Raw genomic sequence first — 280,723 nt, forward strand, 5'->3', positions numbered from 1 at the left:
GTTCAGTTGTTCTGTCGTGGTCAGCAAAGGGGTTGTGCGTCTCTCCGCTTGCCGGGCACCAAGCCCAGCACTCGCCGGCGCCCGCCAGAGACGCCGCAGTGCCTGCTGCGGGCTGTGCTGGGTAGGAACGTCCGAGCACATGCAGGCAGGCACGCACGCACACGCACACACACGCACAGTCACAGAGACACCCCCCCCCACGTAACATACACACCCACATACAGACACACAGACCCACGCGCATATGTACACATGCACACGTGTGCACATACATCTATCTGTGCACTCACATGTTCACACTCACATGCTCCCTTACACAGAGGGAGCTGGCCACGGGATGGCCAGGTTGAGCAGCACAATCTTAACTCTTAAAAGCAAGAGTTTGCAGTGGGGGGGGGGTTGGGGAGAACACAGCCTGGGCAATATAGCAAGACCCCATCCCTACAAAAAGTAGAAAAATTAGCCACCAGCACTAAAAACAGTGGTGCGCACCTGTAGTCCCAGCTACTAGGGAGGCTGAGGCAGGAGGATGGCTGGAGCCCAGGAACTGGAGGCTGCAGGGAGCTGTGATGACACCGTGGCACTCCAGCCAGGCGACAGGGCGAGACTGCAAAAAAAGCATTCTTCCTGGGGCTTCATATGTGGAGCCTGAGGAGCCATCCCCCTGCCTGTCCGTGAGGACCCCCGAGTGCCAGAAATGGGGACCAGGGGCCCCAGCTCTTGCCTGGTGAAGCTGGAGCTCGGGGAGGGGCCTTCAGCCCTTAGTTGTCCATTGTCAATAACGCAGGTGAGGCGCAGCGCATGCTCTGCACAGCCGTGGGGGTGAGACACTGCCCTGGACCTGCGGTCCCCAGCGCGTGGGGACGGTCTCTGCACATCGCCCGCGAGCTGGGTGCCCCGAGAAACCCACCTTTCGTCTGGGATTCTTGGGAAGAGGTTGTGTTTGGTTTTCACGGGGATCCTGCTAAGGGCATCTTGCACAGGCAGCAACGCACCCCGCTGGCTCCCGCCGGCTGCGGGGACACGTGTGTAGGGGACACGTGTGTGGGAGCAACTTGGTGGTCGCTGTTGGTCGTTCCTGAATCAGCTGCCCGTCAGGCTCCGTGTGGCATTTGCCTCTGCAGGTGAAACTCAGTGCCAGGCCTCCCAGGGCGCTGTCCCCAGGTGGGGTTCCAGGTTGGGAGCTGCCGTGACGTCACAGGACACCGTTCCCCAAGGCCCGTGGGTGCCAGCCGGGCGGGTCGTCCTTTTTCGGTTAGTTTATTTACCTTTTCCGACCTTTGAGCTGTGCGTCGCCCATCCTGTGAGCTGGCGTGTCTGGTTGCTTTTCTTTCTGACGCAGACTGGTAGGAATTCTCGCTGTGTCCTGACTGTCGTCACGTTTATATGTTCTTTGCTTGTGTCGATGACATTTTTTGTTGCACGGTAGTTTTGCCGAGACGTAGAAGCATCTGTACATTGGTTCCTCTCTGCGTTTGGCCTTTGCGTGTTAAACGAGAGGCCTCTCAGCCCCACGCGTTCCCGTGTGTTCTCCCGGTCTCGGCCGTGCTTGGGGCTGCGGCGTGGAGTCCAAGGTCACTCTCCCCCCAGAAGGCTGCCCTGTGCCGCGGCCCCCGGGAGCTCAGGCCCTGGAGCCAGGACTCTGGGTTCAAGCGCTGGCCCCACCCAGGCAGGGGGACGGGCGACAGGAGTAAAGAGGGAACAGGGTCAGGCAAGTTATGTAAGTTCCCGGTGCCTCGATTTCCCCATCAGCAAGACAGGGAAAACGCTGTCCCACCACACAGGGACGCCGCGACCACACGGGTCAGGACAGGGAGCTGCTTTCTTCCAGTGCCCTGGCCTGGGCTCCGGCGTGAGCCGGGATCGGCCGCTGTCGTGTTTCGAGGCCACCGGGCTGCCGGACGCCAGGCCCCGGCGCCGGCTGCTGTGGTGTGAATCGGCGCCGGCAGCTGTGGAGACGAGGCCTTCCCTGCCGTCCTCCCCACGGCCGCCGAGGCTGTTCTCCCGCACGCACGGGAGACAGAAGGGAGCTTTTAAACAGTCTGTCAAATTCTGGGCAGACAACCCTGTGCCCGGTGTTGGGGGGGGATTCGCTCTGCCCATCTGCTTGGAGAATGGCTGCTGGGACCCTGGAAATAGGGCCTCTGTCACCCGGCGGCGACGGCTTCTGGTCCCTCTGCGGGACGTCGTAGGAGGGTCCGGCGGGTTTGGGGCCAGGTGGAGCTGCAGGTCCTGGTTTGATCTTTTCTCGGTTGGTTCGTCTCGGGTTTTGCAGGTGAGCGGCTGTGCCGGCTCCAGACACAGCCCCGTTCTTCCTCCTCCTGTACCTGCCTCCCCACGGCGCTGCGCAGGCTGGGCAGGACTGCCTCGTGCCTGTGATGGGAGAACCGTGTCTTTGGCCCCTTTTCACCCATTTGGTCCTAGCGGGGACTGGTCCGCACCCAGGTGCCTCTGCTGTCCTCCCCTGGCGCTGGGATGGGATGTGCTGGCCCTGGGGGGTTTCTTGGGGTACGTCGGGGACTCAGCTGACCCGGGGTCAACGGCAGCCGGCCACAGTCTCCCTTGGACGGGGCTGGAGCGCCAGGGTGCTGACTGCCACTGCAGCAAGCGGCTGACGTGGATGTCCCCATACATGTGCTAGCTGTGGACCCCTTTGTCCTCTGCCTCTCCGGTGGGTTCCACAGCCTGAGCCTGAGCCCCCATTAGTGGCCTCCTGCTCGCCCACAGAGGCACGGGGGGAGCCCCCATCCCAGGACCCGGTGCCTCCTCCAGTCGCAGCCTTTGTCCACGAGCGCACAGCATCCATGCGGCACCTCACGCTCGCTGCCTGCTGCGTCTGTGCAGTCACGCTGTAGGGATAGAGGGCGGCAGTACCTTCCTTCAGCCGAGGAAACTCAGGCTCAGAGAGGTCAAGTGACTTGCCCCGGGCCGCCCAGCCAGGACTGATGGGCCAGAACTGAGCTGTGCTCTCGTGGGTGGGGCCCTCAGTGGCTCCCTGGGCCTGGAGCGTGTGTGCCGTGGGTCCCGCAGAGTCCGCGAGAGGAGCAGGGGCCACGCCACACACAGCCACTGGGCTGCCTGGCCTGGGGGTGGGGGCTGCTGTGTGCTGTTAGCTCTGCCCTGGTGCCAGGGGGCTTGAGTTCCACAGGGTGAAACCCACACCTTGTCCCAGGGGTGGCAGAAAGTGGGGAGGGGGATGCCTTCCTTAAGCCACCAAAGCAGGAATTTTTGTGGCAATGGGCGATTCTTTGGCACAGGCGTCACACAGAACACGAGATCACAGGCGTGGGCTGGGGGATCTCGGATGTCCTCCTGGGGCCCCAGTGTCCTGGCAGCTGTGCCAGGGTCATGTTCTTGGCCCACCTGCACCAGCTTCTGCAGGGACCGGACCCCCCCAGCCCACACGCTCGGCGGGGTCTCGCTGACACAGCCCTTCCCGCTCGGAGCAGCTGCTCTGCCCTGTCCTCCCTGGAGTGGGCACCTTTCCCGGGGACCCCGCGGCCCCTGGCCCCCGGCCAGCCCCATAGTCGAGTTCCTTCGAGGCTCTGGCCCTGCTGGGGGACGGGCGGGCTGCCAGGAAGCTGTGGGGCTCCTGCTCACGGCCACGTGCTCACTCGCCCTCCCCAGGCCACCTCTGGGGCGCAGAGGGCGAGGCCGGGTCCTTCTGCACTTCCTTCCCTGCCCGTGTGCCCCTGCGGCCAACAGAGCCCCCCTGTCCATGGGCCCCGTGAGTCTGGGCCTCGAGGCCGGGAGAGAAAACCCGGAGCTCAGCAGCTGGGGTGGAGGCAGCCACGCCTGGGAGCCGCCGTCTCCTGGGGTTTTGCGCAGAAAAAGGGCTTTCATTAGGAAAGGGGCCAAACCGAGAAAACACGGCTGACCCTGGTCACATGGTCCCACCTCTGCGAGCCTCCCGTGGCCCAGCCAGCGTGGGACTGGGGGGAAACATGCCCTGCACTGATGCAATTAGGAAAATGTTGTTTTTCAAACTCTGCCAGGTCCTCGAGGTTGAACCTGTGACCCGAGAAACACAGAGCAGGGTGTTGGGCCGGTGCCAGCCACCTGCAGCCTGGGACGGTCCCCGGGCATTTCTGGGCCACTGGAGGATGGGCGGGGGGCGCGGGATGGGCACTCGTCGGGGGCGCAGGGAACGTGCCCGCCCTTCCCGATGGGCGGAGAGAGAGGAGGTTTCACAGCCCCCCTGCTGGGCAACGGGGCTCGGCAGACCCCTGCCCGCCCCTGGCCAAGCCAGGCCCCTCCGTCCTCCCTCCGCCCCCCTGCCAGCCTGGGCGCGGGGTGGGCCCAGAGCAGGGGGAGAATCCCCTCCCCTCAGCGCGTCCTGCCCTCCCTGGCACAGCGAAACTCGCAGAGATGTGGATGTGGGGACAGGGAAGGTGCAGGAGCCATGGGCCCCACAGTGCTGCGGACCACCAGGGACCCCCTTTACCTGCTCTGCCCCACACCCCCCCCCACCATTGCAGCTCTGTGGGACTCAGGGAACCCCCACCTGGTGACACTGGCAGGCAGCTTGGGACCCAGAGGGCCTGACCCCCTGGGTTCTGGGGGTGCTGCCAACAGGGGCCTCTTGAGCCTCCTGGTCGCTCACCCCGCCCCTCTGTGCTGAGGGTCTGCGAGGGTCTGCGTGGCCCTGGTGGGTGTCCTGGCCCCAGGGGACGGCTGCGCGGCCCTGGCGAGGGCCGTGGGCACGGGGCAGCAGCAGGGAGCAGGGTCTGCGCTGGCCGTGGGGGGGGAGGTCTAAGGAAGGGGGCGGTACCAGGGCCGGCTGGGTCCTCAGTGGCCGGGACAGCTCCCGCCCTACCTCCCCCGCCCCCGCCGGGCTCTGAGGGAGCCCCGCCCCCGCTCCTGCCCCAGTCTGCGGCCGCAGGTGCCGCCAGGCCGCCCGCGGTCGGTCGCGTGGTCGTGGGCTGAGGGCAGGCGTGTGCCCGCAGGCGGCCCTGCGCCGGGGACTGCGAGCGCCCGGACACTGCCCGCCTCAGGATGAACGACCTGGACTCGGAGGTGCTGCCGTTGCCGCCACGGTACCGCTTCCGGGACCTGCTGCTGGGCGACCAGTCCTTCCAGAGCGACGACAGGTAGGGACAGCCAGGCGGAGCGCCGGGGTCGGCGCTGTCCACGGTGCTGAAGGCCGCCGCACTCGCTCCGGGGCGCAGAAGTTTGGAGGGGGTGGGGGCAGGGCAGCACCTCCCGGGAGGGCGCCTGGAGGGTGGCGCGAGGTGCTCGGTGCGGGGGAGTGTCCCCGAGACCCGCCTGGGGGGCTGCCCTGCCGACTCTGTCCCCAGCCCCCTGTCCCGCAGCTTTGCCGGCGGAAGCCTCGGGTGCAGCCCCGTGGTCTGGCCAGGGCTGGTGTCCTCCGGTCGGAGCCTGTGGTGGCCTGTCAGTCATTCACTGGGGGACAGTGTCCTTCAAGATCGTGCCTGGCCGTTTGTGCAGAGTGACAGTGTTCCGGGCTCTCCAGTTCTCTCGGGCGTAGTAAAGCAAAACGAGCGTGCGTCTTTCTGTAGAGGACAGCAGAATGCCCCGTGGGCGTCATTCGTGTGCCCAGGGGCTGGCAGGACGCTGCTTGTCTCTGCCTTTCCCGGCGCAGCTGTGTCGTGAACACCCAGCACTCCCCACCAGCCTGGGGGAGGGCGCGCTGGCAGGCTGGGAAGGAGAGGGCGCCGAGACTCGTGGCGGAGCCTGCGGGGCTTCGGCGCAGGGCTCTCTCCTGCCAGCGGGGCCGGCGGCTGCTGCTGCCTGTGGGCTCCCTCCCCGCCATCCCCAAACCCGCCTGCAGACAGTGGCATTGTTCAGGTTGGCACGTGGTGGGCGAGGGGCTGAAAGTCTCCGGGGCACACAGAGCGTTCAGCGTAACCCACAGCTGAAACTGTGGCTGAGGACCTGTGCACGTGAGGGGCTGCGAACGCGAGTGGAAAGTGGTCTCAAAGCCGCACTGCCCTGGCAGGGGCGCACCCTGTCGAGCCTCCAGACCCTCGGAGCTGGCGTGGAGACTGGACCCTCAGTCCTCACCCACTGGGGGTGCAGGAGCAGGGTCCTACAGGGGCTTTAAACCCGATGGGCTTCCCCCTCCGTGACCAAGTGCTAGAGCAATGGATAAGCCTGGCCAGGAGCAGAGTCTAGTTTACCTCCCTGCCTGGGCGGAGGGGAGGCAGCCCGGCCCCCGTGGCAGGGGCTCTCCCACCCTGCTGGGACCCCCTGGCAGGACTGGGGGCTTCCCTGGGCCAAACCCGTGGACTCAACATCCTTCCAAGTCAACAGCAGCCGCTCGGCTGCTCAGCTGGGACGTGGTTAATTCTGGAAAAGCAGCCGTGGGAGATCTTCCGATGCAGGGCAGGAAGTGGCATCCGTCTCTCCTAATGGTGCCCAGGGCCGCCGGGCGACCGGCTGCGGTTGATGTAATTGCAGGGCTGTGTCCCCGGTTTTCAGCAGCGGGTGGCATCAGCCACGCGGCGTGGGTGTGCCTGGAGAGAGCTCTCCCGGCCCCGGGCCGGTGTGGAGTCCAGCCCCAGACCCTGCACATGGGTTTTGAGACTGTAGTCAGATATGTAACACGGAAAGTTTGCCACTAGGGACACGCAGTACGTTCACAACGTCATGCGACCCTGACCCGCTACACAACACCGGGGCGTTTGTATCACCCTGAACGGAGACCCCTCGCCCGTCAGGAGTTGCCCCCACCGCTCCCTCCCCTAGCCCCTGGCAGCCGCAGACTTGTGTCCCCTGGCCCTGGTTTGCGGGGGCCGTCTCTGGCCTGCTGGGCTGACTGGGTTGGAGTCGGACTGCGTGTGTGTGTGGCTGTGTGGCCGCGTGTCCTCTCGAGGAGACACACACGTGGCTGCAGAGTGTCTGTGTCCCTCCACGTCCTTCTCTCCCCGTGGGATGTGACATGTGCCGTGGGGAAGACGCAGAGCATCAAGGCCCCGCCGTGGCCGGGTCTGTCGCGGGGCTCTCGCCCGGGGTGGGCACTGGTGTCTCCGCGTGTGGGGGGAGGGGGCTCGGCCAGCGAGGAGGCCAGGCCTGGGGGGGGGTGGCGAGTCCCAGTGCACCCAGAGAGCCCCAAGGTGGGGAGGGGGCGGCCAGGGGCCCAGCGACTCTGCCCTGCACCCCGTGAAAGCTGCAGGGGCCCCGCGAGGCACCGTGCTGGCTGAGCAGGGTCCTGGGGCCAGCAGCCTTCCGGGCGCACAGGAGCAGGGGAGACGGGGCCGGCCGGGCTCCCGCCATGTCACCTGCCGGACAGCCCAGCTCTGTGCCGGCGTCATCACCACTGTGCACACTGCAGACTCAGGCCTTCCTGATGGGGCATGGGAAGGGGAGCCCGGACCTCAGGAGTGACCAGGACTCTTGGTCTCGCCGCCAGCCTGGCATCCTCTCCTCCTCTCCTTGCCAGCCACCGTGGGCAAAGATGGGGCAGAGAGCCCCCCCCAGAAGGCTTTGTGTTTTCTCAAACATTCTTTGTCTGGAGGGCTGCCTTGGCAGGTGAGCTGGGGGGGGGTGGCAGGCTCCCAGGCTGCAGGGGGGGCGGCCAGACCTGTCCCTGCACCAGCAGGCCTGAGGCTCCGCGGACTCTGGGCAGAGATGGGGGGGGGATGGAGCAGCCCAGGCCCACATGGGACCCCCAGGACTGCGGTGGTGGCCTTTGCTAAGGGGACGTCTGGGCAAGGCGGGGCCCAGCTCAGTCTCCAGGGTGGGGGGACCCAGCCACCAGCGTGGGGCCAGCGCAGGGTGGGGGCTTAGCCCGGAGCTGGTGCCCCCAGCCCCTCCCCCACCCCGCCCCAGGCAGGCTCTGTGGGGTGGGGGGGTGGGGGCTGCCGCCCTGCTCCTGGCGGGCTGGGGGTGGCCGTGGGCGGCCGTGGGCTCCGGGGGGCAGAGCTGCTTCCAGTGAGTCACGGCAGCCTCATGCCTGTGGCCTTGGGGGAGGGAAGAGTCGGCTGCCCACGTGGGTGGAGGAGGCTTCCTGCCGGGCGGCTCCCAGAGGGCCCGGAGCTGTGAGTCAGCCCTGCCCGGGGAGGAGGGCATGGTTGGGAGCTCACCCCTTCGGGGCAATGAGGTCCTGGGTGGACCCTCCCCACTACCGGCCAGGCTGTGGTCTGGGGGCTCCAGGGAGCAGCACTTGGCAGAAGTCAAGCCGGACTGAGATGCCTCACTGCCCCTCTGCCCTTCCCCCCCAGAGCCACCTCCAGCGTCCTGGAAACCCAAGCAGGCGTCGTGGTCACAGACTCGGGCTCCCCCCTCTGCAGAGGGGGTTAACAGCCCCCAGAGGGCAGCCTGAGGTCCCGTGGGGCAGGGCTGCCCAGGGCTTTGGTCCTTACAGGTGCCCCACACGTCGGGCTCTGGGTGCCTCCTGCCGCCCCCTGGTCTGGAGACGCAGCCTCAGCCGTCGTGAGCCCCCCAGTCCCCGGAAGACACTGTGTGTGTTGTGGGGGCAGCCACACCACAGGATCACCTCCCAGAAGGGACGGAATCGCCCCGGTGGGGAGAACGGGGGGCAGGGGAGGCTGTCGGAGCAGGGCCCAGCCGCCCGGGGGCCGAAGCCACGGCTGGAGGCCACGCCACGTCTCCTGTCCTCCCAGGCGGCCTCAGGAAGTGTCCGGACGCCCCTGCCTCGGGCTTTGCTCCTCGCTGGCCCGGGCTGAACCAGCAGCCAGGGCGGCACCCCCAGGGCGCGAGGTCGGGGTGAGAACACTGCCCAGAAGGGCCCCATTGGGCTGTTTCCTTGGCTCCACTGACCAGAGTGGAGCTTGACCTGCTTCTCTGGTGTTTGAGCAACAACAAATGTTTTTCCGCATGACCCGAGAGGACAGGCAGGACCGAGCATTGCCAGGAACCTGGAGGCAGCCGTCCCTGCCTTGACGGGGCCAGCCTGCAGGCAGTGGCCACAGAGGGGGCAGGTGGTCCCCCTGACCCAGCAGGGGCAGGGCTGGACCTCGCGCCCCTGGGGACAGGCCAAGCTCCTCTCCTGGGGCGAAGGCCCCACCAGGCCTCCAATCAGGAGTCGGGGGGGTGGGGTGTCTCTAGGGACAGCCCCACCCCCAGAGCACTTACCGGTTACCATTAGTGACTGAACAGTTCGAGCTGGGCCAGGAGGTATGGCGCCGGGTGTGGCTGGGTGAGGCCTCCGTGGAAGTTCCCTCTGGAGCTCAGGATCAATCGCCTGCTAAGTGCCCCATCCCCCCCCCCCACCCCGCCCCCGTCACCCTGCCCACCCCCAGCAGCCCGCCCAGCCAGCACCAGGAGAGCAGAGAGCCGGCAGCCTCTGCCCCAGGGCCAGCTCCTGCCCCACCAGCCCAGAGCCGCCTGGTGCTGAAGGCAGAGTAGTTTGGGGAGGAACCCAGGGCCCCATCAGCTTTCTTTTGGGGTGCTTTGGGGCACTGGGGCTGGGCTGGTGGGACCTGCACCTGCCAGGGGGCGGGGGCTGGGCAGGAGCCACTGGACCCGGGTGCCGACGTCAGAGGTGCAGCTCCAGGTGCATCTGGGGCTTTGAAAGCGAAAGGAACAGGCAGGAGGTGGGTGTCGCCTGGCCTGTCCCACGGTGAGGGTGGGACGTGGGGACACAGCCCAGAGTCCAGGGGACGGTGGTGGGGTATGGGGCAGTGCAGGTTTGCAATCGGGGCGGGGAGCCACAGGTGGGGTGAGGGCTGAGGCAGGACAGCAGTGGGTTTGGGAAACATGGCCCGTGGGCACCTGTGCCGTGAGCGAGTTTGTGTGGACTGACGGAAGCCGGGACAGCCCTGGAGGGCGAGGAAGCCCCCCCTGCCCCCCATGCCAGCCAGGCCCCATGGTGGGGCCGTCCGGCCAGTGCCACTCGTGTGCGACCTGCCAGAGCCGCTGAGCTCGGGAAATGGCCTCCTTGGCCTCCGGGGCTTCTGTTTTAAACTCCGCCCGGACTGTCCTGCTGCGAGCAGGCTGGCCCTGCCCGGAGCACCCCCAGTCAAGGTAGGGCCAGGGGGACACCAATCTGCCCTGGCCCTTCTCACCTGGCCCAGGCTGGGGCCTGTCTGGTGTGAATCCGCACCTGCCAGAGGGATGGCCTTGGTGGGCAGGTGGGCGGCAGCTGGGGTCCCTGCCGGGGAGCCAGAGCTGGGGGGGCGTGGCTCAGGGTGGGGGGAAGGGGAGGGCGGTGACCCCTTGCTGTGGGCCACATGTCCTGCTTGTGTCCTCCCTCCAAGTGTGGGTCTGGGGGCTCGGGGTGCGCTATAGCCCTGGGGGGCCGGCAGCGGCGGGGGTGGAGGCTGTGGGTGTGTGGGGCCCCCACAACCAGGGCAAGGCCGTGGCCCTGAGGAGCACCAGCTACCCCGCTGAACCGCGTCCTCCCTGGTGGGCACGGCCGGCTGCCCCGACCCTCAGGAGCCAGGTGGCGATCCGTCCAGGTTTCCGCTTTCTGTGGTCTTCCGTGAAGAGGCTCTGGCTATCCTTGCCCACCTGGGCAGCACTGGGGGAGCCCCGAGAGGGCAGATCTGACGTCCCAGGGCTGGCACGGCTCAGCACATGGCTTTGTCCCGAGGACGCGTGTGCAGGACTCAAGATCAGATTCCCCCTGATTTAGGGGTCCCGGGGGCAGCTGGCAGCCATGCGTCACGGAAACCACGGTCAGTGTGGGCTCCACCCCCCTTTCCAACATGCTTCCTGCTACACGGCACTCGCAGCGCCCGGCCTCGTGCGCCGGAAGTGGGCGTGGGGGTGCTGGTGCCTGTGCGGCCCCCGCGGATGTGTTTCTCCCCATTCTGGGGCTCGAGGTGCCGGCAGACGCGGTTCCTGGTGAGGCTGCCTTCCCGGCCACAGACGCATGTCTTGCTGCGCTCACCTGGCAGACGGAAGGCGCCAACCCCATCGCCGAGAGGGCCCCCGCCTCCTCTGACCCTGCCCACCTCCCGATGGCTAACGCCATCCCACGGGGTCAGGGTTCAGCGTGGAAATCTGGGGGCACGATCCCTCCCACGGCAGGCTTGGCGGAGGAAGGCAGGAAGCCTGACTGGCCGAGCTTCCGTTTCTGGCTCCTTGGACGTCCAGGGCGTCCGTGGGTCCCGGGAGGCCCCTGCTCACAGCACCCCTCCGCCCCCGCAGCCCTGGCCCCCACATGGCCTTTGCCGCCAGCACTCAGCGTGGGGCGCGGCAGGACGTCGGCTACCGCGGGAGTGAAGGCAGAAGCTCGGCTGCAGTCCGGTGGCGGCGTGGGGTCCACAGGGCCCTCCTGGCTCTCCTGGGGGGTGTCCGGAGGGCCAGGGCTTCCCTGGGAAGTGCCTGTCCCCTGATCACTGAAAACAACTGCTATCAGATGTGGCCCCCAGACTCCCTGCCCTGACCCCCGAGACTGGGAATATGAGGCGTCACACCAGGACTGTTACATGACACAGTGTGAGGGGTGAACTGCAACCCCCCAAATTTATATGCTGAAGCCCTAACCCACAGCACCTTTGATCCGACTGTGCTTGGAATAGGGTCTTCACGGAGGTACCCAAGGTAAAATGCGGTCACTGGAGTGTCCCCGTACCAAGGGGAATTTGGAGACAGATGTGCACGGAGGGATATAATTAAGGTTACTGATCAGTTGACTTTGAGTTAACCAGAAAGATTACCTGCGGGGGCAGAATCCAATCACGTGAGCCCTCTGAGGGCGGAGTGTGCTCGGGCTGGTGGGCGGAAGAGGCTGTCCAGGTGCCTGGAGGCTCCGAGGCAGGAAGGCGGCTTTGAGGATGGGGCCGCGTGCCAAGGGGTGAGGGGCCCTCGGGAGCTGAGAGCCGCCCCCGCCGACAGCTCCAGGAAAGGGGACCTCAGTCCTGCAGGCGCGGGACCTGGAGTCTGCAGATGGCGAATGAGCCCGGAAGCGGATTCTTTATTTTTTCTTATTTATTTATGTTTAATTTCACAGTATTACAGTGGCACAAATGTTTTCGTTACATGAATTGCTTCTGTACTGTTGGAGTATGTGTGCCCGTCACCCAGACAGTGTGCGCCGTACCCGTTAGGTGTGAATTCACCTGCACCCGTCAACCAGTGTGCACTGTACCCGTTAGGTGTGAATTCACCTGCGCCCGTCACCCAGTGTGCACTGTACCCGTTAGGTGTGAATTCACCTGTGCCCATCACCCAGTGTGCGCCGTACCCGTTAGGTGTGAATTCACCTGTGCCCGTCACCCAGACAGTGTGCGCCGTACCCGTTAGGTGTGAATTCACCTGTGCCCGTCACCCAGACAGTGTGCGCCGTACCCGTTAGGTGTGAATTCACCTGTGCCCGTCACCCAGACAGTGTGTGCCGTACCTGTTAGGTGTGAATTCACTCAGCCCCCGGCCCCTCCGCCTGCGGGATTTCCGTGGATTTCGTGCACCCAGAGCTCCAGGTGAGAGCCCAGCCCTGCCAATGTTTGAGCTCGGCCTCAGGAGACCCTCGGCTCAGCCCTGCCTGGACTCCGGCCCGCAGAACTGTGGGATAATACAGGGGTGTTGCTTTGAGCTTCCAGTTGGTGGCAGTTTGTTACGCGGACTGTCAGGCCTCTGGCCCTGCGGAATGTCCCACCACCTGCATGTGTCTGGGGGCCTCTCTGTGGTGGTTCAGCTTGTGTGGGGGCTGCTCAGTGTAGGTGAGGAACGTGGCAGGTGCCACTGGGGCTGCATGTGGCCTCAAGTCCTGGTTGCCCCGTTAGAGGTGGCCTGATGGGCCCCCAGGCTAGCGATGGCAGCCTGACCCCTCCATTGGGTGGTGTCACTTGCCCCGTCGCCTCAAGGTGACCTGTCACTTTGTGGACACATGACCTTCCACTGTGCAGCTGGGGACTTTGGCCTTGCCGCGCTTGGCTGGCCCCTCTCGCTGTCTCTCCGTCCACCAGCACTAGCCACCTGCTGCGCGGCCCCCGCCGGCGGGAGCAGCCGTTGCCCAAAACGCGGCTCCTGCTGGAAACACCCGTGGCCCTTCCGCCCGGACAGCCGGTGACCGGGGCAGGCAGCGCGGAACAGCGGCTGCAAACGGGCAGCTGTGGGTTTCCTGGATTCCTCTGAGTGTCGCAGAGTGACCCGTGGAGGGGACAGATGCACCAGGTGAGGTGGGCTACGTAACACCCCTCCGAGATGTCCACGTCCTAATCCTAGAAACCTGTGCCTACGTGGCCGTCCGTGGCAGAGGCGAGAGACGGGAGATGAGCGTGTCTTATCTGCGCCGGCCCAAGCTCCACACAGGGCCGAGTCCACGTCGGGGGAGGAGGTGGAGGAAGCACCCCCAGCGAGGCACGCAGTGGCCCCAGAAGCTGGGAGGGCAGAGAAGCCGATGTCCCCTGGAGCCGCCGGGAGGAGCCAGCGCCGGGTTCTGGGGCCTCTGACTTCCTGCGTGATAGCAAGCGTGTTTCAAGCCGCTGAACTGTGGCCATTTGTCTGAGCACCGCAGGAAACCCACACCTGTCCTCTGAGTCATCGTCGCCTGTGGCACCAACATCCCTGTCCTGGCCGGGGGCCCTTCCGGCCGGCTCTGCACCCCTGGACGCCGCCGTTCCGCTTTGCCACGTCTCGTTCTCTCACAGAGCAGGGTTTCCGCGCTCCGCCCTGGGAGCCGCCATCCGGGGATGTTCTCCCCGAGGGACAGGTCAGGCTCGCAGCGTCTGCCCGGGACCACGGCAGCCCCAGGCGCCCACGCTCGCAGCCGCGGTACCTTTTTACTCCACCCAGGAGGTTTAAAATCGTCACCTACTTTGCGTCACTATCTAGCTCGTGCTCCGTACGCACCTAAGGGGTTTCTCACTGACCGCCTGTCCCCCCACAGTGGCTTTTCCACCCCAGACTTCCTGACTGTGATGTTTCTTTTGGTGGCTGCGTTTCGCATTGAGGTGACAGTGGTGGTTTTCCCAAGGGCGTCTGCAGCCGTGCGACATTCCGTCCTCAGTGGAGGACTCGCCCGTATCCGCCACCCTGAGTGACGCCTTGGCTGGGTGGAAGAGTCTTAGCGCTTTTCCCCTGGGGACTTGATCAGCAGGGACTGTCCCGTGGTGCCTGATTTGCTGCGGAAAACCCGAAGCTGGCGCACCGCGCCCCTCATGGGCGACTTGCTCTTCCTGGCTGAGCCCGGAGGACTCTCCCTTTGCCCTTGGAGCTCGGCCGAGCGGGGCAACCTCTGGGCAAAGTGCTCCTGTGCCGTGTTCCTGGCGCTCAGGGCAGAGTTGGCTTTGCTTTGCCACTCTGTCTCTAAACACCTCTGAATACATTCTAAGTGCTTAAAGCCGGTGGGGCCTCTGCCCAGGGCAGGAACACCTGCGGGTGGAGCCCTCCGTCCCACCCCGGCCTGCGCCCGCCTCCGCTGGGCTTTCTTGGTGGTTTGGACGCATTTGGTGATAGCCGGGGGGTGTCTGGGCTCTCGCCGGTTCCTGGAGCTCAATGTGTGGGGAGGAACAGACTTTGTCCCTTTTGAGGGCTCCGTTCATAGAACCTTGTCCTTGCCAAGTTCATGCGGTGCCCGAAGCCCCTGTGGGGGTCTCCCTCGGCTCTGGGCTCCCCTTTTGTCATTGGCGGGTTCTCTGTTAAAATCCATTCTCTCTCCCTTTCCTTTTTTCTCTCATTCTTCCTCCCCCCCTTCCTTCTTTTCTTTAAATTTATCTGCTTTAGTTAGGGTAAAATACACATAATGTAAATTTACCGTCTTTACCAATCCTGAGTGCTCGGCTCCGTGTCATTAAGGACGTTCCCACTGTGCAGCCATCACCACCCCCAGAACTGCCACCTCCCGCCTGCCGCTCTGTCCCGGGAAACAGCGACCCCCCGCCCCTCCCAGCCCTGCCCCCCGGCCCACCGCCTGTCGCTGTGGTTCTGATGCTCCGGGTCCCAGAGGGTCCCACAGGCTTTGCCTTTGTGGTTGGCCGGTTCCACCGGGCATGATGTCGCCAGGTAACCCGTGTGCAGCTTGGTCACGGTTTCCTTCCTCCCTGCGGCAGCCAGACGGCCTGCGATCACCCTCCCTCCCTCGGGGGTGGGGGGGTGCTGGGTGCTCCAGCCCATGCCCAACCCCCGCCTGCAGCCCGGGAGCCGGGTGGGGCCGCACAAGCATCACACGCCCGGGATCTGCCCTGGCCACTGAGGTCCGTGGGGTGGCCGTGCCCAGGGTGTGCCCTGATAGGCTGGGTGCCCGGAGCTCCATGCCCTTCCCCTCCCAGGGACAGCCAAGAGGTCTTGCCTTGTCTGAGGGTCGAGCTGGGGTTGCCCCAGCCAGAGGTGAAGGTCAGGGTGCCTCCCCCAGTGGGGGCTGTGGGTGGGTCCCCCAGGGCCCCGTGGGCGTCCCGGTTTGGCCTCGGGGTGGGAGGAGGGTGGGGGGCGGAGTCCCGCACCTCTCTTTGTGCTCCCAGATGCCTTTCGGGAGGACCACGGCCCCCACCCTCCTTGCTGGCTGCCGACGGAGTCATCACGGGCTTCACTACGTCTGGTTGTCGCCCCAGGTTCCTGGGGCTCCTGGGGCAGCCCCCACACCTGCCCCAACCTGTGCTCAGACCTACAGACGTTACACCTGTCCCAACCCATGCACACGCCTATAGATGTTACACCTGCCCCAATCTATGCGCACACCTCTAGACGTTACACCTGCCCCAACCCACGTGCACGGCTATAGATGTTACACCTGCCCCAATCTATGCGCACACCTCTAGACGTTACACCTGCCCCAACCCACATGCACGGCTATAGATGTTACACCTGCCCCAACCCACGTGCACGCCTATAGATGTTACACCTGCCCCAATCTATGTGCACACCTCTAGACGTTACACCTGCCCCAACCCACGTGCACGGCTATAGATGTTACACCTGCCCCAATCTATGTGCACACCTCTAGACGTTACACCTGCCCCAACCCACGTGCACGGCTATAGATGTTACACCTGCCCCAACCCACGTGCACGCCTATAGATGTTACACCTGCCCCAATCTGTGCGCACACCTCTAGACTTTACACCTGTCCCCAACCTATGCACACGCCTATAGATGTTACACCTGTCCCCAATCTGTGTGCACACCTATAGTCGTTACACCTGTCCCCAATCTATGCGCACACCTATAGTCGTTACACCTGTCCCCAATCTATGCGCACACCTATAGATGTTACAGCTGTCCCCAATCTATGCGCACACCTCTAGACGTCACACCTGTCCCCGTGGCTGTCCCCACGCCCCCACGCTCCTGTGGACATCACACTGCCAGGCCCTGCTGTCCTCTCCCGCTCTGGGCTGGCATCAGGCTGCACCACTCCTCTGAGGTGACCCCAGCTGCTCAGGGCTTCAGATCCTACTGCCGAACTGGGGGCCCAGAGAGGCCCCCTCCAGCCTGACAGCCCCTCAGAGCACCAGGTGTGGGTGCCCCCCCCCACCAAGCATGGCCTGGCAGTCACTCTGGGAATGTCCAAAGTGGGTGTTGTCATGGCCCTGCCTGCTGCTGCATCTTCCCGCCTGGCGTCACCACCCCCACTTCCTCCCCACCTGGCCCCCCAGGAGGCCTGGCCAACTCACCTTCAGGACACACCTGGGATGCACCCGGCCCTCCCCCGGGGCGGCCCCCGCATGGAGCGTGTGTTCTGTAAAAGGGCCTCCTCGCTTTTCCTGGGCTCCCAGGCCACCTCCCCCGTGCAGCGGTCGGGCTCCAGGCTGTCCACGCCTTGCGGCAGGACGTGCTGGACACGTCAGGCCACGTTGCTCTGTGGACCCCGAGCTGGGCCCACGGCTGGCTCTGGCCTCAGGGCCTCCTGCCACTCTGAGCAGGGCTTCTGGGCAGCCGGACCCCCAACACCAACACCTGCTGCCTGTGACCTGCCCGTCACCTGGGTGGGTCACCTGGAGCCCGGTCTGTGCGATGGAAGGGACTGGGCTAGAAGGGCCACATAATGTGGCCACAGCAGCTGGGCCGGGTCAGCAGGTCCTGCGTTCGAATCCTGACTCTGCTCCCTCCTGTGTCGCCCCTGGGGAAGCCACTCCCTCCCAGCACCTCAGTCCCCACTTTGAGACAGGACAAGAGCCCCTGCCGCCTGCTGAGGGCTGCGAGGACCCCACACAGGCCGTGGCCCGGCACCTGGTGCAGACCGGCACCCCCCGGGCACAGAGGGATCCGGCGCCCCGGGCCCAGACTGGCATGCGGGCACTGGTCAGGCAATGCCCCGTGGGCTGTGCCCTGACAGCTTTGGGGTGGGACGTGGGGTGAGGACCCTGAGCGCCCACGGAGGGAGAGCAGCACACACCCGCAGTGTCACCTGGCGCAGGGGTGAGGGCTGCAGGGCAGGCAGGGCTGTGGCCAGGAGGGACGGCTGGCCCCCTGCAGTCCCTGCTCCTGGCTCCTCCCCGCCCCCCACGGTGACTGTCATTATTGCCCTTACTTGACTTCTGCCAAAGCAGCTGCAGGACCGCGGGGTGCTGGCATCCCTCCTGGATGGGGGCGCCCTGGCAGGGGCGGGGGCAGGCGGGCCTGGCCGTGCCACTGCGGCGGGAGGGCGGGGAGGGCGGGGCGATGGTTCCGCCTGGCGCCGCCCCCCTCGCCTCCCGCCGCCGCCGCCGCCGCCAAGGCTCCCGCAGAATGGCTCGGGCCAAGCTGCCGCGCTCACCGTCCGAGGGCAAGGCGGGCCCGGGGGGCACCCCTGCCGGCGCCGCGGCCCCCGAGGAGCCGCATGGGCTCAGCCCGCTGCTGCCCGCCCGCGGCGGGGGCTCTGTGGGCAGCGACATGGGCCAGAGGTAGGGGCTGCGGGCCTGGGCTGCTTGGCTTCCCGCGCACCCGCTCGCGCTCGCGCTGCCGCACCTGCCGCCTGCCTGCACCCGGGTGGGGGAGGGGGCGGCGAGGTCTCCCCGCCCGGGCCCCACCGCGCTGCGTCCCGACCCGGCCAGCCTGGGAGCCGGCGGGACTCACGCTGCGCCTCTCCGCTGAGCACGGCGGGTCTCCAGGTAAGACTGCGGGGAGAGGAGGTGGACCCGCCGAGCCCTGTCCCACGGCCCCAGTCCTGCCGGTTCCGCCCGGGGAGGCAGGGCCGGCCCCACGCCGGGGGTGAGCCGTGGAGGCCGAGGCGGGTCAGGGCACGCGGGGCAGCTCGGCAGACCCGGGCTGGACAGTGGGGCTCGGGCTCAGGGCAGCCCGTGGGGGGCAGGCCTGTGGCCGCGGCAGGCCCGCCCAGGGAGGGAGCCCGCCTGGGCTGGTGGGCGGTGCCCACCCCTCTTGGGCCCGTCAGCTCGGGGTGGGGCGCAGCACCCCCATTTCCCGGATGAGAACACGGAGGCCTGGTCCGCAGTGCGCCCCAGCCAGCACCCCCGTGCGGGAGCCGTGCTAGTGCCGATGAATCAGACCGGCCTGGCGTGGGCAGGGCCGTGGGCGCAGGCTGCCTGCGAGGAGAGGTGCATGCCAGGCCGGGCGGAGTGCGGGCCCTCCTGGGGCAGGGCCTTCCAGGCAGAGGGGCGGCGAGGCCAGGCTTGGGGGGCCGCGTCGGCAGGGCTGGCGAGCCCGAGCCCAGCAGATGGCAGGGACAAGGGTGCCCGAGCCTCCCCTGTCCCGCACCCGGCCATGCTGTCCAGGCCCCTCCCTGCACCCCAGGCTGGCTCCTCACTGCCCCCCGGGGGGCTGCCCCCCAGCCCGTTCTCACCGAGCGAGGCTGTCCCGGCTACAGCCAAGCGGCTCGCGCGGCCCCAGCACTGAGGCGCAGCAGCCAGGCAAGTGCTGCCCCCGCCCTGGGGACGGATCCCTTTCCTGTCTCTGTGCCCCCTGGACACTGAGGGGCCAGTGATGCCGGAAGCTCCGCTGACAGCCGGCCTGGCCACCCTTCTTCCTGCAGGGTCCAGCTGCCTCTGAGCCCCCAGCGCAGCCCGAGGCCACCTCCTCCAGGAAGCCTGCTCCATGCTCACTCCTGGCCCTGTGGGCCACTGACTGTGCTGACCCCTGCACGTGGGTGGCCTCACGCTGTCCCCCAGCAGCCCTTGCCAGCCTCCTGCAGAGCAGAGGCGAGGGAGCCATCTGCACGGCTGGGGTCGCGCCCGGGGCCTGGAGCTCTGCAGCCTCCTCTCCTGAGTGTTAGGTGCGCATTGCAGGGAGCAGTAGGGAGCCAGCGAAGGTTCCTGAGCAGAGGAGGCCTTGGCAGATTAGCTGTTTGTGTATGTGGGTCTGACAAGGTTCTGGGCGAGACCGGAGCAGGGAGGCGGCACGTCCGCCGGAGGAGAGGAGGACGCGGCCTGCAGCCGCCCATCCTGCTTGCCTGGGCCACCTCAGGGGCCGGCTGGGTCAGGGCTCCCTTGGCCTCCAGCGGGGCCACAGGTGGTGGGGGGAGGGGTCTCTACTGTCCACAGGTGGTGGGCGGAGCCCCTGCCCACGGGTCTTCCCCATCCCCCGTCTCCCGCGTGAGCCAGGGAGGGAGGGTGGGGTGGTCAGGGAACGTGAGCTGGGTGGGGGTGAAGAGCCCCTTGTGGGATGGGCACCACTGAGCCGCCAGCGTGCGGCCCCCGCCCACCCCCACTGGCGCCCGCCAGCCCTGGGCCTAGGCGGCCTCAGCCTCCCCGGCGGGGTCTCCCAGCCTCACACCTGATGGGGCCCCACCGTGTGCTCAGACGCGGTCCCTGCACCCACACCTGGCCTCCGCGGCTCCTCGTCCCAGGGAGTCCCTTCCTGCTGCCTCCCAAGCGTGTGCCCTGAGTCCCCGCCAAAGGAGCCCCTGCCACTCAGCCGCTGCCTCTGCGCAGCACCCACCCGCTGCCCACCGTGCTCTGCCGCAGCCCTCGCTGGCCCCTCGGCGTGACGCCCCCAGCCCTGCGGCCCGAGCCTGAGCCTGCCCCTAGCCCGCGGTGCTCACCTCAGTGGCTCTTCCCCCACGTGGCGCCTCTCCTGAGCGGGGTCCGTCTCCAGGTGCACCCACTCATTTGCCCCCTGCCGGGCCTCCTGCCCCGCCCTGGAGTCTCCCGTCCCCTCCAGGACACACCTGTCTTGGTGGCTGCTTTGTCCTGGACCGGGACGTGCACAGCGAGTGGCCACACGAAGGTGCAGGGCGTCCTGACCCCTGGGGGCCACGGGCCCCTCGCGAAGTGTGAGTGAGTCTGCGGGGCCCGTGGCAAAGCGCCAGGTGGGACTCAGGCAGCAGAAGCTGATTCCCCCACATGCGGGGCTGGAGGTCCCAGGTGAAGGCGTGGGCAGGTGCGGCTGGCTCCCCGTGTCCTCGCAGGCCACCCCAGTGCCTGTCAGTGTCCTGGTCCCCTCTTCGTACAAGGCCCTGGTCAGACGGGATCAGGTCCTGAGAGTTAGGGCCTCAACGTGTGGGTTTAGGGGGACACGATTCAGCCCAAAGGAGGTGCTGCGCGTGGCCCTGCTGAGACTTGGACGCTCAGAGACCTGCGTGGCGTGTGGAAGTTCCCAAACCCACCTGAGCACGGAACCCTCCTCCTAAGCTTCTTGTGGGACTTGGGGGTTCCCGGGTGCAGGGGAGGAGGACACCCCAGGCCTCCTGGGGAAACTGCCTCTCGGACATGCGGCGACCCCCTCCCCTCCCCGAGCCCCGGCTCCCAGGACACAGCAGGAAGGCTCTGGGCTCAGACCTTCCCCACGAGGGCAGCGGCATCTGTGGCCGGGTCACCTGTGCTGGCAGCTGGCCCACCGTGGGAGGAGGGGAGGGCTCCAGGGCTCCCACCCACCGTGTCCGGCCGCGTCAGGGCACTGAGTGGCTCCCGGCTGCCAAGTGCTGGGACAGGCCCAGTGGGAGCCAAGAGTGGGGCCTGCCGGACCTTCTTGGTTCTGGACGTCCTGGAGGGGGCCCGGCTCCCTCCCCTCCCTCCTCAGTCTGAGCTCGCCTGGCAGGGTCGTCTTGGTGACGGGCTCAGGTCCTCAGTAGGGTCTCCGCAGGCCAGAAACGGCCACGCCCCTTTGCCCACGGGCAGCCAGGGAGGGCTGGGCTGGACCCTCCACCTGGCCTCAGGCTGTGCGAGTTGGGGGGGGGCCTTCCTCTACGCCCACAGCCGGACAGGCAGAGTGACAGGCAGAGTGACAGATGAGGAGGCAGAGCTCTGTTTGGCCCGGGAGGGGTGCGGTCAGGAGGGAGGACTTGGCCTCCTCACCAAGCGGCTGCCCTGCGTGCAGTTGGCTGAGTGACAGGGGGGACCCGAGGTAGCCCAGCCACACGGGCTGTGTCTGTGTCCCCTGGCCTGGCCTCACCGCAGCCCCGCCAGCCCCAGCCAGGAGCTTAGGGCAGCAGAGGGGACCTGAGGCAGGCAGAACGCAGGGTCTGCCAGCAGCTCCCGGTGTCCCCACGGCTCAGGCCCAGCTAAGCCTGGGCTCCTCTGTGCTGCGTGCGCTGCTGCCCCGGCCAGGGCTTGGCCCTCCCAGCATGTGTCCGGCCTCTGCCTCTCCCGCCCAGAGGGCCTGCCACAGACTGGCGGGGAGCGTGTGCCTGTGCCCCAGGCTGTGTGGGAGGCTGACCCCGCTCTGCAGGCCAGCTCCCTCTTTCCTGCCTATGTAGCCTTGACAAGGCAGTGGTCCTCTCTGAACCTTTGTTTCCTTTTCTGGGAAATGGTTGCCTTGAGGATTAAAAGAGAGAGGCCCCTGTGAAGTCCTTTGAGGAGGAGCTGGCCTCACACGATCAGAGCAGGCAAAGACCCTCTGCAGCCCACCCTGCCCAGCCCCTGTACAGGCTGGTCCTCCAAAGTTCTCAGCTCCCCCCAGCCCCCACCCAGCTTCCTGCCCAGGGCAGGCCACGCCCTCCCGCCAGCCGCCTGCCAGCCAGACTGGGATGAGCAAAGGCCAGGCTGCCCGGGTGGCCCTGTCACTAGAGGCCCAGGGCAGGGCTGGCAGGCACCGCGCCCCAGCTGGGTGTAGGGCCGGGGAGAAGCCAGCAGCCCCTAGGAGCAGGAGCCGGGGCAGCCCAGGCGCCCCCGAGCCCTGCCTGGCCTCCAGCTGCACGGGACCCGCTGGGACTGCGCCGCTGCCCTTGGCTCCCCTGGGGGGCCGGAGCTGACCCTGCTCCTCCTGGGTGCCGGGGTCACGCGGGCCCTGGGGCAGGCTGTGTGCCGGCGGCGTCAGAGCACACGCCCCTGGGTGTCGCTGCTCGGCTGCAGGCGGGTGGCCCTGGCCTCAGGTGTGGCTGTCACCCCCTCCGGCCCAGGCGCAGGAGGGGTGTGTACCTGGACAGGCCACGCTGCTTTCTCAGGCCCCCACCCGCTGTGCCCAGGGTGCCACAAGTCGGGGGTGTGGGGGCACAGGCACCCTGCTTCCCTCGGACCCTGCCGGAGCCTCCCTGCATGTCTGTGCCCGCCCGGCCCTGCAGCCCAGCCGCTGTCGGCCACTTCCGCACTGACGCGTCCACTGTGTCCCCAGGCCTCCCGTGGAAGAGCTCAGCCTGCGGTCCTCCGTGTCTCAGTAAGTGCCTTGCAGGGCAGGGGCTCTCCGTGACAGGCCAGTGTCCTCACAGCCTGGAGGACCTGCAGCGGACGCCCAGCACCCGCAGGTGCCTCTGTGTTGCGTGTGCTGAGTGTGGACGGGACAGCAGTGTCCCTCGGGCTCCTGGAGGAGGAAACAGGGTCCCCTGCCGTGGTGTTCTTGGCCCTCGCGAGCAGCGGGAGGGTGGGGGCCGGGACCCCGCCGCAGTGCTGACAGGGACAGGCACGCAGGTGGCCACTGGGGCCCCAGCCTCGGCCCTCCCAGGAGGCGGCGGGGCTCCCGGAGGCTGTGCCCGTCCCACTGTGAGTCCCGCTGGGCCCGGGGCTCTGCCACCGGTTCCCGGCTTCCTCTGAGATCCAGTCAAGTGGAGTGAGGCTCCGTGTGCCGCTAGGGCAGCCACCGCTCGGCCTGTTCCCTGCGGCCTCCACGCGGCTGCTGCTTCCGTTAATCGAGGCAGTCGGCAGCGGCAGCCACCCCAGCCCCCCTCCAGGTGCCAGACCGGGGCCTGTCACCGTCCCACAGGAGCCCTGGAGGCCAGGAGGCTGGGGCCACACCCTGGGCCCCCATCTGCCCGGCCCGGGGCCCGTGGCGCGTGTGTAGCAGGCTCCAGACAGAAGGTGGGCTCCCACCAAGGGCCTCCCAGCCCCACCCTGGGCTCCCGAGGAGCGGAGTCTCAAAGCCGGGGGGGAAATGGACAGGTTGGCGGCCCCCTGGGGGTGAGGCTGTGGTCTGTGCAGCCGCAGCGCTGTCACTGGTCGGAGCAGATGGCCCCACACCCTCCGAGGCCCAGCAGGGCTCAGCGTCCAGCCCCAAGCCTGGCCGTGGCCCAGCGTGGGCAGCCCCAGAGGCCCACAGGTGTTAGGGCGAGAACCCCGGGGGGGCCTGGGCCACGTGTCTGCCCCTTCCAGGCCCCTTGCTGGTCACACACTCTGCCAGGCTCAGAATAGCCGGGCTCAGGGTTGGCGCCGGGCCTGGGCCCCGCCTGTCCTGCCGGCCCAGCACTGCGAGCGAGGCCTGCGGGCAGCCGCCTGGCACCTGCGGAGGGGCCTGTGCGCAGCGCCTGACCTCGGCCCCATGTGAGTGCAGGGCAGTGGGGGCTGGGCGGTGGCACCGCGGTCGTGTGCCTGGCCCGCTCCCCGGAGCTGGGCGCCTTGCACTGCATTCAGAGCTTCCGGCACAGACCATCTGTGTGGGCCAGCTGCCGGGAGTGCCCTGCCCGGCCCGGCCTGTGGATGGCTGCGGCCACCCGGCCTCTGCCTGCCCTGTTTGTCTCGGGGCGGCCGGGGCCTCTCCTCAGAGGCCGCTGGGGTGGGTGGGCCTCTTCAGGGCCCCCGTGGGCACGGGCACCGGTGGGCACGACTACAGGAGGGGCCCAGGCCGGGCCTCAACTCAAGCCGCGAGGGACGGGGCAGAGCTGCCTCCTGGGTCAGTCTCCTCTGCTGTTCCACGGGGGCCCTGGGGCCCCAGACCCGGCATTTCCTGGGACCCACTGGGTGCCCCGGGGGAGCTACAGGCCTCGGGGGTCCCGGGCCTCGTTCTCATCCCTGCAGCGGGGGCTGGCAGTGCCCTGCAGCAGAGCTCAGGGGTGGGGTGGGGGGCACCCGCAGCCTCCGGGTCCTCATAGTGCAGGTGTCAACCATTCACCGTGGTCTCGAGGACAGGCCCCCAGGGACGGGGCCGGGGCTTGGCCTTTTGAGTCCTCAGGGATCACGGCCTGACCCGGGTGCACCTGGCGCCGTCTGAGGCCTGAGCTCCCACAGCCTCCCGGCCGCGGCCAGGCCTGCCCACGCGGGCTGTCAGCCTCGTTCCCGGGCCCCTGGCCGTGGGCTGCAGGCGGCGGGGCCCCTGGGGGTACTCGGCCCTCCCCCTGGGCCGGGATGCAGATCCTGCCACTGATGGGCCTCGCCCCGCGGTGCCGGCGCCCACTGGTGCTGGGACAGGTGGCTGTGAAAGTTGTCACCGTGGTTTCCAGGCAGATGGCGTCTGTGGAGACTCCCTCTGTGTCACAGGGACACACGAATGAACTGTCAGAGCGAGGACTCGGAACTGGGTGCTCCTGCCCGTCGGCCCAGGAGCCCTTGCCTGCGGTGGCTGTGTGCCCAGCCAGGGCCGCGCACCACGCCGTGTCCCCTCTCGGGATGTGCCACTAGCTCGTGCCCGGCCTGGGAGCTGCTGGGTGTGCGCTGGGCCACCTGCTCGCTTGGCCCTGGGGGAGGGAGAGCGTGGCCACCCAGGTGGGGTGGAGCCCTGCAGCTGCCCTGGGGTCACGCGGAGCCGGGGTCAGGGCAGCGCTGTCCACGTCCGCGGGGAAACTGGGGCACAGAGAGCGTTTAGATCCCCGCCCGCCCCCCGCCGGCCTCGCGACCGACCGACCAGCCAGGCCCAGCCGGGCGCTGTGGCCACAGGCGCCCCGCGGTTCCGTGGGGAGAACCAGACCACACCAGTCGCCTCAAACATGCTTCTGGGCGGAGCGATCATTTTTAACCCACTTTCGTGGTGGCGCGCGGAGCGGCGGCCGCAGCCCATTACAGATTAACGCGGAGCTGCCTTTGTCGGTTTCGGGGTGCTGCAGGGCGCCAGCCTCGCGGGGAGCCGCGTCCGCCAGGCCTGAGGGCTTCCCTGGCTCTGCGTGGCCGCGCTTTCCCCCGAGGCTGGCACCGCCACTGAGCGCCGTGGGCTGCCGGATGGCCGTCCTGATGGTGCCCACGGCCGGCCCGGCTGGGCACTCGCCCCAAGAGGCGGCCAGGGAGAGACCGTCCCAGGTCAGCCGAGCTGAGCCGCGGGGCCTGGGCAGGAACTTCGGTTTAAAGTGTGTGAAGCGGGCGTCGCTGCCAGGGAGCCCCAGCGGGAAGGGTCGAGTGTCCCGGTTTCCTGGCCGTGAAGGCGGAGCGGAGCCCAAGCCGCTGGCTCCGTGGTCTCGGCCGGTGGCTGCGTTTTCTGAGCTCCGAGCCCAGCCCAGGTCTGGGGGCCGAGGGGAGGAGCAGGCGCCGGCCAGAGGGGCCACCAGGCAGAGGACGGGAGCGGGGCTGGCACTGGCTGGGGACACGGGGCCGGGCTGGGCGTGGGCACAGGCCCGCATGCCGTGTGGGCGGCTGGGCAGTGTGGAGCCGGTGCCCACCCTCAGAGGGGAGGCCAGGCAGGACCCTCAGGGGATGGGAGGTCAGGGTCAGAGGTCAGCCCAAGTGGGGCCGCATGGGTGGGAGGCAGGTGGGGCTGGTGGACAGGCAGAAACGTCCCCATGGTGACGTCCAGCCATCCAGTGAGACCAGAAGGGGAGGGCAGAGGGGCAGACAGAGGGTTTGGTGGGACCCCTGGGGTCGCCGCAGCCGCAGGCGGGGGTCTCTCCACTGTGGGGACGGGGCACGGGAGGTAGGCCATGTCTGGAAGCAGCAGAGCCCTCTGGCCTGGGGAGGGACTAAGGGTCGGAACCAGAATTCTGCTGGAGGGCGGGCTCTGGCGGAGCGAGACAAGAAGTCACCCTTGCATGCGGTGGCATTGACACCTGGGGCTGGGTGGCCACAGGAGGCACCTGCAACAGCCCTGGGGTCCCTACTGTTGGGGTAGGGGGAGGGGAGAACCGGTGGGGGAGGTGCTGAGAGGCCCTGGGAGGGTGGGAGGGAGGCGGCAGTGGGGCAGGAAGACCCCCCAGCGCGGCCTTTGCTGCTCCTGGCAGGACAATGGCGGGGAAGGGGTGTTCTTAGGACACAGTGGCCCCTGGGGACCCCTGGTGGGGAGGGGAGGGGGCCCTGCAGGAAGCCTGGGCTCAGGTACCTCCCCTCGTCCCGCCGTGCCCCGCCCCCCCCAGGCCAGACCACACACCCTGACCTGAGCTTGCCGTCTGAGCCCCCTGCGGAGGGAAGGGCTCTAGACAAGCGCCCGAAAGAGACCCTCGTACGGCCCCGGGCACCATGCACGGAGGAGGGTGGGACTCGGGTACAGGCGAGCTGAGGCAGAGGAGGGATCCCGGCAGGGTGAGGCTGGGCAGGGGCAGTGGCCCGGCCACTTCCAGGCCGTGAGTTTCTCCAGCCGCCACACGGCCTCCCCAGCCGGCACCTTGGTGACTGCTGCTGTGTCCACTGTGGTCTCAAGACCTCTGCAGCCGGGCGGGGCGGGGGGGCGCGGGCAGAACCCGGGAGCAGCGGTGCGGGGGGCTCCAGGGTGCCCGAGGGCAGGGGAGCCGCCCGTCTGCCCCAAGTCCACAGTGAGTGGTGGCCTCAGGACAAAGTGACGGACCAGTTTCTAGACCTCCTATCTGACACGCATCACGCCGTGTGTTTTGAGCGGTTGCTGTGTCCTGAGCCCAGTGCTGGGGGTGACAGGGGCTGTTGACGTCCCGGCCGCAGCCCAGAGCCTTCTCGGAGCCTGGAGGGCCCTGGACGCTGAGCAGGCGGCAGCCAGTGGGCCCCGGGGTGCCGGGAGGAAGCTTCTGGAGGGCACGGCCTCAAAAGTGCCGTCTTCTGGGGAGGCGGCCGAGGAGGCTGGGGGAGCCGAGGCCCCGCTGGGGCTTAGTTCAGGAGGCGTCGGGTTCAGCGGGACCCCATGGCGCGCTCCCCCCCAGGGTGCAGGTGGAGTTCTACGTCAACGAGAACACCTTCAAGGAGCGGCTCAAGCTGTTCTTCATCAAAAACCAAAGATCCAGTGAGTGGGGCCCTGGGGTGCCAGGTGGGGGAGGGGTACGTCCACGGGCAGGGGCAGGGTGGAGGGTGGGGCCGCAGGGAGGGGCGCAGGGGTGCCCCATCTCGGCTGCACCCTGCCTGAGACCACTGCGCTCCCCGGCCCTGAGGGCCACGCTGCCCGCGGGACAGCAACAACTGACAAGGACAAAGGGCTGGGCTGGGCAGGGCCGCCTGCCCCTCAGGGCTCCCCCCTCCCCCCAGGCCTGCGGATCCGGCTGTTCAACTTCTCCCTGAAGCTGCTCACCTGCCTGCTCTACATCCTCCGCGTCCTGCTCGATGACCCGGCCCTGGGCATTGGATGGTGGGTGACCTGCAGGGCTGGGGTCCAGGGTCCCAGGGTCCCAGGACTGAGCTTCCTGCCTAGGCCCCACTGTCATTACCCGCCATGGGCGTCTGTGGCCAGCACCTACTGGGCCCCTGAGAGCCCTGTGCCCAGGGCCTCCGGGAGTCCTTGCTTCCCAGCGTGACCCCACGTCCCAGTGTCCATCCTGGGAAACTGTCCTCAGGTCCCCACTGACTGGCTCCGTGTGGGGTGGGGGCCCCATCGTAGACCCACAGCCACGGCTGTGGGTACAAGGGGACAGAGACGGACTTGGGAAGGTCCAAGGACAGGCTGGAGGGCCTGGAATACAGCTCCCCCTTCATGTGGGGTCTGGGAGGGGGCTCCCCTCAGTCCCTCGGGGCGGGGCAGGTCAGGGCACCCGGGCGCTGCAGACAGCTGCGCCCGTGCTGGGCCCCAGGCGCCCCTGCCAGGTCCACCCCTCCACTGTCAGGAGCACAGGCTCCAGTGACCGCAGGAGGAGGTCCTGGGACCTTCCTGCTGGCACCTTCAGGGCTGAGATGTCCCCGAAGGTGCCACCGTGAGGGAGGGCTGGGAGCCACTGCCACCGCTGCTTTGAGAGGCGCCATTTCCAGCCCTTGGTCCCGGTGGGAAGCGCCTTGTCCTTTCCCAGAGCCACTGGGACCCTCTCTGTGCCAAGGACGCCTTGGCTCCTCCTCCGCCACGTGCTGGTGGTCCCAGTGGGCACAAGCGGGGCCAGTGCCTCGGTGCCGAGTTGTCCCGAATCACGTCTTTGGAGACTCACGCGGGTCTCTCGCTGGTCTTTGCGCTCCGTGTCTCCCCTCTTGTCCTGCCTCTTGCGCCCTTTCCGTCTGTTTTCGAGCTCCAGGGATTCTTCCTGATGCCTCATCCTTGCTCCCGTGAGCCCCTCCCACAGCCCTGCAGGGTGGCGCCGAGTCCTTTCTGGTCCTGTTTCCTCCGCGGCTCAGGCTGTTTCTCCTGAGCCCATGTTGGAGGATCCACTGTTTCGTGCTGGTGGATTTCGCAAATGTCTGGCGACGCTCGGTGTCATTTACACTCGAGCGCCCAGGTGCCGGGGGGCGGCGTGGTCAGGCGCGGAGTGTGGTTGTCGCTGTCGGGCGTCTGGTGAAGCCTCCAGCACGTGGGTCTCTGCTCTGGCTCCTCAGAGCGGGTTGTTCCCTGCAGGGAAGTTCCTGGCTGCCTGCGGACAAGCTTTTGCTTAGCGCCTCTTTTCATCTGACACCCACTCACGGGGGCCTGGCGTCCCCAGGCCAGACTGTCACCCTCTCCTGAAAACAACCTCCTGTCTTTGTCCAGTCAGAGGAGGGCAGAACCCACCGTGGTGGTTTGAGGAGAATGAGGTGCTCCCTGGCTCTCACACCACCTTCCTGGGTCCATCCCACCCTATCCACGTCCCGAGTCTCCTGGGGCCTCTGGTTTCACATCCCTCTAGGGCCCAGGTCACTGCATTCTTTCCCCACCCGTAGCGCCATGCCCGGCACGTGTGTGGGTGGGTGGGAGGGTGGAGGATGGATATATGGGAGGATGGACGGATGGATGGAAGGATGGAGGAGTGGACAGAAGGATGGAAGGAAGGAAGGGCAGGTGGGTGGTGGATGGAAGGATGGATGAGTGGATGGAAGGATGGATACATGGTTGGAAGGAGAGGTGGATGAAGGATGGATGGAGGGAAGGAGGAGCGGATGGATGGAAAGGGGTAGATGAAGGATGGATGAGTAGATGGATGGATGGAGGGAAGGAGGGGTGGATCAAGGATGGATGGAGGGAAGGAGGGATGTATGGATGGAGGGACGAATAGATGGATGGAGGGAAGGGCGGATGGATGGAGGGAATGTGGGACAAATGGATGGAAGGAGGGAAGGATAGATGGAAGGAGCTTGGGAGGGATGGAAAGATGGTGAGTGGCCGGACACTTCTGAGTTTCAAGAACCCCAGTAAGGCTCAGGGAAACTGCGTCAGCTGAGAGAAAAGAGGGGAGGACCTGGCCGTCACCATGGTGCTGTGAGCAGTGGGGTCCCCCTGGTCAGTGGCCCTGGCACTGCTGACAGTCTGGGCCAGAGCCAGCGTGTCTGGATCCAGGTGGCTTGGAGTCGCTCGTCCTCAGAAGTGGCTTAGGGAGGTGCCTCTTTGCGTCAGTCTCAGGGTGGACGCCTTCTCTCCGGTCTCACGGGCACCGTCCAGCCGTGTCCGGGGCTGCTCTGGCCTCCAGGAACCCCTGAGTGTCCCTTGTTCCATCTCTGGCCGGCAAGGCCCCTCCCCGGAGCCCGTCATCACCAGCACGGGCAGAATCTGCCTCCGCGTGCCCGGCTCCGGCCTGAGCAGCGCCTCTCACTGCCAGGTCCAGATGCCGGACGTGGGGTGCGCCATCGTCCTGCCGGGCCGGGCAGAGACCACCGCCCAGCTCCCCTGCAGGTCCCTGTGGGGCAGCCACCTGGCTCGTGGAAGTGGGAGACGCAGACAGCCCCAGAGGCGGGGTGGCCCTGGGTGGTGGGTGGGTGCCGCCACGCTCCCCGAGCCCTGGCAGCCCTGGGAAGGGTCCTCGGGGCAGCACTGGAGGGGCCGCGGCCAGGCTCTGTGTCTCCACAGCTGGGGCTGCCCGAAGCAGAATTACAGCTTCAATGACTCCTCCGAGATCAACTGGTGAGTTCTCTCTGGCTGGCAGTGGCCGGACTGCCCAGAGGCCCAGGGCCGGGCGGGGCGGGGAGGATGGAGGTTCACACAGCCCAGCCCGAGGGCCCATGCCCAGCCTTAGCCTGTCCTCCACCAAGGTTCCCTGATGACACGTCCAGCTGTCCCCCAGACCATAGTGTGGTCAGTGCTGGGGACACCCCCTTCAGAGGGGAGCAATTTGAGAATTGCCCGCTCAAGCCAGCCGTGCAGCTCCCACGGCCGTTGACACCCCCCGAGTCTGGCCAGGCGCAGCCCCAGCGGCCGGGGTGGGGAGGGGAGACGTTGGGAGGGGTATCCGTTCCATTCATAATCCCGCAGCGTGGAAAGTGGGTGCCCCAGACAGCCCGTGGGAAGTGACTCCACAGCAGCCAGGGAGCCTGGCCCCGAGTCTGAGACGTGTCCCCAGACCTTGCCAGCCTTGTCCCTAACGCCAAACCCCTGTCTGCACCAGAGGAGGGCAGGCTACTCCCCTCAGCCTTCTCCCTGTGCCCGCACCCTGCCTGTGTGAGGCTCAGGGGACCCAGAAGGCAGCAGTTAGAGGGTCAGACCTCCCTCCCCTTCAGGGACATGTGTGGGAGCCTGTCCCCAGGAGTCCAGCCCATCTGGGACTCAGGCTGCACTTGCCCCTGCGTGTCCAGAGAGCGCACTTGGCCATGGTGGCCCTGGCCTCACAAGTGCTTGTAGGGGCCCTGTCCCCTCCTCCTTCCTCAGGGAACCTTCCTTCCACCGCATCCTGGTCCCTCCAAGGGCAAGGAGGGTGCCCTTGGTCCCAGTGAGCAGCACATGCTTGGGGCCAGTAAAGGCCCAGTGGTCACTGCTGTGGGCTGGAGGTGGCTGGGGGACGCTAGTGGCTGTGGTGCCCCACTGTGCTGTGCCCTTCTCTCCCCAGGGCTCCTATCCTGTGGGTGGAGAGGAAGATGGATCTGTGGGTGATACAGGTAAGTGCCTGCTCTGCCCATCCCCTGACCATGGTGGGGCTCAGTGAGCACTAAGGACTGACCCAGGCTCAGTGAGCAGGGACCCAGGCTCAGTGAGCAGGAGACCCAAACTCAGTGAGCACTGAGGACTGACCCAGGCTCAGTGAGCAGGAGACCCAAACTCAGCACTGATGACCAACCCAGGCTCAGTGAGCAGGGACCCAGGCTCAGAGAGTACTGATGACCGACCCAGGCTAAGTAAGAAGGGACCCAGGCTCAGTGAGCATTGAGGACTGACCCAGGCTCAGTAAGCAGGGACCCAGGCTCGGTGAGCACTGAGGACTGACCCAGACTCAGCAGGAGACCCAGTTTCAGTGAGCAAGAAACCCAGGCTCAGTGAGCAGGGGACCCAGGCTCAGCACTGAGGACTGATCCAGGCTCAGAGAACATTGATGACCAACCCAGACTCAGTGAGCCAGGGACCCAGGCTCAGTGAGCAGGAGACCCAGGCTCAGTGAGCACTGAGGACTGACCCAGGCTCAGTAAGCAGGGGACCCAGGCTTAGTGAGCAGGAGACCCAGACTCAGCTGCTTTTCCCACAGTGTTTCCCAGGGACCCCTGAGGGTTCACTGTCCCCACCTGTCTGTTTCTCAGTCTGAATCTCTCCTTCCTGCTGACCCACCTGTGTCCCTGAGGTTTTCCGGGGGGCAGGGAGTGGGGGTGGGCAGCCCAGGCCAGGTCCCGGCTGGCTCCTGGCTGTGTCTTCCTGGGCTCTGCCACCTGCTCTCGGCTCTGGGTGGTTGACCTGGTCCACGATGGACCCCACGTCTCCACCAGAGACCAGGGAGGGTCTCTCGCCCCCCAGCCCCGCAGGACTGCACCCCGAGGGGTCAGTAGGAGCCCCAGAGAAGCCGGGGGATCCTACCCAGCCCGACCCCATGGGGGCACTGCAGAGCCAGGTGGTCTGGGTGGCAGGCGGGGCCACCCCAGTATCTTCCCGCATGTCACACCTCGGCCCCGTGGCTCTTGCCGGCTGCTCCAGGAGGGTGGGCCCCCACCTCCATTGCACCCCAGGGAACAGGTGTTTCTAGAGTCCGTCAGCTCGGCCCCCCAGAGGGGTCAGCTGCAGGTCGTGGCCGGCTGAGACAGTCCTGACGTGGGCACCCTGCCCCCACACACACGCAGGCCCCCCGCGGGTCAGGCCGGCCCAGCCCAGCCAGCCAGCCAAGGCGCCTTCCCTTCCCCGACTCCCAGGTCATTGTGGCCATAATAAGCTTCCTGGAGACCATGCTCCTCATTTACCTGAGCTACAAGGTGAGTGCCCAGCGCCCCCAGCGTCCCTCCCCCCACTGTGCTCCCCCAGTGCCCCCCAGCACCCCCCAGTGTCCCCACGAGCACCCCCTCCCCCCAGCCTCCACACGCCCCCGGCGCCCGCCCTGAGGCCTGCTCTGTCCCCAGGGCAACATCTGGGAGCAGGTCTTCCGCGTCTCCTTCGTCCTGGAGATGATCACCACGCTGCCCTTCATCATCACGGTGGGTGTGGCCCTGTGCGCGGCGCGGCGGCCGGCGGCCGGCTGCTGACCCGTCTCCTCCACAGATATTCTGGCCGCCGCTGCGGAACCTGTTCATCCCCGTGTTCCTCAACTGCTGGCTGGCCAAGCACGCGCTGGAGAACATGATCGTAAGCCGCGGGGCGCGGGTCCTGGCCCGGGTGGGACCCGTCGGTGACCGGGAGGGAGGCCAGTGACCGGCACACACAGCCCGTCCCTGTCAGGATAGAACACCCAGGTCAAGCCTCACATTCCCCTTCCTGGGAAGAGACAAAGCCCCCAGCGCCTTTCCTGACCCAGAAATACGTGGCCGGGCTCGGGAGGGTGAAGTGCGCAGTGGCAGAAACCGGGCCACGAGACCCAGGGCCACAGAGACCGGGGCCATGGCTGGCCATGCCTTGTGACCCAGGGCCACGGGCAGGCCCCAGGTCGCGTCCTGTTGGCAGCTGAGCGGGGCATCGCCCTTGGCCGCGGCCCCCATCCCTGCCCTGGCTGTGAAGTGAAGCCACAGCGCAGCCCCTGCCCCCGCCCTGCGCCTTAACCCTCCCCGCCCAGGGCGCTGAGGGCAGGACGGGGTGGCTGCCGGGCCCAGCTGCCTGTGGGCCGTCACTGGGACAGGTGGCCAGGCCCCTGCTCTCCAGCGTCCTTGTGGGGGCGCAGGGGCCCTGCCCGCTGACAGCCGCGGTGCCTTCACAGAACGACTTCCACCGCGCCATCCTGCGGACGCAGTCGGCCATGTTCAACCAGGTCCTCATCCTCTTCTGCACGCTGCTGTGCCTCGTGTTCACGGGGTGAGAGCCCCGCGCGCCGTGGACGCCGGGGGGCCCGGGCGGCCAGGCCCCCTCCCCGGGCAGAGCTGCGGCTGAGGCCCGGGAAGCTCCGAGCCCATGTCCCTGGTACACGAGTGCCCCACAGAGCCTAGCTCCTCCGACCCGGGTCCGGCCTCCTGGCCTGTGCCCCGGGGTCCAAGGGGGACAGGCCCCGCGCCAGGTGGGGCCTTTCGGCAGAGGCCCAGCTGAGAACAGCAGCCGGGCGGTCGGTGGGGCATTTCCTGGGGGCCCAGGAGAAAGCCACCAGGCGGGAAGGGGGGGCTCACAGGGGGTCAGATGTGAACTGGGGCCAAAGTTCAGGCCGGAGCTGGGCTTAGGCACCGTCCTGGGGCCAGGGGGCCGCTGGGGTTGGGTGGGGCCTGGGGGACGGGGGTGGGGACTCTGCTGTGCTTCCTGCACCCCCCACCCCCGGCTCAGGCGCAGACGGTCAGTGGGGGGTCACCCTGGTGGCCCTGTGCCACGTCGCTGTCCCCTGGGCGGCTGGGTCCAGCCATGCTTGCCTCCCTGCGCCCAGGACCTGCGGCATCCAGCACCTGGAGCGTGCCGGCGGGAACCTGTCGCTGCTGACATCCTTCTACTTCTGCATCGTCACCTTCTCCACCGTGGGCTACGGCGACGTCACGCCCAAGATCTGGCCGTCCCAGCTGCTGGTGGTCGTCATGATCTGCGTGGCCCTGGTGGTGCTCCCGCTGCAGGTGGGCCCAGCCCCCGCCCCGCGGCGGCACAGGTGTGCGGTGGGCGATGACGGAGCAGACGGGGGTCTCCCAGGTGCCAGGTGACCCACCCGCCCTCCCAGGACCTGCGCAGAGCGCTGCAGGGTCACCCGGTTCCCACCCACGGCGGGGTGCGCAGCAGCTGTTGGGACCTTGAGGGGCAAGAGGGCCACCCAGCTGCTTCCCTGTCACCTGCTGCCTAGGCCGGTCCTGCCGGCGTGCCGAGGTCGGGGCAGGTGGGACCCGGCAGGGAAGGGGGGGCCTGGGGGACAGCTGCCCCAGGGCACGAGTGGTCGGCCGTGTCATGGCAGCGGCACGTTCCGCAGGAGCGTGGGCGGGAAGGGCCGGGGGGGCCGGGGCTTTGGGAGAGCCGGACCCAGGTGGACACGGTGGGGGGGGGGGGCAGGAGACGGGGCCAGAGCACCCAGGGAGCCTCTGCTGAGCCGGATCGGCCCTTGGCCCGGAGTCCAACCCCACATGGCGGCCCGGGCTCCCGGCCTTCCTCCTCCTTCCTTCTCCTTCCTCCTCCTCCCTCCTCATCTCCTGGTGGGAGGCTCCTGCTTCCCGCCTCCCCCAGAGCCGCGCAGGCGCTGCGGGCCTACTGTGCGCCGTGCCGAGACACCGAGGCGGCAGGGCCCTAGACAGCATCGGGTGGGGCACAGGCGCAAGGCGCGTTTCCATCTGGTCCTGGCAGGTCTCCTTTCTGCTGTGAACCACCTGCCCCGCCGTGCCCCGTCCCGCAGACCCCGTTTCTGAGTGAGGTCCCTGTCTGAGGCACCAGGGCATGAATCTTCCAACCCGCTTCCAGGGGCTGCCACTCGCCCCACCGCGGCCCCTGGCCTTTGTCCCTGACCCTCCTCTTGGCCCAAACCCTCATGCCGACCCCCTTCTCAGGCCGAGGCTCATCTCCAAACTCCCTGCCACCCTCCAGGCGACACCCGAGGGGTCCCCTGCAAGTTGCAGAGTGAGGGTGGCCGGTGGGTCCCTTCCCCAGGTGGCCCCGGGCCCAGCCACCCTCCGCTCGGCCTCCAGGCTCCTCCAGCTTCTGCCCCCCAGTGCAGAGCACCCCCCGCCCAGCACAGCCCAGAGCTTTCAAAGGAAGCTGGGGTGAAACTCCGCCGCCCACGGCACCCAGCGCTCAGGCCGACTCGCTCAGGACCCCCAGGCGGCATCTCCCGGCCTGACCCTCCCTTCCGTGGGGCCTGCCGGCCTCCCGGGGTGTGAATCCGCACCGCAGCCTTTGAATGTGTAAAAACGACTTTCTCCACCCAGACTGCGATCGTGGCTGGAGCAAACTCCCGCGGCGGCACGCAGTAGGTCTGAATTGTGCGGATCCCACTTTGTCCCCACCTCACTGCAAACCAAACCGGACCCGCGGGTGGCTCCCCACACCCCTCGGCTGGGTCCGCGGCCTCAGCGCCTGGGCGTCAGGGACCCCTTCCCCGGTCTGTACCAGCAGACAAGATGAATCGTCATCATCACACCGGACCCCTCCCCAGGGGAGTCCACGGGACTAGTGGCCATGGTGGCAGGAGCTGACGGCACGGTCAGGGTGGCTGGTGCCAGACGACCCAGCTGCGGTCAGCACTGGTGCCTTCTCCCCACCGTCGGGCAGGCGGGGAGCGTGGCAGGAGCGTGGCTCTCGGAGCCACCGCTGAGCTGGCACGTGGCACTGCTCCCGCTCAGCTGGCATCAGCCAGCGCCACGGCTTGTTGGCGAAAAGAAAAGGGTGGTTCCGAAGATGCCCCCCAGCCTTCCGTTGGACTGAACGCAGCAGTTACAGCCCCCGGGGAAGAGCAGCGCCATGAAGCCTCAAGGTGCCCCCCGGACGGCTCGGGTCTCGGACTGGGCGTGGCCCAGGCATCAGGGAGTGCGCCACGGGGCTGCCACACCACCACGGCCAGCTCAGCAGCGGGAAGTGTCCTCTCAGCCCTGGAGGACAGAAGTCCAGGTGTCCACAGGGCAGTGTCCTCTGAGGCTCGTGGGGAGAGCTCGCCCCAGGACCCCCAGCTTCTGGGGGCACCGCGGTCCTCGGCATGTAGAGGCATCTCCCAGCCTCTGCCTCCGTCGTCACACGGCCTCCTCTCTGCCTCTCTCGTCACTGGATTTAGAGCCCACTAACCCGGTGGCCTCGTCGTAACCACTTATATCTGCAGAAACCCTTTCTACTCTGGTCACGTCGTGAGGTCCCGACGAATCGGAGTGTTAGGGGTCGCGGTCGCACGCCTTACAGTTAGCTCCTTTGACCTGCACCACGGCTGGGAGGCAAGTTCTGTGCTGCCGTTTTGCAGACGAGGAACCGAAGCAACAGGGCCTGTGACAGGCGGGACAGCCAGGGGCTGACAGCTGGGCCCCGCCAGGGCCACTTGCACGGAAGCCTCTCTGTCCGATGGCCCCGGAGCCTTGGCCCCTCCTGGCTGTGGACCCAGCTCTGAGCTTCAGGGCCGCGGCGCCTTGTGCCGGAGCAAAGTGGGAGACGACCTCACGTGACTGGCACGTGGCCAGCGCAGGTCAGCACTCGGTGGTCGGTCGCCGCCGTTCACGTGAAAGGTGTCAAACGAACAAACTCAAAGCTTAGATGGAAAAGGCCGGAGACCTTCAGCTGCAGAGTCAGACCCGAGCCCTGAGGGGTCAGCACCCTGGATAGCTCCCCGGCCGGCTCTGTGCTTGGGAGGCGCCAGCCAGGCCCTCAGGCCTGCAGCCCAGTCACGGCCCCTCGAGGTGGGGTCCTCGCAGGGGCAAGGTGCTCCCCCAACGCCTGGAACCTGACTGGGCAGCGTCACCGTCTCCAAGTTCCTGCTGTCTGGGCCGAGACCTCGCTTGCTGTCTCGGGCTGGCGGGAAGATCCAAAGGCCTCTCGGTTACCGGGACGTGCCGTGCGCAGGCGCCGGGCACACCCCCAGCCACCTGGTGACTGGGGCGGGCTGGCCTTGCCACGCCGTGAGCTGCCCACGTGCTGGCCAGCAGGGATGCCCACTCTGCTCCCCGCCTGGCCCCCACGTGGCCCATGCCACACGCACCCACGGTCTTCCGCCCGCCCCATTCCTGCCAGGCCCCTCTGGGCTGTCCTCCGCCCCTGCAGGCTCGGCCTCCGTCCCTGCTGCTTGCACGTGGGAAAGGCCCTGCCGCGTGGCCGACACCCCGCAGCCGGCCCTGGCCGCTGGCGCTCACCCCGCTCTCACCCGCAGTTTGAGGAGCTCGTCTACCTGTGGATGGAGAGGCAGAAGTCGGGGGGCAACTACAGCCGCCACCGGGCGCAGACGGAGAAGCACGTGGTCCTGTGCGTCAGCTCTCTCAAGATCGACCTCCTCATGGACTTCCTGAACGAGTTCTACGCACACCCCCGGCTCCAGGTGAAGCGCCATTGCGAGGCTGCCAGACACCTACCCGTGAGGCCTCGGGGCCCTCCTGGCCCCCCGAGTGGCCACCGCGTCCCCAGGACTGGGCCGGGCAAGTGCCCTGAGTGCCCTAGACCCCGCCAGTGTGAGGGTGGCCGCCCGGGGCTGGGCCCGGGGCTCCCGCCTTTCCCCGTCACATTCGAGACCACAGAGCTCGCCGGGCGGTGGGCGTGAGGACGCTGGAGGGCAGGTGGGCTGGGCAGGCGGGGCTCGCGCCGAGCGTCTGACCGCAGCCCGGCCGGCAGGACTACTACGTGGTCATCCTGTGCCCCACGGAGATGGACATCCAGGTGCGCAGAGTCCTGCAGATCCCTCTGTGGTCCCAGCGCGTCATCTACCTCCAGGGCTCTGCGCTCAAGGACCAGGACCTCATGCGAGCCAAGTGAGCTCCCTGGCAGGGCTGGGCCCCTTCCTGAGACAGGTGTCACCCAGGGGCTGGGGGAGGGGCCGGCCCTCCCACTGAGCTGCTCCAGGCAGTGGCCCCAAGGGGGTGGCCTGAGGCTCTTGGCCAGGTGTGAGTAGGGCCAGCAGGGGTGGACGGTCCCGGGGGTCTCGTGGCCCCACCTCAGGGCCCAGGTGAGCAGGACCTTGCATAGCTGCTCACTGGGACTGGCCTGGGCCAGCCCACCCAGCTGAGCCTCTGCCTCCCTCCTGCTGGGCAAGGGTCGGCCTTCGGAAACCCCCCTCCCCTTGCTCCAAGTCTGGGGGACCCTGTGTCGGGTTCCAGGACACAGACCAGGGGTGGAGTCACCTGTTATGAGTCAGGGTGGGGGAGTGGGGGCTGAGCGTGGAGCATCCTTTTAAAGACAAGTTGACAGAGTGACTTCAGGTCACAAGAGTGCATTGTCACATGGAACTTTCCAGAATGTGTTGGAACACATTCTAGGACACTCCCCGGGAGCCCCTCCTGCCACATTTTCATTCCAGGAGCCTCAATGTGTCCTTCGTGTCACAGAGTGGGTTGTGTGGGCCGAGGAAGGCAGGAGACCCAGCGCCAGGGTCCCCCGAGCCCCCTTCCTGAGTCCTGAGCTGGGCCCTGGAGGCCCCTGGTTTTGGGGCGCAGCCAGTTCTGGGGTCCTGTCCATGGTGTCCAGCCCCAGGCTGGTGGGGTGGGGTGAGGAGGTGCCTGGCCAGGCAGGGTCAGGCCCGGAGCGGTGGGTGCAGGGCCTGGGGCTGTGTGGAGTGGGCGGTGGTGCTAGTGATGGGGGGGTCACTGTCCTGGGCAGGGGGGGGACAGCTTCTTGGATGGGCTCTCAGCAGCCGGAGTCCTCGCGGGAGGGCAGATGGAAGGGGTCAGTCCGGTTCCCTGGCTAGGGAGGGAACAGGGTCTCACCCCCAAGAACCCGCCTCCCTCCTGTGCCCAGCCCAGCCCCAGCTAATGGGGACACCCAGGATGGGCCCCCCAGAAGCCACCGATGCCCAGGCTTGGTCAGCTGCCCTGGTGCCCAGGTCACTGGCACACAGTGAGGCGGGGTCTTGACAGGCCCACCCCTTGCAGCCCTGACACCTGGCTCAGAGCCCCCACGCGGCCTCCTGACACCTTCCTCCCTGGACACCCAGGAACAGGCTGGGGCCGGGGAGGGTTCTGTGAGGGGGAGGCACAGTGGGTCCCGGTCAATGCTGCGGTCTGGAAAAGCTGGGGACAGTCAGTGTCTGCAGGGCACAACTACCCCACGGGGTCCGGCTGCGTGTGCCAAGGGGGACAGGCCTGGATTGTGTGTCCGGTTGAGCGTCCGAGCTCAGACCCTTCTGAGGGTCCCGCGAGCCAGCGCTCAGCCCTGGCGCTCTGCAGGATGGACAACGGGGAGGCCTGCTTCATCCTCAGCAGCCGGAACGAGGTGGACCGTACGGCCGCGGTGAGTAGCCCAGCCGCTGCCCAGCCCCTGCTGCTGCAGCCCACCCCCACCCGGCAGGGAGGGCCCCGAGGGCAGAGACCCCCAGCTTGCTGCTGCTGCTGCTGCCCACCGACCACCTGCTGGCAGAGGCAGAGACGGCCACGCTGACCACTCCCTGCCCTACCCACCAGGACCACCAGACCATCCTGCGGGCCTGGGCCGTGAAGGACTTTGCCCCCAACTGCCCCCTCTACGTCCAGATCCTCAAGCCCGAGAACAAGTTTCACGTCAAGTTTGCCGGTACGTTTGGGGCAGGAGGCACGTGTGCACATGGGTGAGCGTGCAGCGTGTGGGTGAGGGTGCAGCGTGCGGGTGAGCGTGCACACAGGTGAGCATGCACGCAGGTGAGTGTGAACGCAGGTGAGCGTGCAGCGTGTAGGCTGGGGAGGGCGGGTCTGGAGCTCTGTCCACGCATAAGCACCAGGAGGCGCCAGAGGGGCCAGCAGACCCTCCGTCCTCACCGCATCAGGGGAAGGGCCTCTGGGGGTCAGTGAGGGCAGGAGCACTGTCGGATGAGCACCTCCGTGGGCACGGCCCGTGCCAGGCTCCGGAGGAGAGGCAAGCAGGCCCCACGCCGGGCACCCGGGGGAAGGTGAGCAGGGTCCGCCAGGCCCTGGGCTCTCCCTTGGGCTCCAGACAAGCACCGAAGCCCCGTGGGGTTCAAAGTGCCCCGAGAGCCCAGAGGCTTCCGGGTGGAGATGCTGGGACCGGGGCTGAGCAGGAGTTTGCCAGCAGGTGGGCGGGGCTCTGGGGGGTGTGGACCCGACCTCTTGACCCCACAGACCACGTGGTGTGCGAGGAGGAGTGCAAGTACGCTCTGCTGGCGCTGAACTGCATCTGCCCCGCCACGTCCACGCTCATCACCCTGCTGGTGCACACGTCCCGCGGCCAGTGAGTGCCCGGACGCCCGCTGGCATCGCGGGGGACAAGGCAGGCCTGCGCGGGGGGCCACCCAGACTGCGGGCGGGCTCCCAGAGGGGGGCGCAGGGCGGGGCCAAAGGCACCAGGACAGCGGGCGTTAGGGTTATACGGTGGGGGGACAGCGGGCGTTAGGGTTATACGGTGGGGGGACAGCGGGCGTTAGGGTTATACGGTGGGGGGACAGCAGGTGTTAGGGTCAGATGGGGCAGGACAGCGCGGGGCATTAGGGTCGGATGGTCAGACGCGGCGGCCGAGCGTGGCGGTCCCGCAGGGAAGGCCAGGAGTCGCCGGAGCAGTGGCAGCGCATGTACGGGCGCTGCTCGGGCAACGAGGTCTACCACATCCGCATGGGCGACAGCAAGTTCTTCCGCGAGTACCAGGGCAAGAGCTTCACCTACGCCGCCTTCCACGCGCACAAGAAGTGAGGCCGGGGCGTGGGGCTTGCCTGGGGCGGGGCCTCCCGCGGGGCGGGGCTTGCCTGGGGCGGGGCCTCCCGCGGGGCGTGGGGCTTGCCTGGGGCGGAGCCTCCCGCGGGGCGGGACTTGCCTGGGGCGGGGCCTCCCGCGGGGCGGGGCTTGCCTGGGGCGGGGCCTCCCGCGGGGCGTGGGGCTTGCCTGGGGCGGAGCCTCCTGCGGGGCGGGGCTTGCCTGGGGCGGGGCCTCCCGCGGGGCGGGACTTGCCTGGGGCTGGCAAGGGGGGCTTGTCCTCCTCCCGGGTTCTGGGCGGCAGGGACCGGGTGGGACTCAGAGCTGGCGGCTTCTGCGGGCAGAAGGGTTGACGTGGGCGCCAGTGTATGGCCTCTGCCCTCGGAGCCCTGGGGAGGCCGAGCCCCAGCCCCAGCCCCAGCCCCGGTCCCGCCCGAGGAGAGGCCTGCGGGGGGCCCGGCCGACCGAGCTCCCGCCCCCAGGTACGGCGTGTGCCTCATCGGGCTGAAGCGCGAGGAGCACAGGAGCATCCTGCTGAACCCCGGGCCGCGCCACATCCTGGCGGCCTCGGACACCTGCTTCTACATCAACATCACCAAGGAGGAGAACTCGGCCTTCATCTTCAAGCAGGAGGAGAAGCAGCAGAAGAGGGCGGGCCCCGGGCTGTGCGAGGGGCCGTCGGGCCTGCCGGTGCACAGCATCATCGCCTCCGTGGGTGAGCCCGCCCGCCCTTGGCCTGTGCCCCACCGCGGGCGAGTCCAGTCTCTCGGAGACTTGGTTTTTGAATCTGTCAAATGCGGCGTCCCACCTTCATCTGCCCCTGTCAGTGTGTCCCCGTGCCTGCCCGAGTGGGCTGACCTGGGTCAGGGCTCACTGGGAGCCTCCGACCTTGGGGTGCACAGGCCAGGCAGCTCCCCTGCTGGGTAAACTGCCCCCAGGTGGCTTCCAGGAAACCACGGTGAGTCAGGCAGTCCATGATTCCACACCGCTGGGGTTCCCCAGCCCCTGCAGGGGGCCCGGCGCTGCACAGGATTGGCAGAGGCTGCGGCAGCAGGTGCTAGAGGCCCGACTGCTCCTGTGTCATCTTGGCCGTGGCCCCTCCCCCTTGGCCCTGTCGTCGAGGCAGACTGACCCACCGCCTAGTCCCTGAGCCTGAGAGCTGCCAATACCTCCCCCACCCTTGGGGGGTTGGCATGGCCGTCACAGCCGCTGACTTAGGTGGGGGCCCTGGGGTCTTTGTTTAACATCCCCACCACCCCAGCAGGCCACCATCCACATCACACCTAGGAGAAACTGAGGCTCAGAAAGGTGCCCAAACTCCACGGGGCCACGTAACTGGAGGCCAGGGAGCTGTGCTCACCCCTGTTCTGGAAGCCCCTGCCCCAGAAGAGCCAGGAGTGGGCGGGGGCTGTGGCAAGCTCTGTGGCTGTCTTCCAGGCACCGTGGCCATGGACCTGCGGCACGCCGAGTGCCGGCCCTCGCAGAGCAGCGGGGGCGGCAAGTTGGCACCGCCCACAGAGAACGGCTCGGGCAGCCGTCGACCCAGCATCGCGCCGGTCCTGGAGCTGGCGGACAGCTCAGCCCTGCTGCCCTGCGACCTGCTGAGTGACCAGTCAGAGGATGAAGTGACGCCATCAGAGGACGAGGGACTCTCCACGGTGGAGTGAGTGCGGGGCTGGGGGAGATGTGGGTGGGAAACGTCCCAGCCCGGGAGGGCCCGGGTGCGCCCATGCTCTGAGTCGCAGAGGTCCTTGTTTGGCAAATGGGCTCTTCCGGGGACCCGGATGTGCAGACAGAGCCGCAGAGCAGTGGCCCTGGGAGCCAGGGCCCTGCCGGCTGCGCCGCTTCCCTCAGTCTGGGCTGGCTGCAGTGCTGCCCCGGTGGGCTGTCCCCTTGGGGCTTACAGACCCTACGTAGTGACATGCCAGGGGCAAGCCACCCTCTGAGAGGGGCCCTTCTTGCCCATCTTAGCAGCCACACAGTGGCTTGGCCACTGTTGGGGACGCAGGGGTGGCCTGCTGGGAGGCCAGCCAGCTCAGCAGCGAGTGAGGTGCCCACCGCCAGGTGCCCGCCCTTGGCCTGGATGCTGGGGGCATTAGGGAGGGGTGGCCGGAGCCCTGTGGGTTCTGCCTGTGGCTTTAGGGTCGGGACTAAGCCCATGTGTATGGTGTGTGTCGGGTGTGTGTTGTGTGTATGTTTTGTCTGTGTGCATGTGTGTCCCATGTGCATTTCTGTGTGTACCTGGGTCAGCGTCTGTTGTGAATGTATGTTGCATGTGTGTATGTATTGCCTGTGTGTGCACGTGTGTCCCGTGTGCGTTTCTGTGTGTACCTGGGTCAGTGTCTGTTGTGAATGTATGTGGCATGTGTGACATGTGTACGTGTCCCGTGTGCATTTCTGTGTGTACCTGGGTCAGTGTCTGTTGCGTGTGTTGCCTGTGTGTGCACGTGTCCCGTGTGCATTTCTGTGTGTACCTGGGTGGCTGTTGTGTGTGTTGCATGTGTGTTATGTGTATGTGTTGCCTGTGTGTGCACGTGTGTCCCGTGTGCATTTCTGTGTGTACCCGGGTCAGGTCTGTTGTGAGTGTTGGGTGTTGGGGACTGCGGCAGGCCCGGAGCACAGCCCACCCCCTGCTCCCCCCTGGAGCAGCTGCCCGGGAGGAAGGAGCAGCGCGAGAGGCCCCTCCACACCCCACCTTCACCTCGAGCCCCCCCAAAGCCCTGGCAGGGGCCAAGTCCAGCTTCCCATTCCTGGCCTGGCGGTGGCCGGGGCCCCATCATCGGGCAGGCCCTGATCACCGCAGGCTGGTGTCTGCGGGGCTGTCCTGGGCACCGCCTGTATCACACTTGGTCCTGGGTGCCAGGGCTGGCAGCTCCTTGGTGTGGTCCTGTGTGGCCACGGGCTTGGCTCGAGGACTGTTTCCTAGGCAGGTGCTCTAGGGCAGAGCAGCCCCCCCCCCACCCCGGACAGCCCGGGTGACACTGAGCCTGTCTCCTGCCAGGTACGTGAGGGGCTACCCGCCCAACTCGCCCTACATCGGGAGCTCCCCGACCCTGTGCCACCTGCTGCCTGTGAAGGCCCCGTTCTGCTGCCTGCGGCTGGACAAGGTAAGGCTGGGCCGTCCCCACCCCACCAGCGCCGGGGCCCGTTTTCCCACTGCCAGACGCTTTTCCTGTTGTGGTGAACGGGTCGTCTGGGGAGACAGGCTGTAGGTGGACAACCCAGGCCAGCGCTGTGTCCTCCCCGCCTCCCCAGGGCTGCAAGCACAACAGCTACGAGGATGCCAAGGCCTACGGCTTCAAGAACAAGCTGATCATAGTCTCGGCCGAGACGGCCGGCAACGGGCTGTACAACTTCATCGTGCCGCTGCGGGCGTACTACCGATCCCGCCGGGAGCTCAACCCCATCGTGCTCCTGCTGGACAACAAGTGAGGCCCCCAGACCCCTGCCCCATGCCAGCCCTTGCTGCCCTCCCCCCTCCTCTTCCTCCCGTGGCTTCTCCCTCCCCCACTGTGGGTCCCCAGGGCCCCTGGCGGCTGCAGGCCAGAGTCCCGTCTGGGCCATCTGGCTGTGGTGAGTCCCACCCCAGGGTGGAATAAGGACCGGCCCCGCTGGCCCTAAAGGCCCATGTGCTGTGGTTCTGGGGCCCGCTCAGCCCAGCTCCGCCATCCAGGGCAGGGCCCCGTGGAGGGGGAGGGCGGGGAACAGCACCGGCCCCTCCAGGACACCCTGTCCCCCAGGCCCGACCACCACTTCCTGGAAGCCATCTGCTGCTTCCCCATGGTCTACTACATGGAGGGCTCCGTGGACAAGTGAGTTTGGCACTGTGCTGGCCAGGCTGTGGGGAGGGCGGGCCCGCCCCCGCCCCCGCCCCCGCCCCCGCCCCTCTTCCTCCCCCTCCCCCTCCACCACCCCCACTGTCACTGCCACTGCCACCACTGCAGTCCCCCAGGTGGCCCAGGGCTGGGGGAGGGGCGGGGCCCTTGGTGGGCGGCTGGGGCGTGTGCCACCCTGGCCACGTGGCTCCACCCCTCCCACCAGCCTGGACAGCCTGCTGCAGTGCGGGGTCATCTACGCCGACAACCTGGTGGTGGTGGACAAGGAGAGCACCATGAGCGCCGAGGAGGACTACATGGCCGATGCCAAGACCATCGTCAACGTGCAGACCATGTTCCGGTGCGCCAGCCCCACCGTCCCCACACACCCCGGCATGGCGTGGGCCCCGCCCGGAGACCCCTGGCGTGACGCAGATGCCTCCCCCAGCCTCTTCCCCAGCCTGAGCATCACCACGGAGCTCACCCACCCCTCCAACATGCGCTTCATGCAGTTCCGTGCCAAGGACAGCTACTCTCTGGCTCTTTCCAAGCTGGAGAAGGTGAGTGGCCAGGGCCCTGCCAGCCCCTCCCGGGAGCCCCGAGGGAGCGGGAGAAGGGGGCTGAGGGTGCAGGGAGCCAGGGCTCAGCACACCTCAGGGCGCGGAGCCCGTGTGACCTGCGTTTCTCTGGCCGCCCTGGGGACGCCGGCCAGCAGCAGCCACCAGCCACTGTCTCCCTGAGCAGGGGCCAGGGTGTCTGTCCTGGGAGGTCGGTCGGTCGGGAGCCCTCGGGTCAGGCGGTTCTGGGGGCTGAGCCAGTCACTGTTAGCACTGGTGCTACCCCCAGGCCCTGACCGACCGCTGCCTCTGTCCCAGATGTGGCACCTGCACTTGCAACTTGTTCATTCCCACACCCGCCCGTGTAGACCGGGGTGGGGGGGGGCATGCGTGCTGAGATCAGAGAGGGCAGTGAACCCACTTTGGGTCCCACAGCAGAGCAAGTGTCGAGCTGGAGTCAGCTTTCTGCTCCTTTCTGCTCCTTGGGGGGCCCCAGGAAGGGCATTGGCCAGGGTCGGGTGTGGAACCCCAGGGCCCGGGACCCACTGGGGACCCAGCAGGTGTATGGCTGGCATGGCCATTGTCGGTGCCACGCGGGTGTGTGAGCGCCCCTGCTTAGAGCAGCGGCGGCTCCACCTGGTCCCCGAGGGAGGGCCAGGCCAAGTGCCAGGGTGAGGGCGCACTGGGGCTGCCCTGGGGAGACCAGGAGGCAGGTAAGGCAGCCACAGAGGGGGCTGCGGCCACCTCTGTTAGGGGTAGCCGACAAGATTCCCGCAAACCCTGCGTGCGCCAGCCTGGGCCCAAGTCCGCATCCGTGAGCTGCTAGTGGCCTGCGTGGCGGCCCCATGTGGCAGCGGGGAAGACCTAGGAGCTGCGGCCCCCAACCCAGGCCTGCCATGGGCACGCGCTGAGGCCCCTGCTGCACGAGGACACAGCCTGGTCCAGCCTGGACCCGGATGGGCAATGCAGTGAGTTCGCTCGGCCCTGGACTGGGAGGGCCACGGGGCCGGCAGCGCTGCCTGCTCCAGAGTGGAGACAGGAAGCTGGCGACAGCCGAGGCCCACGGGGAGGAGCTCCTGCCGGTCGGCAGCCTGGAGGTGCAGGGGGCCGCCCAGGCACCCCTGTCTGCCCCCAGGGAGGGCTTTGGTCTGCCCGGCTTCGACCCTGGGCCCTTCCTGGGGGCCGCCCTGCCAGTGCAGGAGGCAGGGGGTGGTCCTGCCCCAGCTCCTGCCAGGCACTGGCGGGAGTTTGCCCCAGCCTGCCAGGACCCTGTCTCCAGCTGCATGGGCTGTTCCCTGGCCTGAGGCACGATCCCAGGATCCGAAAGGTGGCGTTGGTCCAGGCATGACAGGGATGCCGGCATGGAGGCAGGTGGGGGCTGCCATCCTGGAAGCCATCCCGGCTGGTCCTCGCTTGCTGCCTCCGCCATGGGACAGGCTTGAAGCTGGGCAGGTCGGCAGGCTTGGGCCAGCGTACCCCCACACCCCGCCTGCAGCCTGGCCCCCGGCGGCCCCTCTGTGCTGCCAGGCCGGGTGGTGCAGGGCAGTGAGACATTCTGGGCCCCGTGGTTCTGTGAGGAGGAGCCTGACAAGGACCCCCTAGGGGACAGCAAAGTCCCTGGAAGCAGCCTCGGCTCCTCTGCGTTGGTGCCTTGCTGGTCCTGGGCCAGGCCGTGTGCAGGGACTGGGGCCCCGGCCCCCCGAGGCTCCATCGGATCTGCCATCCCAGTCCCCCCCCCCCCCTACTGTGAGTGCTGGGCCTGCGGCAGGCACCAGAGTCCTCAGGCAGCCTTGGCCTTGTCCCTGTGGTCTCTGCCACCCGGCACGCCCGCTGTCTCTCAGACATGGCCACAGGCTGTGACCGGCTTCTGCTGGGAGCACCTGGGGCTGCTTGAGACCCTTTTTTAAAAGAAATTAATGATGATTTATTTTTATAAAGCATACGTGCGTATTCTATCTTGTATTCCACTTCAGGGAATACTGAAAAGCACGGACAGGAAAGTAGACAGAGACCCCAAGTCCCTGCAGGCAGCACCCCATCCGCCAGGCTCAGGGAAGGGTAAGGGCAGAACCCCCCGGAAGGAGCACGAGGGGCCGGGAGCCTGCTGCCCACAGGATCTTAAGGTGTCCCGGATTCGCCTTTGTTCAGTATACACGGCAGAAATTGAAGGCATTTCTGGCACGGAGATACACGTGCCTTGCCAAGATGCAGTGGTAAAAGAATGCACCTACTTACAAAATTTATCCAGACCCTCAGCGGGGGCTGACACGGCATCTCCTCGAGGTTCCACTCTGGACGCCCCGGAATCCCGCAGGAGAGAGGTGGCGCCCGCCGGCCGCCCGCTGTCCCCGGCTCTGGCACCCAGGGCTCCTGGCGTCTTTCCCCGGTTAACATCTTCGATCCGTGTGGCCCTGTGTGCGGCCCGGGGTCCTCTCCCAGCCTGCTCCAGCCTGGTCCTGGCCCCATCCGTGAGGGTCCTTGCTCAGCTGTCCCGGGGAGGGGCTCAGGGCCCCTGCGTGCTCACTGCCACGTGACCCACAAGCCTACTTGGCTCCCGTGAAGCCCACGTGCCCTTCAGGGCCTGGCTTTGCAGGTCCGTTGCTTGACAGGCAGGAAAAAAGCTCCATAAAAGGCCCTAAAATGTCAGGCCGGTCCTTCCTTGTCCCTCAGCGGGCCTGGCGTGGTTCACATCTCCCAGTTAGTGTTATTCTGAGTAGAGGGAAATTAAAAATTTTAGTTATTCATCTTCCCAGTGCACAGCTCCGGTTCTAGCTGTGAACATGAGAGCGTTTAGCTCTGCGCACTGTCACCATCCACTGTCACTGGGCTCCGGAGCGCGTCCCCCTGCGGCCCTCCCAGCACGGGGGCAGGTGCACAGGCCCATCCCCATCGGAGTTTCCCGCCGGCACTGCTGCCGGCGCTTACCTGGAAGGCGGCAGGATGGGCTCCTTGGCCACGTCTCCACTGCTTGTGTTTGAGGCGAGTTCTGGTTCCAGTGGGAAGTGTGGCCTCGGGGGCTGCCAGCACTGTGGTCACTCACCCTGGGGCTTGCTGACCTCCCGCATGGGCATGGTCGGCGGAGCAGTGCCCAGAAGACGTCCGCATCCCAGCCCCACGCCTCAGCTGTGTGGCCCAGGTGGCCACAGGGGCCCTGTCGGTGTGATGAGTGAAGGGCCAGGGGCCGCGGACTGTCCGGGGGGTGGCACGGTGTCGCAGGGCCCCGCTACCAGGCGGGCAGGGGTTGGGCCCAGAGCGATGGGAAGAGGGGGATCCAGGAGCCGGGGACGTGGTCAGCCCCGGAGACGGGAGCAAGGCCCAGGTGACACTGGGTATGGCCGCGAAGCTCTGTTCAGACTCCGACTCCCAGGACTGGGAGCCGCGACGCAGGTTGTCTTGTCCACTGTGGGGGGGTTGCGTCGGCAGCCCCGGAGGCTCAAACAGTGGGTCCCTCGGCATTCAGGGCTCCCCTCTTCTCAGCCGTGCCTGCTCCAGAGTCCCCTTGGACGCCGCCTGCAAACGCTCGTGTTAGGAATTTCAGGATGGCAAGAGCAGGGCCCTGAACATGCACAGCACCCAGGGTGCTCCCTGGGTCCCTGTCTCACTGGAGCCCAAATCATTGCCCCCAGGGCCCTGGGACATCTGGGGAGACGTGGCTGGGTGCTCAGGCCCAAGGGTCAGCGCCTGCTGGTGCCTGCTCGCGGGGCACATGCGGGCACAGACTTGTGTGCACGTGTGTATCTATGCACGGCATGCGCACACCCCCACCCCACGGCAGCCCCACGCCAGTCTGAGGACCCCCCTCTCCCACAGAGGGAGCGCGAGAACGGCTCCAACCTGGCCTTCATGTTCCGCCTGCCGTTCGCCGCCGGCCGCGTGTTCAGCATCAGCATGTTGGACACGCTGCTCTACCAGGTCAGCTGCCCGGGCAGGACCCCCGTCCTTTGCTCGCCCCCAGCAGGGCTGGTCCCGTCTTCAGTGTCACCCTCCGCGCGACCTCCCTGCAGCTGGGAAGCCCCGGGACAGAGGCCCCCGCCCGTCCCTCCCCCACTGCCTGGGCCCCGCCTCTGCAGCCCCCCGGTGTCTGAGCCCTGGCACCTGGCAGTGCCCGGCCGGTGAATTCCCAAACCCAGAAGGGACTCCCGGCTTCTGTCTGCTGGTCGCCTGTGCGTGGGGACCCGCAGGCAGGAGGCTCGTCCTGTGCACGGGGCTGGGGGGCACACGGGTGGGGAGACGTCGCCCGCCAGCCTCACCGCGGCTCCCCGCAGTCCTTCGTGAAGGACTACATGATCAGCATCACCCGGCTGCTGCTGGGCCTCGACACCACCCCCGGCTCCGGCCACCTCTGTGCCGTAAGTGACGGGCCGCCCGGTGGGCTCCCACCCCTGGGTGCCCCGCCCAGCTCAGGGCCCCCACTTGCTTCTGCAGATGAAGATCACCGAGGAGGACCTGTGGATCCGCACCTACGGCCGCCTCTTCCAGAAGCTCTGCTCCTCCAGCGCTGAGATCCCCATCGGCATCTACCGGACCGAGTGCCACGTCTTCTCCTCCTCGGAGGTTCTCGCCACGGCCCCCGCTTCTCCCCAGCCCCTTTTCAGTTTCGGGGCCCCGGGCGTGACTGGCTTGGCCTCTCCCAGCGGCTCTTCCGGGTCAGGTCCCCGAGCCCCGTCTGTGAAGTCTCCCGTGGGAGCCCGGGCGGGGGCGGGGTGCTCTGTGCAGGCCACGGCAGGGCTGAGGCCGCGCTGGGGTCGGGGTGCTCCCAAGTCCCTGACGCTCCTGGCTTCCTTTGCAGACCCAAGACCTCAGAGTCCAGGTGAGCACCCCACGTCTCAGCACCAGAGCGTCTCGGCCTCCGGTGGGAGGGAGCGGGTCTCGAGGATGTGTTGGCCACAGCGCAGCTCCGAGGGGCTCTTGGTGGTCACCCTTCATGTACAGGTGGGGAAACTGAGGCTGGGGGGAAGTCACATATGGGTTTGGACACCAGGTGCACCCCTCCCTGGCCCAGCTGCCCCTCTCTGGCTCCCCCGGCCGCACGTGCCACCCCCACCACGGTGAGCACCCCCAGCTGGCCTGGCCGTCCCGCCCCGGCCTCCCAGGCCTTTCTGAAGGTGCTGCCCAGGCGGGGACCCGCATCTCCCCCCACCCCTGCCACAGGCCTTGGCACTCACAGCCCACCACTGCCCCCTGCTCTCGCCAGCACCCCAAGGATGTGTTCAAGAGAGGGGCCACAGATGGGGAAACTGAGGCACAGAGAGGGGTGACCCTCCCAGGGCAAAGCCAGATTGTGCCAGGGTCCCGACAGGCCCCCAGCCAGACCCACAGAAACGAGGGCCCAGAGAGGTTGAGGAGCTACCCCAGCCACCTGGTGACTTGGGGGCAGGGGTGGACCCGTCCCTGGACGTGTGGCCGGGCGGGGCTGGCGGTGGGGGCTCAGGAGGAGACCCGGCCCCTCCCCAGAGGAGGGAGGCACAGGTGCCCGGGCCTGCGGCCAGTCCTCCTCTTCCCTGACCCGACAAGCGCTCCACGGCGCCCCCGTGCCCGCAACCCATGCCTTCCCTGCCCGGCCCAGTCCCAGATCTCGGTGAACGTGGAGGACTTCGAGGACACGCGGGACATCAGGGGGCCCTGGGGCACGCGGGCAGGCAGTGGCAGCGGCAGCGGCAGCACCCACGGCCGCCACACGGGCAGCGACGACCCTGCGGAGCACCCGCTGCTGCGGCGCAAGAGCCTGCCCTGGGCCCGGAGGCTGAGCCGCAAAGGCCCCAAGCGCGCGGGGAAGGCGGCGGCTGCGGAGTGGATCGGCCACCACCGGCTCAGCCTCTGCCGGCGCTCCGAGCGCCAGGAGCTCTCTGAGCTGGTCAAGAACCGCATGAAACACCTGGGGCTGCCCACCACCGGCTACGGTAAGGCCAGCCGCGGGGCAGACGGCCAGGTTGGGATGGGGTTGGCCGTGGCCTCCAGGGGCCCCACCAGCCTCCTGGCCCCACTCTGGCCCCCACCTCCAGGCAGCACCGTGGCCTGTCACAGCCCCTCTGCGTGGAAGGTGGGGTGGGGAGGGCCCAGGACCCCCCAACACTGCCAGCCCTCAGGAAGGGCTCAATCCCACCACTCTGGGGCCTCGGTTTCCCCATCTGTAAATAAGAGACTGGGGACCAGAGGTGGTGGCTGAGGGTGGGAACGGCCTGGCTGGGCTCCCCGAAAGCCAAGGGCCTCCGTCTGGGACAGACCAGCGGCTCCGGCCGTGCTGCGTGGCAGGACACCCAGACCCTGCCCGCAGCCACAGCGTGGGGCCTGCTCAGGGGCACAGCTGGGCGAACGGCCCATGCTGGGACAGCCCGCCCACCCATGGTGTGGCCACCCCATTTCTCTGCTCCAGAGTCACCCCAGGTTTCCATCTGCAGCAGCAGAGGGGGCTTCACGCAGCCCCTTCTCTCTACACCTTGCTTTGGGGTGACATGCTTGCGACTCCGACCGCAGTGCCCTGGCCAGCACCGAGGGGGGACACTCCTCCCCTCCCTAGCTCTGGGGACGCTGCCTCTGTTGATGGGGCCACAGGGGGCCCAACACTGGGCTGTGCCGCTGCCAAGCCTCGTCCAGGCTAGGCTGGGTCAGACTCAACCCCTGCTGGTTCCGCCTCAGGGACGTGGCCAGCACAGGCTGCCTGTCCCGCCGCCGTGCCTGCTCCCACCTGCTTCCTGCCGCCGAGCCCCTCCAAGTGGAGTCGGGGGCTCAGGCTCACCTGGGAGCTGCCTGGGGGCCGCCGGGGAGGGGCTATCTGCTGGGCACACACACCTGGGCATGCTGGGCAGGCCAGAACTGGCAGCCAACTTCATGAGGGGTGCCCCAGACGACTCGGGGCAACCGAGGGTGAACAAGGTGGCCCAGAAGCCTGTCCCAGCCCCATGGACGTGCCTGTCCCTCCCAGCGTCCCTGCCAGGTAGGGGAGGGGACTGACTGCCGGGGCTCAGAATATCTGACGCTCCCGGTACCTCGGCGAGTACTGAGCTGGCGCCTGCCCCGCACACCCCTTGGCCTCTGAAACCCCTGCCCACCCACCAGAGCTTGGCAAAGGAGGAGCCACTTCCTGTCGCTGCCACGCGGTGTGGCTGCCCCACCCGCAGCCCCGCCAGCCTGCTGACCTGTCTCTCTCTCTGTCTTCTGTCTGTGCCTCTTCCTGTGTGTGCCGTAGAGGACGTAGCAAACTTAACAGCCAGTGATGTCATGAATCGGGTAAACCTGGGATATTTGCAAGGTAATTGTGCTCAGCAGATGCTGATTGCCGCACCCTCGCCGCCGGGCAGCCTTGCGCCCGCGCCTTCCAGCCAGGCAGGTGGACAGCAGAGAAAGAGAGGGTCCCGGGCTGAGCTCGCACGCCTGCCTCGTGGCCGCGGTTTGTACCGAGGACTGGCTGCCCACCTCTGGGGCTCACGCCCAAGTCCCTTTATGCCGCTTTGCTGGTTAAGAAGATTAAGTCCTGCCACCTCCATTGCCCTGTCCAGCCCTGTGGGGTGTCCGAGGACCCTGAGCCCACCCAGCTCTCGGGAAGCATCAGAAGCCAGTCCACAGGGCCCCGAAGTCCCCGCACCATGGACGGCAGGCAGATGGCCGACATCCACCCTAGGAGTGTGAGAGGGGCTCTTCCTGTCCAGTGGGACAAGGCCGGCCACGCCCCATGTCTCGTCTGGGTGCTCGGGTGCTGCTGCACACCGTCCCCTCCAAGATGCCCCTGCGCCCCCCCCCCCCCCGCCGAGGTGCCCATCAGTGCTCATGGCAGATTCCGAGCAGGGGCTCCCCTTCCCTTCCTGGGGCTTCCGGCAGCCTCGGGGAGCCCAGTGGGCTCTGCTTGCCGGGATGCGTGAGCCGTCCGGGCAAACCCAGGCTTGGGACGGCCATGCAGGCAAAGTGCTGGCACTTCCCGGGGTCTGTGCTTTCCCTTCTCTGCGTCCCACGATGGCACTCAGGGAAGACCCGCCCCCTGCCGGCGGCTTCTGTGAACTGGCGCCTGCGCTGCGTGCACCCCCCCCCCACCCTCTCCTACCCGCGGCTCCCGGGCAGGGCGGTCACCAGACCGACCTGGTGGGCGTCTGCTGAGCACTGTGTGCCCGTCAGGGTGTGAGTGCCGGGGCTCGGGGGGCCCTGCTGCAGCACCCCCATGTGCAAATGTTGGGCGGTGCCTGGGCCAAGGTGTGGAGCCATGGGAGCTGGGGAAGGGATCGGCTTGCGGGGCCTGCAGGGCGGCCCCCGGGCATCACCAGGGCCCTGCGGGCAGACCAGGGGACGGCCCAGCCTCTCCTCCCAGAGCACAAACGCTTCACCCTCTTCACGGCCACCCTTGGAGGAAGGTGCTCAAGTTACCCCCAATTCAGAGTGGGAAGCTGAGGCTCCGGTAGGGGGATTTGGGCAGGAGTGAGTGTGGACACCAAGGGCTTGGCATCGAGGGGTCCCAGGCCGTAGGGGGTGGGGTGGGGCGGAGCTATCATGGAGGCCTGGAGCACCGGGCGGAGGGTCTGGGCAGAGGGTGCTGGCCTTGACCCTCATGAGCAGAGCCGAGGCCAGTCCACACCCCAGCCCAGACCCTGGGCGCACCAGCCGCCTGCCCTCCCCCGACACCGTGCACAGGCGACGCCAGCCCCAGACAGCCCAGCCTTCTCTGCCCGCCCAGGGGCAGTTGGGGTCAGTGCCACGTGGCTGCCTACAACCTGGCCCCTGGCACTACAGCTGGGCCTGGGGTCCCCCAAGAAGCACAAAGCCAGGCCTGGCTAGGCCCAGCCATGAGCTCTGCTAGTTACAGGAACGCCCCAGTGCATCCACCCCAGGGCAGCAGCTCTGCCGCCCAGGCTCACTGCTTGGCGCACAGCAGGGGCCGGTCCCTGCCTGCTGGGGCAAAACAAACTGGTGGCCCTCCGTGGTCCCACTGTGGTCTGGGGTGCAGGGTCCCCAAGAGCCTACGAGAGCCACCAGTATCACCCGCTGCTGCACGCTCCCTCCACCCACCTGCCGGGCTGCCCCCGGAGATGCATGCCAGGCTCCTGGGCCGAGAGCCACCCCCCGCACAGCCTCCAGCGTGGGCGCCAAAGGGCCTGGGGAAACACAGACGCCCAGCTCAGCAGGCAGAGTAACTCTGCTCAGGCCGTGGGGGGCAGCAGTCAGGCCATCCCGGCCACCAACATGGACTCAGACACTGGCACGGGTGACCCGCCTGAAGCCCTGGGGTGTCTGAGGCAGAGCTGCCTCCCAGCCCAGGCTGCCATGGGGGCCCCGGGTCCAGCCTGTGCCCACTGCCCTGGCTGGCCAGCAGCCTCGTGGGTGCCCTGCTCAGTGGCCACAGCCGGGGCAGGGGCAACCCAGGTTCCAGCCTCTGGAACACAAGTCCAGCTGTCATCAGAGGGGTAAACTGAGGCCATGAGCCTCTGGCTTACCTGCCAGGGGCCAACTGTCTCGTGTGTGGCCGAGCTGCCCTGCCGGCTGAGCGGAGATGTCTGTGAAGTGACTGGGTGTTTCTCTGAGCCGTTGTCACCCCGTGGGGCACATCCCGTACCCACCCAGAGCAGACACTGAGCTGTCCCCGAGAGGGCTGGGGAGGGGCCCTGTCCTCAGCAGGATGGCTCAGTGGGTGCTCTGGGCTGTTGGCCACTCGGGATGTGAGCCCAAAGCAAAGGGTTGAGCTCAGGGAGGGGGATGGCCTGCCCGGGCCCCCAGGGATGGCGGCACCTGCTGGGCACTACGGAGGGACGTGAGCAGGCTGTGGAGGGCTGGGGTCAGGCATGTGGGCAAGCAGTTCAGGTGTGTGCGGGCGCATTCCGTGTGTAGGTCTGTATGTAGCTGGGTGTACGAGCGTGCAGGTACCTGTGTGGGGGCATAGGTGTGAGTGGGTGTGAAGGTGTGTGGGGGGTACACACGTGTGGGTGTGCACAGTGGTGTGCAGCTGTACCTGTGTACGTGCAGGTATGTGTAGGTGTACATGAAGGCACAGGTGTGGTGCAGGTGTGTAGGAGGCCATGACTTGGCAGACGTGTGCAGACGTGCCCGGTGCCTCTGCTCTGGGCCACCGCGTGGCTGAGGTGCCACCTGTGGCAGGCTGCCGGGGTGTGGTCGGAGTCAGTGCCTGGCTTCCCTGTGCCCAGCGCAGGGAGGGTCCGGGGACAGGCCTCTGCCAGGGAGGACCAGCGCCGGCCAGGCTGGCCAGGGAGGGGCGCGAGCACAAAGGCCTGAAAGCAGAAGACTCTGCTCGTCCCGGGCCCTCGGCCCCTCCGGCACCAGCACTGACGCGCCACCGTGTCCTCCGCAGATGAGATGAGCGACCACCAGAACACCCTGTCCTATGTCCTCATCAACCCTCCGCCTGACACCAGGCTGGAGCCCAACGACATCGTGTGAGTAGGCACCTGCTCCTCCACCATGTGAGGCCCCACCGGGCACCACGTGGGGTGCCGAGGAGACGGGGCATCGGGCCCTAAGTGCCGCACAGCGGTGCCACTCAGAGGTCTGGGTGGGGGGCTGCCCCGGCCACGCCCACAGCGTCCCCCTTTGCCTGCCTGCAGCTATCTCATCCGCTCGGACCCTCTGGCCCACGTGATCAGCAGCCCCCAGAGCCAAAAGAGCAGCTGCAGCAACAAGCTGCTGTCCTGCAACCCCGAGACTCGCGACGAGACACAGCTCTGAGCCGGCCCGCAGAGCTCACGCCACTGGGCGGGTGGACGCGTGCCCGGCCCTGGAGGCCACAGGACACACACAGGAGGAGCGTGCGCAGACACGGTCATGCTGGCTTGGCCCGGGAAGCCAAACCCCATTCCCTGAGGCTCCTGAGACTCGACCCCAGAAAGGGGACCCTTGCATGGGGCGAAGGGCGAGGGGTGAGACCACACCCGGGCACTGCTGGAAGCCAGCGCCAAGCATTTTTTAACCTGTTTTTACAAACCTGTGCAATCCACACCTCTGCACAGACATACCGCAACTCGTGACGGGGCCCGGCCAAGGGTAGTGATGGCATGGAGACAGGACACCCTGCATGGCTGGGCCCAGCTGTCCCGGGGTATGGGGCAGGGTGGGGGCGGGGAGGAGCTCATACCTGGACTGGGGAGCCCTGAGGGGCCCCTCCAGACTGGAGCCGGCCTGTGCTTGTGCTCAGGGCCTGCAGGGCAGGGCTGCTGTCCTCGGCTCCGTGGGCGAGTGCGCCGGGGCGGGAGGGGCTGAGCAAGCCCTTCTGGAAGGAAGTTAGAAGCGATGGTGGCCTTGGAAGCTTGGCCAGGAGGCCCCTGCCGAGCCTGCGAGGGGCCCTGCAGCCGGTGACCTGGCAGAAAAGAGGTGTTTGCCCTACTTTTACCTGGAGCTGCTCCAGCCGCGGCCTGTGGGGACATCGGGGCCGACGACGGTGCGTTTCCACGGACACTGCACACCCTTTTAGAGCAGAGGCTCCTTGCTAAACACCCCTCTGTGAAGCACAATTCAGCCTCGGGCGGCTGCCGCAGTCTCCAAAAGGCTCTTCCCAGCGAGGGAGACTCTGGGCAGCAGCTGTTGCGGACGGCTGGGAGCTGCCGCCTCGGTTCCTCTGCGCTGGTTTGTTCCTGGTCTGTATGGTCAGTGCTGGAACCTTCTATTAAATGGATGCGTTCTGTAGGCACACGGGTCAGTCCTCCTGCTTATGGCTTTAAGGCTCCGGGCCCTGAAGGAAGTCCAGAGGAGACCCAGGGCCCACCCGCCCCAGTGCCCAGTTCTAAGGGTTAGGAACACCTGCAGTGACCCTACCCTGACCTCACTGGCAAGCCCTGGTCCCGTTCTCTGGCTGGCACCCCCCTTCCAAAAAGCAGGAACCAAATCCTTTGTGCTGTTGGGTGACTGGGTCCTGGCACCCAGGAGTGTGCTGGGGGTCCCTGTGTCCAGGAGGGCACCCCCGCAGCCCAGGTGTGCCCCTGAGTGGCAGAGACCCCGGGCTCTGCCCACGTGGTACATGCTCGTGCTTCATCTGAGGCCAACAGCTGCTGGGGACCCTAACTGGGGGCCAGGGCTGCCTGGGCGGGAGTGTGTGCCCCTCACCGTGTTCCTTTCCGGGCACCCCAAGAAGCTGGGGTAATGGGGAAGGGCAAAGGGCCCAGGTGCAGCCCCTCCCCTGTGCCAGGAGCTACTCCAGGGGCCTGCTGGGGGCCCAACTGCCCTTTTGTGTGCCCGGGCCTGCTGGGGGCCCAACTGCCCTTTTGTGTGCCCCCTCCTGCCTGCCCAGGGCCCTCCTGCTCGAAACCGCCCATGAGCCCTTGGTGAGGAGCAGAGCCAGTGTGGGTGGCCAGGAAGGGGTGCAGGGAAGTCCTGGGCCCTTGATGCTATGAAGCGTGGTTGACACTAGGCGAGGGTGGCCGGGGCGCATCCCAGCCGGGTGAGGGTCTGTCACTGGCTCCTGAGGTCCCACCAACAAGCATCCCCTCCCTGCCATCTCCCTGCACGGGCAGGGCCCTGCAGCCACTCCAACGCCGAGGTGCCTTTGCCCCCTTCCACGAGTGAGTGGAGTTCCCCAGAGAGGGCTGCAGGCTTGCTGCCCAGGAAGAGCTGGGTACGCTAAAGAACGGAATTCCAAAAGGTATCACTGCCTAGCATGAACTAAAAGAATTTTTTAAATGTTTTGCAGTACATTTTTTTGAAACATACAAAATTAGTAAGAAACCTTCTGTTTTCCTCATACCTAATTGATCTAACAGAAAACTTTGCTCAAAATAATACCAGCCACATGCGGGGTGAGTGTAGCCATGGATGGATGAAGTGACAGTGTTGTGCAGGGCGGGCTCAGGTACAAGGTCCACACGACCTGTGACACGGCACAGTGTCATTCACAAATGGATTTGGGTTAGTTGGAAATAATACTGCAAGCTCTAGCGCAACCACTAAAAAATGTATTTAAAGTATAATTGATATGCTAGGAAAAGAAAAGATACGGAATCATATAAAATGCTAAATAAAGTCAGAAAAAAAAAGAAACTAGGAACATAGGCAATGAATGAGAAACAGTTACAAATATGATAGATATTAATACAGTTAAACCAATGATTACATTAAATGTAAATGGTCTAAATATGCCAATTAAAAGACAGACTGACAGATTTTAAAACGTCTCAAAATTACCAAGAGTCACGTAACCAGCACACCAGTCCCAGCCTCGGCAGTGGTCAGCATCGCACTCCACCTCCCCTGCTCACCTCAAGCTTGGACGGGACTCCAGGCTGGAGGGCTTTAAAGCCATTCCCAGATGACGCAGGAAGGCCAGTGCCTCGCGGGCCACCAGCCCCAGGGAGCCGTGCTCCAGCTGGCAGGACAGGTCTGCGGGAAGCAGCCCGCGGTGGGGAAGGCACCTGCCCCACCTGCAGAGAGGGCCCGCGGCCAGCACACCCCGCAGGGGAGGCAGGCGGCCCACAGGGACAGGGCACAGGACGTGAAGAGAATTGCGTGGCTTGCTGGTATCGGGCCTCGGATCTCAGTCTGCACTCCAGGGCCCCACCTGTCTTGGGCTTTCTGGGCCCTCTGCAAGGTCTGCCAGGCAAGGCCCACGGAGCACCGGGTAGAGGGAGGGCTTTGGTATGTGGGGGAGGGGCTGCACAGGGAGCTCCAGGGCAGTGTGGAGCAGCCCCTCGCCTCCCGTCCTGGGGGGACCCCCGCCAGCCACTGACATGCCCCCCCCCGCTCTAAGGACCCAGCCTCTGCCGGCCTGAGCAGCCAAGTCCCCCTCTAGGGCTCCGGTTCTCTCTCCTCCCCGGGCTCTGCTCCAGCCCCCAGAGCTGCCCCTTTGTTCGCAGACAGGAAGCAGGGGACTGGCCCCGCCGGCCCCACATTGCCTAGGTCTGTGGCCAATGCCTCTGGCCATGTCCGCCCTTCTCTGGCAGCCCCCCTTAGCCCAGGCTCCCCCAAGAGCCAAGCAGCTGTGAGGGAAGGGTGTCTGGCCTGGGCCTCAAGTCCCCACCAGCCCCTGAAGCCTGGCTCCGGCCCCTGCACCCCAGGCAGGGACGGCGTCCTGCAGCTCCTCTCGTCACGGGAAAGCTGGCCCCCACCCCCGCCCCCCAACAAGTGAGCCCCCCAACAGCCCCGGCTTTCTCGGAGGCTTTCCCACCCCTGCTCGCGTGACCCCCAGCAAGTCAGGCAGGGTGCTGGCAGCCAAAATCGCTACAGGCCAGTGTTCCCCGTCCCAGCCTGGGCACCCCAGCTGGAGCCCCCGAGCAGCCTGCGCGGCCACTCTGGGCCGACAGGTTGTTTTCCCACTTCCCATCCTGGCTGCTTAAAAGTGAAAATGGTACATTATGTGATAAAAAATTAATAGGTCAAAAAAAAAAAGGAAGAGGGCATACACATGAAACCTTTCCCACCCCGGCCTCACACCCTGAACCATCACCAGGCAAGTGCCTTTGTGTCCTGAACGCCCCCGTGCCCGCCACCCTGCAGCAGGGCCACACTCCTAAACCACTCGGCTCACAGCGCTGGCCGCCTCCCTTCCCGCGGGTACAGACAACCTGGCAGTCGGGGTTTCCTCCCAGAGCACGGACTGACCAGAAACCAGAAACCAGGGTGGGCACGGGATGCAGCAGGCGTGGGGGCCAGGGTGACCCGATGACCACAGGCTGCCCACAGCCAACTGTCCTCAAAGCACAAGCCAGCCCCATGAGGGCCACTCGCTAGGGCTGTCTCCAGCCCCACGCGGGGTCCCACCGTCCCTCCACCTCCTGCTAGAGCTGGGGCATTCAGGCCCAGCAGCTGCCCTGGGCCAGCCGGGACCACGGCCTGTGAAGAAGGAGCAAGTTCAGACGGGAAACTTCCCAAGCCACAGGAAACAGTCTGGCCCCACTCCCCTGCCACGTGCCCTGGGTGGCGAGGCCAGCAAAACTGACCTGACCTCAGGAGGCTGGGGGGCAGCTGTAGGGGCCAGAGAGCGGCTGGGCCCCGGGGGCCACCCCAGAAGAGCTCGCAGCTGTTCAACAGGCAGTCAGGGCTGTTCACACCCACCTCCACCTGGACCACGGAACTCTGAACAGTGCCAGGGCAGACTAGCGGGACCCGGCGCTCGGAACACCCCTCCACCCCAGCCCAGGGCCAGTCTCAGGTACACACCTGCCGTCCGCCAACCGACCAAGCCACCTGCCGCTGCTGGTGCGTCCAGCCCCGGGGTGCAAGGTGACCAGCCAGCAGGGCCTTGCTCGGACCCTGAGGTCACAGACCCTGTGTCACTCAGGTGGCCCGGTGGAGGGGAGCTCAGCTGCCCCGAGTTGCCGGGAGGATACAGTGGCGTCCGCGGGACACACAGGCCGAGGGGCAGCCGGGGCCGGCACACCGACCTGTGCATGCAAGGCGAGATTCTGCGCGGGCACGAAGAGGCCCTGCACACAAGAGGGCCCCTAAGGGACGGCTCCCCCTGCAGGTCATGCCTGGTCTTCCCAGCTCCTCTTGCTCCCACCACAACCTTTTCCTTTAAACACTCACAGGCGTCATCTCCCAGCCAGGCTCTGTGACATGCCCCCCCCCCCGACACTGACCATTCGACCCCCCGAGAACTGTGCACAGCAGGTACCGGGTTACCTTTGCTGACAGCTCTGCGTGGGGTGGACCAACTCAGTTCTCTCTCATTTCTCGCCCGTGGTTCCCAAGAATACCTGTAGAATGTGCTAGAAGGCAACACCCCGAGATAAGGAGGGACTGTTGGGACAGTGCTGCCCCAGTCCCCCCGACACAGGATGTCCTGCAGCGCCTTAGCCCAGGGGGAATGAGACCCGAGGGGACCAGCGTGTGACGAGCCCGGGCTGCCTGTGCGTAAGCGACAGTTTCGCCTGACATTAACGGCGCGTGTGGGGCGTTCTGTCTCCCCAGACTCAGAAAGGTCGGTAGCCAGTGCACAGCGAGGCTGCTGTACGATCCCCTTCCACAGATGGGCAAACCGAGGCACAGGCAGACCCATCACCAGCCTGGGTGTCTGGCTGCAGAGTCCAGGCTGGGGACCAGAGCTCTGCGCTCCTGCAGGAACTGACACTCAGTCCACACCCAGCACCGGCCACGGCCCAGGGGCCTCACCGTCGCTCTGTGCCGGAACCCCTCAGCACCAACGCTCCCGGCTCCCACGGAGACGTCTCAGTCAGCTCCCAACAACTAGGTCCAATTTTCCACTGGCCTCTTGTTCTCCACCAAAGGGACAGGGCTGCCCACTCGTCTGTCCTGTAACACCTTCCCACGGCGCTTCTCCACCAACACCGAGCCCACGTCACCCCCTAGAGAGGACCAGGAGAAACGCAAACTTATCAAGCTGCAGGAGTGACAGCCCAAGGTCCCTGATGCATTACCAGTTCTTTGCGATTCCTTCCAGCTCTAGAAACCTTGTTATACAATGTAATTTCTTTAGATGAGCAGCAGAGTCGCAGGTATCCCTATTCGTACTTTGTTTCACATCTAACACACGCTGCTCTACTCCTCGGACAGTTTCCAGTATTTTATAAGACAACAATGGAAAGAAATCACATGGGGTCAGTCTGCCTGGAAACAGCAGCTCTCCCAGTGGTGGAAGCCGACCTGCACCCCCATTTGTAGGCTGAAATCCTGACCCCTCTACCAATATGACTGTCTTTGGAGACAGAGTCTTTAAAGAGGTCATTAAGTTAAAATGGAGTCACTGGGGTGAGCCATATTCTAATCTGACTGGGGTCCTTGTAAGAAAAGGAGGTGAGGGCTGGGTGTGGTGGCTCACACCTGTGATGCCAGCACTCGGGGAGGCCGAGGCAGGAGGATCACTTGAGCCCAGGAGTTTGAGACCAGCCTGAGCAAGAGCGAGATCCGGTCTCTACTAAAAAAATAGAAAGAAATTAGCGGGCCAACTAAAAATATATAAAAAGTTAGCCAGGCGTGGTGGCACATGCCTGTAGTCCCAGCTACTTGGGAGGCTGAGGCAGGAGGATCGCTTGAGCCCAAGAGTTTGAGGTTGCTGTGAGCTGGGCTGACCCCAACTGCACTCTAGCCTGGGAGACAGAGCAACACTCTATTTCAAAAAAAAAGAAAAAGAGAAGGCAATGAGGACATAGGCAGGTGCAGAGGGATGACCCTGTGAGGACACAGCAAGAAGGAGGCGTCTACAAGCCAAGAGTGACCCCAGGAGGAACCCACCTGCCAATCAATACCTTGACGTCGGACCTCCAGCCAGAGAACCTACGAGAAAATTACTTTGTCATTTATGCCACCCAGTCGATGGTGGTCTCTTACGGCAGGCCTAGCAAATTCTACCATCAACGCAGGAGCAAACAATTCCAAACTGGCACAAGCTCTTCTGGGGAAAAGAAAAAGAAGGTATACTTTCCAAGTTCCTTTGTGTTACCATCATAACTTTGACCCCAAACCTGAAAAGAACTGTATGAGAAGAAAATTCCAAAGCCCCATATCTCATGACATCACACTAGTAAAACACCAGCGAACCGAATCCAACCATGTACGGGAGCTCACATGCCACGCCAAGCTGGGCTCACTCCAGCAATACAGGTCAGTCTGACATCAGACAAATCAGTGAATTAACTGCATTAACAGGATAAGGAAAATAGTCATGATCATTTCGACAGATACAGAAAATGAATTTGATTCAACATAGCTTTTGGCAAACTAAGAAAAGGAGGGAATCGCCTTAATCTAATTAAAAATACAAAACACAGGGCGAAGGTCCCATTTAATGTCAAACGTGATTCACCATCGCCCCAGGGCAGGGCGGGAGAGCAGGTGCCCACACGGCTGCTCTGTGCGCAGTCTCGGATGGGCTGCAGCCGGGCCAGCGCTGTCAAGACAGACACACACAGGCTTAGTAACTAACGACGGAGGGAACAAACCCATCACTCGCAGGATCTAACACGGAACGTTCAAGTCAGTCTACAGATGAACTGTTGCAATTAGTAAGTTTAGCAAGGTTGCTGGATTCCATTTGACAAAAATCATCCGTATTTTTCTATTTACCAGCTGCAATCAGAACGTGAAATTAAAGAGAAGATACTAGTTATAGTAACATAAAACAGGAATTACCTAGCAATAAATCTAACATTACAGGTATTAGACCTCTACTGGGAAAGTTACAGAAAGTCATGCAAGCTTTAAGAGTTAAGTAACTGGAGTCACACCATGTTCATGGATCCAAGACCCAGTACTAAAAAGATATAAAATCTCTCTAAATGGATGTATAGCTACAGTGCAACCCCAAACAGAATCTCAACTTCTGGGGGTGGGGGGAAGCTGGGTAGAACCCAACATGCAAGGCCCCACACCCCAAGGCGCTCCTGATGGAGGTGGCTGGCGCCAGACACCCTGTCTTACGTGGCGTTGCACGGACGGGCGGCGACACACCGCCACAGACTCCAGCTTCAACCACCACAGCCATTTCGACAGTTCCGCAGACCAGAGTCCGGTAGGCTCTCCCTGGGTTGACCCAGATGTCAGCAGAGTCCCCCCTTTCTGGAGACCGCGGGAGAGAAGCCGCTCCCCGGCCTTAAGGTGCCTGCGTCCCCGGCTCAGGGCCCCTTCCCACCTGCAGCACCAGGGACCCTGCATCTCTCTGTGGCAGGGGTGCGGGCACAGACACCACGGACTGGAATGAAGGAGAGAAATAAAACTACAGCCGACGGCACCGCCAAACGGTGGGGGAAGGCCGGTGTCTCCAAGACGTGGCTCTGGGATCACTGGTATCCGTTTAGAAAACAAAACGACCAGGACTTCCACAACACACACAGGCGTAAAGGCCAACTCCAGGTGCATGGCCAGAACCAAAAGGCTTAGGCGTTAATTCCAAAAATATCTTCATGACCTCATGGTAGGGACAGACTCCTATACTCTAATAATGAGAACATTAATGATTTGGCCATTTAGCCTGAAGAACGTCTGTTTATCCCAGACAACATAGAGAGTGAGAAGCCGCAGAGGGGATGACATTTACACCTTCTGTAAATTATCTTTCGAGAATTCATCTTCTGTAAATTAGACAATTCAGCAGAAAAACAGACAAGAAACTTGGTCAGGCCCTTGGTAGGAAGAAAACCCAAATGACCAACAAAGAGGCGGGACACGCTCCCCTTCGGCGGCGACAGGGACACGCCTGTCGGCAGCTCCGCGAGGCGCGCTGCGTCGGAAATGCCCGGCGACAGCTGAAAGGAGCCACACACGGCGCCTGCGCTGCTCACGCAGTGACAGGAATCCCGTGCTCCGGACTATGAATCGGGGAGAAGAAACGGCCCGACTAGATACAGCAACCTAAGTAAACAAGGCCCGGAAACAGCTCTCACGGAGGAGGGGCACGCGGGGTGCGCACACGTCTGGGAAGACGGGCCCCCCCCAGCACACAGGAGACACAGGCAACACCGGCAGCCGGCGAGGCACACTTCCATCAGCAGCTGTCTGTCTTGGTGGCACAAGATGACGGTGCATCTTAAAACTAAGGACATCTCAGCTTCAGAGAAACGCAGCGTTGCCTGACGCGCTCGGCCCTGACCCCGCACTGGACCTCAGCGCCAGGAGGCAGGGTGTGCGTGTGAGCTGCTGAAGGAGCACGTGTGTGGCGTGGACTGGCGCAGGGGCACGCGTGCGCACACCAACAGCCTGGTGCCGGGCAGGGCAAGTGGGGCAGGTGGCTTTCCGTTCTCACCTGCACACCTCACAACCGTCTGCAGCCAGCACTTTCAATGACTGTGCTATTTTAAAGCGAGGGCTGTTTATTCAAGTGACCTAGTTCTAGCCCAGGGCAAGGAAGACGGCTCTGAAGAAGAGGGGGCCACCCCGCGTCCCCTGCAGGGCAGCACAGGGCGCTGACCCCGCCACAGCCCTTCCACGCCCCCGTGGGAAACCCTCCCTGCCACGCCCCCATGTCAGAACCAGGCCTTTCCTTCGTACCTGCCGCGCCCCCATGTCAGAACCAGGCCTTTCCTTCGTACCCTGAGTCTACGAGGCTGACGCCAACCTCTGTGGGGCGTCTAAAACCAGAGCCGCATCACCAGTTTTTCTTTGAAAGCACAGAAGTCAGGCCTGCAGCTTCTCAGGAGAAGGAGAGAAACCTATTTGCTTATAAACTCTCAGACCAAGAAAGCAGATGCATCTAAGAAACCACGAGGCCCCTAGCACCGGCTTTCCAGACGTCCCTCAGGCCCCTGCACAGACAGCACCAGAGCGGCCACCACCAGGCAACTCTGAAGTGCCCTGCAGGGAGGGCCGCAGGCCAGACGCCGAGGCAGGGGATGACCACCAGCCTAACAGCCAATCGCCTGCCACAACTTCAAGCATCAGGTCAAAGTTCACACGCTAACATCACATGCTCCATCCTTCCATACCCGCGAACACGTCTACACAGTTGCAGCAAATGTCATGTCTTGTATAGGAAGTGCCACTGCAGGGTGTCACCCTGTGCACTTAGCTGTCCACCCCAGATCACCTGTCCCCCAAACCTTCACTTGCCCGCTCCCCCCCCCCCCCGCCCCGTGTAACCAGCACTGGGACCACCCCACTACTCACGTGCCTGCCCAGGGCCAGCCCCTGACGCCACCTCCTGGATGAGCCAGCAGGCTTTGCCGGTGCCCGCCCAGGGCTGGCACCTTGACCAGAAGTCCTCACACCACGTGAGGCCTCTGCACGAGCTCTGGGTGCTCAGGACACTCCCGTCTCCTACGGGGCCCTTCTTGCTCCCCGAAGGCAGGCCTGGCGCCGGGAGCTCAGCGAGTCAGACCGTTTGCAAGAACCCTTTCCACTACCCAAGCTACCTGGACGCTTAAAGCTGCTTAAAAACCCTACTGGAAACTCAAATAGTTACACGCAAGCTGTGATTTTCTTTCTTTTCCTTCCCCCTAGCAGATAGCACCCACGGTTCTCGCGTGACAAGAGACGGATTGTGTCTGGCTACTCTGCGGCTGCCCCTTCTCTGTGACCGTCCCTGGTGCGTCACAGCAAGCAAGACTCCAGCTAGAGAGCCTCCACCCAGGCCACGGTGCCCACGTGTGCTGGTCCTCACCTGCGGCCAGCGGTGCCCCTCGCCCGGCCCTGCAGAGGCCCCGTCTGGCTCTCGCCGGCTGCCTGGCAGGCCGTGGAGACGGCCGCTCCAGATCCGCACCACGGAGGCAGGGCGGTCGCCTCCCCGGACCACCGACCAACCCTGGCCAGGCTGTGCGGGACTCCAGCACGCACAACTTTCCTCACAGACGTTTCTGATCAAGGAGGACGGGTGAGGGCTCAGCGCTGGCCTCAACCCAACAGGAAGTTCAATCAGCTTTTACTGACCCCCGGCCCGGTGCCAGCAGCGACGGTCCAAGCTAACCAGAGCAGCGAAGGGAGACGCCCTCCTCCTCCTCCGCACCAGCTGAGGGAGACTGTCCCTGTGTCCCGCCCACGCCGCTGAGGCTCCGGTGCTGGCTCGTGGTCCTTGGCCCTTAAACACACATCACATGTAACTGAAAACAACGGTGGCTGCTGTCCCCAAGGAAGGTAAACACCCAGTGCCAAAACCCACACCTACCGTGTGATGTGGCAATCAACTTGCTTGGCAGTGCCACGTCTCCTGGAGTTGGGCAAAGTAGTAGCAGACATGGCTTAGGAGCAAAACACCCCAGGGGGACTTTGGTGACAAATACTGGGAGCCACCCATTTAAAATGAGAACAAGCACCCTGGGCAAGTCCATGGCTGCACACGGAGGGTTGCGTGCTTTCCTGTGGGCACGTTCTGCTTCTGTTTTTAAAAGAACAAGGACCGTATTGTAATGAAAACCAAAATTTACCACCTGGAATAAAAGGGAAAAAGTAAATTCTTTTTCTTGAAAAAATGGAGATTAGAGAGCTTTATCAATTCAACTAAAAATAACTGCTTAAAATAACCCCAACACCTTAAATTCACGCCCCAAAGCGTCACACGCCAACATGCCCACCAGTGCGGCCACGGGGGCTGCCTGGGGGGGCAGAGGTGAGCGCCACCTTGGTGCTCTGGGTGACTACCCCTCAGCCGCCAACGGCACAGGATCCTCCACGCGCCAGTTTAACCCACGCACTGGTAACCATGGCAACTGCGACAGGAACTCGCTCTCTGCGACGGCAGGAAGAAGACTGTGTTTATACCGTGTTTGCATGGCTCTCTATGACAGGAGAGCGACAGCGTGGCTTTTCCCGACCTTGCCCTGCGGTGGCAAGTGCCGACCCTGCGAATGCCATCACCTGTGCTGCCAGCGCGAGTGTGGCCCCCTGGCACGTCCCGGGAGCCCAGGCTGGGCAGGACCCTGGCGCCCTCAAAGGCTGCTGTGTGCACATCGGGAAGGCAGCCTGCGCCCCACGCCACAGCTTCCCCAGCTGAAGCACCTCGGCGCTTCCAGTTCAAGAGTATCATTTACCAGCTGGAAAAAAGGCCCAGCGAGTGGCTCCAAGGTCAAGCTGCTTAGTTGCCAACCTTTAAGTAATACTAGCCTAGGCTTCGTTTTTATGCCAAACGAGCTTTTAATATTTTTTTTTTTTTTTTTTACCAGAGGCAACCCAAGTTTTTCATTGCAAAGAAATGTTATACCCTGGAATGAATCATTCACAAACGACACGCATGGGTCTGACCGCATGGCAGCCAGATGCTAACTGACATTTCTCCGCCCGGTTGTCCACCCCCATTCTACTCTGCTTTGGCAAAATACCTCCCCGCTTCTACGTGAGGAGTAATTCGGGAAACTTAATGTGCTCTCTCTAACGGACACGGAACAGGAGGTGTGTGCAGAGAGCTCTGCCGATGGAGCCTGCCCTCCTCTACACTTGGGCCGAGGCGCCATCTCTCGGCTGACACTATCGCGCCCAGCTCGCCTCCTGGGAAGTGGCGACAGGCAGGCTGAGGAGCCCGTCACCTGTGCAGTAAACTCAGGGGCCTGGGCTTCTCAGGGGAGCAAGTGTTGTCCTCTGAAATCCCCAACGATCCCCACAGCTTGGGCCTTCAAATGGGGTAAGTCACGGTGACTAGAGACTGTCATGATATCCAGTGTGGCTCTGCTGGGGACGCCAGGACCCCCTCAAGTGCCCTTAAAAATATGCCTCCATCTTAGGCCCAGGAAAAACCTCGAATCCCTCTAAGAAAAGGAATGGTACGAAGTCTGAGAAACACCATCCTGGACATGTCCATTCTCCGGCCAGCGCTGATGGATTCGACCACAACCGTGATGCGGAAATACAGCTACTGTCCTTTCCCACACTCACTCACAGAAACGACGAAAGGAAAACGCAAGACAAAACTGCTCTAAAGGTGCCCAGTCACACTTCTCTCAAGTCAAACCCCACTTTGCAAAACAAATGATAATTAATTGTAAAAGGTTTCCCAAGCTGGTTAATTTTTAACAGCAAATTATGTTTCAATAAATACTTCTTCCTCCAAATGGCAATTATAGTTTCAGAGAATAAAAGTATAACCTAGGGCCAGGCACGGTGGCTCACACCTGTAATCCCAGCACTTTGGGAGGCTGAGGTGGGAGTGTCGCTTCAGCCCAGGAGTTCTGTTTTTACTGTTTTTAGTAAAGACGAGGTCTCACACTCCTGAGCTCCAGAGATCCTCCTGCCTCGGCCTCCCAGAGTGCTAGGATTACAGGCGTGGGCCACTGTGTCCAGCTGGCCCAGGAAATCACTACCAGCCTGAACAACAACTAAGACCCCATCTTTACAAAAAATTAAAAAAAAAAAAAAATTAGCCAGGCATGGTGGTGCACCTGTAGTCCCAGCTAGTCAGGAGGCTGAGGCAGAAGGATTGCTTGAGCCCAGGAGTTGGAGGGTGCAGTGAGATATGATGATGCCACTGCACTCTACCCAGGGCAGCAGCGTGAGACGCCCCTCCTCTACCCCCACCCCGCCAAAAAGAGACAACATATCAGCACGCAGATTTGTAAAGTAATGGGCTTGTTCAAGTTTCATTTATCTCAAACACCAACCCCTCTGGGCTTCCAGCACTGTCAAGGATTTACATATCATCTTCATCATATAGAATCATTTGGTTGACACTTTCTTTAAAAGTTACATTCTACATGGGTAGAACCACTTGTCTTAAATAACAATGTTGGAATTCTGAAAGGCAATGAAAGACAGGCAGCCGTTCCACCGTGAGAAACCTGCAACACAACACAAATACTATTGCAGGTGCTTTGGAGAATACGAAACGTTTACAAAAAGAGCTACATCTCAATGTCATAAACTGAAAAATAATGACTGCACCACGATTGAAGCCGGAAAGCCTGAAATGAACCCCGTGTTTGGAACTTTTCATAACGAACAGAAAAGTGGCTGTGCCAATGCACGAAGAACACACGCATCACGCACACGCGAGCCCGGGGACCAGAGACATCAGCCATGTCCGTGGCCATGTTAGTGCCTAGTGACACAACAAACAGCAAAAATCCTGCATGCTTGAGAACAATTTTCAGCATGTTCCACATATTTGACTAATTACAGCAAGAAAATTCAGAATTTACTCAGAAGTTCAGGAGGAATGCAATTTGCCAGCTCTATGCCAGAAGTACCTCTAACTCTTCTTTAATTCTACTTACTTGTGAGCCTGTATATAAAACAACATGAAACTTTCCTGAAGGAGCTGGCAACACTCGATCGGCAAAAGGAATCAGATCAACCTCACACACATGATTAATATAAAGCAATTAGTTCATTACTTTATTACATTTTAGTGCTTCCTTAAAATAAATATGGTAATAGCATGTCAAACATACATGGGGAATAAAGCACACGTGTGGAAACATGGTAACAGAAAACTCACGCAGGACTGCTCAATGCTCAGCACTTGGGAAACAACAGCTGCCGACGGCCCCTCGCAGGAAGGGAGCGGCGGCGTCCAGCTCGGTATGTACAAGGTTGCACAACTGCACCCTTTTTCCAAGGACTGAGGAGACGGAAGTGAGACCTACAGTCCCGTGTGGTGTTTTGTACACAATTCACGTGCCTTTTTTGTCTATCTAAAATTAGGTAACAGTACACTTGTCTCTAACCTTTTCTTTCTTTTGATCTTTAATTTTTCTGCAGTTCAAGATAGGTTCAAGTAACACTCCCAAGAGAATATGTGCAAAACTAACATAAGTGGCTCCGGAATCTTCCAGCAGCTGGTCAGTCACAGAGGTGTCTCAGCAGCTGTGGCCAGCACGCATTCGCTCCCTGGGAATGTCTGCTCTGGAGAAGTGTCAACCCCTGTGGGGACCAACATGGGAAGAACCCAAAGCCATTCCACTTACTTGGAGTTCTGAAATAACTGCAAATAACCACTTAATTGCTTTTAAATAGGCAACAAAACAAAATTATCAATCTAAACTGAGAGCCACACACTCCTCTTAGAGCATGCCACTCTTCCAGAAGCAAGGATCAAGACATGACAAGTAGCGACGTAACAAAATCACTAAAAGAACTGTCAGCGCAAGTGCATCATCTTTTAGGAGAAACATGCTCAGAGTGAAAAATATTCTACTTTACCAAAATCTGTCTTTATTAAAGTGAACAAATCATTAGAGCACTATCCAAAACTGAATCAGCAATGGCGCGGTTGGCTCAGCCTGCCACTTTAAACGAGGCAAACGCCACTAATAGTACCATTGACGGTCCCCATGATTGGGTGTTAGAGATAATCGCCGCCACACTGGGAAGCATTATTCTAGCAGAAGACAGACTTTGCAGACTTCAGTGCTTTCAGTGAACTGGTATTTTCAGTAAACTTTTTCTGAGCAGCAGGGAACAAGAATTTTTTCAGAAATCTTAGACTTGGATATAAATGTTGGCAGTAGACACAATCAATAAATATCATACAACTTCTCAAATGAAAAAGATTTCCCACTATAAATTCCTTCTCTAAACACATTCAAACACCCGACCCAGCGTGAGTCTGTCCTACACTCGCAGGGGCTACAGCCGGCCGGCACGAGGGTGCTGAGTGATGTGCAAAGGGGCAAGGTGAGAGGCAGGAAAGCAGAGTGGATTGCGTTCAACTCGTACTGACAGAGAACTTCAAGTAAGGGAGGCTGGCGGCCCAGGGGTCTCGCCCATGGGAGCCTCTCCTCGGGGGCCTCAGTGGTGAGCGGCGACCGCAGCAGCAGAAACCACTGGGAACACGGCGTTTGTTCCTCCATCCTCACGCCGCCTGGCAGCCCTGCGTGAGCTGGGAGCTAAGAGAGGGGTTTTCCTTATTGTCTAGAAGCCTCTTTGCAAAAGGTCTGTTGTGACTTTGCACACTTCGTACCCAAATGGATGAAAATAATAAATAAGAATCCCGCGGGCAGGCCCTTCAGACACTTGGCCGTGTCTGTGTCATTTACGAGTCTGGGTCTTCTTTGGCACCGCGGGCCGCTTGGGCTGCCACAAGTGGTTGTGGATCGTGAGCGCGTCCACGCTGACGGACATGGTTTTGGCAGGGATCAAGTTAAACTGTTTTCGGTCTGAGCTGTATTTATACAGCTTGTCAATCATCTTCTTGGTGATGTTCTTTGGCCCCGTGCCAGTAAGTTTGTAGATTTCTTCAGTGTCGGGGTAGTAGCAGTAAAGCGCCCTGAACTGGCAGCCAGCGTCGCGGAACAGTATGATGTAGTGGTTGGCATCACACTTCTCCAGCTCCTGTGTGGAAGGAGTAAAGGAGACTAAGACACTTCAGAGTCACTCCAGTCCTCACAGGCCCCCAAGCTCGCCAGGCACCACACTGGGAGAGGTGACCAGCCAGGCAACCCCACCCATAAGGGCTTTCTGGTATGTTAACTACAGTCTCCCTAGTTTAAACGATTAGGTGCATCCACTTCATGGGACACCGTATGCCACTGAGAGGTCACTCTAGATAAGGGAACACGCTTTTAAGATTAAGGGAGCAGTGACATGAGAAGATGCCCCTCACTATCACCCACCAGAGAAATGCCCCTCAAAACCACCGTGAGACGCCCCCTCACACTGCTAGGATGGCGGTGACATCAGACAGACAGTGACAAGTGGTGGCAAGCAAGTGGAACTAGTCACTGCTGGTGGCTATTGGTGCAGCCCCCGTGAAAACAGCTTGGTGACTCTTTACGCTGTTTAAAACAATAGTTACCACAGGACCCACCAACTCCTCTCTCACGTGTGCATTTAAGAGAAATGAAAACATGTATCCACACAGAAGTTTTTATATAACTTTATAGCAGCACTGTCCCTAAGTCAAAAAGTAGAAACAAGAACGTCACATGTATACAGCAATAAAAAACTATTTACAAACTAGAAACAACCCAAGTGTTCATCAACAGATGGCTGAATAAACACAATGTGGCTGATCCATACAGTGGAATATTATCCAGCCATAAAGAGAAATGATGTTCTGACACCAACTGTAACTCGAAGACAGTATCAACACGTAACGCCACGTGGAGGAACCCAGAGCCACAGATCACGCATCTTGTGACTCCACTTACAGGAAACGTCCGGAAGAGACAAGAATAGCTCAGCAGCTACCAGGAGGGATGGGGAGTGAATGCTGACGGGTGTGGGGTTGTTTTGGGAGGAACGAAAATGTTCTGGAATCATACAGTCGTGGTGGTTGTACTTGTCTATGAATATACTAAAAAGCACCAAATTGTATACTTTAAAGGGGTGACTTTTATGGTATGTGAACTGTATCTCAATAAAGCTGTTAGCAAAGAAATAGAAAAACCTAAAGCAAATATGGCAAACTGCCAACACTTGTCATGGTATTTGTTGTAGCATGTTCTGAGGTTTGGAACATGTTTTTAAATGTCATAATCATTTTTAAAAATAGGCCCTCCTGGACGGGCGCGGTGGCTCACGCCTGTAATCCTAGCCCTCTGGGAGGCCGAGGCGGGTGGATTGCTCGAGGTCAGGAGTTCGAGACCAGCCTAAGCAAGACCCCGTCTCTACTAAAAATAGAAATAAATTATCTGGACAACTAAAAACATATATAGGAAAAATTAGCCAGGCATGGTGGCGCATGTCTGTAGTCCTAGCTACTTGGGAGGCTGAGGCAGTAGGATCGCTTAAGCCCAGGAGTTTGAGGTTGCTGTGAGCTAGGCAGATGCCACGGCACTCACTCTAGCCCAGGCAACAAAGTGAGACTCTGTCTCAAAAAAAAAAAAAAAAGAAAAAAAGGCCCTCCTTACACTGGGAAATCTGAGCACAGTGCACAGGTTTCACTTTCTACCCCAGCAGTTCTCAAAGCGCGGCCCGGGGATCCCTGAAACACTCTCAGGCATCTGCAAGGCCAAGGCCCTGCCCCGTGAAGCTCAGATGTCACTGTCATCGCCGCTCACTCTCCTCTCCTGGGCGTCCCCTTTCCAGAGGCCACATGACATGTGAGTTTGTAACAGATGGCACGTAGAAGCAGCTAAGATTCTAGCTTTCTTCTATAAAGCCAGGAATTGAAAAGATTTATAAAAATATAAAATAATGCCACTCTTCTATTTATTCTTGCTTTAGAAACTAGTTATTTTTTACAAATGTATACTTGTTGTCAGCATAGAAGGGGTGTATTATTTTAAATATTATAAATATTTTTTAAAAGATTAAATGGAAAAATTGGAATCCAAAACCATACACACAATACTGACTTCAACTACGCACATGCTGTGATCACGTATGAGCAGCACCAGAGGCCAGTCGGGGGCTTGAGCTTGCAGGGACAGTGGGTGGTGGGTAGCAGACGGCATCCCACTGACGTGAGCGCTGCCCGTGCGGTGCAGAAGGGAGTGCGGTCCCCTGGTGCAAGCGTGTCCTTAGAGCAGGCCAAGGCTGCTGCCGCCCAAAGGCCTGGCGTCGAGGCCTTGCTGCTGCTGGAAGCCCCAGTCACCAGCAGGCAGGAGGAATTCCCGCGCCTAAGCGCTTGTCTCCACGCTGCTTCCTTCCAGGGCTCTAGAACTCCAGTGCCTGCAGGCACCAGGGGGCTTTGTGACCAGCCCCCAGTGAACACTCTGGGCATCCAGCGCTGAAGGGCTTTCCTGAGCAGGAGCACGCCCCCGGGCTACTGCACTGCCGCTGCTAGAAGCGTGTGCTCCATGTGACCCAGAACACAGGGGCCCACACACGGGGGCTCTGACCCCACTGGGGTCTTCTCCCCGAGCACTGGGCGTGGGCACTGACCACCGCTGCGATGACAGGCGTGAGCGCCCACACAGGGGTGCAGGAGTGCTCCCAGGCATCTGCGTGTGGGGAGACCCTGGGGACCTCCTCTACGTGGAAATCTCGTCAGGAAAAACAGGATCCCAGGCTACTTTTGCCCTCGTCAAAATGAAAGAAACTGGATGGAGAGGGGGATACTATCAGTCTAGACAATCTGCGTTAGTGAGAAAAGGGCACACCTGTTTTGAAGAGGAGGTCACTAATACCATGCGCCATTTTAGTTTTTTCAACTAAAAAGAACCCATTGAGGATCAGGGATTGGCCATAATTATTAAAAAGTAGAATTTCTGATGGGAGACAGATCACTGCATCATTTTCATTCATTCATTCAGAAACCACTGTACCCCAAGGTCAGCAATCTAAGGCCCACCACACCCGCGCCTAGATCCTGGCGCAGGGTCGGCTCTGCTTCTCCGTCCCTAGAATTCCACTCCTGCCAGTGGGAGGAGCCAGCAGGGACCCGCCCGTAAGTGTCAGGTTCCTGTCTCCAAGCTCCTCCTTGGCCTGGGCCCCTGGATGCTTGAGAGGTGCCCAAAGTCCACACGCTCACAGAATCTGGCCTTCCAGGCCTCCCCACTCCACCCGACCTCCATCTCACTCCCTTGCGAGACCAAGAGGCCCTGCAAGGCTCCACTCGACCGTGCCCCGAAGCTGGCCACGCCCACCCCACCCCCCAAGGCCTGTCCCTCACTCCCCCCCACTGCCCCCAAGCTTTCCTGCGGTCAGTTCTGACCCTGTTTGGAGGGCAGGTTGGTCACTGGCCCTCCTCTGCCCACACTTCGCATCCGCCTGTTCCACTCAGAGCAAAGCCTAAGTCCTCTCTGGGCCCACAGAGGCCCTGACTGATCTGTCCCCCACTGACCCCACTCCCCCCACTGACCTCCAGGTGTTCCCCAGCACACAGGCTCGCTCCCTCCTGCCTGGAACATCCTTCCCCCACACCTGCATGCTCCCTCCTTCCCTCCCTGCAAGTCCCTGCTCAAATGCCACCTTGTCATTAAGACCTACTGTGCCCGACCCGCTGAGCTCTGCAGCAGTCTCCACATTTCCAGCCTGTGGCCCACGGGCCACATGTGGCCAGCCCTGCATCACCGCGTTCTCAGGGAATCAGCCACACCCACTGGCCTGCGCACTGTCTGTGGCTGTTTTGAAGAACGGGAATTGTTTAAAAAAAAAAAACAGTGTGCTCTCTTTGATTCTGACGGATGCTAATTGCTTCTGTAAAGATGGTTTGCTGACCTAGCTTAAGTAGAGCCCAGACGGTCGTAACAGGCCCCGACGGTGGTAACAGGCCCGGGGAGATAACTGCAAGTTACTTCCGGATAAAGGGCTGGAGAGTGCAGGGGCCCTCCAACCAATTAACCAGATAAGAAAGGCAAGGCATAATCAAAAGCCAGTCCCGCGGCTTGAAAACCAACCAATCAGAAGCCAAGACAATCAGCCACTTTTGAAAGAGCAAATGAATTAAGGGAGGGAGGGGAGATGGCATACCCCCTGCATGTACTCTGCAAAAAAAAAGTATAAAAGACATGCACCCCCACTGTGCGGGGTCCCTGCCCATGGAAAGAGACCACCGCGTTGGTGCTCGGGGCTTGGACCCTAGCTCGAGCTAGTCAATAAAACTCCTTTGGCTTTTTGCAGCCTCAGTGACTCTGTCTCTGTTCCCGGGGCCGAGGGGAACCGGCTCTAACAGTTTTCACGCTACGGTGACAGGACACCTACTGCGTGGCCCTGCACAGAAGTCACCTGCAATTCTTCCACCAGGTGACGACTCACCTCACCAACGTATCCCAAACACCCAGGACAGCATGCGAACGGGGAGGCACACCCTGTGTCCTCCTTACTCCTCCCCTGCAGACCAGAAGCTTCCAACCGCCAGGGCACATCAGGCCCTGACCCTGGCCCATCTACTTCCAGCCTCCCAGCGGCAGAAGCTGGGCCCTGCTCCAGCAGCAGAGGTGGGGAGTCAGCCCCGCCCCGCCTAGGGCTCAGGGAGGGGAGAGTCAACAAAACAAACCATTTCTCCGTGATCCACACTCAACCCTGGAGCCCCTCCTGCCACCGTCACCGTCCACTCTCTCTGCCTTGCCACCTGAGCACAGTGCTGCGCCAGCCTCCTGTATCTCCAATCACCTGGTTCCACCTGCCAAACTAGTTCTACTGTTTTTCTCCACTTAAAAAAAATTTTAACTCAAATTTCCCCTTCCCCACCTCCCCTCACACCCCCACTTAGTGTCACCCACCTGGGTGACACAGATGAGTCTTCTCACCCTGCCCGGAAGGCCCCTGCCCTGCCCCTGGCTCTGCCCCAAGCGGAATGTGCACTGGAGCGTCCGCTCGGCTGGTCTAGGTCCCACTTCCCTGTCACAATTCTGCCCTGCTCAAGGCCGTCCCAACTCAAGCCACAGCTCAGGAGATGAGCACAAATGCCCAGGAAAATCTGAGGAGAGCCATCACTGCTATGGAGAGTGATGCAGCAGAAATTATGTACAGATAATTGCGGATGTTTTCTATTAAAAAGAACCCCTGATTTAGAAACACCTTTTATTCTACATAAAATTTAGTGGTAAAATCTGATACTTGCCTCCAATATTGAATTCTTGTGCGGTTCATTCACTTTTCCAGCCAGACAGCAATGGGATATCGCATTGTGAATGATAGGCTTGTTTGATTTGCTACTGGGTTCCTTAAAGAGCTTGGGACCTAAGAAACCAGAGCAAGATTTGCAAAATTAGCATTTTAAGGTACAAACACACAAAAGAAAACCAACAATTTCTTAGCAGCGAGCAATGGGTAGGTTGAATTATGGTTATTTGTGATTTTTTGAAAATGGGAAGAGCCACTTCAAATCTATTTGAAAGAATTCTGAGTTAAAAATTTTACAAAAACTAGGCTGGCTGCAGTGGCGCGTGCCTGTAGTCCCAGCACTCTGGGAGGCTGAGGCGGGAGGATCACTTGAGTCCAGGAGTTGGAGGCTGCAGTGAGCTGTGATGATGCCACTGTACTCTAGCCTGGGTGACAGAGTGAGAACGGAAAGAAAGAAAAGAAAGAAAAAAAGGAAAGAAAGAAAAGAGGGAAAGAAAGAAAGGAAGGAAGGAACGAAAGGCAGGCAAGGCGAGGCAGAAAAAGAAGGGAAGGGAAAGGAAGAAAGGGAGAAGAAAAAAGAAAGAAAAGAAAAAGAAAAGGGAGGAGAGGAGGGGAGGGAAGGGGAAGGGAGGGAAGAAAGGAAAGAAAAGACAAGAGAAAAGAAGAAAAAAGGAAGAAAAATATTTTTTACAAAGACTAAAGTAATAATTTACCCCCTTTCTAACTTCAGTTTCTTTACTATAGAAAGACAAAACCAGGAACTAATTTTAAAAGTCTCAGGTTCAAAGTGCCCAGGACGCATGCAGCGCGCTGGCCCTGTGGGTGGTGGGTAACAGCCCCGAGCCTCCCACCGCCCTGGCTCCCGGCAGACAGCAGGAGGGGGCCAGGCGGGCCTGAGAGCTTCTACTCGGACAATGTACCTGTTCCAAACACCAAACAGCTAAACATAGCTCTCTGTCGCTAAGTAAAACATTTTATTAGAAAAATACCTTTTAGACTAAAATAAAGAACAGACATTTTAAAGAGCGCTCCATGAAGGCGTGTGGACATGTGCACAGCGACCTCCCAGGAGGGCGTGGGCCGTCACCTGTGTACTCTGCCACGGAGGCCAGGGAGGAGGCTGCAGAGGCGGTCTCCCAGTCTCGGTCCGTGCTCCTGCTGGGATTGCGGCTTAGTATGGGCAAGGCCTCCATCGACTCAACTCTGCAGAAAGGACAAAGGACGGGAAGGTGTAGCCACAGGCCACCCTCCCTCTCACCTGCAGCCAGCAGGGGCTGCAGCTACTCTCACCCTGGGCTGCACCCGCCAGGACCATCACCCTCATACTGTCCCATCACGTGGAGTCCGTCTACACAGCAACCGGCCCGTGCACACCACAAACCCAAGGCCGAGAGAGACAGACTACGGACTGCCTGGGATCAGCAGAGACGGCAGAGACGTGGTGTGCAGGCCCCAAGCCGACCCCGGACCCAGAGCAATACAGTTATCAGGGACCCAGTGGGGCAACTGACACCTGGACGTGGACTTCAGATCAGATCAGATCAAAGTGCTGGTTTGACACCTGTGATTACGCAAGAGAATACACACTGAAGTGCTTGACCTTCAAGGGCCGGACGTTGCCCACTTGCTACAAACGAGTGCAGACGCATCTGCACCCGCAGCCAGGGGAACAAGGGGGGAGAGATGACAAAGCAAACGCCACCAGTTTAACCAACTGGCGGGCCTGAGCGGAGGGCACTTAGGAGTTCCTTGTGAAATTACTGCAACCATTCCGTAAACGTGCAATTATACAAAAATTAAAGTTAAAAAACAAAAGCATCTCTCGTGCGGTTTTTAATCTCAAAGTTCCACTCTCCCTGCCCAAATGTCCCCAGCCCCGTGCCCGGGAGCCGTCTGGGCCTGCTTACCGCTGGGAAGGTGTGCCCCCCGAGTGAACGCTCTCCGGTTCCGTCGTTGCCGCGGAGGCCAAGGACAGGCTGGACCCAGAATGAGTCTGGCTCAGGTTGTCAGCTGCCAGAGACGGAAACAGATGCCAGCGCGATGAGGAGGTGTCACCAGGTGCCTACCAGCCCCCCATCCTGGGGCACGCCTCCCACTGCCCCACGGTGCCGGAGAAAGCGGCCGGAAGCAGACCCTGGTGTCTACGGCATTCTGAGTCCTGCGGCCTCGACCCCCAGCCCCTGCCAGGGGACCCGCTCTGCATCTGGATGCATCTCACCATCTCAGACCAGCAGCCCTGGCTCAACTTTCTCTTCTGTAAAATGGAGACAATCCTCCCCACCCCTCGCACCTCACAGTTCTTGAGAAAATCAAAACGAGATAACGAACGTGAGCGCTCTACAGGGTGAACAAGGCTTCCCGTGCGTGAGGCACAAGCGTCACATGCCACACGACTGAGCTGCTTACGCGTTGAAGAGCACTTGGTTCCCGAGTCACTACACGACTCTTCCCGGTGGACTGACTTTGGCCGTGGCTTTTTCGCCTTTGATTTAGGTTTGCCAAGTCCTTGTTCTTCCAAAATCTGCTGCTGCTTCCTTCGCAAGTACTCTTGCTTTATGAGCTCTCGCCGCGCCTTCTCCTCCTCCTTCCGTATCCGATCTTCCTCAGCTTTGCGCCTGGGAGGACAGTATGTTCAAAATGATCCTGAGTTACAAGGATTCTCCCGCAGAACAATCTCCCAGACATGCAACCTCCCACAGCACTTGCCGTGTCCAGGCTCCGATTCTCTCCCCGGGCCTGAGGGTGGGCCGGCTTGCCCAGGGCAGGACACAGTGGCCACAAGGCAGCCCTGGAGGTGACCCACCCTCACTTCCTGGGAGGGCAGCGTGACTGCGGCAACCTGCTTCCTGAGCTGCACAGAGGCGGCCTGGCCGTAAACCCAGCGATCAGACACGCACAGCTCATGAGCTGTTGCGAGAGTTAAAGATCGTCCCGGGAAGCGCTTGAACCAGAGCCTGGCACGGAAGACCCGCCCAGATGCCTGTGACTGTGGACAGCGCCTGACAGCAGACATGCGGAGTGGAGTGATGTCACCGGGGACACTCCCTGCCGACCACGCTGGGCTGGCCTCCAGGCCTGCCACCGCCCCTCCTGGACACAGAGCAGGGCAGGTTACCGGGCCTCATCTCGCTTGAGCTCAACTTCCGCTTCCAGCTGCTGCTTCCGCACGCGAGCCTCTTCTGCCTTGCGCTGCTGTTTGAGGAGGAAGGCTGCCCGCTTCTTGGCGAGTTCGTCTTCTGCTTTCTGTTCATCCTACAAAATAAGACATCACACGCCATGTGCCAGGAAACACCCTTAGGTTAGGAAGCCCAACACAGCCTCCTGTCAACCCTGCAGCAGACTTTAACAAACACTTAGAAAAGCTTGATGTGTATAGCCCAAACATTCTTTACTCTTTTTCTAACTGAAGAATAAGTGCATTTTTATAGACCCTAAAATACGAATGGAAAAGAAATCGTGGCATTTAAAACGCATTTGAAGTTAACCAACATTCTAAATGCCTCACACCGAGTTCAGTTTGCCTTAAAAACTATGTATGTGCTTCCAAAATATGAGCTAATACTCAAGCTCATTATTAACTTGTTTACATTTTAAAAGTACAAATAGCAAATAAACCATCTTTTGAGGAGATAAACCTGACGGTCTCGTATTGCGCCATCCACGTCCTAACTGCCTGCAGGAAGAGCGCCTGGCACGTGGGCCTCGACGGCGGGAGGCAGCTGGCTGCCGTGCCAACAGGGGGCCCTGACAGACTGCACGCACGGCTGCTGCACACGGGACTCCTCGTGTAGCCGGCCAGCTGCTCCTGCCCTGACAGACTGCACGCACGGCTGCTGCACACGGGACTCCTCGTGTAGCCGGCCGCTCCTGCCCTGACAGACTGCACGCACGGCTGCTGCACACGGGACTCCTCGTGTAGCCAGCCGCTCCTGCCCTGACAGACCGCACGCACGGCTGCTGCACACGGGACTCCTCGTGTAGCCGGCCGCTCCTGCCCTGACAGACTGCATGCACGGCTGCTGCACACGGGACTCCTCGTGTAGCCAGCCGCTCCTGCCCTGACAGACCGCACGCACGGCTGCTGCACACGGGACTCCTCGTGTAGCCAGCCGCTCCTGCCCTGACAGACTGCACGCACGGCTGCTGCACACGGGACTCCTCGTGTAGCCAGCCAGCCGCTCCTGCCCTGACAGACTGCACGCACGGCTGCTGCACACGGGACTCCTCGTGTAGCCAGCCAGCCGCTCCTGCCCTGACAGACTGCATGCACGGCTGCTGCACACGGGACTCCTCGTGTAGCCGGCCGCTCCTGCCCTGACAGACTGCACGCACGGCTGCTGCACACGGGACTCCTCGTGTAGCCGGCCGCTCCTGCCCTGACAGACTGCACGCACGGCTGCTGCACACGGGACTCCTCGTGTAGCCGGCCGCTCCTGCCCTGACAGACTGCACGCACGGCTGCTGCACACGGGACTCCTCGTGTAGCCGGCCGCTCCTGCCCTGACAGACCGCATGCACGGCTGCTGCACACGGGACTCCTCGTGTAGCCGGCCGCTCCTGCCCTGACAGACCGCATGCACGGCTGCTGCACACGGGACTCCTCGTGTAGCCGGCTGCTCCTGGCTGCCCACCCGCACTGCGTGTGACGGGGCTGGAGACCACAGGCAACTGCAACACAATGGTGAGTGTGCGTCTGAACACACAGAAGGTACAGTAAAAATACGATGTTATGATCTTGTGGGACCACTGTCAGTGCCCAGATGTCACTTCACTGTGAGGCACCCAACTGTATGTACTATTAAAACAGAAAACAGGTTCTCACAATTTATGTTTCTCTTCATCTCAAAGAAAAAAACTGCAAGAAAGGCACAGATACAGAGCAAAAAAAGAAACAAATGTTTTTAAAGTTCCTTTGTATGTTCAGGGTCTCTGTATCAGGGTTTGGCAAACCTTGGCCCAGAGGCCAAATCCAGCCCAACACCAGTTTCTGCAGACCCTTCTAGCTACACATTTTTATTACATTTTTAAACGGTTGAAAAATATCTTGAGATATATGAAAATTACACGAACTTGCAATTCCAGGGCCCACAGGAAAGTTCTGTGAACACACAGCCACACCCACCACCTAGGCACTGCCCGCGGCCGCTGCCGTGTGGCGGCAAAGCCACATCTCTTCCCTGCCTGGCCCCTGCGCTCACCCAAGCGCTTGTCACCCTCTCACAGCCAAGGGGAAGCGGCGACGCCTCACAACTGCTGGAAACAAATGCTACCAGTCCGTTTACCTTGAAGAAGAAGCCGACCCCCGGCTTCAGGTCGCCTTCACTGACGAGATCTGCCGAGACGTCAACACTCACTGCCTCCCCGTCCTCGTCCGGGGCTTTCAGGCCCGAGAGGTCGACTTCGATGAGGCTGGCCTTGCTGCGCAGGGGCTCCTCCACGGGGACGCTCTCCTCTCCCGAGACGTCCGAGGCGCCTGGGCCTGCCTCCACACCCGCGTCCGGAACCTCTCTGAGGCCCGTCTGCTCCGACGCAGTGTTTGTGTCTCTGCAAGAGGACAGGACCAGCGTCCGCTGGTTGCTTTCGTCATGGAGCCTGTAACTGTCAAAGAGACACTTCCCATGCGCGTCACCGCCAGGCTCTGCAGCAGCTTCTGAGCCAGGGTCAGAGGGCGTCCGAGGGCGGTTACTTGGGGGGAAGGGTCTCAGATGTGGGAGCGTCTCTACGCTGGGTGTCGGGGTCTTGCTCCGGGAGGAGCCCTGCTGCCTATCCTTCGGGACCTTCAGCTCGGCCGGCCTTCCAGAGCGGGAATTCCGACCCTGACCAAGACGAGGGGGCTTGCGGTGGCCTGTCACTGCAGTCGGGGAGAGCGGCTCCACAAAGTGGAGTGACGCCTTTGCTTTCTGGTCCTGCGAGTTATTTTTAGAACTTGGAGTTGGTATTGTAGGAGATTTCATAAGAAGCTGCTCTTGCTGCTGAGAAATCTTTAGTATCGCCTGCTGCAGCGTACTGATGGTTTCATTAAGCTTCTCGATGGAAAGGTCACACTCGTTCACGTCCACGACCTCTCCAACGTTGTCGTCCAGGAGAGCAGCAGAAATGACCTTGCTTTTCTCCACGTCGTGCAGCATGGCGGGGTCTTTCGGTTTATGCTGCTGAATGAAGGCTAGGCTCTCTCTGTCCACATCTTGGGCCTCGCTGAGGAGATCTTCTCTCTGCTGCTCCTTCACGAGAAACTCTTCAGTTTTAGAAACACCATCGTCAAAGTCCTCCCCGTTGTGCTGGGAATACTCTTTTGCGAAGTGCTCTGGCTGAAGTGGCTGGGAGAGGACGTCGGCCTTCCCCTTCCGCACCACGTGCAGGAACGCGGCCTTGCCCAGCTTCAGGCGCTGCCGCGCGGACAGAGCCTCCATCTTCTTCTTCTGGGCCTCGATGGCCCTGCGCTTCTCTTCCAGCTGCATGTGGAGCTGCACCAGCTCGGACGCCAGGAGGCTGGCGGGGTCTTTGCTGTGCCTGCCCGGGCTCTGTTCCCTCTTCTGTCTCCAGGTCGTCAGAGGGGCCGGGCAGCTTTCTGACGCGTCTGGCGTGGTCTTCTGGGAGCTGCTGGTGCTGGACTTGGTCTCGCAGCTGTTGAGTCTCTGGAGCTTCCTCTCCGCGAAGCTGGTCATCTTCACGCTTCCACTCGCCATGGAGACGCTGCTGATCTGAGAGGTTGTGCTCAGACACGGGCTCGAGCGGCCACTGGCGTCATCCTTGTCTTCGTGCTCCTTCACCTTCATGTCCTCCTGCAGTTTGGCCGACTCTTCCTCACCGATGTATCTGGTGATGATCACAGGACGGTCCTCGCCAGTGAAATCATGCTCAGCTTCTTCTAGATCGACGACGTCAGAGTCAGAATCCTGCCTCAGAAGAGCCCACGGCTCTGAATCCTGAGAGCTGGGGCTTTTTGCACAGCTGATGTATAACCTTCCCTCTGCGTCTTCCTCGGCCCTGCCGACATGCAGGAAGAAGCCGTCGGCAGCCTGTCCCTGAGGTAACGGATCGAACCCACCCATCGACAGAGGCCCAGCACGCGCTTCTCCTGCAGCTTCTGCTGACTGTGGTCCTGTCTCTGTAGGGTCAATGGCTGTGGGAAATTCTGAACAGGGGATTGGGGTAAAAGTCCTATTCAAGTCACGACTGCTGGTCACTTTCTTTCGTACCAGAGGCTGGTGGCCCTCGTTGGCCCTCCTGGACGTCAGGCTCCTTGGTCTCCCTTCCCCACGTTCGTCCTCCTTAGTGATAATCTGCTTCTCTTTTGTGGGCTTAAGCACTGCGGGCATCAAGGGCTCTAAGAAAAAACCGTCAGGCTTACTCTCTAAGGGGTCTGCCTGCCCCTGGGGAGACCTGGCATTCAATGTCAGGCCTGAGGCCCGAGGTGAGGCCCTGGGGACCTCAGGGTCACCACGGTGGGGAGCCACATCTGTTCTAATGATGGCCACAAGTTCTTCCTCCTCATCCTCAATATTGACATTGTTCAGGAGGCTCTTCCCATTGGCCTTGCTGGCTGTGGGGTGTGGCTGGTTCTGTGGGGTCAGATGAACTATATTGGACGCCAGACTGTCCTTGCTGATGGAGCGGGCCAAGCTGATGCTGTCGCCAGAGCCAGGATCCACATCGCAACTCGCAGCATGATGGAGAGCAAAGGGTGTCGGCTGGGACACGGGCCTAGAACGCAGGAAAGAAACCCATTGGATGCACCACACACACGAGGCCCGACTCAGCGCCGACCGCGTGAGGAGAACACTGGCTACGCAAAGAGAATGCAAATCTCACACACAGAAGACTGAAAACCGCCTCCTCCCCAGGGAAAAAGAAAACCAGAGATAATTTCAGTTGAGTGATTCTCAAACACTGTAGTCCCAAAACCCCTTGACACCCTTAAAAATTACTGAGGACCCCAAAGGGCTTTTGTCTTGTTATACTCGTCAGTATTAACCTCTATTTGTCACACTAGAAATTAAAGCTCGGGCATTTTTAAACATTGATTAAAAATTACAGTAATAAGCCTATTGCATGAAAAATGACTATATTTTCTAAAACAAAAAAGTCTACACAGTGTAAAGAGTGGCACACTTTCACAACTCTCTGGTATCTGGCTGGACCCTCCTATCTGATTCTGTCTGCTCTGACACCACGACACGTAGCCTCTGAAAAATCCCATGGTACAGTCATGAGGGCGCAAGAACGGCTGGGGGGCGGGGGGAGGCAGTTAACATCCTAGCACTGTTAGGAAAATAATTTTGACCTTGTGAACGCCCTAAAAGGGTCTCGGTGGTCCTTAGGGATCCCTGGACTTCATCTTGAGAACTGTTTGGTCTAATGAACATCCAAACAGAAACGTCTTTGAAACGTGGAGAGTTACCTGTTTTTTTTTTCTGGCCACGCTACTGCTGCACCTCGAGGCTGACCATCGACTCGGGTTAGAGAACTAGATCGATGCCGCTGATCTGCAGTTGGAGGAAACAGTAAGTGTATTCAGTGTTGAATAACCAATTTTATGCCATCTGAAATTCTTTCAGTATAACAACCGTATCTCTAGGAAATGAATTACGATTCAATATACCAAAAGTACTCCAAGGAAAGCAGATAATCAAAGCAACACACCTTTCAATAGTTTCAGTAAGTAATGTGTGATTCAACAGTGATCAGTACAAAACATGATAATAAACTAGACAGAACTATAAATGAACTTCAATATATAAAAGATCTTGGCTTACATAAACAGCAATTTTGTGTATATTACACATAATTTATTGGCTTTTAATGATATTTTCACTATAAGCTTATAAATTCTAAGGGACATCAATAAAAATTAAAATTTATCCTGCTATAGTCTTCTTAAATAAATTACTACAGCAAAATACGATTAATTTTGAGAAGTATTATTTTACTGACCAGTGAGAAGAAGAAATTGAGGAAAAGGGACGATGAAGAGGAAACGGGCTTCTTACCAGGGAGGTCCTCACCCTGCACCGCCTTCTGCTGTCTCTGCCTCAGCGGCAACAAGGGGTGGGGCGGGCTGAAGGCGGCAGCGCCTCTTCCACTACATGAAAAAGAATTCGAGAGAAAATCGCCAGCTTATCAAACCGCAAGTCCAAAAGCAAATGCAAAAGAAACTACAAAGACCACCATGAATTCACACCACGCTGCGAGAAACTCACAGATTCTTTGGGGAAAATTACTATAAAAACAAACCAAAGGAGAACGAAGAACTTCAAACTTGGGATGAATACCCAAAAACTGCAGAGGACATACTGACTCCTGGTTGTAATCTGTAATACAACCAACTTCAAATTTTAACAGCAAAATTCAAGTATGCAATTAAGGTTACCTTTTGAGATAAGCAAAAATAAAAATAGAAAAAGTGGTCATTCAAAAAGCATGATTTTCAAAAATGCCTCTTATTGGTTCAATTTAAAAAAGAGAACTTCTGAGAAAAACAGACCGTGGTGATGACCCCACTGTGTTGACCGCAGCTTTGAAAATACTGAAGGGTAATGTGGACGTGAGCCCTTCACAGAGAAGCAGGAATGTCCCACAGCATTGGTGGGAGTGTGAAAACGTGCGTTTTAGAGGACAATACGGCAACATCGACGAAAAGCTCTACAGCGTTCACACCCTCTCTACTCCTTGGATTATAATTTAAGAATGGTCAGAGGTACACACCGAGCTGCGGGTGTGAAGACAGCCACTCCCGGTGAAGAATGGTGTGTGTGGAAAAGGTGCCACGCGTGCACAGCCCAGTGCAGTTTCAGCAAAGTGACACCTGTGGAACCAGCCCCCAGGAGTCCACACACTCACACCACAGGGAGGCTGCTGTGGTCGTTTCACTCTGGGGAGAATGTGGCAGAGGGATAATTCACAAACGTGGAATCCCAGGGGATGCCTTACCAGCCTGGGCTGTTGCTGCCTCACCTAGGCCTAAAGTTTGATGGGGGCGGGGCGGGAAGGGTGCTGCAAGGAGAGAGGGTCAAGGGCACTGAAAGCCCAGAGGAAGCAGGTGGTCACCACCTGGGGTACGCGTGCAGACAAGCAGCATGAACCCTGCAACCCAGACACTGGTGGAAACAGCTGACCCCGTGACGACACCCCCTCTGTGGAAGACTGCACAGTTGCTCAAACTGCAGAAGGTACTCGTTGAATGGGAAAATTCCCACCACATCCTGTCAAGTAGAAACAGCAGATCACAAATCACTATGGGTGCACTACACTCATTTTGTTTAAAAAGCGGCTTCCTGTGCACACATGCACTGCACGTGCTGGACTCAACAACGGGAAAGCAAAGGCTGCAGAGAGGATGCTGAGCGCCACACCGGCCGCACGTGAGCACGCAGCTCTGGCCTGCAGACGCCAAAGCCCTCCACCTCTGCTCCGGGTCTGGGGACACCCCATCTCAAAGCCCCCACATACAGAACACATCTAAACCCCTACCTCAGCGACACCCTACACCTGGGCCTGTACTGCCTCTCAAAATCCCAGCCCCTCAGGAAACAGCACTGCCAGTGCTACTTCTCCAGACCCAGATCTAGGGCTTCTCAGCCACCCCTTCCCCCTCGCTCCAAAAGCCCCACGGCTGATCCTTCACCGCCACTCTGACCTCCTAGCAAGCAACCTGAACACCTGAGCTCGTTTCATACCACGCTGTCTCAATGAACTAGTCATTTCAAAGCACTTATGAATACTGTTTTGATTGTAAATCCCAACTCAATCGCCACATTTTAAACATGTTTTTCCATTTTAAAAATATCTTCTGCCCATGCAGGTTGGGTATGTTAACTGGCTCCAGGTTGGAACAAGCCTCCGTGCTCTTGCTGCACAAGCATGAAATGAAGCTCACACCTACTCCAAGAAGGTTCCTTTATTCTCTCCCTAAATTCTGAGAGCAGTCAATCCAGCCCGGATACGGTTATCCAAATTCGGTCTTGATGATGAAGACTCGTTTTCAAAAAACACTTCTTAAGCAACTCTATTTTTACACCAGTCTTTGAACAACTCTATTAATATATGCTTTTTTACCAGAACCAAAATGTTCCCTGAAGTTAATGAAGTAAATTGATATTCCTCATTGGCCATCACCGTGAGCAAAGAATTCACATTACCTGAAATGCAAGAGCATTTCACTCCTTATATGCTACTAGACTATAAAAAGCCAATTTAAACTATCAATTCAACTTTTCTAACCTTTAGATGACTTTTTATAAAAAGTGCGATACACAGTGGGAAAGAGGACAGAGAAATACCTTTTTTCTAAACAACATTAGGACTGGATGCAAGGCCTTTGAAGAATTTCAGGCTAGTGGACATACGAGGCCAGGACCATTCCTGGCCTTTGGGGAAGGGACTGAGTGGCCAGGGCAGGAGGACAACCTTTCACAAGCTACTCTTTTGTACTTTTTGTATTACTCGTTAAAAAAAAGATAACATCAATTAAGATTTTAGACTAACACACAAAGGGACATGGTGGTGAACTGATTCTGAAAGTGGAAAGACAGACTTACAGGTACTCCGGCTCTTCTGGGTGCAGGGGGTGTCTATGGCAGCCATCCGCCTGCTGCGCGGGGGGCTGCAGGTCGGCTGGGCTCCCCGCAGCAGGGCTGCCTAGGAAACTGCGTTTGGTGGCATTGGAGATAGGTACAGGAGGCCGGCTGCTTTTTTGATGTAACACTGTTTTAGCTACAGAAATGGCAATTTTACAAAAATGTTATTTGCAGTTACTTACAACAACACTAGCAAGAAGCATAGAAAAAGTCCTGCAGCTTTCATAACCATTGAAGTAATTCAACTTTTATCTGAAACCAAACTTCTCCCAAAAAACTGATTTCAAGTTTAACAAATGCATTCTGTAATAACAAGTACTATAAATATTGTGCCACAATAAATACCAAAATTAAAAGATACAACACAGACTAGCAGGAGGACAAGAAACGTGAACCAGCTGATGGGTTGTCTTGGTAACAGCACCCAGCGCCCACCCTGAAGCTCCCCACCAGTGGGCCGCTCCAAACCCACACGCCACCCACCACCAAGCCTGGCGCTGGAGGAGCTGCCGCACTGCCCAGCCCCTCAAAGGCCCACTGCCTCGGCAGGGTCAGAAGGGTCCTTGTCTGGGACTAGCATGGAGGTGGCCGCTCTGTCAGGTCACTACAGCCCCTGAACCTATGGGGTCAGGGAGGTGCCTGGCGGCTTCACTTCCCCGGGGCCCACGCCTGCTGGTCCACCTCCCTCAGGCTCAGACCTGAGCACTGACTCTGTCTCCAAAGCTGCTTCCCAGGCAACTGACCTGTGGCAGGTGGTGCCAGGAACAGCTAAAGAAGGCAAGAGATGGGGCCTTGGGGCCAGGTCGCCCCTGCCCAGCCAGGAACAAGGACCCACTGGTCCCCACTGGTAGGGAACGTCCTACCTGATGTGTTGTAAACACAGAGGAGACAAGCTAAGGACAATGGGGTGGACAGCTGCACTGAGCTTTGCTAAAGCTCTAGGAAAGAGATAAGCAAAGGCTGAGAGACAGCCTCAGGCGACCAAACGCCAGGAACCAAAGCCAAGGGCACCAAGCTGTGCTCTCCTGCAGTGGGGGAGTGGGGAGACTAAGAATGAATGGCTCCCAGGGAGGCTGCTATCCCAAGGCCAGGCCTTGGACGGGAGAGAATGAGACTGTGACACATGGGATATGGACTTCTAGGCCTTGAAAACCTCAAATTCGCAGATTCCCTGGAACTCTGAACCTACGGAAGGGGGCGCCCCTTCCTATTAAAAGCCAGCACCCCCGCTGGCCCCATGCTTGGGGATGACAATGAGGCTTCTCACTAGATGACAGGTGCCTCCACCCCCACACGATACAGTATAATCAAGCTGCTAAAAGTCAAAGACAAAGAGCATTTTGAAACCAGCAAGAGAAAAGCATCACATCCATGGGAACCCCCGTTACACTACCAGCAGATTTCTCAGCAGAAACCAGCAGGCCAGAAGGGAATGGAATAATAAATACAAAGTGCTGAGAGGCGGAAAAAACAATCACGAACACTACAGCCAGCAAAGCTACACTTCACAAATCAAGGGAAAATCAAGCCTTAGCCAGACAAAAGCTGAGGGAGTTCACCACCACTAGATCTGCCTTATAGGAAATGCTAAAGGGCGTTCTTCAAGTTGAAATGAGAAACACTACATAGCAAATAAAGTATGAAACTCACTGATAAAGGTAAATACATAAACAAAACCCAAATACTGTATTACTGTAACAGCAGTGAATAAATTGCTTTTAATTATAAAAGATAAAGAAAAAAATATTTAAAATAACCCTAAATTATGTTAATGATTACATAATATAAATAGTTATGGTGACATAAATAATACACAAAGTGGAAGGGAAAAGCTGAGAGTTCTTCTACAAAAGTGAAGGTAAGTTACTGTCAGCTTAAAACAGACGGTTACAAGAGATCTTATGTAAACCCCAGGTAACCACAAAGAAAAATACCTATAAAAGTTACACAAAGAAAAACAGAAAGGAAACAAAGATCATCAACACAAAACCAACAACAAAAAAACACAAATGAAGACAGCAAGAGAGAAAGAGGAACAAAAAGAACTACAAGACATGCTGTTTTACTTCATCAGTTTAAAAAAAAAAAAAAAAGAAATAGAAAACAGTTAATAAAATGGTAACAGTAAATCCTTCCCTATCAATAAATATAATATACTTTAAATGTAAATGGATTAAACTCACCAATAAAAAAATACACTGGCTGAAAGGATCAAAAAACCCAGATCCAACAATACACTGCCTACAAGAAACTCACTTCAGACTGAAGGACACACAAAGGCTGAAAGTGAAGGAATGAAAAAAGATATTGTAGGCAAATGGTAATCACAAGACAGTAGGAATGACTGTACTTAGAAAAAACAGACTTTAAGTCAAAAACTGTCTCTAGAGACAAAAAAGATCTTTACGTAATGATAAAAGGATCAATTCAACAGGAAGATATGACAATTATAAATGTATATGTACCCAACATCAGACCTAGTATATAAAGCAATATTGACAGATCTGAAAAGAGAAATACAGACACAAATATAACAGCAGGAGACTTCAGTACTCCACTTTCAACAATGGGTAGAACATCCAGACAGGAAGTCTATACAGACAGCCGACTTGAACACTACAGACCAAACGCACCAGACAGACACACAGACTTTCCACCCAACAGCAGCAGAACACACGTTCTTCTCAAGCACACATAGCCCATTCTCCAGGTTGGAGCCTATGTTAGGCTACAAAACAAGTCTTTAAAAATTTAAGAAGACCAAAATCACATAAAGTATCTTTTCCAAACACAATGGAATGAAACCAGAAATCAATAACTGCAAGAAAACAGGAAAATTCACAAATATGTGGAAACTAAACTACACCCTCTTAAACTACTGTGCCAAAAAGGAAATCAAAAGGAAATTTTTAAAATATCTCAAGATAAATGAAAATGAAAACACAACACACCAAAACTTATGTGATGCAGCTAAAGTAGCACTAAGAAGGATGTCGGCAGCGATGCACACCTACACTAAAAGAAAAAAGACCTTGAACCAACCACCTAACTCAACACCTCAAGGAGCTAAAAAAGGAAGAACGAACTAAGCTCAAAGCAGAAGGAAAGAAATAATAAAGATCAGGGTAGAAATAGATCAAATAGCAAATAGAAAAATAGAAAACAAATCAACAAAACTAAGAGTTAGTTTTGTGAAAAAATAAAAATCACAACCCCCTTAGCTAGATCAAAAAAGAGAGAGAAGACTCAAATAAGTAAAATCAGAAATGAAAGACGAGACATTATAACACACATCTCAGAAATAAAAAGGGTCACAAGGGACTACTGTGAACACTTAGATGCCAGACTGAATAATGAAGTTGTGGACAAATTCCCAGAAACGGGAAACCTACCAAGCCTGACCAAGGAAGAAACAGAGAGCCTGAGCAGACCAACAGTAAATGGATCAGAGACCTCAACACACAGCAACGCCCAGGACCAGGTGTCTCCATGGGTGAATTCTACCAAACATTTAAAGAACTGATGACAATCCTTCTTCCAAAAAGCAGATGAAGAGGGGACACTTCCAAACACATTTTATGAGGCCAGCATCAGCCTGAGACCAAAGCCAGACAAAGGCATCACAAGAAAAGAAAACTATAGGCCATTATCTCTGATGAACACAGATGCAAAAGTCCTCAATAAAATACAGCAAACCAAATTCAGCGGCACCTCCAAAAGATTATACACTATGACCACGACCACGTGGGATTCACCCCTGGGAGCCAAGGTTGGTTCAACACATACAAATCAGCATGAAACACCACATTAACAGAGTAAAAGGTAAAAACCACATGACCACAATAGCATGTAGAAAAGGCATTTGAGAAAGACAACATCCATTCATGATAAAAGAAAAAAAAATCCACAGAAAATAGTTATAGAAGGAACTTACTTCAAACAAAATAATGACCATTTATGAAAAGCCCTCAGTGAACATTTTAATCAATGGGAAAAAACTGAAAGCCTTTCCTCTAAGGTCTGGAACAAGATAAGTGTGCTCACTACTGTCTTTTATTCTACATCGTACTGGAAGTTCTAGTCACAGCAATTAGGCAAGGAAAATTTTAAAAGGCATCCACACTGGAAAGAAGAAATAAAAACGTCTCTGTTTGCATAAGACATAATCCTACATGTAGAAAACCCAAAAGAGCCATAAAATAACTATTAGAATAAATGAATTCAATAAAATTGCAGGCTACAAAATCAGCATACAAAAATCAGTATCATTTCTATATACTAACAAGGAAATACATGCAAAAGAAATCAAGAAAAAAATCCTGGCCGGGCGCAGTGGCTCACACGTGTAACCCTAACACTCTGGGAGGCCGAGGCGGGAGGATCGCTCGAAGTCAGGAGTTCGAGACAAGCCTGAGCAAGAGTGAGACCCCTGTCTCTACTAAAAAAATAGAAAGAAATTAGCTGGACAACTAAAAATATATATAAAAAAATCAGCCGGGCATGGCGGCGCATGCCTGTAGTCCCAGCTACTCGGGAGGCTGAGGCAGGAGGATTGCTCAAGCCCAGGAGTTGGAGGTTGCTGTGAGCGAGGCTGACGCCACGGCACTCACTCTAGCCCGGGCAACAGAGCAAGACTCTGTCTCCAGAAAAAAAAAAGAAAACAATCCCATCTATGATAGCATCGAAAAGAACAAAATGCTTAGGAATAAATTTAACAAAGGAGGTGAAAACTATAAAACAATGATGAAGGAAACCGAAGAAAACACAATAAATGTAAAGATATCCCACGTTCATGGGCTGAGAACTTAACATTGTTAAAATGGCCACACTGCTAACTGTGATCTACGGATTCAGTGCGAACCCTATCAGAATTCCAATGCACTTTCCACAGAAATAGAAAAACAATACTAAATCCACATGGAACCACAAAAGACCTCACATAGCCAGAGCAATCTTGAGAAAGAAGAACAAAGCTGAAGGCATCAACACTTCCTAATTATAAATCATACTATAAACTTATAGTGATCAGAGCAGCATGACACCGGCATAAAAACAGACATAGACCAATGTACAACAGAACAGAGAGTCCAGAAACAAATCCACACATTTATAGTCAACAGATTTTCAAAAAGGTGCCAAGAATACACAACGGGGAAAGGACAGTCTCTTTAATAAATACTGGGAAAACTGGATATCCACATGCAGAAGAATGAAATTGGACACTTATTTCATTCCATACACAAAATCAACTCAAAAAGGATGAAGTAAAGACTTTAACCTAAGACCTGAAACCGTAAAACTCCCAGAAGAAAACACAGAAAGCAGGCTCCTTACTGGCCTCAGCAATGATTTTTTTGGATATCACACCAAAAACACAGGGAACAAAAGCAAAAATATACAAATGAGACTACCTCAAACTAAAAATGTTACACAAAGCAAATAAGCAACAAAATGAAAAGGCATCAGACTGGGAGGACATATTTGCAAACCATATCACTGATAAAGGGTTAATATCTAAAATATATAAGCAATTCAACTCGATAGCACAAATACAAATAAGCTGATTTTAAAGGTAGTCTATGGCATTAAATAGATATTGTTCTAAAGAAGACACACAAATGGCCAATAGGTATATGAAAAGTTGCTCAACATCACTGATCATCAGGGAAATGCAAAACAAAACCACAATATCCCCACACCTGTTGGGGTATTATCTAGAAGACAAGAGATAAGTGTTGGTGAGGATGTGGGAAAAAAGGGAACCCTTGTACACTGTTGGTGGGAAAGCAAATTTGTAGAGTCATTATAGGAAACAGTGTGGGGTTCCTCAAAAAATTAAAAATAGAACTACCAGATGCTCCAGCAAGCCCTCTTCCAGGCACCTGCCCAAAGGAAGTGCGATCAGTCTAAGGGCACCCCGCTCCCACGCTCACCGCAGCCCCGTTCACAGCAGCCACGTGCAGAACCAACCTGCGTGCTGAGGACAAGGGATGAAGAGCTGTGATGCACACACGCAAAATGGAGTATTATTCAACCTTAAAAAAGGAGCAAAACCTGTCATTTTTGGCAACACGGATGGACCTGGAGGACATTATGCCAAGTAAGCCAGACACAGAAAGAAAAACACTGCTTGGTCACACTTACATACGTGGACTCCTAAAAACCGGCACTTAGAGAAGCAGAGACAGCAGGCTGCTGCCAGGGCTGGAGGGTGGGAGACAGGAGATGTTACCCAGAGGGCACAAAGTTTCAGCTATAAGACCAGTAAGTTCTTGGGACCTGAAGGACAGCATGGGGACTACAGTTAATAGCACTGTACTATTACTTGAAATTTGCTGAGAGATTGTAAGTGTTCTCAGCACGCACACGCACAGAGATAATTCTGTGAAGAGATATGAATTAGCTTGACTGTGGTATGTATACAAGAATATCAAAACATGATGCTGTACATCTTATATATATACAATTTTAATCTTCCCTCCCAGCCACTGGGCCCACCACCAGGGTGACATCCAGCAAAACCCATGCCTGGGAGGAGGGGCAAACCTCTCCAAGAAGCTGCAGGTGCAGCCAGCAGGCCCAGCAGAGCCAGGGGAGGGCATGTGGCCCTGGACTCTGAGGGCCAGCCCAGGGTGCTGATTTGGGAGCACTCCCGGGACACAAGACCCAGCACGAGCCCAGGCTCACAGTGCATGCGTTTTCCCGGGAAGGGCCTTCCTAATCAGCAAGGGGAGCCACCAGAACTGCCATAGACAGCGGAGGACAGGTGAGGACTCAGAGGAGCCTGCAGAGGCTCAAGGGCACGTAGTCAGAGGGGTGGCAGCAGCAGCAGCAGGCAGCCCCCTGCTGCCTCTTCTGAGCCCCAGGGCTGCCCGAGCAACAGGCGCAGGGGCAGTAATCACCCACGGCAACGCCAGGGCGGGAGGCGGCTTCCCAGGTAAGAGGCCAGGGTGGCTGCCATTACTATAATGAAGTGCAGGGCTGCAGGGGTGGCCACGGGCCAGGGGAGTCATGGAAAACTGGAAAGAGCACGGCTTCCCCGGGGACAAAACAGCCACGTGGCGGCAAGGGCACTGGTCAAGCCGTCTCGTGAGAAGCAACCAGGAACGATGAGCGGGCGCTACGGGCAGCTGTCCCACAGGGACTCAGGACTCCATGCTAGAGGGAACCAAATTACACCCTAGTGGCATAAGAAGGTATTTTAAACTAAAGCCCTCTGCTATCCAACATATTAGGAAAGCAGATGATCTGACCAGAGGGAGCTGCAGAGAAGCATAAACACAGGCCCCTACCGCCCCCACCCCACAAGCCTACTGGTCTTTCCTGTAGAAACCCGCCTGCCCTCCACAGAAGCCTCCTCCCTGGGAAGTCGGGAGACTGAGCCCCCAATTCTAGCAAGCCCCTTCTGGGCCCTTCGCACGCACACAACTGTCTTTTCTCCTGGAACCCTTCCTGCCAGTGTTTCCTCCCAGCAGTGCCTGCCCCGTCTCTGAGACCAGCACCGCTACCGTGAGGGCACATGGCGATGACTCCCACCCCAGAGGGGCCACCAGCCGCATACCCAGGACACGTCAGGCCATTATTCCATTCTACGCCTCTCACTGACACGGAGGAAACAGCAGCCACGATGCCTCTGGGACCTGGAGGGAGCACGGCGTACCTGGGAACACTGCTCTGGTCCAGGTGGCCCAGAAGGCTTCGACTGGGGCCCAGAGAAGCAGAGTGCGCCTGGGCAGGGGCCGGCTGCAGTGTGAGCAGCCTTGCCCTCCGTGCCACACAATTCAGCAGACCGTGTGGCACTACAGGTATAACATGCCACGTGGAGTCTACAGCAAGCCTGGGTCCTGGGACTCTGAAGCCACAGACAATCACACAGCAGGCCCTGGTGTGCTCTGGTCACGGGACACCCACTACCATGTGCCCAGAACTGCTCATCAGAAGTTGAGTCCTGCTGGCCACTCACTCCAGGGCATAGGGTCGGTCAAAGGCATAGGACATGCTACCTTGAGGCTGAGCCTGCAGAGGCCCAGGGGCACCGGCTGGAGGAGCACAGGGACCAGACCCCCGTGAGCCAGCACTGTAGCACCCACAGAGGATGGAAAAGGACAAAGCCCACGCCTGGTTAACAGATGGATCTGTTCAGAACGCAGACAGACTCTGCCATCAGCCACTCTCATGACGGAATGAGGGGCACACGTGTGAAGGGCCAGAGGCAGGGACGGAGACAAAGGGCAGGACTCCCACCTGGCGAGGCTGCTAGAGACCAAAGCCACCTCTAATGCGGCACCAGCCCTTCAGAAGATCAACCAGCCACCCGACAGCAGCCAGAAGGGCCAGCGACTCATTCTGATGAGAGCAGACCATGCCCTGTGTCCGAGAGTTTGCCTTCCTGGCCACAGGGCTCCAGTCGGCACCACTGCCGCGTGCTTGACAGAGCAGGACCTACTGCACAGGGTCCCACACAACACTGTGTCAGTCCAGGGACACACCTACAGCCTGGGACCTGCAGAGGGGAGGGGGAACGACCACAGGACTCACTGGCCATGTCACATCCCAGAGGGAACTGTAAGCTACAGCTGCTTCCTGGCACTGCCAACTCCCTGTTCCCAGGCACCGGTGGGCAAGAGAAGGGGCCACCACTGAGACCTCTCTGGCTCTGGCGGCTCCACACGCGCAGTTCCCTCTGCCATCCGCTGCCTCCAAGTCCCCCTCCTCACTTTGCCTAAAAATAACACTCTTCCTTTGGAGCCAACTCCTCCTCCCAGTCTCTAGCACATTGGCCACAGGTTCGTCACGGCACACACCAAAACGTCCGAGGGTCGAGTTAACCCAGCTGCCTTTCACAACAGTGCTTAGAGGCCAGCCGGCCCCAGCGCCTTGCTCCCAGTCCTTGCTGAGCGAATTAACGTCAGGCAGGAGACGAGGCTCTCAGGAGCAGCAGCGAGCCCGAGGCAGGCCAGAGTGGGAAGGGGCACGTGCAAGCCGGCACTCACATGCGGGCCCAATGGCAACAGGCCTCCCTAACCAGGCAGAACAGACTCAATCACCCCTTAAGCAACAGGAGCCCTCAGAGGTCCCTGAGCTGCCAGTGTCCTGACAACGGCGGAGAAAGGCCATGCAGAGGAACCAGGAGAAGCCAGAGTGGGCAGAGCGGAGACAGGCGTGAAGGTGCGGAGCGGGGAGAGCATATTCTGCAAAGAGCAGGAAGAACGGAAAGCACTCTAAAACCAGCCGCTGGCAAGGCCTGCACTCAGGGCTAACCTGAACTGGGACGGAAGCGGGTTTAAGAGTGACTGCAGTGTTTCTGTCTAGAAGATGGAACAGGTGTCCAGGGAAGAAGAGTTGGGAAAGAAAGTCAGTCCACGGATGAACTGGTTCTAGGCCATCCGTGAGGAACTGAGGTGATTTAAGAACATTCAAACAGCAAAAGCTAACCAAGCAGTCTTCTAAACTCTGTCTGTATTCCTTTGTATTATAAACTATACATACACCCAGAAACTGCAGAAAAACATACACAGAGCTTAACAAATAATTATAAAGCAAAATCCACCTAACTACCACTCGGGTCCAGAAGGGAAAATCACCAGCCCTCCAGGAACCCCCATGTACCCCAAAAGGAACCTCCTCTCACCACTGATCACGCCTTCCACACACGCACATACACACACACGTATCTCTCCCCTCGGAGATGCAGCAGAGTTCTGCCTGCTCCCAGCTCTCTGTGAAGAAAGTCGCCTGTGTGATATTCGGTGCCTTTACTACTGAGGTTCGCCCTGGTGGCTGCAGCTGCTGTGCAGCACCCCACCGCATGACAGCAGCACTGTGTACCCACCCCACCGCAGACACTCGGGGGCTTCTTTCTTGCCACTCCCTAGGAGCACAGCTGCTCCGAGCACTCCCCCCGACTCCTGACGCACAAGCACCCCATCTCCCGGGGTGTCCACAACAGGATGGGTTTGCTAAGCCAAAGGCAGACAAACCGCAGCACTGGGCAACGCCCAACATTTTCCAAAGAGGCTGCCCCAATTCACACTCTTGCCAGCAGCGGTGAAAGTTGCCTCCCTGGACAATTTCCTCAACACCTGGCACTGCCCCCTGCTTTGCCAACCCAGCGGGTGTACGTCTGTGTGCGTACAAGATGCTTGTCCTCAACACCTGGCACTGCCCCCTGCTTTGCTGACCTGGAGGGTTGTGTGTGTGCGTATAACATATACAGATCCTCGTCTATACCAAAGTTATCTCCTGATAAACCAACGTTAGTTAAAAATATCATAGGCCAAAAATGCATTTAACACACCTAACCTACCAAAGATCATAGCTTAACCTAGCCTACCTTAAATGTGCTCAGAATACTTACATTCCTACATCTAACACAAAGCCTACTGTATGATAAAGTGTTAAATATTTCATATAATTCATGGAACGCTGAACTGAAGAAGAATGGTTATGTGGTACTGAATGCACATCACTTTTGTACCATTGTAAAGTCTAAAAATCTTAACTGGAATGATTGTAAGTTGGGAACCATGTGCATGTCACTTTGTTTTAACTGGCAAACCTCCCACTGTGGAGGCTGAGCGCCCTTCCATAAGTTAATTGGGCATCCAGGGTCCCACTTTCATGGAGCACCTGTTATTTTCCTACTGGTTTTTCTTTCTTCTTATTGATATGAATGAGCTCTTTACATAATCTGGATACTAGTTATTTACCTATTATACACATCACATGTATCTTTTCCCCCTCTACGGCTAGTTGGGATTTTTTTGAAGTTTTTATCATCTTTCAATGAAAAGAAGATCTTAATTTTAATGTGCCTCAATTTTCAACCTTTTCCTTTGTGGTTAATACTTTTATATTCTTTATAAGAAATCATTTCCTAACCCAAGGTCATGAAGACATTCTCCTATATTAACTTCTTAAAGCTTTCTAGATTGTCAAGGCTAGAAGATTATTTCATTCTGCGGTAAACAGACTTTTTTTTTGCCTTGTTTTAGGGGAAAGTAAGAATTCCGGAGGGTGAGAGCAGCCATCATGGAATAAGGTGGAGCGGTGCTTCCTGACCGAGAAGTTCATCAGAACCACCTGGAAAGCTTTTCCCAAATTACTCAGGCCCGTCCCTTGGATTCTGACTCTACGGGACTGGGGGGTGCTGCACGGATTGAAGGAGCTGAGTGACTCTGACGAGGACCACAACAGAAAAGTCGCAAACAAGACACTAAGGCAATGACACAGGTCTCTGTATTTCTTAAATATAAAAACCATCACTGTACAAAAACGTGGAGCTAATTAATAGGACTCCATCAAGGAAACTGCTACCGATCCATAGGAAGTTTGTCACTCACCATCTTTCAGCTCCTGAACATCCCTGGGCTGAACAAAGTCTGGTTTGACGTTCTCAAACCACCAGAAGAGCTCAGCAATAAAAACCATAACATTTGGCTAAAAGGAAAAACAAAGACAAAAAGAACAGGACATGATAAGTAGCTTATTCACGCAGTTTTAAAACCGTGTGTTCAATAATTCATTATTACCTTCAACACTAAGGGAGCATACAGCATGTCCTCCAAGGTGAGATAAAAGCATTTGTTAAGATACTCGTTGGAGAATTCTCTCAGGAGCCGGATGTTGTACAGACTGTCAGCCATCGACGTTACCTCCTTCAAGCATATGTCTGGCAGACGGAAAGAAATTCCAATTTATTATGAAGATATCCTGCTTCATAGGAGTACTGTGCGTGTGTACAGAGACATAAAATTCTGAACCAAAAAACATTTTATATAAAGGTAATGGTGACACTTAAGGTAACAACATTAAGAGATTTAAACATTACAGTAAATATTACAAGTAACACTAAATATAAAAGGAAAAGCACTCAAAAAAACAAAAACAAAAACAACAACCTGGAGAAAACTCTCAGGTCTGAATTTGGCGGTGAACACCCACCCGTAAAGCCTGACAGAAATCACTGAGATCCGCGGTTCCCAACCCGAGCTGAGGACCAAGAAGGGTCTGTGTGGCCTGCTGGGAACCTGGCCGCACGGCAGGAGGTGAGCGGGAGGTGAGCGGCAGGTGAGCGGTGCAGCTTCATCCGTGTCCACAGCTGCTCGCCATCCTCACAGCAGCAGCGCTAGGCTCCCACACGAGCGCCAGCCCTGCCGTCCACTGCTCCCCCTGAGAATCCGAGGTGGCGCTGAGGCCGCAATGCTACTGGTGCAGCGCTGGGAGGTCTGGCTGCACAGTAAATGTGATGCGCTTGATTCATCCTGGAACCATCCCTCCAACGGTGCCCTCTCTCCTCCTCCCCCTCCACACCTCCCCACCCCCACCCCTGGGGGAAAAATCTTCTTCCATGAAACTGGTTCCTGGTGCCAAACAGGCTGGGGACTGCTCACTTAGATTTTAAGATTGGGCTTCCAAAATGAATAGTAACAATCACATTTTAGTTTATGAAAGAGCCCTGAAGCATGTAATTAGCAAACATTTAACCAAATTTTTTAGGAACTGGAAACCCTCTGCATAAGGTTATTTCCCTGTTTGCAAAGGGTAGGAGGAAAGGAAAAGCATATATTTTAAAAGGCCCAGCTTATCCAAGTCCACTCAGTGACAATACATGCATTTTACTAATCACAAAAATTAAGTGACTATGCATAGCCCAAGTCTCCATCCGTGAAGAGGTGGGGGACAACTGGCTACTATTAATAGCATCTGGGGTGGGACAATTGTCCATTTCACTCTGCTTTGCAGGGTGCCAGGCCTCGCTGAGGACACGCCAGTGCACCACCTCCTGAGCCTAAGCGCTCCAGGTACGGGGTAGGGGGCTACTCTCACACAAGAACTGATAGAACAGCAGGATACAGCTCAAGACTAAATTAGAAGCGACTTAAGTTTATTTTGCCTGTACATATATTCATATTAAAACAGAGGAATCTGGCCAGGCGAGGCGGCTCATGCCTATAAATCCTAGCACTCTGGGAGGCTGAGGTGGGAGGACTGTTTGAGCCCAGGAGCTCAAGGCCAGACTAAGCAAGAGCAAGGCAAGACCCCAACCCCATCTCTACTAACAACAACAAAAAACCCCAGAAAAATTAGCCTGGTGTGGTTGCACACACCTGTAGTCCCAGCTAGTTGGGAGGTCAAGGCAGGAGAATCCCTTGAGCCCAGGAGTTTGAGGCTGCAGTGAGCTAGGCTGATGCCACTGCACTCTACTCGGGGGACAGAGTGAGACTCTGTCTCAAAATAAATAAATTAAAAATAAATAAAAAAATAAAACCAAGGAATCTGAGAAATAACTTATTTTTAAATAAACTTTATTTCTAAGAAAAAACCTGTTAAAAGCTGAGTAACTGTGCACATTTCTATTGATAAGAAATGTTTCTTTTTTAAAATTCTGATTATGAAATATTATAATAACATATCTTATCTGTTTCAGATCTTGTTTTGCTTTGGAAATAAAACACAACGGATGTTGCTGGAGCCCATCTCCCTCCCCAAGAGCAGCCACTGTCCTTCAGCTGCGAGGTGCCCTCCCCGTTCCTGCCGGAGTGCCGTGTCACACGTGGTCTGCATCCATCAGTAATGTAGCCACAGAGAGCACTGTCTTGGCTTTGTTAACTTTACATCAACGATATCAAAACTATGCCTTATGATTTTTGCAGCCTGTTTTTCCCCCAAAACTCATTATGTTTCCAAGTAGATCTATGTGGACATGGGTCATTTGTCATTCAACAGCTACGTGGTATTTCACAATTTTTAACTATGATAAAACATTCTGCAACAAGCAAGCCTGTGTGTGCTCCCTGCACGTGCACAGACAGGTGCTGCCCAAGTAACCCCGGGACGGGGACTGGCTGGGCCCTGAGCCACCCGCCCCTCCCGTGCCACACTCACGATGCTGCTCTCCGTGGCAGGGCCTGGACACCGCCACTCCCCACCCCCACCTCAGTGTCACATTTTAATTTATGCCAACTCGATGGGTGTGAAATACCTCTTTTTGAAACAGCAAGTCCCTGATTACTGGTGTGTTATTCCTTCATGTTTACTGGCCGTTAAAGATGACTCCTTCTGTGAAATCCTGTTCTTCCTTTGCCTCTGGATGGTTTGGGCGTTTTCTTCCTGACTTATAGGATTTCTTTCTGTACTGTGATTTCAAAAGGATTGTATGACAATCCTTTGTCAGCTTAAATTTGTTGCAAATACTCTCTCATGGAAATGGTTTATCATTTAATTTTGTTTATGATGTCCTTTTAGTCACACAAAAGTTTTAAATTTTAATATGGTTAAATGTAATAATCTTTTCTATTACTTGTGCTTGTTTATAATTTAAGTAATCCATCGCTACATCAGTATCATTGAAGTATTTTCCCATATTCTCTTCTCAAAGCTAATCTCGGTGGTTCAGGTTCGCACCCTCACTCCTGTCTCATGGGGGGTGGGGCCGCCGCGTGCTCCCGGCGGACGTTCCAACCAGCCAGACCTCCCTCTCCCCACCGCACCGCGAGGCCACCTCAAAGGACCAGGTTCCCTACCAACTGTTTCTTTTCCTGGTTCTGTGGGTTCTTCTGGTCCACCTGACTATCCCCAAGCCAAAACCTCACTGTTTTAGCTAATGTAAAGTTAAACAAAACTTGGTATTTGTACGGCAAGTACCTCATCTTTTTATTCTTCAAAATTAACTTGGCTGAAATCTGGGATAATAAGTAACAAAATAAATAATAAAAGAAACGGACTATAACCCACTGAATAAAATAAGCACCCATGAGGCCACGCTGACACACACCAACACATCAAGTGGGGGAGGCGCTCTTCCGGCAGCAGAACGCTCAGAGTGCTCGCTCACAATGCCAAGGATTGCTGATGCTAGAAACCATCCGGAGATGAGAGCGCTGCCAGGTGAGAGCTGGGTGAGAAAAGTGGCACTTACACTGTCCCAAGCCTCTCCCCACACATTACTAATTCATTATAAAGCAAAAAATAGTAACCTTAAAAGCAGAGAAACCCAGCACATGCCACCTAACCCAGTGAACAAAGCTGGCGTCAATGACACTGGGATTTCCTAACATTTGCCCTGCGGTGACGCACTCAGAAGAATACATCACAAGGAAACGGCAGACAGCCCCATCAACGGACACTTGACCAACTCACCGACATTAATCTTCAAAAACATCATGGTCAAGAAAGACAAAGGCTGGGAAACCAGACACGACAACAAAACAGGATGAGATGCTAGACTGAAAGGACATTACTAGGACAAATGACCAACTGAACAGGACTGCAGACTACTGTGCCAATGCTAACTTCCCGGTTTTTGTTGTGTTAGGAGAGTGCCTTTGCTCTCTCCAAATTATTCCCTCATGGCTCAAAGAGACACCACCACAAATGTGACACAGTGTAACAAATGGAAAATCTAGGCAAAAAATGTACAGGAATGTTCCTTGAACAAACCCCTGTAAATTTAAATTTGTATCAAAATAAAATGTTACAACACATTAACTTTGTTCTTTTGGCCCTTACTCAACCATATGAGTTTTCTCGATATGCCATATCAATTTCTGTGAAAATAAAAAGTATTTACCTGACTGGTAACAAATTTACAGAAAAATCTGGAGAAATCACAATTTTTGTGATGCTGCCTCTAGGCATCTAAGAATACTGTTTAAAGTCTTCTTCAAAACCTTAGAGAAAAGTTTATGATTTTTTCTTACATTTTTTAAAACATTTTTTACATCTTTTACTTTTACATATTTTCCCTAATGTTTTTTGTTGCGCTTATTCCCCAGAACTTCAGTTCTGGCTGCGTTATGGGCAGATACACCATAATCAGCTGATTCTGGGGTGTCTCGGGCTCCTCCTCCCAACCCCCTGCACAGCTCCGGAGGACCCGCGACAGGACACAAAGGTCTCCCTCGGAACCCTGTCTGCAGCAGGCTGGGTGGGGTCAATAAGATTATCGGGTCCAATCGAGTCACTGCGAGGCCAAGAACAAGCAGGAAGTGACTTTGCAGAAGCGATTCTCTCGGCACCGGCGGAGGGGGCTGCACAGACACGGCTCCACGGCTAAATTCCTGTTTTCTAACACTGTGCAGGGGATTTCCAAAGATACTTATAAGGAAAGCTGGCCTACAATTCTCTTCTCATAGTCTACTCCTGGTGTCAGGGAATAATCCCCTCTTACAAAAAGCTAGGGGGGATTACTCTCTGGGACAGTTTACGTAACACGAGCTGCCAATCCTGTGCAAGACTGGCAGAAGAGCCCAGCAATGCCAGTCTGTGCGGAGGAGCTTTGTGACTACTCCGTCTGTGTCCACTTACGTCACAGCTGTGGGTCCACCTGGTTGGGCTCCCATCTCTCTGGGTTCAACAGAAAATCATCCATTTCATCTAACATTCCAAACGTAGATGACACAAAAACAGCCTCAGCATTTTTCTTACTTTAGTATCTACTAGATCTGTATTTACATCCTCTTACTTACTATATTCTTTATTTTTGTCTTTTTCTGATCCATCTTTCCAGAGGATTATCTATTTTATTAATCCTTTACTAAAACTAGCATTTAATTTCACATATTCTCTAAAAATTTTACATTTTTTCTATTTTAATTTTTGATATTGAATTTACCAAGAATTTATTAGTTTTTATTTTAATAAGGTACATAGTCTTTAAAATGCCAAGCAGTGTTTTTAAAAGCTTAAGAAAAACAGTTCTCTGCCCATTCCACTCCTTCTACCCTTTCTGCCTGCGGCCCGACACTCACCCTGGTCAGAGAACACTGTGCCCCATCTCCCAGCGGTCACTGGGGGGCAGGCCGCGACCTGCTGCTGTTGCAGTGGATGACGGCCGCAGCCCAGGTGCCCCACGGCCCTCCCCTGCAGTCACAGAGCAGGATGTGAGATAAACTCAGCATCAAACTCTGTACCCATCGCTACGTAGCAGTTCCACAGCTGAGCTGCACGGTGTCTCTGCTCACACCCCTGGTGCAACTATTTCCTGGATTCAATACTTGGCTCGTTTCTTCCCCAACTTTGCTGCCTCTAACCAGGCTGGCACACCTGCCCCTCCTGGGCTTTGTCCCGGTGCACTCCCGGGACCGTCCACGGAAAGGCTGGTGGCTCCCACCGCCCCGTGACGGTCATGCACCCTGGATGGAGCCACTCTCCCTGGCACTGGGTCCAGCTGTCCTGCTTCCAGGACTGTGGCCTGATGTCATCGGATTCCCTGTCCTGTGTGTGACCTGCTGGGTCCCTCTAGTCACCCAGGAGCCCCTCTTGCACAGGGGCAGAGTTCACCACAATGCCATCAGCGGGGGCTCTGCTTCAGTAACCCTGCTGGGTGCCCGTGGGTCCTTACTGCTTGGGCACTAGTGTCCTGGGGACGTTTTTCTGCATTTTTTTTCTTGGGGCTAAGTTCTTCTGTCCTGTTTTCTCTGTTCTCTTTCTTCTTAGGCTGATCCTCTGATTCTCCTACCTCTCTCCCTTATTTTTCACCTCTGCTTTTTGTTCTACTTTAAGGGAGATTTCTTCAACTCTGTCACCTAGTATGTTAGTGAATTATCACATATCAGTGACCGAATGTTTCCTTCCCAAGAGCTCTTCTGAGTCTAATCATTTTGTACGTCTTCCAGAGGTTCCTCCCCACAGCCCATCCTCGCTCCGAGGCCCCCCACCCTGTCTGGCATCTCTCCTGCACCGTCTCTGCTACTTTGGTTCTTGCTCAGGTCAGTGGCTTTCCTCAAACAGCAGGGCTCACTGTCCGCAGTCAAGAGGGAGGCAGCGGGGCAAGGGGTCTGGGAGAGGGCACTGAGCGGGGCCAGCTGTCGCACAGAGGGCTGCCGACAGCAGTGGCTGTGGCCTTCTTCCCAAGGCTTATTTCTACAGAGAAGAACCCTCCCCTGTCTTGTGCGTGGAGCAGATCAGCATCACAGAGCCAAGCAGGGACAGAGGCTTCCTGGGGAAGGTGAACCAAGAGAACTGTTCTCACCTTCCAACATGAAGAATTCTACACAAAAGCCCTGATTTCGGGATGTCACCTCATCCCAGATGCCTCTCTGCCTGGAGTCTGAGACCAGAACCTATCTGGCTAAGGGTCCCCCGAGAGTGTCCCCCACCTCCTGAGGGTGTGTGGGAGGAGAAAAGCACACCTGGGCTCTCACTGCTCTTGAGGAACCGCCCCGACCCCAGGCATTACTGTCCCCCGTGGTCCTCGGTGCTGCCATGTAGCCGCCTGGGGTGCCACGGGGTGAGCCACCGCTGCCCTGGCTTGACCTCCTTCCTTTCTGGTCACCACTTCTCCATGAGTGGACTTGTCGCTCCAGGTCCAGATATATCCTGGTTTTCTCCAAGACGGAATTTGCAATTTAGTTGCTTATTCTCCTTGTTCTGGAGTGACTTCTGACTAGACAAACGGTCAGGACGCTACTCTTCATTTTCCTTCCTTCAGCTTTCTATGTTCTTTTTCTAATGCACTGAAATGAACCTAGTTCATTAATTTCAAAATTCCTAATTTTCTGGCATGCACACTTGAGGCAACAAATCTCCCTTTACGTATCACTATGAGCTGCACCCTGGGAAGTTCTTAAAAGTATGTCACTCACTTATTTAATATCTACTCCACACCAATTTACCTCAGACCCTGTTTCAGATGGTTGGGATACATCAATGAACAAGACAAAGAAAACCCCTGCCCTGGTCAAGCTCACACTAGCAAGTCCCGCCGTGATTTCCTCCACAATCCATGAAATAGTTAGAAGTTCCTTCTCTAATTTCTAGGCATTAAGGATTTGAGAGGGGAGTGTACTAGTCAGGGCTCTCCAGAGAGATGGAACCAGGCAGATGTATGAGAGGGGATTAATTAGAGGAATTGGACCCTATCATCACAGAGACAGAGAAGTCCCACGATACACCGTCTGCAAGCTGGAGAACTAGAGAAGTTGGCAGCCTGGCTCAGTCCTGGTTCGGAAGCCTCAGAAACAGGCAAGTTGATGGTACAGCTCAATCTATCCAGTGCCTGAAGTCTGACACAAGTGTTTCCCATACGGGATATTAACCCAGAGGGGCCCTCCCTTGGCCTTGTGAAAGTCTACGTACTTCAGAAAGAAGGGTGCTTAGCAAAACCTGGATCAGAATTCATGTTCCCACCACCCCTGTCCAGACACCCACTGTCATTCACATTTTTCTCCTCATCATTAGGTGATGAGCACCTGAAAGAGATGCATTGTCATCAAAATGTCGCCAATAACAAGCAGGGGGTAGTTGTTCATAAATGGTTTGCAAACAGACTGAATCTTGCATTAATTACCCCATCCCCAAACAAAGTTCTAGATATTTTAAACCAATTGAGGAAGACTTACAAAATTCCTCCCCATTTTGAGACATAGGCAAAGTCATGAATAATTTAGAAACACATTAGCCAGATACTCTGAAGTACAATTTCTTTATCAGGTAAAACGCAGGTGCACAGCACCCCCAGCTCTCCCACCTGTGTGCTAACATCCCAACTGATATCAAGGATTCAGTGGTACTTTCTGTGTGTTTGGCTTTTTGTTTTTTTACTCTGTGGATCCACGTATGCTCTAATTTCCCTTTAAGCCGTCAGGACTGCGCGGGGGACGCGCTCTGCACTCACCATCCAGTTTCATCTGCTCGGGGCAGTAATAGTGAATCACAGCCAAGAGAGCGGCGCCGTCACTGCCGTCCCTCATCAAATCCTCCAGCAACGGGAAGTAGGGTGACTGCCTGGTGGAAAGGTGCTCTCGTCGATAGCGGACCTGCAGTTGATAAAAGGAGAACGGTCTCTGCGTGTGATTTCTCTTCACTGCCATATATGTTACAGGCATCCGGTTAGATCAAGAAGGGACATAAAACCTGCTAGGCACACGGAGAACACTGCAACCATCCACGAAATGCCAACACATCTGGAAGACACACTTTGCCTGGAACATATATGCCAAGAACGAGGGAATTGGGTTTTATGGCTACACTGGTCCCTCCAGGGACAGCAATTAGTTGCTATACACACCCAGGGCCAGTCTACTCTAAACTGACACTGGAGGTGGAAGCTGCCGCGGATGCGGCACACGTGGGGAAGGAGAGAGAACGCACGTCTACACTACCAAAGCCAACACACCATAAATAATGAGAAACAAGTTAAATGGTGAACATCCTAATGCTTGGAAGACCCAAGTTACTATAACTTTTCTAAGTATTATCATCACTGGCCTCAGCCATTAAAAAAAAAATACAAAACAGCATTAATATATGGTTTTTGAAATTTCAGAAACCAAGGTAGACAAAATTTCTCGTAATACAAAAACTAGACACTCTAATAAATACAACAAGAAACTAAATCATGCAAGGTGATTTAAAACAAGTACTTGTTCAAGGCTTCTGTACTGCTGCATTTAAAGGAGGCCACTGCGTGGTGTTCTGAGCTCCACCACACGGTCAGATCTGCTGCCACGGCCGCGGGTCAGTTTACCGGAGCACAAGACACCCCAGCTGCTGAGGGAAGGACGCTGGCCTAGGCACTACTCCCAAACAGCCGTCGGGACCCTCGAGTTCCCTGCACTAATGTCCACAATACAGCTTTAAAAATGGCGTTCCCCGCTGCCCATGCGTTCTCCACAGTAGAGAGACACACAATACAAACTATAGGAGCAGGCCCAGCAGTGTACAGTGATGACTTGACTTCTGAGTTATGCAGATGAGCTCACCTCAAAGAAAACTTGTCTCTAGAATCTAGAATTTTAAGTTGTTATGTCAGTAACTGTATAACGTAGAATAATCAATATTAACGTTTCACATGAAACATTTCTAACACATTCTTTTAAATTTAGCAATAAGGCTTATTTTATGTCAATAAAATCTGCCTCAACACACTTTAACTTGTTTCTCAGAGCCCACAGCACATCCTACAACACACGACCCGCCTCATACTGTACCACGCGTGCAAAGTCCACAGGTTCCAGCATGCAGTGCACCACAGCATGCGCCAGGCCAGGCTTCCACGGAGACAGCAGGCACAGGGGATTGACCACAGTCATGCGGTAAAGCAAATGGTGTCTTGATTACAGATGGATGGTGTGGGTTCAAAATCAAGCAGAACACTCCCTGAACTACAAGGCTCCAGGTAGCTTGCACAATTGCCTTGCAAATCAGTTTCTGTAGACGTCTAGACTGTAAGGTGTGAGGTTAAACCTCTGAACCTGTTGCTCTGTATCAGACCTTTCTGAACTTATCCTCATTGGCCTATTCACTGAACACTGTTGGGTAGTTATCAATTACCTAATATAAGAAACTGTAAGGGTCACTGTTCTTGGTCACACTGTTCTGTTTTTATAAAACTCCCATCTGAAACCTGACTTCCTGCAGGACAGCTGCATTCTGTGAGCCCCTGACTAAAGCACATCACTGTCTGAATATGCAGGTGTTTATCCTCCATGATTCAAGAAGTTAAAAGATCTAAACAATCATCAAAAATGCCTTCCTCTTCTTTCTTATTAACACATTTCAAAGACAAGCAAGATGCTCTCTCCACGGCGAAGCAGAATTTATTACTGCTCAGATAGTCCCACTTCCCAGCTCACCTCCATTGGTGTCTCCTTTATGACAGAATTCTAAGAAAAACCCGGCCCAAATAATGAAACTAAAAGACACAGGCAATTAAAGGAGTGCATATAAAATCATCTGCAAAAAGACCTGTGTTCCAAAAGTTCACGTGGAAAGGCCTCTTGGAGCGCTAAGCATTTTTCCACTTGGACGGGGTCACAAACTGGCTCGGCTTCCAGAATGGGCCACCAGGTGGTGCATAACCAGAATTAAGGTTTTTTAACTTTCTTTTTACGTGAAAATCCACACTGAACTCCAGAAATCCTGTGTTTGTGCTGACCTAGCTCAGGCCCTTCCCCATACCGTGCAAGCTGAGGTGGCAGAGTGGCTCCAACACCCAAGAGCAGAGGACTCCAAGCACGAGCGCGAGCCCTTCTCTGCAGCCCCAGGCCCCTGCCCAGGTACCAGGCTCCGTAACTGGACAGTGACTAACAGATGCTATGTTAAATACCACGGTTAGGCAAGGTAACAACAGGAAGAACAAAACAGAAAGAGTAACTAGGCATTAAATCACGTATCCTGCCTTCTGCTACCTACTGGCAAAGAGCAGGTGCCCCGCCACTTACGTGTATGTTGGCCACTTAAAGGAGCTGCTAAGAAACTGGGCAAGATGTAACTCAGAATCCCGAAGTGCAACATCACAAAGCCTATTCGGCTCAAAATGAGGGCAACGCTGGTACTATATAAAGTGTAATAACAATGCCGAGGTGGACATTTAAACAAATGAAAAAAAAAAAACAGTTTTAGGTGCGAGCAATTTTTAATGGAAGCAAGTGATCGCGACAGGATGGCTCTGCAGATGGCAGCTGGTGGCTCCGGGTTCACTTACAGGCACTAGCTTCCAGTACCACTTGGAGGGAGACTGCTCGGAGGCGAGAGAAGGAGGGAGGAGAGCAGCATCAGCAGACCAGGCCCAGTGTGCACGCAGCTAGCACACCCTTCCCACGGCGCTCACACGGCAGAGGCAGGACAGCCTCTTGTAAGCAAAATCTTTCAAGTGCACGTGGCCATAGGCATGTCGTATTATCAGATGATGAAAGTGGAAGACTGCAAGTCATCTCCACAACACTATCCTTTGCAGTAGCAAAGAATACTTCAGAAACTTGCCACGAGTTGGGTACCAAAAGGCAAGAAGTCCACTCTGACTTGGCAAAGGGCTGGTGTTCAGTCTGTACCCACACGTTTAAACAAGTCCATCTGAGGACAAGGAGGAAGCGCCATGCTCAAGACCCAGATGAGGGAGGTACACAGCAGGTGGTGTGACTTGCCACCCACCTTGCTAACAAAAGCATGGCCACTGCCTGGTGCCAATGGAGGGAGAGGGGGGAAGAGGGGAAGAAGGCACACTGCCCTCCACAGCGAGACCCTACAGACGGTTGGGCCATGTTATGTGTGCACTTAACTGAGTGGATTCAATCACGCATGTGCTTGGCAAAAGAGAAAATGTCAGAGGAAGCAAGACTAATGACCACAGCGTGTGGCACACCTGTCTGTGCCACCATAGCAAATGTGCAGCACTGACCCACCTGGACCACGGCACAGGGTTTCCCAGATGTGCCACCAGCTACACTGCACCTCAGGGCCGTTCATGGATTTCCAAGGGCACCCTTAGCAATGCGCAATTTCTGGGCTGACTCCCAGGTAAATCCTGTGGCCTCTACTCTTGAGCACCCCGAATCCCCCCAACTCACTCTTCACCCTCTGACAATTCCACACAAAACCACCCTTTCCTGGGAGGGAGGGGGACAGACTGCCCGTGCTGCCCTCAACCAGGCACAGAGGCCCAGCAAGCGAATCCAAGAGGCCGGGGAGTAAAATAAAGCACAAGTGGGAGTAACTAATGTAACTCTTTACCAGGGGCACCAGCATTAATGCAACAGTAACTTAGTGGATTCCAGAAACATTACATTTACTCTTTACCTTTTGATGAGCCGGACTTTCCAGTAACTGCTGTTTTAATTTAACTTCTTTCTCTGTTATCTCTCTCATTTTAAGATTCACCTAAAGTAGAAGAAAAACGTATTAACAAGGCAGTTGCTTCGTACGTAGTATGTAAAGGCTTTTCTGATGAAACTGGTGGTGATATCAACGAATGTAATCGTTAATACTGTATCACAAAATGCAACAATATTTGGAAGCTCTACATAACTCAGCAAAACCATTTTCCAAATGACCAATGCATGTTACAAAATCATGGGTATGGCCAGGCACGGTGGCTCTTGCCTATAATCCTAATATTTTGGAAGGCTGAGGAGGAAGGATCACTTGAGCTCGGGAGTTCAAGACCAGCCTAAGCAAGACTGAGACCCTGTATTTTCCAAAAATAGAAAAAATTAGCTGGGCTTCGTGGTAGTCCCAGGAACTTCAAAGGCTGAGGCAGGAGGATCACTTGAGCCGGTGAGTTTGAGGTTGCTGTGAGCTAGGCTGACGCCACTGCACTCTAGCCCAGGCAACAAAGCGAGACTCTGTCTCAAAAAAATAAAATAAAATCATGGGTGGGTAAAAGATGCAAGAAGAATGCAAGGAAGATAAATGGATTTTAATATAACAGAGTATATTTGCAAAAAGTTCACTGACCTAGTATCCAGAATATATAAAAGAATAAAACAACAATAAAAAGACCAATAATCCAATTTAAAAATGAGCAGAGGGTATCAGTAATATTTCCCCAAAGAAGACATACAAATGGCCGTAACCACATAAAGAGAGGCTCAGGCCAGGTATGTTGGCGCACGCCTGTAATCCCAGCACTCTGGGAGGCCGAGGCAGGGGGATCACTGGGGGCCAGGAGTTTGAGACCAGCCTGAGCAACACAGCAAGCTCCCGTCTCTACAAAAAGGAAAAAAATTAGCAGGATATGGTGGTGGCACCTGTAGACCTAGCTACTCAGGAGGCTGAGGCTGAAGCAAGAGGATCCCTTGAGCCCAGGAGTTTGATTGAGGTCGCAGTGAGCTATGATGACACCACTGTACTCTAGTTGGGGTGACAGAGCAAGACTATGTCTCAAAAAAAAAAAAAAAATGTTCTTTGAAGTCCACGGTAGTTTTTCAGAATGTGAAGAGTCCCCAGGAAGTTTGAAACTCTTGATAAACACAAAGGAATGAAAAACAACAAAAGAAGAAAATATGGGAGCTATAGATATATTAATAACTTTTGTTCTCAATTTTTAACTACTTTTAAAGATGAAAGCCAAAACAAGACGTCTGGGGTTGCAGCAAAATGAGCAACAGTGATGTCTTCTATTATTGGTGAGATGGCCTCACTTTACTTGCAGGCAGCCTATGATAACCTAAAGATGCAGACTGTGATCCTTAAGTAACCCCTAGAAATACTGGAAATAAAACTGAATAAAAATTACTCAATCCAAAATAAGCCAGAAAAGAGGAAAGACAGAAAGAGATAAACAGAGCTGGGCTCAGTGGCGTGTGCCTGTAGTCTCAGCTACTCAGGAGGCTGAGGCAGAAGGACTGCCTGAACCCAAGAGTTCCAGACCGGTCTGGGGGATATAGCAAGACCCTCTTAAGGGAAGGGTCCCTCTCGAGGGAAGGGAAGAAAAGGAGGAGGGAAGGAGGGAAGGAAAAGAGATAAACAAAAATCAGGCCAGGCAAGGTGGCTCACACCTTTAATCCTGGCACTCTGGGAGGCTGAGGCAAAAGGACCCCTTTGAGGTCAGGAGTTCCAGACCAGCCTGAGCAAGAGCAAGACCCCATCTCTACTAAGCACAGAAAAATTAGCTGGGCTTCATGGCAATGGGCCTGTAGTCCCAGCTACTCAAAAGGCTGAGGCAGAAGGATTGCTTGAGCCCAGGAATTTGAGGCTGCGGTGAGCTACAATGACGCCACTGCACTCTAGCCTGAGTGACAGAGTGAGATTCTTGTCTCCAAAAAAGAAAAAAAATTTCAAACAAGATGGTAAAAGTCAGCCATATGTATAATCACATTAAATGTGACTGGTCTAAACACTCCAACAGTAAGGCAGAGATTGTCATATGGTATCTGTAAGAAACTCATTTTAAATAGAAAGACACCAAGAGGCTAACAGTGAAAGAAAGGAAGAAGCTGCACCACGTACCCACTACTCTTAAGGAAGTGGGCACAGCTACGTTAATGTTAAGTGAAGTAGGCTTCTGGGACGTGGATCATCACTGGTGATAAAGCGAGACATCACATAATGACAAAACGGGTAATTCATCAAGAGATATAAAAATCCTAAAATTGTGTGAATAATAGACTTTGAAAATACAAAAAGCAAAAACTAACAGAATTGAAAGGTGAAATAGACAAAATTACAACCACAGATTTCCACTCTCCTCTGAGAGTAACTGACAGGCACAAAAGTCAGAAAAACTACCACAGGAGATGCAAACACCAACAATCAATTTGAACTGACACATAAAACACTCTACCCTAAAACAGCAGAATGCATATTCTTTTCAAGTGCACACGAAACGTTCTGTGAGACAGAACATGTGGTGAGCCATAAAATGAATCTCAATAAATTTAGGATTGAAATCAGAGTATGTTCTGACAATAGAATTAAATCAGAAATCAAAACACAAAAAGATATCTAGAACCTCCCTCCAAATATTTACAAATTAAACATCAAACTTCTACATAACCCAATAATAAAACAAGAATCCACAAGTGAAACTGAAAATATTTTAAAGAGAATGATGAAAAAGCAACCTATAAAAACGCATACGGCACAGCAAATGCACGGCTGAGAGGAATCAACACGCTTGTGTGAGACATAAACAAAGGCTTCAACGAACACTCTTCCACCTGAACTAGAAAAGGACAGCAAATCAAACCCAAATAAATAGAGTGAAAATGACAACAAAGGCAAAAGTAGAAATTAAATATTAAACAATACAGAAAAATCAATAAAAACTAAAAGATTTTTAGATTAACAACATAATCAGACCAATCAAGGGAAAGGGGGGGGAGGAGAGAGGAAACAGAGGGAACATATCACTACAAATCAGATACATAAAAAGGATAATAAATAATAGGAAGTTTATGTCAATAAACTCAACTAAATAAAACTGACACATCCCTTCAAAGTTCAAATCACCAAAAGTGACACAATATTTAATAGAAGATCTAAATACATGTATATTAAAGAAATTAAATGCATAATTAAAATCTTCCCACTAAGAAAAGTCCAGCCCCAGATGGTTTTACCAGTGTATCCACCAAAGATGTAAGGAAGTAACACTGACCATACACAAACTACCTCACAAAGAGGAGAAAATATTCCCCAACTCATTTTTTGAGCCCTGCATTACCCTGAGACCAAAATGAGAAAAATACATGATTAAAAAAAACTACAGACTAATATCCATCAAGAACATTGATGCAAAAATCATCAACAATATATCTGATGTCAGGAAATTGAATCTATCAATATATAAAAAAGTAACAATCACAACCAATTGGTATCTGTCCTACGGGATGAAAGGCTGGTTCAACACTCAAAAATCAATTAATATAATTCACTGTATCAACAGACTGAAAAAGAAAAGCCATATAATCACCTCAATAAATACAGAAAAACCAGCTGATAAGTTCAATATGTATTCATGAAAAAAATACCCTAAGCAAACTAAGAATAGAAGGTAAGTCCTAAAAGAGGGCATCCATGAAAAGACTTAACAGCTAACCTCTGTAACGGAGTAAATGATTATTCTCCAAGATTGGGCACAAGCAAAAATATCTTCTTTCACCACTTTCATTCAATACCAGGAGGCCCTAACCAGTGCAATGAGGAATTTTTTTTTTTTTTAAGAGGCAGGTTCTCACTCTGTTGCCCAGGCTAGAGTGAAGTGGCATGATCATAGCTCACTGCAGCCTCAAACTCCTGGGCTCAAGTGATCCTCCTACTCAGTCTTCTAAGTAGCTGGGACTACAGGCCACACCACCAAGACTACCTAATTTTTTTTTTTGTAGATACAGGGTCTCACTATGTTGCCCAGGCTGGTCTTGAACTCCTGGCCTCAAGTGATTCGCTTGCCTCGGCCTCCCAAAATGCAAGAATTACAGACGTGAGCCACCACGCCTGGGAAAAAAATGAACATATGGATTAGAAAGTAGTACCGCTGTCTTTATCCACAGACAACACAATCTTGTATACAGAAAATATTTAGAAATGTTTTAAATGCCACTAGAACTAATAAATAAGTTTAGTAAGGTCACAAAATATAAGGTCAATATATAAATTACTAATTGCATTTCTATAGACTGATAACAAACAACTAGAAAACGAAATTAGGAAAATACAGCTTATAATAGAATCAAAAACATGAGAAGTACGGGAAGAAGGTTAACAAACTATACCCAACACCTTACCCTGAAAAACTATAAACCACAGCTGAGAGAAACTGAGTGCACATAAATGGAGAGACACAGCATGTCTGCGGACTGGAAGACACAATATTGATAACACGCCAACTCTCTCCAAACTGATCTAACTTCAGTGCGTCCCAATCAAAATCCCAGCAAGTATTTTTTGTAGGAACTGACAAGCTGATTCTAAAATTCTTGGTGGACACGCAGAGGACCCAGAATAGTTAAAACAGTTTTTTTAACACAAAGGATATGGCGGTTCGAAGACTTCCACTGTTCGACTTCAAGTGCTCCTATGAGCTGCAGCCATCAAGGCTGCCTGGGGTTGGCATGAAAGACCAGGGCAACAGAACAGAGCCCAGAAACAGACTCACATGCATGTGGCTTAACTGACTTTCAACAAAGGTGCCAAGATAATTCAATGAGGAAAGAAAAATTTCTTCCACAAATGGTTAACAAGTGTTAGCTGTATGAAGGAAAAACGAAACAACTCTTCCCTCACGTCACTCACAAAAGGTTAACTCCACGTGGGTCACGGGGGTGTCCAAGGGCTACAGCTGCGCATCTGCACAGCCCCGGAGCAGGTAAAGGCTTCTTCAGAAACAAAAGGACAAACCATAAAAAGAAACACTGATAAAGTAGGCTACAAAAAACTTAAAACCCTTTGCTTTTTGACAGACACCGTTAGGGAAACAAAAAGATAGCCAGACTGGGAGAAGATATTCACAATATATACATCTGACAAGGTACTTGATTCCCAAATATATATATATTTTTAAATTCTTGCAATGTTATAAGACAACCCAGTAAAAAACTGGACAAAATATTTGAATAAGCACTTTACAAAAGACTACAGATGATGCAAATATAGGAAAATGTAAATTAAAACTACAATGGGGGGGTGCTAAAAATATATAAAAAAAAAAAACTACAATGAAATACTGCTACTGATTGAGTGAAATGGCTAAAATTGAGGCTGATTATACCAAATGTTGACAAAACTATAGAGCAACTGAAACTCTCCTATCTTGATAATGGGAGTTTAAAGTGGTACAATCACTTTGGAAAATATACTGGCAGTTTCTCCTAACAATTTAATTTAAATAAACATATATTTAAGTTATATATACTTATCTCATATGACCCAGCAATTCTACTCCTGAGTACTTACTCAAAGAAATGAAAATAGAACTGCATGGACTTCCACACAAATGCTCCCAGTGGCTTTATTCAAAATAGGCAAAAACCGGAAAAGACTCCAGTGCCCATCAGAAGGTGGACGGACAAATTACGGCACAGTCACACAATGGGATTCTACTACGCACAGACAGAATCAAACTGCTAACAGACGCAATGCCATGGATCGAACTCTAGAACAGTTTGTTCAGTGAAAGAAGCCAGGCGCGAGAGAGCCCATACCATACCAAGCGATTCCATTTTTACCAAAACCTGGAAAAGGCAGAACTAACCCACAGTGAACGACGCAGATCAGCAGTTACCTGGGTCAGGATTAGCTGCAGAGGAGCTCTTTGAGGGTGACGGAAACATTACCTTGATCGTGGTGACTGTCAAACAGACACAGTCGCTTGTCAAAACTCACTCGGATCCATGTACTACACATAAGTTATACCCCATCAAAACCGCTTTTAAACACAGATAAAAGCGCCTGGCTGGGCATCAACAAGCCAAAGCAAGAGCCCCAGTAAGGTGTCCATGGCAGACGTTCAGAGCCCTCAGGAAGGAGGAGAGCCCAGGTCACACACGCGACAGGGAACCCAGACAGCAGACCCCTCGGTCTTGAAGAGAGAAGACAGCTAGTGGGCAGCACCCCCAGAGCAGGGGAAGTGGCTCCCCTCGCAGGTGTGCAGGGGAGCTGGGAGGGAGGCTCCTGCATCCTCTCAGCACTACACGGATGCTCTCAGCTAAGCACCTGGGACAAAGGCCTAGGCCAGGAGGAGGCAGGTGAGCTAGTCCAGCGCAGCAGGGAAGGGAAGCCCAGGAGGGCAGACATGCTGGTGACCCAGGCAGCAGCCATCTAGGCTGGGCAGGACACAGTCCCAGAGTGATGCCACAAGGAAAGAGAAACTCCTCTCCCTCGACAGGCCTGCCGTGTGGCCCATTCTCTCAGGAGTAGCTGATGGATGAAACCACCCAGACACAGAGCCAAACACAAGAAGGTAATGGCCTCACAGACCTGGATGCGAGAGCAGCTTACACCTGCACTCAAATGTACACGCACAACAGGAATCCTGGAAACGTGGTACCTACGACCAAAGCTTCAAAAGGAATGCAGATCTTACTAGGCATCAAAGAACTGAGGCTGGAGAAAAAACTCACCCCTCTGGAAAACCTCACAAGAACCCAAAGCTTACTAAACATGCACCAATTCACAGTGGAGAGAGAAAACCGGCCGCACGGTGAAGGTGGGGAAGCTCGTGAGGTGCCTGAGAATCCACACTGGAGAGGACGCAGGGTGCACGGCCGGGACACCAGGGACTTCACGCCAAAGAGGCTCCGGACGCAAGGAACGGGGGGCGTTCGGCCAGCTGCGCCCAGAGCCCATACCTCGGCCAAGGTCAGAGCAGCCATGTAAGGGGACCATAACTGTGAGGAACTTGGATTCATGTGGAAATGCCAAGGGAATAGCAAAACGTGGAAAACATTGAATATAAATTTAATTATTGGATGAGAAAAAAAGAAAAGATCATGAAAACTGAAGTATTAACTCCAGAAAAAACAAAGCACGTACAAGAAAAGGAATGTGAGCTATGAAAACAGGTGCCTAATCATAGCAATATAAAGTCTGACCACAGATGTGCCCAGCGTTGTCAATGTGACCTTAGAAGATGGGGACAGCAAGTAGAGGGACACACGAGCTATAATCATCATTTGCCACAATCCTAAGTCAGTAGATGACATACTCGTGACAAGCCAGGAGCCAGAAATACAGTGTATTTGGAGAAAGGCGGAGGCGGCAGGATTGCCTGATGCCAGGAGTTCAAGACCAGCCTGAGCAAGAGTGAGACCTACCTCTACAAAAAAGACAGAAATTAGCGGGCATGGTGGCATGTGCCTATAGTCCCAGCTACTCGGGAGGCTGAGGCAGGAGGATCACTTGAGCCCAGGAGGTGGAGGCTGCAATGAGCTAGGATGACGCCACTGCACTCTACCCAGAGCAACAGAGTGAGACCTTGTCTCAAAAAAAAAAAAAGGGGAGGAACAGAGTAAACATGTGAGGAAAGTGACACCTCTGGAGTATAGGAAGAAGTATGTATCTGCCAAGTCCACAGACAAACAGAGGCAAAATAACCTGGGAAATTACTTATAAATACACAGCAAATACATGAAAATCCTGACCCAACAGGGGAGAAAAGAACATGCCCCCACCCCAAAGGAATGTGAGCGAAGATACGAACAAGCCATCTACCAGAGAAGATAAATAGCCACATACTTTATTTTTTGAAGTTCAACTTTGCCGATGAATGAAGAAATTTAAAAAGACACTATTTTTCATCTTTCAAACTGGCAAGCAATTTTTAATAATAGCTCACACGTGAGAAAACAGGGTAAAAAGAGACCTACACAGACCACCAGTGTGAGAAAAATGATACAATCTGCACGGTCAGATTTGGCCAAAAACAACCAAAAGTCCTTAAATATGAACATTTTTGTCACAACCATCCCTTGGTAGGACCGTGGTCTGAGGGAAACCGCCGAGACCGCAAAGCGCAGGAGGAGACCACGCGGCCTCCACACCGGGCGAGGGCGGGACGTGGGATCGGACGGGCGGGTGCTCACCGCGCGGCGCGCACTGGGTGCAAACCTCGGCGTGCGACAGAACACGCAGTAAACCTCCAGTGTGGTTTAAGTCTATGTGTTACAAACAAAAACTATCGGAATTTTTATCAAAATGTGAACTATTTTCATAAGTGGTAAGATTTAGGTAATTTACATTTTGTTCTTTTTGCTCATCCATAGTTTCTAAATTTTCTATAATCACCATGTCATCTTTTATAGTAAGAGGAAAAATCAATAAAAGATGTTAAAGAAGTTAAAATTTGAATTTTTGACCATAATAAGCTTCTGCTAGGATAAGAGCATCACCAGAAGCCCAGACTCCCGTGGAAACGGGCACCAGTCCTGAACACCGTTTTTACCAGGATTCCTGCTGACGACGCCTCCTGCACGCACGCACGGTGTCAGGAGCACGCACGGTGCCTGCCACCACGAGGCGTCCTCCGGGCAGCGGCAGAGGGGCAGAGACGGCCCTGCCCAGCGCCCGGTGTCTGCCACCACGAGGCGTCCTCCGGGCAGCGGCAGAGGGGCAGAGACGGCCCTACCCAGCGCCCAAGTCCACACTAGGGCCCAGAAGCTCCCCAGTGAGTCCTAGGAAACCCGGAGGCTTTCTGCCCTCTACCTTACGGCAGGGTCATGACATTTTAGGGCGTCCGTCTGTCCACTAGAATCCCCAAACCCCACTTTGGGTGGGGAAAGCAACTAAAGAGCAGGGCAACTGTCCTAGAAGAAATCACAGCACAAACTTTTACCAATCCCTAGCAGAAAGACCTGCCTGTCCCAGTGAAGGGAGAGGCCTTTAAGGGGAGTCAGCAAACAGCGCTGCCGGCCTGACTCTGCGCGAGCAAACTACGCAAGCAGCTACCCTAACTCGAGCCCCGAGCACAGCCTCGCACAGGCTGCGCCATGTTCCACGGCCTTCACATTACTAACGTCCACACTGGCACATGGTTTTGCAAAAAACGAGGCTTACTACCCAAAAGTCTTTGGTAAGGTAATCCTATACATACTATTAAAAATAAACATTCTTTACATATAAAAATTATACTATAAGCTTCTAAATGTAAAGGGAGAAAATGGTATTTGAGAAGACACCATTTTTTTCTTTATCAAACTGCCTTCTAAAGTTGAAAATTCCTTCATTGTAGGTAGGTACATGAGATAAAAATAACTTATCCATTTAAACCATAACCGTGTACTGCATTTTCAAATACAAATTTATCACACTCTGTTCTTGACATTAAGGAGTAACGTCTGTTTGCTTTGTTTTTCGATGACAGCAGACACATTTCTGGACACAGATTATGCAAAATGAAGCCCCAAATGAAGGGACTGGGAGGCTGGGTCTCAGTGTGACAGTGAGGACATGTGCTACTCTCAGGGAAGAAGAGGATGGGCTACGGGAGGAGGGTCGCACAGCCGTGCCGTGGGGAGGAACCCACCTTGTTGATCCAGAACACCATGGCATCCTCAAGGTCGTATGGAAGTTCCTTCGAGGCGCTGAATGTTGAGAAGCGCTTGACACTGGCCACCACCTTCTCGATGCTGATCATCTCCACGGTGTAGGCCATCATCAGGGCGTCCACCATCGCCATGTGGGCACTCTGGGGACAGAGGCAACAGCGATAAGCCCCACACCACCTCTCCCACCAGGTGACAGTGCAGGGAATCTGCCCAGACTCAGAACTCCAGCCTCACTGTTTCTTACCCTCCCGCGTGAAGAGATGCTAAGATCTAAGACCTGCATTCCGTCCTATTTCAAGCCTGGCACTGTTGGCCAAAGAGCTTATGATGACAGGATCCAGGGAACCCTCTCAGGGAGGCAGCCCTGCGGCCCACAGTGTAGCATTTCCTGGTCCTCGTTTCTTCATCTCCCTAACCAGCCTGTGAGATTCTCCAGTCGGTGGTGGGCTTCCTATGATCCTGCTAGCAGCTATGGAAAAGGCACAGAGGGGAGACCTGCCCAAGGCCACCTGCCCATCAAGGGGCTCTGGCTACTAGTCCACCGCTCTGCGGGTAAAACCGAACCACATCCTTGTGCCGTGTCCTCACAGAACACAGTAACATTCTCTTCACCCAAAACACACCATCCACAAAGTCTGAGACTGAAGCCACAGGGTGCAGAATGCCGGGGACAACCTGAACAAAGGAAGTGCAGGAGCACCAAGAATGGAGAAGACCTAGTACGTTCCAGGGAAGAACTGCCAGCAGCGTGGCTTCAGAGAAAGACTGGGCACGGAGTGCTTAGGGAAGGAGAAGGTGTACTTATTTACTCTGGCAGAGAAACACTTCTAAGGTATGCATCTGACAATCTAATAGAATGGGCTCAACAATCGTACTTCACATGATGGGTAAAAAGCTTTCCTACAACATTTTTCTGACTAGACCTCACTTCAACCTCAGCTGTCACAGAGCACTCACAATGGGCAAGAGAGCTAAAGGCAAGCTGCTCCTTTCCCCATTTTCCAAAACGATCTTGCACTTAAAAAGATGCATACATCAGAGCACACCCCGCACACACGCAAACCCTGCCGTCCTGCCGCACTCCCGCGTGCACACCACCTGCTGCCTAAAGTGCCCGGTCTGTGTTGCCAGCACGCCGCCGCCAGGCACACAGACGGCGCCCACGGCTCCAGGGGCTGCCCCGAGGGCCACAAGCCACTCACCATCTTTATGGGTGCTCGGCTGAGGTCAGAGTCTGTCACAGGGGTGTCGTCGCTCTCCATCACGTAGATCCCTTTCCGAGACAGGGCCTGAATGACAGACTGGTGTCCTTGTAAGGCGGCCACCTGGTCTCCTTTCAGGATGAGGCTGCAGACACGACAGTACAGCTCACTGGACAGGAGAAGCTTGATGACGGGGGGTTTAATGTGCTCCTGCTCATACTGGTCAATGTAGAAAGGGTCCCTGAGGTCCTCGGGGATGTTATCTGCAGCCAGGAAGAGAGCACCTTGTGAGCACAATCGCATGTTCGAGTCTCCAGAGCACCCCCAGGCGGACGCCGCCGCACACAAGAGCCGCTGTCCATGCACCAATGAAATGGGCGACCAACAACATAAACAGGTCCTAGGCTGGTCGATAATTTCACTGTCTGCTGCACTGACAAAGCAAACCACAGCACCGCAGACTTGGGGGACATGGGCAATAAGCCGTTTCATGATGCCCACCCGCCATGGCCCGGCAGGACGACTCTCCTAACGTGCAACGGTGAGAAGCTGGTGTGGAAGCCCTGACACTAAAGGGCAACTGAAATGTAGTCAGGCTAGGACCACACAGTGCCTGGTGACACCAGACAAGAGGGCATGTGGGCACAGCTGGCATGGCCCTGGAGAGGGAGCCCAGTGTGTCCTCTTTCTCATGTGAAAATCAGAGGTGACAACAAAGGCCATGGTCTTTACAGAGCAGAGCGCCAGGCGTGGTGTTGCGGTTACCATGACAGAGGCAGAACGGTGGCAACCAGGCCGTTATCCATCTTTGGACCAGGCTGCACTGGACTCTTTACATGAAACACGTTATTACACTTTCACGTCCCCGCGATGCTCCCAAATCAGGACTACTGTCCCTACATTACAAACGAGAAAACTGAGGCACGGAGACAGTAAGTGATATGCCCAAGGTCACGGAAAGCAGAAACCAGCCCTGAACCCACACACTCTGACCCAGGGAGTATCCTGTGTACTCTCAACCACCACTCCTCCCACACCACCACCACCAGGGGCAGCACGCACACAGCAGCCGCACGGACCACCGCTGGTTCCGCCTACTCTGCCAGACAGTGCGCAAGTCTATGAGCAGCACCTCCCAGTTGAGCTCCTCACTCGCCTTATGTGATGCCAAGAGCCGTCCCGCAAAAGGGAAGAGGGTCTCTGTAGTCAGATGCATTTGGGAAACACGAGGTCCCACGGAGGAAGACCCTCTGTCTCTGACATGCTCTGTGCCCTGAGACTGCGCTGGGGCGCACATGGCCTCATCCCGCATGGATGCTTTTGGAGCTCTCCCCACCTCTGGCTACCTCCAAGAACAGCTGGGGAAGAAAACCCGCTGCTACCGGCATTGAAACCACCAGCCATGCCAGGGACGTTCACCACACGCCAGCAAGCCCCTCTGTCCAGGTGCTCCGAAGCACTGAGGGCAAGACAGCCTCAGTGCGTGACTTTCAACAGCTCCCCTCCTCTTTCTCCACTCCTATCTCCTTTTACTTCTTTGCAGGTACTATCTTCTGAGCCCTGAGTCATTTAGTCCCAGGTCTGCGGAGCCGTGTCCCCTCCCCACAGTCTGAGCACTGCACAACTGGTTTCTTATTCCTGAACAGCAGCAGCCACCAGCACACAGCACTTTCGTTTTTAAGCGGCACACACATCAAATTTGGTCACCATGGCAACCCAGAGTGGCCAGGGTGAGCGTCAGCTCCAGCTCTTCAAAGCTGGCTTAAGGGACTGGAATCCACGCTCAAATCCTGAGGACCACATCGGGTAATTTTTTTTTTTTTTTTTTTGAGACAGAGTCTCGCTGTGTTGCCTGGGCTAGAGTGAGTGCCATGGCGTCAGCCTAGCTTACAGCAACCTCACACTCCTGGGCTCAAGGAATCCTTCTGCCTCAGCCTCCCGAGTAGCTGGGACCACAGGCATGCGCCACCATGCCCGGCTAATTTTTTCTATATATATATTTTAGTTGGCCAGATAATTTCTTTCTATTTTTTTTAGTAGAGACGGGGTCTCGCTCTTGCTCAGGCTGGTCTTGAATTCCTGACCTCGAGCGATCCACCCGCCTTGGCCTCCCAGAGTGCTGGGATGACAGGCGTGAGCCACCGCGCCCGGCCTGCACATCGGGTAATCTTGTGCTCTGATGTCAACTGGATTTGGAACAAAAAAGACACACGGATAATAAAAGGAATAGACCCCGAGGTAACGCACAGCAGGAAGACTCGGGCTTTCCTTGCCAGCCAGTGGCAGAGGTGGCACACGAGCAGGAGCAAGAGAAGGGACGGAGGGAGCCGCCGCACCTGCTGGAACGAGGTGTCCCAGGGAACCAGAGCAAGGTGGCCAGGGACAGCAGGCAGCCCGCGAGGCATGCACCTCGGGGGCAGCGGGTCCTGCCTCTGAAAGGAGGGGCATCAGGGGAGGGCCCTGAGCCAGGGTCCCACAATCTGACATCTCTAGAAGCTCACGCAGCTGCTGGGGAAGGACGCGGCCTTCACCTTCGCGGCTGAGCAGTCACCACGGCCTGGCCAGCCAGGGCTCCCGGCGAGGGCAGCCCTGCCCTGCCCTGCAGATGCCCCCCCACCCCCCGCGCTCTCTTCCAGCCTGCCGCCTGCTCCACCTCGGCCTCCGAGTCCCCCTCATTTCTCCACGTACTGGGGAGGCACAACCCACCTCACTCCTCAGGGGACCTAATTCAGTTTGGTGGCTTTAAAGACCAGACACAGAGTAATCCCTAAATGTACATTCCTAGCCCTGGCCACTTCCCTTGATCTGCCTATCTGACATCTCCATGTAGATTCCGGGGGCACCTCAAGCCCAATCGGCCTGGTCCACGCCACGCTCCCCCACACTCAGACAACTGGCACAACTTGGGAGAGGAAGACCCCCCCCTCCCCACTCCTTCTCTGGCTTGGGCAGCACCATGCCTCGCTGCCTGCCCCTTTTCCCTTTGGCTTCTCTCCCAGTGTCGGTCTGTGCATCTGGTGTTGCTCAGGTTTGCCCTGACCAGCTTCTGCCCTCGCTGTGTCCATGGCATCTGTCACTGTGTGTGTGACAAGTTCCAAACGCTCCTCATCAGCCCGTTCCTTTCTCTTGGGCTTCCGCTCTTTCCACCCGCCTCCCCGCTAGAGCCAGTGAGCCCTCCCCCACAAGGACACCCACGCCACCGCCCAGACCAAATCACTCAGGATGGCCTGTGGGCAGCCTGGGCATCAGCATCTGACACTGAGCGTCACCTCTGCAGAAGCTCCAGAGGTGGCCATGAAAGTCTCCTTCTAGAAGATGCTGTTACTCTTCTATTACAGAAATTAGACACCCCCTAAAGTAATTTCAATGTAAGGTAAAGTGACCAGAGGTGGTCTTCCAGATGACTACTACCCATACCCCCACCTCTATCCTGGAGATACCAGACACAGGAGAAAGAAAAGCCAACACCATGGCCCTTGCAGGCCTGAGCCCTCTGACCCCCACACACAAGGGAGAACCGGTAATAAAACTGCACCCAACAGCACCAGGGATGGGCATGCGCTGGGAAGAGTGGGCATCCACAGTGCTCTCTCCCACTGAGCTGCGCAGGTTCAGGTGCACGACGTGGCCAGGAGGGGAGACAGACCCCTGGGAACCCTAGAACCAGGGGCGAGGATCCCCGAGAAGAGGGGCTGGGTGAAAGGGTCCTTTAAGTCTGTGAGTAATGTCCTAGATACCCCCCGGCAGCCCACGTGTGAAACCAACGACGGGCACAGTGACAACTTAGAGAACTACACAACAATGCAGACCACGGTCCAGGTTTCCCCATCCGGCAGACAGACCAGAACTGCAGCGCGAAGGCTGTGAAAACTACACCAACAGAAACCACAGCCACGGAAGGCAGGCCAGGACTTGCAGCCTCACCCCGGCTGGCCTGGACTACCCGCCAAAACAAACCAAAAAGCCAACATCCATAGATTTCTAACAGGATACAGCGTCTCAAGACATAATATTCTAAATGTCCAACATACAACCCAAAATTACTTACCAAAAAAGAAAAAACCGACAGGAAAACCTACAACTCTCAAGAGAAAAGACAATCAATAGTGACCCCTGATGACCAAATGTTAGGACTGTCTGACAAAGACTTTAAAGCAGTTATCGCAACTATGCTCCAAGAAGGAAGGACAAACACTTGAAAGACACGAAAACACTAACACAAAACAGAAAACTCCAGGGAAAGAGAAGTCCCAGTACGGAGCAGGCAGGCAGGGGCTGTGAAGAGAAGGGCTGGCAGAGCAGCTCCCGGGCCACGGCCACCCTGGCCTCCCCACGAGCAGCACTGCCCAGCCACAGCTGTCCCCACGGCAGCGAGGGGTGGGCAGCAGACCGCCAGCCCTCATGGGACACGCCCCACACCACTTCCATTTCCAGGCTTGGTGGTCGCAACGCAGGCACCAGCTCTTCTACAAGGACAGTGCCTGGGGGGGGGACAGGGAGGTTTCACAAGGGCAAGGTCGATCAGTTTGTGGGAAGGGTGACACACGGGGACAGCCGAGCACAAACTGTAAGGCCAGAGGTCCCCACCCTGACGTGCGGCCAGCCTCATTCACCCCTCAGGCCCCCGAAAGACACTGCCTTCACCCTTCTCCCCAGTGAGCATCACACTTAGTGCCGGGTTTCCAGGGCAGGCTCGCAGAAAAACAGTGGCACCCCTGAGAAGCGCAGCCCGCATCTGACAAAGGGCAGGGAGGGACAACCTAATGACAAGTCAGCACAGCAGGACCTGACGGGAAGGACCTCTGCTTCAAGTCCTGGCGGACCAGAGGGCAGCACCGGCACGAAGCTTCGCCAGCTAACAGAACGGTGAGGATCAGGCCAGTGAGCCCGACCTGGTGACAAAGCTGTTGGCCCGAGGGCCCGCGCTCATCCCCTGGATGGTCTGTCCATTCCAGGAGAGGTGGTGAGGAAGTTCAACTGCATTTCCGGCACCTCACAAATTTCTCAGGACACAATTTGGACTCCAGGGCCTGCCAAACGGAGCCTACCACACACTGTGGCTTGGACACGTCCAAGGCCGCACCCTCGGCGCAGGAGTGAACCTGAACTGGACCGGCCTCAAAGGCCAGAGCGCGGCTCTGAAGCACCTGACCCGGGAACTGCAGTGGGGACACCAGGACTGCCACTGTCTCCAGGTGACTGCTAGAAGCTGGAGCGAATTCTCCCTGGAGGAAAAAAACACCTTAGGCCTCAGATTGTTCCTAAAATCTTTCAAAGACAACGTTCAGTCCATGATGAAAACAAGCAAGTGAGCAAACGACAAGCCCCGGTGGACGAAGCCGGCAGCAACGGCGAAGCCCAGAAGCAGGCCCACCGATGCCCAGCGCGGCTCTGCCCACCGACCACAACCAAAAACTCTGCACAAAACATAGAAGACTACCTGAGGGTTCTGGAAAGCAAGCAGCAGCACACGCACTGGGGAGAAGAGCCAAGCTGGAAGCAGCAACCCTTACCGGGAAATTCCCCAGTTTTGTTTTCTCTTTCCTGTCCCGGCTGGACCAGAGGGCAGCCCTGGCCCCAGAACTGTGCGGTGGGCACAGCCAAAACCCCGAGAGAAACCCTGCCTTTCTCTGGCCAGACGACCAGGAAAAGCCCCCCCCCCCCAAGCTGTGGGGTGTGGGAGGGGAGAACCTGGGGGGGGTTCCCCTTTTTTCTCTTACAGCCTGCCCAACTGGCCACAGTCACAGAACGGTGCAGTGATTACATGGGAATCCAAACAGGATCAGGGGGACGGGGAGCCCTAAGATGTGTCTGAGCCTGCATAACCCTGGGCTTTCCCCTGAGACAAAGCCACAGTCGCAAGGCAACATCTCTGAGAACTGAGCTGACAAAAGGGCAAAACAGACCTGTGGTCTGACCCTAATGGGCTTACTGCAACCTGGCCACAAAATAAACAAAATCAACATTACCCAAAGCATTTTGATAGCAGCCAGAAAACAGTCTCACAATGCAATGTCCAAAATACTCAGAACACAACCCAGATCCCTCGGCACACAAAGAACCAGGTTTCAAGGGAAAAGACAGGCAGCAGAGGCGAACCCCACGAAGACCAGGATGCCGGGTTAACAAAGACTTTAAAGCAGCTATTATGATACGCTCCATGAGGTCAGGGTACACAGTCTTCAAATAAGTGGGAAAATAGATGTTCTCAGCAGAGAAATAAAAACTATAGAAAAGAACCAAAATTTTAGAACTAAAAAACACAAAATCCACTGGACGGATTCAACAGTAAAGGAGTCAGTGAACTTGAAAAATAGGTCAACAGAAACAGTCCAATCTCAAGAAAAGAGAGAAGAAACAGAGGGCCTCGAACAGTGAGTCTGGGGGAGCTACGCAGCGAACGGAACACTCTTGGCATGTGTGGGGAGGAAAGGAGACTGGTGCAGCCGAAGCATACGAGTAAATACAGCCCAAATCTCCCCAAATCTGGTGGCAGACACCAATTCACAGGCCCAGGAAGCCTAGCAAGCCCCAAACAGAATGAACTCAGAGGAAACCACGGGCAGACAGTTCCTAATCAAACTGCTGAAAACCAAAGATGAAGAAACAGGCCCCTGGGGCCCCACAATCTGAAGTGTCAGCCACAGATTTTAAATGACTATGCTTAAACAACACAAGGAAACAACACGATTAAAATTTTTGGCAGAAAAGTGGAAATTATTTAAAAATAAGAATAAAGAACTTGACACATCGGAAAAACAAAATAGAAATTCTAGAACAGAAAAAAACTAAATTTTATACAATGGATTGTCGGACAGCAGAGTAGATGCAGATGAGAGAATTAACTGGAAGGTTAGTCAAAAGAAAGCATCCTGAATGGAGAGTGCAGCAGAGATCAACGCCACCACAGCTGTCACAGAAATGTAACTGGAGGCCCAGAAAGAAAGGTGAGGAAAAAATGGGTCAGAAACAGTATTTAAACACATTAATGGACAAGAATTTTCCAAGACTTGTAAAATTCACAAAGCCGTTGTTTCGAGAAACACTGCAAGAGGCCACAGCAGGATTACAGAGAGAAACCTGCACACCAAGGAACATCCACTTAACACTGATGAAATCCCAAGACAAAGCAGCAGAGGGATCCGTCTCTCCCTGACCCTCTGCACTGACGCACACACCACCGACCAGCACGGAGAGGAAGGCAGCCTGGTTTGAGGACAACAGGGCATCTTAGCACCCTCCCCACAGACGTCACTGAGGCAACCCACGGATGTTCATTCCTGACTGGGTCACACAGGAGTCCCACCTACAACAACAGGTGAGCCCAGCAGAACTTCCCAGCAGGAAGAAACCCCACTAACAGTAAGTAGCCAGGGGACAGAGCAAGAGATCCTACCACAACAAAATGCCCAACACAGCAGCACTTTCTATTCCCACAGGGCCTAAGACACCCCCTTCTCCCAAACCAGAGACACCTTGAGCCAGGCAAATCCAGCAAGTAGACTCAGACACCGTGAAGCCGGAGGGCACCAGCAAAGGGAATTATGCTGCAAGCACCCGGCTGGGAAAGGTCACTCCATCCCTCAGAGGCAGGGGGTGGCCAGTCACAACACCCAGCCCAGGAAGTTCTGTGTCCTGTTGGCAAAGAATCCCACCTCCACCCAGAGGCACCAGGCTGCCCAGCCTGGGGAGGCCCCTTCTGCCCTCAAGCAACGTCAGCAGGGACCAGTGGGAGCCCCAGAGGCAACAAATAAATCAAGCCAACTAAAACAGCACCACAGAAGCTCTGAACGCCGGACTGTCACTGGAACCACAGCCCACCAAAGTAGACCAACGCCTGCATGCCAAACCACAACAGGGTGGCCCTCGGCTAAAATAAACTCCTAAAGTACCCACAGTCTCCTAACACAATAGCCAAATGAGCAGGAAACAATCAAAAATGACTACCTTAACAAGAAAAGACAGCCAGAAATGGTGGCTTATGCCTGTAATCTCAGCACTTTGGGAGGCTGAGGCAGGAGGATCATTTGAGGCCAGGAGTTTGAAGCTGCAGTGAGCTGTGATCACTCCACTGCAGTCCAGCCTGGGCAACACAGTGAGATCCTGTCTCCATTTAAAAAAAAAAAAAAAAAATCAACTGGCACAAACACCAAAATGAATCAAATGTTGGAATTATGTGACAAGGATTTTAAAGAACTATCATAAAATGATTCCACAAGTAATTACAAATTCTCTTGAAACAAAACTCGAAAATTTCAGCAAAGAAAGAAAAGTTACAACAAGAACCAATTACAGAACTGAAAAATAAGGTAACAGACACTGGATGGGCTCAACAGAAGAGTGGAGAAGACAAAGGAGAAGAATCACTGAACTTGAGGTCAGATCAATAGAATTTACCCACTCTGAATGACAGACAAAAAATACAATGGAGAAAAAAAAAAAACAGAGCCTCAGAGACCTGTGGGAGGACAACAAAAGACCTGCTGTATCCCTGGAGTCCTAGGAGAGAAGAGAATGCAGCTGAAAGAGTATTTGAAGAAATAACAGCTGAGAACTTCCCCAATACAGTCAATGATACAAATGAAAGAAACAGATTTTAAGAAACTGAGTGACCCCAAATAAGATAAACCCAGAGAAATTCACGCCAAGACACATCACAATCAAACTTCTAAAGGTAAAGACAAAGAAGATATTTTGAAGCAGCCCGAGAGAACTGGCATAGCACACACAGGACACCAACTCAGCCACAGTGGACTCCCAGCTAAAGCCCAGAGGCCAGAGAGAAGCGGCACATTTTTTCAAGTGCTGAAGGAAAAGAACCATCAACCACAAATTCCATCTCTGGCGAAACTATCCCTAAGAAATGAAAGGGAAACAAAGACATTCTCAGATGAAGGAAAAAAAAAAAGTGTCTCTAAAAAACAAAAAATGGCTAAAGAAAGAAAACGGAAAGAAAATGATAGAAGGAGGAACTTGGAGCATTAGGAAGAAAAAATCAATGGAAAGATATGGATAATATGGGTAAACGAAACAGACTACCCTCCTTATGAGTTTTTTTAAGCTACATATGATGAAAGCATCGTCAGACATTCAAGACAATGTATTTAAAAGGAGGGAAGGTAGAGGGACCTAAATGGAAAAAAGGTTTCCACACCTCGGTCAAAACAGTAAAACTCGCTAACAGTAACGGCTGTAAGTATATCGTGATGCCCAGAGCAACCACTAAGAAACCATACAACAAAATACACCCCAAAACAACATATATAAATCAAGATGAAATCCTAAAAAATGGTCAAGTAACCAACAGGAAGGTAAGAAAAGAGAAACAGAAACAAGAAAGAGGGGAAAACAACAACAAACAAGTAAAATGTCAGACTTAAGTCCTAACATATCAACAATTACATTAAATGTAAATAGACTTTACCAATTAAAAGACAGATGATTGGCAGAGCGGATTAAAAAACAACACAACTACATGCTGTTTACAAGAATCTCACTTCAAATTCAATGACTTAAGTAGGTTAAAAAGTAAAAGATGCAAAAAGATATACCATGCAAATATTTTTTAATAAAGCAGGAAGAGTTATATTAGTATCTAATAAAGTAGAAAGAAAATTACTAGAGACAAACATGGACATTACATAATGGTAAAAGATCAATCTACGAGGAAGACCTTAAAATCCAACTACCTATGCACCAATCTACAGAGCCTCAAAATACATGAAAAAAATTAACAAGAGATGAAAAAAGAGACAAATCTACAAATAGAGTTAGGGACTTCAATACCCTCTATCAGCAACTGAGAGAATCACTAGACATAAAATCAACAAGGATATAAATCTGCATAGCACAAACTACCAAAGGGATCTGACATGTACAGAATGCTCCACCAAACACAATACTCATTTTTTCCAAATGCCCATGGAACATTCACCAAATAGACCACATCGATCATCAGCTATACAATAAACATTAACAAGTATAAAAGAACAGAAATCAGAGTACGTTATCTTACCATAATGAGATCATACTAGAAATAAAATGGCAAAACAGGAAATTCTCTATAAACACTTGGAAATTACACTTCTGAATAATTCTGTGTCCCTCCAAAACCCATCCAGAACCCTAATCCCCACTGGGGGGGTACCAAGAGGTAGGGCCTTTAGGGGGTGACCAGGTCCTGAGAGCCCCACCCCCAGGAATGAGGTCAGTGCCCTTACAGAGAGGCTTTCGGGAACCTCTTTGTCCCCTTCCACCCTAGGAGGAAACATATAGGAGAAGGCACCATCCACGAGGAACAGGCCCTCACCAGATACCAAATCTGCCGGTAACTTAATCTTGGACTTCCCAGTCTCCAGAACTGTGAGCAAGAAATTTCTGTCATTTATAAATTACCCAGTCTAAGACACAGTAGTCCCCGCTTATCCCCAGGTGACAAATTCCGAGACCCTCAGTGGAAGCCTGAAATGAAATATCGTACCAAACTCTACATATACTCTATTTTTTTCCTACACTTATATAACCTATGCTAAAGTTTAATTTATAAATCAGGTACAGTAAGAGATTAGCAATAATAATATAGAATAACATACTGTAATTAAATTGACGTGAACGTGTTCTCTCGCTGACTCTCTAAACATCTTACTGCACTGTACCCAATGTTGAGAGGACATGCGGTGACAAACTGCCTGTGTGATAAGAGCAAGCGAGGTGAACGACACAGACTGTGATGCAGCCTTGGGCTACTACTGACCTGAGAGCACATCAGGAGGAGGATCCTGAGATTGGGGGGCAGTAGCTACACAGACAGGAGACCCTGGACAAAGGGATGATTCACATCCCAGGCAAGATGGCACGAGATTTCATCATGCTATTCAGAACAGCATGCAATTTAAAAATTATGGACTGTTTATTTCTGGAATTTTCCAAGTAACACATTCAGATGGCAGTTGACCACAGGTAACTGATAAGGATGGACTACTGTATTTCATCATAGCAGCCCAAACAGACTAGGTCAAAGAAGAAGTATCAAAGAAAATTTTTTTAAAAATACATACAACTGGCCGGGCACGGTGGCTCATGCCTGTAATCCTAGCACTCTGGGAGGCCGAGGTGGGTGGATCGCTCGAGGTCAGGAGGTCGAGACCAGCCTGAGCAAGAGCGAGACCTCGTCTCTACTAAAAATAGAAATTATCTGGCCAACTAAAAATATATATAGAAAAAATTAGCCAGGCATGGTGGCGCATGCATGTAGTCCCAGCTACTCGGGAGGCTGAGGCAGGAGGATCACTTAAGCCCAGGAGTTTGAGGTTGCTGTGAGCTAGGCTGATGCCACGGCACTCACTCTAGCCTGGGCAACAGAGCGAGACTCTGTCTCAAAAAAAAAAAAAAAAAAAAATACATACAACTGAATGAAAATGGAATGACAACACATGAGCATAAGTGAGATGCAGCTAAGGCAGTACTGAGTGGGAAATTTATAGCACTAAAGGCTTACATTAGTAAAGAGGAAATGGGCCCTGTACAGTGGCCCATACCCGTAATCCCCACACTTTGAGAGGCCAAGGCAGGAGGATCACTTGAGGCCAGGAGTTCAAGACCAGACTAGGCAACACAGTGAGACCCCATCTCTACAAAAGGTAAAATGTGGTGGCACACACCTGTTGTCCTAGCTACTGAGTAGACTAAAGCATGAGGATCACTTGAGCCCAAGAGTTTGAGGCTACAGTGAACTATGATCATGCCACTTCACTCCAGTCTGGGCGACAGAGCGAGATCCTGTCTCTAAAAAAAACAGAATGAAAAAGAAAGGAAAGGGCTCAAATCAATAATATAAATTCCTAGCTCAAGAAACTAGAGGAAGAGCAAAATAAACCCAAAGCAAGCAGGAGGAGGGAGGCAAGTGTGGCTATAGAAGAGGTCCTTATGAGGATGGAATCTTCTGTTCCTAGATTATATAAATGTCAACATCCTGGTATAATGTTATGCTGTAGTTTTATAAGAAGCCACCATTGGGGAAACTGAGTAAAGGGTACCCAGGACCACTCTCTGTAGTATTTCTTACAACTGCATGTTAATATACAATTATCTTAAAATAAAAATTTCATTTTTAACAGTAGTGTCACTTAAGTTGGTATTCAATCCCCCACTGCTATATTTGACTGGCTAAAAAAAATAAAATTAAAAAATTTAATTTTTTAAATTGGCCAAATATTTTAAGAGATACTTCACAGAAGATATTCAAATGGACAATAAGCATATAAAAAATGCTCATGATCAGTCACCAGGGAAATGCATACTAAAACCCCAGTGAAACAGCACAACCCGTCCCCTTGAACAACCAGAATAAAAACGCACGGCAATATCCAATACCGGCACAGACGCACAGCCACAGGGACTCTCAAATGTGCTGCTGGTACAGACAGACGACAGTCACTCTGCACAACAACTGGACACTCTCTTATAAGGTTAAACACACTTCTATCTTATAACTTGGTAATTCCATGTCCAGCTATTTAAGATAAATGAAAACATCTGTCCACAGAAATGAATGTTCACAGCAGCTTTATACGTAATAGCCCAAAATTGGAAACAAGCCAAATAATCATCAACAGATGATGCAGAAACAAATGTGGGCTACCCATACAATGAAATACTAAGCAAAACAATCTACGCAACACGGATAACGTCACAAGTACCATGCTGAGCGAAGGAAGCCGGATGCACAGTCCTTACCGTGTGACAGGGAACTCTGGACAGCCGGCCCGCGAGCAGGGATGGGCAGCGGGCCGGGGACGCCCTGGGCAGCTCCCTGGGCAGGGGCTCATGGAGGTTCCGGTCTACCAGCACACATTTGTTTAAACTCATCAAACTATACTCTTAAAACATGTCTGTTTTATTGTATGTAAATTATGCCTCAGAAAAGGCAGTTTTCTCAAAGATTCCAAATAAAACTCTTTATTTTATACCCTGCAATGGCCACTAATCATTGCACCCTAGCAGAGACTGCTCTGAAAAGCCCAGGTTTCATACATCTCTTCCCTCCTCAGAAACTTCCAAGGGCTCCCCAATTCACACAAAGCAAAACTCTGATTTCTTAGTCGCTCAAGGCACTGCGTGGCCCTTGGTACTTTTTCCAATCTGATCCCGCCTTCCCACCGCACTGCACTCACATTCCACCCGGACGTGTGGAACACACTGCTGCCGCACTCGCTCCAGCCCCTCCTTGTACATGCTCCTCGGTTTCCCGGTGGGGAACCTGCAGCCTCAAGGCCACGTGTCCTCCGGATCCCCGAGTGTGGCCCTTTATGAAAAGGATTTGTTCTGAGGTTTGGATTCAGTCAAAAGGCTGCACTTAAGGATCCAAAAGGCACACGGGGCCCCTACATGAGGCTGCAGGTTCCCACCCCTGGATGCAACCTTCCAAATTCCCTCAGAGAAGTCTCTTTCCCTCCCTCACCTGTTCTGCCAGTAACTTCTGCCCTTCTCTAAAGAAAGCACCAGCCTCCTCAGCCTCTCGTTACAAGTCTTTGTGTATGTGCCCATTCTGTCGCTATGTGCAGAGGAAGCACGCCAAGGACCCCACCGTTCACAACACGATACTCAACCGAGCTGATGAAAGTTCAACTTTGACTAGTTGAGTTAGAAGTGACTGGGGGACAGTGACGTGAACTAGTATGAAAAAAAGAGAATTAGGTGGGAGCTCAGGAAAGAAGTCAAAAATAGAAATAAAAACTCAAAGACCACCAGCCCAGCATGGTGGCGTGGCCTACAGTCCCAGCTACTCGGGAGGCTGAGGCAGGAGGATCACTTGAGCCCAGGAGTTTGAGGATGCAGTGAGCTATGATGATGCCACTGCACTCCAGCCTGGGCAACACAGTGAGACCCTGTCTCCAAAAATAACAAAATTCAAAGATCATCTTTCTGTATGTGATAACAAAATCCATGAAAGTAGAAAACTCCATGAAATAAAGACTATAAATATCCCCATCAAGGGTACCACCCCTGCCATGCTTAGGCTCCCTACGCAGTCCAGGTGACCGTAACTCATCCTTGGCCAACTCCCATGTCTGTCAACCAACCCAGTTCTGTGGATTCTGCTTTTATGATATCTGTTGGCTCAACCTCCCCTTTTCATCCCCACTGCCAACAATCAAGGCAAGTCCTTGGCTCTTCAAGCCTGAACAACATTGGCTCAGACGCTGCAGCTGTCTGTGGTCTCTCCCCACTCCAACCTGCTAAACACATCTTCCCAGGCTTGCTCCCTCACCATGCCACTCCCCTACTTAAAAACCTTCCCAGACACACACAAAGAAATCCCCAGCCACCATGAACGCTGTAAACAATCTGGCCTCAGACTAGTTTCCAAACTAATCACCTACTATTTCAGTCCACAAATCCTCTGCCTCAACAAGGTTAATCTAATCAGCGCACCTGAAAACATTTCTCCTCTGCACAGTGCTGTGGCCAGATGACCCTCTGCTCTTGGGGCCTACCCACACCTTGTCCATCCTTCAAAGCCTATGGCCCATAAAGCGTCCCAAGGACTTCAGCCCACAGCGGCCCCTCCACCTCTGCAGCACCAGGCACTGCGGTTTCCATCTGCTCAGCCAGCAGCTCTGTAGTGATGTCACACGGTCATTCTTTAACCATTGCATTATTTCATTGTCCCTTGTGCATGCCAATATTTCATGGAGATTTTAAGCAACAAAGGACATGGCAACATATAATTCTCTCTGCCTTTGTATTTCCTATAGTGCAAAAAAAACAAAAATTATGCACATGGTAGCCATTTGATATTGCCTTCATCCTGGCCATCCTCGGACTAGATCAGAAATGACAGCAATCCTAGTGTTTCTATAGTTCAATTGGGAAGTAAAAAACAGCACTGGTCCATATAACGCTGATATGGCCACAAAAACAAATCAGTAGCAAGAGAAGCCTATGACCTATTAGAGGAATAAATGTCGTTACAAGAAAATGTTAAGGGCTCTTTGGAGAACATGTGCAAAGTTAACATGCTGAAGCAAAACAGTGGCTGACCCTTTTGAGGGTCAAATTTAAAGGATTTTAACAATCTGAACCTAAAGACAGATTTATGATCTTTGGGCTAATGCTTAGCGGCATCAGGACAGGAAAGAGAACAGTACAAACTGATCTATCTTTAGAAATATAAATTCATCCATTTATGGCCACCAAAACAGAATCATAAAACACATCTACTCCACCTGCTTCAAAGGTGTTTCAAACACTTTTATCCATTCAGCAAGCACTTGAGCACTCTGCACTGTGGACACAGCATTAAGCAGGACACCCACAGTGCCCGCCTCGCAGAGAGGGATGCCCAGCTGGCCAGCAGCGGGTCCTCAGGACACCTATGCAGAGGAAAGGTCTCGCTACCGAGGCCCACCAGCGACCCCCACGGTATCCAGTGCCACCTCACAGGTGCTCAGTGAACATCTGAAGTTTCTGTGTAACCTCCCACCTCAGAAACATCCAAACCCCTTGCCAACAACAACAAAAGACTATTTAAAAATACAACCTAAACTCATAAACCAATAATCTGAAGAAATTACCGCCTAAAAAAACTTGGCAATATTCTTATGAAACGGAAAAATGAATAAGGCATGCCGCCGTCAGGAGCCTCGGCCAATCCAGGGAGCTTTGAAGGTTTCGTGGCCAGCTCTGGAGCTGGAGAGGGGCTCTGAGCACAGAATTCATTTTAGCCAAACGGCACTATAACAAAACAACATGGCCACCCCCTGGAGTTGATTATGAAGAGGTTTTGCTCATAATACCAATTAAGCAAACCAGAGTCTAAACTATTCTTGTCTACCTAATGAAACAGCTGGCAGTGGATCCAGTACAGGTAGCCCTTAAGTGAGGACTAAAGCTCAGGCCTCACAGGCCACAACGTCCTCACACTGATTTCTTATTCCATAACATTGTTTCCAAATCAGTAAACTACTCCAGGTTGAGTGTAGGGAATAGAGTGAGGGAAGGAGGAGTAGACATGGCACTTCCTCTGGGCAGGCCCATGTGGACTCTCTCCAGCCCAGTGGGGGGGGGGGGGGCAAGAAGGTTGAACTTGGTGACCCCTGCGCTCCTACCCAGTGCCCTAGGATTCAGGGCAGCTCAGCCACCTGGGCAAAGGGACAACTTGGTTTCCACTGAGCTACACAGCAACATTCTTGCAAATAGTTGAATGTCTTCTAGTACTTTCCCTGGGTTTTTTTTTTAACATTGTCCTTGAGAGAGAACAAAAGCTATTCCTCCCTCCGCTGTCCCCTGAAGCCAAGGCAAAGATATCTTTGAGTCTCCTGAGGGCATGTGTGAAATGCAGAGTCCAGGGGACTCCAGCTCTATTCTGCAGAATGATCAGAACTTAAGTCACCCCTTTAAACTCTTTTACCAATTTATTACAACTTTCACCCAAATGTCACCACAAAATCTTGCAGCTAAGCAGGTTCTGCTCCTTCTTGCAGACACTTTTAAATAAACATTTTCAACAAGTCCAATAAATTATTTCTAAAAATTAATTAAAATACTGTCAATGAAACAAGAGAGTTACCAAAAAAAGGGAGGGGGATCTAAAAATAAAAACACAAGACAGCCCACAGTTCTTGGCTGTGGCACCAGAGACAAATAAAACTGGAGGAAATGTTTCTGCACGGCCATATGCCACAAGGCCTGGCCAAGGGTGAGCCCTCCAGAGCCTGCCCGCTCACTACCAATGGCAGAGACACCCAGGCCCCCGAAGGGCAAATGCAAAACAAGAAAGCAGCCTCAGCAATCAGCCCTAGAGTTTCCACATGCTTTCAATTCTCATACAAATGGAAAACCATTTGGTTTTATTTAGCAACCTACAGAACAATTGCAAAACACAAAAATATTTAAGCCACTTTCACAAACATACACCCCAAAAACTGATTTATGATTAAGGTATCCAGACTGAAAGAACCATTTCTAATTAGCTGAAAACTAAGTTGGAGAGGTGGTCAGGCTTGGTGGCTCACTCCTATAATCCCAGCACTTTGGGAGGCCAAGTGGGGAGGACCACTTGATGTCAGGAGTTCAAGACCAGCCTGGGCAACAAGGCAAGACTCCATCTCTATAAATAAATAAATAAATTAGCCAGAAGTGGTCGCCTATAGTCCCAGCTACTCAGCAGGATCCCTGGAGCCCAGGAGTCTGAGGCAGCAGTGAGCTATGATGAGACGACGCCACTGCACTCCAGCATATGTGACAAAGGGAGACTATCTCTAAGAAATTAAAATAAGAAATTAAAATAAAAAAAATAAGCTGGAGAGGTGCATGGAGATATCCAAAAGAGGAAACAAAGAATATGCTCCTGGATTAGGAAAAGAGTTTGCCAAAACCCCCTCCCCACCCAGTCTCCCAAAAGACACAACCACACACTGGGAAGCAGCAAACCTCATACCAGGCTGACCCTAATGACAACAACATAAATCATTTCAGCTGAGCTGAGGCAAGTATTTTTTTTTTTTTGGTCATGTGGATTTGTGAATTTAAAGAAAGATCCTTATTTTTTTTAAATTACACCTGCTCCCCTTCTAAAGCAAGGTATAGAATGGAAAAGTCGTCTCATCTGGCAAAAACGAATGAAAATCAGACATCCTAAAATCAACATTTGATGTGCACACTGCTGGCCGAGGCACTGTCACCAATAGCAAGGCGCACTCCAGTCTCAGATCCTAAGAAGTACCTGATCTCAGTTCCTGCTCATGTTTCTAGTCTTTAAATAACCACCTTTTAGTAATTCCAAAACTTTAAAGCCCATTTTGGTATCAAATTTTGAATTCATTATCTGATGAGTCAACAAGCACTAAAGAGTAATCTGGTACCGGAAATAAAACTGGACTAACCCAGTACTGACACTGAGACACACATTATTTCTAGATAGCTGACAAATCCCACACTGAGTGCCAAAGCCAAATGCAACAAAATAAAAATGGATTCACCTTGCTAAAGAAATTGGAAAGCATGTACAGGGGCCCAGGAGTCACGCGGAGAATGCACCAGGTTCCAGAGCAAAGGCCGGCGGAGCGCAGCCAGCGCCCCTGCGCGGCTACAGTGGAAAGGCAAACCCCACCCAGCAGTGGAGAAGAGCGCAGGGGAGTCAGCATGAAGCAGGCAGGAACCCACGGGGGCACCATGGAACGATGAAAGCAAGTAAGGACATCACTAGGAAAGGTGCAAAAGTGAAACACGGTTTAGTGATGCAAACACATGCGGTGAAACACAAAGAAAAGCAAAACAACGGCAACGCAAGATGTGAGGTGAGGCGCAGGGGGTGTGGCCTGCAAAGGTTAACGGGGACCCACTGCCAGATCCCAATTCTCGGGTCTAGTGTTACTCTGTACAATTGACTCAAAAATTAGTTATATATTGTTTTTATCAATTCCATTTTTAAAGAGTCATGTAAATCATGTAGCAGTGTTTCTCCATCACTACTGTGCCAAAGCTAAGTAAAACTCAAGTGAACCAGTAAGCAAGGATTGCTAAAGAAAAAAATTATTTCTTAACTACTTACACCCTACAAAAACCGGTTTAAAGTAAAGCAATGTGTTTAATCCCTAAAACTTACAAAACGTGTTTGTCCTTATGACTAACTGGGTCTAGCTGGGGCACAGGCCGGTGTCTACGGGAAACGCCTGCGCAGCAAGTTCTCGAAACCGGTCAACTGAACCCTTCCGAAAGGTTCTCTCCCCTTCAGTCTCACTCTAGAAAGGGTACTATTTTCGCCAGAATAAAGACAATTTTTTAAGGATTCATCAAATTGGAAGAGGATGACAAGTATGAACCCTTAACTTTCCACCTGAAATTAATAAAGAAGTCAACCCATCTCCAGAACCACTAGGTCCGTGGAGTTCCCAGACCACGAACCAGGAGCGTCCTAATCCCCTAAGCACATTAGGGCCTCGCCAACGGGGCGCAACGACGAGGGTACCCCGTTCTCCAACTCGGGGACTAACCAGAGGGGCTCCCTACGACTGGGCGCAGTCCGTGTCATGGGCGATTTCTGGTTGGAGAATTCAACAGCTCGTGTGTTGTGTCAAAATTCGTAGCCAACGAGCGGCTCGGCGTCGCGGGTGCCGGCCCGGCCCGCCGCCCGCACCGGCCCAGCCGCCCCCGGGCCGCGCGGGCCTCCCCGCACCTTCCCACCTGCCGGGCAGCGGCGCGGACTCCCGGCTGGACCCGCCCGCCCGCTCCGCCCGCACCTCCCGCCCGGCCGCGGCCACAGGCCCGCGCGGCCCACCTCGGCCGTAGGCCTTGGCGCAGAGCCACTGCAGGTTGGCGGCGATCTTGGCGCGCGCCGCGTCGTAGCGGTCCAGCGGCACGAGGTCGGCGGCGCCGTCCGGCGGGGCCTCCATCTTCCCGCGGCCTCGCGGCCCGGCGTCCGCGTCACCGTCCGCAGACAAAGGGCCGCGGCGCGGCCTCCACAAAGGCGCCGCCGCCCCTCGCGCCGGGCCCGGTGCGCCCCGAGGCCCCGCGGCCCCGCAGCCGGCGCGCCGGGCGGGGGCGGCCGCGCGGACCCGCCTCAGCTCACAGCCGCCGCCGCCGCCGCCGCGACTGCCGCTGCATGTTGCGGGCCGAGCGGGGCCGAAGAGGCGCCGAGCCGCAACCCAGCGAGGCGGCAGCCGGCGGGCGCGGGCCGGGGGCGGCGACGCGTGCGCGGTCCCGGGGAGGCGGCGGCGGCTCAGGCGGCGGCCAACGGGCGAGAGCGCGCGCAGCGCCGCGACCTCGCGCAGGCGCAGTGGGCGCCGCCTACCGGCCCGCGCCCACTCCACCCCTTCCCGCAGGCGCAGTGGGCGCTGCCCGTCGCCCCGCCCCGGCCCGTGCCCGCCCCGCCCCTTTCGGCAGGCGCAGTTAGCGTCCTGCGCCGCCCGACTCCCTTCGCAGGCTCTGGGGCGCGACAAGCGGGCCGTGCGGTGGGCGGGGCCTCCGGCTGTGGGTGGGCGGGGTGCGGGGGGGGGACAGAGAGGGTGGTGCTTGGGGGCGGGGTCGGTCGCGGGTGGGCGGGGCCGAGACAGAGGGGCGGGGCGGGGCCGGGCGAGGGTGGGCGGGGCCGGAGGAGCCGGGCCGGGCGCCCTGGGGGCCGCGGGTGGCGGCGACCCAGCTAGGCGACAGCGCCGCACGGTGGGCGGGAGGCGGGCGCCGCGGTCTCCAAGCCGCTGTCCGGGGCCAGGCAAGGTGGTGGCCGGGCGCCGGGGCAGCAGCAGGTGCGGCCTGGGCGCGGATCGCGGTGTCTTGACGTCGCGTCAGGGCCCCGAGTTGGCCCACGGCCACTCATCGCCGAGGTGCGGCGACCTCTCCGCCTGGCAGGGGGCCCGGGGGGCGGACACGGGCCTCCTGGGCAGGGCGGGGCGGGGCCAGGGGTAAGGGGAGACGCGACCCCTCGGTGGCGCTGCCGCGGGACTTGCCGCAGATGGAGGAGGGGCGCGGCTGGCCCTTTGAAGGGACCGTTCCGGTGGCTACTGCCATCCCAGCACTCAGGAGGCCGAGGCGCGAGGATCGCTTGAGCCCAGTCGGAGGTGGCTGTGAGCTAGGCTGACGCCATGGCACTCTAGCCTGGGCGACAGACGGAGACTCTAAGAAAATAAAATTAAATTAAAAAATAGATCCCCCCTCGCCCTGATCGTAAGCCAGGTGGTTTCCACACAGGCGCCCCAGGAGCCTCCTCCGTCCATGTTCCATCTGGCACTGCCAGGACACTCTCCTGAGCCACCTCGCGCCCCCAGGACCAGAGCGCTGTGGGGGCACACGGCCTCGGTGATCAAACACTGGGCCCTCGGCACTGCCCTCGGGCGTCCAGAGCCCCCAGGCCAGGCATGAGGGGGGAAGGTAGTCGGACGGCAAGTTTGTGTCTTCTCTGTTCTCCATCAAAGACCCCCAGACAACCACACCGCTAACTGAAAAGGGGGCAGACCCAGCAAGCTCACTGCTTGGTATTTACCCAAAGGGCGGAAAGCACACGTCCACACGAAACCTGCACGGATGTTCACAGCAGCTGTCGTCACGAGATGCCCTTCCACAGGTGAGAGAACGCACCACCGTCCCTGCCCTCGCCAGGGTGTGCGCTGGCGCTGAGAAGAGAGGCGCTCTCAAGTCATAAGGAGACCGAGAGCCTTACGTGCAAGTGCTGCATGAAAGAAGCCAGTCCGAAGAGGCCACACGCCGTGGGCTCCCACTGCAGGACACACTGGGGAGGACAAAACCATGGGACAGTGAAAAGGTCAGTGGCTTGCATAGGTTGGCAGGGGATCAGCAGGGGGGGCACAGAGGACATGTGGGCGCTGAGGCTGCTCCACGTGACACCACAGTGGCGCATACACGTCGCTCACATTTGCCCAACCCCCCGCGGAGACCGTGGACTGACTTGGGGTGACAATGACATAGGCCCATCCGCATAGTGTAGGCTCATCGAAGGTCACAAGTGCACCACCCCAATGCACTGTCAGCACAGGGAAACGGGTGGGACGTGGATGGGAACTCTCTGTACTTTCTGCTCAACTTCCTGTAAACCTAAACCTGCTATAAAAAATAAAATCTAATAATGTCCCTAAAGGGCGTTCAGGAGTTCCCGCAGCTCAGGGACGCGCCCACTTGCTGGAGGAGACTGAGGCCAAGCTGCTGCCCCAGACAGGCGCCGTCCTGCCTCCCTCCTGTGGGCCTATGAACTCCGATCCTGCCTGGACTCTCTTCCTCCTGCTCTTCCCTCCTGGGCCAGGGTGGGGGTCACAGCTAAGTCAGAGCTTCACCCAGGCCCCCTGAGCCACCGTCCACCCTCTGTCTCCTGCTGTGATGCCCCCTGAGCAGGCCTGCCCAGCCACTGGGTATGCTGGTTTTAACTGGAACATTCTTCCGGGGAGAGGGGGAGTTCAGGGCCAGGTGCGCCGTGGTGAGCACCCCGAGCAGGAACAATCCATGGGTGCCAACAGCTGAGCTATTCCGGGACTTTGGAGGCACCCCTGCCACCGCCAAGTTCCTGTCCGGTTAAACGTCACTCTATGAAGTTTAAGCATGGGGTCCCCACTGCACTGGGAGCCCCCGAGGCTGGAGTGCCTCCCCTGGACCCCAGGGCCAGCCCAGAGCACGCAAGGCTACTGCAGCGGTCAGTTGGCACTCCCCATGTGCCGGCCGGGGCTGCACCCAGGCCCCAGGCACCCCCCCCTACTTTGCAAATGTGGAAACTGAGGCTCAGAGGCTCGGGCTGATCTGGAAGCTGCACCGAGAGTCAGTGCTGAGGGCCAGGCTGCTTCCCTTGGGGGCTCGGCCCTGCTCCTGGAGGTCGGAACCAGGCGTGACTGCTCCTGCTGCCCCAGACGGCCCGGTGCTCCCAGCAGAAGAGGAAGCACTGGGTCCCCCAGCCGTGGGACTCAGGGACCCTCCCATCCCACAGCTAGGCCACCGCTAGGGAGAAAACCCGTGGGGACGGCACTGAGAAATGTTGCTCTCCAGGTGTGCAGGGGTCAGGACATTTGCAATCAGACCTGGCCACGCCCCAGCACCACGGCACCCCCACATTCCGTCCAGGATGCTCCCACGGGTGCAGGTGGAGCACACTGGCCCACGCCTGCAGCAGGGCCCTCCAAGGAGGAAACACTCCTTTAATTTAAACCTAATTAAGTGAATTAATTTAAAGTCAGTTTGTCCCTTGCGAGAGAAATTAAGTATGAAGGAACGAGATTTTGCCAGGGTTGAGCTCTGCATGGCCAGATGCCATTGCAAGAGCTCAGGCAGTGGTGGCCCCCAGCTGAGTAAGCACGTGTTCCTCCAAGACGGCAAACACGCCCAGTCCTCCCTGGGAGAAGCGTGTGCTCCACGTGCCCGGGACGCCGTGGGTTGGCCTGTCCACCACTGGCGGCTCCTGGGTCCTCCCGCACTCTGCTCCTTGCTCTCCCGCACGGCTGCTGGTCAGAGCCCCTTGTCCATCCGGCTTTCAGGCTCGGGACAGGCAAGGCCGGGACACAGCCCAGGCTCCATGCAGAGAGGCTGCTGCGTTCACAGTGGAGGTTCTGGGAACCCCTGAGACCCCCATAGGCTCCTGCCCCAGTGCTGGGGCCACTGCCAGGCTGCCAGGCCAGCCCCATCCTCCTGCAGCACAGAACTTCCCTCTGCACAGCCACTGGCTTGCCCGCCCTCTGCGAAACAGAGTGAGTAGACGCTGCTCCCGTATTGGCCAGGAACCTGGACCCAGGACGGCTGTGCCATCACCCTTGCCAGCATCCATGGCGGGCAGCGGAGGGGCAAGTGAGGTGCCTGGTGTGTATGGCGGCACATGGACCAAATCCCCACCACCCATGTCCGACAGTGGGGTCTCCCGACCCACAGTCACAGGCCAGCAGCTCGTGGGCCTTGGCCTTGGCCACGCCACTCTCCTGGACGGCCTGAACCCCAAGCATTTCATGTTTTTTAATTTTTTTTATTTTAACTTTTTTGTAGAGACGGGGCCTTGCTATGTTGCCCAGGTTGGTCTCAAACTCCTGGCCTCAAGCAGTCCTGCTGCCTTGGCCTCCCACAGTGTGGGATCCCAGGTGTGAGCCACTGTGCCCCCAAAGGCAAGTGACTCAGCAGAACTGCTCACTATGTCTTCTTGTGGATCTTCCAAATTTGGGGGGCAAGATGATCTTGAGAAGGATGAATTCTCCAGAACGTGATGCAGAAGTCAGCTTCAGGTGGCCAGAGGGACGGGCGCCTTGCCGGGCCCGCACCGGGCTGAAACAGCCCTCAGTGCCCACAGGTGTAGGGAGGCCGGCCTGGGGCATGATGGCCGAGGGGACTCAGCAGCAGGGGCGGATCCAGGTCTGAGCAGGGCACCAGCTGGCAGCTCCTGAATTCCTGGTCCAGGCAAAGGAAGGAAAATCCGGGCGTGGCCCTGCGGGGGCGCTGCTGGCCTTGCTCCCACGCTGGCCACGGACGGCCTCCTAGGGCAGCTCCAGCCAGAGGCTCCTCCACGAACTGGACAAAACTGGTCAAAGCCCTTCGGGGACACTCCTAGGACCGAAGTCCCTCTTTACACATGGAAAGGGGGTGCTGAGGGCCTGGGGAGACAGCTGTGAGGAGGGGGTGCCTGGCCCTGTCTGGGGCCCTAGGGGGGGCTGTCCCCTGGCAAGAAGCGTTGTCAGTCTTCAGTGGTGCCCACAGGGCCATCCTGGGGTCCAGCCAGACTCTGGCCACCAGGGCAGGGAGCACGTGGACTCCCGACAGGCTGAGAGGACAGTGAACACCAGGGGTCACAGCCTCTAAGCCAGGAGGGGCCTTTGGGGTCCCAACAAACCCCTCCTTAAGGATGGGGACCAGAGACCCAGAGGGTAAGGGGACCAGTTTGTGGCTTAACACTATGTGGGGGCTGACGGGGTACCCAGGGGTCTGCCAGGCTCTGGGACTTCATGTCCCCTGTGTCCCAGCACGAGGCCCAGCCCAGAGAGCGGCCAGGAGATAAGCCAGTGAGGAAGGGGGCTGGAGGGTAAGGACAGGCAGACCAGGGGGCACCCCCTCTTTGCCCACTGAGCTTGGGCCCCACGCCCACCCGGAGAAGGGCCAGGAGACTGGGCTTGTAAATGCCGGGGGCAAGGGCGGGACCTGAGGCCGAAGGGGACGGGGAGGGAGACCTGGAGGCCACCTGCAGGCCAGCGGGAGCCGAGGGCACCCCCACCTAACATGTATCTTCTGGGGACCCTCTGCACAGCCACCCAGCCCCACAGGGTCCCTGTGGGTGAGTGACCTGTCCGCCCAGCCCTCCCCAGGATCCTCTGGGCCCTGGTGAAAGCCCCTCACCTGCGTGCTCGCCGCCCTCTCATCCTCCAGCCCCTACGTTCCTCCCAGCTCTTTCTCCGTGGCCCTGACCCTGCCTCCCCCGAGGCCCCTGGCTTATCTCTGGCTCCCCGTGGCCCTGGACGTGAGTGCCATGCACTCGGCTGTCTGGTCCCAGCTCTAGGCTTCAAGGGACCCACCTGTCACCTCTGGCCCTGCAGCCCCTGGGCTGCCTCCGACCAGCCCCGCAGACGGCCCTGGGCACGGCTGGGGGAGTGGGAGCCATGGCAGAGCTCGAGGGGCCCCTGCCTGGCTGCGTCCCCCTGGCCCCAGGATGGCTGGGCCAGCTCTGCCGCTCAGACCCTCACCTGGCAACAGCCACGTCCAGCCGTGGTAAAGGTCAGGCTGCCCAGGTCGTCCACGCTGGGCCCTCAGGAGGGCCGAGCTTGCCCGAGGCTCGCCCGGATTCCTCCAGTCCCCGTCACCTCATCCTAAGAAGATGAGATCAACACATTACCATTTTTTTCTAACAGTGTTTTAATAACATTAGGCAGGTGGGTTGAATGGCGACCCTCAAATTATGTCCACCTGGAACCTGTCAATGGTGCCTTGTTTAGAAAAGGAGTCTTTGCAGACGTGATTAAGGATCTCGAGGTAAGATCCTGGTTTGCGGGGCCCAGGTCCAATGACAAGTGCCCTTATAGAGACACATCCTGAGGACAGCAGGGCGGGAGTGATGGGCCACGGGCCAGGGAGTGTCTGGAGCCACCAGAGCGGGAAGAGGCAGGAAGGAGGCTCCAGGGAGGGAGTGTGGCCCTGGACACCTGGATTTCAGACGTGTGTCCCCAGACCCGGGAGAGGGCACACCGTTGTCCTGGCACCAGCTGTGGTCACTGGTCAGGTGCACTGCACGTTAGGAGTGCGGGGCGGACGGGAGGGACAGCGCATCTTCTCAAAGAGCAGCAGCGAGAGCCCCGCAGGCCCCTCCCTCGGCAGGCCTGGGTGGTCCGCGGCAGCCAAGAAGCGTGAGGGGACCCTGGGGCACACGCCCCACACCCTGGTGTACACCCTGGACACAGCCAGTCTCCAGGTCCCCCTGCATCCGTCCCAGGGTGGGACACGCCCCAAGGAAGTCACCGCGGACACCAGGGGAGGCTGAGCTTAGGACCCTCCCTCCCGAGGGCCGAGAGCAAGTGACCACCGACCCTGGCGCATGGCACGGTGCTCTGCCAACACCCGCACACTCCAGGACAACGCTCTGCCCGCCCCGCACCCCAGCAGCACCAGGCCATCTTCCCGCCCTCCCTCCGGACGGCAGGGCGAGGAGGGGTGGAACAGCGAGCACACACAGGGTGGCTCAGGGCACGGGGCACTGCAGCAAAACCCACAGCTGGGCCCAGAGGCTGAGCCCAACAGGTCCTGCTGGCCCGTGGTCCCCCCATGACCCCCAGCAGGACTGTCCCCTGGGCACAGGCCAGGGCCCAGCCCATCCAGGGCCCATGTGCCTGCCCGACCAAGTGTTTGCTGGGGGCCTCCACGGCCAGTCCTGGAGCTGGGGGTGCAGCCTGCAGACCCCTGGCCTTCCTCGCATCCAGTGCCTCCGAGGGCCACCTCTCAGCCCGCCCACCTTCAGACCCTCGTGCGCAGTCCCGTTGCCACGCCTCCTAGCGGCAGTGGCCCAGGTAGCTGGGCCCTGCCCTTCCTGCCCACGTGTGCAGCACCGACAGTTAAGGCTCTGCGATGTCCTGAGCACGGGGTCTCAGGGGAAGTCACCACTCCAGGTGGCTGAACACCCCACGAGAAGTTTCAGCTTGACCTCAGCTTTGCCAGGAAATACCGGTGTCATCGCTGAGCTCGGCCACCTGGGCGGGAGAGAATGCCGTCAAGGGAGCCGCCTAAACTCCTCCAGTTCCCCAAGTCCACGCACCACCCGCCTCAGCCCCGCCCCCCCCCCCCCCCCGTCCTGGTCTGGAGCCGTCGTGTGGCCGGGCCCAGGGTGGGGGCATCATCCGTGTGGCTCCACAGGCTCCCAAACTAAGGAAATGGCTTAGCAGAAGCTCCAAATGACACCGGCGGCCTTTTCCCCACAGAATGGGTGTGAACCAGGACGTCTGGCAGGGAGTGCTGGGCTGGGCAGGGGCTGAGAGCTGGTGTCCCCAGGCCACACCCAGGCCACACCTCCAGCGGCGATGACGCAGAGCTGACTGGGCCACTCGGCAGTGCAGTCGGAGCAGACCGTGCTCAAAGCCATGCTGGGCACGTGGGCGCCATTCCTCCCCTGTGGGCCGTGCACGGTGAGGAGGGCACGAGCGTGTGCGACAGAGCTCACTGCACTGAGCTCCCGGCTAAGTCTGGCTAGAAAAGAATCTGGAATCCAGGGTGTGGCGGCCATCACATTTCCCCTTCTGAAATACGGCCTTAACCCTGAAACACGCAGACACAGGCTGTGCTCACACTGTGTTCACACCAGCCCAGGTGGCCTGGTCGGGGGACGGCAGGACCAGGCCCCAAGCGCCCCCCAGCGGCCAGCGCGGGAGCGGACGTCACATCCGCAGCAGCAGAGAATCGTGCTCTAAAATCCCACCGCCCGCAAGTCAGCTTACCTCCGCCCACGTTCACCCACTGCTGCGGCTCCTTCTAGAACCCCACCACTGTATTATGGCCACAGCCAGATCCAAACACAAACCCACAATTATCAGAAGACAGGACTAAGTAACAACAGATGTCCCACCGCCCGGGGCTCGTGGGGGCTGAAGGGTGGGCACAGCAGAAGCAGGGACAGCAGTGGGACCCCGTGCTTGCAGGACCAGCCATGGGGGGCAGGACATTCATTCTCAGAAGAAAAGTGCCATTTCCGCAGCCAGCACACACGCAGCCCCCCCAAGGCAGGCCACTGGAGCAGGCGCAGCCCGGCCGTCCCGGCCTTGTGGCTCTCAGGTTGCAGAGGGAAGCCGAGCTGAGCAGCAGCCAGGCTCGACCCAGATCCTGGGAAGGTTTGGGTTCCGCAGCAGACAGAACTAGGAGCTACCAACAGGCCTGTCCAGCGGTGCTGGCCCCCACCAGCATCGGTTCCTCAGAAGGGATTTCTCAAGCTTGACTCTTGTTCGTTTTCAGACAGGGTCTCACCCTATCGCCCAGGCTGAAGTGCAGTGGCACGATCACAGCTCACTGCAGCCTCCACCTCCTGGGCTAAAGTGATCCTCCCGCCTCAGCCTCTCCTGGTTAATTAAAAAACATTTTTTTTTGTAGAGATGGGGTCTTGCTATGTTGCCCAGGCTGGCCTTGAACTCCTGGCCTCCAGTGATCCTCCTGCCTCAGCATCTGAAAGTGCTGGAATTACAGGCATGAGCCACCAGGCCCAGCCCACGGGGAACATTTTTATGGAAAAACAGAGTATCCCTCCAACAGCAACACCTCCAACGATCCCCCACAACGAGGTCACAAAGCTACCGCTACCCGAATAAGCCTGCACGGCACAGGGCAGCCAGGAGGTGTGCCGGCAGCTGACGGATCCACTGCTCTGGTTCATTCTGTTCCTCCCGACACTGGGGTCCTCGCCAACCTGGCTCTGCCCTCAGGGGTGTCCCCGATGCTCAGGCGTTGGCTCAGTGAGGGGCCTCATCCCCCCCGGCTCCCCGTGGCCCACCCAGCCTCACGCAGCCGAGACCTCGTGTGGGACGGTCCAAGCCTAGAAACTCACTCCAATGTCAAGTTTTCTGCACCCGGTCTTAACACTCACCGCGCTTTGGGGATTGCTGCTACCAGGTCAACTGAGGGAATGCCAGCCTTCACTGTCTGTAGACCCTTACCCAGAACCGATGCCTACTCCAGAGTCCGAGCTGACGGCGGCGCCCGGTATCGAGCTGCAGGTCCACACGCTGCCTGGCCCGGTGCCTGCGTAGCAAGAGCAGAGCCGTCCACGCCCGGGGGCAGAAGCGACTTCACCTTCCCCTCCTCGACGGTGGTGCCTGAGAACTGATGTGGTCGTGTGCACATCTTATTAAAACTACTACCTTTATTTCTCTTCGATATTCCTGTTATGGCTTGAAATTGACTTTCAACCTAGCCACGTAATGAGGTTGTATTTTCCCTAAATTTCACAGTGAGACAGCAAAGGAAGCCTTGGAGAGTAAGTGGTCGAAAGGGGGCTGAGGGGGCTGGCCCCACCCGGAGCCCACGCCCAGGGGGGCCACGTGCAGACCGTAGCGGCACCAGCGATGGCCACGTGTGGCAGCCTGGGGCGTAACCCTGATCACACCAGCTCTCATCCGGAGGGGAAACCACCCACGCACCTGAGCTGCAGGCCTTGCTCCCAAGGACCCACAGGGCCACCTCCCCACACAGCCAGCCCACCCTCAACTCGACTGAGGCTACCAGGAGCCAGTGGAGAAGGGGCCACAAACCGCAGGGCTGGCTCGAGGCCACTCCAGAGCCAGGCCTGGTCTACGCCGAACACCGTGAACAGCAGGTGCAAACTACATGCAGGAGAATAAGGAGTAAGTCCAGGAAGCAGATGTTACCTGAGGTCCCAACTGTATGTGTGGCTGCTGCCCAAGTGCTCACCAGGTTGGCCTTGTCTGGGTCCACAGGTGGGACAGGAAACCGACCTCTCGGGAGCCGGAGCCACTGGGCGGCAGCATCCATGCGCTGTGGCAGCCCCACGCCCCCGAGCCTGCTGGGCAGCCCGTGCTGCAGGCCAGACACTCCTGCTCCGTTTCCAGGACTGTTTCTTCCACCAAAACTGGCTGCCTGGCTGCCTTCACAGGTGAGCACCGACAGACTTTCTCACTGAGGGGCTCCTTAAATGTCTCGACAGATGAGAAGACGCGCCTGGCCGGCGTGACCACTGCCGACGGGGAGCTACTACTGGCACCTGCGCCCGCCCAGGGCTGGGCCGCACGGGGACGTTCTTCGTGAAGAGCACGAACACGCAGAGCCCTCGGGCCGTCTGGGCCGTGCTCTGTGGCTGAGCTGCACGGGGGGCAGGCGGCAGCCCCAGGCCGGCCCACAGCTTCAGGAAGGAACAGTCCCCCCGGGGGGCAGTGACACGGGCAGGGCAGGGAAGAAGAAACACAGAGGAAAGACACGTGGGGCAAGAATCAAAGGGCCCTGTGCTCTGATGGCCACTTAAAAACACACAGGCAGAACCGCACCCAGAGTGCGAATCCGGAAACTCACTGTACCACACAGCTGCAGGGGTACAGTTGTAACCACCATTTTTTTTTTTTTAAGAGATGGGTCTATGTTGCCCGGGCTGGACTCAAACTTCTGGGCTCAGACAACCCTCCCAAGTAGCCTCCCAAGTAGCGGGACAGAAGGCTTAGATGTGAGATTTACCACCTTTAAAACGCATTTTTAGTATTTCTGCCCCAAAGTTTGAAATCTAAATCTCAAGAGCAATGAAAAAACCTAGATCTGTAAGAAGAAATGTTTCCCTAGAGCACCCTACTCGGCTAGAACGGCTCAGTGCCCCGCCGGGCCCCCACGGCCAAGCACACCCCCCACCAAGGCCCCCACACCCCCTGCTGAGGCCCCCACACCGACAGCCAAGCACACCGGGGGCCGGGAGGAAGCGGGGCTGCCTCAGACATCCGAGAGCCGATGGCTTAGGCAATAATCATGAGCAGAGCTCACAGAAAGAGGAAACACTTTCTCATTTTAAAGCTTAGATGTTTTTTTTAAAAAGGAGAAGGGTGGGTGCAGCGGTGGCTGCTGGCCCTGGGGAGATGACCCCAGCGATGCAACTGTAAAGTCCCCTATGTCCAATAGCAATGTGAGATTGTGCCAACAAAATGCGTCCACAAGATTCAACCAAAATGTCCACGTGGCCACAGCACCTGCCTCGGCAGGAGCGGGGATGGAGCCGAGCTCGTGGGAACGCAAACGTGTAGGAGGTTCCCGGTTTCCTCCTTGGCACCAAATAATACTAACGCACAAAATAGGAAAAAGAGATTTTATTTATTAAAGAAAAATCATCTGTGGATTACTCTAGTTAAATTAGTAGTTTGACATTAACACTTTGGATTGAAACATGCCTTCTTTCAAACAACAAGTGGACTCTACAAGCAACGCCTAAGGGTCAAGTCAAGCAGCATCGCAAGAGCCCGAGGGAACACTCTGGAGAGGCCACCCTTCAGCTCCCCAGCCCCAAAGCCACTTTCGTAGACGCCTGTCAGAAGCGCAAAGCGCCGCCTTAGGAACTGCCACCGCGGAAGTTTGTAAGCAATAAGGTCAGAGAACGAGGGCGCCGCGGCACCTCTGACACCCCAGCCGAGTGCAGAGGGCGGGTTTCCGGGAGGCCCCGGCTCCCAGTCTCGGCTGCTCCTAGGGAGGCTGCAGCGGCCAGGCAGCCGCGGGGGACAGCGCCGCCTATGTGCGGTTCAGTGTCTGGAAGATTCTGGAGATCTGCAGCATGACCGGCCCCGTCTCCGGGTCGTTCATCCACTGGGTGCTGTTCAGCGGGTTCTCCAGCATGTCTTCGAACGCTGCGGGCAGAGCAGAGACAGCTGAGCCGGCACCCGCACCCGCCAGAACTGCAGCAGCTTCCCTCTGCGAGAGGCTTCCCGGAACGGGGCCACAGCTGCCAGGGCACACGGGGCCACCGCTGGCCCTCCACCTGAAAACCCATGCGGCCGCGCCCGACCTGCTGACCACACTGGTGACTCTGAACAGACGCTGCAGCCCCGGCCCATAAACCCACTGCCAGTCCCACCCGGAGAAAAAAGGACTTACACACAAATACAAGTTTGTACGCAGACTTAAATACAAATGTTGTATAAATACACAAACTTACATATTAAATGTTGCAAATTTAGTAACAAATTAGAAACACCTAAATGTTCATTCAACCTTAAGAAAATGAGGGCGCAGTGGTCACGCCTGTGACCCCGGTTACTCAGGAGGCTGAGGCAGGAGGAAGGCTTGAGCCCAGGATTTCAGGTTGCTGTGGGCTATGACGATGCCACTGAACTCTACCCAGGGCGACCAAGTGAGAGCTTGTCTCAAAAAAAAAAAAGTAACAGAGTACTTCTGAAAATGAAAACTTTGATCTTCTAAACAATTTTCAAAAACTGTTTTCCTAAAATAAGTGCTTTTAGCAAGCAGCTCTCGGGCCGCAGCACAGTGAAGGTGCGGCCCTCTGCAGGGTGCCGGCCTGCTCTGAGGGGCCTGGTGGCTTCCCACGCCTGGCCACGCCGCACAGCGGGGCCTCTCCAGCAGAAGCGGCCCAGCCCGGCAGGAGCACCCAGCCCCCGATCAGAGTGAACCGCACTTAGCTCCGTCCGCGAAGGCACAACCCAGGCCCTAAAGCAACCTCGGTGTTCTCCTGATTAAAATGCTCTGAAAACCAGTGTAGACTCTCAGAAAGACAACTCGGCATCTGAGAGAACACTCCACAGGGTGTGGCGCGTCACAGACCCAGTGAGGTCCAACAGGGCTGGGGACCCGGTCCCCCACCTGACCCCCAGCAAACAGCACAGCAAATGCCAGAAGCATAAGAGCTGAACAAGAACATGAAAACCATACAGATGAACATCTGAGGAAGAACTTTCTCCTGTGTGCCTAACGTCAGCATTTCAGAAGGTGCCACACAAAAGTAAAGGGCAAACACGGCTGCAACACAAGGGCAGATGTTGTTGCCACATAACACGCCCCGGGCGAAGCCCCAGGCCTAGTCTGGCAGTTGGCAAACAGACGGCAGACGAGGCGACACGCGACAGGAGAGGCGCTGGCCAACAGAAAGGTGCCCCACGCCACAGATCACCAAAAGGAACACAAGTTGTAACAGCATGACCAGGCCTCTATCTGTGGGACGGGGTGGGCACGTGCTCTGGGCTGATCTCACGTGGCGACACCAAAGAACAGGCCCACAAGACAGATGCAGAGTTTAAAAGGCTCCACCGGCTGTGAACTGGTCACGTGACTCCCATCTCCTCATCCTTGGGGGTGTGAGCCGCACTCGGAGGTGCTGCAGCAGCCAGTCCAAAGCGCCCAGCCGAGACGTCAGTGCGCAGGCCCACGGAGGGCATCTGTCGAATAACCTACAGAGCACTCCTCTGTACCCACTGAAAGCTCGTTTCTAACATAGTAGGAGCAGAGAAAATGCACGAAATGGGACGCGAGAGCGAGCAGTGGCCGTGGTTCCGAGGGGTGACGGCAGCCCTGTCCGGCACACAGATGCCCACAAAGACATTGGAGGACACCCGGCAACGGGAGGAGGACAGTCAAAGAGAACTTCAAGTTGCTTCTTCGTTTTCTTTGTTTTCCAAGTTTTCTATAATGACATTATATTTCTTCTAAAATGATAAAGGCCATTTTAAAAAGTCGTATCAGAGATGTTTAAATACGAGCTTGAGAGAAACGTGCACCTGCGGAGGACCCAGCACGGCGGGCGTGTCGGGTGGTCTGGTGACCGGGGAAGGCCCAGCAGCAAGGCTGTGGTCAGGGAGGGCCGCGGTCCTGCCGGGCAGAGCTCCAGGGCGCCGGGACTCGGTGCCCACTGCCCTGCTAGCTCGTTCCCGGCACAGGGAGTGTGAGCGCCGCCTGGCGTCAGCCGGCACCCCGTGTTCCACTGACTCAGACCTGCACACTGGTGGGCTCACTCCGTGCCATCGGGTCAGACGCGGGAGAAAGGCTCCGCGTTAGCCACGCGGGAACCTCGACAGACGGGCTAAAACCCTTTGCCTCTAAACTGGAGGAAAAGCAGAACTTCCTTTATCTGATCAAATGTGCATTTAAAAACCACCATAAATCAGCAATCTCACTGGTAAAGTATCAAAGGAAAATCCTGCAGAAAGGGTCTCTGGACAGACCCACGGCAGCACCCGCTGGGGTCTAAGGTCCAGAGATCGCAGGAGAGACACACTCTCCGTGTGCAAGGGACCACTGACAACAAAAATAAACTCACAAAGACACACCTCAGATTTTAGAATTTGGGTAAACAGAGGAAAATTCTCTCTCTCACACCAAAAATACACTTCCAGGTGGATTACAGACTTAAATAAGAAAGGAGAAACTTTAAAACTTTTAGAAAAAAATAAAGGAAAATGTCTTGCTGACCTTGGTTTTCTTTTAAAGGTTCACATCGTAAAAGAAAACAGACACACTCAAGGACAGCAAAACACAGAGCTGTGGCTCGGCGTTGAGCACGTAAGAAGCCAGAAGCTGGACAGCACCTGCAGCACAGGCAACCGGGCAGGCTCAGCATCCAAACGGGAAGCACTTTTTGAGCAATGAAAACAATCCGGCAGAACAACAGGCCAGGGGCCAACAGAAGGCCCCGCACAGCCGAAGCCCGAGCAGTGGCAGGTCAACTCCTGAGCAGGGCTCAGCCCTGACGACCAGGGAGCAGCAGCCCCTTGGCGCCTGCCTGCCCGGGGCACGAATGCCTTCCTTGCTGTCTGGGGCCACTGCCGCAGCAGGGCTCTGCCAGCCCAGCTCTGGGTGTTCAGCGCAGAGAAACCCTCGTCCCTGTGCACTGGGGGACGGGGACAGGACGTTCGGAGCAGCATCAGAGCGGCACTACACGCGTGGCCCAAGTACTAGAGAGCCAACAGAGAAACCAACTGGTACACTCAGTCGACCAAATACTTCACAGCACTTCACAGAAGAAGGCCCAAGTCGCAGAAGCCACCTAAATGTGATCCTGTTTACATGAAGGCAGGGACGGGTGAGGGCTGGGTAGGGCACACGGAGAGCTGGCAAAACGACAGGAAAGCAAAGCCCTCAGGACGGCAACCGCTCTGCAGGGAGAGGGTGCCCCAGGCCCAGAGGGACTGCAGTACTCTGCATTTTAAGATGAACGGCAGATACGTGGCTATTAGTTTTACTATTCTTCTTTTTTTTTTTTTTACAGACGGAGTCTCACTCTGTGGCCCAGGCTGCAGTGCAGCAATGTGATCCCAGCTCACTGCAGCCTCCAACTCCTGGGCTCAAGCATCCTCCTGCCTCAGCCTCCCAAGTGCTGGGACTACAGGTGCGTGCTACTGTACCCGGCTTAATTTTATTATTCTTTGAAGTTACAAATATTACAGAAGCGTTTGCATGTGTGTATCTCACAATGAAAATACATAATTCCTGAAGAGGCCCCTCTAAAAAGCCCCAAGCCTGTCTGTGCTCACGGAAGTTCCGGAGCTGCTGGGAGCTGCTGGGACTGGGAAAGCCGCTGGCACTGGTTTTTCCAGAGCTGTGTGTGCAGGAGACTGTCACCCCACGAGCAGAACCTGACTCAGGCCCTACGGTGACCCAGGCAGGAGCTACGCCACAGGCTGCCAACCTGCAGGGCAGGGAGCACCGCCACCACATGGCGGTTCCCAGCACGGCTTCTGCGCCCTCCGCCTGCTGTGGGAGGAAACCAGCCGCTTCCCACCTGCCCCCGCCCACACCTGAGTCAGGTAAAGACGACATACCTAGTAGTGTTTTAGGGTTGGTCAGACCCAGCTGCACCACCGGGTTATCCAGGATGGCCTGAAAGAGAGGGCTGTCGGGGTCGATGCCCTTGTCCAGCTCCTCAGGGGAGGGCTTCCGGTCCCCCAGCAGCCACTCGCACTGCAAAACCAAGAGTGTCAGAGCTGCCGTTAGTTCCTTGTCAAGGCACCGTCAGCATCAAACACCTGTACCTTTCTATGAGTCCCTAGCAAGTCCCCAAGGCTGTTCTAACTGTAAGGGACTTTGTTATGAAACAGCCCGGTCCCAGTTACGTCAGGCTGGAGGTAGAAGTAGGTACCAGTCTGGGTTTCTCTCCAGACCCTGGCACTGCAGTGCAATCTGACCACTGCCACCCTCAAGGGTGTCCACGTGGCCCTCCTGGAAGTGTTGGGTGATTAACAAATACACCAAGCGCCAGCTTTGTTCCGGGGACGAAGCCCAGCATGACTGAGCTCCTGTCACAGCCAGTCGACGCGTCTGGAGACGTCTGGACACAGACATGTCATGTATTTACAGAAAGGCAATCAACTGGAGTCCATTTAATAAAATAAATTAACAAATTACACACTCACCCATAGAATATGTACAAATAAGGCACTGTTTTTAGATAGGCAAAGCCCAGAATTTTTTCAGTATTTTCAAAATTTTGTATTACTGGAAACATCTACCCCACTGTTTCACTTAAACGGCAACATGACTGACAGCGAGCGGAAGACTCTCGCATGCATGGCACACCGGGAGGAGAGGGAACACGGCCGCCTGGTACTCACAGCCGCGTTCTGCTGGTTGTTGTTCACCCTGAGGGCGTCCAGCACCTCCTTCTCATCGAAGCCCATCTCCATCAGGGACACCACCGCCTGCAGGAACCAACAGCCGTTAGAGACCCAGCTCAGGGAGGGCGGCACCAGGTCCCCATGGGGACCCACTTTCCATGAACAGCCTTAGAAGAAGGGCGCTAAGATACTGCTGAGGGATTCTCCACTTCCGAGTTCTCTTTCCTTACAGCTTTCCCGAGACATTTCTTAGTTTTCAACATCCTAAAGCCAAGGGGGTGTAGGCTGCGGCTGCAGCTAGCAGAGACCAGACTTGTCTGTGGGGGCCACAGGCCGGGTGGGGAGCAGGCACGCCGTTGACGCACCCAGACCCGCCGCAAACCCCCTCGGGCATGTGCTGCCGCCACCCGTGTGGGAGAAAGTGCGCACAGAGCTACCCCGAGGGCCTGCTGTCCATGCACGAGTGGCGTCTGAGGAAGGTCATGCCAGTAAACCTGATTCAAATGAAGACAAAAACGTCATAGGATTTGTGGAGAGCAGAAGTTTTATTCAGATTTTACCTTGAAACAAAGAAACTAAAAATTTTTAAACTTCTAATATTTAACAGAACTTAAGCTGTAAGTGTAAACATACCCTAATTCTTAGAGCAATGACCCAACCTTCAGTGTGCTGGGGTAAGGATATGCATTTTCAGGACAAAATCGTATAACAAGACAATCCTTCACTTTACAAAGGACTTTCATAACACGATGTTTAAAAAGGTCAATTTTGCAAAAAATTATAAAAAATTTCATCAATTTTTAAAAAGCATCTCCTAATCCCTGGAGGGTCAAACCCTGCTCCCTGGAAGCCCTAGGTCCTCTCCCCCTTTCTCAGTTCTCTCGAAGGGTTAACTAGTCCCGCTCTGTGGCCCGCAAAGCTCTCCGCGCCTCTCAGGTGGTCACAGACACCCCCTGTCACACGCCCAGTCTGGGCTGGGCCGCAGAGGTTGCCGAGGGAGCCCCGCAGGAAAGACCTCTCGGGGGGCAGGCAGGAGGCCGCTGAGTTCACAAGTCCACACTTCTACTCGTGGTCCGTCTCACTTGCCTTCCTGGGCCATGTCCCAACTCCAGGGCCTCCAACAATGAGTGCTGGGAGAACGGCCCACCTACAGCACTGTCATGTCCAAGTCATACAAACAGCCAGGAACCTGCTGCTGAACTCAGGAACAGGGTGGCCTTTAGCTGGCTTCAAAGAAACCATTCTCTCTCCTCATGTCTGCTGTGCACCAGCACTTCCGAGGGGACACTCCAGTAGCCCCACCCCTCCCTGCGAGAGCAAAGACTTTCTCACGGCAGCAGTAGGGGGTCCCTGTGCTCTGCACCTCCTGAGCAGTGTCCTATCCACAGCCAGGGGTGAGTGGGGTGGGGCAGCACAGAGCCCTGTGGTCCCAAGTCCGGGCCCTGCCCCCCCCACCGTCCTTTCCCTGGAACTCGGTAACATCTCGATCCTCATCAGACGCTGCCTGCTCCACGACAGGCACGTGAATCCAAGGGCAGGAGAAGGGCTGCTATGCTGGGCCCTCGAGCCCTGACAACTTCATAACAACTGTCACCAGAGAAGACTTTCCATGAAACTGTCTAACTCGGGAGACGGGAAGGACAGCAGTGAAGTATCCTAGGAGGATGAGCATGTGGGGACGGAGCGTGAACATCTGTATCTAACAGCAAAGGGCTCAGAGGCAAAGAGGAATATAAACCAGCAACCTCACAGGGACCACGCAGGACCCAGACCCGCAAAGCGGAGCAGCTGCTCCGTCCCCAGCAGGCTTCCAGGAGCAGACGTGGACTTGTCCCCGGAAGACCAAGACAGACTTCCTGGCACACCCAGAACCGGTAGATTTGATAGAGTGAAAGCACTTTCCAACGCACAGCTGAACTCGCCAGAACGGGCATCAGCAGGGGTGGAAACAAAGCACGAAACCAGCCCTGGGAGGGCGGGAGGCGCCTCACCCGCAGGAAGTGGACCCTGGGCCCCGCGAGCTGGGGTGGGAGCCGGGACGCTGACTTACACAGCAGGGCCCCGAAAAGATGGGCAGAAGCACCAGAACAGCGTTGTCTGAGTCTGACTCTTCCTGTGCAGGGAAGAATCAAAGCCAAGGAGCCGTGGGCTGCACTGTGGGGTGGAGGCCAGGCCCCTGGCTGGTGGTCCTGCGCGGCCCCCGCAGAAGCAAACTCGGAATTGTCCCGGTGGAGCTCAGTGAGCAGGCCACGTGGGATTCCCACGGAAAACTCAGGCTGCACAGGCGAGACCAGGAGGAAAAGCCACCTACCTGTGCCACACCAGAATCAGGGGCCACTTGCGACCAGCACCCTGAGCAAACAGATCTGCGACCTGAGAGGAAACGTGAGCGCGGCTGATCGATTTAAAAGGTCAAAGGAGGAATTAAAATCCTGAGCAAAGAGCAGGACAGTGAAGAAAGAACAGGAGACACAGAAACATCACTCATGAGGTAACACTAGGGAGGGCCACAAAACGCGCCCCGACGTCAGCTACCCGGGTGCAGCCAGAGCTCTCCTGGGCCGCGGCCCCTAGACGCGGCAGACAGCAGGGCGACAGCCGCCTGACCAGCGCCTCCACTCACGAGGCCGCCCCCCGGGTTGCCCTCCAGGACTCCGGGCGGTCAGTCCCCACCCAAACCCACAGAGCAGCGGCGGCAACAGGTGCAGCCCATGCACACTTGCAGTAGGAAGGGGAACTTGAAAATTTTGAGTTTTTCTAAAGATGACAGACATGCTGATGAACGACTGAGGCTACTAAGAGGAAATCGGGACACTGGAACTGAAAAGAGGATAACTTACAGGTGAACTTGGGAATTTAGCTCCCCCCCGCCCCCCCAGGCCTGTCTGCAAACCGCCCTGGCTTTACTTTCTCCAGGACGGAGCTGGCTGGGGGCCCCAGCTTCCTTTACACAAGGCAGCCTCAAGTGAAGGCAAGGGCGACTCCACCTGGTGACGGGTCCAACAACACATACCCGAGCATCAGCCCGAAATTCCCTTTTCCTCCGAATCTTCTTGAAGATCTCCGTCAGTTCATCTCTGGCCTCCTCATCGTCCGTGCTAGTTCCAGCAGCAGCCTCAGAGGTGCCCGCCGTGGCGCCCGCAGCCCCGGGTGAGGCCTGGCCTGGGAGGGGCGTGTCTATGGCCGGGTCCTCGGCATGCTCAATGAGCCACTCCATGGCCTGGGGCACCGACATGCTGAAAGGCAACAAGAGGCTCTTGCCAACAGCCCAGGTGACCTGACCATGTACTTCCTGCACATGCCCAGGACAAGGCCCTCCCTGTCAGTGATTCTCCGCATGGAGGGACGGCTGGCACTCTGGTCTTACCTCCAGCGACCCACGCCCCTGGGCGGAACCCAGAAACCCACGCGCTGAGGGAGGGAACTGGGCTCAGAGGGACACAGCGTGAGTTCAGGGCCGAAGCACAAAGGAACGTGGTTTATGGGTTATTCATTTTAGATGGGCACACAGGAGTAATTAGAAATAGGACCCTGAGGAAGACTATACAGGATCACCGGCCCTGCTATGAACAGGCTCGATTTGAGTTCTCATAAAACGGCCCGAAGAGCAGTTACAGGGCGATGACTTGCCACATCCCCACCCCCCACCAAATACTTTCCGGCCATGCATTTAAGGGACCTCTTTAAAAACTCACACACTGGAAATGATTCAATCATGCAAGCGTCTGGGATGGAGGATGTCGCCCACAGGGAGCCCCAAGACTAAGCCCCGCGTCCAGGCTGGAAGGGAAGCGGCCCCACGTACTGGTTCAGCCGAAGGGCCTTGGAGGCCCTGGTCTCGGGAAAGCCCATCTCCGTGAGCTGCCGCAGAGCAGCTTCGTCCACACGCTCGTCCTCGTCCTCGTCCAGCATAGCTGCAGCAAGAGAGCAGACCCGCGTCAGGGGCGCTTCCCTGAGCGCCACACACTCTCGGTCGTTATCTGAAACCTCAGGGTACCTGTGAACTAACCAGAACGCCCACACCCACAGGCGAGAATGAAGGTGCAAGCGGGCCGCTGCACACACAGACTGCAAGTGAAAAACAGGGCAGAGTGCTCCGGCTGCAGTGCCGAGGGCAGTGGGTCAACAGCTGGACGCGAATGCAGAATCATCCATCAAGCTGGGGTCTGCGCCTACCGTTTGCCTTCTTAAACAGTTCCACTGCGTCCGGGTTCAGCGCTAACAACTTCTGTGCCACCTTGATAAGAGACACCAATATTTTCCGGAGCTCTGTCTGGAACTGTGGTGAAAAAAAAAAGAAATCATTTCTTTAAATGTCCAAGAAACCTACTTGGATCGGTACCCCCACTTCCCTATCCTAGAGTTCTGAACCTGTGAGAATCAAAACCTCGCTGCTTTCCTTCAGGAGAGTAGACTGCGGCTGAGGAGGAAGAGGGTGGGGCTGGCAGACGCTCACAGCCTGGGAAGGAGGGGCTCTTCTGTCTGCACAGACAGGCCACGAGCAGGGCCCCTCAGCTGGCAACACAGAGGCAAGGTCCAGGGACAATCACTCTGTGCCAGTATGACACTCGGTCTCACGGCCAGCAAGGACACCGTCTGGGCAGCTGGTACCATGTGGGTAGAAGACCTCGGACGGACTCAGGCTCCACGGCTATGGCTCTCTAACTGCTGCCTGGCTGAAGCACGACCGCCAGCAACAGCACCTGCCACGGCCAATCGATCTTCTCAAGAAGAGAGCAGGAGCTGGCAGGACGTGACCAGAGACCCTCTCTAGACAGGTCCTGGTTGCAGGGCCCAGAGACAGGGGTCAGCTGTCTCCTCTGCCACACAAGCCTACACCCTCCTGCGAGACACCGCACTGGGGCAAACACACCTCTGAGCTGGACACACAGGCCAGAAGGGACAAGATGCTGGCCACTGTGGAAGAGCTGCATGCTCTGGTAGGTATGGAACTCTCTGGAAGACACCCAAGGCAGTCCTGTTCCCAAGATGAACCAGGGTCAGGACAGTGCTCTCAGATTAGACAGAGCTGAGGGCCAGCGCGTGCCCTGCGTGCTGCGCTAGTCCTCGTGGGCATTGCAAACACTTTTTTTAACTTGGAATTTTCCAAGACAAAACAATTCAAGAGTTCAGATTCTATCTCCAAGTTTTTGCCAAACTCAGGGCCAAACTCCTACCACTCTCCCAGTGGTATCCAGTGGGATCTGTCCTTTCAGTCTTGCCTTCAGATGTCTTTCAAACTCGTTACTGTGAAATAATTTTAGATTTAAAGAAATATTGCAAAAATAGAATTTTTGTGTATCTTTCACCAGCCTCTTGTGGCTCCCACCCCCTGTGACCAACACGCCCCGTCTCCGCTGGGCCACACTCACGTCTCGCATGTTGGTCTGGACCACGGCCCGGTCCATGTTGTAGGAGGGCAGGCTGGCAGTGGCTTGGAAGATAGCATCTCGATCTGGAGCTTTCTGTTCTTGTTTTTTCTGCACAGAAGTAATCAGAAAGTCAGAAATGAACATAAGCGCAATAAAAGGCGAGATTATGTCAACTGAATAAAAAGCTCTAAGCAGAGAGAGAATCTGTTTTCTTTAGGAACAAAAGCTGTGAACTCCTTGACGAGTTGGAGGTATTCCAGAGAGTTCTGTGCAAGACCTCAGGGACAGAAGACTAGACGTGATGCTCAGGACACAAGTGTGGTGGTAAAGCAGGGGAGGAGAAGGTGGCCACAGGCCGACAGTCGCACAGGCTACAGCAGGGCTGGGGCGAGGGGGCAGCTTCCGAGGAACCACACAGACGCGCAGAGAGGCCCGGGAGCCAGAAATACACACCTGTTTCTGCTGCTTTTGGAACCCCCAATGCGACAAGAAAGGAATAAAGATGCTAGAAATTCACAATAACAAAAAGGATGGCAGAAGAAACAAAACTAGAGGAGAGGCCACAAATTTTCAGAAGATGGCAAGTGGCGGGCGGGATCGGCAGAGCTGCGAAGGCTGACAGCCACGGGCTGGCAGAACAGACAGCCAGCGGGACTCACCGCCCCGCCACCCTCCCAGAACTGCAGGACATTCAGAGGCATCAGGTGCCACAGCAGGGGGAGCGAGCCCCAGGCGCAGGAGTGGCACTCCTCCCCCACCCTGCTCAGCTGGCAGCCACCTGGAGGGACTGAGCCAGAGATGCTTGCAGGCCAGGAACCCCAGGCTCGGCAGAGAGCGGCACCCTCCTGCACCCTCGGCTGCGAGACCAGCACCTGTGTTACTCAGCGTCAGGGACAGAGCGGGAGACGCAGCCGGGGGCAGGAGGGGCGCAACGGCTGAGTCTCTGCGCCACAGTGACACCCACCAGCTGGCACAACCTGCCTGGGCACAGAGAGCAGCTGACAAACTGCAGGGTCTCTTAAAGGCGACATACAGCCAAAGACAGCAGCTGGATATTTGGGGAAAGCGTCCAGCATGAAAGGCAAAAACCAAAATAAGAACAGGGAAAACAAAAAGAAGCACAAAGGAAAGAGACAGGGAGGAAAGAGGAAAGCACTTAAAACTCAGGAACCCGACCCCACGCCCAGACAGGAACGTGCCAGACTGACAGACAAGAACTGCTTGGCAAGTTTTAAAGTATTACACCCAGCCACAAAAAAGGCTGCAGGGCCCGGCACGGTGGCTCACGCCTGTAATCCCAGCACTCGGGGAGGCCGAGGCGGAAGGATCGCTTGAGCTCAGGAGTTTGAGACCAGCCTGAGCAAGAGTGAGATCCCGTCTCTACTAAAAATAGGAAAATTCGCCGGGCGTGGTGGTTCGAGCCTGTAGTCCCAGCCTGAGCCCGGGAGTTGGAGGCTGCAGTGAGCTATGATGGCGCCACTGCTCTCTGGTCTGGGCGACAGAGCAAAGTCCTGTCTCAAAAAAAGAGTGCAGAAAGAAAAGAGAAAACAAGGAAAAGAAATTATCAAAAAACAATCCAGGAAAACTTCCAGAACTCAATTTCCCAGAACTCGCACGTGAACCTCCAGGTTCAACATGCCAGGCACAGAGAAGGCAAAAAAACCTGTGTCAGAGACATCGTGAAATTCCAGACCACTAAAGCACGTCAGGGGACTGAGAAGTTCCAAACGGAGCAGTGGCGGGAAGATGGATCTGCAGGGAGGAACATCAGGGCTGACCGCAGCACCCGCCCATGGCCCCGACCTGGAACCAAGGCCTCAGGACCAACGTCCCCGCCCAGGCGCTGGAGGACGTCCGGTTCCACCAGACCATGTGAAGAAGTCAGGAGGAACAAGACACTCGGGTCTGTGGTAGCAGAATTCGGAGATGGCCCAGGCTCCATGCCTGCACGATCCCGGGGCGTGAGCCAGACAGAGTCCACTCTGGAGTTAGGTTGCGTCCTATGTCACAGCTGACTCTGGGGAAAAAGACTTGCCCCTTGGTGGGCCTGACCTAATCAGGCGAGCTCTTAACAAGGGCAGGGCTCTCTCTCGTGATGTTCGGCACCTAAAACATGCTGTTGCTGGCTCTGAGGATGGAAGAGGCTATATGGCAAGGAAGGACAGCTGTGCCCAGGGGCCGAGAGCAGCCCCCAGCTGACCACCAGCAAGAAAGAGGGAGCTCAGCCTTCCAACTGCAGGAACCGGATTCCGTCCACTCCCTGGAAGAGGGGGAAGCAGATTCTCCCCCGGAGGCTCCACATGGGAATGCAATTTCAACTCAAGACTTGAGCAAAGAAACCAGCTGAGCCCAGCCAGACTTCCAACCCACAACACTGTGAGCTAAGAGATGAGTGTTGTTCTAAGTGGATAAGTCCGTGGCAATTTGTTGAGGTGGCAAGAGAAAACTTAAATAGGATTAGAAGGTCCTGACTCAGGAGAGAGGGAGGAAAACTCAGACTGTGCAACAGGCCCCAAAGGCACCGGTTCAGGCAGATGCAGGGGCCAGAGGGACATGCAGAGAGGATTCCAAGAGCAAAGGGAACTGGCAGATGACCTCACACGTGACCATGGAGGGAGGGCTGGGGGGGGCCATATCCTATTCATTAAGAAGCCAACAGAGTCTAAACTTGACCATCAAGAGATCAGGTAGAGAACAGCCAACGCTAACCGTTTAGGCATGAGTGGTCGCTTTAGGGAGTATGATTCAGGCATGATAGGAGGTGAACGATTTTTATTAAAAGATCTGTATTATTACTTGACTTTTTAATACATGTGTTATTTTGACTTAAAAATGATTAATAATTTATAAAAATAGGAATAAACACCTTACAATGCTTCATTTTACAAATGTGTGAGGAGAGCTGGATCCACTGAACCCCGCAAGCTACAGCGGCTGTGGTCAGACCCCGCTGTTTGCTAGTCATGGGCCTGTAAGTCTGAATATCAGCGGTCACAGCCGTAATTTGAGCACAGCAGATCCTCCCTGCAGCAGTTCCCAGAAATGGGCCTGGCTCAGGGACAGGCAGCCCAGATCTGTCCAACACAGATGAGCTGGGCGGCTGCCCCTGTGCCGCCCACACGAGGCCAGGTGTGGCTGAAGATAAGGAAGGGACCCAAGCCCAGGGCACCCCTCCTGAACCCTCAGTCGCAGACGAGACCCTAAAATAGCTCATCCACCAGTTTAGCCTGCTCTTTCTCTGGGGCGAACACCTGCCCTCGCATCTCAAAGCCCCAGTAAGAAACTCTACCCCCTCACTTTCTTCTCCACGCCAGAAAACAGGCCAAGTCTTCCGTGCTGATAACATGAAAAGGGACCAGGACCAACAGGAGTGAAACAGGCGCAGGCACAACAGAGAATGCCTGATAACCACGTAACTAGAGCCAGCCGTGACGGAGAACTCCTGACAACCACGTCCCCCGCAACTGCGGCGGATGTGTGGGTTGGTGAGTAACCACCATAGAGGACACTTGTCTCTGACATCCTTGAAGTATAGACTTCTACGTATAAAGATCTCCAATTGCAAACTTTGAAACTTACCTTTTCTTCTGCCGAGACCTCAGCCATCTTAGGAATTGGTGTTGGGGCACGCTTTTTTATCAATAATAGGACATCTAGAAAGAATGACATTGATGTCTGTCATGCTGGTTATCACTTTGCACCCACATGATGGCATGAATTGTTCTAGATGACCCAAGTTCTAGATGTTCCTGCTCGTCCCCCAACCCAGGTGTCCATGTCAGCCGGCCTTGGCTGACGTATGAGCCTGGCAGGAGCCCACAGGTGACCAGTGGCCCAGGAGGCTTGCACAGCACGGCCCTGATGACCACATAAAGAACTGGTGGGAATCTTGCAAAAACGTTCTCACTTTAATGGGCTCAGTTTTGAAAATCTGTGAGGCTGGAGAGCTAGGTCTTAATTCTCAGCTGAAAGTCTGGGGCATAGTTCTTCCACGACCCACAACGGGGGTCACCTGCCACTTAGTTCTGAGGCTGTTAGCAATACTGTCAGTATTTTCAAAACAAATCACTTAAAGGAATTCCAGAAAGAAAGTCATTATTTGAATGACATATAGAAAACTGAGGCTTCTCCCCAAGTGCCTCCAGACACAAAACTATAAGGAATTAAATGGCTGCATATAATATGAACATCTCACTAGCATGCTTAAAACAATCACCACAATAATGATTTCCAACCAAAGTTTTCTTTTTATTTGAAAAATAAAACCTACAGAAGCTCTGGAGTCTCTGGTTTTGCTCTGACAGAACAAAAATTAAATTCACGTTTGACTTCTCAGATGTCTGCCGCTTGTTCAATTTCAGTTTCTGCTGTTTCCACAAATATTCCATAACACACACTTTTTTTTCATAAAAGAAACATGAAACCATTTAGTCTAATCTGGTTTTCTCGCTAACGTCCTACTTGGAGCCCCGACTCCCTGCCGACCAGGCCTGTGCCCACAGCGCTGCTGCCTGCTTCCCCGCAGCAACCTCACCTTGGTCTTGGACGTTCTCTTCTGAGATTGTTTTAGTGTCACTCAGCACCCTCTCTGAAGCAGCATGTATTAATTTGTGATGGGTTACACTTTTGGGGTCTTCTAAGCTCCCATGAGCACACTAGGGAAAAAAAACGATGTTATTTCAAGATAGAAAACAAATCGTCAAACTAATAACATAAGATCGGACATCCTAAGCCACACCAAGAATTTACAGGTTTTTCTTACTAGCTGAGAAATTAAAGCGTAGCTCAAATTAAAGAATCCCCATTAATGGTGGAGGCCGAATGCAAGACCACATGCTGGGTCTCCTTGGCCAGTGATCTGATCACCAACCCACTAAGTACTTCTGAAACAGGCTCACAGCTTTGACATATAATACCCTCCTCATAATTAATGGCAACCCGAATCGCTTTAGTCTGGAAAGATCCGGAAAGTAATTTTTAAATGAAAATAGCAGGTCCATTGTTTTCTGCTGATCTAAGACCTAAGTATGTTTTGTGCACTTGCTTTTCTTTCTTCCACAGACACAGGAAAGGGGCTGAAGAGACAGCAAAGACTGGTTCAAAGAGTGACCACCGAGCACCCACGATGCCCCAAGAGGAGCACTTAGCACGACTAGTCTCAGCTTAGCTCTGGCTCCCTGAGTAATGCCACACTACAGACTCGGCTCACGGGCCCCTCGTGGGGCAGCTCAAAGGGGACTGGTGGGCACAGAGCCGTGTCCAAGTCACCAGGGCCCTGGACACCCCGTAACACCTGGGTGGGGAAGGCACTGAAGTCCTCACCCACACGGGAAGGCAGCACACGCGGCGGTGAGGACTCCACCCTCTCACATGCCCAGCGCTCGCACGCGTGACCTGGGAAGCCACCTCCACAGCTGCGGACTCCAACTCCAGGCGAAGCGTGAGCAAGCGCCCACGGGGTCCCTTCCAATCCTGTAATTCTAACGTGAAGAGCGCACAGCAAATCGCGGGCGGGGCCTGGGAGACACTGCTCGTCATTTCAACCTCTCTGCACAGCACTGCACAGCTGTTGGCACCGGCTCACAGGAGTTCTGCTTTCCCCTGGACACGGGCCATCGGACCACCATGTAGGCTCACCATTTTGTGAAGACTGAGCAAGGCCGGCGGTCCCACGTGATGAAGACCCAGGTAAGCGTGTGTGCCTGTGTGTTGGCGTGCAGACACGCCCACCAGATTGTCACTATCACTTCAGACCACCCGGCCCCACACACCACGCCAGACAGCGGTGCCCACCTAATCAGCTACAGCCCCTCCACATGAACCAGAACCTCAGGGTGCAGGGAGTGGGGCTGCACTTGTACACTTCAGGAAACATCCACAGATGCTTCTATAGCCCACGCTGAAAACCTTTGCTCTTACGGAGTCCCTGAGGTTAGATGGCAGAATTATCTGATGGCTGTGGCACCATTCCGGACGGCCCAGCCCCAGACACCCAGCAGGCCAGAGTCTTGGAGGCCGCCCCCGGACCTCGCAGATGGCTGGGTGCAGACCCACTGCAAGCTGGCTCACCACCTCCCTCTGCTACCGCGGAGGCTCAGATACCTGGCACACACAACTTCTTACAAGAAGAAAAAATCTAAGCATATGCTTCACCTCGCAACACTGGCATTTTAAGAGTAACTGGACTTTTCCATTACTCTCAAGACTGAAAATGATTCTGAAAAAAGGATCAAGAAGGCTTTGGGAGCGGTCATTCATTCATTCATGTAAAACCAGCACTGCTGAGGGGCAGGGAGGTGGAATCCAGTACTGGGAAAATACACTCTCGCCACTTATGACAGAGCAGAGAAATCAACTTCCTTTGAACTTGACAATGGTTCTGCTCCCAGAAATACTGGGTATGCCTCTTCACAGTTTTAAAATTTGCAGGCTAGTTGATTTGTCAAGTTCAGAATACAGTCTACAAAACACAACTTTCCAAAACAATCCGAAAAAAACCGTGCTCTGCAGCATGTGAACAGCACACAGGGAACAAAACATAGGCGTGAGTCACCCACACTATGCAAGACTCTCTCGTTCTGTTTCTTTGCTCTCAGTGGAAGCTGGGGTACAGCCGTGAAAAAGCCCTAATAAAGGCCAACACCAGGCAGGGAGGTGCTAACCCACGGCAGAAGAGCACTGACTTCCTTTCCGCTTATACCTGACATAATCTGTCATTTGAAGGTACACCTTTAGGTAATCTAGGAAATTTTAACAACCACACTATCATATACACCAACTCCACCACACCAGAAGCATAATTTATTTACAATCACTAACCACCACCTGTCTTCCAGGCAATGGAAGCTAGAGACCACCGTGGCAATCCCTATTTGCAAAAAACAAAAAAGGGAAAGGCAACAACGGCACTTCTTTAAGAATTATGATAATAAAACCCCTCCTCAATACAGCAGTCACTCTCAGGAGCACTGTGGGGGGACAGAAGAAGAAGAGCCCACGTTGTTCCCCTGAGGGTAGAGGGGAAAGAGGGAGAGTAAAATATGCCAGGGGAAGCCCATGCTGGGGGAGGAGCTCTGCTAAGACACAGACCAGGGTCCCTGCTACAGCAGTCTGAGCAGTCTGCCGTTCCGGACACAACCTGGGAACCCTCGCGCAACGAATGCGTTCCGACTGCCTGCAGGACAGGACAGGGCATGCGGGCGGGGAGGCTTCCTGACAGCTCCGCTCTGGAGGCCTGTGATGCCTGCAACGCGCATGGCCTCTGCAGTGTAAAACTCCCCTGGAGGTCAGACCCCCACTCCTGGAGAGACTGCAGAGTGGAATAAAGTCTCAATTTAAAGTAGGATAATGACCCAAAAATCCCAAATGATATATCTCAGTACTGAATGGAATAATAAATATCAGGACCGTAATAATTAGCATCATATAGAAATTGGCTGTCTAATTAACCCCAAGTGCTCCTGAAATTCATCAGTAAGTGTCTGTAGATCAAAAAGTTCTCATTTCCTGTTCACCTTCATAAAATAATACCATTAGTGAGTTAAACTAAATGCCATACTAATGCAGGTGACATCCCACGTCGACGCAGTTCGGGGTTGACAATTTATTTTCATTATTCTATTAATCCACACATTTGCTTTAGTGGCTGCTCTGAGCCTGACCCTGGACTTGTGGATAAAACCAAGCCCTTAAGGAGCTTCTGTCCGGGATGGAGGAAGAAATAGCACCTCAGGGAGGTTTTAAGAAAACACACGCACACTAGACAAGCAACAAAGCCTGGCTCTCACAGGATGCCCAGAGGTCCCCACCCTTTCAGCTCAGTGCTGTCCTGGTGGTTTTCTAGATGGCAAAACCACAGACTGGGCCAAAAGAAAAACAAGAAAGCAGCCAAAACCACAGTGCCCTTGAACGTGTGTGCCTGGAGGGCCCCTCCTCAACACGGATCGCTAAGGCCATGAAATCACGATTGTTCACGTCCCGTGTGTTCCAGAAGGAGGCTTGCCATGCCTGCCTGACAGTTACAGAAAAATTCCCCAGAACCGTACTCAGGAGAGTAACTCCAAAGTGCTCCTTGTGAACACTTGGATAACGTCTAGACAACAGTTAGCTACATTCTAACACAACCAGCCTGTCAACACATAGATTTGTAACAGCACACGGAGTCCCCACTGAAAGGCGGCAGCCTCCTTTAAATCCTGACAAACAAGCACTTTATCTTGCCAGGTAGAGTTTCCTTAGGCTACCAGAGTCCCCTAAATAGTCTTAGCTGACCTTACGCATCGAGTTTAGAGACACGGCGGCCTCAAGAACTGTTATTAGTTCTAACAATTAGCAACCTAATTCACGTGATTGCACTTTAAAAAGTGTCTCTTTCAGTTGAGAGTCCCTTCTCTTGGACCTTCCCACTTAATTTTACCTCTGCAGAAAAGCAGCGGCACAGGCACTTGCCCCGCAGTGGGACTATTTTAAGTGACTCCACCTAAGACGCATAAGTGGCCCGAGCCAAGCCCTGGCCCACACACCAGCCCCAGGAAACAGTGTCCCGCTCTGTGGGGAAGGGGAAGGGGCCTCCTAACGAAGGGACCTATGTCAATCCTCCGCTCTTGGAGGAGCTGCTGGAGAATGAAAACCTCTCCCCAAAGCAAGCGAGCACAAACGCTGGAAACCGCGAGGCCTGCCCCGCCGGCGACCTCACCTCTCCCAGTCCCGGTCTCCCTACCTGCCCCTCCCTCTCAGAGTAGCTGTAAAGTTAAATGAGAGGGTGACTTGTAAAACGCTCGGCCTGGTGGCTGGCACCGGGCAAGCGCTTAACAAACGCGCCCGGGCGGGCTCGGGGAACAGTGTCCAGAAGGTGCTGGGGCTCTAGAAGGGAGGTAGCTGAGAAAACGGGCAGGAGGCGCTGCCTCCACCCCGGAGAAGAGACAGCCTGGGAGCTGCGGACGGGGCGGCGGGCCCGACGTGCAGGAGGAGAGTCCGGGATCGAGCCGAGGGTCCGCCGTCGAGGCGGGAGTCCGGGGTCGGGGCGGGGCGAGGGGGCAGGATTGAGGGCCGAGGAGCGGGGCGGAGTCGCGGGAAGCCCGGGGTCGCGGGAGACCGGCCTTACGTGCTTGAGGCAGCGCTCCTTGAGCTTCTCCACCGAGGTGTCCTCGGTCGCCTCCTCCAGCCACTCGGCGCCGTCGGCCGCGCAGATGTGGAGCCGCAGCACCTTGCCCGCGAAGATCTTCTCCTCCTGCACGAACATCCCGCCGCCGCCACAAGGGCCTGCGCCCGCCGCCCCGGCCCGTGAAGGTCACCGGGCGGGCGGGCGGGGCGGGGGCGGGGCCAGGCCGCCCGCGCGCGCCTTCGCTGGGCCGCGCCGCCGCCGCCCCGCCCGGCTCCCGGCCGCCCGGCCGCCCGTCCCCAGCGCGGCCTAAGCGCTCGCCTCGCTCCCGCCGCCGCAGCCGCCGCACCGGAAGTGCGCAACGGGGCACGCCCGGCGCATGCCGGGAGATGCAGTTCTCTGCGGGCGCCCCGCTCCCGCGCGCCGGAAGTGCGTAAGGGGCGCGCCCGGGGCACGCCGGGAGCCGAGGTTCCCCGGTCGCTTCCTCGCCAGAGCTTTGGCGCCGGTGGGGTGAGCCGGGCTCCGGCGGCCAGGTCCGCGCCGGTGTCGCGAGGCAGCAGGATACGGCAGTGATGGTTGTGTATGCAGGGCACGTTGAAATAATATTTTGGATTATTGGGTTAATTTTAATACCTGTTAAAATAAACCTGACCTGTTTCGTTTTACGTTTTGAGATCCGGCTGCTGGAACGTTTAACATCGTGCATGTGGCTGCTGTGATGTTTCCAGCGGACCGCACTGCCCTGGAGCGGAGGTCCCCAAAGTGGGGTCCGCGGGGAACTGCTGGGGCCCCGTCCACCCCCGGTGCAACCCCCAGGCAGGAGGAGCACGAGTCCACACAAGGCTGGGTGTGGGGGGCCCGGCGAGGCTGGAAGCTGCCCCGCAGGCACAGGGGTCCAGGTGGACTCAGTCTCTGCTTGGCCAGACTGAGTCAGGCTCCCGAACCTTCTAGGCCCATGGGTGCGCTTCCTTGTAAAATCCGCCCTAAAACTCAGCAGTTAAACAACTCTCTGTCAGTTCTCACAGCTGGACCCATCAGGTGTTTGCCATCAACCGGCAGACGGACTGCTCTCGGGTGGCCAGGGCCAACCCATGCTCCCCTCATCTGTGTGGCCTCCTCTGGAAGCTGCCCTGGGCTCGTGCCCACAGGCATGTGTAGGACCCACATGGGCGCGTTTCCAGCCTCTGCTTGTGCCACAGCGCTGGCATCTCCAGGACAGAGCAAGTCGTGAGCAAGTCCAAAGTCAAAGAGGGTGGGCCAAGATGACAAGGCAAAGAGTGGGGACACGGAGGCCACCAGTGGGGCCATGGACATGCCCTCTCCACCTCCCAGGTTGGCTGAGAACAGAGAGTGAGGACGCACCTGTGTGGGGAGGACTCTGCAGTTTGTTTAGGGGGAGATGGGCGCACTCCAGGCTGGGCACAGGGTGGGCAGAGGCAGAGGCTGCAGCTGGAGGGAGGCAGCAGGGCAGAGGGTCAGCTGGGAAGGGGCCAAGGCTGGGACCCCAGTGGCACCCCAACTTCCAACAGGAAAAATCTGAATCCCTCCCTCTTGGCGTGAAATCCCTTCCCAGCCTCCCTGCTTCCTCCCAGCCGTGTGCTGCATGGCGTGGGAGTGTCCTTGCCATGGGGACCTCCAGAGTGTCCGCACAGGTCCTGCAGGCAGTGTTGGCAGAAGGCCGTGCAATCCACTGGGGAGAGTGGAGGTTTGTGAGGAATGACTCCCAGGCCTCCCGCTGTGCCCCGTCTGCGTTCTGATGAGGTGTGAGGCTGTATTCTTTTCCTGTAACAAATGGCCACAACAGGGTGTCCTAAAACAACAGTAATCTCTCCCGGTTCTGGAGGCGAGAAGTCTGAAATCAAGGTGCCCGTGTGAGGGCTCCAGGGGAGGGCCCTCCCTGCGCCTTTGGCCTCTGGCCCCCCCAGCGTCCTTAGCTTGTGGCCGGGTCACTCCAGCCCCTGCCTCTGACTTTCTCGCTTCTCCCCATGTCTCCTCTGTGTATCTCCTGGGACACTCGCCCCTGGATTGGGGCTGACCCTGAGCCAGGACGACCTTCTCTCAAGATCCTGAATTCCGCCTACAAAGGCCTTTTTCCCAAATAAGGTCCCATGCAGAGTTCCAGGGTCAGGACACAGACGCATGTCCCGGGGGCACCACCCGGCCCACTGCAGAGGCTACCTGCCCTGCCCTGGAGGTGCGGCTGCTGACGACAGGACCCTCAGGCGCAGCCCGGCGGCCCCTCGGCACCGGCTGCTCCTGTCATGATTGTCGGCCTTTTCTGTTCTGATGCTGTCCCCTTCCGTGTGGGGGCCTGGTCCTTGCGCTGTGTGTGGCAGAAGCAGCTTGCAATGTCCCCACCAGCCACATCAGCCAGGCCCAGCCTTGCCTCGTGGGCCCGGCATCTACAGTCCTGAGTCTCAGCAAAGCCCCCACCCCCCATGCACAGTGAGCGTGTTGGCAAAATATTTCCCAGGAGGCTGGAGGTCAGTGTAAGTGGTCTCTGCCTCAGTGGCAGCTGCTCCCCAGGCCCGAGGCCAGTCGCTGGTAATTCTCTGGCCCCCAGAACACCAGAGAAGAACAACAGGTTCCCGGAGATGCCTGGAGCAAGTCCCTTCCCTGGGGACCAGGCGCTGATTCTCCAAGCTGGTGTCCTAGAGAGGGTTCAGAGTCAAATCAACAAGCTTCGAACCCGAGCCCTGTCCCTTCCCAATCAAGAGGCCTCGGTTTCCTCTTCTATGGCTTTGGTGTGGACACAGAGACGCCACCCAAGGTCCCCTCCAAGAGAGGACCTGCTGCCCCAGCAGCAGACGCCACCTTGGAAGTCGCTCCTGAGTGGCTGAGCCGAGTGGGGCGTACAGACCCAGCCCCCTCCCGGGTCCTGTGGTGGGGACACGCCCCAGAGCCCACCCCCACCAGCTGGCACAGGCTCTCTGGGCTCAGCTTCCCCCCTGCCCGATGCTGCCTCCCCCTGGTCTCCAGGACACACCGTGCGCCCCAACTTCGGCTCGGCTCTGCTTCTGGGGCACTTGATCCATTGCTCCAGCTTGTGCCTGTTCAGCACCTCCGGTGCGCTGGGTGCCCCGGAGGCCTGAGGTGCGGCAGGAAGCAGGCAGCTGAGGAGCCCCCAGCCTGCTGGAGAGGGAGCCCCAGCTCCCTGTGTGGGGCTTGGGGGGACTTCGGGCCAGCGCTCCAGGGGGCTCCTCATTGCTGCAACAGAAACCAGCTTGGCCAGTTCAGGCAGAAAAGGAGCTCCCAGAGGGCTCCTGGGGTGCTGAGACTTCCGGGGCCAGGAGGACCGGGCTGGGGCCCTAGGTCACAATGCGGGGGCATCTCCAGGAGAGCCCACTGCCCTCCACGCTGGACACCCTACTCACCCCCGACCACGCGGCCCCAGGAGCAGGGCTCGCAGTTTATGTTGCGCCATGCTGTCAGCCCTCTGGGACAGTCTCTGTCCCTGTTGTTCTCAGGGGGGTCCTCTTCCCCTCTGCCAGCTACACCCCCACCCCCGCACCCTGGAGTGAGCTGGCCGCCCCAGCCCGGCCCCGGCTCCTGCCTGGCACCAAGAGTTCCCCAGAAGATCCCGGGCTGCCCTGGGTGGTGACTGCTAAGGACCCCCCACCCTGCAACCCCTGCCTGACCGGGTCCCCTGGGTCTTATCTGTGGCCAGGTGGGGCAGGCTGCCCGGACCCAGCCAGAAACCCTCCAAGAGAGCAGCCGCCTGGTCGCAGTGCCTTGAGGTGGCCACGAGAGGGCAAAGGTGAGCCATTGTCCTGCCCAGAGAGGGGAAGGGGGGGGGTGAGCGTGCACCTGTGTGTGTACATGCCTGTGTGTGCACCTGTGTGTGTACATGCCTGTGTGTGCACCTGTGTGTCTGCATGCCTGTGTGTGCACCTGTGTGTATGCGCCTGTATGTGCACATGCCTGTGTTGTGTGTACCTGTGTGTGTGCAGTTGTGTGTGCACATGCCTGTGTATGCGCCTGTGTGTGTTCATGTGTGGCGGGTGTACATGTGCATACATGCGCATATGCGTGTGTGAGACCCAGGACGGCACTGCCTGCACAAACACCAAAGGGCTCTGCACTGGAGCCCGGGCTGGGGGCAGGCGCGGACCTGCCCCGTCGGGGGTGTGTGGAGCTCTGAGGACACAGACTGCCGGGCCAGCACCCCCGAGGAGGGGCCCTGGGAATGGGCCCCAAAGGATGGCTAAGGGTTCTCTAGGCAGCGAGAGGGAGGACGGGGGTGTGCTGGGGAACTAATTTGAAAAGCGGAACTCTGGTCCCACCCCCTGCAGTGGGAGATCCTGGGTTGGGTGGGGGGACCAGCATCTGGTCACTTGTCCTGCTCACTGCAAAGGCCAACACCAGGCCCCGCCCTGCCAGTCCTGGGGGGGTCCCAGGGTTCTCAGGACACGGCCCCGCCCTGCCCCAGGCCCCTCCTCTGCTCTGCAGCTGCCCTGCAAAGGCCGCCCACGGCGGGAGGGGCCTGGGGCTGCCGTAACAGCCTCGAAACAACAGAAACGCACTGGCTCACCGTTGGAGGCCGGACGTGCAGAGCCGCAGGCCTGGTTCCCGCTGGGGGCTCTGCGGGAGGGTCCTCCCAGGCATCAGCCAGCTTCTGCCGCAGTCCTCGGTGTCCCTCGCTGTGGCCCCAGCGCTCCAGCCTCTGCCTCCGTCTTCACGCCTCTCCCCTGCCCCACACCTCCCTCTGCCTTTCCGTGACAAGGACACCGGTCTTTGGACGTAGGGCCGCCCTGAGTCCAGGACGACCTCGCTCCAGATCCTTAACTAAGTACACCTGCAAATAAGGTTGCAGGTGGACATGAGTTTCGGGGGGACCCTACCCAACTCACCGCACCAACCGAGCGGTCATGGGCACGCACGAGGGCAGCTCTTCGTCACCCCTGCCCTGTCCGTGCCCAGGGCAGGCCCACCCCATCCTCACCAGATAAGCCTCCCACGAGGTTTGGCCTCCTGCTCTCGGCTCCTGGGGGAGGTCAGTTTGGAGTGTCCCTGTGTGCACAATGGGAACGGGACCCAGGGGACAGGAGGTGGCCACACCCCCACCCTCTAGGAGCCAAGGTGTCGGAGCCTGCGGAGTGTGAGTGATCCCAAGGTTGATTAGTTATTACATTACAAATGCACCTCTTAAGGGGCCCCGCAAACAGGAAAGTATTAATCACCCGCTTCCTCAGACTGACAAGTGCGTTTCCCTAAATTCCTTCACTGCTGACTTAACCAAATGATAATCTCCTGGCTGCCACTTCCCATGAAGTCACAGCTCATGAATATTCCGGCACCACAATTTGCTTTTCGAAAGGACAGAGTTATTATTTCATTTTTAAGTTGCTGTTATGAATAGTAATTTTGCAGCCCTTGAAATAATGAAATGGTGGTGACTGTTCTTGTCGGCCAGGGGCCGGGGACTCGGTGACACGGTGGGGCCAGTCCCCACCATGCAGGGCATAGGGGATGCCAGGTCGCCCGGCCACCGGGTCCTGCCCTGCAGTCGGCCCATAGAAACCACAGCTGAATGAGCAGTTGGTGGGCTGCCCTTCCCCTCCTCTCGGCACTTAACAAGTTTATAAGCCACCGTGCGCGGTTCCCGTGTCCTGGCAGCCCCTGTGGGTTGGGCCGCGACAGTCTTGCCCCCTGCCATCGAGGTGTCCTGGTGGGAAGCACAGCCGTGGAGTCGGGCAGACACCAAGTTCAACTCTGTCTGCTTGCTGTTTGATCTTGGGCAAATTACTCAACCTCTCTGGGCTTCAATTTCCTCATCTGTAACATGGAAGGAGCAAATCCAGACTGGAGCCCAGGGTCGCCCAGCCCAGAGCTGGGGTTCCTGCGCCCCCTCTGCCGCCTCGGGTCTGGAAGGACGAAGCAGCAGGACCCACAGGCCTGACGTCTGGAGCCTCTGTTGGGACAGAGCAGAGATGAGGGCACCATGGCTGGACAGAGGAGCGGAGCCCCCCGGCGGCTTCCCTGCGGCTCCTCTCCCTTAACACAATTACAGGCCACTCGAGTGCCCGAGGAGCCGCAGCAATTCACTAATACACATTAAACTGGAAAATCAGATTTCCTGACTCCCTGCCACAGTGGCTCATGTGGGAAGCGGCTCCTCCTCCTCCTCCAACGCCTCCTCTTCAGAGACAGAGTGGTGGCGAGTGGGGGGCCCCTCCCCAGACCCCGTCCTTCCTCCTGGGACCCGGCGCCACCTCCACCCCTGGCCTCCTGGCCCCCAGCCTGGGCCCCATCAGCCTCCGGGGAGACCAGCTCCCGCCACCCTGGGCTTGCTCACCTCTGCCCTGCCCCCCCCCATGCCACCCAGCTCCCTCTGCGGCACTGCCCCCGCTGGCTCCAGTCAGGGGACCCTCACAGCCCCATGCTCAGCGTCCCTGGGGTCAGAGCTGGAGCGCCCCATTCCCCTTGTGTCTACTTCTGTCCCCTCCTCCTCGAGGACAGCCGGGCCTTACCGTTCCTGCCCCCCAGCCCCAGTACAGTGAGGGCAGGTCGTCAGATGCACTTCATTTGATTGTTTTGAATGAATGAATGAATGAATGAATGAATGAATGAACTCGTGCTGGGGGGCCTGAGATGTGGGTTCACCCTGGAGATGACACATATTTACAAAGTGAGAGCCACTAAGGCAGCGGTCCCCGACCTTTGTGGCAGCAGGGACCAGTTTCACGGAAGACGATTTTCCCACAGACGGGGGGTGGGGTGTTGGGGGAGGTGGAGCTCCGGCGGCCAGTCCCTAACAGGACACAGACCAGCACCAGTCCGAGGCCGGGGGCTTGGGGACCCAAGCACTAAGGGAAGGGCTGTGAGTTATATTTTCATTCCCATGGGACATTGTCACAACTCGTTTTTCAGAACAATAGTATCGGTAATGGATAAAGAAACGCGATTTGACCCCAGGTTCCCCTGCCAGCAGCTGGAGCACTGTCACGCAGGGCCCCGGGGCTCAGGGTGCCGGCCGGCCTCAGGGTGCCCCTGGGGCAGTGGTGCTGTGCACGTGGCACCCCAGTAACCCTGGGCAAAAATTACTGAGTCTGGACAGAGTTTTACTGTAACCGGATGTCTTTAAACCTCCCTGGGAACAATGTCACAGGGAATCTGAGCGGCCTGGTTTCCGGAAGGCTGTGTGCTCTTCGCTGAAATGGCATTTGTGGAACTTGCAGCAATTTGTCACACGGCGTTGTGGGTGGAAGGTCCGTCGGGGGCAGGGCTGTCTCTCACAGGAGTGATATTTAGCGTCCTGGTTCCCGGGGCACTAGACACCAATCACACAGCCCCTGCCTCCCGGTGACAAGAATGACAAGGAGCTCTCTTAGGGGCTTGGGGCAATGCCACCCCCGGCGAGAATGTGGGTGCCAGAGCATCCCTCCTCCCTGTGTGGGCCTGGCTGGGAAGCCCCAGGTCCTGGGGACCCTGCAGCAAATGGCTGCAAGTTCCACAAGTGCCATCTTGGCCAAGAGCGTCTGGCCTTCTGGAAACCAGGCATCGGGAGGTCCCGGCCACTCCGATTCTCTGTGGGGCCCAGAGGGGCGGGAGCCTTCTCAGGTCCTGGGGAGGGCAGGCCGGGCCCCAGGCCTCCTAGCTGCCCCCGTGCTGCCTGTTGCCAGGGCCCCTTGCCACGTCCCTCCCTCTCTGCCGGGCTGGGCCATCCCTCAGGTGCACAGCCTCTGGGAGGAACGTGCCCCTGCAGGCGCCTGGCCAGAGGGGCAGAGTCCTGGGAGGTCTCCCCAGGTATCTGCCCTGCTTTGGCCACAGGAAAAGAGCAGGCAGAGCCCAGAAAGGCTCTGAGGTCCTCCTGGCAATCCAGGTGTGGCCGGTCTCTCTCCAAGGTGCTGAAACCCCTCCCCGCCCGGCGGGAGGTGTCCTTTCGGCCACAGGCCCGTGAGAATTCCTGTATCACCAACACTCCCTGGACATGCGAGGCCCCTCGCCCACGCTCTTCACCATCCTCATCTTCTTTTGATTTTTTAAAGATTCTGCTAAGATATACATAACGTGAAATTTACCATTTCAGCCATTTTTGAGAGTCCAGTTCAGTGGCATTAAGTACATTTACATTGTGGTGCAGCCATCAGCACCTCCGTCCACAGAACTGTGCCATCTTCCCAACCTGCCACTCTGTCCCCACGAGACACTGACTCCCGCTCCCGCACCGTCACTCCACTCTCTGTCTTCTGAACGTGAGGACTCTGGTGCTCGTGTGAGTGGAACCTCACGGCATTTGTTCTTCTGCGTCTGGCTCACTTCCCTGCCGTAGGTTCGTCCCTGTGCCGGAATCTCCTTCCTTCCCGAGGCTGAGCAACAATCCTTGTGTGGGTGGACACCTGAGTTTATCCGACACCTGGCGAGGGACGCTCGGGGTGCTCCCCTTGGCTGTTGCCACGACGCTGCTGGGAACAGGGCGGCAGCGTTGCCTCGTGTCCCTGCTTTCAGTTCTCCGTGGCGCAGGCCCTGGAGTGGACCTGCTGGATCACGCGGCGTGTCGCGAGGAGCGGCCACCCCGTGTCCCACAGCGGCTGCACCGTTTTCCGTACCCACCGACGCAGCGCAAGGTTCCCACTTCTCCACAGCCCCGCCCACCCTGCTGTTTGCTGGGAGTTTTGTGGCCGTCCTAGTGGGTGCGTCCTCATACCGTCCACCGGTGTTTTTCCGTTCTGCTTCACGTTGTGCTTTTGCCCCGGGGAGCTGTGCAGGGCTGACGGGACGGCGGCTGAGAGCACAGCTTTGTCAAGCAGACCCGGACCCGGCCTTGCCTGGTTGCTCCCCAGACCTCAGGCTGTCGGGGTGGCAGGAGGAACCCCTGGAAGGAGCAGAGCAAAGTGCGAAAGGAAAGACGTGGCGGCTACTGTCATCGTCATTGGCAGGTGGGCTCTGACGCAGGAACTGCCACTTGGGTGACAGGCCCTCCTGCTGGCCCTCGAGGGGAGGTGGTGGCTGCTGCCCCCAGAAGCGCCTCTGTCCTCATTCCATCAGCGAAGCCACAGGGGCCGCCATCGTGGCGATGACCTCATGCTTCCCAGCTCTGTGCTAATAGCTTCTGAAGACGCACGAAAGAGCGATGTTTGGGCGCCTGATGCAGGAAGCATCCGGCACTGTTTCTGGGAACATGAGACATTTAAGCAACTTCCTTGCTGAATATTTCATGATTTACATTAATGGATTTCTGGTGTTTTTTATAACAAAACTGTCCACATTATGATGGGTTAAAACATGGTTATTCCGTCCACCCTGACCCTGAGGTACCCGCCAGCACCAGCCTGCAGACCCCCTGCTGCGCTCCTCCCCTCCGGGAACAAGCACCGGCCCCTCCCGCAGGGCTCAGGCACGGGGTGGGAGGCGTTTGTGACCGCTCCACGCCACGAGGGAGGGCCAGGCCCTGGGACTGGCCCATCAGCCAGCCTGCGGCGTAGCCTGGGCTGTCCTGGCCGAAGGGAGGTCCCCCTCGGTGCGCTGAGTGGGGGCCTGGGCCCAGGTGACGAGGGCCACAGAGGTGCCCCTGCTCAGGATGGGGACACTGCCCGGCCAGCCCCAGCGCAGGCCCCCCAGCCTCTGGTGCCTCTCACTCCACAGGGGGGCTCAGAGTGTCCAGAATATTCCATAAGTCAAGTCATAAAATCATAGAAACCAGGACTGCCCGGAGTCTCTCAGAGGTGCTGTGCAAATGAACAACCCAAATTAACCTCTTTCAAGTAATGTCTGCTCTCTTCCGGGGGCGTCTCGCCCGCAGGGCTGGCTGGCTCTTCTTGGAAGTATTTGCTGACAGAGAACAGCCCTGGGACAGCCCCTCGAGTCCCCCACACTCAGCCCTGGGACACCCCTCCCCCCAGGCCCCACCCTCGGGGTCCCTGGCCTGGGTGTGCAGGCACCATCTCTACCAACACTGGGGAGAAACACAAGACCCCCAAGTCCGAGCCTGAGGACAGGCCGTGGGGACGGCCAACAGGGGCCTTGTCCACCGTTTCCCGAGAGGGAGGGCCAAGGCCCAGGGAGCCGGCGGTGCCGGAGCAGCACTTGTGCAGCCGCCCACTGCTCAACCGCCTGCCCTGCCGCAGGCCGGCCCCAGGAGAGGTAGAGCCATCGGCGCAGTTTAGCCCAGTGTTTCTGACTCAGTGGCCCCTAAGCGTCCAGGAGATGCCAGAATAAGTCTGAGAAGCCGCCTTTCCGGCGCCCCAGTCCCCACCCCACCGTCCCAAGCTCGTGGCAGAGATTCTCTCCGATGAGTCTGGGCAGGCCCTGGCCCTCCGTCCCCACCCAGAACCCGCCTCAGCAGGGGCACACGGTTCTCGGCCCTTCGGGGGGTGCTCCTAGGGTGCTCCTGGAGGCCTCACAAACTCCTCCCTGCTTCCACCAGGCAGCGTGTGACTTCCGGGGTCCTCAGGTGTCTGGGGCGGGCAAGCGCGGCCCGCAGGGCCCCAGTGTGCAGAGACGTGCCACTCCCAGGGCATCTCCTCAGGCACCAGAGGACCCAGTTGGAGGCAATGGCACCAACACAGCCGCAGCCTCACCCCGCCCGAGGGGCCCCAGGGGACAGGGGGCCTCCTGCTCACGCCGGCCACGGAGCCCTGGCGCAGCACCAAGGGCCTCCACCAAAGCCGCCCCACACTGACCTCTGGTTCTTCCCGGAGGCCCCCGGTGGGCCACTGGCCTTGCGTGCGGCAGCAGGGGCTTCCGCACCCAGGGAGAGTGCAGGCCCTGTCACACGTCACTGAGCTCCGCCAGGCAGGAGGCCCAGGGCGCCTACGCACGAGAACCCGGTGAGGCCTCCTCTGCCGCCTGGCCTCAACCACAGCCCCTTCGAAGGCAGGGCCAGCAGGGAGGACAGTGAGTTCCCAGGCCCGGAAGGCAGAGCGGGAGGGTGGGGGGCAGAGCTGTGTGCAGCCCCCACAGCAACACCATGGCCAGGGGGCACCTGGGAGCCGGGCCCTGCAGACAGGGCAGGAGGGGGCAGCTCCGGGCAGCCCGAGGGGAAGCTACAGCTGCTGGGGGGTGGTCCTTCCCCTGGGCCAGACCCCGCCTGTGCCCCCATCCTCTCCCGCCAGAAGGCTGGCACAAGGACACCCACCGTTTACCTGTTGGAAACAAGAGCATAAGATATTAAATGCGGGGGACACTGGGTTTCGATTGAGCTTCAGGAACCCAGCAGGCGCAGCGCGGGAGCCGGGTCCCCGTCTGTGGCCTGGGCCTGGAGAACCGGGACCTCGGCCGCCGGCACTGGGGACTCAGCTGCAGGAACGTGAGCTGTCCCAACCTGGGTGCCATGTGGAGGGCAGTCCTTCCTCCAGGGACGCTAGGGAGTCCCGCCCCTCAGGGAAGACCCCCTGCTGAGCTGGCCAGCGGAGCCTCCAAGTGGGTGATGCAGGACTTGCCCCCTCACGCTGCCCAGCTGCCTCCTCCTGGCCCCAAAGTCCCGCTAGGACTAGGGTCACCCCGGCTCCACTTCCGCTGCCCGGTGCTGAGGGCATGTGGGTCTGGCTCACCAGGAGCCCCCGGCCCGGGAGGGCAGGACATTTCCATGCCCACCCCTGGACGGGTGCCCCAGCCCTTCTGCACCCTGGGCACCCTTGGACAGCGTAGGGGCCGTTGAGCCAGGCTGGGGAGGGGCCGTCCCGGGCTGTGGTGAGGAGTGGGCTGCAGACGCGGGGAGGGTGGCCTTGCGCCCAGAGTGCTCGCGGCACTGTGCCGGCCCCTGCAACTCCACCTCTGGCCCAGGGGCAGAAGCTCCAGGCGGCCACAACTCCCACCAATGAGATGGGGAAACTGAGGCACAGAGAGGGGTGGGGACTGGCTGCGCTGGGTGCTCCGGGAAGCGAATCGGCTCCCCTCTCACTGCAGCCCCAGCCCCGTCTCTCCAGCAAGACCAGAACGTCCAGCAGGGTGGGGTCCGAGAGGCCCTGACTCAGTCCGACGTCTCTGCCATGGAGGGGCACCGGGGACTGTCTTCGGCTCAGGTTGGGGGTGGCCCTTGGGGCTGATGCCTTCCTCCCTCTCCCCCCCAGGCTTCCCTGCCCGGTGGCCAGGCTGGGCCAGGCCTGGGCACTCGAGCCGCATTCAGATCTGGTCCCTGCGAGGAGGAGGCGGCGGGAACACGGCGTTCTCCTGGTGCCCTGCCAGACCGCCCGGCCCCTCCCTGCCCCACTCGGCCCTGAGTCTCAGGCGCTGCCCACCCCAGGCACACACTGTCCGCAGCCCAGGCCCGCTGGACGCCCGGCTGGACCGTGGGCAGCATTGCCCGTGAAGCCAGAGACAGGGAGGCCCCGGCCCCGCCCACAAGAGGCCCAGGAGCCCACAGCGGTCAGCGGTGGAGAACTGGGACACGGCCCCCTCCCTACCCCGCAGGTTGTCACGGGACTCGCGGCACTTGGCATGCCCAGCGCTGTGTGCGGGTGGGTGGCCTAGCCCCAGCCGTACTCCGGAAGTCTGGCCCCGCTGCATGCTCCGCGCTCCTTCCCCACTGGCCCTCCTGGCCCTGGCTCTCGAGGTCCCCAGGGGCACGTGCCTTCTCTAGAGCTCTCTGCATGAAGCTTCGCCTGCGCAGGGTGGGCCTGGGATGTCCTTCCAGGGCTGGGTCCCAGCCAGGTAGCCCTCGGCCGGGAGGGAGGGGCCCTCCCCCCCGAGGCCAGCAAGGCGGCCTGGAGACCCCACTCTTGGAGGAGAACTTCTTGGAGTTGGGCGAGGAGTAGGGCTCGTCCAGGGTCACCGGACCGAGGGTGGCAGGGTCGGGATCTGACCGTGGGGTCGGTGGCCCCACCCTCCGTGAGGATTCAGGAGCCAGGGAAGGAGAGCCCTGGACCTGAAGGGGCCGTGGGGACTTTTCATTCGGGGTACGGGCAGGGTGGCCTGGACGGGGGTGGGAGGGCCTGGGCGCTGCAGGCAGGGGTGGCTGGCTGTCCCAGGTCCTCACAGTCCCAGACCACCAGCACACACTGTCCCCACTGTTGCCACCTCGGGATGTCCCAGAACCATTTGAAGCCCCCTTGGAGGCCAGGAGACTGTCAAGGCCCCCATGGCCCCCAGCCAGCCACCCCCTGGCTGCTGAGGGCCAGCCCCCCACCCCTCACAGACACCCGCTCGGGCCGGAGGGGGCTCTCAGTGGGGCTGTCGCTCCAGAGCCTGAGCAGCAGTGGGGGGTTGAGCGCTGTGGGGGGCGGCTGCCACCACCTGCAGAGGAGGGTCTGCAGCAGGGGCTGGAGAGAGAATGTTCCAGTAGGAAGCAACACCCCACGTGTCCCCCACCATGGCGAGGTGGACAGGCGGGTAGACTCCAGGCCACCTGGAAACATGGCACCCGGCCAGAGCTGGTGCCCAGACATCGCCCAGCCCCAGGCCAGGGCCCCGCCAGGCCGGCCGTCCTGCCCCCCACCCCGCACCACGCGGCCCCTCCCGCCCTTCAAGGTGGGTTGGGGTCCAGCGCTGAGGACCTGACTCAGCCCCCTCCCCATGAAGGCAGGTGGGCTGGTGAGGGGCAGGGCCGGGGGCCCCCACATCTCGCCGTGGCCTCCACCAGCGAGACCCAGGCAGGGAGCAGGGGAGGCCCCTCCCTGCCAGCGGCCGAGGGCCCACGTTTCCAGCTGGCACCCGAGCGCTACCCCAGCGGTGATTCCCAATTAAACAGAACACAAAACGGGACCACAGAGCGATTACCCAAATCGACTGGAGTTTGAAGAACAAACACCCCGTTAGCACCACGTCTGCCGAGGACACGTGGCGGCAGAGCAGGGCAGAGCGGAGCCGGTGATGCAGGCGGAACCCGCTTTCTGGTAGCGCAGCCGTGAACGAGCCGCTCCATGGAGCGCCGGCAGAGGGAACGACCGCTCCGAGCCGGATTTATCTGCTCGCACGCGCTGTAGTAGTTCAGATTAATAACAATATTTAATAGAGAATCAAGATGGTTTATCTGTAATGCAAAGAGAATCACATTGCCTATATTTTTATTACTGGAAAATTGGAAGCAGGAAGAAATAACGACGTTCGCTCCCGCCCCGACGACAGACACTCCCGCTCCGGCTGCGGCTCCGCTCTCCACCGCGCTCTGCCCATAAACATAATCCATTCACGCGCCTCCTTCGGCTCCTTCCAGAGCCGGCTCCGCACCGCGCGGCTTAGCATCACCCGGTTCTCAGCAGCACAGGCAAGTGATTAAATAAGAAATAAATTTGGCTGTCATTGCATTTAAAATCAAATCAAGGATCATTTGTTACCCCAAACGAAGCCGTTCTCCTTCCCTGGCCGTAAGTAGGCTGCTGTTTGCCGAACCATTTAGAAATGTATATATAGCAAACCCGGCGCATAATGGCTGCACTATAATACGGTCTTTATGGGGCTGCCGCGCGGAGCTGCCGAGAGCCCATAACACCACATGGCGTTTTTAATTTAAAGTTAGAGGTATGAGACTTCGCAGGCTGGTCTCAGACTCGTCTGCGGCTCGTTGGTGGAGGCCATGGCAAGATATGGGGCCCTGGCCCGGGCCCCTCACCAGCCCCCTTGCCTTCACGGGGAGGGGGAGGGGCCGAGTCTTCCTCAGCGCTGGACCCCAACCCAACCTGAAGGCCAGAGGGGCCAGGCGGCACTGCTCCCAGAAGCTGGCGCAGGGCAGGCTCTGCCCCAGGTCCAGAGAGCCGATCCAAAAGCCCGTGAGGCCTGGACAGGACCAGGCCTGCCCCCACCCCAGACCCTACAAGGACAAAGAGAGCCCAGGCGTGGTGTCCTTGTGTCCCCAGGTGCGCAGCTGGACATGTGACCCGAAGGGCCTGACCCTGTCCCCCACTTGGGTCCCAAGTGCTGCAGGCGGTGCTTCAGCTGCGGCACCCACATGTCCCGCGGGACCTTCTCTTAAAGGTGACCAAGAGGCCGGGCACGGCGCCTCACACCTGCAGTCCCAGCTCTTTGGGAGGCCAGGGTGGAGGGTCGCTCGAGCCCAGCAGTTCAAGACCAGCCTGGGCACCACATTGAGAGCCTCTTCCCATAAAAATAAATAAATAAAAAGTAAAGTAGCCGGGCATGGTGGTGGCACCTGTGGTCCCAGCTCCTGGGAGGCTGAGGCAGGAGGCCCCCTGGAGCCCAGGGGTTGGAGGCTGCAGTGAGCCGTGATGACACTGCTGTGCTGCAGCCCGGGTGACAGTGTGAGACCCTGTCTATTAAAAAAAATTTTTTTTTAAATTTTTTAATTTAAGAAATAAAGTAAACTTGCCCAACAGGCTCACTCACTTATGCCCTGTCCCCCCCACCCCCACGCAGACCCCGCCAGGGCGTTTCGCCAGCAAGGCCGAGTGCAGAGCCTGCAGCGGCAGTGCTGGGGCACAGGGGCGAGGGCTGGGGACCGTCCCGGGGGTGGGACCCTGAGCTGTGGGTGCAGCAGCAGGTGAGGCTGCGGAGGGCCCAGGAGATGCCCGGCCCAACCTGCCCCTCCTGGCAGCGGTGGCTTCGGGGCAGGTGGACAGGCAGGCAGAGCACACCAGCCCTGAGCCTTCCTGGAAAATGGGGGTGTCCACCGCACCTGCCTTGGGGGGCTCCTGGGTAGAAGCACCCGGAGCCCATGGTGGGGGGTCAAGTTGACCTCGGCTCTGACCCACCTGAGCGGCGGCAGAGGTGCCAGCTCTGGGGCGGCTGTGACTCAGATCCCCCCAACCCCATCCCAGACTCAGGTGTGACAGAGGCCCAGCCTCACCCCTGACCTCCGACCCTAACCCAGGCCAAGCCCCACCTCCCCCTGGACTCCCACCCGTGTCTGTGCAGCCGCTGGCTGTGTAGGCAGAGGGGTCTGCACAGCCCACCCCACCTCATCCTCGACTCACCTGGCCCTGGCTGGGGACGCCGGGTGCAGCTCCTGTGTCCAGGCCACCAGGGCCAGCGCAGCCTGCGACCCGGCCTGGGGGCGTCCGCGGCTGCCTCTGCCCAGCGCAGGAAGGCTGACGTGGCGCTGCGTCCTCCCGCGAGATGTGAACTCAGCACCAGCCGCCTCCCCACGAAGTGTCTGCACCTGCTCCGGGCAGGAGACACGGCTCAGAGCCGTGACCCTGACGCCAGTTCTTACTAGAGGTTTACATTTGACAAAATTTGTTAGTACATGATTTCACATTTTCTCCTCCTTCAAAAAAGAAAAAAAAATCTCCTTTTTGTATGTTTTATCCCTAATTTTAAAAATGCCCAAAGGAAAAAAAGACAGTCCTTTGCCTCCCACCCCGTACCATGTCTGCAGGTGCCAGAAGTGGTCGTGGGCAGGGCCCTGGGTCACAGGGGCGTCCTGGCCCCGAGCCCAGCGCTGGCCCCAAGAGCTCCATCCCGTGGGCCGCAGTTGAGAAGGGAGGTCCAAGGCGGGGCGGAAGGAGGGTGCCCCCTCCAGCCCCAGCAGATCTCCAGTTGGGTCCCCCCAAGCCCGTGGGAATGGTGAGGCGTGACCCCTAAGTGATCTCTGTGATAAACAGCCCCCCCACGGCCCCTGTACTGGGGGCAGCAGCCGCGCTCCCCCTCCAGGTGCGGGTCAGCCTAGGGCCTCTGTGCCGGGTGGGGGTCCTGTGTCGGCCGGGCCTGAGCGGGAGGTGCCCCTCAGGGGACAAACCTCACGGGACAAACCCCAGGCGCAGCCGCGGGGCCTCAGGGGCTGCTTCTGGGACCAGCTCACAAGGCAGGCGTTCCCGGGAGGCGCCACCCTCAGGCCCACAGTGACCAGGCGTGGACACCGCCGAGCTGCAGGGATGCCGAGGGGCCCACTCCGCGGGGCTCCCTGCAGCCGGGGTGTTTGCGAGGCACAGGGTCCCTGGCCCAAGGGTGGGCCTGGCCCCTTCCTCCAGGCTGGCGGAGGCCTCTGCCCGGGCAGCTCCAGCCCAGCTCGCAGGCCCCTCCCTGAGGCAGGTTGATTTCATTGCCCGGAGAACAACAAATCACTCTCCGGCAATAACGGGGATGAACAGACACTTAATTACAGGCCGCGAGGCATCGCGATCATTAATTTTCAATTGTGCAACCTGGTCCTCAAGGCTGGGCCTGGAGCTGTCCCAGAGCTGCAGGGGCCTGGGAGCCGCAGCATCGGCCCAGAGAACTGGGCGGAACACTGGGCTGGCCGGATCTGGTCGGGGCTCGGGGACCTGAGGCTGGAGACCCCTGGGCAGCCCCACCCCCGCCAGCAGAGGGTCCAGGGAGCAGGGTCTGCAGAGCCCGGCGTGATGCGGGCGGCCTGCCACCACCAGCGTCCCCCACAGAGGCTGTGCTGCCAGCATGCTCCAGGCTGCGCGGGGGTGTGACCGTGCCAGCCCCTCACGTCCACAGGGGGACAATTTGGGCCCCCATATGGGTGTCCTAACCTTCCCCAAAGGGGTCAGGGAGGGCCCTTCACCTGCAGGTGGTGAGGCCTGGGCCAGCGTCCACTCTTCAGCCAGAGCGGCTGTTGGGGGTCAGTGTCTGCTGGGCAAGGACGGGTCACCTAGAGACCACGGGTACTTGTGACTCTGACCTGCCCTGGAGCGACCCCAAGGGCAGGGCAGTTCCCAGGTCCCTGGAGCTCACAGACCAGACACGCAGGGCGTCAGCTCCCACGAGGAGAACGGATCAAGGTGGGAAGCCCACCGTCAGGGCGCTGTGGACGCACTTGGGCACAGCACAGGGCTGACCTTGCAAGGTGACAAGGTGGCCTGCCCCCCAGGCTCAGAGACATGTCATGTTCCCTCCTAGGGCTCCTCAAATCTGCCCAAATCTACCACCTTCCAAAGTTCATTAATTCCCCGCGCCCCACCCCCGGCCCCCGAGGTGTCCCCGGCCATGGGGTTCTGGGCTTCCTCCTGGGTCTGCGGGGACTTGGGGGCTGCAGGGATGGCTGGCGGGGAGGCTGGGGGGACACAGCCCCTGACGGATGGGGACGCGCAGGGACTGGAGCCCTGGTGAGGCTGTGTGCAGCGGGGACGGCCTCCCGAGGGAGGCGGGCAGCCCGGTGCCAGGCCAGGCAGCTTGCGCGACCGGCTGCGAGGCAAGCTGTCGGTGCTGGTGCGCTTGGCAGGCTGCGGCAGGAAGGGGATGTTTGCAGACTGCCGCCGACAGTTTCCCAGCTGAGACCTCCCGGCTCAGCGCAGAAGTGAGCAGCGCCCGTGGGCGGGTCCCGGAGGAGCGAAGGCAGGGGGGCTGCTCGCTGGCAGAGGCGCCGCTCTGGGCCTGGCCTGGGCTCCGGGTCAGGCTGCTGCTGGATTCCCATCTCGGGGGCAATCGCGATGGGGACTGGGGGGAGTTCTGACAGAGGCCCCTCCTCTACCTGCCACCCCGGGTGGGCTGCAGGGCGGCGGGGGGGGGTGCAACGGCCTCCCTCAGTCGGTCCAGGGCAAGCTCCTGCCCTAGGAGCTGGGAGCACCTGCAGCAATGAGGGGCAGGTCTGCTGTGGCCGGGTCATTACCATTTACAATTACTATTATTTTCTGATTTGGGAAAACACAAAGCTGTGAGGCCGTTTTGCAGAGCAGACAGCACTCCCAGGGCACGTTGGTCCTGCCTGGGAGAGAGGTGGAGTGGGGTCCAGAGAGACCCCCGCCTGGCAGCCAGAGAGCCACAGTGCAGCCCTGTCCTGGCGGAGGTCCCCAGAATCCAGGCAGGCCAGCGCTCATCCCTGCCTCCCCCTCCGGCCTGACAGTTTCGGGGTCCCTGGATGTTGGGGACTCTCAACCAGTGCAGTCTCTGCTGTGGGTGCTCCCGGGCCCTGCTCCTGTCCCCCACGTGACTCCATGGTGTCCCACCGTGCCCCAGAGCAGCCCGCAGGGGTGGCTTCTGCTGCTGTCACCACGGGCCACCTTCCCGGCCAGCACAGGGCCCCTCACAATGGGGAGACCCAGGCTCAGAGAGGTCAGTGGCATCCCGCCCTTGCCACATGGGCAGGGGGCCTCGGAGCAGCCCTGGGCCCACCCTGGGGACAGCGGGGCGGTGGGGCCCTGTGTCCCTGAGCTCAAGGCAAGTGGAAAGACCTGACCTACAAATACAAGCTCCGTAGAAACCGTGGTGAGGACCATGAACGAGGGACACCTGCCACACATTGTCACGTGAACAAGGGCCACCAGCCTGCCCCATGGGGAAGCCTGGGCCCGGCCCTGCAGGCTGAAGGGGGCGCCAGGCAAAAGGGAAGGGTGCTCTCAGCAGCGGGCCTGGCGTGGGCACAGGCCATGTGGCAGGGACCGGGGTGGGGTGAGGGGCTGGGGTGGGACAGGCTGGGGGTCGTGTGCAGGGGGAGCCCGCGGGCACTCCCGGCCCACTCCGCCCTGCCCTGGAGGTAGGTGCATAGGGGGGAGAAGAACAGGACAGTGTCAGCCAGCCCCTCACTCAGGGGAAACCAGGGCCTCACCTGGTCGTCTGGCTCCCAGGCCCCTCCCAGCTCCCACCCAGGCTGGGGCGCAGCTGCCCTGGGGGCGCCTGCTGGGCCACAGGCTGTGCACAGAGAGGCCACACGGCCGGGCCTCCCCGCTGCCCCAAAGCGGGCGATGCGTGTTGGCCAAGCAGACCGATCCGTAACCTCGGGGCCGCCACTTACGGGAACTGCCGTGGGCGGCCGCGGCTGGGGAGCTCCTGCCGGTCCAGACTGGAGACTGCAGCCCTGCCCTTCCTTTCCTGGAGGCCAAAGGATCAGATTTACTGTGCCCATAAGAGGTCGCAGATGCACTTAGCAGCTTCCAGCCCCTGTTTTGAGGGGAAGTCGCGGTGGCTGAGGAGGGCTGACCTGCTCCCGGAATCTCCCCCTCCACACAGCTCCCCCCCCACCCACCCCCACCCTGGAGCCAGGGCCAAGAGGAGGAGGAGGCCGCCTGGGAGACCAGAGCTGGGCCGGGGTGGCAAGTGCCCCATCCCGGCTCAGCAAGCTTTCCCCTGGGAGGGACCAGACCTCCAGGCTGTCCCTGACCCTGCTGTCCCTCCCAGGCCTGGCCTCCTCCCTGCAGGGGGGTCTTCCCCTGTGGGCACCGGGTCCCCCTCCAGCCTGAGCAGCCAGACGGGGCACCTCCCAGCTCCTCTCTGAGCCTCCGTTTCCTGTCCTGCAAAGAGGACCAGTGGGAGCTGCTTCTGGAAGACTCCACGACGCCCGCCGGGCTGCCCAGGACAGCGCCTGCCCGTGACCTTCCCCAGCAGGGCTGCTGTGACCAGGGGCTCCTCATGGGCTTCCTGGTGCCCTGAGCGAGGGGTGCAGGGGCGGGGGCCGGGGGCGCTGAGGGAGCAGCCTCGACCCGCCCCTGCGCTCCGTCCTGGGGTCCCCCCGTTGGCGAACTAGGTGACCGGACTCCGCGCTGCCGGACCCAACACTGAGAAAGTGATCGGTGGGCCTTTAATTTCCATACAATAACTGTCTTATTAAATCTAAATTTAACGTGTATTTGAAATCCTTAATTTAAAGTGTTACTGCGCCCACCATCTGCTCTGCTCTCTAAACACGAAAGCGGTGAGCCCATAACTCAGCAGTGTTGTCAAAACGCGGAACCGGGATCGGCACACAACTGGGCTGAGCTGGCATGGCCGGCTCTGTGGGCAGAACCGCCCCAGTGCTGGGGCCTGGCCACCGCGCCCAGCCCAGCCCCCACAGCCTGTAGCCTGGGGGGTCCACCGCACCCAGCCCCACAGCCTGTAGCCTGGGGTGCCCACCGTGCCCTGCCCAGCCCCCACAGCCTGTGCCCTGGGAACCCCTCCCGGCCAAGGTCACCCCTGCCTGGGACCAGCTTGCCCGGGCAGCCCCTCCTCCACCAGGGAGCCCTGGGCCTCCAGCCAGAGCCCTGTCAACCCGGCTGCCCCCCCACAATGTCCCCACCTGGGCTGGACTCGCACTCCAGGCCAGTGCCATTGCCAGAGCCCTGGCGGGGCCGGCGGTACGGCCCAGTGTCCTCCACAGAGACAGCTCCCGAGGGCAGAGGATGCCCCCAGCCAGCCCTGGGCAGGGCACCCGGCCTGCAGCTGGGCCCCGCGGCACCAAGCCCCCACTCGGCACAGTTTGGTGGGAGTAACGGCTGTAGCCGCCAGACTCAGTTTCCCATTTCGGCTGCAACACTCACAGCTGTGAGGTGTTTTTTGTTTTGTTTTGTTTTGTTTTTTGCTTTATTTATTTTTTTTGAGACAAAGTCTTACACTGTTGTCCGGGTAGAGAGCTGTGGTGTCATCACAGCTCACTGTGACCTTGAACTCCTGGGCTCAAGCGATCCTCCTGCCTCAGCCTCCCGAGTAGCTGGGACTACAGGTACCACCACCACACCTGGCTAATTTCTCTATTTTTAGTAGAGACGGGGTCTCGCTCTTGCTCAGACTGGTCTCGAACTCCTAACCTCAAGCGATCCTCCCACCTCGGCCTCCCAGAGTGCTAGGATTACAGGCGTGAGCCACCCGCGCCTGGACTTTTCCTTCTTTTTAATTGTAAAATACACAAAACAAATTTACCATTTTAACCATTGTAAACTGCATACTAATAATTCAGTGGCATTAAGTACATTGGTGTTGTGCAACTAACACCGCTGTCTAGTTCCAGAAACTTCCACTCAAAAGGGAGGCCTGTCCCCATCACGAATTTCTGTCTCTGCGGATTTGCATGCTCTGGACTTTTCATGGAAATGTCGTCGTGCGATGTATGCTTTTTGTGCCTGGCTTCTCTCACGCGGCGTGACGGTTCCACGGTTCACTCACACCGGGCCCTGAATCAGGGCTTTGTTCCTCTTACGGGTGATCAATACTGCATCACGTGGATGGGCCAGTGTTTATTCACGCACCCGCTGACGGACATTTAGCCGCTGTGACTAGTGCTGCTGAGAACACGCATCACACGTGTTTGTTTAAACACCTGTCTTCAGTTCCCGCAGGTGTGCAGCCAGCAGTGGAATTCGGGGGTCACACAGTGATGCCACGTGCAGCCTTGCGAGGGGCTGCCGGGCTGTTTTCCGAAGAGCTGCACCGTGTCACCTTCTCCCTGCCCTGGGACTGTGCGGGAGCCTCGGAAGGTGCCATTCTCCTGTTAGATGGAAAAAACTTCTCTCTCCAGCAGGGGAGGGAGCGGGAGGGCAGGATGGAGTCCCCTTTGCAGAGGGTGCTTGGCACAAGGCTCTGTGGCCGTGGCGACCCACGACGCTGGCAGAGGGAGCCCACTCCGTGCCTGCTGCACTGTCTGAGCACGTGGGCACAGGTGAAGTGGCAGCCGTGGCACCGGGCTGCGAAAGGGTGAGGGACTCTGATGAAACGGCTGGCTGAGGTGCTTTCCAGACATCCCAGTGGTTCTGCAGGTACTGGCGCGGGAAGGGCTGGCCGGTGCTCGGTGGTCCCCAGCGGGTCTGGTCTGACGCTCCAGGTGGACGCTGGGTTCTCGGGTCGCCACTGAAAACCATGAAAACCAGAGCTCCTGTCCGGGGCATCTGATACGAACCAGGGCTGGGTCTGGTGCTCAATAAGCACTGAATGGACACGTGATTTCTAACTTCTGTGACATCCCTATAAAGTGGCAGCTGTACCTGTATTTTACAGAATCTCAGGCAGGTGAAGCAACCGCGGAAGTCCCCGGAGAGAAGATGGGGCCGGCTCGCGAGTGCAGGGCTGCAGAGCACAGGCGTACGGGCTGCTCATCACACGAGGGAACCTGGCTAGACGGGTGAAGGGGGCGAGTCCCCAGTCCCCGCTCCTTCCCCACCTGACCACCGTGTGCCAGCACTGCCCCTGCCGGGGGCACCTTGCTGTGGCCCCACAGAAGGCGGGGAGGGCTGGTGGCCCCGCTGGGCCAGGCCCAGCCCATGGCTGACTCACCTCTGCTGCGGGACAGCAGTGAGGGCTGGAGAGAGGCCTGTGTCCCTGAGCAGGGCCGCGAGGAGAAGACGGAGGTGCGGGACACCCAGGCCAAGGTGCGTGGGACAGGGCCCAGGGCCCTTCCCCTCGAGGGCTGGTCTCCACCCGACCTCCCTCCCCCTTGGTTACTGTGCACCCAGCTCTGCCTCGGTTCCTGGTACAGAACCACCCCCTGAAGCCCTTCAGAGGTCTGAGGGCATCTGTGCTGGGGGAGCTGAGCTTGAGCCCCACCAGGCCTGGCACCCGTGCACTTTGTAGAAATTGGCACTTTGAGCCCCCGATCCCACGAGGCTGGCATCAGCATCACCCCACTTTACAGAGTGGAAAACTGAGGCTGAGAGGAGCCAAGCTACGTGCCAAGGCTAAGCTGGCAGCAGACGTGGGGACTCCCCCACGCCTCCCAGCCTGTGGCCCAGGGTGCTGCGCCACCCTCAGCCTCGGCCCTGCCGGCCTCCCCGCCCCCGCCCCTGCAGCAGGCATTTCCTCAGAAGGTTCTGCATATTGTTGCAGGCTGGTTTCCTGCCCGGATCACAGCCCTGGTCCTGGCGGTAATTGACTGCTCTCTAATCAAATTGATTTCCATTCCAACGAGTCCTGCCGTCCGCCTCCGTTCCAGGAATGGTATTTTGAGCAGACGGAGCTCACTGCAGAAGTATAATCAAACGGCAGGACGCAGAGGGTGCCGTGGCCTTCCTGCCAATCCACTGACAGCTAAATGGCCTGAGCTTGCCCACTGGGGGGTCCCGGGGGCGCCTGCTGTCCGAGCAGAGGGCTCCGTGGAGTGGGTCGCAGTGGTCAGACTTCCTTCCCCAGGTGCCCGCCCTGCTGGGGCCGTGCAGCCACTGCCTTCCCCTCCCACGGTGGCTGGGGGCCTGCACGGAGCTGCCACCCCCGCTCACCACGGCCTGGGTCTGCGCCCCCCCCTGCTACTTCTGGGTCGGCTCACAGAGGGGACGGACGGGCCAGTGGTCCTGAGGCTGAGTGACTGCCCAGGGCCCTGGGGGCCCCCAGCCTCTGTGGAGAGACAGAGCCCCAACATCTTTGCTTCCTTCCCCTCTGGCAGCCCCCTGGAGTACGCCCCTCCCCCCCGTGCCCCCTCCCAGCTCCAGCCCTTGCCGCTGGCCACAGACACCCCCGGGGGCCTGAGAAGCCTCCCCAGTGGGGGCAGGGATTTTCGAGCCCCTCCAGGCCGCGCTACCTCCCAACCGGCCACTGAACCTCCGTGTGCCCCGACCACGTGGGCCCCAGTGGGCACTGCCCACCTCTCGGAGCCGGGTTCCCCCGTGTGGGCAGAGGGGGCCCCTCCCACTGCCCCACCTGGGCCCTGGAGTCCCCGAGGTCCCCGAGGGCTCTGGGAATCCAGGCTCACACAGAGCCCTGGCCGCCCGTGCCCACCACTCCCTGCTCCCTCAGTGACGCCCCCAGCCCCCTTGGTTTGGTAACAGTGCAGTGGGCTGGGACCCCTCGAGCCGCAGGGGCACAGTGGGCCAGGGCACGGCCATTCTCTCACTGACAGTCCCCCAGCCTCAGTTTCCCCCCCAGAGTGGGATTCGCCCTTCCTGTGGGTGGCACGAGGCACATGGGACTCCAGCAGGTCAGTGGCAGCCAGCACCAAGCCTTGGCGTGAAGGTGGTCCCCGGCCCAGCCCCCAGCCCCTCCCTTCCCCCCAGAATCAGCTCCTGGCTGGAGGGCCCCTCCCCCACCCAGCGCTCCTGTCCCTCTGGGCCTGGAGCACAAAGCACCAGGACAAAGCCTCTGGGTCCTGCTGACGCAGCAGCCTCCTCCCGGGAGGCTGACAAAGGGACGGGCAGAGGTGGGCTGGGATTCAGGAACCCAGAGGGTCCGATGCCTCAGCTACTGTCTGTCTGCAGGGCAGCCGGACCCAGGGATGGACGGAGGGCAGTGGGACGCAGCGCGGGGGCAGGGGCCCAGCTCCCCCTTCTTGGAAAACCAGACTCAGCACCCAGAGCAGCCGGGCTGGGTGGCCGACCCGGGTCAGCAGGACCCCGGCTCAGGACGATCCTCCCAGCCCCTGCCAGCCACGGGCCCCGGGGTCCTGGATGCCAAGGGGCTTGGGCCCCGCCTGGGTGGGGCATTCGGGCCTTGCAGTTGCACCAATGGCCAGAGGTGGGGACTGTGTCCTCATCATGCTCCCACCAGCCAGGCAGGTGGTCAGACTCGGCATCTGTGCGTCCACCCCATCCTAGTGGGCAGACCAGGCGGGAGGGCTGAGCGCAGGACGGAGTCTGCCTGCTGGAGTGGGGCTGGGTGGCAGGAGCCACCCTGACAGTACTGCCCTGCGCCACGTGGGGTCAGCCACACCAGCCACATGGGCCACACGGGCCACACTGGCCACACTAGCCACACTGGCCACACCAGCCACACCGGCCACACTGGCGCCTGGAGCTGGGCTTGGCAGTGGGATGGGGACAGGCAGGCTCAGTGCTCCCTGGCGCCAGCCTGGGACCAGGCCCCTGGGGAGTTCCTGGAGGGACAGTGTGATGTGGCACCTGCCGGAAGGGATGGCTCAGGGTGACCCCAAACCGCGAACCCGCTGCCACAGGGGTTCTTCAGTGCAGAGGGTGCAGGAGGAAACCACATGCATCCAGTTGAGACCCAGGGACGGCTCCACACAGGCTGCGACCCCTGTGAGCACCGCCAGGCAGCAGGCACAGAGCCCCGCCCTGGGGGGGGGGCGCAGTGAGCGAGCACCCAGATAAACCCTCCTCACTCCGTGTAGCAGGTGCCACGAAGCCCAGGAAAGCGGGAGAGCCTCTCAGGGGGTCAGAGGGGCCCCCAGGAGACCCTTGCAAGGCTGCGGGCAGGGAGGCGCCCACCACACAGGGCAGAGGGAGATCTTGCCAGGCCTGAGGCACCGTTTGAGGGCCCCAGGCAGGACCCCTGAGCCTGGCCCCAGGACCCCCGGCTGGGGGAGACATTAACGCAATGCCCTGCTGCAGGCCCACACCAGCTCAAAAGGTCCTTGTGCACACGGCCTAGGAGCAAAGGGGTGGGGACAGCTGCCGGCTTGAACCCCAGGGACCCAGCAGGAGCTGGCCCTGAGGGGACGCAGCCAGGGACAGGGAGAAGGCCCAGCCCCAGGGGCTCTTGAGGGTCTAGGACCTGCCCCGGCCACTTGTAGCTGCCCCCCCCACCTGGGGGCAGGTCTGGACCGGGAGGCGGGGAGGGGGCAGGAGAAGGGAGGGAGGGAGCTGCACATCGTGGGGGTGGCAGATGGCAGGTGAGCAGGTGAGCAGCTGCCCCACCTGGAAGACAACAAAGCCAGGGCCCAGCAAAGGAGATTCTCCCTCCCAACCCCAGCCAGGTCACCAGGGCTCAGGGCAGGGCCCCCCTCCGACAGGCACAAACACCCCTGGGTCCACCTGCCTCCTCCCCTTGTAAGACACTGGGGGAGGGGAGATGAACCCCTGAACCCCACAGCCAGATCCCTGCCCCTCGGTGGGCAGCAAGCCTGGGGCTGGCTCTAGCAGCTGGGGGTCCTGAGGGTGTCCCTGGGACGGTGGGACACCCTGTCCCCAACAGCCCAGCCCCCTTCTCTGGCTCCTCCCTGTCTCCCCCACCAGCCCCACTGTCAAGCAAGAGTCCAGGAAACTTCGGTTTGAACTGACTTTATTATTTTGTAAATGTGAATTTTACAAAGCGCTTTACAATTAACATCACATCCTTCTGTTTGTAGGAGTTCCACTTCGTGAAACAGCTCCGAGCGCGCTTGAGGCCCTCGGTTTCCCTGGTCACTCGCGGATGTTTCTGGTGGGTTATTGGTACAATGTCAGCCATGGCTAAAAGTAACAGTCTCGACTCTAAGAGTAACAGCCGGAGGGAGTGAGGTGCAGAGCACAACAGGGGCTTCCGCCCCAAAAGAAACAAAAAAGCTGCGACTTCTGTGGCTGAGCTCTAACGGTGGTGCCTTGAAAACCTTCCTTGACGGCACAGGAACAATTTATTTTAACAGTCGTGAGTTACAGTACTACTTTAACCCTCAGCAGTCTCCCCAAAACAACTGTCTCCTTTTCGAAAGTCTCTTTTCTCCAAACATTCTGTCCAAAGGATGAATGTTCTATTTGCGCCCACTGCCGTCCAAGTGTTCAAGTCAAAAATATTTATACATTTTATACTTAGTTTTTTTTTTTTTTTTTTGTCTGCTAAAAATAGTATTGCAAGTTTTGGCTTCTTTTGACATAAAAATCACAATCATGTGCAAAATGCTAACAATGGAAGCGACTGATCAGAATGCAAGCAGGTTGTCCAAGCCAAATGCTTTAGATTCTGCATAATTTTCCTTTTTATCCCCAAAGAAACAAAACAAACAAACAAACAAACACAAACAACCTTTGCCATTTTAGAAACATCTTGTACCAAGCCCTAAATGCTCCGGTGTGCGGGGGGTGTGTGTGTGTCTCTCTCACTCTCCCATACACTGTCACACATGCTCTCATGCACACACATACATGCACACACACACACACACACGCACTCGCACACACGCGGAGCCGGCCCGGCTGACACAATGACAAATTCATGCAGCAGCAACATTCTGAAACAGTAGCTAAAGCTGAGGACAGCTGCAAACTCTCCGTTCTGAGTTCAGGGTTTGCTGCCGGCGGAGGCAAACGGGTTTTCTCCGCGTTTTCAGGTGGTTAACGGGCCACAGGCCCCTTCACTTGCAGCAAAGATGTTTCCACAAAAACAACTCATCTGAGGGGACCCAGGCAGTAAATGACTTCGGGGGGGGGCGGGTGGCGCTGGGCCTGTGCTCAAAGTCCCAGCTGTTGAATGAGGACAGGTCAGGGCCAGGCACACCAGCGTCCCCTCGTCCCCTCGGAGCGGACAGGCCACCCCTCAGTGTCCACCTTCCTTTGCCTTCCTCCCAGCTCTAAACACAGACACCAAAGAACGCGTTTTCATGGAGGAGAAACAAAAGCAGACAGGCAGTTTGACCTTCGCGGAGCCCCCACCGCAGTCCCCAGCCCCATGGCACCCGGGCGGGGTCCTGCTGGCCTGTCACTCACAGCTCCATCCACATTCAGGGGCAGAGTAAGACACCCGAATCAACGCAGAGTTAAGCAACGACAGAGGACGCGGGCAAGCAGACACAGCGCAGGACACAGACAGGATTCAAGTACCGAGGCGCCGGCCAGGCGGGGCCGCCGGCTCACAGTATCTGTCCCACCTCCCGGTGCTTCTCCTGGACCTCTGCCCTCGGCACGGCTGCTCCGCGGCCGGCCCTGGGGAGGGGAGCCGAGGGCAGGGCAGGAGAGGGTGGGGTGGAGGCTGGACCCCAGGCCCGACACCCGCCACCCCAGCAGCTCCAACGTGGCCCAGTCCCTTCTGTCCTCCCCGAAAAGGCGCGGCTATAACTTAGCTCTATAATAGACTCTATATAGTATATGCGTATTGCTAATAGTCAGGCTAGGGATAGACGTGCAGACGTCGCATGAATACTGAGTGGCTCTCTCGCCTACGGGGTCTGGAGGAGTCAGGGTCACGCTTGCAGGACGGGACAGCCCCGGACTCTGGAATTAGTCATCTTGTAAACAAAGGAGAAGGGAGGGTCCGGTTGTCTTAATTGGTTTTCCTTGGGAAAAATGAGCAAAGGATGCTAAGGCACTCTGGAAGGCCCCCCCGAGCCCAGGCCCACTGCCGCCGCTGCCCCGCGGTGCACCCAGGATGCGGAGGGAGCACCCCGGCAGGTACAATCGTCATCTGCAAACGCTCGCTCCGACCCACGGCCACCGCCGCGGGACACATTAGTGCAAAACGCTCGGCCTGGCCCGCCCGGGGCGCAGGGAGAGCTCAGAACCCATTCACATTAAATTATTATCATTTAAGTCTCACCTATAGCTCCTGCCTTCCTTACCCAGAACAACAGAACAGACGGCGATTATAAAGTTAAGGAACAGAGGTCGCGGGACATTGTGCTAGCCTGAGCGGCGGTCGGTGTCCCCTGGGCAGCCACGGCCGGCAGCACCCCTCCCCGTCCTTCGCAGCAGAGGGAGGGACAGCCCTTCCGCCCCGTCTGCCTCCCACAGGTCCCCAGGGTGGTCAAATTAAAGTGCAAACTAGGGTGGGGCAGCGATGAAGGAAAGCTCCAGGGGACAAAAGGGTGCAGCTCCACCTCCCCACGTCCCTCCACACCCCACGGCCGCCTCCCGGTGCCGAGGAGGGCTTGGTCCTGGTCCCCAGTCGCCCCACCTGTCTCCAGCCCCACCTGGGCCCACGACAGGGGAGGAAGAGGCCACCTCTGGGCCAGGTGGCTCTCTGTGGCCACCTTCGCCCCAGGAATGCAGGCCTTGGGTCCCCCTGGACGTGGGCCCCGAGGGCCAGGTGGGGGGCCGAGGTTGCCTCCACAGTGCCCGCCCATGGTCCCCCACCCCTTTCTGGAAGGCACCGCATCTTTCTGAAGGGTGGACACACGCTTGGCCTGGCTGGAGGAGGCCCAGGAGGCTGGGTGCAGAGCAGGAAGGAGGCCCCCATGGAAGGGTCCCCAAGGCCTCGCCACACAGGGAGGGCAGTGTCAACACACGTGGTCCCCACACCCGGAGCACAAGCACACGGCCCCCCGCTGCGGGGCCTCAGCCTCGGGGGCTGTGCTGGGGCTGGTGCACTGCGCTGAGCCAGCCCGCCCAGCCTGTGCCCTGTGGGGGGCCGAGTGCCGGGTGGACCATGGGCAGAGGGGAGCAGCAGACCCTTCACGACCTGGGATGAGGGGGGTCCTCTGGCCACACCCGGGGACCTGCCTATGTCCCTGAAGGCAGGCAGCCCCCGGACAAGGGCAAAGGCACCTGGGCAAGGGGCTACACCTGCACTTCACACCACCCGCGACCTTCGCCACTCAGACAAGAATCACACTCACAGCGCGCACTCCAGCCTCCGGCAGGCCGGCCCTCCTCCCTGGGCCCTCCCCCACCCCCTGCACCCCTGGTCCCCTTCCAGCGTCCACACCGCAAACCACAGCAGCTAGGCCTGTGCCTGACACGTGCAAGCTGGGCACCCTCAGAGGCACCCACACCCCCAGGCGTGGCGGCCTCCTGCCCCCGCAGAGCCCCTCCCCCCCGGCTGGCCCCTGAGCTCAGCCTCCACACCTCCTGGTTGCACTTCCCTGGGACCCCTCTGCCCGCACAGGGGGGTAAGTGGACCCTGGCCCGGGCTGGGGCCGTGGGCATGCAGCTGCCCACCAGAGATGACCTGCCCCAAGCCACCGTGGGCTGGGCACAGCGACACCCATCCCTTCCAAATTTTTTGCTCTGTTGGGTCTGACAGTTTCCAAACAATATATGAAACAGATCTAAGTTACAACAACAAAACACAGACAAGCATAATCCCAAAGTGGCAGAGGAGGCAGCGGGTGTGGCCACACTGGCTGTGCACGTCCACGGCGGGGCCGGTGGACCAAGGGGCCACGGAGCCGAGAGGGTCCAGCAAGGACGGTGCGTGGGGGGCTGGACAAGCACCCTGTGTCCACCCCAGAGTGACCAGGCATGGCCACCGCTGCGCACTTACCGCGGTTCCCTGCACGCACGCCGCCTGCATACTCCAGCGCACACACGCCCCACGCAGGTGGAGGACGCGGCGGGCTTGGCCCCCCATCTCAGGAAAAAGGAAAATAAGGAGTTTGGCCCCTGGGGCCGCAGCCCTGCCCCCTGCGCAGAGGGGCCTGCGGGGAAGGAGCAGAGTGTCCGGGACGCACACCCCAGCCCCAGGCCACCGCCGGCCCCAGTTCTGGGCTTCCAGGGTGGCGAGGGGGGCAGGGTGGGCACCAGGGGCCTGGCAGCCTCTCGGCCCCTCCCCGAGGAGCGGGGAGCTACAGCTTGGAGACTAACCTTGCGGATGTCAAAAGGGAACCCTGGGGCTCTGCAGCTAGGTCCCCAGAGGCCTACGTGTTTACAGTATAATGAATGCATTTGTTTCCTTCATCAATTTTAAATACAAGCAGAATAAAAATCACATTTTTCTCAGGCAACAGTAGCAGTTCAGTAGGTAAGTGGCTTGATCACATTGGTTTGTATTAGTAACGCATGCAAGCAGCTCTAGTACTCGGTCCCTGGCGCGGCCGGCTCCCCCTACAGAGTCCCCGCGTAGGCGCCCTCTGGCCTTCTGGCCGTGGCGGCCGGCGTCTGGGGCCTGCTGGAGCTGGCGCTGCCCTGCTCGAAGGGCTGTGGGGGGCTCTGGCCGTCGGCGGGCAGCGGCTCAGGGGCGGCTACCTCCTGGATGACCGAGCCGGCCCCGTCCGCCTCCTCGCCGGCCTCGAAGGCAGGGTTGGCGGCACTCAGGTCGACATTCACGGCGTCAGTTCTCAGTGCCACAATGGTGGCCGTGTCGCTCCGCCGCTCGGCGTAGATGCGCTGCTCGAACACCTGGGCGGCGGCCGGCGGGAACTCGGGGTCGAGGGGCACGCCGGCGGCCGAGGCGCCCATGACCGTGCGGTACATCTCCACGCCCTCCGGCAGCATGGACTTGATCTTGGGCAGCCAGCGCTTGCGGACCCGGCGGGCGTTGGTGCACATGTCCGCGGCGATCACGTTCATCTCGCTCTCCTTGAAGCTGGGGGCGAAGTTCTGACAGTACACTGCGGGGACAGGCAGGGGCGTGAGGGGGGCCGCCTGCCCCGCTCGGCCCACCCCTCCCGCGGGGCCACGGAACCACCACGCCCGACAGCCTCAGGGCCGAGGCCCGCGCGCTGGAGTGGCCACCCCTGGGGCCGGGCCACTGGACACCCAGGCCAGCAGGCCCCCCGCGGCCCTTTGGGACATCTCTGGCCTGGCCGGGGCCAGCAGCCCTGACTCCCGCCCTCCTGTGTTTAACCTCTCCCAGCCTCCCCACCTCCTCCTGCAAATTGGGACTGATCGGAGGGTCCTCGCACAGGAGTGGGCAAGGACTGAGCCTGCAGAGACCCTGCCCTGTCCCCATCCCCAGCCTGGGGGAAGTGACAGCTGCCACCATCATCAACTAAAGGCACTCTCCTCCCTTCTCCACAGGAGCCAGATCAAGGCTGGGCCTGACTCTCCAAATGGCACCAAAGCAGAGGCAGGTCCCCGGGGGCAGCGCCAGCCTCGCTCCCTCCCGCACCCGGTGCTCACCGGCTGCAAAGGCCCCACTTTGCTTTAAAACAGAATGAGCCTCGTGACGGTGTTTTAAGCAAGAAAATGCGAGTGTTTCTTGAGCCGACAGCCCTAGGAGGCCGTGGTCTTGGCCGGCCCAGCCGAGCGGGTGGCAGGCGGCCTCTCCCAGGACGGGGGCGCGGGCGGGCGTCTCCCCGCCACAGGCTCGGCCCCGCCCGTGTGCCCAGGAGCCGGAGGCAGAAGCCGGCCGAACAGATGGCACAGCCTCAAAATAACTGCGAAATGTAAATAAGGGGTTTTGTTCAAAAAGGAAAATTAGATCTATTTCACATATTAAAATAGTTTCGCAGCTGAATTCATCACACTTGGAAACCTACCAAGAACGTTAACACCTCGAGACCTGGCTCCCAGAGCTCCCAGAGCTGCTCTCTTTGCCTCCGCTCCCCGCCCCCCATCCCGTGGCTGCCCCCCCCGGGCACCCTTCGTGGCCAGAGCTCCCCTGGGACCGGCCTTCCTCGCCCGCACCCACCCCCTCAGCCCCCGCGCTGCCCCGGAGACCCCAGGCCCTCACGTTTCACAGCGTTCAGGACGCGGCTGTCCAGCGGCTTGCGGCTCGGGTCGCTGGTGGACGATCGGATGCCGGTGCCGCAGCTGTTGGCCAGCGTGTTCCTGCGGAGAGACAGGACGGAGCGGGTGAGGCGGCCGGGGCGACAGCTTCCCTGCCCCTCGGCCTGAGCATCCGCCCGCTGGGAGGGCACCTGGCCGGTGTGTGCCCCAGGGGTCGTGGCCCGGGGTAGGGAGCAGGTGCAGCCACCCTCCCAGGGATGAAGGAAAAGCCCCCCAGGCTCAGAAGGTAACTTGGGTGACGGGGTCGGGAAGATGACAGGGTCAGTCCTGAGCCGTGTCCGCAAGGACCCCGGTCGTCTGAGCAGGCTGCTCCGCCCTGGGGACGGGTTCTGCTGACCCTTCCTGCAACCAAGTAACTGCCGCTCTTCACCTCGGGGGGCACAGGCCCTTGGAGAGCCACCAGGGGAGCCGCCCCCCAAGACCCAAGTCCTCGTCTACGCCCTTCCCAGGAGCCTCCCCCCGTCCTGGGCGCTGGGGGGTCAGGAGTGCGCGAGGGCCTTGAGCGCTGAAGCTCGCAGCCAGAGGAGACCGGAACCTTCTACCGTCTACTCCCCGACGCACCTGTCGAAGAAGGTGGCCAGGAGCCTGCGCAGCAGCACCTTGTGCTTCACGCCCGCGCAGAGGTGGCAGTTCATCAGCTGGCCGCGCGTGATGTACACTCCGGAGCCTGTGGGCGCCAAACACCAGAAGGTGAGGCCTTGAGTCGCCACGGAAACCCAGGGCTCACGACCTTGCCGGGGGAGGGACAGGTGTGCTAGGGCCACAGCAGTTCGGGGGAGGGGGAGGCGGGGCCCGGGGCCTCTGGGGCCTGTTTTTGAGAGAAGCCATCTCCTCTCCTGCCTGCTGGTCACCAGGACGTGCCACGGCCAAGGCCACGGCCTGGCAGGCCCCCGCCTCCCCAGCCACAAACAAAACCTCGCAGGCTGGGAAAGCCACGGTGGCCCCCCGCCCCCAAGGAGTCCCAACCTCCCAGCTGTCCTTGCTGCGCTGAGGCCCTGTCAGCAGGACGTGGCTGCCCCGTCCTGGGCCACCTTCCTGGGAACACACTTCCAGGGGCCGTCCAGGGCTTGGGAAACACTCTGGCCTTGCCGCTCCATCCCCGTCCCGATCCAGAGAGCCTGGGGCCGGGCTGGGGTCCAGCTGTGGCCTCAGCGGGCCCAGCACTGACCTCCCCGGGTGCTTTGCAGGGGAACCAGCGAGGGTGGTGCGGCCAGGGCCATGCCCTGCTGCTCCCCAGGGACCCACCCGAGTGCCCTGCCCGGGCGAGGGTTAGCAAGGCTCTGAACCCACAGCAGCATCGGACCCTGCGAGGAACAAAGGGGACGTCACTGCCTGGAAAGGGAGCTCTGGAAAGAGCCGGAAGGCTGCCCGACTTCGTAATGGAAGGTACAGTGTGGCTGCAGCGTGAAGGGCAGGCAGGAAACCCGCCCGGTGCTCGGGGGCTCTGGGAACTTTGTCTCCTCTGGCTCCTCCTCTATGCTCGGATGGCTCGCAGAGCACGCCCGGAACCTTCCCTCGGGAACAGAGGCACGGCCGTGTTCTTTCCGGAGGGCTGGCCCAAGGGAAGGTATGAGGACCCTGTTCTTGTCAGGGGACCCTCGGTGTGGCAGCCCCAGGGCCAACTGGTCCCCACAGAGGTCACTGCCCCGGCCCCGGGGGCCTGCTCTGGGGCCACCAGTCTCCATGACCCCAAGGACCCCGTCCCTGATGGAGGCGTGAGCCCACGTGCCCCTCCGGTCAGGGCCCATCTCTGGGCCCACCGCAGCCACTGCCCCGTCAGGTCCGGGTCTGGGGGCTCTCCTGGGAGCTCGTGCTCTGAGCACCTCTCAGCCCCGCGGCCCCCACCCAAACAGGCTGCTGCGGCTGGGGCTGGGACACCCCAGGGCTCTCCTGCCGGGCCGCAGCCACACGGTGACCCGGCCCCAGGGGCCCACCCGGCCTGATGAGCCACCACAGCCCCACCCCACTGGCCAGGTGGCCCAGGAAGCTGCCCTCCCGTGGGACGGGAGGCCCCAAAGGTCGAGGGCGGCCCCAGGTGGGGCTCCCAGGGGAGGGGACAGCACCCAGGGCGCATGTTCTGCTGGGAGAGTGGAGCCCGAGGCACCGCCCGGGGCCTGGCCGGCTGGGGCTCGGGACAGGGGCAGGGGCGGGGCGGGTGGCTCAGGAGGACGCTGGGTGCTAGGGCCAAGGACGGGCTGGAGGGGCCTACCCAGCCGGGGTTGGGACTTCTTGGCAAACCGAGGGGAAGAATGATCAGAAAATGGCTCGAGAGTCACCAAGAACAGCGACCACACGTTAAGTTCCATCTTTCTGTTGAACGCCTTCAAGACCCACAAGGAAGGCTGGGCGTGGTGGCTCACGCCTGTAATCCTAGCCCTCTGGGAGGCCGAGGCAGGTGGATCGCTCGAGGTCAGGAGTTCGAGACCAGCCTGAGCAAGAGCGAGACCCCATCTCTACTAAAAATAGAAAGAAATTATCTGGCCAACTAAAGTATATATAAAAAAAATTAGCTGGGCATGGTGGTGCATGCCTGTAGTCCCAGCTACTCGGGAGGCTGAGGCAGGAGGATCGCTTAAGCCCAGGAGTTTGAGGTTGCTGTGAGCTAGGCTGACGCCACGGCACTCACTCTAGCCCGGGCAACAAAGTGAGACTCTGTCTCAAAAAAAAAAAAAAAAAAAAAAGAGACCCACAAGGAGCCGCATCCCCAACCCTGGGAAGATAAAGCTTCGGGTGGGCACAGGCCCAGCGGGCCCGGGTGTCTGCTCAGAGCCGCGTTTCTGCGGCTGCCGTTCGGAACCTGGCTGTGACCCCATGTGGCAACTGGACGCTTGGTGGGGGCTGGTAAACGGTACGCGACGTGGCTTCATCTGCGACCTAAATTAAAACACACCGTGGTGCAGGCCCTGCCGACGAGGAGCCACCAGCCCAGGGGACTCAATTAAAATGCTAAATTAATTCAATTGAATAACTCCTCTTAATGACACATTCTTCTAAAAGGAAAATTAGAGGAAATTTAAAATGTTCCATCCTTTTTTTTTTGACTAATTGATGATGAGTGCATTGTTCATAGCTCTGCAAAAAAGTAAATGAACGGGGACATTTGCATACAATGGGCGGGCGGGACTCGGCCTCACCTGCCACCAGCTCCAGCTTCTCACCAGGGTCCCCCTCGGAGTAGAGCTTGGGGTGGCAGCGGTATCCGATCTGGCTGATGAGGCTGGCGGGCAGGGCCACCAAGTCGCGGCGGATGAGGACGCAGGAGCGGCTCTCCAGCGGCACCGGCTCTGGCTTCTCTTGCACTGCGGGCCCAGAGGTGACTCGGTGAGGGCAGCCGCGGGCAGGCTGAGCTCAGCCAGACCCTCCCCAGCCGCCCCTGTGCCCACTCAGGGCCTCCTGGCCCGGCCCTGCCCTGGCAGGGAAGCCCCGGTGTGGGGTGAGCAGCAGACGCGGGGAGAGCCCAGGCTGGCCTGGACTGGGGCCGGGGGTGGCAGGGAAGAGAGAGCACGTGCAGGGCACAGGGTGGGGACGGCCTGGTGGGGGCATCGAGGCTGGAGGTGGCGCTGGGCGCAGCAGGGCCTGCAGATGGGGTTCAGCCAGGCAGGGAGGCCCCCAGGCTCTCAGCAGACTTTGGGCAGAGGGGAGGCTGGGAGCAGAGAGGGTCCCAGGTACCATCACCCCGGCTCTCTCCCTGAAGCAGCCCCAGGCCAGAGACAGCCGGGTATGACCAGCTGTGTCACAGGGGAGGGGACGTGGGAGCCCTGGCACATCCAAGGACACAGCCCCTTGGACCTCGACAAGCTGGCAGGAGGAGCAGCTCCACAAACGTTTGTCAACAACAGGCGGGAGTGTGTCACCGGGGCAGCCCTCCTGGCCACCCGGGAACAGTCCCAACAAGCCACTGCTGGCGACGGACAACAATTGGGGTCCCGAACCTGCAGCTGCGCCGGCGTGTGCCTGCAGCTCTGCTCCCAGACAGGCCCCCTCGGCTGTCCCCGCGCTGCGCGGCCAGCTGGCACTGCTGCTGTGACCCCGAGAGTTCCACAGGCCACCTGCCAGCCCCGCCCTCGGTCCCCCCCTGGCCCAGCCAGGTCCTCCAGCAGGACCCGCACCCGCTGCCATTGGGCTGAGGGGTCCACTCTAGGGCTCGGGGCGGGGGGGCCAGGGCCCAGACCCCTTGTGCCACGACCATCTGCCGGATACTCAGCTGGCACTGGGCGCTGTGAGGAGACGTGGCCCTGCCCCCAAACCCCGCCCAGCACTGTGTGGGCTGCCCATGTCCCGCTGCCCCTCCTGCCCCTCCTGCCCCGAGTCCCAGGAAGCCTCACAGGCTGTGACCTCACTTGGGGGCTGCATGAGGCCAGCGTGGCCCCAGGGTGAAGCCCAGCCCTGGCTCCCACATGCCACGTGGCCACCAGCCTAGCGCTTACCACGAGCCTGGCAGGCTGCCCACGTGGCTGCCTCCCTCGTCCCTGTGTCCCCACCACACGAGGTGAGGGCCTGGGAGGGGCTCCTCTCCCAGTCAGCTGTCCTAAGACATCACGCCTGGCTGGGGGAGGCCCCGCACTACTCACTGAGCGCCGTCCTGCCCCCGCCCGGGGCCCAGAGGAAGCTCTGCAGGCTGGAACGGGTCCTCCAGCCACTCGACGGCCACCCGGATTGGGGCGTGTTCCCCGAGGGTGGCGCCAGTTCTTTTCACAGCCCCAGTGGGGTTGGGAGCCCCTGGGCGGAGGGGTGGCCCGTAGGATGTCCTGGTGCCAGGACACCTGTCCACAAGGCTCAGACCAGACCCTGCCCTGTAGCTGCCCCAAGACAGCTGGAGGCAGGTGCACCTGTCACCCAGCTGGGCCAGCACCCCTGTTCCGCTGTGTGGTGGCCCCACCTCAGGCAGTCACAGGAAAACTTCTCAGTGGGGGCAGCTGCCCGGGGCATGGGGGTGTCGGGGGGGGGCTCAGGAGGGTGGCAGGAAAGGGTCGGGGCAGGAATTCACTCAAGTTGTCTTCACTCCCATGGGGAAGCCCCAGAGGGCAAACGTCTGGGCCACGCGTGGAAATCCACAGCGAGAGCCACGCGGGAGGAGGCAGGGTAGGTGCCAGGCCCGAGGACTGGGTGGGGCAGGGGGAGCTGGGACCCCCTGCAGCTCTGGCCCCCACCGTGTGTCTGGAATCACGACAGAGCTGCCCCCGCCCTGCCCCCAGCGTCCCAGGTGAACAGACCCGTGGCGAGGCGCAGCGGCCGGGACGGAGGCCGCACGGGTGGCACCCCGGGCCTTTCCCGGCCGGCAGAGCAGCAGAGAACCTTTAGAGCTCAGAGTTCCCGGGCGCAGGGAACACAGCAAAAACAATCCGGGTGATATTTTAAAACATAATTACGGGCCCCACCCCCAGCACAGCCCGCTGTGATTACACATGCAAATGAGCAGCCAGGCGAGCGTGGCATTTACATAAAGAGAGCCACCAACAGGAATGATCCTCCCCAGCACCGTCTTGAGATGTTTTTCTCAACAGCAGAAGTTGTTTGCGCTGCGCCCCTCCCCAGCCCCAGCCCGGCTCCCCGGGAGCCAGAGACTGTCAGCACCAGAACAGCCAAAAAAACGTCTTCTATTTCTGCCCTGCGTGTGCTGGATCTGCCGTGCGCTGAATGTGCCGTGCTAAAAATACCCGGCCGAGTTGTAGCTCATCCGCAAAGGTGCTCCGAATTCTCCACGCGCCCCTTCCCCGGCCCGGTCCCCAGGCAGGAGCGGAGCTGCAGGGGCCCAGTGACAGCCGGACTTTGGAGAACTCGGCAGAGACCGGTTCACAGCCGCGGTGGGACGGCCCAGCCCTGGAGGGCTGCAGACAGGCTGCCGGGACCACAGATGCAATCCCAGGGTGGCGGGGGCCCCTCTGGGCCGTGAGCTGGGGACAGGATCCTGCCCAGGACCCAGGTCCCTCCCAGGCCTCGGTCTCAGGAGCCGCCACCTGCCCTGTGGATGGACCTGGACTCCGGGATCCCGCGTTCCACGTCTCGGCACGTGACGTCCAGTGAAAGTTCGAGAAAGAGCAATTAGCTGTTGTGTGGAGCTGCAAGTAACTGCTCTCGGCGCAGAGGGGTGAGTCCCTGTCACCACAGAAAGTTCCGGAACAGCAGCTGGTCCACGGACATGGGGCCACCCACAGTGGGCAAGCAGGCAGCTCCCTCGGTCACACCGGCCGAAGCACACAAGGTGTCCTGGTCAGGGGACCCGACCCGGATCCGGAAGGAGCCCCTCTGAGCCCAGCAGGCGGGGGCCCATAGGAGCCAGACCCCCAGGACAGAGCCCGCGGATGCCACACGCAGGCCCCTCAGGTCCAGAGAGACGCGGGGACGGCGGGTGCCAGGGCTGAGGCGTCAGCGTTTCATGGGACAGAATGTCAGGCCGGGAAGACGGAAGGTTCCGGAGATGGATGGGGGTGACAGCTGCACAGCACTGGACGTGCTCCATGCCACTGACTGTGGGCTTAGAAATGATTTTAACGGTCTGTTTTATGCTATGCGTATTCACCACAATAAAGTTTCTAAAAAGAAGAAAGCCTAAGCGTCCGGAGGAGGTCACGCAGGTCTGCAGGGGAACCGGGTCCCGCAGGCCTCGGCCCCGACCCTTCTCCACCTCCCTGATCACTGACCGGCCGTGAAGGACGCCCGAGACCCTCCCCCAGCGAACACGCCCAGACCCTGCACCACGGGACACTGCCCCGGCGGAAGTCCCAGGCGCGGAGCGTGTCCCTGGGGACTCACCCAGGGCGGCATCAGCGCAGGCAGCCCCAGCTGGGGCCCCCACAGGGGATCCTGTGCCACACAGCCGTGTCTGCAGGGGGCCGGGAGGCCCGGTGAGTCCCCGCAGCCCTGGGACAGGGCCGCTCCACGAAAGTACCTGCGCTTGCTAAAATGCACAGTAGGTAAGTGAACCTCTAGTCCCCAGGTGTGTAGAAATGCACAGTTTCAGTCCAAACTGATAGGGGAGAATGCTGAGTCAACGCTGATTTCAACTTCCTGTAGAGCTACAGTAACCGAGACCGCGGGGTTCAGGCACCCGGGGACACGCAGCTCCACGGCGCAGCACAGCAGGCCGCCAGGAGCCCAGGGAGCCCGTGCACCGGTTCCAACAGCAGGTGCACACGGGCCGGCCACCCGCACGCAGGGGCCAGAGCCAAGCCACCACGATCCACTCACCCTCGCACAAAAATGGGCCACGGACATAAACGTAAAACACAAAGCCAAACAACTTCTAGGAGAGAACAGCAAAAGTCCTTGCGATGTTGGGTTCATCTAGAAGCTCGGACGTGACCCCAGAAGAACAGTCCCTGACAGGAACAAGTGACGCCAGGATTCACCGCAATGGAACACGGTGGCCTGTTAGAGGACGAAAGGCCATCGGGCTGAGAAAGTATCCACGAGCCACGTCTCTGATAGAGGACCAGGGTCTGACGCATGCAAAGAACCCTCACAGCCGCAGTGGAAACCGGACAATCCCGCTTCGAGCGCGGGCAAAGGTTCAAGCAGACCCTTCGCCGCGGCCGCAGATGGAAACCAGCACAAGAAAGGATGCTCAACACAGCGCAGACGAGCCACGGCGAAGCACCAGCTCACTTCGCAGCTAAACGGACAAGCACTGGCAATGCCAAGTGCTGGCAGGACGCGGAACACGGCGCGTCCCCGTGTGCCGGTAAGAAGGCGAAATGGCACTGCCACTCCGCAAACAGCTCGGTGGTTTCTTGTCAGGATAACGTGACCCAGCCACTACACTTGCAGGTACTTACCCAGGAGAAAGGAGAAATGAGCAGTTATCTCCAAAGAGAACCCTGTGTCGCAGCGGCCACCAACGTTTGTGGCACCAGGGACCGGTTTCATGGAAGACGGTTTTTCCACAGACCGGGCTGGGGGATGGCTTGGGGCTGATTCAAGCGCATCGCGTTTATCCTGCGGTCAGACCTCTCTGCTAACGACAGCCTGTGCCCGCAGCCGCTCCCCAGCGCTCGCAGGGCAGCCTCGGCTCCGCCTCGGAGCGTCAGGCGTCGGATTCTCCGAGGACAGTCTGCAGTGGGGTCCACGCTCCTGCGAGGATCGAGCTCCGCGGGGAAGCGAGACGGGGGCGGCTGCACACGCAGACGGAGCTGTGCTCTCTTGTCTGCCGCCGTGCGGCCAGTTCCCAACAAGCCACGGACCCAGTCCCGGTCCCGGACCCGCAGCTGCACGTTCACAAACGCCCCAGACCAGAGAAGCCCAAGCGCCCGCCGCAGGAGAGGGGGTAAGCCCCCACCTGTGAACATCCATACGACGGTGACTGTTCAGTGACAGAAAGAACAAACTATTGACACCCAACTGGGATGAGTCTTACGTTCTTCCTGCCGCACAGACGACGCTAGTCTCCACGGCGACGCACCCTATGACGCTGTTCAACACCCTCCGAAGGACAAAAGCAGAGGGTCAGGGACAGACCCGGGGCTCCAGGGTTAGGGTGTGGACGGAGGGATTTGGGGATGAAGCTGTGTGTGTCATGGAAGGTCGGGTCACACGACACCTGTGCCCAGCTGGCCGCCCGGCCCTTCCCCGGCCCGCTCTGCTTGGCTCCAGCACAGACGCAGGCGCCTCTCGCCCCCCTCTGCAGCTGCCCCTCCCCGCTCCCCCCCCCCCCCGTGCAAACTGGACAGGGCCACAGGGATGACCAGGGGGAGGGAGCGTGGAGATGTCGTGGGGCATTGACGTCATGGGGAGATGGCAGATGGGGACCTAGGCAGGCTGGGGGCACTCCCAGGACGGGGACCCTGTGGGAGGCCCAAGGGGAGCCCCACATGCCCCAGGGAGCCAGAAGAGCAGAGCCCCCCACCCTCCTCACAGGGCCGTGTCCTGCCGCCTACAACACGGGCCCGTGCACGCCACAGCCTCCTACCAGGCCAGGGCCACGCCTGCGTTCCTGACGGCCAGAGCCTGGGGTGGCAGCAGGGCCACTGCGAGTGGACATGGCATCTGGTGTGGGCAACGCCACTGCAGAAACCTGTCCTCCCTGGCGCCACTGTCCCTGCGCTCAGCCTCAGTGGGGCCACGTGCCCAGCTCTCTGCCTGCTGGCTGGCGAGCCTGTTCCGGCCCAGCACTCCCGGCTGTGCAGGGCACTACCTGCTGGCCGGTGTCCCCAGGACGTGGCCTTGTCACCAGCAGCACTGGGCCAGGCAGTGTCGCTGCCACCCACGTGGGCCCTGCCTTGTTCCAGAGAGACCCAAAGTGACTTCAACACACTGTACTCAGTGGAAGCAAAGCAGCCACTGATGACGACACATCACTCCTTCGTGTGCCAAAGGACAAAATGCCACCAGTTTAGCCAAGACACACCACGGTTTGTGGCGCTAAAACATGGGCAAATGACACACCTTGGACCCGCCGAAGGGCTGCGTGTGGGACACAAACAGCGAAGGCCTGGCAGGGCAGTCAGAGAAACACAAAGGGGGTGGGCACAGGAATTCCAAGTCAGGACTGAGGGAGGGTCTGTGGCCACCTCCCGCCCTCTGGGCTCCCGGAGCGGGGACAGAGGGGCACATGGGCACAGCTGCTGGGGGGCACTGGGGCCAGCGAGAGGTCAACCTTTGATGGCACCCCATGGGGCTGGCACCCAGCACCCGCAGTCCACGCAGTCCTGAGGGCGGCCAGGCCACTGGGACCTGCTGACGGCCCCACACTGCTCCGCCTGCCCTCCCGGCTCGGCTGTCAGAATGCCAGGGACCCTGGGCTTCTCCCCTCCAACCGGCCCAGGCACCACGCCAAGCGGCACCAGTGGACAGTGGCAGTGGCTCTGTGTGTCTGAGAACGATGACTGGGACACTTCAGAACAAACCAAGAGCAAGGTGCGGGACTGCACCAACACCCCACGCATGCACATGCGTGCTCACGCATCAGACACAGACAAAGCACCCCAGACAGGGTGCCAGCTGCGTGTGTCTCTCGGTCACATGGCTTTTCGCTCCATGACCTTTTTCCAGTGCTTAGGGCAGTGAGCGCACACTCGCCAAGCAAAAGTAAATATGTTCAACTTGCAAATGCTCAAGACTCCCCCTGCGGCTGCGAGGGGGAACCAATATCAGCCTAGCCCCTCCGTCAAAGCCCACTGTCAAAGCTGGGTTTTTGTTTAAACGCCGAGGTAGCCAGGACGTGAGCAGCCAAGACCCTGAGGTGAGAGAGCCCAGGCAGGGGTTGAGCAGCCAGAGGCGGCTGGGCCTGGAGCTGGGGGATGGAGGGGCCGAGATCCGGGACATGTCCAGGGTGCAGCCTCACAGCTCGCCCGGGGTACTGCTGCCTGCTAAGCAGCCACGTATGAGGGCTGAGACTCAGAAAAAGCAACTGCCAGGAAACTAACAACGATGCAGTCTAGAATTGGGTGTCTCACATATTGGGGAGACAAAATTAGATGTCAGGGTCTGCCAAGAGGAGGAGTTCGGGGAACACCAGGCTTCCAGTTGAGACCCAGAAACGGCCATGGCCTCAGGTGGAGCAGACCAAACACAGCCAGCTTGGACCCGAGGCCGTGCCCAGCACCGCTGGGCAGTTCAGCTCCCTCTGGTTGAGGATCTTCAACCAACAGTCCCCGGACCCTTCCTGGAGTAGCACTGCTTAGAGCTTCTAAAATGTTTTCAAACAATGTCCAGAAATCAATAGGAAAGTGCCAGGAAGACCAGAAAACCAGCACCAAACGACAAAAACCGATTTACAAAGAGACGTTAGATCAGACAGTTAACAGATATCGACTTTAAAATACCTACTCTTCCAGCCTGAGAAACATAGCAAGACCCCATCTCTACAAAAAATTTAAAAAGTGGCCTGGCATGGTGGCACCTGTGATCCCAGCTACTCGGGAGGCTGAGGCAGGAGGATCGCTGGAGCCCAGGAGTCGGAGGCTGCAGTGAGCTACGATGATGCCACTGCACTCCAGCCTGGGCGACACAGAGAGACCCTGTCTCTAAAGAAGTACATAAGTAAGTAAATAAATTAAATAACTACTCTTATTATGTGCAAGAAATGTAGGTGAGTAGGTAGAGAATTTCACCAGAAAACTAAAATCAATAAAAAGGATGAAATCCTAGAAATTACTACAATGCAATAAGGGAAATGAAGGCAAAAGAATGACGTAGGGAGACCTTAAAGAAAGCAGATGAAATCTGTGAGCTGGAAAATAATCCAACACAAAATATCCAGACTGCAGCAGCACAGAGAAGCGGCAGAAATGACATGTGGAGCAGACAGGATTGGGGACAGCCAGACACACGTGCCACCGGGGCCCAGCGGGGAGGAGCCGAGGGCGGAGACTCGAGGGCTGAGATTTCCCCAAACTGGCCAAGGACTCGGGCTGCGGGGAGGAATGGGGCTCAGGGACGAGGCACGGGAGACGCGGGAGGACAGACGCACACAGGGAGGACAGACATGTGGATAAACACCCGACCGTCCGACACAGCTGTGTGTCGGTGGTGCTTGACGGGGCCCCAGAGCCAAGACACAGCAGCACCACAGGCAGGCCGGGTGCCCTCGTGTCAGGGCAGGGAGTGACAAAAACTCCCATTTCAGGAAAATCCTGTCGAGAAGAATGTTGACATCTCCAGGCCCTAGAAGAGCAGCATGACAACGTGTCATGAGCACGTACGGGGGACCAGGACAGAACCCGGATCAACCCCAAGGAGGGAGGGGGAGCAGCACGAGTCCAGAGGGACAGGTGTGGAGTGACCCGCGAGACGGTGGCTTCAGGCCAAAGTCGGGGACCACGTGAAGTGAAAGTAGACGAAATGCCCCAACTACAAACTGATGTTTGTTAAGACTGGATTAAAAAACGGAACCCAAGAGACGACCTTAAACAAGAGGACACAGACAGGCTGAAAGCAGAAGGTGGGAAGAGATGTAGCAGGTGAGCAGCGGCCAAGGCCGCCGGGCAGCTCTGCGGACACCAGACCACAGACCGGCGCAGGCAGCGTCCCACACGGAAGAAGAATTGCTCGTGACAGCAACGGCATCGGTGAACGGGAAGATAAAACCCCTGGAGCTGATCCGCACCCCCGTGACGAGGAGGGTGAACGGAGGAACGGATGTTCTTATGTGGAGACTTGAACACGGCATTTCTGGAGCCAGTGCCCAGAGACAGGGACACGGGTCTGCCTTCCCTGTGGGCACAGCCCGCCAGGCTGGACGACCCGGTTCTTTCCACGGACTGGAGCACGCGGCGGTGTGAGGCGAGTCCCAGCAAGCTTGTCTCAGGCTGAGAACTGCTCTGGGTCCATTCCTTGACCAGGGGAAGTTAGTTCAGAAATCGTGCCCAAAAAGGTGACCAGAAATCCTCAAATGTTTGGAAATCAGGCAACACACCGCTGTGTGTTTATCTGCATGGTACGAAACTGTGACACGTCACAATGAGCAGCGTTGATCAGGAACGTGTGGCCGAGGGCTTCGTTTTAAAAGGCCAAGAAATCAATGATCTACAGCTCGATCTCAAAACTAGGAAAACAGCATATTAAACTCAAAGAAAGTGGAAATAAATCGAAATAGAAACATACATAAATATATGTAAGAAAAAAGTCCAGAAGTTGGTTCTTTGAAAGGACTGATATTAACGTGCCGGGGGCTGGGCAGCAGACCCGAACGAAGGAGAAAAAATACAAACAGATCCCACCACGCCCGCCGCCCTGCGCGGACCCCACAGCGCAGGGCTGGCAAACACTCGCCGTGGTCTGAGCACATGTGGCTGCTGTCACTGTCACGCTTGCCGGCTGTGGAGACAGGTCAGCCACGGGCACCGCCTGCTCCTCAGCTGCAGACATGAGGCTCATAAGAGGATATGGGGACGTTTCATGCCAATAAATCTGAACATTAGACCAAGCCGACAAATCTACAGAAAAGCACAACTCACCAAAACTGACACAAGAAGAACTCGAAAATCTCAACTCCTACCGCTCTTACAGAAAATGGATCTAAATAAACGTCTCCCTACAAAGAACTCTGGACCCAGATGGCTTTGCCTGTGAATTCTTTCAAACATTTAAGGCACAGCAAAGTGTTCCAGACCATGTTTTAAAAGATCTGTTTTAGAAGAAGGACATAATTCTCCATCTACTGTGTGAGGCCAGATGACCTCAATATCGAAACATGAGACCTTCGGGGGGAAGCAGGACGCAGTCTCTCTCGTGAACATGGCGGCAAAACTCCTAAAGAAAATTCCAGCAGATCAGAGAAGCGCGAGCTCACGCTACACAGCCGGCGTCCTTCGCTGAGCTGATCTACCCCACGCGGCCTTGATCCCTGCCCCAAGGCCCTGGCTCTGAACCCCACCTCCTCTGCTTCTGGGGTCTGGGGTGCGGTACTGACACCCTCGTCACATGTGCCGTCCCTGTGGGGCGGCTGAGGGACAGGTCTCCCACGGAGGCGTGTTCTGCCCTCTGCGGCACCTCCGGCCCCCAGGCCGGGCCCACCCAGGCCCCGCTGCACACCTGGCCCTCAACTGCCCTTCCCGCCCACCCCTTCCTGGAGATTAACCCCGAGGATGTCTCCCTCAGGAGGGCCATTCCAAAGGAGGGACAACGGTATCAGAAGGCGAATTCAGAGGAAGGCAGGACACAGCTCAGAACCAGGTGGAGTGTGCTCCACCGATGCAGGAACGCACGGGCGCACCATGGTAGAAAGTGCGGCCAGCGCGGCCTGGCACGTCACCAGAGCAGACGGAAACACACGGCCGCTGCAGACGTTTAGAGAAAAAGCTTTCGTTAAAAGTCAACGCTTATTTATGCGGGAAAAAATCCTCTTAACCTAGGAAATGAATGAAATCTCCTTAGTCTGATAAAACGTATCCCAGTCATGCCTCCAGTAAACAGCCCTCTTAGGACGAAATACTGGAAGCGTTTCCTGAGCTCGGAAACGGGGCAGGGACGTGTGAAGAGTTCTGGCTGCTTCCATGAGGCAAGAAAGACAATAAAAAGGTTAAGATTAGAAATAAAGAAATGAAATTGTCACTGTGACCAGATGACATGATGATGTACATAAAAATCCCAAAGAATCTGCAGTAAGTGGCTAAACAAGTTAGTTCAGCAAGGGGAACAGAATTTTAAAATAATCCAATTTGTTTCTCTATATGAGCAACAATGAAAATAAGAAAGGTGAATACTATGTAACTTAAACAAAAAAATGAGTTTCTAGGAACAAATCTAAAAAAGCTGTGCAGAGGACGGCGAAGTGTCCCCAAGACAGACTGCAAAGGGTGTGGGCAAACACAAACTCGCCACACCCGTGCGCCCGGGCGCTCAGCCACGGGGTCAACGCGATCCCAGCCGAATTCCGGCAGGTGGCATCGTGTGGCATTTCACAACCTAGTTCTGAAAAGCAGATAAAAATGCAGACAATAGCCCAGGTGGGGTGTCCTAAGGAAGCTACACCTGAGAGATTTATGCTGTAGAGAGAAGAAAATGCACATTGGCAGAGGGACGGCGGAGAGACCCGTGGAACAAAAGAGAGTCCAGACGTGAAGTCACACGTTTTACTGACACTAACACACAAAAGGGGTCCCCGCAGTGCAGGGAGGAAGACGGTCTCCAGTAAGAGCTGGCGGGAGAGTCAACTGGGAAGTGACATTGGGAGAAAGTGACTCCCAAGCCCTAGAAAACGCCACATCCCAAAGCCCGTCCCAGACGCACTATGGCTCTAAAGCCTTTCGCAAATCACATACTTGGAATCGTGACGACTGCAGAGACGTGCACACAGGGAAGAGAGGAAGCTAGGAAGAACCTTGGGTGTAACTGGTTTTGGAGATATTCATAGATATTCATATAAATTCACCATTTCTATTTTTATTTATTTTTTTTAAATTTATTTTCTTTTTTAGAGACGGGGCTCACTCTATCACCCAGGCTGGAGTGTAGTGATCACAGCTCACTGCAGCCTCAGACTCCTGGGCTCAAATGATCCTCCGCCCTCGGCCTCCCCACGTGCTGGGGTTTCAGGCGTGAGCCACTGTGCCTGGCCAATGAGTTTTAAATGTAAACATTCCTAGCTCTGATGGCTACAAGACTGTAAAAACAAAGACACCCCAGTAGCAATGGACAATCCCAGGACCCAGATCGTGGCTTCTAAATCCCACTCCCCACAAACACAACTGGTTCCAGGGTGGGGGCCAGAAAGCAGGAGATGAGCCTGGACTATGTCGCTAAACAAGACGGTAAGAAGTTGTTTTTTTTTTTAGAAAAAGCAAAAACAAAAAACTCTACAGTGACGGTAAACAACTAATAGCAATAAACGAAGGAATCCAATAAGCCAGCGGGACATGCCGAGAGCTGTCCCACAGCAGACGGCCGCCTGATTGGCGGAGTCGCAGGGTCGGAAACAACCTTATGTGTAACGATCCGAGAGGGAACGGTTCCGGCGAGAATCACCGACAGACACGAAACTACAGGGTGAGAAGTCGGTGATGCACGAGATGTTCTCACAGCCTCTCGTCACCAGGGGAACACAGTGGCTTTATCTGGCAGAGCCCACCCCAGCCGGATCATTGGAGGCACCTCAGCGACCCCAAGCCCACAGGATGCGTGACTCCGGGTGGGAAGTGCCGGAAAGGACAGGACGCTGCCTCTCCGCGTGATCGCGGCCAACACGCACGCTGCCCCCGCTGTGACGGAACCTGACAAACCCACAGGGCCCCACATGCGACTCAACCATGCACTTTGCAAGGTCCGCGCCGTGAAAGATACAAGCTGAGAAACTCTGCGGAACACGAGACCAAGGAGAACAAGCACGAAACAGACCCTGTGGCTCCGGGCTGCACACGGTGACAGGAAACAGCCCTGCTGCACAACAGTGTTGGGACGACGGGGACATGTGAACGCAGACTGCAGACCACACGACGATGCTGCACGGAGACACGATTTCTCGAATTTCAAACTCTGTGCTGTGACCATGTAAGAGAATGTCCTCGTCTGTAAGAAAAGCTCAGGATTCTGGTGTAAAGGGGCATAACAGCTGCAACTTACTCTCAAACGGTTTAGGAAAAAATCTACATGTGTACAGAGAATAAGAATGAAAAAGCAAACGCGGCAAATTCCCGCCAGCCGGTGAATCTGCGTGAAGGGTGCACAGGAGCTCTCTGCACTCATCGCACAACTCTTCTGCAAACTTGAAATGATTTCAAGATAAAGTGAGTTCTTGAAGTTTTTATGAACACAGAGGGGAACATCATAATGATCTCGAGGTGAGAAAAAACTGCTTTACATAGGATACAAAAACTGCTATTAATAAAATAATTAGGCCGGGCGCGGTGGCTCCCGCCTGTAATCCTAGCTCTCTGGGAGGCCGAGGCGGGAGGATCGCTCGAGGTCAGGAGTTCAAGACCAGCCTGGGCAAGAGCAAGACCCTGTCTCTACTAAAAATAGAAAGAAATTATCTGGACAACTAAAAATATACAGAAAAAATTAGCCGGGCATGGTGGCGCATGTCTGTAGTCCCAGCTACTCGGGAGGCTGAGGCAGGAGGATCGCTTGAGCCCAGGAGTTTGAGGTTGCTGTGAGCTAGGCTGACGCCACGGCACTCTAGCCAGGGCAAGAGAGCAAGACTCTGTCTCAAAAGAAAAAAATAAACAAATAAAAAATAAAACAATTAATAAACTTCACTACATCAAAACTGTATTAAAAAAATAAAAAGTGGCACCACAGGAAAAGGCATTTACAACACGTCTGACAAGTGACGCCAGTTCACAGCACAGTGTGTAAAGGGTCGAGAGAAGGACAGACGACGCACTGTGGGGTGAGGCGGGACCACAGGCACCTCACAAAGCAGGACGCCCACGTGGCTCATGAGCTACGAAGGCTGCATAACAGCGTCACACGTGACCGAGACTCAAGTCAATGCCACTGGGACTCAAGACAGTGAGCTGCCCAACAGTGGAAGAGTCACAGTGTCTCGTATCTATCAAAAAATTAATAGACACATGAAGAAGCACAAAAACGTGATCCAGAGGAGAAAACCAGTCAATGGAAACAAACCAAGAAATGACCCAATGACGGCAGCTGACGGAGGCTTCACACGGGTGCTGCACACACAGTGCGTGTGTTACACACAGAACAGGAGCCCGGGGAGGGCGGACGTGGAAATATAAAAACAAAGGGACTGCAGAAAAGAAAACGCGTGAACGTGAAGAAATCACAATAGAAATTATTCAGTCTGAAGCCCAGAGAGGAACCAGGCAGCTGGGCAATGAGTAATCAGAGCCTCCGCAACGACACGTAGTTTAATTGGGGTTCTGCGGGGGCACAAAAATATTTGAAGAAGTAATGGTAAAAAAATCCCAAATTTGTTTTTTTAAGAAAGTATAAATGCACATGTCCAGAAATCTCAGCAAACCCTAAGCAGAATAAACACAAAGAAAACAAAAGCATGTGATAATCCAGTTGCCGAAAACCAGAGACAAGAGCCCCCAAGAAGACACGACAGACGTGGAGAAACAGACGAGAAAGGCTGTGGTTTCCCGGGCAACCCAGAAGACGAGCATGCGGCATCTTTAAAGTACTGAAAGCAAAAAGTAACTGTCAACCTAGAATTCTATACCCAGCAAAAATACCCTTCCAAAAATGAAGGTGATAAAAAATTATTCAAGGAAAACTGATGGCTTCTATCATAAATAAAAGTATACCTCAACAAGCCAGTTTTTGGTTGTTGTTTTGTTTTGTTTTTTTGGTGGTTGTTGTTTTTTGGAGACAGGGTCTCACTTTGTTGTCTAGGCTAGAGCGCAGTGGTGTCATCATAGCTCACTGCAACCTCCAGCTCCTGGGCTACTTAATCCTCCTGCCTCAGCCTCCCGAGTAGCTGCGATCACAGGCATCAGCCACCACGCTTGGCTTATTTTTCTATTTTTAGTAGAGACGGGGTCTTGCTCTTGCTCAGGCTGGTCTCAAACTTCTGGCCTCAAGAGATCCTCCCTCCTTGACCTACCAGGGTGCTAGGATTATAGGCATGAGCCACCACATCCAGCCTAATTTTTCTATTTTCTTGTAGAGGCGGGATCTCACTATGTTGTCCAGGCTGGTCTCAAACTCCTGGCCTTAAATGATCCTCCCAACTCAGCTTCCCAAAGTGTTAGGGTTACAGGTGTGAGCCACTGCCCTTGGCCTGTACGCCAGATGTTTTTTAAAGGTGATACAAAGACATTTTTATAATTTTTCAGAATTCACCACTAGTGTAACACCGGGACTATAGGAAATGTTACAGGAAATTCTCAGGCAGAGGAAACTGACCCCAGATGGAAACTCCAATCTATACAAAGTGTGAAGAGCTGGGTAAGGTCAGTACGTGGGTAAACACGTATTTTGTTTTTTTCATTTTAAACATTTCTTTAAACAAAAATTGAATTGGACATCCACATGAAAAACCTTGACCCACACGCCCCACCTTGGTATAGTTTGAGTTTTTCCTACCAAAATTCATGCTGAAATTTGATCCCCAATGTGGAGGTGTTGGGTCACGGGGTGGATTTCTAATTCCTGGCTTGGGGCCCTTCTCCCTCTCTGGGAAGGGGAACGGACTGATTCTCTGGGGAATGTGTCCTCGCCGGTGGGTTGTTACGAAGCCAGGATGCCCCGGGTTTGCCTCCCGCAAGTGTGCGCTTCCGCGGTCTTCTCTGCCCCGCGGACACGGCCCCAAGGTGCTCGCCTGTGGCTGAGCAGAGGCTGCACCAGCCTCCGGGAACTCCCAGCCTGCACAACCGTGAGCTACAGAAACCTCTCTCTTCTTCGTACATTACTCAGCCTCACGTACTCTGCTCTAGCCACAAAACAGACTGAGACACACCTTATGCAAAAATTAACTCAAAATGGGCCATGGACCTAAATATTAAACCCAAAACCATAAATAAACAGATACACAGATGGCAGATAAATACATGAAAGATGTTCAACATCATCAGATCCTAGAAAAGTATGCACTAAAATCATGATGAAATAACACTTCAGACCTACTGGAGTGGCCACGAGAAAAAACCCAGGAACTGATGAGAACACGGACACTGCTGGCCGCGACATGGAATGACAGAACTGTTGACACTCCGGAAGAGGCTTGTAAGGTTTTCGTTAAGTCAGACACACGCTCACCGCAAGACTTGCGACCCTACTCCTGGGTTAACTTACCCAGTAGAAATGAAAACTTACATGCATGCAAAACATGCATGCAAATGTTTGTATTACAGCTGCTTAATGCACGACTACTAAAAACCTAACGTCCTCTAACCGGCGAGTGAGCTTGCAAACCGTGGCGCGGCCGCACGGAGGAATGCCGCGTGCTCAGCGACAAGAAAGAATGAGACGCTGCCGTGCACAGCAGCACCCACGGACCTCAGATGTGTCTGAGCCCACTGGCAGGCACCGCGCACGATCCATCCACGAGACAGAAGCAGACAAGCAGTCCCCAGGCGCCGGGCAGGGACGAGAAGTGACCGCACAGGACAGGACAGGTTCCAGGTGGTGAACGGTTCCACATCTTGACGGTGGAGCTGGTCACACGACTGCTCGTGTTTGTGTGAGCTGAGAACACTGCACCGAGTACCTGTCACTGTAGGTAAATGTTAAGTGACTAAACCTGGAAAAAAGAAAACTGACCGTTCATGGTGAAGAAATAACATATTACAAGGCTTACAGCGTGTGGAGACGTTAAACACACGGGAGGAACATGAAAACACGCTGTTCCAAGAGCCCTAAGTCACACAGGTGGGCGCTGGCCGGCTGAGGAAGTCACAAGCCGTAGGGCGACCGCCCGGCAACCGGTGCGAGGGAGGAATGACTCACTGTAAGTTCACAGCGGGACTGAGCGGCAATGCTAGAAAGCCCTCGATAAGGTCCCGCACGGTCACGGACGAGAAAGAGAAAACGAACAGCAACATGGGGACCTAAGCCGAAAACCACCCAAAATCACGTCAATGTAAACGGTCTAAAAACTCCGCACCAAAGGCGACTGTCAGACCAGGTAAAAATGCAAATCCCAACCACGCACCCCGTCGCTAAGAAACGCACCTGACGACGCAGGTGGGTAAAAGAGAGAGGATGAAAGGGGCCCAGACATGCAAACACTAAATATGAAAGAGCCGGCCGTGGCGTCAGCACCAAAGTGGCTTCCGCGAGGGACCAGTGCCACGAGAGACAAAGCCACCGCGACTGCAACAAGATGAAAGGGAAAGTCTGAGTAGTTCTATGCGTAAAGTCAACTGTAATTGGTAAGAACACCAGCAATTACAGTAAATCGGTAATTAAAAACCTTCCCATAATTAACAACAGCAACATACTCCAGGCCCAAGTGGCTTCATTGGTAAAATAATTCTATCAAACACTTAGGAAACACCATCAAACTCACACAAACTCTTTCAGAAAGCGACAAAAGGACCCCAAGGTGCTATCCCGATGCCAAAACCAGACCACGCCACTGGAGGAAAAGTACGGACCAAGAACCTTTGCGAGCAGAGACACGAAACTCCTTGAGAAAATGTCAGCAAACTGAATCCAGCAACTTATATACAATATAAACACAGTAAAACAAAATTACCAAGAGAGGTTTATCCCAGGAAGGCAAGGCTGGTGCGACCTTTGCACTGTTACTGATGCAACTCACCTTATTAATGAAATTAAGGAGAAACCCACACGGTCACTTGATGGAAACTTCCACAAACTGATAACAAGCAAAACCCATGGCTGACATCACACTTACCATGAGCAACTCAACGCCTCCCCCCACACTGAGAACATGGCAGAACATGGCTTTCGCCTGTCTCCACCCCAGCCTGGGCGGGGAGCCGCACTAACTGGGCAGAAAGCAGCAAAACTGTCTTTATTTATAAGCAATGTGGTTTATATAGAAAATTCCAAGGAATTTACAGAAAGCTACTAGAACAAATCACCAAGTACAGCACAGTTGTAGAACAGAAGGTTAATATACAAAAAAATCAATTTATTCCTACCTACTAGTGACAAACAACTAGAAAATGAAATTATAAATAATATAATTCACAAAAGCACCAGATTAAACAAAATATGGGAAAGAAAATAATATGTGCAAAAAAACATAATGCCAGCAATTCCACTCCGAGATACGTAGCCAAACATAGGATAACATGTCAGCCAAACATGTGATAACATATGTCAGTCAAAGCTTGTACGTCAATGTTCATGGCAGCCGAAAAGTGGAAACATCCGGAATGTCTGTCCATTGGTGACGTGACAGCTAAAACGTGGTGTAGCCACACAATGGAATTTTATTTAGCAAGAAAAAGAATGAAGTATTGACGTGTTGTTCGGTGTGGATGATCCTGATGCCAAATGAAAGAAACAGTCGCAAAAGACCTCACATCGTACAATTCCGTTTGTCTGAGACGCCCAGAACAATCCATAGAGAAAGCAGACTGGGGACGGCAGGAGGTTTCTTTCGGCCTGACAAAATGCCGTGCGCGGTGGTGATGGCTGCACAGCTCTGAACATACTGAATCCCCCGAATTCTGCATTTTGGATGAGCGGGTGGTGTGCATGTGGATCATGTCAGTAGAGCCGTCACATGTATGCGTAACACCCACCCACTACACACTAGAAACCACGGTTGGGGGAACTGGGAGACCCTGTGCTCCTGGATTAGCAGACCCAGTAGCGTCACGAGGTCTGTCCCTCTCACGCTGACCCACGATTCAGCGCAGCCCCAGCCAGCACCGCCGCAGCCTCGGGTCAGGGGTCGGCAGGCGGCGCGGGGCCAGAAGCCGAAACGGCTTTGCTAAGAAGAGCAAAGCTGCGGCACTTACAGCTCCAAGACCTCCCGAAGGCTCCAGCAGCCCAGCTGGCGTGGCACAAGCCCAGACAGCAGAGCAGCAGGACAGGACCCAGGAAGAGACCTGCACAGTCACCCAGGCCTGGCGAAGGTCACCTGGTGGGGACACGGCCGGGGAACAGCCGTACGTCCACATGGAAGGAAACGAACCTCGCCCCTTCCCGCCTCTGCCGCAGAAATGAATCCAAAGCGAACCATCGACCAAACACATGAGCAAAAATTACAAAACTTCTGCAAGAACACACACACACACACACACACACACATTAAAGAAAGAGACCTCTGAATTTAGGTGAGCAAAGATTTCCTGAAGAGGCCACAAGAAACACTAGCTATAAAATAAAATATTAATAAATTGGTCTTCATCAAAATTTAAAACTTCTGGTCTTTGAGAGATACCATTAAGGTAATAAAAAGGTAGCCAGGCCAGCAGAGAGTGTCTGCAAAACACGCGTTTGACGAGGGACTTGTCTGCAAAGGCTGTGAGGAACCCCTGAACCCGCCTTTCCAAATGGGCGACAGGTCGGAAGAAACGTGCACAGTGAAGTTCAAGGTGAGTGCTGAGCACGTGAAACACACTCGGCATCGGTGACCATCAGGGACACGTAACCGGGACCACCACGGGCGACCGCTGGCGCTGCCCCCAGGACGGAAGGGATGACAGACACTGCCGTCCTGAGGCTGCAGGGCACCTCCTCCCGTGGAGGTGGCCTCACTCAGCACCCCCAGGTGGCAGCTGGAAGTTAACCCCGCGTGTGCCGTTTGACCCAGCAATCCCACGCCTTGTTACGTGCCCAGCAGAAATGAAAACAGAGTGACCCCCACAGGCATCCCTGCTCCCTGATGGAGCAGAACCTTCTAGATGGCACTGAGCTGTGAGGGGTGGGCAGCTGCAAGCAAGACCACACTAGCTGGGAGCCCTGTTTCCACACGGGTCCTGTGGTCTGGGGCCGGGGGCGGTGGCTCGAGCCTAGGTGCTCAGCTGGGGGACGGGCCTCGGCCAGCACTGACCTCACAGGCCTCTGCCGCGCCCCCCCCGCCCCCCACTGAACTCTCAGGACCCGGTGGGGGGGTGCAGAGCCAGGGCGGATGTGCTGCTGTGTGCAGGACCCTCCCCCAGAAGCACCTGCTCAGCGTCCCGTCCCAGCGTGAGGACAGCTGGGCTGGGGCCGCACAGGAGACTCCCGAGGGCCCTGAGGGGTCCCAACTTTCTCCAAGTTTTCCCTAAGTTCAGGCAGCCGTCACGCAGCGACGAACACTCGAGTCCCCCGGCCCCCGGAGCAGTGCAGAGGGCACAGTGGGCAGAGCCCGGGGAGCAGCGTGGCCCCCAGAGGGAGGGGGAGCGAGAGGCCCGGAGCCACCAGCTCTCGGGCTCACAGCCCGAGAAAGAGTGACAGTGGAGTGCGTGGCTGGTGTGAATGCCACGGCGTTGTCTCCGTTAGCCACGGAGAACAACATCTGCCAGTGGCAATTAAACATCTGGCCGCCCAAAGTCACTGCTGAGGGTGCGACAGGGCAGCCGGGCTGGGGGCCTCGTCAGATGCTGGAGGTGTCTCGCATCCTGGGGCGTATGTCCCCCCCAGAGGAGAGGGCAGCGGCCATGCCCGTCTCGGCCACCACTGCCTGGACCTGTGGGTCCAGATGTGACCACGGGACACATGAACGAGTGGAGACCACAGAAGCAGCCTCGGACCCCGCCGAGAGCCTTCTGTCTCCCCAGCCCCAGAGGCACCGTCCAGTCCCAGCGCCAACCCCACCAGCCCGCTGCCTTGACAAGGGCAGGGGACACACGCCCCCACGTCAGGGTGGGCCCGGGGCACAGGTCTCAGTCCCCAGCGCAGGACGCAGGGCCCCGACACGCGTGTGCCTCGCCCCCAGCAGATCTCACCACCGGCCTCAGAGGAACTGCGCTGGCACTCCCACTTCTGGGGACAGGTGCGTGCTCTGTGTCCCTGGTGTGCTCCGGCACCTCCTCTGCCCCCATCAGCGCTGGCCACAGGGCCAGGAGCAAGTCGCCCACTGTAAGTGACAGCTCGGGCCCCTGCAGGGCGAGCCCGAGCCCCCTGTGCGTGGGGGCAGTGACCCGGGAGGATGGCAAAGCGCCCCGGGCCGCGCCCAGCGGGGACCTGAGAGTGGGACGAGCCTCCCCGGGTGGGGACTGAGCACACGTCAGCACAGGCCCTGCCGGTGGCCTCTCCCCAAGAGCAAGGACCTGCACGTCCCACAGAGGAAGAAAACCACAGGCAGGGGGTGAAGGGAAGGCCCAGAGATGGCAACAGACAGGCCGCGGCGGCACAGCACACAGCAGGGGCTGCTGCGCTCTGGGGCAATTAATCTGACCTGTGAGGTTTTAACTGTAACTCTACAGGACACACTGTTAGCAGTCCTAACGAGACAGGGCAGAAATGGGCTCACGTGTCCCCTGTACCACGGCAGGTGCTGGACCGAAGATCCCGAAGATCACTCAGGCCAAACTCTCCCCTGACAGGTGGGGAAACTGAGGCCAGAGACGAGAAGGGGCTTGTCATGGGGGCACCTCAGAACACGCTGGAATCCACCAGTCCACAGACAGCACCTGCCCAGCTCCTGCACTGGCCACCCGCCTCCTGGGTGGGTGTGAGGACGTTCCCGGGACAGACCCAGCCCCCGTGCACAGAGGGGACCCGGAGCGGGGGGGGCCAGCACCCCGGCAGCACCCAGGGGCAGCTCTGTGCCGGGGGACGGGCCCCGCCTTCCTGCTCAGCGCGTGGCACCGCTGTCCCGCACACCCAGTGACGCCGGCTACGTCACTGCCAATAACCTAGATTTCAACCAAGAAATCACACACCCCCTTCCTCTGCCCCACTTATGGGTTTGCCAAAGACAAAAACCACGACAAGAAAACCCAGACTGTAGCACCCAGAGCCAAACCGTATGGCAGGCGGGGGGGACGCAGGGCAGCCCCACCGGTCCCCTGTTTCTTCCATGCTGTCCCACTATTGACATGCCTGGAAAGGTGGGGGACCCCCTCATGTCACCAAGGCACAGACAAGCCCCTGTGGGAACACAGCCCTGGGGGTCCCCACCCTGGGCCCCAGGAGGACCCTGCGCCCCGTCTGGGTACGGGGAGCTGGCACGAAGGCCTCTTGACGACACCGGCAGGACCCGGCACCTGCGGCCTTTCCATGCCACGGTCCCACTGGCCCCTGCAAACCCGCGGAGGCAGGTGGGCTGTCCCCGTGCAGGTGCGGCGAGGGCTCCTGGCCAACCCAGCACCAAGGGGCAGGTGCGTGAGGTGAGCTGTCAGACTGCACCACGCTCCCTGCGTCCTGCCACCCTGCCCTTTTCCTCACTGTCCCAAATGTGCCAGGGCCAAGGTCACACTGGACCGGCAGGGCTTGTGCAGGGAGGACCCTGGGGAGACGTTTAGAGACTAGAGTCTGTTCCCCGGTCCGTGGTGCTGGGCACTGACCCACCCGTAGTGCCCTGTCTGGCCACTGCCACTGGGGGCGTGGGGGGGTCCTCAGCGACTACAGGGGTGCCCAGCCCACCAGGGGGTCTGCCCGGGACTGGAAGTCTTGTGGCCCCCCAGGGAGGTCCTGGGTGGCTGTTGGCAGGGACAGGAGAGTGCACACCGGGCAGACTCCCCCAGGCCCATATCGGGGACGTGGGTTTTACGTCCTGTACTTGCTCTATAGCTGAGCCAGAGCCACATGTTCTCCCGGCTCTGGAAGGGCCGGTTCGGTGGCTGGCACAGTTCTTGGTCTCAGGAAAAGCCAAGCCCTCCTGCCTACCACAGGAAGAAAACCAAAGCCTTCGAGATCTACGGCCTGTGGGCTGGCATCCTCCAGAATTCACGCACACACAGCAATACGCCTTTCAACCGAGCGACGAGTCTCGGGAGAAACCAGGGTGCCGGGCGCTTGCAGGGGACAGTGGACCCTCCCAGGCTGGCCACGCAGGGGCCTCTGTCCAGGTGCTGCCACCGCCGCTGCGGAGGGACCTGGCTGAACCGGGAGCCGGCGCTCCTGGCTCCCTGCGCCCCCACGGCACTGACCAACGAGGGGAGGCAGCGGAGGGGGAGTGTCCCACCGGGGCACAAGGATGTGGGGCTCAGAGGGGAAGAAAGAGTCCTCACACTGCCTGGGGCCGCCCGCCCGCCGCTGGCACCGAGCCCGGGTCCAGGCCGCTGTGCTCGGGTCCCGCATGCAAATCAGCGCAGGCGGCTGGCCCAGGCACACAGCTGGGTTCCGGGGACGCCCAGTCCTGGGCCCCAACTGCAGGACACTCTGCCCGGCAAACCCTGAACACGCTCTGGGGACCGCACCCCTGTCTGTGGCACCGGCATCTCAGATCCCTGAGGTTACAGGTCCCCAAAGGGGGAGCAGCCCTCCCTCTAACGAAAGAACTTGGCGGCCCCTGGCAGTGCAGAAGGTCTTGGCCCCAGAGAGTCAGAGTGAAGGTGGAACCTCACAGGTGAGGAAGCAGCTGAGGTCAGAGGGCAAGGAGGCGGGACCTCCAGGGTGTATACAGCGCCAGGCATTTCACAGATAGGGAAACTGAGGCCTTGAGCCCTCAGGCAGGTCTGTGGGCCACTGAAGCCCTCAGTTTCCTCATCTGTCCAGAGAACGCTGGGCCTTCCCCGCACCCGCACCCTCACCGCAGGTCTAACGAGTCTCCCGCGGCCGCCCGTCCACTGGGGTCAAGTCCGAACTCCTTGGTTCACGTAGAGGGCTCGACCCGTACCCAGCTGTCCTGGCCCGGCCGCGTTACCTGCGTAGCTGCCCGAGGCCTTGATGTACACCTGGCCGTACTGCTCCTCCACCATGGTGTCGTAGGCCTCGTCGTCCTCCTCGTCCTCCTCGTTGTGGTACGAGGTGGGGCTGTCGGTGGTGGGCAGGCTGCTGGCCCCCGGGCTGGCGCGCTCCCCCTGGGGGTAGGGCACCTGCTGGATGCCAGGGACAAGGGTGGCCAGGCCGGGCACCCCATAGTAGGAGACGCGGGGCAGTTTGAGAGGGGCCGCACCCGCCACCACCGCAGCCCCCGCCACGCTGTCCCGGGGCCCCGTCTCCAGCGGGCGCTTGGAGGCCAGGCCTGGGCCGGCGGCCGGCGGCAGCTCCACGGCTTCATGCTTCACACGGGCCAGCAGCGGGATGGGCACCGAGGGGGACGCGGCGTAGGGGGCGGTGGCGGCAGGCTGCAGCTGGTTGCAGGGGCTCTGGGGCTCAGAGCTGGCGTCCTCGATCACGGCCGTCTGCGAGTCGCAGTGGGGCGAGCTCACCTTGAACATGAGGTCTGTGCCGCGCTCGATGATGTGCTGGATCTGCAGGAAGCCGGCCGTGTACATGACCACGAGCTGCTCGCTGGCCGTCATGGTGAGCCGGCCCGTGTAGCAGAAGGACAGGATCTGCTGGAAGCAGGCGGGCGGCACCGAGCCCGGCAGCTCAAACGCGCTCTTGCTGTTGCCGCTGAACAGGTCGCGGAAGTAGAGGCTGCTGGCGGCCAGGACGGCCCGGTGGGCCTTGAAGGCCTGGCCCTTGACCACGATGGACACATCGCAGTAGAGGCCCAGCAGGCGCTGCTCGTTGAGGCAGCCGAGCACGGTGTTCCCGAAGTTGGGGATCTCGATGTGCAGCATCTGAGACATGGCGGGCGCTGGCTGGCGGTGGGCCTCAGACTCTCAGCGCGGGGTGGCCCGAGCGGGGCACATCTGCGGGGGTGGGGAGACACGGCGGTCAGTTTCCCGGCCCGACAAGGGTTCCCATCCGGCCACTGTCTCCGCACCCCTCCCCGAGAGGGGCCTGGGAGGAGCGAGCCCGCCCCAGGCACGGCTGCCCCCGGCCCCTCCCTGCTGGGACAGTCCAGAGAAGGTCCCTGGGGACCCCAGCGGAGGGACAAGATGACTCAAAGGGCTTGGCTGCATAGACCCGAACTGCACTACCCCGCTAGACCCCTAGGAGGGGGCTTCAGACACCCCGTCGCGGCAGAAGGCAAGGACAGAGGCCTGAAGCCGCGGCAGGACGGGACGGGACAGGGGCGCGTGCGGGACCACATCCGCCCGGACAGGGTCAGCAGCAGCTCCTCTTCCAGGAAAAAGTTCGCAGCCCTCTAAGCAGCCCCCAGCACTGCCTTCCCGGGAGGGGCGGGCTGGGGCTCTGGCAGCCGCTGTTTCTGGTGTGTTTCCCTTCCCCTCGGGGTAACCAGGGCAAGGGTCCTGCCACCTCCCCCCATGGCCCGGCCCCCGCGGTGGGGAAGGGGGTCGGGGAAGTGAGCCGAGGCTGGGAGAACTCCGAGAGGCTCCGGCGTCCTCTGTGCAGGGAGACCTCCCGGGTGCCCCTCTCCACTCTGTCCTGGGTCCTCCCAGCTGGGACCCCAGCCCAGGTCCAACCCGGGTCCTGCAGCCGCCAGCCAGGGCTGCCGGAGTTGGGCACCCCCCCCCTCGCCCGCTCCCCACTCGGCCAATCCCTGCTGGCTCGGTCCCAGCCCAGGTGACTCAAGGGGTCCCAGTCCTGAGCCGTGGCCCCCGGGGCAGGGGAGGCAGGGCGGCCGCGGCTGTTTATCTGTGCCCGTCTCTGCGCAGGGGGGCGGGGGCGCCAGCGAAGGCGCCGGCCAACTCTGCAGGGCCACACAAAGGGCCGCTGTGTCCCGCGGAGGAAAGTGCGGCGGCCGCAGAGCCGCCGGGCGCCGGGAGGAGGGCGGAGCCACCCTGCACCAGGAGTTGGGCAGGTGGGCGCCGCGCAGAGTGGCCCGCAGTGGCCCTGCCTCGGAGAAGTTGCCGGCCCGGCCGGCCATGGGCACCGGCCAGCAGGGAGACCTACCTTCGGCCGCTGCGGCCGGCGGCCCGACACTGCCCGCTCCGCCCGGCAGGGCAGGCTCCCCGCACGCCAGCCCGCCTGCCCAGCTGCTCCGGGAATGCAGCAAACGGCGCGGGAGCCCTAGGGTGGGGAGGGCGCGAGAGCCGGGGAGGGGGAGAGGGAGGGGGAGGAGGAGGAGGGCAGAGCGCGGGGCGCGGGCCGCCGCAGCTCAGCTGCACCCAGGCCGGCTCTCCCGGGCAGCGCACCGCATCTCAATGAAGCGGCCGGATGCAGACGAACATTCAGGCAGCTCTCGGGAATGAATAGCCGCCTTTGATTTGGGAGCCGAAGTAAATGCCAGCTCCCAGCCCCGGCTTTAAAAACAGTGGAGCGCCGGTGCCAGAGGAATGCGCGGCTCCGGGTGTTGGTACAAGACAGACTTTTGATGACTCACTGCAATGCAAACAAAGATGGCAGAAATACTGTACTGTACGCGGAGAAATGCTTCGCGGTGCCACGGCAACTGAGACAGCCTGGAAATTTATGGTGCAGTTTTGCATATGAATTACCCAGTAAACTGCCTCCTGGCCTTCCAGGACAGCCCAGTGTCAAAGCATTTAAACTATTCCAAACAGTCTGCAGGGCTGGCAAAGAGCTTAACTCCTCCAGGGCGGGCAGGGCTGGCGAGGGCCGTTGGGGGGGCGAGGGGGGCCGGGTGAGGGAGGGGAGGGAGCTCAGCCAGGGCGCCCGGGAAAGGAGGCAGGAAGAGGGGCAGCACCCCAGCCATGCTGCCACCACCCTCCTGGGGGACTGGCCATGTCCCTGCCCTGCTGGGGTCCCAGAACAGCTGGCCCGGCTGGTGCAGCCCAGAACCCATCCCCACCCCACGCCCCAGGCCCCTCCTGGCACTTTCAGAAAAGAGCAACTTTGTGGCCCGGCAACCAGGAGCTGGAAGGACCGGCTGGGCCCTGGCGGGTCCCAGCAGAGGTGACAGCGAAGGCGCCCACTGCTCCGGCACACTCGGCTGTGCCAGTCTTGCAGCCCACTCGCTCAGCTGGAACCTGGCGGTGCTGCCTGCCGGAGGGGTGCGCAGCGTCTGACCTTTATGGAGCCTTTTTCTGGGAGGGGCAGGCACACAGGGCTGGTGGCCAGCCCCAGGCCCGCTTCAGAGGGCAGGCTCAGCCCCTGCTGCCGAACTGCATGGGCCCTGGAGCAAACCACTGGACTGCCCAGCCTCAGTTTCCCCACCTGCCACCAACCGTGACCCCGGCAAGAGCGTAACTATCCCAAATAAAGGAAGCAGGGTCCAGGCTTGAGAGGCGGACTTGCTCCCCCCCCACTGAGGAGCTGTCACCCCCAGCACAGGCCTGGTGCAGGGGAGGCACCACCACCCTGCTGCTCAGTCCAGCGTCCCCTCCCCGCAGTCTGGAACCTATTCACGCACCGCGGGCTCTGCTCCCGAACACCAGACAGACCAACAGCCACCGAATACGAGCAGGAGGAAACCCGGGTGTGGGGGAGCCGCCGGCACAGGGCCCCCCAGAGACGGCTTTGCGCCTGGTGCTTTGATGATCGGCAGTGCTGAAGAGCTGGGGAGACGCGGGCTCAGCTGTTACCCCCCAGCCACACCCTCCACCTTCAGTTCCCTGCTTAGTTGCTGCCTCCTCCAGGAAGTCTGCCAGGAGCCCCTCGTGAGCTCAGCAAGGACAGGGCCGGGTCTATCCAGTACCTGGTGGGAGACTAACTAAATGCTAGGCACAGCCAGCCAGGGCCACTCAAGAGGGGCTGTCATGGCCGGTGACACACGGCACAGGCCATCCACCTCACCCCAAGGGAGGTGGGGTCACCTGAGCCAGGCGGGGACTCTCGGCCATTACAGGAGTGGCTCAGCCTGGCCGGGGCAGGCAGAGGCCACCAGCGGTGCGCTGTGCACAGGTCCCAACTGCCCAGGGTGGGGCAGGCCAGCGCTGGGTGTGACACCGAGAACAAGGGACAGCGCGGGCCCTCGGAGCCGTTGGCCGGTTTGCAGTCCTAGGTCCCGTGGGCACCAGCCACTTCTGTCGTGACACTGCAGCCTCACAGGCCGACCTGGGAATCGGGTCACAGTTTACGCTCGATGGCTATGGGGGTAGAAGGAGAGGACATCTGTGAAGCCTGCAGCCCAAGCCTGGTACACGGAAGCCAGTGACGTCCTTCCTGCTGTGACCTGGGCAGGAGGGCAGCCCTCCCAGGGTGCCCGGGGGGTGTCTCCATCCGCGCCAAGCCTGGCCCGGCCCAGCCCGGCTCTGCACCTCGGAGCCTGCCCCCCAGGACTGGGCCAGACCTGCTGCCCCAGAGAAGGGACCATTATTCCCCTGGAAGGTGACAGGGCCGTCGTGGTCCCCAGGGACCGAGGACAACTGGTGCTTTTGCTACCTTGTCCTCAAGCCACCTGTGCCGTGAGCCTGCCACCCCATGCCCAGCCGCCGAAAGCCAGACAGGAGCGGGTTTTAGGTTGCTTTCTTCGAAGCCTCGAGAACAAAGCTGAACTTTAGACGGGAGAATAAAACCAAGGCCTGGCTACACTCCCAGGGCCCTGAGAGCAGACGCGGCCACGGCGGACCCGCGGGCTGCAGCCAGAGGGGGGCCAGGGCCTCAGCGGGCCCCCCGCTGCGCACAGGGCTGTCTGCTGAGGAGGGGACGGACCAAGCCTGGCTCTGGGACAGCAGGGCCTCCTCCCCTCCCTGCTCCGCGACCACACAGCCTTTCTGTGATTCGGTGTCCCCATCCCCTAGTGTCCCGGTTCCCCTGCACCGTGAGAGCACCATGGCCATCTGCGTGTGGAAGGTTCTGAGGAGCCAGGAAACCAGAGCTCTCTGGTACCCCAGCCACCCTCAAAGCAGCCGCACCAAGAACAGCCCCTCGTGCAGGGCCTCTGAGTGGAACCCACTTCGGGAAACCTCCGCAGACCACCCAGAGCCCAAGTTCAGTCCCTGCCGTTGTGCCAGCCTCAGGGTGCCCCCACCCCACACGGAGACACACAGAGGAGGAGGAGGGGCTGCTCCAAGCCACAGGCCTCTCCTGAGAATGGCTCAAGTCCAGCCCGACCCGCCTGGGGCTGGGGCTGGGGCTGGTCCAGCGGACCCCCCCGCCGGGCGCCACAGGTGGGTGGACGGAGGAGCCCTCTAGACGGGCATGCGGGGCAGGGCCGTGGCTGGCGGAGGGGCTGTCCCCGTGGTGCCAGGTTGGGGCGGCCACTGGGGTCCAGCAGGCATGAGACCACGCCGAGGGCGTCTGCCAGGCCAGGGACAGGGACAGGGTGGCTGTCCCTCGAGGTGGGGCCCCCGTTTCCAGGACCCCACCCCAGTCACAGCCCCACAGCCTGGAGGTCCTGCCCGGGAGTCCCAGGGAACCCCCCACGTCCCTGGGGCGAGTCCCAGGCGCAAGCACGGCCCGCGAGAACGGCACTTACTTTCCGCAGGATCACCACCAGCAAGGGAAAGGCGGCGAGAGAGATTAAATTAAATAAAATTATTTTGCAGGATTTAATTTTACCAATCTAATAAGAGGTTCTGGACCTCGGGAAATACACAGCCATTAAACACTCAGGAGAGGACGGGAGACGGGACGTGGGGACGTTCTGCAGGGAAAGAAGGACACTCCCCTGCCCCGTGCCCTGCGCCCCGCAGGGAGGCTTGTCCCCACAGAAGCCCCACCGGGCCAGCCCAGCGCAGCCGCCCCTCCTGGAGAAGACCCGGCAATAGCCCAGGACCCTCCTGCAGGCGGATCCCAGGCTCTGGCCCCCAGGACGGGAGGCCAGGGCAGGCCTGGGGCACCGTGAGGACTTGGGGACCAGGAGGACGGCTGGGGGCTGCCCCACTGGGGCCTCAGTCTGCTTCCACCCTGTCCCTGAGGCGGCAAAGCCCTGCCCACAGGGGCCCGGGAGGTCAGCCCTTCCAGGGTGGAGGCTGCTCAGCTCGGTGCGCCCAGGCCGGGGAGCTGGGCGAGGCACCCATTGGACCCCAACTTTGCATCAAACTTGTGAGATGCCGGTGCTCGGGGCAGGCCACTAATGAGCCACCAGGCAGGCAGACGCAAGCACTCTGGGGCTGGGTGTCAGCTGCCAGGAGCCCTTTCCCTGCAGTCCCCAAACCACCCGCCACCCACCACTCATGCGCTGTGTGCTTGCTCCCCAGCCCCCCCAGACGAGGAAACTGAGGCACAGGCATGGTGGAGCGTCCTGCCAAGGCCTCGGAGCTGGGAGGCAGCTGCGTCCAGGCACCTGGTCACCACCCTCCCGGGTGGTCTTCACTCATCCAGTAAGAAAAGCCGGAAGGCAAGGACTGGCCCCCTCCTGACAGACCCCGAGTCACCGAGGCCCCCAGAACGCAGCCGCAGGGACGAGAATTCCACCAGCCTTTGCACGGGCTATTCTGCTGGAATGTTCCGCACGAGCCCCCAGTGTCAGGGTCAAGGGAGTCGCGGGTGGGTCGCCCAGCGGGCAGGCGGGGAAGAGCCACGCTGCAGTGGGCACAGGCACGGGCGAGTCCCTCTGTTCAGCCAGACCCCCCGGGCAGCTGCCACCCCGGACCTCAACCGTGGAAGCCGCTTTAACTGCGCTGACGAGTGTTTGCCTGGAAGCTTTGTTCTTCAGGTGGGGACAGGCGGCTGCCTCCATCTGCAGACTCAAAGTGCTGCCTGTCAGTCCTCAGAGCAGTACGTGGCTGCCCCAGCCCACCCAGGGCCCCGGCAGGGCCACCAAGGCCAGGGGTGCAGCTGCCACCAACTTGCATCTCTGATCTTCACTCTCAAAACATTTTGACCTTCTCAGGGGTCAGGGGTCGGGGGCCACACAAAACACAGCAAAACCAGCTGTGGCGACCACTCAGAAGCGCAGTAGCAGCGGGCGGGGGGGCTGGGTGAGGAGCAGCCCCCAGAGCCCAAGGACCCCTCCGCTGTGCCCGGCACTGTGTGATGCTCCCACGAGCCAGAAACGGTTCTAGAAGGTTTCCAAGGAATGGAGCAGTGTTTTAAAAGGAGCCAGCAACCTCCCTCACCCATATTTGTAATTCAGATAACGTGAGCTAGGAGAGCCTGTCCCCCGGGCACAGCTTAGTCACTCGAGGAGCACGCGGCAGGGTCTCCCCTGCCCCCGGCTCACAGGTGGGGCAGCTCCTGTGCCCGTGTCCGCATGGGCAGGGGAGGGCCCAGAGCAGCCTGGGGGCAGGGGGCTCTGAAGGCGGGAAGACCCCAGGAGCTGGCGGCAGGGGCGGGCTCTGGGGGCACCTGGCATGCAGGGGCCTGTCGGTCACCCAACTCGTTAAAGACAGCAGCGGGCAGCAACTCCCCTCGTTAATATTCATAGCTCTCTCATCTGCATATCATGCCATAAATAGTCGAGGGGAGGTGAGACACAAAGCTCGTTGCATTTCTAATTATGCTTAAAAATCTCATGTAAATCAGACCCACACAGAAATCCTAACTCAGCGCTGGGGCCCCAGCACACGAGCTGCCCACCTCTCCGGCCCTGGCCACCCGGGCTGGAGCCGGCAATGGGGGACCCAGGCTGCGCCCTTGGGGCACCGACCCCCCATGTCTGCGCTGAAGTACGAGCCGGGTCTTGGGGCAGCACAGACACCATGACACCTCTTGAGCCACCTGCCGTCCCATCCCCGTCCTGCCCGCTCCCTGGGGGGCTCCCAACCAGGGGTCGCCGCCTCCCATCCCACACAGGTGCTGCTCCTGCGCGAGCAGCCGGCACCTGCGCAGGTGTGGTGGTTCTTGGGGTCCCCAGGCCTGGCCACCCACACTTTAGCTCTCTGCACCTCCCGTCTTCAGGCCTTGGGCTTCCGCGGCTCTGCAGAAGGACGTGACTCACACGGCCCTGCCGGTTCAGGACGGGCCCCCAGCCCCGCACTTTGGGGCAATGCCTCACTCTGGGGTATGGAATCGGGCAAAAGTCCCAGGCAGAGCGCCAGGCCACTGAGGGACCCCCGAGGGGTCACAGGAGCGAGGGTGACCCTACCCCAGTGGACAGCACTGCCCGTCTGCAGGGAGAGGTGGCGCAGGGGCTGCAGGACGGGAGGCTCTGGGCCAAGGACAGTCAGCCTGGCCCCAGCCGAGGACCCACGTCAGAGCTCAAGGCGGCACCCAACCCCACGGCTGGCACCGAAACAGACTGCAGGGTCCCTGTGGGCAAGGCTTTAGTTGAGACAGCAGGGACACCTGGGGCAAAACCGTCACCCAGTGGGGCCGGAGCGGGGGCCCAGGCCGAGGGGCAAATCTCGGTGAGGATGGAGCCCATCCCCCGGCACCAGGGAACAGCTCAGGGCCACGGCCAAGGCCCCAGGCCCGAGCAGCACAGGGGCCTGCGGAGCCCAGCAAGGGGCCAGAGCAGCTCCCGGTGGCATCAGAGAGACGCCCCTGCTCTGAGGACACCCAGGGCAGCCCCGCAAAGGGACGCGGCGGGCCAAGGGACGCGGCAGGCCAAGGGACGCGGCAGGCCGTGCAGCAGCCCGAAGCCCAGCCTGGAGCTCCGAAGAGCAGGGAGAGCGGCTGGACCGCGGCTGGGAGACGGGGCCGGCTGTGTTCCGCCACAGGGTGCACAGCCCTTCCCGGCCTTGTCACTGGGCTGTGCTCAGAGACACCCAGGGAGCTGTGGGTTTGCCGGAGTCTGTTAGATGTTACACAAAAGACAAGTCTCTTCTTCCGCAGAGCATCCAGGTCAGCAGGCCCAGCGACAAGCCCACCCAGGCCACAGGGATGGCCTCCGAGCCACTGGTCTAGCTCTCCGCGCACGACCTGGGCAGGACGATCCACACTGACAGAATGTCGGCCACACGGGGACTGCGGCCCCCGATGGTGTGCTCAGTGTGTCTGTGTGGCCCCCAGGCAGGTGACCAGGCTCCACAGCGCCCCTCAGCCAGCCTGGCCTCTACCTGAGCCCCGCAGGGGTCCCCACCCCCCACCCCCAGACAGGCCTCAAGCCCCCAGCCACCCGCTCCTGGGCACTCAGAGCACAGGCCGGACCCTCGGCTGCAGGCAAGACCCCGCCGACCTGTCCTGTCCCCGGGGACCTGCAGGAGGCACGCCCGAGTGACGGGGTTACCCGCCCTGCCGTGAGGCGGGGACGCAGAGATGCCTGCTGCCCGCATCTGCCCTGGCAGCACGCCCAGACCTATTTTTAAGCCCATTTACTAGAAATCCCACAAATTAAAGGAAATACGGATAGCGCAGTGAGAATCCTGGGGGCCAAATAAAAGCCGCGCATAATCGTCCTCGTGCTCCGCGTGAGAATCTTAACCACAAACCCCAGCTCCCCAAAGCACTTCTGCAACACGACGACGCGCACGTTGTGCAAAGGAGGGAGGTGGTGCCGGGGTCCCGCGCTGGGCTCCGGGGCCACGGCAGGCTCGCAGCGGCTGGGGCTGCCTTTGCGCCGGGCCATAAAAGGTAATTGCTGATATGAAAAATAAAGACCGTAAACACGAACATCCAACTTTTATGGCTTGGGAACACCAGCTGCGGGACGGCGGCGGCACCGCCCGGCCCGGACTCACCTGGGCCTGTCTTCGTCCTCGGCCGAAGGCCAAGCCCCCCATGGGAGGACGGTCACAGTTCACGCGGCCTCGGAAAGCCTGTGGCCCAGGCACTTGCCGCTATTCCACCCCGTTCTCATGACCCAGGAGGTGGGGCTGCAAGGCTCAAGCTTTACAGAAACTGAGGCACAGGGAAGAGACCACCCCGCCGGGACGGTCCCAGGCCACCCAGCCACGTTGACCAGCCGGGGTGTGTCCGGTCGCCCGAGAGTCAGGCCCAGGCCTGCAGGGCTCCAAGGCTGGGGACCCCACCACACACCCCCACAGCCCTGCCAGGTCTCAGAGGCACACAGTAGGGCAGCAGGACACACCCGGTGAGGGGCATGGAAGATGCAGCAGCGGGCACCGGCCCCTGCAGCCCTGGGGACGTCCTTGCCAGCCTCCTGGCCCTCCCCTGCTCACTGTCCCCCGGCTGATATCCAGGGACCAGCCAGCCCTGCACCAGAACCTCCCCTCTGCAGCCCAGAAGCCCCCACCGCACCCAGCCCCAGACACTCCAGGCCCCAAGAGACGCTGGGTGGAGAGGGGTCTGCCGGGTGAGGGGGAGTGGGGGAGGGGTGCATGTGTGTCACCCTGGTCCCTGGCCTGAGGCCATACATCATCCTACACTGTCGTGGGGGGACACCACATCCTAGGATCGAGCAGACCTTTCCCTCCGTGTCTAGGGGAGAAGCAACAGTCCCGGGGGACGGCTCCCCCCCAGGCCTGGTCCACCTCCACCTCCTCCCCTTGACACCCCCAAATCCCATGGGGGCCAGGGAAGCCACAGTCATGAGCTCACTTTTTGCCAAATGCCAGGTGTCTCGTGCTGCCTGGCTGGGGTGGACAGGCGAAGGCCCCTGGCACGCCAGGCTCAGTGGCACAGTCACCAAGCACCTGCTGCCTCTGGCCCCCCATCACTGGGACCCCCACGGGCACGGGCAATGGTGGCAGCTCCCACCCCTGGGCACTTACTGCAGGGAGTACTTCCATCTGATGAGGTCCCCTCCCTGCAGACCATGAAGCTGAACCCCACCAAGCCTGGCTGCAGGGGCCGCAGCCACTGAGGGTCCCCTGGGAATTCTGCCTACAGGGAGGGGCTGGGGCAGACGGGAGGGGGAGCACCGACCGCCCCCAGGAGGACGAGCGTCCTGCTCAGGGCTGCGATGACAGGCCTGTGCAGCACCTGGCCCCAGCGGGTGGGCCCCTGACCCACAAGCCGACACCACCAGGTGGTGACCGACCCCTCCTGGTCAGAAAAAGGCCGGACCGAGAGGGCGCCAGGCTCCACGGCAGGCGGGCAGGCTGGGGCCCGAGACACAACAGCTTGGGTCCGGAGGGATAGCAGACTGTTAGGAAGAGTCGAAAACTGGAAATAAAGCCAACTTGTGGCAGCAGGCCCTTTGCACCCAGGCCCAGGTCCCAGCGACCATTCCCTGCTCGAGGACACCCCTGCAGCTTGCACCTACCTAGGCTCTGTCAAGACATCCGTAAACACGTCCACTTTTGCCCAGGAAGAGATGCAAAGATTTCTCTCCGTAGAGGAGATAACCGAGGACGGCGGTTTGGGCCCTCAGGACAGTGGAGAGCTGTGGGCCTGGCCCAGCAGGACCCGGCAGGGCAGGACTCGGTTCCGTCCTGGAGGCCCGGGCACAGGTGCTCTCCGGCCAGCCTCCCTGTCCCCCGGTGCCTTCCCCAGTGGGTCAAACAAATCCGTGACACTCACTGTGTATTTGTACAAGTCTCATTTATAGCTTTTTAAAAATTATACTTTGACAGGATACCCGGTGGGACAGCCCTGCCAGGGCGAGGCGGGTCGCAGGCAGCTCTGCGCCCCACGCCCATCTGTCCGCATCGCCCGGGGGGACCCAGACAGCAGCAGACTCGGACGCCACCGTCTTTTTCTCCTTTTATTTCTGCTTTTTCCCTGAGACAGGTCATGTCCGTCAGTCTACTTGCATCCCTCTGACTTGTGGTTTGGGTCACTTCCCTGTCTCTTGACGAGGAGCAGGATCAAGCAGCAGCCAGGACCACGAGGCTGGCCTCGGCCACACCACCACGGCACCCTGAGGCCAGCGTGGGGCAGCCGTGCCTGGGTCTGGCTTCATAGCTTGGCCACATGGGGACCTTTGCAAGACAAATGCAGGATCCAGTCCTGTCCCTTCAGGTCACCTTTGTTCGCTCATAATCCAGGAAGTAGCTCATGCACATTGCAAAGGAAACCGTCTCTCTCTGAGATGACAACAGGTGAGCCACTTTCTGTAGTCACCTGTGACCTGTGGCTGAAGCCGAAAATCTCTCTGCATCTGTGACCGAGACGAGCCTTTCCCTCCGTCAAGTGTGCAATTTCCTCCCCTTCCTGGGAAGGGTGTTCACAAACTAGATCACAACACCTGCTCACGATCTGTGCCCTCACTCGCCAGTAGATAATATGCGATTTGATAAATCTCATATTTTCAGAACTCCCAGAAGACAAAGAAACAGAACCTCTGATATTTAAATGAGCTAGGATTTAAGGGGGAAGAGAAAAAAAGTTTCAGAGAAACTACTAGTTTAAAAAGCATTTCTCTGTAACAACCCAAATTCTTGCTATCTAAAACCACAGAACACGTAACACAGACAACACATGAAATGCTCAGCACATGGAAAACACTCAACGCAGGAATAGGCAGGAACTTGCTTAACCCGATCACGGGATCTCGGTCAAGACCGCGTGTTCCCCGACACCACAACCCGGAATGTCTGCCTGACAGTCTTTGACGATCCTGCTCAGCATTTTACTGCTGGTTCTGCTGGGGGCATTAGGCAGGGAAATGAAATGAGGCGTACAGTCGGAAAGGAAACATTAACACTGTCTGTGGATGACGTGATCATGCATACAAGAAACCCTAAGGAATCGACTAAAAAACTATTAGAACTAGAAGAAAAAAAAAACAGAACTATTAGAACTAATGAACAAGTGCAGCAAGATTTCAGGATATATGATCAATATACAAAAAATCAAATGTATTTCTACACACTTGCAAGGAGCAATCTAAAATTGAAATAATTCCATTTACAGTGATATCAAAAAGCATAAAATATTTAGGCACAAATTTAACAAAAGTAGTGTGAAACTTACACTTTGAAAACGGCAAAACTCTGTTGAAAGAAATGAAAGGTCACGATACATGGAAATATCGATATTCCCACGTTCATGGACTGGAAGACCTAACATTGTCAAGACGCGAACACTCCCCAAAATGATCTGCAGACTGAATGCACGTCCTGTCAAAATCCCAGCTGGCTTCTTTGTAGAAGTTGATGAGCTGATATAAAAATTGATATGGAAATGCAAGAATAGCCAAAACAACATTGAAAAACAGGAACAAAGTCGGAGCTTTCACACCTCCAAGTTCCAAAACTTATTGCTACTATAAAGCTACAGTGATCAAGACAGTGCAGTACTGATACGAGGACAGACAGACAGATCAATGGAATAAAAATGAGTCTATAAGCAAATTCACATGTCCACAGTCAGCTGATTTAACAAGGACGCAAGACCACTCAGTGGGGGAAGGAACAGCCTTTTCCAGACGTGGTGCTGGGACAACTGGATACCCACACACAAGGGAACCAAGTGGCACCCTTTCCTCACACCATATACAAAAATTAACTTGAACTAAATCAAAGACCTAAATATAAGAGCTAGAACTATAACATTCTTACAAGAAAATATAAGGATAAATTTTTGCTGCCTTGGGTTATTAGATATGATACCGAAAGCATAAGTAACCCAAAAGGAAAACAGAAACAGATAAATTAGACTTCATCAAAATTAAAAACTTTTGTACTTCAAAGGATCAAGAAAGTAAAAAGAAATCAAAGAACGGAAGGGAATATTTACCAACTGCATTTCTGACGAGAAATTTTCAAAGAACTCTGAAAAATCAATGATAAAAAGACAAATAATCTAATTTAAAAAAGAGCAAAGCACCTGAAGAGACATTCCTCCAAAGAATATCCACAAATGTCCAACCTACACATGCAAAACACTCAATGGCATTAGCCATCAGGGAAATGCAAATCAAAGGCACGAGATACCATCCTATACCCACGAGGATGGCTATAATCAAAGACAGACAACAAAGTCTGGTGGAAAATGTAAGAAGATACAGTGAGGCTGGTCCAATGGCAGCGGGTTATCAGAACTTATTAACATCAGTGTCACTAAAGTTGGTATTCAACCCCTCACTACTAAATTTGACTGGCTTAAAAAAAAAAAAGAAGATACACTGGGAGTGTAAAATGCTATAGACACTTTTGGAAAACACAGTCTGAAAGTCCTTCAAAAAGAGGAACCACGTGGCCAGCAATCCCACTCCTGGGTACACGGCCGAGAGAGTGGAAACACATGCCCATGAGAAAACCTGTCCATGAAGTGTTCCTAGAATATTATTTGCAATAGCCAAAAAGTGGAAATAACCCAAATATCCACCGAGTGATGAACGGACAAATGCAATGTGGGATACCCACACAGCATCACTTGGCAGTAAGCGGGACGAGGTACCAACACGACACGGATGAAGCTACGCTAAGAGTAAAAAGCCAGTCACAGAAGGCCACAGGTTGCGTGATTCCATTTGTAGGAAATGTCCAGAACAGGTCATTTGTAGCGACATAAAAGATCAGTGGTTGCTCAGAGCTGGGAGGGGCAGGGGTTGGGGAGAGACAGAGGGCAGGAGCACGACTAAAGGGTGCAGGTTTTCTCTGCAGTGATGAAAACATTCCAAATTTATCCTGGCGATGGCTGCACAACTCTGAACACAGTCATGTGCTGATCAACAACGGGAATATGTTTGGAGAAATCCACTATTAGACAATGTCCTTGTTATATGAACATCATAGACTATATTTACACAAACCTAGATGGTATAGCCTGCTAACGCCTGTGTGCAGCACACCAATAGGCCATGTGGTATAGCCTACTGCTCCTACAGGTAACAGACATACGGCATGTTACTGTATGTTTGTATACTATATACAGTACGCAACTGTAACACAACGGAAACTATCTGTATATCTAAACATATCTACACATAGAAAAGGGACAGTAAAAATATGATATAAAAGATACAAAGTGGTACACCTATATAGGGCACTTACTATGAATTGAGTTTGCAGGACTGGAAGTTGCTCTGGGTAAGTCAGGAGTGAGTGTTGAGTGAACGTGAAGGCTTTGAACATTACTGTACACTAGCGTAGACCTTACTTGGGCTACAGTAAATTTATTTTTAAAAAGCAATTGTGCTACAATGTTACTATGGCTATGACATCACTAGACAATAGAGATTTTTCAGCTCCATTATGGTTACGGGACTACCGTCATATACGTGGTCTGTTGTTGACCAAAATGTTGCTAGGCAGCACAAAACTGTATACTAAAAACCAATGAATTGTACATTGGATGGGTGAATTATACGGTATGTGAATTGTCTCGATAAAAATGTTATTTCAAAAAGAAAAAAGAACGATAGATAAATCAAAATGAAATTTTAAAAATTCAAATGGCTCACAGGTAGGCAGGAAAAAGAAACAAAAGATAGTACTAATAAAATCAAAATATAAAATAGCAGACTTAAGCCCTGGGCATATCAGTGATTTCATTAAATGTAAATGATTTAAATATACTAATTAAAGACAGAGATTAATAGAGTAGATTAAAAAATATGACCCAGTTATATGCTGTCTGCAAGAAAGTCACTCCAAATATAAGATATAGCTAGCTTGAAATGAAAGGATAGAAAAAGATAAATTATGCAAACAATCAAAAGAGAACAAGGGTTGTTTTATTTATATCAAATAAAGTAGATCTCAGAGCAAAGGAAATCACTGGAGACAGAGCGGGACATGACACAGGGATCACAGGGTCAATCCGCCAAGACGACGCAGCAATCCTAAATGTGTACGCACCACACGAGAGAGCTGCGAAACAGACACACAGACTGACAGGACAGGAAGACAACAAATCCACAATTCTGCCTGAGACTTCAACAACCTCCTCTCAAAGATGACAGAGCAACTAGACAGAAAATCAGCAAAGACTCCGACAGAACACTCCGCTCGACAGCAGAACACACATCCTTTGCGAGTGCTCGTGAAACACGCCAGGACGGACGATGTCCTCGCCCGGAACACAAACCTCAGGGAGTTTAAAAGACCTGGAGTCATACAGAGTGTGTTTGCCAACCACAGGGGAATCGAACTAGAAATCCTAACAGAAAAATAACGGGGAAATCTCCAGACACAGAAATAAACAACACACTCCACGTGTCAAAAGGAAGACTCAGGAGGTCACACGGCATGAAATGAAGGTACAGCATGACAAGACGTGCGGGACACGGCTGCACAGCGAGGAGAAAAGTTCACGGCATTCAGTGCACATATTAGAAAAAGTCACATATCAATAATCTAAGCTCCCACTTCACAAACCTAGGAAAAAAACCCAAAACTCAAAGCAAGCCGAGGAAAGGAAATCGGGGACAGCAGAAATCAATGGCATTGATGACAAAAGGAATGAGTGAATCAGTAAAACAGCTGGTTCTTTGAAAAGATCCCAAAACTGACAGAGACAAACAGAGAGAAGACACAAATTAATTATCAGTGTCAGGGATGAAAGAGGGGTATCACATTCATTCACGGTAAAACTCTCAGAGAAATGAAAGCAGGCGAGAACTTCATCAACTTGATACAAAGTATCTACAGAAAAGACAGCTAAGGCTTTCTCCTCTGCAGAGCAGGGCAGGGAGGTGTTCACTCCACTCTGCCAGGCTGGGAGCTCCAGGCCGTGCGACCAGGCAAGAAAATGCACACAGAGTAGACAGGAAAAACTAAACCTGTCCCCATTTGCAGATGCAGGAAATCCCAGGAAATCTACCTCTAAGAACTAATAAGCTAACCAAGGTTACAGGACACAAGGAAACAACTGTATTTCTGTATATTAGCAATAACCAAATTTCAAAATACAATATAGCAATAACCAAATTTCAAAATACAATACCATTTATAATCATTCAAAAAAAAAAAAAAAGAAGAAGAAAGTGATATCTACATATAACTCTAACTAAACATGCACAGGACCTGCTCGGCAAAAACTACAAAACCCTGGGGAGAGATGCTGAGATCTAAACGAATGGAGAAATGTCCCGTGTTCGTGGGCTGGAGACTCGATAGAGCTGAGATGTCAGTTCTCCTCAAATTGACTTACGGGTTTAACACAACTCCTTATAAAAATTCCAGCAAGACTTCTTGTAGATATAGACAGGATAATTCTAAAATTTGTATGAAAAGCCAAAGGAACTATTGATAGAATAACAAAGACAACTTTGAGAAAGAATTAAATAGGAGGCATCAGGTTACCCGATGTCAACACTTATTATAACGACCGTGATCAAGACCACGGGGCACGGCCGGGCGTGGTGCCTGGAGTCCCAGCTACTCGCTGAGGCGGGAGGATGGACTGAGCCCAGGAGCTGGAGGCTACAGTGAGCTGTGATCATGACACTGCACTCCAGCCTGGGCAACAGAGCGAGACCCGGTCTCTGAAAAAAATTTTAAAAATGAAAGTATAAAAATACTGTATGGTATGGACAGAGGGACAAACATATGGATCAATGGGACAGAATAGAAAACCCCAAAAGAGACCCACAGAAAATCTGCTAATTTTTTTTTACAAAGGTGCAAAAGCAGTTATTTCAGTGGAAGGCAGATGGCCTTGGGAGCAGGTGGCCCTGGGACAGCTAACTGTGCACCCAGAGGAAAAATAATGCATGAACTTTGACCTGAACCACCTCCACCTGTATACAATAATTAATTCAAAGTGGATCAAGAACTTAAAAGTGGCCGGGCGCAGTGGCTCACGCCTGTAATCCTAGCACTTGGGAGGCTGAGGCGGGAGGATCACTTGAGCTCAGGAGTTTGAGACCAGCCTGAGCAAGAGCGAGACCCCATCTCCACTAAAAAAAAATTGAAAGAAATTAGCTGGACAACTAAAAATATATAGAAAAAAAAAATTAGCCGGGCATGGTGGCGCATGCCTGTATTCCCAACCACTCGGGAGGCTGAGGCAGTAGGATCGCTTGAGCCCAGGAGTTTGAGGTTGCTGTGAGCTAGGCTGACGCCACAGCACTCACTCTAGCCCAGGCAACAGAGCGAGACTCTGTCTCAAAAAAAAAAAAAGAACTTAAAAGTGAAACAAAAACTAAAAAAAAAAAAAAAGAACATCTTCAAAATCTAGGACTAGGCAGAGTTCTTCCATAAAAGAAAAAACGGATAAATCTGACTTTATCAAAATTAAAAAGTTTTGCTCAGCAAAGACCCTGGGAAGAAAAGACAAGATACAGACAGAGAGAAAATACATTGACCCTTGAACCACGCAGGGGTCATGGGCACTGACCCCTTTGCAGTCAGAAATCTGCAGGTAACTTCTGACTCCCCAAAACTTTTTTCCACTTTTTTGTATTTAAAAATTTTTTTATTTGTGCATAAGAACTGTCTTTACATGGATATAAGGCACAGCGACCAAATCAGGGTATTCAGGGCATCTGTCCCCAGAGCACAGCACACTCTGTGCGTGCAGCCGCCGGCTCCGCTCTCAGACACTGACCTGTTCCCTCCACCTGCTCGTCCTGCCCTTTACCCGCCGCCCTGCCCCCTCCCCCAGCCCATCCCGGTCTCTCCTCTGCTTCCCACTCTCTGCCTCTATGTGTTCCGGGTTTTCAGCCCCACAAATGAGAACATGTGACATTGATCTTTTTGTGCCTGGCTTATTTTGCTTAAGATAATGACCTCCAGTTCCACCCATATTGCTACAAATGACGTCATTTCACTTATGGTGCATTTTTACAATAAAGTAAGCTAGAGAAAGGAAGCTGTTATTAAGAAAATCATAAGGAAGCGAGAGTATATTTACGCCTCATTAAGTGGATCATGATAAAGGTCTTCAGGTCTCGGCAGGGCAGGGGGAGGACGAGGAGGAGACGGGGTCAGTCACGCTGTCTCAGGGGTGGCAGAGGCGGAGGAAAATCCACATATAAGTGACCCGCACAGTTCAAACCCGTGTTGCTTGGGGGTCAACTATACACGCAAAGCGCATGTCCCACACAGGGCAGCACCCAGACTACGTACAGAATCCTCAAATCTTTCTCATATTCTTTCTCAGAATAAGTCGTCTGTTCCCAGATAGGGGTGCCCTGGGTTGGGGCCCTCGGCCTGGGACAGAAGAGCCAAGAAGAGCCACAGCGTCACTCTGGAGTATGACAGGCGGTTGGGAACGGGCTCCGAGCCTCCCGGTGAGACGCGGGGAGCGGCTCCTGCTCTCCCAGGGCCCGCGCGGCCCCCGCTCCTCCCCTCGCCGCCCCGAGTCGAGCCGGACAGACCCAGTGGCACCCGCTTCTCCGAGCTGCATCTGGGGTTACTGTGATCACAAAGTGGCTGCTAAGAGCAGTTATCAAAACCTGGAACTAGAGCAAGCGACGCCCACATGCCTGGTGGCTGCCAGGGCAGGTAACCCGCGCTGGCTCGCTGGCCAGGGGATGCGCTCCTGTCTGACTGGCTGTCTAGTTCAATCACACCCAGACTGGGTGACGTGGTAACTCTCGGACGTGGGCCCGGGACGGACAAATGATCTCAGTGCAGGAGCAGAGAGAGCCCCAAAGGGCGTGGCGCTGTGGCCTGCGGGACACTGAGCGATTTTGTAACTAACTGAACAACCGCGCAGCCCAACGCTTGTCCCTCAAGGACTGAAAACACTCGGTTCCTCAAATGTCCTTTGGCCGGTTTTCCCGTCCCTGGCATGGGACATTACCCGGCACAAAGAGGGATGAAGTTGTGACACATCCCACAACGTGGGTGATGAGGAGTGAGGGACGCCAGACAGGAGCCAGGACACTGGGACTCCCCGACAGGAGGGACCTGTGACCGGGAACCCACAGACAGGAAGTAGGACGGGGTGCGGGGCGGTGGGGGGAGGGGAGCTACTGTTTAATGGGGACAGAGTGTCGGCTTGGGGTGACGAAAACCTTCTGAAAACAGATAGAGGTGACGGTTGCACAACAATGTGAATGTACTTAATGCCACCAAACTGCACACTTGAAAATGGTAAAAATGGTAAATTTTCTGTTATGTGTATTTTACTACAATAAAAAAAGTTCTTAAAAGTCATGCTTTGATCAGACCTGCATGTGAAAGGTCAAAGAATAAAGCTCTGAGACATAAGAGAAACATGACTTTGGGCAAAACACACAAACAGCGCTGACCACAAAGGACGCTGTTGCTCACCTACCTCACCAAACACGGGGTTCAGAAGACAGGCCAGGACAGAGAGGGTTCACGTGTGCGGTGCTGAAGGATCCTATAAACTCTACAAACCAAGAAAAGGGAAACTCAAAGAGGAGGTGGTGGCCGGGTGTGGTGGCTCACGCCTGTGATCCCAGCACTTTGGGAGGCCGAGGCGGGAGGATCACTTAAGGCCAGCCTGGTAGTGAGACCCCGTCTCTACAAAAAATTAAAAAATAAAAAATCAGCCAGCATGATGGGAACGCCTGCAGCCCCAGCTACTCGGGCGACTGAGGCAGGTGGATCACTTTGGACTCGGGAGACTGAGGCAGGAGGAAGAGCCCAGGAGTCGGAGGCTGCACTGAGCTGCGATTGCGCCACTGCACTCCAGCCTGGGTGACAGGGCGAGACCCCGCTTCTTAAAAAAAAAGTGTGCTTAAAATACCCACTTACAAGGCAATAAAAGGTAAGTGAAGGTAGTTTGAAACTGAATAACGGATCAATGATGAATACTGGCGAGCACTTGAGTACACGAGGTGGGCTTTTAAAGAGGAATACTGTAAACAGTGTCAACCTAATCCTCGTCTTTTAATCATAAAGTTCTCAGCACTGTCTCTAAACAGTCCATGCACAAGTTTAAAAAAAACAGCAGTGGCGGGTGGACAAGACATCGCTCAAAGACCCTTCATCCTCTCGGCCCAGGGTCACACTCCCCCAACCCGGGGGGCCAGGACCCCCGTCCAGGCTCCTGCAGGGGTCTCTCTGCTTAATCCTTAAGACATGCTCAGGAGAAACGCCATCACCTCGCCCTGCAGCGAGGACCCCAAGGCTGAGCTGGGAAGTCGCTCGGTCACCAGGCGCTGGAGCCACAGGCAGACGGCAGGGACGGTGCTCCCCAGGCCCGTGAGGGCACGTGGACGACAGGGACAGAGAGGGCGGCGTGGGAGCAGCCGGGGACAGATGCAGGCCTGGGGTCAGCCACGCTGGGCTGAGGCCTCAGGAGGGGCTGCCATCGTGGGTGGGTGGCATGGCCACCGCCATGCCCTGGTCCCCGCACCCACGGCGTGGCCCTGGCCTCCCTGCGCTCATCCAGGTGACCCTGTGAGCCGCGAGGACGCCGAGGGGAGGCTCAGGAGCGAGTGCTCGTCCCCACAGGGAGCAGTCTTGTCACTGTCACCTGTACGTGCAGCCGCCGCACCTCTCTGATTCCCTAACAGTTCCCGTGGGAGCCCTGAAGGTAAATATGTTAATTTGACTTCAATCGTGGCTCTAGGAAAAAGTGCCTATATCAGTTTAGGGCACAGAAGCTGAAAGCTACTTCTGCACGTCCCATCCTGGGCGGGTAAAATCTAGGGGAGAATGAGGGGGCCACGGGGGCATCCCCCCAAGGTAGGCCACTTGCCAGGGTCCCACATGCGGGCGGGGAGGGGCAGGAGTCCCTCCAGGTCTGGCTGGCACCCGGCTACCTGCCTGGCCTGGCACAGCGGGTGCCACCCTTTGGCTTCCAGGCAGGGACACTTCCTGCAGGCACTGCGGGGGCCAACGGCCCTGACAGTCCTCTGCGGACCCCGGCGGGAGGCCAGCCGCAGCCCACCTGCAGTCCTGGGCCCCCCGTGGCCACCGAGGATGACATGAGGTCCAGGTTGACTCACAGGGGGGAAGAGCCACTGGGATTCTCAGCTGAGGTGGGAGCAAGGCCTGAGGCCCCCAGACCCTTCCTTGCCCCTCAGAGCTCTTTCCAGGGCACCTGCGGCCACCAGCAGCCCCTGGGTGCCAACCGGGGTCACCAGAGCCCTGGAATGAGGCTGCAGAGCAAGAGGGGCCCAGTCCTCTCCTAGGACAGGGAAGTCACTGAAATCCCGAAGCTCGGCACCCACGGCGTGGCCCCTCCAAAATCCAGGGCCCCAAGGCCCCAGGGACAGACCCCAGCCCCGCCTGCCGGTTTCCCCGGCACTGCCTGGGGCGGGTGGGACCCCTCCCACCACGTCCCCCACACATGTGGTTGTGTCCTGCAGAAGCCAAAAACTCACCTACAGGGGCCTCCTGCAGGGCCCTGCAGCCATGCCACGCCCACCTCTGTGCTCCACCTCCTGAGCCGGCCCCTTGCTGCCCCCCGGGTGCCCTGCCCCCAGCCATGGAAACCCACAGCGCAGCCCACTGCAGGGGGGTCTTAAGAGCGTGGCCAACTCTACCCTCAGCGCAGCAGCCCCGCCCTGCAGACGCACAGAACTAGCCCACAAAGCATGCTCAGCTGACTCCTGACTCGGGGCAGCGGGCTGTGGACCTTGCCGTGGACCAGTGTGGGGGTCCCTCTCTCCGGACATGTGGGGAAGGGGGGCTGCGGCTCACGCTCAAACCCCAGCATAGTCCCCGCGGGGGACACGGGGAGAGGAACAGCAGGTGGCCCGAGTCAGCCTGCAAGAGGCACCAGCTCAGGCCAGCTGGGCCCTGTCCCTGGGGGAGCCGCCCCCGTGCCCTCCTCCCCAGGCACACTCAGATTAATGTGGGGACAGAGGGGGAGCTTTTACCATGGAGAACACCTCGGCCCAGGGCAAGGACTGAAAACAGCCATGGGGGAAAGGTGCCCCTACATTCTGGAACCAAAGAGGCCACGCCAAATGGGGAACCTGGGGGGGCACCTGGGGACTCTCCAGCCCCCCAGGCACTAGAAACCCGAGAAGAGCCGGGTGGATGTGGCCTGACCAGCACCCAGGGGCTCCGCAGGGCAGGGGGGGTGGCAGGCGGCCCTGGCCTCAGAGTCGACGGAACGAGGTGCGCACACCACCCCCCGGAGGGCAGCCCAGCCGAGGGGACAGGACACCCGAGTTCTCCAGCCGCCCTGGCCTTGCGCAGGGGCAGGGTTTCTGCTCCCGTGCACGACCCGCCAGGACCCTGGGCACGCAGGCCAGCCCTCCACGCAAGGGTGCCCAGGAGGCAGTGCCCGGCGTCTGCTTCCACCTCGGGCTGCAACAGAATTCCCTCCGGACCTTTCTGGGGAATCAGTGGCTGTAATCACAGCTGCCAAAGCTCTGAAAGGCCCTCCCAGCTGCTCCTCCGGCTGTAATTACGACGGAAGCGCAGTGACAGTGAGGACGACCACAGCCTCGAGCAAGACCCGAGAGCCTGAGCAGGGTGGCCCCCGCCCTAGGGACACACGGCCCCTTCTCGCTGGTCCCTGGAGGAGCCGTCCCAACCCCGCCGTGGCAGCACCTGTCCCCAGCCGAGCTCCCCCACCTGGATGGCACCTGGCCCAGGTAACTGGGTGATACCAGGGCGAGGGCAGGGCTGGCAGGCGGCCCCACCCCACTGGCCCTGGGCTCCAGCTCCGTCGGACTCAGGACACTGGCAGAACCAGGGAAACATCACGGGCGGAGCTGTTGAGACCCAGCTCTGCTACAAAGACCACTCTGCTCTGAGCGTGGGGTCCACTGACCCCTCCTGGCCTTTGTTTCCTCTTCCACAATATGGGGGCTGGGGGTATGAGACACTCTCCAAAGACCCGCGGCCCTGACGTGACTCACCAGAGGCTCTGGGCCAGCTCGTCACTGAAGCAGGACCTTGGCCCAGGGCCCCTGGGGCCTCTCCCCCGGCCAGCGGGTGTGGCCGTGCCCCGGGGGGCCAGTGGAGGGGAGGCCTCAGATCCAGCACAGGCTCGGGGCTCGACCACCCAAGTCCAGGTCCAGCTCTGCCCCTACCTGCTCGGTGGCCTGGCCCATGGGCTGCCTGGTTCACCTGCCGCACCCCATGCCTGCGAGGGGCCATGCAGGCAGACACAGGGCTCGGCCGACTGTGAACTTGCCTCGGGGGGTGGCGTCCGCGACGCACCAGGCAGGGTCCCCCCGGCAACACAAAAGGAGCCGGCGCATCGCAGCAGGTGCCACTGGGCCAGCGGAGACCCTCCGCCCCACGGCCACCGACTGACTAGGCTCCCCTGCCGGCACTGACCCCGTCCTGCGGACCCCCACACGGGCCCCTTCCGGCCACCAGCACCTCGGCCCTCCCCTCCCCCCTGGGCCACTTCGCCCGCTGAGTGTCGGCGGCCTCCCTCTCCGCAGGACAGACGGACAGCGGCATCCGCGAGCTGCGGATGGTCCCTTTGCCCATTTCACTGCCCTGGAGGGTCCCTGACGACCAGGATCTGTCTCAGTGCGTCAGATTCCAGGGCGAGAGGGACACGCTGTGTCTCTCGGCTGCCATCACCTCCCCCCCCCCGGCCCCCGGACACGCGAGCTGCCAGGAAATCCTCCCATCGCGACGGGAACGTCACAAGAGCAGAGGGTCTTCCCAGCACTTCCACGGAAACCTCGTGACTTTTCCTCAGCGCCAGGCAGGGAGCCCCCCCGCCGGGCCAGAGGCTGCCCCCACCCCCGGCAGGGGAGCTGGGGGCAGAGCACACCAGGCCTGGGGGCTCCCAGGAACCTAGGGGCGCTCAGAGGCCACCAGGACCTGTTCTCAGAGTCGAGGCTTGGCTGTCCTTTTACTCACATGCGGGGTCACCTCCGGCACTGCTGTTCCTTCCAAGACTGGGGGCGGGGGGGGGGCAGTCATAGGGAAACGGGCACGGGGCGAGTTGGCCTTCACCCCATACTGGGTTGAATAGCATCTCCCCAAAATCCGTCTGTACCCTGAAGCTCAGAATGGGACCTTATTTGAAGCCAGGGTTTTTGCAGATGTAGTTAATGGAGATGGGATATTCCTAGGTTTGGGGTGGGCCCCGAGTGCAAGGACGGGTGTCCTTCTAGGAAGGGGGAGACAGGGACACATAGGAAGGTGGCCACGGGAAGGCCTGCAGAGACTGGCATGATGCGACCACGAGCCCAGGACCACCAAGACACCGGCACCACCCTCCCTCGCGGACCCTCCCCTGGCGCCCTCGCAGGGAGCTGGGCCCTGCGACACCTTGATCTCGAACTTCCAGCCGCCAGAAAGGTGCGAGAGTAAGTTCCTGCTGTGTTAACCTCCGGCCCCAGGACACACCACCCTGTCCTGGCCGACACCAACCTAGACCACAGCTCTGAGGGGTCTCGGGGACACTGCCCCAGGCAGTCTCATCCCTCCTCCCTGGGAGTTGGGGGCCACAGGCTGAGGTGCACCCCCAACTCCTGTTTCCTGCACAGGCAGCACCAGCCCGGCACAGCTCATGGCTTCTCGCCGAGGGAGCATCACTCACTCACTCACTGTGGCTCCAGGGACACCTGAGGGACCCAGCCCCTTCCAGCCAGGACAAGACCTGCCTTCCAGGAGCAGCTGATTCTGCCATGACCCCGTTCCCCACAAGTCCTCCATGCACACACCCCCACCCCCATGTCCAGCCCTGCCCCCGCACACACCCCACGCCTTAACCCAAAGCCCAATTACTTGAGGGTTGCTTTGGAAACTCATGCATCAAACAGACATGTCCCCCAAGTGACTGGAAGCAAAATTTGCAACGTCCCATCTCCAGGTGATGGGAACAATGCCCAAGGACGCAGCAACCCATCTGTGGCGTCCCCACCCAAGATGCAAGACTGCGTGTGTCACAAGGAAGCCACAGCCACACCCAAATTGGGGGGCATTCTGTCAAACTGGCCTGGACCCCAGAGTCAGGCTCCTGAAAGCCGAGGAAAGACCACAGAACGTTCCAGGTGAAGGAGCCTGAAGACACAAGACTCCAACAGACACACGTTCACAGCAGCTGCACAGCAGCCACGATCTGGAGGCAGCCCAGTGTCTGTGGATGGACGAACTGATAAACAAATGGGTGTAAACACTTATATGCACAGTGGAATGTCATCGAGCCTTAAGAAGCAACGGGCTGGGCGTGGTGGCTCGCACCTGCAATCCCAGCACTTTAGAGGGCTAAGGCAGGAGGATTGCTTGAGCCCAGGAGTTTGAGACCAGCCTGGGCAACACTGCAAGATCCCATCTCTAGATAAATTTTAAAATTGGTCTGGCTCGTGCCTGTAGTCCCAGCTACTCGGGAGGCTGGGGCAGGAGGACTGCCTGGGACCAGGAGTTGGAGGCTGCAGTGGGCTGTGACTGCACCGCTGCACTCCAGCCTGGGGGACAGAGCGAGACCAACCTGGATGAACCCTAAGGACATTCTAGTGAATGCAATAAACCAGTCACAAAAAGACAGATCCTACATGATCCCCCTAACACGAGGTTCCTAGAGTCATCAAATCCACAGAGACCGACAGAAGAAGGGAGGTTGCTGGGGCCGAGGGAGGGGGATGGGGAGTCAGTGTTTCGTGGGGACAGACAGAGTTTCCGTTTGGGAAGATGAAAAGAACTATGGAAGTGGATGGTGGTGATGGCTACAATGTGAATGTACGTAATGACACAAAAATACTTAAAATGGGAAATGTTATGTACTATTAATCAGAAAGTTTTTAAAGTTTTAAATTTAAAATAGAGACCCGGCAAGTAACTGGACCGTGGGCCTGCAACGCGACCTTGCTATGAAGGCCCCGGGAGAAGCTGCCGGCGGCCGGGTGTGCGTGGTGGGGCCGTCAGCGACCGCCGGGTACGGGACCGGGGGTGGCAGGCAGCTGTCAGCCCTAGCTTGAATAAGACACACTGAACCACACAGAAAATTTACTCTCGGACTGTTTGGGAAAATGTTCCTCATATGGAACATGCTATTTCTCTGTAAGTTTAATGATTCCTATCTTTTACTTTTTTCTTATCCACCAGAACCAAAGTCCCCACCTGCCAGTGCTGGGCACCCAGGTGGGGTGGGCTGGGCCGAGGCCTCCTTAACCCTGAACTTGCTGTGGGCACAAGGCCTGAGACAAGGGTCACCAGAGCCAAGAAGCCGAGGCCACAGCCCTGCTGAGGACATGCCCACTGGCCGGGACCCTCCGCCACGGCTGGAGAAAACCAAGTCCCCCTGTTCTGAGCCCTGGAGAAGGGCCCACTCCTGGGGAATCCCTGGTCAGATTTCCAAAGACCTGCGGAAGCGATTCCCTGTACGTGGCCAGGAGCCCCGGCGGGACCCTCCGCGCAGCAAGCGTGGTGCCCGCCTCCCTCGAGAGAAACCCCACGCCACCCAGCGGGGGACGGGTAAGCAGCCCCTCCAAACACCCCAAGGCCTCCGTGCAGAGCTGGGCGACGCCCAGGGTGCCGAGGGGTGGGGGTGCTCTGCATTTCCCTGCATTGTTAGGAGTCAGGCAGCCCCCACCACCTGGGGAGCCACGGGCCTTCGTCCTCCCGCTGGGCAGGCCGTCCACACGGTGTTGGCCCACTTGGCCTGGGCAGCTGGGACGGGGCAGGAGGAAGAGAAGCCCAGGACCCCGCTCGCCCACCAGGAGAGGCCAACCCTGGCCACTTCCCCCCAGGTGTGGAGAAAGGGCCCACCCCTGCTGACATTGCACTCTCCAGCCAGGTAAGGCTGCCTGCTGGTCTTTTTTTTTTTAAAGACAGAGTCTCGCTCTGCTGCCCAGGCTGGAGTGCAGTGGTGTCATCACAGCTCACGGCAACCTCAAACTCCTGGGCTCAAGCGATCCTCCTGCCTCGGCCTCCCAGAGTGCTGGGACTACAGGCGTGAGCCCCCACACCCGGTCTCGATGGCGCCCAGGCCTGGTGCCTGTGGTCCCAGCTACAGCTGGGCTTCCAGGGTTGGTTTGGCCCCCAGGGGCATCACAGAGCCCCGGGTGCCCTACAGTCACCTGCTTGGCAGCTGCGGCTGGAGTCTTCCCTAACATGCCAGACCCAGCACCCAGCCACACCCCCAGGCTCCACTGTGACCCACACGCCGTCTTTCCAGGCCACTTCATGTGACATGGACTCACCGCCTAAACTGGGTTACAATAATTAACACAAATCCTGCCTCTCCTGTCCCCAAATTTACATAACCGAAGACGACACTAACTCCTAGGAAAACCCTCCTCCTCCTCCTCCACCAATGGCCCCATTTCTGTCCCACGACCCCCCGCCCAGCTTTGCTCCTGAAAACCAAGCTCCTTCCCCACTTCCCAGCCTGCGCCGGACCCTCATGCCCCGTCCAGTGCCTGTCCCCGTGGCAGCTGTGTGTGTCTGGCCACCTACCCTCCCGGACAGGGCAGGGACAGCCCCCAGGTTCCAGCAGCAGTATGGTGGAAAACAGCTCAAACCCCAAGAGGACACTCACTCAAAACCTGGCAGTGGCCGCTCGGTTGAGGACCGCTCTGGATGGCACCGCAAGATCCCTTCGAGGGCCCGAAACCCTGTCCTCCCTCGTCTGAGCTGCCCCGTGGGACGGCAAGCCCAGGCGCAGGCGGGCAGCACCCCCAGGCAGGTCTCTGCTCTTGGCCTCGACAGCTGGAGGACCCCTGTGGCCGGGGCACCAGCTTCACCGCACCGGAGGACAGCAGCCCTTGGAGAACCGTGAGGTTTTTATGGTCACCAGGCAGACGCTGTTCTGAGAACCACACACAGGTCCTCTGGCTTTGCAGGGTCAGGGCACGTCTGCTCTAAACTTGCCCTGTCGGCCTCTTACGGTAGGACAGAGCATTCTGGAAGAATCTCTAAGCCAGAAGACTGTGACACCCCCACACCAGGACCAGCTGGAGGGGCTGACGGGGGCGGGGGACCACCCTCAGACCCCGCCCTGCCTTGCTCCCCAAAGGTTCGGTATGAGTGTGCGGTCCACACCCCGAGCAAGCCACACAGCTGCCTGAGCCCTGGAGCAGCTGAGCCACACGGTCAGCGGGCAAGGGGAGCTGCTGTGCCCAGGACAGGTCCCATCTGCGACCGGGTCCCTTCCCCAGGGGCCACCAAGCACTCGGGGCTCACGAGGAACCAGGTCCAGTTACTGCCACAGCCCGGCATCCACCAGCACCGCGACCTCAGGCAGGGTCCCCTCCAGCCTGCCCGGAGGCATCGTGGATGGGCCTTGGGGACAGGCCTTGCCCCGCTGCTCCTGGGGTTCCCCAGCCTCAGAGGAGAGTGGGCAAAGAGGAGGCAGACCCAAGCCCGGTGTCACCGCGGAGGGACCGCCGAGCCCCAGGGGAGCCAGCCAGCCTGAGCCCTGGGAGAAGGTTCCCAGTGGAGACAGCCGGCAATTTGCATAATATTCTTTGCAAGTTAATATCAGCCTCTGATAATGATCTGCATCTCGCCGAGCGGCTGAGGCGGCTGTTACAACACTAAGTAATCATATTTTAAATTATGTTTCCCTTTATAGAAAGGTGTTGCAAAAACACAGAGACATGAAATCTGTCTGTCGCAGCCCCACTGCCAACCACCTGACCAGCCTCCCCGGCACGATGCTCATGTCTGCAGCTCTGCGGCCCAACAAGGCCAGCGGGGGGACCCCAAGCCCCCCAGTCCAGAGGCTGCCCCCCCACCTGCCCAGGGACACTGCCCAGCAAGGGACACAGATCACTCCGGCCAGGGTCGGGGCCTCAAGGTGCACCTCCTGCCCACTCCCACCTGACATCCAGCTGGAGTTACCTCCTAGGAAGGTGAGAGGGGGCTCCCCTCCCCTCAGCCCCCAGCCCTCACCTGCCCGACTTCCAGGCGGCTCAGAACCCTTCAGGGTCGACTCCCCGGGAGCCTCCATGTGTCTCGGAGCCTGGTCAGGGGGGGGTCCTGTCACCCCCTCTTCTCCCTCCCCCAGGGCACCTGCCTCTGCTAATCCACAGCGCGGGGGCAGGGGACTCCGGTGGCCCAAGCCCGGCAGAGGAAGTCACACTCCTCCACTCTCCTTTCTCTTCGTTTAGGAGCCACGCCGACCACTCAACCTCTATTTTCTTAAAAGCTTTTTTTTCTTTTTTATTAAAAAAAAATCCAATTATAGCACAAATCTCTCAGCAGGGGTCAGTGTGGAATAAGAACAGCCAGAGTTAATGGACATGACACAGGCGAGATTAATGCCTAAAGGGTTTCAAAAGTTGTATGATGCGGATTTCATTAACATTTTAATTGTAATGTATCTTTTTAATCTTCTCTCACCCTAATGGCTCTATATCCAAAAAAAAAAAAAAAGAAGAAAAAACTGCTGACAACAACAAAAAGTATCAATATACAAAATTTAACAAAGGCGCTTATCAGTGCAATGGAAACCAAATTAAACGTGCAAAACTATGTTAACATTGTGATTTTTTCACAGCCCCAAAGCCGGGAGTGCAGCGAAGACGGTCACTTCTCCCTTCTCCGCACAGACAGGGACTGGGTGGGGCTGGGGAGGGGAGGCCACGGCAGGGCCCCCACAGCAGATGCCAGGGCCCTGGGGGCTCCTGGCGGGGGTGCCGGGCGTGGGAGCGGTGGGAGGAGAAGGATGTGGGACTTCCTTCTGCTCTGAGCTAAAATCAAGGCCAGGCAGGCTTCCTCCACAGACGGCCCCCGCAGCTCGGGGAAGGCCTGCTGTCCCCCGACTCTGGGCAGTGTCCCCTAGACAGAGGGGAAGGTGCTCTTCTAGAACACACCAGCCAGCAGGCAGAGCCCCCGTGTCGCTGTCATGAGAGGCGCTAGCATCTCGTGGGGCCAGGGCTGGGTGCTGACAGCCTCACCCAGCAGCCTCCCAGCCCCTGACGCCCTCAGTGCGGGACCCCAGGTGGCTCTGGCCGGCAGCATGGCCACAGACAGCCTCCACCTTTCAAAGACAGTGGTTCCCGAAGCACACTTGACCCTGACTATGGAGGACCCAGGAGATTTTTATTTTCAATCAACAAACACTTTGAGGGCTGACTCTGCTGTGCCCGACCCCTTGCCCCAATCCAGCCCCCTTCACTGACTGCCACCCCCCACCCCACCCCAGGGCCAGACCACCCTCAGGGACCAGTGGCAGGGCCTGGGGCCAGCCAGACTGGGGCCTGGGAGACATCCCTGCAGCGCCAGCTCGCTGCTCACCCCAGTGACTATATATGGGCACTTTCAGGCCCCTCTGTTCCCCGCCCCCAGCCCTGCCTGCTTCCCAGGCACAGGGGCAGGCGCTGGGCGGGCCCAGAGCTCACAGCCTGTCTGTGCCATGTGCCCTCCTGGATGCCAGGGCCCAGCACCGAGGGGGAGGGGAGATTCCTTTGGAGAGACCCAGAGCCAGCCTCTCCTCCCCTGGGACCTGCACACAAGGCCTCCGAGAAAAGGCTGTCTCCCATCCCCCTGGGGACAGAGCCGCCGCTCCCCTTAAAGGGCCACGAGCCGTCACTGGACCTGGCAGCTCCATCACCCACCAGCCCCCAGGCCAGGCCGCTCCCATTCAGCCTGCTGGCACCACGGAGGAAGCCGCTCCTAGCAGGCGGGACTCAGGGAGGGTGGGTTACTCCCTCAAGGTCACAAATCTTCGCGCTGGGAGTGACCTCAGGAGGCCCACCCCAGGGCTCCAGTGTGGCACCAGGCCCAGCAGCCCGGCCAGGCCCATTCCCTCCGCCGCTCAGACTGGCTCCCAGGCCCACCCCTGTCTGGGCACGGGCGAGTGCTGGCTCCAGTGTTCGTGCCCCCAGACGACAGGGACCCGACGTTCCGTGTCCGCCCACCTGCGGCCTGACGAGAACCTATACACAGGGCATGCGATTCCAGAGCCCAGACTTTACACAATAAAGGCAAGAAGGCCACAGCTGAGGAAGCGCCTGGGCTCCCAGCAAACAAGCAGCTGCAGGTGACACAATGAGGAAGCCCTGGCCAGCCCTGAGCATATTTTGCAAATGATCTCATCTCCCCGAGAGCCAGGCCTAGGAGAGCATGAGGAAGGCGGGGGCAGCACCCCGGCCTGAGCCCAGGCCCCAAGAGGACACACTCGTCCAGTCACACACCTGGGGCGGGAGCCGCACATCTCTGGTGGGGCGCAGTGGGGGGACAGGTGGAGAAAGGCTGGCCAAGCTTCCCACCTGCCCACCTCAGGGAGCACCAAGGGGGTGCCCAGCAAAGCCTGCAGCAGAGGGAAGTGCCGGGGGCGGGGGGGCCTGGACCCTGGGCTAGCAGGGTGGTCTCTGCAGACACCCAAGTGAGGCGAGCCTGGCAGGAGCGGGGTGAGAGGCCCAGTGGGCCAGCCCTAAACAGGTCCTGACACCCCCTCGGCAGCCCCGGCCCCAACCACACTCTACAAACTCCCAAAGTGGGGCTGGTTCCAGGCGGCCCACACTCACCAGACACAGCTCAGGGTGCAGCGTCCAGACAGGGGCTGGTGACACCTCTCCCTTGCCTTGGGGAGCCCCTCCCGCATGTTGTCACACCTCAGGACTTTGCCTCCCCCTTCAAAAGACCAGGTTTCCCCAGCCTAGGGCGCCCCGTGGGGACACTGGCCAGCTAACACCACCCTGGACTGGAAGGTGGCCTATCCTGTCCTAAGACCCCAGGCGCAGCAGGCAGCCAGCAAGCCAGGATCGCCAGCCGGGCACACATCGGCTGCCACCGCACAGGCACTCAGGGGGCCCCTACCGTGGTCAAGTTCCTGACTGCGCCTGTTACACTGGGGTCTACAGAAGGGCCTGGTTGTCCTGACAAACATGAGGGAGTAGCCCAGGCTGAGGGGAGCCATCTGTCGCCCCAGGGGTGTCTGAAGCCCGGGTGGTTCGTCCCACCCCTGCAGCCCACCCCTCCGAACCCACTGCAGGGCCCGACTCGGAGAACTTCCAGGAAGGGACCAGGCTGGGGGTGCAGAGCAAGAGAGGGGATGGGGTGACCCCAGTGGCTGTGAGATGCAGAGAGGCCGCAGGGACAGGACAGAGGAGGAAACAGGCAGGGGGCCGGCAGGCACTGGGTGCCCGGTGCGTTCCAGGGAGGCAGGTCAAAGGTGCAGACCGTGGAGGAAGGGCCACGGGGGTGGGGGGAGCCCTGGGAGCAGAACCTCCTGGAAAGGACAACACCAGGGATCTTAAGTTCTGTCCCACAAGTACCAGCCCCCTCAGTGTGACAGGGAAGGCCCTGAAGGTCACACCGCCCACCCCCAGCCCAGGACACAGACCAGGCAAAAGTCAAGATGAGCCCCAGACGCCACTCAGCCGTGAAGCCACCACGTCCTTATGGGAATGAGGCTGGCTCCGTCCAGTGGGGACACGCGGGGAGGTGTGAAGAGTTTTGTAAGAAGCCCACACAAGCCCCAGCCCCCGGGAAGGCCCCCACGAGTCCCTGCACAAACTCCCAGCTGCCAGCGGCAGGAACAGAGATTCCCCCCACGCGGCTGAGGGGCAGCCTGGCACGCCCATCACACAGCACCGGCCCCTCCTCGAACATTCTTCGGGAGATGCTAAGCGGCTGCACGCCTGGCAATCAGCACTGGCCACCACCACGGTCAGCCCTCACGCAGGCCCACGGCCAGCGCCAGCCCGCCTGGGTGTGACCGCGGAGAGGTGACAAGTGATATCTTGTTCTGCTCCCGTGTTCATCCCAGCCAGCTCGCCGAGAGGACGGGGCCACCACGTTGGGTTGTGCCTCCTTTTATTTCCTCTGCTTGGCTCCAGCTGAGGTGCTGCCCGACAGCGACCCAAGGGAAATGCCAGAGGGCTTCCTGGAAGGGGCGGGCAGTGAAGGCCCCACAGAGGACCAGGGGGGCAGTGTGGGAAGAGGGGAGACTGTGGAGAGGTGGGTCAGGGGTGGCAGCTGCCTGACCCTGCACCTAACTCCTTTTCTCCTCGGTTATGAAACTGAGCAAACAGTTGGTTGGTGGCAGCTCCTGGGGACACTGTGAGGCTTAAACACCAACAAGGGGCTTCCGCCACGGGCATCTGGCCAAACTGGAGAGTGGGGGGCGGGGACTGGAGAGGAGCAGGGCCAGGCTGCCACACCTGGGGGAGGACCCGGCTGTGCCCACAGGGGCCCCAGCAAGGGCAGCTTTGCAGGGCGCTGGGCGCAGCCAGGGCAGGAAGAACAGCGGCCTGGGCCTTCCCCAGCCCAGCACCGCTGCTGCCCAGGACAGGCTCAGCCTGACCGCAGCCAGAGAGCACTGCGGGGTGCCCAGCGGGTCCCAAGAAATGCCATTAGAAAGATGGGGCCCAACCACCACGTGGGCAAAACATCTCCAATCCGAGGCCCCAAGAGGGAGGCGGCGGCGGAGGCAGTGGGAGTGGCCTGGGAGGCCAGCTGCAGGGGACAAGACCTGACAACCGACAAGCCCACAGGTTTAAACTGCACCGCAACCAGAGTCCAAGACCAAACTTCCCACAGAGCCTGGCACAGGGCCAGCGGTGACCTCTGACCTCCGACCCCCACACTGCCCCAGCAGGAGAGGAAACTCAGTGGGAGGCCTCAGGTCCCCTCCCTGGGTGAGCAGCGGCCGGTTCCGGAGAGGGGGCCTGGCCGAGACCTCAGCCGCAGACAGTACCGGCGGAGGCGGGACCCCGCCCACTGCCGCCGCGCCCCGGCTTCTCCCCGAGCGGGGGTCCGACAGGAGGCCGAGGCGACCCAGAAAGGGGGCCCAGCTGGACCGGGACGGAGGGCGCAGGCCCGGCGTGCCCAGGCTGCTGCGCAGACGCGCGGCCGCTCCGGCCCCGCCGGGAGCGCTGGGTCGCCCCCTGCCCGGCCCGGGGCCAGCCCCGCCGGCCGGAAGGCCGGGTTCGGCCGGGCCGGTCCCGGTCCCGGGGACGCCGTGGGACTCGAGACGCCCAGCGGGGCGGGGAAGGCCCGCAGGACGAGGGCCGGGGTCTCCCCGGGACGCGCCGCCCGGGGTCCCGGCCCGGAGTCCCGGCCCGGGGTCGCCGCTCCGGGACACCCGGCGCCGCCCGGCCGCCCCCGTGCGCCGCGCCCGTTGCTGCGCGCACGCCACGGCCCGCCCGAACTCGCCGCACCCCGCCCCGCGGCGGCCGGCGGCGCTGCGGCAGGGCGGCCCGCGCCAAGTTGGGCGGCCGCGGCCGCGGAGTTTGCGGGAAGTGCGGCCGGGCCGCGGGACGACCCCGCCCGGCGCCGAGCACGGGCGCGCGCCCCTCGGCCGTACCTGCGGGCGCCCGGCCCGGTCCGGCCTGGCAGCTGCGGCGCGCCGCCCGCGGCAGGAAGTGCTCCGGCGTCCCCGCGCTCCGGCGCCCATGGACTTTCTCCGACCTCGCCCAGCACCGGCGGCCGCACCGCGGCGGGGGCGGGGCGGCGGCGGGGGAGGCGCCCGCGGGCCGTTTAAAGGGACAGCGCGCCGGCCGCGCGCTCCCTCGCCGCAGGTGGGCGCCGGGGCCGGGCCGGGGGCTCGGGCGGGACCGGGAGGCGGCCGCTCCTCGCCCCCGCGTCGGCCTCCGGGAGTCCGGGCGTCCGACCCCGCGCCGGGCACCGGCGGCACCGGGCGCGGCCGCGCAGAGGGCCGGGCAGGCGCCCGGACAGGGAGGGGCCGGGCGCACTCAGCCGGAGGGAGCCCCGCACCCCGGTCCCGAGCGCCCCTCCCGCGGCGGCCGCGTTCGCACGTGCAGCTGAGGGACGCGACTGCGGGCCGGCGGGCGCGGCATCCCCGCAGCCGCCGTGAAAGACGCGGTGCGGGAGCGCCCTGGACCGGCCACCGCGGGGCGCCGGCGCCTCCTGCCCGTGGCCGCGAGCTGCCTGGACGCGCCCGGGGGCTGCATTCAGGCCTGGTGTGATCGGGGCGCGCTGGCGCGCCAACGCCCCCCCTGTGCACAGAAGTGCGGTTTTAAAACAAGTGCAAGGACATAAAACCAGCCGCACACCCCGAAGGACCCAGACACTCCTCAGCATCCCCTGCCCACCGCACCTGGGGCCAGGGGTGGAGACAGGCACAGTGGGTCCTCGGGGCTAGAGCCAGCCTCACTCCCCCCCTGCACAAGCTTCCTTGCGGTAAAACGGGGGTGTCACCACTGCAGTGATCCTGAGCAGGGTCGCCGGGAGGAGGGGTTCAGTGGAGAGCAAGCTGCCCCACCGCCCTCCCAGAGCACCCCTGGGGAGCAGGCCTGGGGCTGAAGCCCTCCTGGCACGGTAAGCCAGGGTCATCCCCAGGACAAAAGACCAGGAACTTGGCCAAGCACACGTCACCCCAACCTCAAGGACCTCAAGGTAGGTCCTTGACCTTGGTCATAGACTGACCCTTGACCCCAACTTTAGGTTCTGTACAGCTGAGCTCTGCTGCCAAAAAACACCACACCACACTCACCAGCTCCCTCCCTGGTTGCCCTGGGCGGATGAGTGTGGAGCCCCCAGGGACTCTGGGCTCACCCCAGAGCCCCACTGAGACCCACCCCAGGTCCCACCCCCCCCCACCCCAGCCACTGCCTCCTCTAGGCCTGCGAGGCAGTCTGATGTGTTCAGGCAAGGAGGGAGGACTCTACGGGCTGGAGACACTAGGTCACACGTGGCTTGGCGTGTGGACATGTGGCCCTGGGCCATGAGGGCAGGGCAAGAGGGACACCTGGACAGCCAGCAGTGACGCAGTAGTGCCACCTGCTCAGCACAGGTGTAAGCAGAAGGCTCTGGGCTCGAGGGGGGAGGAGGGCTCGAGCTAGCGGAAGCCCCAGGGGGAGCTGCAGGGTTCCTGGGGGCTCCTGATGGTCCCTCTGCCTGCACACCTCCCCCAGGGCCTGGGGCTGAGGGTCCCTGAGACCGGCAGGCCCCCCCCCCCCCTCCAGAGACCAGGGCCGATTGTTTTCGCCACTTTCCCTTTCTAAATATTAAAGATTTTCTTTAATGAAGGACGTATGGAAAACATTGAAAAGTGTTTAGAAGACGACAGATACCCAGAACCCTATTTCCTGAGGGGGCTGAGCTCGGTGCACTCTCCGTATGTGTGTGGGTTCACCGATATACACCTGCACATTTTAAATGCAAACACCCAACACTTACTGAATTCCAGGCCCGTGCTACGCGTCCCGAGTGTGCGCACGTTACCAGACTTAATTTTCACACCCGTCCTATGAGGTCAACTCCTTTTACTCCTGTTTTACAGCTTGGCTTGGGCTCACTTTCTCAGGGTTCCCAGGTGGGACTCTCAAAGGGAGACTTGAACCCGGGGTGTCGGGGTGTCAACCTCTGCAGCTCCTTTCCTTCCTTTGCTCATTATGTTTCCTAAGTCGTAAATAGTCGGCCTGCTGTTGGCTGACATGCAGGGTTGGCGGCAACAGTCCCACCTAAGGGATCTGAGTAGCACAGCAGCACCTCTGAATGGCTTCCAGCTCAGGGGACCCCCCCCCATCTGGTCCTGAGCTCCTATCCAGGAAGCATCAGGCTGGCGGGGGAAAGGGGAAGTCACAAGAGATGTCTGCAAACAAATCGTTGAGCCCCAGAGGTGGCATCTCGGGGGTGTACTCAGGAGCTAGGCAAGGGGAACCAAACCGGTGGCCTGGCCACTTGGCTGTCCTCCCTGGATGGCAGAAGCCTCTGGTGGCCTGCCAGGTGCTGCTGCCATGGCTGTGCAGGTAATGACACCCACCCTAGTCTCACACCCCACATCCAATCTGTCCCCCAGGCTGACAGCTCTGCCTTAAAATCTCAAGTCACCTCCTGGCCCACACCCGTCTTCCTGCAGACGACTGCCCCTAACTGGTCCCCACCTCCTCTCTTGTCCCCCGCCCAGTCTGTCACGGCACAGCAGCACAGGGATGCGCCTGAAACTGTCAGAGCCCCACAGAGCCCTCAGTGGCTCCCCATCCCACTTCTCGCTCAGACACAAGCCCAGGCGTTTGAGTGGCCGGGGGCCGGCCCCTACCCCCCACCTCACCCCCCTCCGCCGGTCTCAACACCAGTACCTTCTGTCCCAGGGCCTTTGCACCTGCTATCCTGCGAGCTGTGCCTTCTTCCCCACAGTTTTCAAGGCTTGCTCCGTCACTTCCTTGGGGTCTCTGCCCAGATGTCCCTGGCTCATGAGGCCTTCCCCAACCCTCCCATATAGAAAAGCCAGCTGGCACTCCTGATCCCAGCCCTATCCCTGGCCCGATGGGGCTCCTGGCACAGAGCAGGGCCCCCACAGACTCCCAGTGTCGGAGCCTAAGGCTCTGTCCGTTCCCGCCCCGTGTTCCGAGGCTGCTGGGGGCTGCTGGCCCTCTCTGGCAGGGGCCGAGCCCCCCACCCGCCCAAGTTCTCGTCCTCTTCCCTGTCCTCAGAGTGGCCAGGGGTGCTCGGTCAGCAGAAAGGGAAGTGGCAGGTGGGGACGCCAGGATCAGACCGTGGCCAGGGCTGCCGGGCCGAGGAGGGACCCACCGCACACAGCTGCCCCGCCACCCGCACGTCCCTCCCGAGTCCTGTCTGGAGAACTCCTGCCAGTCAGAGCCCCTCCACCCCAGGCACAGAGGGTTTCCCTGCCCCCCTCTTGCTTTCGTCTCGACTGGCAGGACAGAAGACAGGACACAGAAAGCCCCTCGTGGAAAGGCTGGTGTTTCTGTCTCTCAGCAGCTCAGGTCGGCAGAGGAGCTGCTCACGGGGGGTCCCAGCCCCCGCTCCACGGGGAGAGCCTGGGGAGGGGTTTCCTGCTCACCTTGGGAGCCTCCGTGTTCCCAGCAGAGACCCCAACCCCGAGGGGACCTGTCAGGAGAAGGGTGGCCAGGCTGCCGGCATCGGGCGCATGTCAGAGGATGGTAAATGCCCAGAAGCACCTGTGCTCAGTGAGAAAGGTGAGGAAGCGGCTCCTGCTCGTGGGGGGGCCCAGGAGGAAATGAGGGGCCGCATGGGGCAGGGCTGTGACAGGAGCTGCCCACCGGGGCCCCCACCCACCGGGGCCCCCACCCACACCTCCGCGCAAGGCCGCCCGAGGTGACAATGTGCCGCACAGTGTGCTGGGGCCCCGGGGGTGGGGCCTGGACCGGAAGGGCTGAGGCTGACCTGGGTGGGCTCTTTCTTTTTTTATTAATAATTGAGGTGAAATTCATGTGATGAACCATTTTTGAGTGAAGGGTCTGCAGCATTTCGTGTGTTCCCCATGCACACATCAGCTCCCTCTGGCTCCCGGGTGGGGCTTTTCCATCCGCCCCCCCCAGCCTCTGCAGGGTCCCCTCCTTTGCTGGGAACTGCCCGCCCCCCAGTGCTCACGGGTTGCCCTCGGCTCCCCTTGCTGCCCCCAACCTTGGTCAGGCGCCACTTTTGTCTAAATGCACACATTCCTTTCCTTCATCATAATCCGGTTACATATTGGGGTGCATGCTGTGTTCCCCTCCCCCGCTAGAGAGACCCTGGCTGTCCCCAAACCTCCCCTTTCTTAGGACCCTGCTCTGTGCCCACCACACAGTCTGGGGGGGGTGCAGCAAGCAGCCTGGTCCATCCTTCAAGGTCAGGGACTTGAGCTGGGCCCCCACCTCGCCCTGGACTCTCAGGGCAGCCCTGCCCTCCTCAGCCCCCAGGCCCGATCCCCAAACTGGCAGAAGCCAGGTCCTGTCTCACCAGTGGGGTTCTGCCTGCCCCCCTCCAGCTGGAGGTTCACACTGAGGCTGCCACCTCCTCTGGCAACACTAACAGTCCGTCCCTGTCCCGCAGCCTCTCACGGTGAAGCCAGAGGGACCCCAGGGGGCCCAGGGGAGGGGGGCGGGAGCCTCGGACTATGGCAGGCAGTGGCCTCTGATGGAGGGGCCACGTTAGCCCCAGGCAGGAACGGCCAGCAGCCCGTGGCCACCCACTCATCAAGTGTCCAGGGGGTCAGCAGGAGACCCGGCCAGGGTCAAGGACGCAGGATGGTCTTTAAGGGCTGCCCCAGCTCCTCCGGCCAGTTGCTGGTCTTGTCTCGACTTCTTGGCATCTGGCCACACAGCTGCCCCACCCTCCCCCTGCAAGAACCTTCAGTGGCCCGGAGCCACGTCACTGTCTGGTGGCTGCCCCCCCACCTGCCCTCTCTCAGCCCTTGAGACCCCCAGGGCACAGAGTGGCAGTGACGAGAGCCCGGCCCCTAGACCAGCTGAGTCAGAACCTGCATTCAGCGGGACCTCAGGGTGACCAGGTGCACAGCCAAGTCCAGGACACAGGCTGGTCCGTGCTGGGACCCGTTGGGGCTGCCCTGAGCCCAGCCTGGGCTCCTGCCTGAGACCAGTTGGTGGCCCTGGGACCCAGATCAGGTGCCAGGAGGAAAATGAGGTCCTTGGTTGTTTGAAGGTGCCGTGGGGTGAGGGGGAGGAGGGAGAGCAGCGGCCAGAGGCCCCGGGAGGCTCCACGCGGCGAGAGGAGTGAGCTGGCGCGTGGGGGTCCCAGCAGGTGCCCACGGTCAGGCCACACTCTGCCCGTTCACCTTGCTGTACCCAGTAGGCTGCACGCCACCTTCCACACCCCACGTTGGGGCCTGCCCAGAAGAGGAGGTGGCCGGGCGCGGTGGCTCACGCCTGTAATCCCAGCACTCGGGGAAGCCGAGGCAGGAGGATCGCTTGAAGTCAGGAGTTCAAGACCGGCCTGAGCAAGAGCGAGACCCCATCTCTACAAAAAATAGAAAAATCAGCTGGGCATTACAGTGATGCCCGTAGACCCAGCTACTTGGGAGGCTGAGGCAGGAGGATTGTTTGAGGTCAGGAGTTGGAGGTTGCAGTGAGCTGTGATGACACCATGGCACTCTAGCTGGGGTGACAGCACGAGACCCTGTCTCAAGAAAAAAAAAGTCCAGAGGAGAAGCCCCCAGGCATCCCCTCTGCACTCCTGGCCTCCTGCCAGTGCTGGGGTCAGGGACCTGGGAAGGGCAGGGGAGGGGGGCTTCAGGCCGTGTCCCCCAGAACAACCCAGAGCATCTTGCAGAGGAGGTGCCTTTGTGCAACGGCTGGACGGGGACGGTGCGTCAGGACAGTGGTCAGGACGCCACCCCCACTCAGCACCTTCGTGGGCGCCAGTTGGGGGGCCTGCTGCCCTGCTGCCGGAACAGCCCCAGAGCTCCAGCAAGTGCAGACGTGCCCGGCACCCAGGAATGGGTTCTCAGGGGAGCAGTGAGAATGACACGCAAGCACTCAGGGGAGGCCCCCAGGGTAGAGGAACCTGCCCTCCTAGCTGCCCCCGCCGCCCTGGGCCTGCCGGGAGCAGGGGCTGGCCTGGCTCCGGCTGGTGGCAGCAGGTGTGCAGGTGCCTGGCAACCTGGAGACGGCTGCCCCGTGGCAGAGCCGCCCGCCCCGTGGCAGAGCCGCCCCTCCGGGCTCGAGCGGGGAGGGTGTTTCAGGTGCTGTGTACGTATGAGCTGGTTTCCACAGTGCTGAGCACATGAGCCACCTCTCCTCCAAACCCTGTGCAGGGCATGTTCGTTTTGATGATGTTAATTCTCTTGTAAGGACCAAGCACTGGTCCATAATTGAGGCACAGATTTGCTTCAGAGAACGGGAGGGTCCGAAACTCCCCTGAGAAGGTGGCGGCTGGGTGGGCCTGCAGCCCCGCCCCACTGAGGGTCGCAGCTCACGCAGCAGGGCCCGGGGCCGTGGATCCGGCCAGCACCTGTGCTGCAGGAGCCTGAAGGACCCTGGCAGCTCAGGGCGGGATGTGTGGTGGGCAGCAGGAGCCAGAGGCCCACCCACCACCCACCCATGTGATCACAGCCCAGCCCCCGCAGGGCCCGGCTACTCCCCAAGAGCAGAGGGTCGGGGTCCCCAAGCCACTGGCCTCCCTTGTCCAGCTTCTCCCCAATCTCTGTGGTCCTATGGTTAAACGGGGCAGGGGCGGTCCCAGCTTAGCACCTGGACGTTGCTGAGGGCTGGTCTGGACACTGGGGCTTGCTCACCCAGGCCCGGGCTCCTCCCGAAAACCCTTCTCCGTGGGCAGCATCTTTTCCACCGAGAGTCCCAGGAACACCACAGAGCCAAGGGGGCCGCACCCAGCGCCCCCCAGGAAGGCACAGCTGCAGATGCTGGCCCGAGAGCAGGAGCTCTGTGACCTGGGCCCAGGAAGACTGGGGTCGGCCCCCCCCCCCCCGTGCAGGCCCTGCCTGGCCTTGGACTGGGCCGGAGCCAGCCTGGGGGAGCCACCTGCATGGTCGGGTCTGGTTCCTTCCCTGACACCTCCTCGGCCTCAACTCTGGTGAACAGAAGGTTCCAGGGCCCCGCCCAGGTCCCTGGAAGGATGGGGGCCCAGGAGACCTGTGTGCCCCGGGCCAGCTGATGGGCGCCCGTCACCCTGCGGGATGAGGCTGGCTCCCGAGGGGCGGGGGACATCTGGCGCGTTTGGATCTCTTTCGCAGAAGAAAACTGGGTGAGTATTTTGGTTTGTCATCAGTGGCTGCAGAACCCGTGACTCCCTCTGCTCCCGAATTAGGGCAGTGCCGTTTTGGTTTCGTGTGCCTCCCCTCGGTTCAAATTGGATGCTCTAATCTTCTCCTCTTTTGTCCTAAATTTCCCTCTAACATTGTGTGCAGCTGTTAAGCAGCTGCTGCCTCCTCCTCTGGAGAAGGCTGGGGGTCGGGCCGGCTGCAGATTCCCTCCTCCCGGCAGGGACTGCAGAGCCTCGGCCGCGTTGTGCTGGGGTGAGGGCCACTCAGGGACAGCCTGCCCTTCGCAGGGTGCAGGTGAGAGCTGGACACCCCCCTCCCGGAGAGGAGTCCAAACAGGACTCGGGAAAGACGTCGGCACCGTCTAGAGACCCCCGGTGAGACAAGGGGAGGCCTTCCGGGGGTCGGGTCCCAGATAGCGTAGTGCAAACGCCAAGCACCTGTTCCCATGTGACGTCTGCCTGTGCAACCAGCTTGCAAACGCCTCAAGAGACCCTCGACACCGTTGTTCCGAAAAGCGGCCTTGAAGGCTGCCATGAGCCAGGCCCTGGGGCCACAGGGTACAATAGCCCCACTCGGCTGCTCCTTCATTCTCTGAACAACTGACGGCTGACTGCAGGCTCGGTGCTTGGTGCTCCGGAGAAGGTCTGGCGTCCCACAGACTGGCCCCTGGGATGCCGCCACCAGGACGCCTCCCGAGAACAAGACCCAGGAAAGGATTTGGGCCACTGAGGGCCTGGCTGCCCTGGCTCAGGGCCACCAGCTCTGCCCCAGGCACCTTCCCCTGAGAAGGGGCCACCGAATCTTGGCGTAGGGCACAGAGTGCCAGCCTCAAGTGCTGCCACGATCCTGCAGCCTGGCCCGGGCCCCCGTAGGACTAGCCCAGGGGACCTGGAGGGCTCAGGCCTCGGCTTCGGTCCCCCTGCACATGCTAGGTGTGTGCTGCAGCTCCCACCAGGGAGGAGACACTGGCCTTGGGCAGCGCCTGGGCTGGGCCTGGTCAGGGAAGAGCCAGCCCAGCGGGCCTGCCAGCGCCGGCTGTGGGTCCCGCCCCCACGGGTTTCCGCCCCCTTATCTCGCAGGGAGGGCTGGGGGGGGGGGCAGCACTGCCCAGCCCCATGCAGGCAGCCAGGGATTCAGCATGTCCTGCAGGGCGGGCAGCGCCGAGGGAGGACTCCTGCCAGCTTTAAAAGCCAACTTGGTCTTCTCAGCAGGACAGGGAAGAGGCTACAGTGGCCACCGGGGGCTTCCCTGGTCCTTGAGGGGCCTGAGGGCACCCAGAGGACCCCAAACACAGGGTGGCAGGGCCAGGATGCGAGGCTGGGGCCAGCAGAAAACATGCCAGCACACGGACGCCACACGCACATACACGGGTGCCTCACGCACTGGCCAGGCACAGGGCTGACCGGCTGCTGGCTCCCATGCTGGGGGCAGCCCCAGAGCGCTGGTGTCACCATCCAGCCTCACCCAGCTTGGCCGTACGGCCCGTGCAGGCCTGCCCTGCGGGAGGCAGGACCTGCTGGAGCCAGCGGGATTTACAGCCACCCCCAAGGTGTGCGCACTCAGTGCTGGCCACTGCCCACCGCGGCCGGTGCTGTCTGCCAGCGTGGACTTGATTGGTCTCTGTGTGGACTGTTCACGTGGCCAGTCACGCATGTCCTGAGAAAGCAGAATGACACTGTCCTCGGTTAGTGAACGGCTGTCGACTCTTCGAGGCCGGGGCAGGTGGGGAGAGCACAGCCCTCTCCAGGCCACACCGGTCCTCTGGCCACAGACCCCGGCCTGTCCTGGGCCTGCTGACTGCTCTGGTCCTGACCCAGCCAGGCCCGCTCGCCCCACCGTCCCCACTGCCCCTCCCCCCTGCCCCGGGGCTCCTGCTGGCCCGTCCCCTCTCCCCACCCTACACTGCGGAGTCTGCCCCAAACCCATGGCCAGCCCATTCACGGAGCCCACTTCCCACACAGACCTGACACCTCCTGCCCATGCCCTGGGCCAGGACAGTGGCACCCACCATCCCCCGGCCTGCCACCAGCACCCACAGCTAGAAGCAAACCCAAACCCGTGGGCCAGGTGAGGTTCCCTGCCCTCCCCTCTGCCCAGGTTGCTCCCGCGGGCGGCTGGGAGCAGCCCTGCCCGCCTGCCCCTGCTGGCCCCTGCCCTGGCCTGGGCTTCTGGGAGACTGGATGTGGAGGGGTCGGTGCACCCGCCAGCTGTTGGATTAGGAGGCGGTCACTCCCCGGGGGCCGACACTGCCCCGGCACCCTCCCAGAGGCCTCTCCTCCGTGGGAGGCTGCACAAGGCTGCATGGGGGAGCCGCCGGAAGGGGGGTGCCTGGCAGCCACTGCCGCAAGTCTGCCACCCCGCCCCCAAGCGCAGTGCGGGCCACACACCTCGCCCTGCCAGAGCCCCGTGTGACAGCTGCCAGCAAGCCTGGGCACCCTGCCCAGCTGGGCTGGGGGAGGGGCGCCTGCCCTGTAGTCGCTGAATCAGCTGCCGGGGACTGTCCGCTGGGCAAGGATGCTGCTGGGTGGCGGCGCTGCCTCTTGGCAACTGGCAGGGGGCTGCCAGGCTGCTGGGGGTTTCCCGCAAAGTGGCCTCTGCAGCCCTGCCTGCGAGGTGCTGCTTCCTGCAGCTGGGGCCAAGGTGGCCGAGCTCCTGGGGGAGGAGGGCTGAGGGGGACCCTTTCCAAATGGGCCCAGGAAGAGACAGCAGCGCATTGGCCTCTGCAGACCAAGCCTGGAGCACGTTCCCTGCCCCGGAAATGCTGAATCAGCACTGGGAGGCATTGCCACGCTCCCTCCCTCCCCAGCGCTGGGAGTGACGGCTCCCAAGGTCACGGAACATCAATACCAGCACCAGCACGGAGCTGCCCAGCCCTGGGGCTGCGCCTAGTCCAGAGCACCCACCTGCCTGGCTTCCCACTGGGGCTGTGTCTGGGCCCACCTTCCCCTCTGCCCACCCTCAGCTGTCTGTCCTGTCCTGCCGCCTCCAGGGGCCACGGCCATCTCAGTGTGTGTGCACGTTTTGTGCTTTGCCTGTGGAAGCTGCGGGTGGGGTCTCTGCCGGGGGCTGCCAGAGGCAGCTGCACAGTACGGGGGCCAAGAGAGGCACCCCATGCCGGGACGGGGCAGCACCCAGCCCACCCGAGTAAGCGCCGTCTTTCTAGGGACTCCCTGGCACAAGCCCCTCCCCAGCTCTGGGTTCCCCTCATCACCAACAGAGACCCCAAATCCTCCAAGCTGGCATCGTCCCAGGACGGTGGAGAATAGCTGGGCTCTCGGAGCTACTGGGCACAATGCCCTGGCGCGGGCACGGGCTGGACACCCAACCTGGCTGCTTGTTCCGCACCCATGCCTGGCTGTGCTCTCCCGGCCTGGCTCTTCCGCTCGTCCTCAGAGGGCAGAGGGGCCGCCTGTCACCTCTGCCCCCCTCCCTGCCAGGGCCTCTGCTCCTCCCGCCCCTGCGGCAGCGGGTCCGTGTCCCCGCATCAATGCTCAGGGTTTGTTTGGTCCAGGACGGCCCGGCCTCCTCCAGGCCAAAGACGGAGCCTCCGTGTCCAGCTCGACTCCCGCGTCAGTGGCCCACTGCCACCACCTCCCAGGTGCCATCACTGGGGTCCTCTCATCTGCCCGTGCTGGGAAGCTGATTCCAGAACCTTCCCAGCAGGTGCCTGGCTCCAGGCCGGTCTTCAGGGACCCTCACCGCCCACTCTCCCCTCAGGCCTGGCTTCAGGCTGAGCCCCTGGAATTGCCCCTTTCCTACCTCGCAAGCATCCTGGGCCCCCTTTGGGGCAGGACGGGAGCAGGTGACTGGACGGGACCAGGTCGGGACCAATCCTGTCTCTGACACCAATTCCTGGCCCTGCGCAGTTGCCAGCGGCCGCGCGCTCAGGCCCGGTTTCCTCAGCACCTTCCCGTCGTTGGCTCCTCTCCGCTGGGAAGCCTGCGGCACGCGGGCCATTCCCGTTTGGTCACGACACGCGCGGCCTGTGATGAGCAGATAGAGCTGCTCTCAGCGAGACGTCCCAGCGCAGCACCCGGTCCCCGGCGAGTGGCCCTTGCATTTGCCCACCGGCGGAGGCACAGCCGCTGCTGGGGTCCCTGGGCTGCCCCCACAGACAGCCCCTGGCAGGCAGAGCCATCAGGGGTCCCAGAGAGCTCTCCCTGGGTGGGGCCTTAGCCAGTATTCGCGTCGCGGCCTGGTCCACGTGTTCGTCACTGCGGACGGAGGGGCTGGGCGACCCCCAGGCAGCTCTCGTCCGGGGCCTCCACAGGGAACAACTTTGAAAATGGTGCCTGTCCCATGGAGAACATCTGGTTCATGCAGCCGAGGACGGCAGGCCCGCTGGGGAGCGAAGCCCCTCCAATCCCCAGGAAGAACTGGCTCAGCTGGGACCCCCAAAGCCACACTGTGGCCTTGGGAAGCCCCTCGGCTCCTGCAGCCCATGACACGCTGCTGATATGATCCAGCCACGTGTGGTTCTCTACGTGGGAACCGTCACCTTGGGTCTGATTAAATATTCTGGGGTTTGGTCACAGCAGCGTCGCTCCCCGTGCTCAGGGGCCACACAGGGCTGGTGGCTCCCGCACTGGACGGCACAGGTGGAGCGTTTCCACCAACTGCAGGGAGTTCTGTCTGGTGGAGACGACCCAGACAAGGAACAAGTGAAAACTGAGACACCCCAAATCCCCAAAGCAAGGGTGAAGCCGGGTGCGGAGGCCCAGGGAGGCTCCCCGGGAAGGCGAGTGGCCCCACATGCAGCCCGGGCACCTGCACCTTATGGCGTGGTGAGTGGTCTACCGTGGCCACTGTCACAGGCACAGCCACCCCTGCCCCCACCCAGCAAAGCAAAAAGCTCGCACTTTGCTGTTTGCTAATTGGCCCAGGTTTGGGTTCACGGGCAGTGCCGTGCGGCACACCTGGCACAGCCCTCCCAGGCCCTGCGCCCACCTCAGTGCTCAGCCGGGGCTGGCGTCACTTGTGCCACATGAAGAGCCCTGGGCTCATCCCAGACCCTCAGCTTGGAAGCCCCAGCTGGGAAGCAACGCTCCACACCAAGCCTCAGCCCCAGCTTTGGTGAGACAAACTTCACCCACCTATGTATCCATGCTGCTCTCAGGGGCAAAGCCTTCCGGAAGGATTTCACAAACTCCCTGCCATCAAAAACCAAACCCCAAAAGTTTAGTTTTGTGAAAAGTCTAGTTTCACAAGATCTCACAAACAATGGATGGGTTGCTATGTGGCTGAACCCACAGTTTGTCTGGCCATTAACGGCTGCCTGGGGGGAAGTTGTCACCATCCTCACCACGTTGGAAGAATTCTTTGCAAGTAAAAAAAATGAGAAACATGAATTTTTGCTTCATAGAAGCTAAAGACGCCTTCACAAAATAAAGATTCTAGATAATACAGTCGCTCCTTTTTCAAACTGCTTTTTGGCTAAACAAGAACTGGAGCTTTGGGGCTGGTCCCAGTGGCTCACACCTGTCACCCCAGCACCCTGGGAGGCCTAGGCGGGGGGATCACTTGAGATCAGGAGTTTGGGACCAGCCTGAGCAAGAGCGAGACCCTGTCTCTACAAAAAAATAGAAAAATTATCCAAATGTGGTAGTGTGCACCTGTAGTCCCAGCTACTTGGGAGGCTGAGGCAGGAGGATCACTTGAGCCCAAGAGTTGGAGGCTACAGTGAACTATGATGATGCCATGGCACTCTAGCCTTGGTGACAGAGCGAGACTGTCTCAAAACAAAACAAAAACAAAACACCTGCAGCTTTGGTTTCCTTTCTCTTCCGACTTTTTTCTATGCTATGCTTTCTCCCCTGAAACTGAGAGCACCTGTGTTTACCGTCCCAAATCCTACTTTCCTCCCACAGTGTGTCAGAAACTCGTCCCCATCTTTATTTAATGACTGCACCACCTGATCAGCTGAATGCAGCCTGCACCGCGGTGACAGTGACGGGGGACCCTCCCCACTGACAAATTCTCACTTCAGCGGGGCCCCTCCCCAGGACAGCTTCCCCAGCAGAACACCGGCCTCAGCGATTGCTTCCCAGCATTAGGAATGAAAGCTTTCACAAACTCTCTCACTTTTATACGAGAATATGGTTTCTATGGTGCTTTTGGTTATTATAGCCTTAGAAAAAGGAACAAAAATTTTAAGCTTGAAACAGTCACTCCATCAACACGTTAAGAAAATAGGTTTAATGCAGGTGGTTCACCTCAGTAAGAATTTCACAGGCACCGGGACACAAAGCAGCGTGGAACGAGGGGCCGCGACTCCTGCACTGTGCGCTCGCGGTCCAGGCGGCACAGCCAGACCCCGCCACCCCACCCCGCAGACACGCGCCCACCTGCACCCTCAGCTCGGGATGCGGTGGTTCTGAGAAACAAGTTAATCAACAAAAAGCTTCTTTGAGGAAACAGCGTGATTTAGTGCAAACGATTCTCTGCAGCAAAAAGGGATCCACTCGGGTAAGCTCCTCGCCCACCCGTGCAGAGCCAGGCAGCTGCCCCACCGGGCCATCCGCTGACCTCGAGTTGGAAGATCAGCGAACACAAGCCGGCTACAAACTACACAGCATGATTTGCAGCCAAGTATTTTTTGCTTTCTCTACCTGATTTGGGTTTTTCTAAGTGTCTCCTCCAGTGGCACACACTGTCCTAACCACCCCC

At 58.3% G+C, this 280,723-nt stretch overlaps 5 protein-coding genes and 1 long non-coding RNA gene across 9 annotated transcripts in view; 1 reads left to right on the forward strand and 5 right to left on the reverse strand.

The window, feature by feature from the left end:
• Positions 1–25,430: 25,430 nt before the first annotated feature.
• KCNT1 (potassium sodium-activated channel subfamily T member 1) lies at positions 25,431–56,635 on the forward strand. The gene is made up of 34 exons (XM_045563170.1): positions 25,431–25,512; positions 26,159–26,286; positions 26,363–26,554; positions 26,697–26,800; positions 26,912–26,991; positions 27,231–27,330; positions 29,938–29,991; positions 30,911–30,959; positions 32,193–32,252; positions 32,397–32,471; positions 32,536–32,619; positions 33,185–33,279; positions 33,833–34,013; positions 37,220–37,384; positions 37,675–37,811; positions 39,222–39,285; positions 39,456–39,564; positions 40,107–40,215; positions 40,517–40,666; positions 41,153–41,385; positions 42,108–42,333; positions 43,672–43,777; positions 43,926–44,098; positions 44,411–44,482; positions 44,712–44,846; positions 44,934–45,045; positions 48,853–48,954; positions 49,308–49,391; positions 49,468–49,596; positions 49,832–49,852; positions 50,609–50,942; positions 52,229–52,291; positions 55,328–55,412; positions 55,581–56,635. The coding sequence occupies exons 1-34, from the start codon at positions 25,431–25,433 to the stop codon at positions 55,699–55,701; spliced, it is 4,014 nt and encodes a 1,337-aa protein (XP_045419126.1). The 3' UTR covers positions 55,702–56,635.
• A 13,004-nt stretch (positions 56,636–69,639) lies between these two features.
• Positions 69,640–142,170, reverse strand: CAMSAP1 (calmodulin regulated spectrin associated protein 1). Of its 3 annotated transcripts, XM_045562062.1 has the most exons (17): positions 141,986–142,170; positions 122,707–122,969; positions 121,483–121,644; positions 111,822–111,902; positions 107,920–108,061; positions 99,833–99,972; positions 99,644–99,740; positions 88,263–88,437; positions 85,716–85,807; positions 85,127–85,211; positions 82,008–84,429; positions 79,841–79,977; positions 79,132–79,340; positions 78,633–78,735; positions 77,813–77,928; positions 76,724–76,842; positions 69,640–71,604 (listed from the first exon to the last, which is right to left on the reverse strand). In XM_045562062.1, exons 1-17 carry the CDS (start codon positions 142,098–142,100, stop codon positions 71,302–71,304), a joined length of 4,761 nt encoding a protein of 1,586 aa, XP_045418018.1. In that variant the 5' UTR covers positions 142,101–142,170; the 3' UTR covers positions 69,640–71,301. The 3 variants fall into 3 exon arrangements, with proteins under 3 accessions (XP_045418018.1, XP_045418019.1, XP_045418020.1); XM_045562063.1 differs by lacking the exons at positions 111,822–111,902; positions 121,483–121,644; positions 122,707–122,969; positions 141,986–142,170 and adding an exon at positions 109,235–110,651; XM_045562064.1 differs by lacking the exons at positions 111,822–111,902; positions 121,483–121,644; positions 122,707–122,969; positions 141,986–142,170 and adding an exon at positions 109,230–109,463.
• Positions 142,171–146,216: 4,046 nt separating this feature from the next.
• On the reverse strand, positions 146,217–150,659 carry LOC123645620. The gene is made up of 3 exons (XR_006737685.1): positions 149,662–150,659; positions 147,852–149,345; positions 146,217–146,568 (listed from the first exon to the last, which is right to left on the reverse strand). It is a non-coding gene; the product is annotated as an uncharacterized LOC123645620 (long non-coding RNA).
• A 2,763-nt stretch (positions 150,660–153,422) lies between these two features.
• Positions 153,423–173,541, reverse strand: UBAC1 (UBA domain containing 1). Its single transcript, XM_045562066.1, has 10 exons — positions 173,157–173,541; positions 168,588–168,708; positions 167,633–167,706; positions 164,054–164,161; positions 162,858–162,960; positions 162,487–162,595; positions 161,695–161,917; positions 158,679–158,765; positions 157,890–158,028; positions 153,423–153,968 (listed from the first exon to the last, which is right to left on the reverse strand). The coding sequence occupies exons 1-10, from the start codon at positions 173,292–173,294 to the stop codon at positions 153,853–153,855; spliced, it is 1,218 nt and encodes a 405-aa protein (XP_045418022.1). The 5' UTR covers positions 173,295–173,541; the 3' UTR covers positions 153,423–153,852.
• A 30,298-nt stretch (positions 173,542–203,839) lies between these two features.
• On the reverse strand, positions 203,840–267,014 carry NACC2 (NACC family member 2). The gene is made up of 6 exons (XM_045562067.1): positions 266,918–267,014; positions 232,200–233,136; positions 208,771–208,935; positions 206,198–206,303; positions 205,581–205,678; positions 203,840–204,516 (listed from the first exon to the last, which is right to left on the reverse strand). The coding sequence occupies exons 2-6, from the start codon at positions 233,071–233,073 to the stop codon at positions 204,011–204,013; spliced, it is 1,749 nt and encodes a 582-aa protein (XP_045418023.1). The 5' UTR covers positions 233,074–233,136; positions 266,918–267,014; the 3' UTR covers positions 203,840–204,010.
• A 13,223-nt stretch (positions 267,015–280,237) lies between these two features.
• Positions 280,238–280,723, reverse strand: part of TMEM250 (transmembrane protein 250) — a 3,573-nt gene continuing 3,087 nt past the window's right edge. For both annotated transcript variants that reach the window (XM_045562257.1, XM_045562258.1), the window contains exon 2: positions 280,238–280,723. This exon is cut by the window's right edge and continues 1,906 nt beyond it. The gene's annotated coding sequence lies outside the window, so the exon portion shown is untranslated.

The sequence above is a fragment of the Lemur catta genome, chromosome 10 (assembly GCF_020740605.2).
Source record: "Lemur catta isolate mLemCat1 chromosome 10, mLemCat1.pri, whole genome shotgun sequence".
NCBI lineage: Eukaryota > Metazoa > Chordata > Mammalia > Primates > Lemuridae > Lemur > Lemur catta.

Coding starts and splice junctions, on each gene's coding strand:
- KCNT1 (XM_045563170.1), top strand. CDS start 25,431: ATGCCGTGTGGGCGGCTGGGCAGTGTGGAGCCGGTGCCCACCCTCAGA. Junction 32,620..33,184: donor ACGCGCTGGAGAACATGATC/GTAAGCCGCGGG, acceptor GTGCCTTCACAG/AACGACTTCCACCGCGCCAT. Junction 41,386..42,107: donor CAGCATCATCGCCTCCGTGG/GTGAGCCCGCCC, acceptor GCTGTCTTCCAG/GCACCGTGGCCATGGACCTG.
- NACC2 (XM_045562067.1), bottom strand. CDS start 233,073: ATGTCTCAGATGCTGCACATCGAGATCCCCAACTTCGGGAACACCGTG. Junction 206,304..208,770: donor GAAGCTGGAGCTGGTGGCAG/GTGAGGCCGAGT, acceptor TGGCGCCCACAG/GCTCCGGAGTGTACATCACG. Junction 204,517..205,580: donor CGTCCTGAACGCTGTGAAAC/GTGAGGGCCTGG, acceptor CTGTCCCCGCAG/TGTACTGTCAGAACTTCGCC.
- UBAC1 (XM_045562066.1), bottom strand. CDS start 173,294: ATGTTCGTGCAGGAGGAGAAGATCTTCGCGGGCAAGGTGCTGCGGCTC. Junction 162,961..164,053: donor TCCAGACCAACATGCGAGAC/GTGAGTGTGGCC, acceptor TTTTCACCACAG/TTCCAGACAGAGCTCCGGAA. Junction 158,766..161,694: donor AATTTCGGGCTGATGCTCGG/GTATGTGTTGTT, acceptor TGGTTCCTGCAG/GCGGTGGTGTCCCTGATGGA.
- CAMSAP1 (XM_045562062.1), bottom strand. CDS start 142,100: ATGGAGGCCCCGCCGGACGGCGCCGCCGACCTCGTGCCGCTGGACCGC. Junction 79,341..79,840: donor CTCAAGCGAGATGAGGCCCG/GTAACCTGCCCT, acceptor CTGTCCTCCCAG/GCGCAAAGCTGAGGAAGATC. Junction 77,929..78,632: donor GGGGGCACACCTTCCCAGCG/GTAAGCAGGCCC, acceptor TCCTTTCTGCAG/AGTTGAGTCGATGGAGGCCT.